Here is a 267443-nt window from a genome sequence, read left to right as displayed (position 1 = left end):
TCATTTATTATGAACGGGCATCAACTACAGGGTGCAGGCATGCCCCGACAAAACAGGAGAGAGGTGCACAACTTGGTGAAAATCTGTGTGGGCAAATACTCTAACAGTTTATGACCCATCTCTCTCTCTCTCACACACACACACACACAGTACCATGTACAATACAGTACAGGATAAAAACCATCACTGGATGTCCACGACCTTTGACCCCTCAGATGGCACCCGATTCTATGAAGCATTTTACCCAATGGGCTTCGGAGCACCTTATTAAACTGTCCAGTGAGCCCAGTTCATCTCAGTCCTGCAACAGACGAGCGATTAACGCAGATTCTGGCTCCTTGTAAAAGCTGCATGCTGGAGCTGCGTTTGTCAGAGCGTCTTCTGATTGAACCGTCCCGAGCATCCCCAAGCCATCACCTGTTACGCTGGTAACCGGTTTAACCTGCACCTCTGTGAAGGCTCTATCGATTTAGGAAGAGCCTGTGCTGCCATCCAGGAAACCAAATGAGATTCAATATTAAATGCTTTCTGCTTAATTGAAATGCCTTCAGGTAAAAAAAAACATTTCCATCCTCTTTTTATATTCACTTTGCATAATGTGTGTGTGCGTGTGTGTGCGCCCTGCTCTTTGCCTATAGCCGGCTGGGGTTGCCTCCAGCAATACCCGCGATGCGCATGGAGGACGAGCGGCTGTAGACTAGATGGTTTTGGTAGTTTGTGTGTGTGTGTGTGCTATTCTCTGACTGTCACCCCTGGAGACTCCATGGCAACTACGGCATGAACCACAGACTGTTGACCCGACTCCTTGGCACGATCTGAAGCCTCGTAATTTAGAAAAACAATTTGTAATTTAGGATAATATGTGCACAGTACTTCTTTTGCTGACCATCGGAAGGTGGTGGAATTATTTGATCATTCTGATTCTGTTATAACACAATATGTTTCATCCCTCTGACTGCCTGTAACTATTTTTCCACCCTGTATTCCCCATGACTGTTTTATCTGCAGCTTCTCACCCCCTCTCGTCTTGTGCCTATCACTTTTTTATTTGACTCCATGTGCAACCCCCTCCCTCAGTGCAGGGTTCAGATCAGGTATGTGAGGCTCTGTTATCTATAAAATTGACAAAAATGTGCAATTATTGATTGTTACCAAATGTAGATTGAATTAAAGAGAGAGAGAGAGAGAGAGAGAAAACATAAAGGAAAATAAGCAGGAAAAACCAAACTGAAGGCTTGTCAGACCGCAACGTGCAGGTCATTGTATAAAGAAGGGTTCAAACAAGAATTGCATTCGACTTCAACAACTTCAGAGAAATCGTTGATGTGGAAACGTAAAAAAAGAAATTGAGGTGTGTGAAAGATGTGATGTGTTCTGTGATCAGTCAGAAGCTTGTGTTTGGTCATTTCTTAGTTTCCATCCTTCCATTTTCTTGTCGACAAGACAACCTCAATCGTCTAGTCCAAGCATGGGCAAACTACGGCCCAGGGGCCATATGCGGCCCTTTGGGTTTTTTAATCCGGGCCGCCAAAATTATCCAAATTATATCATGAATGAAATTACATTTTATTAGAATTAATCCTCATTCATTTTTCTCTGTAATTCTTCCTGTAAAAGGCCAAATCCTTTCATATCGTGGCTTTTACATGTATTAGTTCGTATCATATTAGTTCACACACATTCCAACCATCTGTTCCTGGGTTGCTTTTATTTTATTTATACTGCATGCTGCATGAAGGCACCACCTCAGCAATGCCACTGAGCTTTAGGGGCCTTTCTACTTTTTTTTTTACAAGCTGATCTGACAAATACTGTGGCTGGCTGTGTGGTTAATTAAACTAACAGGCTGCCGCAAAAGGACAGAAGCCAGCAGACGGCACTGGAGGAGAGAACAGGCAGAGAAAATAGGTTGGGAAGCACAAAGATTTAGCTCGGGTGGAAAACTGCTCCAGGGCTTTATCTGAAGATGTTTGGGTTCATTGCAGAGAAAGCATTTCTCATTAGTCCCTGTCTATTAAAATCCTCTCTCTCACACACACACACACACACAGAAGGTTCTTGGTACTTAAAAAGTGTCTTCCTTCATTGTTACATGTATTAGAGATGTCCTGTCAAACTTAATGTGTCATGTTTTACACATTTCTAACAAACACAGTGGGTCTGATAAAGATTAACCACGAACAAACATATTAGTAACATAATACTGCAGTATTTACGACTGTATTTTCGGCTTGCCCCGTGAGCCCGTGAGGGGTCGCCACAGCGAATCAACTTTCTCCACTTCACCCTGTCCTTTGCATCGTCCTCCCTCACTACGTCCATGTATCTTCTCCTGGGTCGACCTCTAGTCCTGTTCCCTGGCAGTTCCATCCTCAGCATCCTTCTACTGATATAGTCCCTGTCTCTCCTCTGGACATGTCCAAGCCAAAGTCTGGTCTCTCTGACCTTGTCTCCAAAACGTGTAACCTTCACTGTCCCTCTTATTGTCTCATATATAATCCTGTCCAACCTGGTCACTCCCAAGGAGAACCTCAGCATCTTCATCTCCTCCACTTCTAGCTCCGCCTCCTGTCTTTTCCTCAGCGCCGTCCATCATGGCTGTCCTCACCACTATCTTTTAGACCTTTCCATTCATCCTCGCTGACACTATCACAGAGCACACCTGATACTTTCCCCCACCCGTTCCAGCCTGCCTGCACACGATTCTGCACTTCCTCTCCACATTCTCTCCATCACTCTGCACTGTTGACCCGAGGTACCTGAAATCCTCTACCTTCATTCATTCATTCACTCATTTTCCAACCGCTTATTCCGTCATTGGATCGCGGGCCAAGCTGGAGCCAATCCCAGCAGTCAATGGGCGAGAGGCGGGGTACACCCTGGACAAGCCACCAGTTCGTCGCAGGGCAACATTACATCTATTCCTCGTAACCTCACTGTCTAATACTACTATCTAAACTTTCATACAGGTCATCATATGCCCACTGTTTGGCCTTTGCCACCTCGACCTTTGATTGATTTGTTTCTATTCTGGAAATGTGTTGGTTCAATTGTACTGATTTAAATGCATCAAACAACCAAATAAACCATCCATCTGTCCGTCTGTTCATCCATCCATTCACATTAAGTGTTTTTCATCAAGTCCAAAGTGAATTGTAATTTAATACATATCTGTGCCATTTCTTCCAGTCTCAAAACTGTCCAAAAACATGTATTCTTGTCATATAGTTTGTATAATAGCATAATGGTGCATCACAGCTTTAAGGTAAAATGTAATCCTACTACGGAGAGACATTTCCATCGTCACAAGCCTAAATTAAGAGTACAATATTGAACCAGAAAGCTGTAGGGCCATTTAAACAAAACTCAAACTGCTGTAGGCCATGAAGATCCATGTCGACACATTTTGTCTCTATTACAATAATATGCACGAACTGAGACCACGTCCACGCGTAACCGGGTAGCTCCAAAAACGACGATATTTGTCTACGGTTTGGCGGATCATCCACACAAAAGCACATATTTTGTCTACTAAAAATTATGTTTTTTTAAAACTCTGGGCAAAGTGAGGATTTTTGAAAACTCCGGTTAGACGTCTACCTGTGGACGTCTGTAAACAGAGTTTTTGTTGCGTCCCGTAGGGCTAACGAGCAGAGAGGACCCAAAACCGCGGAGACAGTTTTGGGTCCTCTCTGCACTCAAACAAAAAACAATCAGTCTAAAACAATACTGAGGGGCGGACGGGCCGGAGCGTCCAGTAAGAAAACAACGCAAAATCGCAGCCAAACAAAAGTGCAGAAACAACAGCTGGGCTGGTAATTGACTCAAACAAACAAACTTCAAAATACCCAGCTGAGTTCAGAAACGGCGGCGAACAGAACGGCTTCACCAAAAGAGCAGGGACTGGAACTGGAACGGGAAACAGGAACGGGAGACATTTGGGTGATCTGGTGATCGGAAGGCTGGTGACTGAGGGACTATAAGCAGTTGGGTAATTGGGATGATGGGTTACAGGTGCGTCTGCTCCGCCGATCCGTTCTCTGCCACGCCCACTGCCAAGGGAGAGGGACAGAGGAGAATGGAATGAAACCAAACAATTCAGAACCCCAACAGTTTTAGGTCTCGCGACATCACTGCTGCGGCGTGATGTGTGCGGCCTGCGTTTACATTCAGAAACTGCATGGCTGCCTTCAAAGCGTATTGCTTATCGCTTACGTGTTGACTTCATATTCCAAAACCACATTTAAGAGCAATTCTGCCTCCTTGTCGGTCCACACGAACGAGCCTGGTGCCATGTTTCAGGTTTTGTGATTGGATCGGATTTGGGGAAGTACGCCGCCGATTGGTTTGGAATGCTTATGAATGTGTTTAACAACGCGCTTATGCGGTAGATGGAGATTTATTTTTAAAACGAGGTCGTGTGAATGCAATTTTTTTTCTAAGCGAAGGGGGGGAAGGATATTTGGCCCAAATATAGCAAACCTATTGACCAGCACCACATTAGTAAATACACTTTGACTGTCCAAATGCTGAAGACGTACTTGAAGAGAAAACAAAAATTGGACAATGTTTGCATGTCACGCAGAGAGAAAGGTGGGGGAGCGAGTGTGTCTCAGGTGTGTGTGTCATCGTGATCCAGACAGAGCAAACAGGAAGATGAATGCAGCCATAGATGGGTGCAGCAATTTGAGGGGAAGTGTGTGTGATGTGTGTCGCTGCCACAGCATCTGCTGTCACTTCAGGTTAGTGTACACAAGCTTTTGTTTGACAAACGAGTACAAACCCATGAACATCACAGCTGCCTCGTCTCTGCATTTCATCATCATCAGCTCAAACACACACACACACAGGCATTCGCACAAACTCTCACTCCTTTACCCTCATATTCTCCAATTCATTCAGGCTACATTCACATCACGAGCCTCATTGTTCAGTTCAGATCCAAGCAGTCTACGGGCAAGACGCAGGGTACACCCTGGACAAGCCGCCGGTTCGTCGCATGGCCCATTTGTGTCACATTAAGTCAAAAAAACTGGATCAGAGTCACGAATGAGCAGCAACCACATAAGAGTCACACCAGTTTGGACATGTGAACGCAGACTCACGGTTGTCTGAACATCACTGCTTTGATTTGATAGCGTGTTAAATCAGCGACTATAAAAGGAAGAGAAAACGTGGGCGGCCATCTGTCTTGACCGGTTGGGTTGAGGAACAGACAGACAGAGGTAGAAAGACATGAAATTAAATGAATAAATTCATTGAATAGATTGTGAAGCAGATCTGGATTTGACTGCAGTTCTTTTTTTTGTGTTCACAATGTGAAATAGGACATATTTTGATGAAACTGAGTTTGAAATGAATGCGATTAAATCTGGATTTAATTTCTCCAAAACATAACAACATACATAATTTTAAAAACTAATATTTAGTTGATCAATTCTTGTTTGTGCATGCAATTGGTATTTTTTTAAGTAAAATGCTAATAAATGTACTCTTTCTCGCCAAACTCAAATCCAACAACCGCACGTCTTAGTCAAATATTGACCGAAAAGGACCAAAATAATCTCACAATGCTAAACAAAGAGAAAAAAGATCCAGCATCTTCTAGTATTCAAACCAATCAACAAACATTTTGCCTTATGGGATGTTTTTTAATCTTCTATACAAACATAAGGGAATTAATTTAAATGTTTTCTAGGCATCATTAGTTGCTGAAAGTACAGCTTGTGTTTGTTATAATTTAATGTGCAACAGTGACTACGAGAGACACGCCTAGAAGTTAATCCACAGTACATTGCAGAGCCATTAATATGTGCGCTGGTAGGATTAGAAGACAAGAGTTGCCTTCATATTCCCACATGTCTCAGGTTCTCTCCAGTTCTATTCCTGCAAGCAAGGTGGCTCATTAATGCACATAACACAAGCACCATGAGGAATGATGCTCCGTTAGGTAACCCAGATCTTTCTGCGCCGTGTGTGTGAGGGAAGAAAACAGGGAATGATTCAAGCAGATTTCTGTTTAAATGGGACACAGCTAAATAAGATAATCACTGAGGAGATCACATTCAGAGTCAAAGCCCTCTTGCTGCAGGCTCACACTGACATCAGCACCACTAATAACACAATAACTGGAAAAGTGCAAACCTCCGCTGATCAGATCATTCCCCGCCTAAATGAATTTTACACCGTCCACATGGTGATCTGGATCATCACCTAAAGGTTCTATATTGTTCTTGGCATCAGCCAGTCAGTCAAAGTCAATCAGAGTTGGTGTGTATTTGTAACAGATTTTTGAATCCGTAAATGCAGTCTTCATTGGTAAAATGAAAAAATATTTCCTGAATCAATTCTGAATCCGATCTGGATGAAATTCGGTGGTGAGATAGAGACCCCCACCCGACATGACTGTATCTAATTCCATAAACACCGGTCAATAATCAACAGAGATATTGAGGAACAAATTTTGAAGCTCCATTTACTGCAGTGTTAATTAAAATTTAAAATTTCATGGCGCGTGTCACTTTACAATTTAAACAAGCACAGCATGCCAACACAAACGGTAAAAATGATCTGTTTTTACCGCTTGCAGTATTTAAACATGTTCACTTCACTACCAAGTGCTTAGTTGACCGTTATACGTAATAGTGCACATCTATCGCAGTCGACAGGAAAGCCTCCTTCATGTATTCTCCATCAGTGAATGCTTTTCCTTGTTTCACGATGAGAAAACTGAGCTAGTGAAAATGGCACCCTCCGGAGAGCAGCAGTAACCTACGGTGTCCTACGAAGGACAAACAACTCAAATAGCTTAGCTCAGCAGAACTATATGCAGTGCTACAGCACCACCTACCGGTGCAATAAAATACAATATTCTTTAACTCTCAGCATGTCATGCATGACACGCGTGTCTTAGGTTGCTAACCCCTGCCTCAAAATGAGGAATCATTTAATCTGTCTGGCTTTCATGCTCAATAATAAACCATGAAGCCTATGGCGCCAATGCTTCCCGTGAGGACCGGATGCAGTAAGTCTCGCTGAGCACGAAGCTTCTCCGTTTAATTGTGTTGTAAAATCAGCATGGGCCCAGCTCATCTGATAGGGCTGCAGCAGCAGGACGATCATGTTGTTGTTGCTGTAATCTATTCTTGTGTCTCCATCGCTTTTTCATGAGATCCACCGGTGTTCTATGACCTGTTCTATGACCTGTAGGAAGCGATGGTGTGCTCTTCCCATGCTGTATTTAGATTCCAGCTGCTCAACACACTAGACTGATGTCTGAAGACACACTCCACTACGCTCCTCATCCATGGTGGTTCAATCATTGATGGATTTGACTTCCTATTAAACACTTGGGAGCATGTTAAGGGTTTATTGACGTCATGGTAGATTTTACTCCTTCCATTATGCTGCACCTGCAACACGCCATGAACGTCACGTCTTTCAAATGATATCGGTAAATGTGGCATCTCACAAATACACGTAGCAATCTAAACCCCACTTTAAAAAAAACAACGAAACTCTGTAGTGCCACAGAGGTATAACGAGATTTCTTTTAGCAGCTCTACGTTCCAGCTTTGACATGCAGAAATCAACCTAATGATCTGGTGTAACCAGGCCTTCTCTGAAAGGAGGCTGACACGTATATCGCTATTTCTGTGTCACGCTGGATGATAGATAAGTCTTTCTTTATTTACAGTCGTGTAAAATAAAGAAAGACTTATCCATCATCCAGCATGAGACAGATTTACCACATTTACCGATATCATTTCAAAGAAGTGACCTTTATGGCATGTGCAGGTGCAGCATAATGACTGACGCCGCCCTGCACGGCCAGTCAAAAAGTCAAGTCAGAGAAATCATTAAGGACCTCCAGTTTTTGCCTTTTTCAACCCACGAGGTAAACATTTTCCTTTCTACCGTATGTAGTGCTGCTGATGTTTTCTCCGGTTCTATGACTTATTTACCTCGACAACGTCACCTCCACCCCCCTCGTCATCAGATTCAACGGTTCTCTAACGCAAGCATCACAGTCCCCCTGGGGGGGCTCGCAGACAGCCGGCGGAGCTGCAAGATTTACTTCCAGTTTTGCCGTGCTACATTTTTAAAAAGCAATTGAAGTCAGCATGTTGGAAACTTTTTCCACAATGATCAAAAAGCAATCAGCAGCGCATAACGACCAATCCAGCTGCTTCATTACTGGATTTACTTTTATGTGAGGATTCTCCGGATACTTTTATTTCAGCAACATTTCAAATATCACAGCAAGACATAAAACTTTGCTTGTTACAGTAAATGCTGATACATTTCAGTCCTTAACGCAAGACAACAGAACCTGACAAAGAGCCACAACGAAGAATCGGCTGGACTTGCTTAAGTTTGGCTGATGACGTTTCACCTCTCATCCAAGATGCTTCAGTTAATGAAGTACAGTCGGGATGTTGTGCAGGGATTACCCACAGCCTCATTTCAGGGGAGCAGCTCCTGGGCAAAGTCTGTGAGAAAGCAGGACAACGGGAAAACAAAGTGACGTTCCCACGGAGAGGAACTGCATGTGCAACTAGACAACAAGATGGTTTCCGACTCCCACAGCTTTCACTGAGCAGTCAAAAATATGTTCCATTTAAAAACCATTGGAAAAGCCGGGACACGCTATATTATTAGGGGTGTATCGGTACACTAAAATGTAATTTCGATTCAGTTTCTTGAGGGTAATGTTCGGTACAAAAAAGCAGAAAATAATTACATGAAATGCTTTTATTTTTAATAAATGCAAACAATGGAATTTGAATAAATAAATACAAAGCAACCGATTTGGGTGATATTTAAAATAAATGTGACTGAGCTTTTAAAAACAATTGTATTGTAACAATTTTAAAAATCTTAATAACCCGACATGTTTCGTCTTGCAGGTGAGATGGAAATGTTTCTTGAAATAATTAATGAATTAAGTTCATTTCACTTTTAAAAAAGAAGAAAGACTGTTAAGCTTCTTCCAACATCACGTATGACGCTACTGAGTATTGCAAAGTGGACTTTCTGGCGTTGATGACCTCAATCTGCACATCTGGTCATCGGCTTGTAAGGAAACAATGCCTAGTAGTGGATGTCGTGGGGACGGCCAGAAGGTCCTGGATTCTTTGCATGTTCTCCGCTTGTCTGTGTGGGTTCCGCCCAGATTCTCCAGCTGCATCCCACATCCAATAATGTACACAATGTCAAGTCCAAAATCAACAACCCAACATCTTTCTGGATTGTGCAGACACATCTGTCTGCCCCAGTTCTGTTTACAGCCACATGCCTCTCCCTAATTCAGAGCCGTCTGGAATTGGGCAGGTATTTGGGCTGCAGGCGCCCCCATATTGGGCGACAGCACTTGCATTGCACACTAAGCTGCCCACGCTAACCTGGGTGGGGAGATGACCTGACCCCAGTCATCAGGTCCTCTGTGCGTTAGCCGTTCAGCATCTCTGTATGCCTTAACTGTCTGCGTTATTTTTCATGGCCTTATGATCTGAAACAACTGATTTGATTTGACCGCTCGCTGAGCCCCAGTGCACCACATCTGCATTTGACATACCGGTAATTCGTACTTAACAAGACTACTGCCAAGCAAAATACTCCAGAGTTGCATTGCCTTCATTTATTTGCAACAGCCCGACACATCATTAGTGATGATAACAGAATGATTTTCTATTGGTTGTTATGAGACTCTCAGAATCAGAATCGATGTCGTCGCCATTGTCGGTGAAAGGATTCACAAGCTAGGAATGTTCCTCGGTGCAATCGTGCAACATGAAACAGAAAATAATGACAGGTAATAAAATGCAAAACTACAGCGCTATGCTACATGGTTATGCAGTAAAAAAAATACTTTTGCTGTTCCCACACAGGGACACGGGCCAGGACTTGCTTTGAAAGTATTTGTTTATCCATCCAAGGAAACCGCACCATCCACCAATTACGTAGTGGACAGTCTTCAGCCTATATCACAAATGTTCTGCAGAAAAAAAAGAGACAGATACTATTATACAAAGTTCTCAAACTGTTCCACGAAGGGCCAAGACGCTGGAGGTTTTCCTTCTATCCCATTACTAAAGCAGGTGATTTTAATTATCAGAACCTCCTTCAATTTGAGAGAAGGAGCTCATTAGTGGGATCAGCTGCTGGAGGAAACCTAAACAGGAGGACAGGTAGATGATGCAAGGCAAAGGTAGAGGTGGCAAAGGTCAAACAGATGACCTGTATGCCAGTTTTGAAAGAGGGAGAGAAGGATCTGTACAGGCTGGCAGGACAGACAGAGAGGGGAAGGATGTTCAGCATGTTAGAGCGATGAAGGGTAGAGATGGAAAGGTGTTGACAGAGGCCAGTAGTGTGTAGGAAGATGGAATTATTATTTTGAGGAATTAATGAATGACCCTGCTACCCATGAGCCTGCATTACTTCACAGTGAGGCAGAAAGCATGCTCCACCTACCTGAATTACTTTGACATGACAGAACTGTTTATATGAGATGCACTGCCTCTGTAATAAAGTGTGAAGCTACCTGAGGAGCCTGTCCAACTGAAATGACAGCTGATGGCTTGCTGTGTTCCCAAATCTTGACATTCAAGGGAATAACAAGGCATCACGGTCCTGCGAGCTTCCCACTGGGCTGCTATAAATAGTGTGTTTTCATGAGTCACTTATTTGTGGAGGTTGGGATGAGCGTTGCTCAGCTAAATCCCTCAAGGGCTTCATGGATTGCGAAACATTACGTAAGACAGAGTAATTCTCTGGAACGTCTGATGCATGATTGTTATGCACATGTATCGTCAAGTACGTACATCAACCACACTGCAGCTGGAACAGCTGGAGGAGCCTCTAGTCTCAGCACCAGTGCTACGGTATCGATCTGATCCTCTGTTCAGAGTGTAGAAACGAAACAGCATGAGAAAGGACCATATTAGAATGTAAATGTTCTGATGTGGAAGTTATTACTGTCCTGCTTTTGTTTTACGTACAGCATTCCCAACCACCCCTTCATCCATTTCTACTGTATGACTGCCCAATGAAGTCCAGGTTGACCATAAATAATGCATTTGTCTTTCTATGATAACCTGTGAGGTTAATTTAAATATACACCTGCATAAACTACACAACAAACTGGTCATTTCCTGCAATACTTTAAGTCGGGATCCCGAGTTAGTTAAACTCGGGATCTGATATCCCCTAAGGGGATCCGTAATATCCAGAATCATTGAGCACAGTAATAAACAAAAAAATAGCTGTTGGTAGAGTTGTTAACACTGGGAGGATGTTTAATAATAAATTCCATATTCCTATTTAGACAGCAGTTTATCCTGAGCTTTTCCCTCTCCTAATACATTGAGCGGCAGCAAGAAGGTTCTGGGTTCGATTCCTATCTGTACAGAATGTGTCTGTTCTCCCCGTGTCTGCGTGGGTTTTCTCTGGATTATCCAGCTTCTTCCTGCCTCCCAGAACATGCAATGTGGGTGAATCGATCACTCTGAATTGTCTGCAGGTGTGAGTGTGTGCCTAAGAAGCTGTCTGTCTACGTGTGGCCCCGCGATGCACCGGCGACACGTATGGGCGGCACCCATACTGACCCGTGGTCAACTGAGATAGGCCTGTGACCCGCAAGGCGGATAAAGCAGCTGTAGATGAAAAGATTGAGGTAATCTCATCAACAAGAAGATGGATGGATGAATAAATTGACTAAGCAATGAAAGTATTGGTTTTGTCTGCGGTGCCGGCACCGTTGTGCTGAATAAAGCGATGCACTTTTCTTTCTTTAACATTTATGCATGTACATTTGGAATGATTTAAAGTATGTCTTTTTTAGCTTTAATTTGCACAATTGATCAGGACTTAAATCTAAACACAGTGCATGTGTTTTGTTCGAGGTCATCCATTACAAAGAGTGAAACACTCAACTTTTATTCTGACCACGTCTAATTTCTCTCTTCCGTTCCCAGAACTTGAACTTTTACGCAGAGGTCAAAGAAAAGGTCAGCCTGCTGTTGTCATTGTTCTTGTCCTACCCTGTTGATGTGAACACCTGGAATAGGGGGATATGAAATTAGGGTTCATTCTGGGACCAGAGCTCATCCTTCCTAATACAAGCAGTTTTATTTATCCTCTGTCCTGCTGCGAGCAATAATGAGACTCCTCAGACAGGTTCAAGACATTAATTTTCTATTATCTCCCCCACTATTATTAACCATTAGGTGCAAGTGCCAGAGGCAGCAGGGTCTGAACAATAATAAAAGTTTGAATGTTTAACGACTGGAGATAATTAGAAAGAAAACAAGGAATAGAAGAAGAAGAAGAAGAAGAAGAAGAAGAAGAAGTGATGTGACCTGAATTCAGATGTGTAACGGAGAGGAACTCCTTCAGATAATTAAACTGGAAAGAAGAGACTTTGGCTTTACAAGCATTAATTAAAGTGGGCAAATCATTGCTTTTCATTGTGTCGAGACTCATTGGTTTAATCCAATTACCAAAAGAAAAACCAAAAAACCCACAACGAAACAGCAACATTCCGGAAGCTAGCAGTGAGGAAGGGAACAGAAGTGAAAGCCAGTATTTAACAGTAATTAAAGTTTTTATAAGATAGTGTCAAAAAAGAGCCCAGCAATAAATACAAAGGGCTGCACATTAAGTCTTCCTGTAAAAGAGGAAAAAGGTGAAATAAAACATGAAATAAATGACTGTGACGGCGGAAGCCAAGCGACCGATGTAGAGGTGTGTGCATCTGCATGTGTCCAACCCACAGCCTGGCTGCCCTCCCTCATAGTATCTATTGGTGCATCAACAACGGAGCACATTAATCTAACTTTACATGCAAGCAACTATTGGGTCAAGGATTGCTTGAGGGTCAGTGACTAACTGGACATTAATGCCGACTTCCCTCCACGTCTGACCTCAGTGTTAGACTTCATTCTCCAGCTCCTCCATCAATCTGTCCACCTCCCTCGATGTGGGGTGTCGTGATGCTACTATGGCCTGCAGACACCGCTCACTCTTAGTGGAACCTTTGGTCATTAAGTGTCAACCATTCTGTCTCTCAATGGAGTTTACAGCCGTCCTTCCTGTTGCTGTTTACATCCCTCCGACTTCCAATAGCAACAACAGTAGTGAGGAAGTGAATGAACTGAATCGCCACATCAATGAGCGGCAGACAGCCCACCCGGATGCTTTTCTTATCCTGGCTGGGGATTTCAACCATGCAGGCCAATGCAGACCCGAGATGTAATGAAGGTAGAGGACTTCAAGTACCTCGGGTCAACAGTGCAGAGTGGTGGAGAATGTGGAAAGGAGGTGAAGAATTGTGTGCAGGCAGGCTGGAACGGGTGGAGGAAAGTATCAGGTGTGCTCTGTGATAGGAGAGTGTCAACGAGGATGAAAGGAAAGGTCTGCAAGACAGTGGTGAGGACAGCCATGATGGACGGCTTAGAGACAGTGGTGAGGACAGCCATGATGGATGGCTTAGAGACAGTGGTGAGGACAGCCATGATGGATGGCTTAGAGACAGTGGTGAGGACAGCCATGATGGACGGCTTAGAGACGGTGGCTCTGAGAAAAAGACAGGAGGCGGAGCTAGAAGTGGAGGCAATGAAGATGCTGAGGTTCTCCTTGGGAGTGACCAGGTTGGATAGGATTATATATGAGACAATAAGAGGGACAGTGAAGGTTAGACGTTTTGGAGACAAGGTCAGATAGACCAGACTCCGATGGTTTGGACATGTCCAGAGGAGAGACGGGGACTAGATCGGTAGAAGGATGCTGATGATGGAGCTGCCAGGGAACAGGGCTAGAGGACGACCCAGGAGAAGATACATGGACGTAGTGAGGGAGGACATGAGAGTGGCTGGTGTTGGGGAGGACGATGCAAAGGACAGGGTGAAGTGGAGGACGTTGATTTGCCCCCTGATGGGACAAGCCAAAAGTACAGTAGTAGTAGACCCAAAAACTGTGTTTCCCAAACTTCACCAACACATAGACTTCCCAACGCATGGAAACTGGACCAGTCTGCACCACCCAGAGAGGAGCTTACAAGGCTCTTCCACTCCCTCACCTTGGTGCCTCTGACCAATCACTGTCATGCTAATGCGAGCAAACAGACCACTGGCTAAAATCACCAAACCAGTCCGAAAGCAGGTACGAGTCTGGCTGGAAGGGTCTGTGGAGGTACTTCAGCCACAGACTGGAATGTGTTTAAGGAGACTGCCACCTACAGTAACACCACAGACCTCCAAGAGCACTCAGATGCTGTCACTGCCTACATCACCAAATGCGTTGATGACGTAACAGTCCACAAGACCATCACTGTTTGGACCAATCAGAAGCCTTGGCTCACGAGGGAGGTATCTAGAAGGCTAAGAACGCCGCCTTCACAGCAGGCGACATGGTGCGCCTGGGAACAGCAAGGGCCAACTTGCCCCACGGCATCAGAGAGGATAAGAGGCAGTTCCTCCAGGAGGATAGCTCATCGCTTCAGTGACAGCAGGAGCAACATGGAGCCTGTGGCGGGGGGATTCAGACCATCACAGACTACAACCCCCCACCACAGACCTGTGAGAGCCCCACATCTCTGCTGAATGAGCTGAATGCCTTCTTCGCTCGCTTTGAGGCACACCTGCACTGCACCACACTCCTGTAGTTTGTCTCATCAGTAACGGTGATGAGACAAACTACAGGAGTGAGATGAGCTGTCTGGCAATATGGTGCACGCATGACAACAATCTCTCTCTGAACGTTGAGAAGAGAAGAAGAAGATTGTTGTGGGCTTCAGGAGAGCACACACTCGGCATGATCCTCTCACCATCAACGGTGCTGCTGTCGGGAGAGTGAGAGTGAGATCACTGAGGACCTCTCCTGGACCACCAACACCACAGCAATGGTCAAGAAAGCTCATCAGCGCCTCTACTTAGAGCCTGAGCTGCAGCCCCCATAATGCACAGCTTCGACAGAGGCACCATCGAGTGCACTCTAACCAGCTGTCGTCTGCACTGCTTCATGTCGCAATGAAGCAGTTCAGCCGCTTCTCTGAATCCGGTTTCGCAGAAGCCTATCCCAGTTGACTACGGGCGAGATGCGGGGTACACCCTGGAAAAGTCGCCAATTCATTGCAGAAAGACAGACACCCATTCACACTCACAATCCTACCTACAGAACATTAGGTAGTTCTGAGTGACCAATATATCTATGTTGCATATTTCTGGTGGTGAGAGGAAGCTGGAGAACCTAGGGAGAACCCACGCAGACACGAGGAGAACATGTGAACTCCTCACAGAAAGGCTCCAGGTGGAATCGACCCAAGGCCAAACCAACCTTTCAGTGTGCTGTTTCTGACAACTCTATGCAATTAATTAATTGATTAAAGTATCACCGTATTCATTCAGTGACCTTTTTTTGGAACAAATAAATCGCCTTAGAAATCAAGCACGATGCAAACGGACCTTTAGTCTGGAAAATAAGAATGGCAACTGTAAAGCTCCGTTCATAATGAGGTCATTTTAAACATGTCAACCATAAAATGAATCCGACAGACAGCAAGACAGACTCTGAAATGTGAAAGTAGAAGCCAACACTGGCTGCACTATTACACAGCATGAAGAACAGCAGCTACTCCAACTGATGTATTCCTACAGTCAGCTGATGTCTGGGCTTCTTATGTCGGCCATTATTCTGATTCTGCAAGTCGCGTCCTGCCTGGACATAAATGCTTTATTACAATTCAGTACATCATTATGAATTTCATGCATGTATCAAACTAGCATCAAAGCAAACTGTCAAAATGTCTCTGACGTCTGTGGCTCTTTTTAGCTTCTTATTTCTCTCATTCAAGTTTGAACACATGCAGTTCCTGATTTCTTCCGTTCCTTGTGAACGCAGAAGGTTTCTCATCCAGAACAAGAAACAATTGTCTTGTTTCTTATTTTATTTTTATCTATTGTCAGCTTTTCTACATTTAATAAGCTGGTTCCTCTTTTGTAAAAGTTCTCTCCAGTATTCACCTTTAAAAAAAATAAAAAAATAAAAGCCACATTGGGTGTCCTTCTCCTGGTAAAGAGCTTTCACTAAGAGGATGAGGCACCGCCACCGGCGTTCATGGTAAGTGGAGAGCATCATCCTTCATGCGCGCCACACTCTTTGGGCCAATATGCTGAACGTCCAGATTTAAAGAGCTGTTGGGTCAGAGTGACGCAGAGAAGGTGATCCAGGTTTAATCATGATGACACTCGTTTCCTCTCATCAGGTCATCACAATACTTTCAAGTGCATCAGTCAGAGGAGCGGTTTTCCCTCAACAAGGTGTTTTTGCAGTTTTACCTCCCTCCACTGTAAGTTTACTCTCGTTGAATGAATGTGTAGATGGGCAGAATAATAGTTACACTTCTATTGATCAAACGCAGCATGCTCTACATCACATGTGTCAAATTCAACGCCCGGGGCCCAAATGTGGCCCTCCAAGTCATTTTTTGTGGCCCCCGAGAGCTGTGTGCAGACATTTGTTTTTGTAAAATGCTGCATCTGTCACACATGTTCTTAACAGCCCACGTTTGTTGGTTGTACTGCAGCTCTGCCCCTCTCAACTGTGACAAAAGAGTTTTGAACAAAGTTAATGCCATAACTTGTGTTGGATGATATTTTTCTTTCTTTATTATTTAATATTATTTACTTGAATAAGTTTGATTATTGATCGATGGAGTAGTGTGGTTTTCTTAAACTGATCAATTGAAATGATTTATGTTACAATAACAGCAATAATCTATCCATATATTTTTACAACTATACAATTGAATATGCAGTGTTTGTAACTTAAGTAGTGAACCGATCAAATGGAGAAATTCAGTAATGGCACTCAGGATCAGCACTGGACAGCTCCATAGGTAGTCGGCTACATATGGACATATGGGCTACATACATTGGTTATGCTTTGATTTTGTATCGATTATCTTTGTTCCTGCGTGATGATTGCATTTGAATGGAACTTTTCACATTATTAGATGTGTTAATTTATTCCCATCACAAACTTTGGTTCATACTTGTGATTTTTGTCATTTACAGTCTGGCTTTATCTCTAAAAAATTTTAAGTTACAACCTTTTAAAAAAGTGATATCAAAACTGAATATTTTATTGTAATTACTGTGGCAGCTAAAGAGTTAAATAAAAAATTAATAGTTATTTAACAGCATGTTAAGGAGTAGTTACATTTATTTTAAATTAAATGACATTTTTACTGCGTTACGGCTTTGGAGGGCAAACATAATGCTAATGTGGCCCTCTGATAAAATGAGTTTGACAACCCTGCTCTACATGCATCTGCCTGAGCTTCAGTGAAAAATGACCAGCGTAAGAAAAAGGATTTGGGCAACCTCTCTTGACTGTTAATGTTTGTATTAGATAAACACTCCCCATTATCTACCATGAAGGTGACTAAATGTACAAAGGTTAAATTCCGGTGCTAGATTAAGACCAATGTATGAGTGTGTGTGTGTGTGTGTGTGTGTGTGTGTGTGTGCATTGAGCGGCTTCTTCTTTGAATTTAGGGCTGTCGCAGTGAAATTTCGTTGTACATTGTGCAATGATAATAAAGTCCATTCTATTCTATTAAAACAAAAAATAAAGACTAGCAGTTAGCAGTTAATTGAAAGGAGGAGATCACTAAAAATGTCTAGAAATTGTGGAGATAACACTCAAGGAAGAGGATGAGCTCAACTGATGGGACGGAGATCATTGTCGCCGTCACGTTATTTCATTACAAACCGCATATAAGCCAGTCACGCTTTTCTTTTTCATTGTGGAATGACCACCTGCTGTTGTCATCACACACTGAAGCAGCATCATACCACCTATTCAATGTTCACGTTAAACAAAGGTGGCAGGAGGGTCTTGAATTCATCACGAATGCCTGATCTCTGTGTGGAAAATAGCTTAATAAATATATTAAAACCAAAATATCCAGAAAAGCAAAATATTAATGTGCAGCCATAAATCAGGCAAGACAAGGCGAATTGTAATCCTCAAACATACAAACACAATTGCCGTCTCCAAAGCCTCTCAACTGCTCCATTGATTATGTTCTAACAGGAGAACCTTGATGATAAAGAAAATGCATCTATTTAAAAAAAGGATTCAAATAAAGTGCGACTCACAAAATACGCCATGAGGCAGCTGAAGAACCCTACATGTAAAACATGTCATTTCTGTGGGGCCACTCATGACTCATGCTCATTAGATGAAAATAGAGCCACTCGACCTGCTGCTTGAACACCCTGCTGACGACCAGGCTCCTCCTCTCTCCCTCCCACCATGTCTTCGTCGTCCCTGTAGTCACAGTCTGTAGGTGATGGTTTAATTCATTCTAATGACAGAGTAGTGATAAAATAAAGGACGGTGACCAGAGTGGCCTTTTTTTCACCTCAGAAATATGATATCCACTCATTTTAGGATGCTGAGATCGTTATTCATGCTTTCATTAAACTGAGAATAGATTACTGCAACGTTCTGTCAGGTTTGCCAAAGAGTCTTTGAGGTCTTCCAACGGCACAGGATGCAGCAGCTCATAATAGGTGACTCATTGTGTCACCTCTCTGCATGGACAGAGCAAGGCCAGATGAAAAACAATGAGGTATGAACAGATGAATGAGAGAAGGAAAAGAAGTGAGCGGCAAAAGATGATGTGAAAGAAAACGATAAATGAAACTGCAGTAGGTAATTATGAACAAGGATCTCTGCAAAAATGAGACGAAGAAGAGAAAAACCGACACACACACACACACACACAAATACTCGACACACTGACTCAGTTCTCCATCTGTTGCTCACAAGAGATGTGACACACCTGTAGCTCGCAGAGCGTTACCACTGGTCCCTCTGATGAGTCTAAAAACAAACACTGCAGTCACACACTTGTTGCCAGGTAACACCAATGCTGGCACAATCCTCCGACTCTGAGAGAGACAGAGAGAGAGAGAGAGAGGGAGCGAGCGAGCGGCGGGGGTAGTCTAGAGTAGCAGTCTTCAGACCAATGGGCACACGGTCAACCTCTGGCATCAGAGGGCACCAGTGTGACGCATCCAAACATTTCTTGGCTCAGTGAACACACGGTCTTTTCTGGTCAAGCAAACAAGAGCTAATGCTATTTTTATGCCATATTTTTGTGCCTTTTTTCTTGAGCGCTGCCAGTTTTCAGAGATACTCTTATTGTCACTTTTGTATTCAGGACCATGATGGGCAGTTTTGTGAAGGCTGAGTGCCATATTATGTAGCCGGCTACATATGGAGCTGTCCAGTGCTGAAGTTCACATTCAGTGTAAAACACTTTTTTCAAAATAAATGGTGCAAATAAGAAATATTCCACAGGCATTTCGAGCTGGAAGCAGCGCCACTGCCCAACGGGACTATCTCCCGCTGCATCACAGACATCGCTCAGGACATCCCGTGTCAGCTGATTGGCAGAGTGAGAAAGGGGAGATATTCTTTATGATCAGACGTGTCAAATTCTGCTCAGCTCCTTGTGTCCGTCAGACACGCTTTTGAAAGGAAACAAAGAGATGCTGCTTTGCACCCCGGTGAAGGGAGCGTGCACAGCTGAGGACATTTTCACTAAACTGGAGACCAAACTGAAAGAGGAGGATCTGTGGTGAAACGTGTGCGTCGCTGTGTGTACAGACGGTGTGCAGGAGCAACGCTGGGGAAAGGGAGAGGACCAAAAGCAAGAGTCATGCAAGTTGCACCTCCACTGCATCTACGCAGAGCAGCTCCGGCAAGCAAAACACTGGACCCCGAGCACAAACGCGTTCCCGAAACTGCGATTAGATTAGTCAACGTAGAAAAATACAGGAGTTGAAAAATATGAAAGAAAAAGTCGCATTAGTCAATTAATGCCTCATAAAAAAAAAATATATATATATATAAATAAGTGGGGACTCCTGAATTGATGAAGTAGAAATGCTCAACAATCACAATTATCAGACTACTACTATACTTTCGGCTTGTCCTGTGAGGGATCGACACAGCAAATCAACGTTCTCCACTTCACCATGTCCTTTGCATCGTCCTCCCCAACACCAGCCACTCCCATGTCCTCCCTCACTATGTCTATGTATCTTTTACAAATATTAGACATGTTTTAGAAAATAATGACAGAAAGTGATTTGATCTCGAGACCAGAGATTAGTGCCTGTTCACATCATACTTGTATCTATTGTGTTGATGTTGTGTTGAACACCAGCTAAGCCAGACTGGAACAGCCCTGCCTACCTTGGTCTCATCAGTCATCACAACCAATCATCCATATCTTCATAGGAGAGCACGGTTCTACTTTATGAACAGTCGGTCTGAACGGCAAAGATAAACACGTGTCTGACTTTCTTACCTTTTTCCACAGCGGTGACCCCCATAGACGGCTGACCGAGGCTGGCCCTCGTCTCCCATTTGCCCTCATCCGGATGGTAGATCTCCACAGAGGCCAGTGGGGTCTGTTGCTGATTCATGCCACCAAGCACCATCAACTTGCTCCCAAACACCACCGCTGAAGCCCCCGCCCGTGCTATGTGCAGAGGTGGCAGCTGGCTCCACGTCTGGTTTTCTACATCCAGGACCTCAGCACTGTCCATGGGCATGCCAGTATCACTGCAGCCCCCCAGCACATAGAGCAGGCCTTCATGGTAGACGGGAGTACAATAAACACGGCGCTGCGACATGGGGGGGAACTTCTCCCAGTGCAGGGATTTAACAGGACTCACCGCCATCTCCTGCACAGGCATGTCTCCAGGATAGATAGGAGGGGACGCACCATTACACACAGCACCAGGGAAGAGAAAGGGAAGGGGGGCAGGACCAGGGGGAGAAGTGAGGGGCCATGCAAAAGTTTAACAAGCCGAGGCACGAGCTCGTTTCTGAATCACCGTATCCAGAGAGGAAAATACGGAAATTGAAATCGGGACAGGCAACGAGAAGAGGAGAGGGATGCCAGTGAGCGAAGAGAAGAGGTAAAGGAAAGAGAGCAGAGACTCTTCAGCCAGACGTCACGACTCTTTCTCTCTTAAATGTTTTATTCATCTGGCTGTTGGTGTTTCCGAGCAACGAAAGCCATCTGCCCTTCGATTCCTTTCTCTCTCGCCCTCTTCTCTCCTTCACTACATCTTGCCAGGAGGTTATTTCGGCTTAAGTATCTTATTGGGAGGGGGGGGAAAGAAAAATAACTTTCCCAGGGATCAATACTCAATACTGCAAAACCCTCAAAAGTCAAGCGTGGAGGGATTGAAGAAAGAGAAAAAGTAGGGAGGCAGCAAAAACCTGGAAATGGAGAGTAAAGGACCAGCAACGTTCCGTCGTGCCCTGATAATCCCAAAGAAAGCTTTTCAGGGAAGAGGATTTCATATCATCAGCCAGAAGGCATTTAGTCAAAGCTGCCAATCCGCCTCAGCTCGAGCATTGCAGGTCTTATTGCTCCCTGGTGATGGTGAAAACAATCGTCTTTAAGTCTTTAAAGGAGAAAGCTAAAGGAGCGCATCGACTCGGAGACGTCCTCGAACAAGTACTCCATATCCTGGGGCCTTCTTAGACGTGGGCTTTGCAGCTTCCTGGTTGCCTTGCAGAGCACAAGGGTCCCGTGGTGGGGCATTCCCTGGAAGCAGGAAAAACAAAGGATTAAATCAGGAAGTGGTGGATAAATCAAAAGCTAGGATGAGGAAGGAAAATCCACATGATGCAATATATGTCTGCCGTTTCCTTTTGTTTGTACGGACTAATCAGTGAGCAGATGGAGTGAAATTGGTGGCGGTCCATGAATGTTAAGGTGTATCCACAGACAAATAGTGCACAATGGAGACAGGCTTGTAAAAGAGTCGCAACGTAGCTGCAATTATTTTCTTTCATCGCAACAATCCAAAGGTTTTTTTCTTCGCTTTCTGCCTTGGCATATTCATTCTGCCAAAGGACTTCCTCATTCTAACCAATGACAGGGCGGGGATTTTCAGACCAAGCACCCGACACATACCGTATTTTCCGGACTATTAGCCGCTACTTTTTTCCCATGCTTTGATCCCTGCGGCTTTTACAACGATGCGGCTAATTTATGTTTTTTTACGGGCTAAAAATGCAGCCAATATATTTTAGCCTCTTCACATCGGACCAATGAAGCTGCTTCAAACACGCGAAAAAAAGGATGAAAAGGTGTTCAAATTGACATATTTAGTGGGTGTGGCTTATATTGAGGCGCGCTCGACAGTCCTGAAAATACGGTACTTCTATCAATGCACAAATATAACTCAATACTCTTCGGGCCAGGGTGCTTGTGCTTCCACACGATGCAAATGAATCAGGAAGACTTCATGAATAATTCAGCTGACCTGAGCACATCAACAAACTGCGGCAACACAGAATCCACAGCACATTTACAAATCTCAGGGAGCAGTTAGAGATTCATAACAGGTCGGCTCGGGTTGCAGAAGAAACATCCCAAGAAGAGGGGGGGGGGGGGGGGATAAGGAATACTTAATTAGTACATAATTAGTCATTCTTTCATTCATTTACCTTCATTACTGCTTATCCGAAATCCGGTTCGCGGGTACTAGTGGAGCCTGTCCCAACTGTCTTTGAGCGAGGGGCGGGGTACCCCCTGGACAAGCCACCAGTTACATTACAGGACCACACAGAGACAAATCATCCACACACATACGCAAAGCAACGGACAATTTAGCTGAAGCAATTCAACTAAGTTGCATATTGTTGGTAGTGGGGGAAGGTTGGGAAACCCAGAGTGAACCCACAGAGACACGGCAAAAACACGCAAACTCAGGACAGAGAGGAATCAATCCTGGGCTTTGAGGCAACAACGCTACCCACTGCGCCACCGTGCCAACCCCCCCCGTTAGTTCCATTGTGCCAAAAGTGGGTGCAATTCACCGAGATGGTGCTCGTAAATGAGACTTAGAAGAACGGGAGAGAATGGAGCTGAACAGCAAAAAAAAATATTTTCACCTATTTCGAAACAAAAGTGGTCAAATGCTATTTTATTTTATTCAAATGTAGTCTTGATAATGCGTCAGAAGTGAAATCAATAATTATTGTGTGAACCCTTCATGTGACTCTTTTTTTACACGGTGCTGTGGCACAGTCGGCAGTCCGTTCCGTTCTCGCAGAGAAAATGTCTTTCACCGTTTCCTGGACTGTCACAGGAAAAAAACTCTTCCAGTTTTTGGGGAGAATCTTTCGGCCATTTGACAACGTTTTTACCAAACAAGCGTTTATTTGGGTTGAAATGCACAAAATAAATGGCAGATTGGCAGATTTTAAACATGCTTCTGGGCCAGACAAAAATGGCCTGAGCAGGAAGGAAAAGGTCGACGGCTCGGCAGACTGGTGCTGAAGTCATTTTAAAAAGATTGATGAAAACAAGACTCACAATCAACTATGGCACAGAAATGAATGATATTGGAACTTGTAAGAACTTGTAGTGTGCAAAAGATGCAGTTAATTTTCTGTGATCAATGAGAAGCTCGTGTTTGGTTGGTTTAGTTTACGTATATTTGATTACGTAGTTTATTTTTCTCCATTATTTATTTGTTTAGTGTGAATTTAATTTCGCTTTTCTTTTTTGCTTTTGTATGAGTGTGATAATTATGCAAATGCATGATTTAGTGTATGTGCATCTTTATCTCAAGTCTTTGTATGAATATTTTCATCATTTGTTGCGATTGATGAGTGTTTGTGTTTGAGTATGAATATGTAAGTCTGCAATACTGAGAAAAATAGATATATGATAATAGATATTATGGTTTTGGAGGGAAGCCTCAACTTGAAGTTTGGCTCCAATATAACAATCTGTGCTCACGTCAGACAGGAGATGAAGGCAAAATGGTAAATTTGATGTCAGCTCAGTCTTGCTGCTAAATTTAACATCTGGAAGCTTCTCATATCACAAATGTTGCACCCTCATCCTCAGAAGTCAAAGAAGAAAGGAGACGCCAGCCTTTCCTGTGGATGCCGATTATTTCACTGAGGGCACCAGAGAGATTATCAGAGCAGGCAAAATGAAAATTATGCAAATTGCTCTTATGAGATGACAGTTCTTTACCTGAAATGATCATCTATTGAATCTTTCTTTGGCTACTCTACTGTGCAAACGCTGATCTTGATGACAAGAAAGACGTGACTTAAAAGAGAGGTATTATGAATGTGTAATTTGCTTGCATCTAAACTGCAATTTCATTTTAGGGTCAACTGTCATTACCCGATACGCACCAGTAGACTAAAGAGTACAGACTGTTCTCAGGCTCAACAGCTTCAGATGATTATAATCTCATTATTAGCCGAGACGGTGCTATGATAAAGCCTGCGTGCGTGCACCCTGGTAGCAGCACATGCTGATGGTATAATAGGGTTAGCCGACAACACGCAGGGAATCGACCACCTAATGAAGGTGGAGCCGCCTAATTTAAGGCATGAGGAACTCATGCCGTGAAAATGATTACAACATAACCCACGCGTGGAATAATGGGCTGAGGCCTTCACACGATTTTATTATGTTTGCATAATGATAATAAAGTATCTTGAATCTTGAATCTTGATGGATGCATGTTGCTGGCCCTGCGTGTTCCGGTCAGAACAAGTGCTGGTTTTGAATTCAAGCAAAACATAAATGGCCAAATTCACATTGTCCCAGATATTTTTTTTTTGACTGTGTTTATTTATTTGTTGATTTGTAACAGTGTGAAGAGCATAAATGATATGGAATCGTATCTATTCATTCCTGATTGGGCTATGCTGTCTGCTACCGCATCCCTTTTGATTTGAATGGCATGAGTTGTCACACAGACTTGTTGCCCTCCCCTCTGTGGCAATGAAGTCAAGCCAAATTCTCAAACTGTCGGACCATCAGCACTGGTTCCCCTCAATAATAATAATAATGCGTTGGTCTTATAGTGCTTTTCTAGACACTCAAAGACGCTTTACATTGTGCATTATTCACTCACTCCATACCTGGTGGTGGTGAAGCTACTGTTGTAGCCACAGCTGCCCCGGGGTAGACACAGCTGCCCCGGGGCAGACTGACAGAAGCTACCACCACCGACATTCACTACAGTCACACAGGCAATGTGGGTGAAGTGTGTTGCCCAAGGACACAACAACAGTGTGCACATGTGCCGGAGCCGGGAATCGAACTGCCAACCTCTCAATCGTAGGCTCAACCATCTGTGCCACCATCTCCCCAGGATGATATGGTAATTCCCCTCTACTCTTCTCCCTATTATGATATTTATGGGGGCCTATATCGTTGAATGTGTAGTGTGACTGTGGGCTGGAACAATATATGTAACTGTACAGCAAGACAAAAGCAAACTTGTGTGTGCCATTGTAGTGTTATTGTCTTCAAATAGATGCTGCAGTCCTGAATAACAAAGCTTCTGAATGAGATGCGAGCCTACCAGAGCTGTCGCTGTGACAAACAGCGCAGATTACTTTACTTGTTGTTCTGGCTGTTAGCACCTCACTGACTCTCATCCCAGAAAGAGGCCCGAGGCTCAGCAGCGGCATCTCTTTATCCTGAAGTATGTTTTTATTCTTATTTATTTTAGAAAGTAGTCCTTGTAAATCTTCAAATAATTATGAGGAGGCTATAATCCCTATAGCCTCATGGGAATACCTTCACGTGAACATATGTCATTAAGCTGATGGGTAAAAGGAAAACTGGAACTGCTGGATAAGTCACACTAATTATCCAAAATTAAAGTCACACACTCTTAAGGGATAAGCATTTTGGTCATCTTCCACTCGCTCCACTAAAAGGTAACAATAGGTACCAAAATGCTGCAGTACTGAATCCCAGTACTGTATTACTACTGTATTCCTTACATATGCCTGCAATTTATGGAACAACTTTTAATGATCATGATTTGGCACTCCTGCTTTAAAGCTGCAGTAGCTAAAAATTTTAATTGAATTTTTTTCTCAAAATGTCCTTTAATTGTTTGAACGGTTGCATTCAGCAACTTATATCAGGCATTTCCTGGTTCACAACAACACGGCTTGTGTCAAACAATGAACCAATGCAACCGCACACAGAACCCACATTAAATAGTTTATGTGAAATGTTTGCCACCATATATAAATAATGCCACTGAGCAACCTTAAACCACTGTGGACAAAAAATATTCAACCGCACAAATGCTCGGTTGATTTTAGATACAAGAGCATTAAAAGAACGATGAATAATGAATGAATGCACACAGTGGTTTAGACAGTATGTCAAAGTCAACGAGCACGTCGTTCACTTACCCAGTGAAAAATACAAAATAAAGTCTGAAACTTGTGTCGAGTTGAAGTTTACGGTGTGAGTTCAGACAATATTTAGCTGTATTCATGTTTTGCAATTGGCAGTTGCTGCTACTGTCTACTTGAATTCTGAATACTTTGCACCGATCTAGTTTGGCAAACACAATACACTTGCTGTATTGCACAGTTTACCAATAAATCAATAAATGTGCTTTACAATTTGAGAGTGTATTTCATTACAGTAGTACCTCAGCTTACGAATGTCCCTACATCCGAAAGTTTCAGGTTACGAAGTATCTGAATGGGAAAATATTGCCTCTCGTTACGGAGGCGTTTCAGGCTACGAAGTCAAAAATAGCTGCTCGTAGCTGCTCTGCCATTGGCTATCGCCTAAAATCTGCCTGGCAACCCGTTGCGTATGCGTGTATCCCAGCACGCTATTCGTGTCCCGATCGTGTCACCCGGAAAAAGTGTTGACAAGTCGGTCTATTGCTCATTATGATGACGTCTGCCTCGCACATTTCCGACGGATTGTCAAAAGCCGGCAAAAGCAGACGTCATCGGATCAGTTTTTCAAGAAACGCGAGGCAGAAAACACCGCAAAGGACCAGTAAACAAAGAGGACAAAAAGTAACAGCTAACAGGTAGATTAATATTTTAAAAAAAGATCATAATGTAGCGTCCGTCGGACGCTGGAATAAGCACACGACGGGTAACTCTCTGTGTGTGTGGGTGCCGCGAGGAGGAGGAGGAGAACGGGAGAACTGCGGGAGCTACGCAGCTCTCCCGTTCTCCTGCTCCTCCTCCTCGCGGCACCCCCACACACACACCGCCCCTCCTCCCTGGATGCCTTTGCGGACTCTCTGCAGCGTAGGAATAATGAACACTCCTAAAACATGAACCGTTACAATACTTTTGCGGGGCTTGGAACGGATTAGTGCATTTACATTCAAAATGCGTCTCTACTTACGAAGTTTTCACGTTACGAAGCTACTCCCAGAACGGATTAAATTCGTAAGTAGAGGTACCACTGTATATGGATTAAGGTTTGTAGCTTTTTATACTCAGCTCAATGTAATTACTTATGTAATTAAATCAACACTAAATACAGGAGAACTTTCTTTAAAATGTCAAAACAACATAAATTATTCGATGTTGACGTAACAGGGATCAATGGCAATTGAACACAGGGAGAAAAAATTAGATGGTCTAAAAGTGCCCATCACTTCTTCATCTCCTCTATTTCCTTCACCAACATGCCCATTGAGGTCTGCTCCAATCAGGACTCTCTCACTGCTAGGATGCTCTGAACCACTTCATCTAAGTCACTCCAGAACTTCTCCTTCTCCTCTAACTCACCTCCTACCTGTGGAGCGTAAGAACGTCTCCTTCTCCTCTAACTCACCTCCTACCTGTGGAGCGTAAGAACTTCTCCTTCTCCTCTAACTCACCTCCTACCTGTGGAGCGTAAGAACTTCTCCTTCTGCTCTAACTCACCTCCTACCTGTGGAGCGTAAGAACTTCTCCTTCTGCTCTAACTCACCTCCTACCTGTGGAGCGGAAGAACTTCTCCTTCTCCTCTAACTCACCTCCTACCTGTGGAGCGTAAGAACTTCTCCTCCTCTAACTCACCTCCTACCTGTGGAGCGTATGAACTTCTCCTTCTCCTCTAACTCACCTCCTACCTGTGGAGCGTAAGAACTTCTCCTTCTCCTCTAACTCACCTCCTACCTGTGGAGCGTAAGAACTTCTCCTCCTCTAACTCACCTCCTACCTGTGGAGCGTAAGAACTTCTCCTTCTCCTCTAACTCACCTCCTACCTGTGGAGCGTAAGAACTTCTCCTTCTCCTCTAACTCACCTCCTACCTGTGGAGCGTAAGAACTTCTCCTTCTCCTCTAACTCACCTCCTACCTGTGGAGCGTAAGAACTTCTCCTTCTCCTCTAATTCACCTCCTACCTGTGGAGCGTAAGAACTTCTCCTTCTCCTCTAACCCACCTCCTACCTGTGGAGCGTAAGAACTTCTCCTTCTCCTCTGACTCACCTCCTACCTGTGGAGCGTAAGAACTTCTCCTCCTCCTCTAACTCACCTCCTACCTGTGGAGCGTAAGAACTTCTCCTTCTCCTCTAACTCACCTCCTACCTGTGGAGCGTACCCGCTAACAATGTTCAACATGAAGCGGCATATTCAAACGCTGAGCAAGCGGCAAGTCATTCAAAGCTCGAGGGGCTTTGGGCTTGTGGTTGGTAAAGTGAATGAAGCGGGTGCATATGCTTCTCTTATCAGAGGAACCAATGGAATCATGAGGCTTTATGGCGGTGATTCCCAACCTTGCTTTGGCTTGTGACCCCATTTCAACATCACAAATTTTTGGCAACCCCAGACTGTCAAAACGGATAATTTCTTCATCTTTTTTGTGTACAATTAATGTTTGTGATCATGTAATAGTTTGCTATATTATGTTGCAAATAAACATAATTTTATATGACATTCAGGCTGTACATTACTATAAAAGAAAGCAGAAAAGCCAGGTTGAGATTACTGCATAAAATCTTTATTTTCCCTGATCAGGATATGTACATTCAGCCAGTCAAGCTTGTAATTACAACGCTGCAAATTACAGTTTTTCTCAGTCGCTTTAGTGCTTTTCTCACATCACTATTAACATTTCCACAGCAGTTAGTGCATTTCTCAAAACAATTAGTGCACACTGAAAAACCCAGTGGATAACTTGCAAAAAGCACGCGAGATGGATAATCCATTCCTCAAAAGCAATTCTTCATGTCAGTGAAACTGCCAGTGTCATCAAATGAGAAGTCTTCACACCATCGTTTATGAACAAGAGAGTCAAATGGCTTTGACATGTTTTCAGCATTTTATCCTCTCAGCGTTTTCCAATGGAAAAAAAGGTCAGAACTCGGTGACACAACCTGAAAATGCTCCAGACAGCACTACGCACTGCTTGTACAACCATTTTAAAACTACAGTAAAGTTACACATTGCTGTAGTTTGGGGAGTAAGTGAGTACAAGACACTGAATACATATGTTTCACATTTTTACTGTTTATGTTCTTTGCAATTATACAGCATTGTGCAAAAGAAAATGCACTACAGTCACTTATTTAGAACAAACATAAGAAAAATCATTTTGGTAGAGCTGTGGACAAATGTGAAAAATATAACAGTCCATATTGTACCTGAACACGGTAAATCATTCTAGCATATCCAGATGTTCTGTCTGTTTGGACACATGTTTTCATCCCCTGCAATCCGGCAAGGAAAGAATCTCCTGAAGTGGCAAATCCACATCCTGCATGTCTCTGCTATGATGTCATCACATGCTGCATCCATGGCTGCTAGCAGGGACATTTGCGCATAAAGAAAGGTATAAAATTAGCTTGAAAGAATTTTATAACGAGTTCAACAATTTTATATGTAATGACTCAAGCAATGAAATGGAGACTAATAGTTTTATAGGGATCCATCCATAAGCATAGTTCATTTTGACTGACATGACATAAGCAAATGATAATGTTATTAAACAGCAGAGAATTGTATGAAAGCAACTGATACATGTCCAAAAGCATTAGCAACTTGTTCAGAGGAAGGAGAAAGTGCTGCTATGATGAGCACAAATGACTAAATGTTGTGGAGGTTGAACTAATAGTTGTGAGAATTTTCATTCTGATCTGAGAAAAGCACCAAAGCGACTCAGAAGAACTGCAATACTGAACAAACAATAACTCAGACAATGAATAATGAAAGAGTCGCGGCATCTTAGACCAGTCACGATAAAGATTTGAAAGATGAGCAGTGCCACGGTGCTTCAGTTTCAGCTTTTGTCATGTCTTTTATGTATTTTGAAGGTCTCTCTCAACTCACCATGCTTAATGGGATGGCTGAGCCTGAGCACGTCGCTGCAGCCTTTGAATGCCGCATGAAAGTTCAATCAGCTGTTCAACAGTGGTGGCAAGCAGGTCCACTGCACCCGCATTATAGTGGAATGGGTCCTTCACCCAGTCAACATTTGACATGTCCAAGTCACGGAAGTGGCAAAGTGCCATTTAAGACATGTCAGGTGGGCGCGCCTCTGCTTTGTGGAGCGTCATCGATGCTGCTGTCTGTTATTATTGTTATTTCATGTTGCCGATGGGGACCCGCTGCGTTATCGGAGTCTGTTTCTCCATATAAAAGTGAAGTAGAGCGTACATTGCTTTGGCAGTCTCGTGTTCCGGAACAGAGAGAGAGCGAGAACAATTCATCATCATCAATTGCATTCCCCTGCATGTCAGGAAAAATGTCAAAGCCTTTTCCTCCCGCGCTGACATCCATTTGTGGAGCAAAGGCTGGGGAATGTCGGCGTCTTCCCGTTAGCGTGCTTTCCCGATCATTAGTGATTTTATAGATTATTTTCTCGCTGTTATCAGACAGTGGCGTTAGCTTTAGTTTTTGAGCTTCTTCCTACCTTTTCGATGGCAGCTGGCAACATGAATTCCTCAGCGAACTCTATAAATCAGCAACACTGCATTAGCAACACTGCATCATAAGTGATTTATAGATGCAGTGTTGCTGGTAAAACTCACTCCTGAGGCAACCTTTAAACACGCCGTCAGCAGCACTCGTCTCTGAACAAGCCACGTCTGGAGATGTCCTGCACAAGAACGAAAGGTCAGATCTGTTTATGCTTCCCCGTCCAGGGAGAACCTCTCCATGTAGAAACTATCAAGTGTGCTGGGACAGGTATGAAATGATACCAGTTGCTCCACGAACTTCCCTCTCTGTTAGGCAAACTTCTAATTTAGTCCAGTCTGTTTCTTCATGACAGAATGTTTATTAATTTGCTGGAAAATGGTCTAAATTTCCGCTCTTTGACCATCAACTGGCATTTGGTTTATCTTTTCTTTTCAAGAAAGCAGCATCAAAACACTCAACTAAAAAGTATTTATACAATATGCAGGCGGTCCTCACTACGCAAATGCGTTCCGACTTCGGGATTAAACGAATCCCCGTTAACCGACAACTTGGTAGACATTTTGTGCGGTCAAAAAAATAATTGTATCGGCCATTAATACTGTACATGTGATACATATTGATCCTCGTGTGTGTGTGTACATATTTTGTTGGGTATACCAGGTGACTTTTGTTCATTGGGTTTTTTTTACTATTATTTTCCTATCAATCCGTGTGTAATTCAACTGCTTCATGATTTTATTTTATTTTTTATATGATTCTTGATCTGGGGCCACACGGTGGCGGAGTGATTAGTGCTATCGCCTCACAGCAAGAAGGTACTGGTTCAAATCCTATCAGTACAGAGTTTGTGCGTTCTTCCCGTGTTTGCAGAGGTTTTCTCCGGGTTCTCCAGTTCCCCCTCCAAAAACATGCAATCTGGGTGAATTGGTTACTCTAAAACTGGGGTCTCAAACTCAAATTACCTGGGGGGGCCGCAGGAGGCAAAGTCTAGGTAGAGTCGGGCCACATCAGCTATTCCACACAAAAATAAATCTAATTTTGCAAACGTGATTACTAACAGTTCTTTAGTTAGTTTAATCTACTAATGAGGTGATGCTGCAATAGTAATGTATATTACGTATAATATCCGTAAACCATGGGATACAGTTATGTAGGCGTTATTTAAGGTGTCATTTAGTGTCCTAGCCTGCTCCGTCAACTTTATAACCGAGGTGGGTGGGTTCCCTGTTGCAGGGCGGCGGCTGGGAGCTAGCTGGACACACACCTGGCTATAACGGGGAGCGGAAGTGCCCCCCAGTGAGGAGAGACCTACAGCGGCACAGCGGGAGACTTCGTGTGGCTACAAACAGACAATGTGGTAAAGTGCCATTAAGACTATTTTTGGTAATTAATTACGTCAAATTCTTTTACGCATTTCGCGTATGTGCAGTATGAGGAATGCAATTTGGCAGGAAATTGGGTGGGAGCTCGAGGCGAGATGGAGCAAGGTGAGCTAGTGGACCTTGGGATGGATTCAAATACAAAAAGAACAAATACACGTGAATTGTGTAACTCGTACGTAACAATATCTACGTGTTCACTCCAACTCCAACTCCACGCTAAACACATATTTCGCTCAGCCCGTGGTAACGCCAATTTGTCATGAAACAAGTACGTTGTTAAGTGGGGACCACCTGTCTGTCATTTTCCCTGGGAGCGTCATTACCAAACAGAAAATATCAGGAAACAACGGTGCCACGAGTTTGACTGTTCGTGATTACGTCCAAACCTCTGTGAGTCGTCGCAGGCAGCAGAAGTTGGATCAAATGCCATGATGAGACGTGGAAAATATCACTTTGGCTCACACAGAACTGGAGTTGGTAAAGTAATCCCACCATGTCTGGGAATTTTCAGTGGCTGGAAGTTGCTCAGTCTGTGTCTACATTTGTGTGTGTGTGTGTGATCAGTGCCCCAAAACAACGGTGGACAGTCTGGTTTTGCTTGCGCTGCAGACGCCTTTGAGTTTATTTTAGCTCCTCCATTATAGATTTGTCTCACCACTCCTGGGATCTTATTCTGTGGTGTAACTTTAGGTGAAGGTTTGAAACCTTTATATGAATCAGTGAATGGATGCAACAATTCACATCCTCAGAGCAAATATTGACTGTGCATGAATGGCTACGAAAGAGGAAGGCAGTGTGTCGCATGTTATCAGTCAATGCGAGCAGCTTAAAATAAAAAGGCTCCTCCATTGTAGAAGATGAATCTCTGTATATTAAAATGTGAAGCACTTCTGACTCAGTCGTCTCTTCTCAATAAAGCCTGAGTCACTACCACACAGGGATCCACACAGGGATCCACCCAGTCACTGTAAACACTGGGTGGAAATCAAGGCAACCAGTGTGGAGAATTTAATGTTCACGAAGATACTGAGAAAGAGAAATGCACTAAAGTGGTATATCGACACGAGCAGGCAACCAGCTGAGTCATATTATGGCCAAAATAGAAGACGAACAGAGACAGAAAAGAAAGGAAGAGAGGTGTGAGCTAAAGCTGAAGCCAATATGCAAAGTAGTTGAGTGAGGTTCCAATAAAGAAAAAGATAAAGAAACAAAAAAGGCAGCTACAAAAGACGAGCAGGAGGAAGAAGAATATTGGTGGCAAGCTTATAGGAGAAGAAGGGGATGGTCGCAGTCAATGAGGCATGCAAGTGTGTGTTTGGCAGGGAAATTATACCGACTGCCTGCCGGCCAGAGGAAATGGAAGTATTTCTATCTGGCCCACATTTCCCATCAATCCCACTAAGAGATATAGCAGACCCAGTTGGTGCAGACGGCCCCAAGGTTAACTCTCCAATCCGTTGCACCACTGTCCACAGAGAGAGTCCCTGGGGTGAAAGCTAATATCACAACCTGATCAGCAATCGCTGATGCCGTGAGCTCACAGGCATATTCAAAGCTGCAATTTGCTGCCTGTTTCACCTCAAACTGTTGTGGTTAATCTCTGGGATGTAATCCTCCTCACCCTGCTTTCTTTTACCCTCCCTGAAAATGGATAGATGCTCGGAAGTGAAATGGCAGACTTCTGAAGTGAAACGTCTTTCTTACAAAGAAAGCACACCGATGATGCAATGACCTCATATATATCAATGCTGCTTGACCAATTAACTGGATTGAATCATTCTTTGGCATTTACAAACGAAGCTTCAAGGATTTGCCTCCAGAGGCAGCTGGTCGGTACAGACAGGACAAGCGTACCGCGGCCCGATGGGTTATGGAGGCAAAAACTCGGCACTGGGAGCAGTTCGGAGAGGCCATGGAGAACTATCGGTCGGCCTCGAACAAATTGTGGAAAACCTTTCAGCGCCTCAGGAGGGGAAAGCATTGCGCTGCCAACACTGTTTACAGTGAAGGCGGCGAGCTGCGGACCTCGACTGGGGACACGGTTACTTTGAGAGTCTCCTCTATCCCATTACCATGTCTTCTATGGAAGGAGCAGAGGCAGAGATCTCAGAGGTGGACTTGTCCATCACCCGGGATGAAGTCACTGAGGTCTCTGGATGTGCAGGGACTGTCTTGGTTGACACGTCTCTGTAATATCGCATGGCGTTCGGGGACAGTGCCTCTTGATTGGCAGACTAGGGTGGTGGTTCCCCTTTTCAGGAAGGGGGACCGGAGGGTACGCGCCAACTACAGGGGGATCACGCTCCTCAGCCTTCCGGGGAAAGTCTATTCCAGGGTTCTGGAGAGGAAGAAAAGGCCGATAGTCAAACCTCGGATACAGAAGGAACAATGTGGTTTTTGTCCCCGTCGTGGAACATTGGACTAACCCTACACCCTAACACTAACCTACATCGGGTGCTCGAGGGTTCCTGGGAGTTTGCCCAACCTGTCCACATTGTGTTTTCGGGATTTGGTGAAGGCGTTTGACCAGTAGTATCTCTTGGGGGGTGTTTCGTGAGTATGGGGTCCGGTGCCCTTTGCTGAGGGCTCTATACGATTGAGGTCAGAGCTTGGTTCGCATTGCCTGCAATAAGTCAGACCTGTTCCAGGTGCATGTTGGGCACCGGCAGGGCTACCCTTTATCACTGGTTCTGTTCATAATCTTGATGGACAGAATTTCTAGGCAGTCAGGGGCCAGATTGGGTCTGGTTTGCGGACGATGTTGTCCTGTTGGCTTCTTCGCGTGTACCGGGGCAGTTCGCACCCGAGTGTGAAGCGAGGGGGATGAGGGATCTTGGTTCTCGACCGGAAAAGGTGGTCTGCCTTCTCTGGTTTGGTGGAGAGTCTTTGCCTCAAGTGGAAGAGTTCAAGTATCTTGGGGTCTTGTTCATGAGTGAGGGAAGGATGGAGCGTGAGATTGACAGACGGATAGGTGCAGCAGCTGCAGTGATGTGGACGTTGTATCGGTCCGTCGTGGTGAATAGTTTACCGGTCAATCTATGTTCCTACTCTCATGTATGATCCCGGATAAAAGGGGTCAAAATGAGTTTCCTCCATCGATGTGGAGAAGTCTATGTGAGCACTGTTTCATCAGAGGAATGGCATTTTGTGTGCAAACTTGCAAAAAATACAAAATAATGGAGCCGAGCGGCCCGTGAGGCCGGCCAGCTAGCTGGCTATATAGGTCATTGCATCCACAGGCAGCTCGAGCTTCAACCCTAAAAACTTCAAGCAGTTTTTATTTCACCATATGAACATGAACATGAAATTGTTCATGTCTGATCTATGAAGTCAATTCATTTCGAGAAGTGAATTTAGTGATAAACTAGTGCTTGGATATTTGTACCGTCAGACTCAAGTAAATTACCAGCCTTCGACCTTCCCTCCCCCGACGCCATGATCTACTGCTCCTCTCCACTCGAACCCGGTCTACTATCTGTGTAGCTGCCAGATTTCTATCAGCATTCCGTGTCATCCATTAAGCTTAAAATCCCTCCAGCACTGATATCTCTCTCTAACCTGCACTAACAACGTGACCTTTTCCCCACTGCGGTAAGGTCTGACACGTTCTAATTAATACCCAGAGGCCCCGTCCTGAAGAGATCCTGGAAAAGGGCCCAGCTGGGTCCGGCTGCACCGATGCACCACTGATACTGGCTGAGAGACAGCTGATACCCCAGACGTGTAGTACCAACTCATGTAGTATTAGTAGGACTGTCCCGAGAGGTACGGTGTGCAAATCATTTTGGATTCCACACAATACTGTAGATCAGGGGTCCCCAACCACCAGGCCGCGGCCCGGTACCGGTCCGTGAGGCTTTGTTACCGGGCCGCACAGAAAGAATAACTCATGTATACAATTTCCGTTATATCGATTATTAGCATCTAAAAGGTGTTTTATTTTGAACAACGACCGGATTTTCTCCAACGTAACAATCACCTCGATACGTTGCTAAAAAATAAAAAAACAGCCGTGAACTCGCGAAAATTAATAAAAAAAACACAAAAGTATTTGGAGAGCTTCTTTGCTAAGGAGAAAGGTCCAATTGAGGAGGAAGAAGAGGATGAAGAAGCAGAGGTTACGACCTCCAAGAAGAGAAACCATGATTTAAAACTCGGGTTCATCTCCAGCTGACTCGTTAACGAGTCAATGAAAGTTTCAAAACTGCTTCGGCACGTAGAGACCAAGAACCCTGGATTAAAAAACAACAATGTGGAATTTATGAAACAAAAAAACGTGAACATGAAGGACAAGTAATTATTGGGACCACAATTTATGGTGAGTAGATATTGAGTAACTATTAAATATTTATTGAGTAGTTATTGCAAGTGCATAATATAAAGTTTATTGGTAAGATTATATTCCTCTTTTTAAATTTAATTACCCCCGGTCCTCAAAAAAATGGCATGAAACCGGTCCGTGGCAGGAAAAAGGTTGGGGGCCGCTGCTGTAGATGCCATTGCGAAACATTTGAGGATGAGGCTGTGGCAGCTGTTCATTAGGCTTCCTGTTTAACACAAGGTTTGATGGATGCACCGCCCATAAACGACGCGAGCATGCTCCACCAGCCTGCCATGTGTAACGCAACCTGGTTAGCTGATAACACCAGTCAGGTTTCAGTTCACACACACCCATTAGGCTGGAGCTAATACCAGTAGTTGGGTGGTTTAATTGGAACAGGATGGATGCTGGGTCAGTCTCTGGAGTTAAAGGGTAGAATGCCTTAAAATGGTCAATTAACTGCACAACTGTATTAAGCCCCCGATGCCAGAAGGGCTGCCTTCCGCTCCTCAGGGATGGTTACAGAATATGCAGAGAAGGAATTTCCCCACCGACACAAAATGGATGTTCCGAGTACATCTCTGTCAATCCGGTGTGCTGAAAAATATGTAATTCCAGTTTTCCTGTGTTTTACAAGTGCATGAGATTTGTTATGACAATAACAAAGGATAAAAGCCTTTCTGGAATCTAAGGACATTGGCAGTTGCAGTAAACAATAAAGCCCTGTTGTATTGCCGTTGCAGCTGATTCAGACTATTGCAGAATAATATCCACATCAAAGAGAGTGTGTATTCCTGGTTGAGAGAAAAAATACACTTTTGAACATTTGGAAAACAATTACTAATTGGATAGCAGATAATTGCAGACTAGACAATTCACACTTTGAGAAGTCCATTCTCAGGAAGTACAGGCCTGAAGATACGATCACAAGAGCGAGAAGGCTGTTTTTATACAGTTGCACTTCAAAAGCAGAATACTTGTATTGATCCCAGAGATCAACAAAACGTAGAAAGATGACATTAAGACTATGGAAACATCGCAGTGATAAAAAATGTAATAGAAACAATAGAAGGTTTACAATGGTGCATTGTATATTTTTATTGCCACAGAAAGAAAAACCTTCTATGGCGTTACGTTTCTGAGGGGGGGGGGGGGGTCTCAGTCTGTCTGTATAGCAGCCTCATTGCTTTCTTCTTAGTACCACGACTTATACTCGCCAGTGAAAGCGGCTGTGTTCGCCATTTTCCCTCTTCTTTGCAATCTTCACGTTTCTTTTTCTTATTACATTGTAATTACAATCTTCCACCCAAAAACAGCAATGCTGCCCCACCAGGGGTGTAGGTCCTCAATATAGTACAGGAGAGGTCTGATATTCACTGAGGACCTGGGCAAGACCGTCCTCTTGCCACTTGACGTACGGTTGCAAAGGTATGGATTTATTTGGACAAATATATACATTTTGGTAGAGAATTAGATAACATTTTGAAGTAGAAAAATCCAGAAAAATCACATTGTATGATTTTTAAACAATTCATTTTTCTCATGTTGCAGAAAATAAATATTTAGCCAGAAGCAAAAGTTCAACTCAATACTCTGTAGTTTCCAATGACAGGTCAACTGGAGAGAGTATCAAAAATGTCCACCTGAAAACGTGGGTCTTGGTTCCCTTGAAAGCATACCCTGCTCTGTTTTTGATTGACAGTGAAATAAGCAAACCAGCGATCTTGAAGCATAACAATTATATTTTTCATTCCGTTGTTCTGAACTGAGCCGGAGACTTTACGGATCCCCAGCGACTTTGTCTTTGTTAAAAACGACTAGCGTTGTGTAACTTTTATGATGTAGGCCAGAACAAAATGAGCTTCCCTCCTTGAATGAGCAGCAGCCACCGCTGGCACACTCCAAACCAAAACAAACATGGGAAAGGGCGGGACTTCCCCTCCTACCTTGTCCAATCGACGAGCGCCCCTTTCAGCCCCTTCCCCTCCTACTTTGACCTGCTGCGAAAGTTCGCTTTGCAAAGAAATCAGTGTGAAAGCAGAACTTTTCAACGAATTATAAATGCAACAATTTGCTCCCAATCGAGTCCTCTTGGTGCAGTGTGAAAACGACCTTAGGCTAACTGTATTAGAGCTATACAGTATAGCATATGATCTATACTATACTCCAGGTCCAAATAATTTCAGACGTGCTTTCCTTTCGAACTTGGTGGTTTGTGTGCAGACTTTGCCAAAATCTGCACACAGTCTGTCAAAAACTTAAAAGGGACATATTGTGGGGGGGGGGGGGGGAATCACTTTTCCCATCTTTCTACACTAATATTTGGTGATTTCGGGTCATTACCAAACAAAAACTGATAGCTAGCAAATTAAACCATCCAGGCAACAACTCAGAAAATAACAGCTGTTGCTAAATTTCTAAATTCGGAATTCAGGAGAGGTTATATATCTGAACCCCCGACCAGCCAGTTTGAACTGAAGTTTGATGAAGCTAGAAAGCATAATATATATATATATATATATATATATATATATATATATATTCCAGACAAAAACACAAGATTAGTGTAAAACAGACATGATGATGACCAGTTATAAAAAGGATTTATATTAATGATCCTGCACATATGAAAAGAGCATGTTAATAAAGGCAACATACTTCTGATTAATATGGTAATGTGGTATTTTACACAAACCAGAAGATATACTGTCAATACTTGGAAACAGACATTACATGTGAAAAGTTGATTGTAGATATATGAAACAATGAAAAAAAAATAGTAGTATTAGTAGTAGTACTAGGAATAGTAATAGTATTGGAAAAGTATCTCTGATGTAAGCAATGACGATGTAAAATAATCTGACAATTTTGTACTGAAATCCTAAACATAAACATCTTGACAGATGTAAATGAATGAATTTCACGAAGTTAAAATATTGACTGGCGACAGTCAAATAGCTGAAAAGGGCTTTCTGCATGAATACTGCATGAATACTGTATACTGCATTATATACTGCACCCAGACTGTCGAACGCACTAACCAAGTCTTACCCTGGTCCTGAAGCTGCCAATGCGCTGTCCTGCTTGTTATCCTAAACACGCTGCTGCTGTTGCTGCTGGAGACAAAACATTTGTTTCATTTCCAGAGCTCCCACCTCTGTATACACAAGTACTTCACCGTATATCAAGCAGACACACGGGAAGTACGAGCCACCGTGGTTCCAGAGCCCCGCCGTCTGGAGTCAGACTCAGCTGTCCGAGCCAGTGAGCCGAATCAAGATGACTCGAGTAAATAACAAAAAAGCAGATGTTGCCGCACATGACACGAACACACCTTTCTGCCACGCTGTTCTAATCAGCATGCAGCGACCTACCGACACGCGGGCCGGCATCAGGGCGTGCATCTGCACAACATCTGCTTTGAGCTTTCTCCTCATCTCTTATAGTTTTCAGGGTCACAGGGAGCTGGAGGAGAGCAGGAGGAGAGCAGGAGAGCTCCCCAGTTCATCAGAGACCAACCGTCACCCCGAAAGATTGATTTGTATTTCTTAATGAAGCACGTTTATTTACAGATTGATCTCTTTCACACGCTACCAGTTTTTAAATGTTTCAATATCGTTCATGTGTGTGAAGTGGTTGAAGTCAATTGTATCGCCAGCAGTGTTCTTAACCCACGGGACGCTGCTGGAAATTGGATTACTGCGGTTCGAAGACAGAGACGAAGAAGAGGAGGAATACTATACTAAACTGTTGCAGCCGTTTCACCGTTGAACTGAGAATAAAGTGTTTGAAACGGGTTCAATTCTGAACAGAATGGCCACGTTTGATTTGAAACATCAAGAAGGTGCAGAATCACAAACAAACATAGAAGTGAAACAGTGCAGATGAAACGAGGTGCATCTGCTAGCAGGCAAGCTATTGTGCTACTTGGAAGTATATCAAGGTGTGTGAGCCGTATGAAAAAACACAGTGAGCGTTCAGACATTCCCATAATTTAGTTCACAGTCATGAGAACAACGTTTAAGCGGTTTACTTTCTTAACTGAATGTTTCCCCCAAAGCGTCACACAGTCATTTCAGTTTCTTCAGGAATTTTCTCTGCATGCATCAATATTCTTATGTTTAACTCCAACTCTTCTTCCCTCCCTCAAAAATCCAATCCAAGCCCGATGTCCTGTGTGTTGGGGAGACGCACGTCCAAACTACCCCCCCCCCCCCCCTGGCAGACCGCTGCATCCCACTGGATCCGTCCCAGGCTCGTTAGTGTGGGTTAGCGTGTATCGCTGAGAAATACAGTCCAGCCCCTCACAGAACAAACTCGAAATACACAACACCATATATGGTGTTTTATATATACAGCATATGGTTTGCCGCATGCTCGGATAGTTTTTCCAGCAGCCATGCTGTATTCAGGCTGAAACATGACAGACTGAAAAGGTTAGATGCTGCAGGATTACAGGTTCGCCAGGCAGACTCCCATCATGCAGGGGAACAGGCTGACTGGCCGTTCGTCTGTTTACTTTGTACTTCAGGCTTTAAAGGGCTTTAAAGAGTTAATCTTCAGAAAAGCTCTTAATGGAACCTTCTGAGCAATTTGTCAAAAAGAAAAATCAACATAAATTTGTATATAAATGCTCTAATTTATTCCCATGGATAATGCAGATGCGTGTTGGCTTGTATCCCTCAGCTTTTTAAGGGGCTAAAAAAATAAAAATACATTCTGATGTTTGGCTTTAAAGGGTTAAATGTGTATCGTATATCATTTGTATTAATAACAGGGGATCCAGGGACCCTTTAATGCATCCGATCTCGATCAGCGGAGAGGTGCATTCAGAGTAATCAATGACCCAGATTACATCAAACTTCCACAGCACAAATCCAGGATCGCGTCTCCCCGAGAATATTACACGAACGCGGAGCTGATTTGTTTGCCAGAAATGCAAATGACAGAATTACATAAGCGGCTTCCCCAAAGATAAATAAGAAGGTCCACAATGTGAGCGCGCAAAAACGCACTTGATAGGAACATATTGGGCACAGTGCCACCTCGGCAGAATTCATAGGCGGCAACTTTCCTCTTAAGAGCTGTCATTTGGAAGGTATAATAGAAAATAGCAATAAAAACCAGCAGAACAATTAGTTGTAAAAAACGAAGCAACTCAGAGATCGTTCTCGAAATTGACGATAATTAAACGCAGAGCAGCTTTTCTGGAAGGAAGAAGGAGCTCAATGAGAGAAAAGAACAGCTGAAAGAGAGACGACGGCGCGTTGCTCTGCGAGAGCGGCTCCAGATGCACGCCTGTCCCTCCAGATGCATGTCTGTCCCTCCAGATGTCTGTCCCTCCAGATGCACGCCCGTCCCTCCAGATGTCTGTCCCTCCAGATGCACGCCCGTCCCTCCAGATGCTCGACCGGTGAGCATGCACGGTTGATAAATGGCGGCCAGGCAGCCATCATCTGTTCCCAACTGACGCTTTCAGCAAACACAATTTACTGCGTTCAATAAGCAGATGAGTCTTAATTGATATTCAAGACATCAGCAAAATAGAAAATAAACAGCAAAAAGGATTTAGAGAAAGGAGCCACACCGCTTCGATCCGTTCTGCTAGTGAAACGTAAAGACGACAGAGATGAAGCCGTTTGGAAGCAGCTTCGTCAAATCAGTTCCCGTGTGGTGGAGGTGGACTGGAGCTGCAGGACTCCCGTCCTCCGGTCCTCCCGTCCCACCGTGGGCCCTGACCCACGGTGGGACGGGAGGAGCAGGCAGCTCGAAGGCAACGTGAGCAATGCTGCTATCGGGTGAACCCATGCGATGCTCAGCCTTCATGCATTGCCAGCGTTTCATGAATGAATCACGTGCACTTGCGTTTTGTCCATGTCCTCACTCACTGGGACAGAAGCCCATCTGTCCGCGTCCACCAGCCGTCCTGGTCCGGACGGATCGCGGCTGGCCTGTAGTTTGCGCTGCCACAGCAACGTGGCTCCCTGCTGGATCCAGCCAGCGGCGTGTCAGCTGCAGTCCTAATTATGCAAATTAACTCCTAATTATGCAAATGAGCTCACACCAAGTTTAGGAGATCGTTGCCGGTGAGGCGGGAGACGTGGAGCCGCAGGAAGGGGGGGGACAGGATTATATGGAGCAACACGCGGTGCGTCTATTTATAACGCGCGTCGGAGAGGATGGAGACTCGGTGGGACATCCGGGACATCGGGGACATCACCGAAGACATGCATGCGCTGTCCTCGGGTCGAGCAGAGCAGAAAGTTGGACCGACGCAGCCGGATGAATGTCCTGCTGCGTCGGTCCCTGAACGCGCATCGCGTCCCCGTTATCCGCACGCACGACATTGAGCGTTCGGCTGCGATCACTGCTGTTGCAGCGCGTCTCCGTGCCGATGTCACCCCGAGAGACGCGTCATCAGACCGCTGAAGAGCGCTCAGCCGCGCACGTGTGCGCGGAGACGAAGCGCAGCGCCGCGCGTCTCTCGCGTCCTTTGCCTGCCGGGGACGGACAAAGTTTGCTCGAGGCTTGTCCTTACCTTTGGCTCCGGAGGCGCGGCTGAAGGTGAACGGCGCGTCGACGCAAATGTGCGCGCTTCTCCGCGTGCGGCGGCGGCGTCTGCCGTGAACCCGGTTCACCAGAGTCCGGCGGCTGCCATGGTCCTCCGTCCTCCCGCTGAGTCAGGATGTCAAACACTCCTGTGTCCTCCCGTGTCCTCCCGTCTCCTCCCCTTACGCGCGGCCACAGACTCGGAGCTCCGTGCGCCCACGGCGATAAACAGTCAGCACGCCGAGGGGCTGCTCCGTGCGCTGCTGGTTGCAGGCTGTCCACCGCTCAGAGCCACCAGGTAACTCCAGACTCACCTGCTGCCGTTTCAGGTGGGGGGTCCTCGAAGCTGCTCTGCTGCCCCCTTGTGGAAGGAGGAAGCCATGGGTTCTTGCCTGAAACCGCGAAACTCTGGCGCCACTGGCATCACTAAATGTTCCTGATCAGACTGGTGAGCGATCATCATTTATAATTATTATAATATAAAGGTTATAATATAATCTCCCTTTGGGATTATTAAAGTATTCTGATTCTGGTCATTTGAAGGAAATACCAGATAAATAAGTTCAACATGTAGAAAGTGAAATAACAGGAACGCTATTCTGACACAGATATTTCCTGTAAGTGTTTGAGAGCTGCGCTGACCTTTAACTCAGGCCATCCTGCTCCATGTTCTCGTCTTCCACCACGTAAAGCAAAGCTACCGAACCCTTTCAGGAGACCACAGGTGCCCTCTGCAGGTAAAAACACACTTCAGCCGTTCCCATTGACTGGCTTTGCATATTTAATCTCCCGCCGAGCGGAGACGCTTTATCACACTTGTGTTTCCTTATCTCTGCTGCCGGCGCTCTTTATTTCCAGTCGGCTTCCTCTGGTGCCGATAAGAGCCTGCGCTCTGGACTGACGGGAAGTCAAACGCTTCCGGTGTGTCCTCATGCGAAAGGACACACCGGAGCACACAAATGGATGCTCATCCCCATCTGACCTGGTCACCGGCACGCACACACACACACACACACACGTAATTCAGCCAAACACAGAACACTGAACCCAACAGTTTTTTATTTTATTTTATTCAATACACCAGAACAATGAGCGCATGAGAAGCGTCCCCGTTTTGATATCGTGCGGGTTCTGTGGCAGCTGCAGGATTCATGAGACCGATGAGGCGCGGCTGCGAGTCTAACAGCGTGTGTGAAACACTCAACGTTTCAAGCCCACCTGAGGACAAAATGCTGCCGCTCCCGTGTTAAACGTGCTCAGGATAAAATATTCAGCAAATGCTGAACCTTGCTGTATTTATATTTAGACTGGCACAGATTATAGATGAATTAAGAATCAGAGAATTAAGACAATGCAGGAACATTATCCCGTAAAACATCAATAAGTTCTACATTTGTAGTCTTTATTTACATTACGAAAGCATTGATGCTCCACCCTTTCACTCCTGGGTACCAACGTCTTTAGCGAGTGGCTAACGCTCGTGTTCTTTCCTGACTCACCCCATCTTTACCCGAACCCCGACCCCAGAAGGAATGAGGGGGGAGAAATGGTTCTAAACGTAAAGAGTGACTAAAAGTCATTGCTGTCCGTCCCGCACCACCGAGACCCAACGGAGACTCCTCCCACTTTTGTTACCGCCGCCAAAGAGGTGATGTTTTCGTGTTGTTTTTTTGTCTGACTGTTTGCAACACAGATTTCGATTTAATCTCTAGGAAATGTTTGGGATGTTAACAGGAACAGATGATTCCATTTTGGTGATGACCCAGAAGAGATCCTGGATTCCGGATCACTTTGAAATGTTCGCAAGCATTGCAGTCAGCGGAGCTCAAATATTTTTCCCAAATATCTTGGTTGATTATTGCCCGACTTTTATGGAATTTGACACAGTAGGGTGGGGGCCTCTAGCTCACCGCCGAATTTCATCCGGATCAGATCCTGATTGCAGATATTATCGAGGCGGTACACTCGCGTTTTGGCCTGCTGTGCATTTAATGTTAGAGATTCCTAACAAGCTTCTTCTAGCGGAGTCGATTCCACATCGGAGCAACAGATTTGTTACGGAGAGAAAGTACTCGATGGGAAAAAACAACAACTTAGATTTAACTTGGTATAACTTAGATTTTGGAAGCGATCCGGATACAAAGAAAATCTGGATTTTAAAGGTTCGGTTAAAGCTTTTTAAATAAAATAAAATATGTATTCAATTCACTCGTAAAGGGATCTATCGAGCAGAAAGTCCAGAATGATGTCAGGAGATAATTGAAAACTCCTTGTACGGATTTAAGAATCAGTTAGAAATACTCCGATTCACTTTTAATGACTGATGTATGAAGATACCAAGAACAAGTTAGAACATTTTGATGATGATCCAGATCAATGTGAATAAAATAACACCAATAAATATGCATTTGATGTCCAACGAGGAGTTCAGGATTAACGACTGAACTAATGAAGTCGACGCTGTGTTTTATTAAAATGTAAATAAAATAGGCATAAAACTCAACCCACAACGAGCTGCTTGGCGGAGGTTTGCTCCGATCAGCAACTCGAGTTCAGACGGGAATCAGCCGCGCGAATCGAACCCCGGATAGACTCTTCTCGCTGGACAACAAACACACAACACTCGACGGTTTCTCCACCAGAGCTGACCACTATTATGCCATCTGATAAATACTCTCTGAGCTGGGGTAATTATTCCGTGGGGGTAGTTAGCCCAGGAGGCTTTGGTGCAATCAGAGACTCGGGCTAGCCACGTCGCTGCTTTATTAGGTCGGACTTGAGCTGCCGCCTCACGGTGAAACATCGAGAGTAACCCGAGTTCATCCTTCTGGAGATCTCTAGAGAATCTGAACACGTTGCTTCCCGGCTTAACGTCCCTGCCTGTCCTCCGCCTCCGCCGGGGTCGCTGTGCGTGGGTCGACGGAAGGCGAGCTGGAGGTTGGCACAGAAGCCATCGGACCTCCCGGGGACACTAAACCGTGTCCAAGTCCTGCTGGACATTTCGCTCGTAGTTCTCCAGACAGATGTGGACGCGCTTAGTGAAATAACTCAAGTCTGAAATGGCCCGGAGAAGGTCGGTCTGGATCAGAGCGATGTCGTAGAGCTCGCAGCTGCCGGCCGTACGGGAGTCTGCACCACCCGGCTCCAGGAACACCTGGGGAACGAGCGCGCACACACACACACACACACACGCGCACACGCACACACACACACACACACACACGCACACACACACACACACAGTTGAAATGTGTTTGCAGAGCAGAGAGGAGGACAGGAAGTGGCCAAGCGTCCACGTGAGGGTGAGACAAAAAGCGACATCAAACAGGGGACACAAGAAGAGTTTTGCCGTTGCAGCTTCTTTGCACCAGAGTTCATTAAAAGCGTTTTCACAACTACAAAGAGGATTCGTGCATAATTCATGCGACAGAGGGAGACGGTGGAAATGCAGCCTCCTGGGGGGGGGGGGGTCCCGGGTAAATGCATTAACCCCCACACACCTCCGAGCAAAGCGGTGAAAGAATAGAACGATCCATCAAAGCAAGATAAAGCGAGTCGCCGCCGATCCGCCGATGAATCGCCGCGAAGCAGAAAGCCTGGAGCGGAGCGGCGGGACCGGACTGAAAGCGGAGCGGCACCTCGGGATGAACAATGGTGTCGCCGTCATTCGGCCGCACGTTGTCGTCGATGAAGATGTGCTGCACTTTCGGGTCAAAGGGGTCGACAAACATCGGCTTCCCCCCGCGAACGGAGAACCCATTCCGAGCCCACCTGGGGAAGAGACGCGCGTGAGTAAAGGGAGGGGGGGAGGGGCTGATGCTGGCTGGGGGGTGTTACCTCTACCAGTCAAAGTGGTCCTGGAACCCCCCCACGCCCTGGGCCGAGCTGAAGTACTGGTACAGGCCTCGCCCCCCGTCCTGGGGCGACACCCTCTCCTCGCCTCGGGTCAGGACGACCCCCCGCCGGCTGCAGCGGATCTTTCCCGCCGTCTGGTTCACGGTCAACTGAGCAGAGAGTAAAAGGAGGCGTGTCATCAGGCGTTATGCGCTCACACTCTGGGGGGTCGCTCTCGGAATGAGTGTTTTGCATCACAACGCCGCCCTGCTGGCGCAGGTGATGAAGCGCCACTGATGTTTCAAACCTGGAACTCACCTAATGTCTCTTATTTCTGTTGCTTTCATCGATGCATTTTGTCTGAGGGCATTAAAGGTCACATATTAAACCCTTTTTCCACAAGTTAACGCAGTTCCAAAATACTCATATGAAGTATCTGAGCCAGTCTTTGGTCAAAGTAGCAAACAGACGCTGCGGGACAGGACACGGCGCGATGATGCGTGGATTAGCTCAGGACTGAATAAAAATGCTTTGAATCATCCTTCCATTTTCAATCGCTCATCCGGGGCCGGGTCGGGGGGGCCCAGACCTCCCTCTCCTCGGCCACTTCCTCTAGCTCAGTGGTTCTTAACCGGGGTTCGGCGGAGCCTCCGTCCTGGAGGTCGAGACGCACCCGACTCAATTTGTGACGACACGCCCCCTCTTGGCCGTCACTGGCTGCAGGGAATTTAGTGCGCTCAGCATTCAACGTGGGATTTTAATCCCGACTAACTATGTCGAGCAAAAAAAGAACGCGGTCGGATGAATATGTTGTTCGCCCTTTCCGGTTCTGGTCTCGGGACCGTGGTTAGGTGACACCGGGGAGATCGCTCCTCTCCTCCGGGGTTCACGCCCTTACTTCACGCTGGTGAACGAAGCTAAAGTGCAGCAATGCTAAAGCTAAAGGGACACGCCAGACTAGCTGAATAGATGATGTTTTATTCCACTTGCACTTAATAATAAAGTTCTCTCTCTCTCTCTCTCTGGAGGGAGACGGAGCAGCGCTCCTAATCTCATTGTGTCATTGTGTAGCCACTATGCAAGGACAATAAAGGCTTTCTATTCACACAATGAGCTCCCCATCCCAACACAGGAGCGAGACGCATCTCACAACACTGTACAACATGGATTCACATGATTAAAAAAATAACTATTGAAAGATATCCTCCTGAGAGCCAGCCAGTTAGCATGTCCGCTGTAGTGGACATTTGTCCATTGCAGAGGACATGCTAACTGGCGGGCTGGGTCTCAGGAGGATACTGCATGACAAGTCAATACAAACCATTCAACAAAATAAATAAATACAATAAGCTTTCCAGGGGGAGAATCTGCATGACTTCAATGCCAAGTTGAGCAGCTCTAGTCTCACACCGGCAACAATGAAGGAAGACTTTTTGAAGCTACATGGAGATGGGGAATTGTTATTGCTAAGAAACCCTGGAATGTTTAATACCATTTGTTACAACATATCTTTGTGAGCAATCCTTTTGAGGATGCTGGACATAAAAAACGAAGAAAAGGAACAGACTTTGCTGTGAACATGACATGAGAGCAGCACCCAGTAGTACTACTGTAGTTACTGCAGTACCACTACTGGGTGTCAAAACTGGCATCTCAGACCATGAGCAGCCGAAACGAGACGAGACTCAACCCTTAAAAACCCTTTTCATTAACTTCTAATAGTTCTTCTCTTACTTCCTGTCCACAGTGATGCAGCAGGGAACGCGATCCTGTGACGCGCTGATCCGACACTGGGATCTCTGGCGTCGCCGAGCAGCAACCCGCATGGGGCGGAGCCTTTTCCCAGGCTCCTCCCCACCAGCTTTTGAAGCCTGGCGGCTCAGGAGGAGGTTTGCAAACCCAAATCTGCCTGGAAGCGTTTTAATAAGCTTCCTGTATGCGATGTCGGCAAACTTTGGTGAATAGTTCCAAGCCCAAGTTTACAAAAGCAGCGCTAAAGCTGAGGAGGAGAACAAAAGGTCAGCAGAGAGACGCCGTCTGCACGCCAGCCGCTGCTCCAATCAACATCCGCCGCTCGTTTGTGATGCACATCACACGACCTTTGTTCTGAAAAACCTCTCGGTGGTGCTTTTATTTCCATTGTTCTCCGGAAGCCAAACCAAACATTCAGCTTCTCTCTGAAGCAGCCACGAAACAGCCAGCGCGCGTCGGGAGGCCTCGCCTTCCCATGAACCCTCAACCGACGTCACAAGAGCTGCTATTGCAAAGAGATAAGCGTGCTGCACCGCTGACGCTTAGCGCCAAGGTCACCTTGAGGTCCGGCAGGTCGGGGAACAGTGGATGGACTCGTTCGTTCAGGGCTCTGAACACAGCCCTCAACACGGGCGGCAGGTCGGTCCCGAAGGTTCGGAATAGGATGGCGAAGTCCCGCCCTTCCTGCGCCAGATCCGTGAGCAGCTGGAAGAAGGAGGGCAAGATCCGGTGGTACAGCTGTCCATCTTCTCCTCTGGCAGAGAGCTCCGGGTCGGCCTGCGTGGGAGGAGTCGGGGGGAGGAGTCAGTGAGGTCGTCAACTCAAAACACCGACAAACACGGCCTGAACGGAGCCGGGAATCGAACCGCCAACCTCTCGATCATTGGACGACCCGCTCAACCACCTGTGCCACCGCATCACACCACATCCTCCAGTTCAAAGGGTGCTAGCATCACGCCCTTTCCTCCAGATCAAAGGGAGCTAGCATCACACCCTTTCCTCCAGATCAAAGGGAGCTAGCATCACACCCTTTCCTCCGGATCAGAGGGAGCTAGCATCACACCCTGTCCTCCAGATCAAAGAGAGCTAGCATCACAGTCTTTCCTCCAGATCAGAGGGGATAGCATCACACCCTTTCCTCCAGATCAAAGGGAGCCCAGCATCACACCCTTTCCTCCAAATCAAAGGGAGCTAGCATCACACCCTTTCCTCCAGACCAAAGGGAGCTAGCATCACACCCTTTCCTCCGGATCAGAGGGAGCTAGCATCACACCCTTTCCTCCAGATCAAAGGGAGCTAGCATCACACCCTGTCCTCCAGATCTCCTCACTCATTCTCTCTCCTTCAACACTCGCCTTGACACTCTGGGGCCAGCGGAGCAGATCCAGATGTTCATCGAGAAATCCACGGAAACGCTTCCCCGCAGCAGAGGTGAAGGTCGGAACCCGTCCAAACTGGGAATAGTAACTGACAGCGTCAGCGCACGGAGGGAGCAGCGAGGGTGAGTCACTTAGCCACTCCCACATTCCTGCAAAAGGGCAATAATGTCCGGTTAGAGCGAAGCAGAAGGACGGTGATGCCATGCAGTCAGAGGAACGCAGACACACTGGTCTTAGAATCCCAGCATGCTGATCCTGGATATGCGGTTCAAGGTCACACTGAGTATTTAACGATTATTTATGTCTGCTGAAATACAGCGTTCCCAATCATCGTCCAAATCCCGAGACCCTCGTTAGTCGCTCTCTCGACCCGCAGAGAACACGGATCATCGGACAACTTCAGCTCAACGCAAAAATAAAGGCTGAAAAACAAATGAGGGAAAACTGAAAGAGAAAAAGATTTATGATAACATTTTAACCATTTAATAAACAAGTAGAAACGTGCTTTCAAAATATACAAATTTATCAATCTCAATTATGGATGAGTTTCATTTGACACCTGCAGCTTAGGGAGTTTCAACTTTCTGTCTGCGTCGGTAAAAAAAAAAAAAAAAAAAAACTGAAGCAAATTCGAGAGAAAGAAAAGAATTACTAGATTAAAAACACGCTGAGGATCAATCAATCCACTCCAACGTGTTTTAATATCTAATCTCCGGTCGTTCCGCGTCTCACCGTGCCGGTTCTTCTTCCCCCAGGTGGCCGTGGACAGGAAGGCGTCCAGCGCCGCCACGGTCCCCTGCCCGGTCACGGTGTCCGACACCAGAATCGTGTTGTTCAGGTCCACGTGGAGGACGAGCTTCCTGCTCCGGTCGCGCTGGGGGCCCCGCAGTTCCCGAGGGACAGTCGCCGCCGGGTCGCCTGTCCCAGACCGGGGCTCAAGGACGTCGCTGCTGCCGGTCCCGTCGTCAGACTCCCGGTAAACGCCGCCGCCGTCCTCCGCCATGCCTCACCGGTGATGCGCCGTTTGACACTGAAGCTCCGAAGCCGGTTTCACTGTATGAAAAACCGGTTCGACAGTCGACTCACTGTAACGGAGCCCCGGATACGTCACAACGAAAAGCCGGAAGTAAGCAGAGACATATAAAGAGGAGGCGCCTCATTGGCTGCTGCGGCGCAAGAAATCCGGCCGCCATCTTGGTCCTGTCATCCGTCAGCAGATATTTAAATTTGTTAATAATTCTGACTGTCTCTAAGTTCAGCCTGCAAACAGCCTGCATGTTCTTCATAAATACGCGTTTGTGTACAACCCAACAAATACCTTCACATATTTTAGAGTGGGAAAGCTCTTTGTGAGATTGTCTGTAATACAGTCATGCAAATACTAATACTTGCATGAATGAATGAATATATTTATTAGATAGAATGTTAGAGTACAAGTACAGTCACACAGTAGCATGTATTACAGTACAAATAAAGTCAAACATCCTGTCTACGAGGAGCATTTCTAAAAAGCCCTTGCGGTCTTGTTTCCGTTGAAAGTCCTTCGTACATAAATCATCCACAATTAACAATACAAATGTAACAATACAAATACAAATAAAACCAATATTCAATAACTCAATTGATGCAACGTAACATTAGAAAAACAAAAATAAAATGATTTTACACCGCCGATGCAAACTAACAATTAATCTAAAATAAATTACACCACTGATGCAAAATGACAATGGATGACAATAAATTACTAAAGCAATTAATATGTGCAACGTAGGTGAACAAAAAAAAAGGGGGGGGGGGGGGTGATCCGGAGAGAGTTGTGATGACTATCTCCGTTTCTGCCCCCCTGAAAGGTGTATTTTTAGGGCCGTTTTGAAGGAGGCCAAAGAGGTGCATGTTTTGAGGGCGGGAGTCAAACCGTTCCACCCTTGGGTGGCCGTATTGTAAAAAGATGATTTAACCATGTTAGTCCTATAGGAGGGGGTAATCAGGTTGTTGTTTGAGCTCCCTCTAGTGTTGTGCACTCTGTTCTCTGTATATTTTGACTAGATGAGTACTGATACCTGATGAATCCCTTTAATGATTGTGATTTAGATGCCGATATTTCTTTATTGATGATTGACAGGCTCTTTGATACAATGAATGGATGCAATCCTCGCACCAAAGGATTCAAAGCTCCCATGGCTGGAGAGGAACGCTTTTTTGTCAAGATCCAGGGAGCCTTTTATCACTTTGGTGACAAAAGATGGAACGCCCCTTCACTGACTCCATCCTCAGAAATGTGCAGCGAGCGACTCCAGCTGATCCTGAAGGTGAACTTCAGCACTGGACAGCTCCATATATAGCCGGCTACCTATGGAGCTGTCCAGTGCTGAAGTTCACCTTTAGGATCAGCACTGGACAGCTCCATATGTAACCGGCTACGTATGGAGCTGTCCAGTGCTGAAGTTCACCTTTAGGATCAGCACTGGACAGCTCCATAGGTAGTCGGCTATATATGGAGCTGTCCAGTGCTTTACAATATGACATGATACGGTAGCTAAATGTTTCCCTGTGAGGTTTAAATGGTTAAAAAGAAAAAGAATAAATGTTATGACAAAAGCTGTTAGACTTTATAAGTCGTTTCTGCCTGACATGGCTGTTTAGCCGGCTGCTCATTGATCAGCGTCTTTAATATCAGTTTTGTTACTTTGACTGTTTCAATGTTTTTTTATTTAGGTTCAGGGACTCATGCTCACGACAGTTGTTATTTGGAAATAATACGTCCTTCTATGTTGCACTCTTTGTGCTGAGCGTGAGAATGCTGCAACTTGAATAAAGACTTGTTCACTTGCAAACTAAGATGTTTTGATACTTGTGAACAGAGGTCGTACTTGCCGTCGAGCCGACTGAGCACTCACCGTTCAACATCTGTCAAGCTGTGAAGTATTTAGATTTAGATTACATTTAGGTTAAGATGCATATTACGTAACGAAGGTCCTGAGAATGACGAGGTCTGCTTTTGTGTCTCATACTTACAAATCCTAACTGGATCTACACCGTCCACATGGTGATCTGGATCAGCACCAAAAGGTTCTAAATTCTTCTTGGTGTCTTTATACACCAACCATGAAAAGTGAAAGTGAATCTGAGTTGATGTGTATTTGTAACAGATTTTTGAATCCATTAATCTGGTCTTCATTCCGGATCTGATCCAGATGAAATTCGGTGGCGAGATAGAGGCCCCCACCCTACACGACTGCGTCAAATTCCATAAACATCTGTCAATAATCAACCGGGATATTGAGGAACACATTTTGACGTTCCATTGACCGCAATGTTAAAGATTTCTAAGTGATCCAGAATCCAGGATCTCCTCTGGATCACTTATTACGTCTTCCTGGTAACATTTCCTGAACATTTCATCAAGATCCGTCCGTAACCTTTTGAGTTATCTTGCTAACAGAAAAACCAACGCCGGCGAACTGAGCAGCCGTTCACAAAACTGATTTTATTTCTGTCACGCGTCTCCAGAGAAGTGTTCTTAACGATCCCCCACTCAACGCATGTGTTACAGAGGAGGGGCTGGGACTGGACAATTCACACAAAACTGAACTCATGAAACGTAGAAACATTTGGGGGGGGGGGGTTACAGCCGGCATGAACATGCAGTCATGCACATCTCATTTTGTACTGAAGCCTTCGACAATTGCATCCACAGGATCGGATATCTGAACAAATACAAAATAATTATCAGGAAACTCAGCATACACTCCAAGACGCCAAAATAAAGTTTGTAAAGTGACAGAAAAAAAACTTCTGTAGGCTTGATTGTTTTTAGAGAAATGAGCTAGTCAACGCTCACTCTGGTTTCCGTGCATCAGTCGCTACCCTTCAAATCCAAACGACAGAGCGGCCTGCCAGACAGGCCAAACAGGTAATGCCTCATAAACAAGGAAAGGATTTACACACGACATCAAGCGCAACACTTCGGCCGGGCGTCGGAGCCGGAGTCGGAGTCGGGCTCAGCAGCGACAGACCGGAAGGTGCGTCGGAGCAGCGCCACCGAGCAGCTAACAGCCGGTCACCTCGCGAGACTATATTGAACGAATACACGAACGCAGTTTATCAATGATTATAGGAACAGAATATCAACGATCAGCGTCTCGTTAGAACCGAGTGCATCCAAAGGGTCTCCGAGTCCTCAGAGGCCGCTTCCGGGTGGTGATGCGGACCGGGACGTCGGATTCCTGAGCGCTGGAGCGTCTCAAGCCGCTCCCACGTCGGACTGTCTCGGATCCCCTTCGGTCGTCACGGTGACTAGTCCACCTCCTCCATGTTGCTGTAGTTCGGTGCGGCGCGCTCTTCAGCGTGCGAGAAGAGGCCAGAGGGCACCTCGGGGGCCAGAGTAGGGGGTCCTTCAGGGTCCAGGTCCGTCCCAAAGAGCGACTGGCTAGAGGCCTGTAAAATAAACCAGCAGCATTAAAACGTGCTGCTTGTCTTCCGTGTGGAGAATAATAATAATGTACATTAGACAGGAAGCGTCATTTCCTTAAAGATGCTTTTATTTTAGGAGGAAACATTAAACAGAGAATATAAATCTCTTTATTACAATATACAAGCGTAAAGCATTCGCATCGGTTCGATCTTCCCGCTGCTCCGAAGGAGACGGATTTCTTTCCTGCACACGCGAGTCGGCTTCACGCAGTCTGAGGGGGCGCGTTAGCATTTAAGGCAAACGCAAACGGCGCTGGGTCTACCCCGAGTCCGTGAAGAACGATCGCGGATCCGTGGACAGAAAAGGCTTAAACATCACGTTTAAAACAAGTCATTAAATGAAAGAACACGTGTGTGTACTTCACGAGAAAATCCCAATACTTTATAAAAGGCGTGTGGAACATAGAATAACTTGAGAACTAAAACTATGCGTAATCGATAACGCCGGAGGTTCCCTCCCAACATCGGAACGCTGCAGTCCGACTGGCTCTGCTGTGACGAACGTGAATGAGGAGCCTGATCCGTGCCGGGTTTTTAACGAGCCGAACAGCGACACGTTGACTACATTTCAGCCTCGCCTACGGCTTCAGATGCTACGTGAAAAACAGCGAACCGGTTCTGAACAGGCATTTCAATGAAAACAAAGAACACATTAAGAGTCCGTTTAAATAGAAGGACTGAAGCGCCGGGTCTAAAGTTCAGATTGCATTCAGACTGACTTTTATGCAACAAAGAAGTCCTCAATCAGCAGCTGGAAAACCGGTTTCCTTTGCTTAACTCATTCAGCGCCAGCCAATTTCAGCTCCGCTATATGCCCAGGTTTTAGCTCATATATCCCCGATTCTTCAAGCCCCACAGAATATTCGTTACTATGACGATGCAAACAACGAAACCGAAGTCTCACCTTTCATCAGGAAAACAAAGTGTGTTCCTACCACGGACTTATTGGCCGTTGAAGAGAGGCAGATTTTCAATGTCAGGGTCGGCAGTGAATGTTTGGGTTCTATTTTTTTAAAGTCTTCAGACGTCAATGGCATTGAATGAGTTAATATTCTCCGTCTGAAAGCATCGGACAGATTATTCTGTCAGAGATATCTTTAAACAACTTATCCCAGAACACTTTCATGTTCGTCTATCCTCCAGCATGAACACGTTTCACCGGAAGCCGGAGTCACGCCGTGCGTCGACACACCTTCGCTTTCATCTGAACTTCTGGAGCCTCCGTGTCTCTTGATGTTTTGTTACCGTCGCCACGCTGGAGAACTGCTCAGCAGCGACGGCAATCCTCAAAGCGAAAGCGCCGTATCTGCAAACGCCATCATTTTTCTCTCCGATGAGTTCCAAAAATAAATCAACGCCCGAGTGTCTCTGGAAACGGTTTCTGTGGCGCGGCAACAACCGAGGACGAGAATAAAACTGGATCTCAGAAGGATGCGCTGATACGGCACTTCGGGCAGAATTCTTCGTCGTGGGCTGTGATCGAGTCTTAAAGCAGCCTCCTCCGGTCTGACCCCGTATTTCTCCAGACTAGCCGCTGCTCAGGTCCAGCTTGTAAAGAAGAGGAAAGACCAGGTTGACGAACAGAGCAAAGACCGCTGCCAAACCGCCCAGGACAAAATAACGCACGCAGCCGTCGTCGGGCGAGTCCGCCGTCCTCCCCCGGCGGCGCAGCGACCCTTCGGCGCCGTCCTCTTCCTCCTCATCTCTGTTCCTCTGCGTTTGTCTCCTCCACTGTGCTGATTGGAACAGCCCGGGGGGGCCGCCATGGAGGCCCTCCTCTTCCTCCAGTTCCTGCCATATCAGAGAGGCCTGCGATTGGCGGGAAACCGGTATCAGCTTCTGGGAACAGGCTTGGTCTAACAGATACTATGACTGGAAACGACGGCGGCTTGTAAAGCGCTAAGGAGGCGCCTGCTCTGCAGCCGAGGGACAAATTAGGACCGTGTGAGAGGCCGGTTTTTCAGGATTCAGGAGGTTATGGTGAAGATTTCACAATAAACACAGCCGAGCCGATCGAAAGCAGCACTTAGATCCGAACTAGTGATCGACCGATACGATCACTAGTAGCTAAGGAGGCCGATCAGAGATCTGGAGCCGATATTCATTTGCAGTAAAACTCCAACACCTTTAAATGTCTTTAAGCATGTTTATTAAACAGATGTTTTTTATTTTAATCTTAGACAATAATCAAGAAATCTTTGTTTGGAAATTGTAGCAAAGTGCAGGGAGCTCAGCAGAACGTCTAATAAAGTTAAATGAGAAATGAAACTAATAAATAGCTTCCTGACATTTAAAATAATATAAAGTTATAAAGTAAATAAAACAAAGTTAGATATCTCTTTTACAGAAATGTGAGTCACATCAATAATTAATCAGAATTAAGCAGCATTAGATTGAGGTGCAAAAAGCAAAGTTGTTCTGCTGGAGTTTCTTCACTCACAAAACTTTCTGTGTCCACGAGTCTGGAAAACCTCGAGAGAAATCCATTTGGAAATAAAGTAAATATATCTTTAGGTGAAAGTCCGATGGTGTCGGTATTACATATTTTTCTAGATCTACCACTGCTTAGCTGGTACTCGCCACGCTGGCTACCATGATTATAGGCCAACCGGCTACCGGGATAGCGGCCGACCGGCTACCGGGATAGCGGCCGACCGGCTACCGGGATAGCGGCCGACCGGCTACCGGGATAGCTGCCGACCGGCTACCGGGATAGCGGCCGACCGGCTACCGGGATAGCGGCCGACCGGCTACCGGGATAGCGGCCGACCGGCTACCGGGATAGCGGCCGACCGGCTACCGGGATAGCTGCCGACCGGCTACCGGGATAGCGGCAGACCGGCTACCGGGATAGCGGCCTACCGGCTACCGGGATAGCGGCAGACCGGCTACCGGGGTAGCGGCTGACTGGCCCTCACTGTCGACACAAACATGACAGTGAGAAGAACAGCAGCAAATGAAATATGTAGAAATAACAAGAAACTTATGATAAAATGAGACACTTCAACCAGAGGGTCACCGGTTCCAGACAAAAATATGGAGTGTGGACTGGTGGCTGGAGAGGAGCCAGTCTACCTCCAGGGCCCTGCCGAGGTGCCTTTGAGCAAGAACTCCTTTGTCCTTATTTTGCTTAGGGCCCCAAAACAACCTGGTCTGTGAGTCTTGAAATATCAGACAAATTGCTCTCAGCCCGCTTGCAGGGTTCTCTGCTCCAAACATGGACGGCAGCCAACGAGTGAAGTCGAGTGCAAACCAGGAAGGCACAGGAAGAGTTTGGCTTTGGCTTGCCAGGAGAAAGTTGCACCTCGAACCTCATGATAAAATAACGGGATGGAGCGCAGCCGGTTGGGTTTTGGTTCAAAGAGGAAAATCTCATCTAGATTATATTAAAAAAAATTTTTTTTTTAAAAAACGAGTGTTTAAGTCAGACGCAGGAAGATTATAAAAAATGATTCCACTCCTGAATGTCTCTCAGCTTAGCAAACCTAGCTAGCATCACGTGAAACAACACAGCTCGACTGAAACTACAAATCAATGACGTTTCCCATGATGCTCGCCGACCACTGATCTCAACACCTCACCAGTACAGGCTGCACCAGTACACAGACACTCCTCCTATAAGTGCACTCGTTGACCCGCTACAACGTAAAGCCTGGTGAAATATGTGGAGTCACTTGTAGAATCAGACACACACACACACACACACACACACACACACACACGGATCCCCCTCGATGCACATGTAAACCAAATATTCTACTTACACTTCTCTGATCAGAAAATGAACAAAAGGTCACTGGAAAGTCTTGTGTTCAGGATTCCACACAATCGGAGGCCACTCCGATTGTGTGATTCCTGAAAATCCAATTTCATTTCTTTTAAACTCGAGTTCACTTCATTAGAAAATAAAGCTGCCAGATTCTGGAGTAAAATTCCGACCTATGTTCTGGCCTCCTTTATTCCTGACGTCCTACGGATTTGGCGCCCTCACCTGGCTGCCGGTGGCTCCTGCAGCAGCGGGCGACTCCGCGCCGACAGGCCTGAGGATGCGGAGAGGCCTCTCCACTGGGGAGTTTCGCCGGCGGTAGAACAAGACGTAGGCATAGCGTGTCACAACTTGACTCTCCTCCACCATTGTCACGGTGCTGTCATCAAACAGCCGCCAGCCTGCTTGGGGGGGCAGGCAGAAGAGGGAGGGGGGGGGGGGGGGGGGGGGGGGGGGGGGGACATTAGCAGAGTGGCAGGATGAAGGCTAAAGGCCAACATCTCGGGACGCACCGACGTCGCTGCGCTGGCTGTTCTTGTCGCTGGGCAGGCGAGCGTAGGCCGTGTAGTGGCCCCCGATCATTCCTCCGTAGTGGTTGATCACCGCATACAAGTCGTAGATTGGGGGTTGCTGCATCTCGTCCTTCTGGCCAATGCAGAAGTTACTCAGATCCAGGTTCCTAGAAAATACGAGAGCGAACTGGGTGAATCGGAGTAGAAGCAGGCGTTTTGTGAAACTGCGTGGGGCAGCCGCCCTTTTACCTGACGGGGAAATCCACCATGTCGTTGATCTTATCCCTCCAGATGAAACTCCTGAAGGAGAAGCGTTTCAGCTGGATGATCAGGACGTTGGGCAGGCGCCACAGCAGCAGCTGCTTGGAAGCTTCTCGGTGCTGCTGGCACTTTGGACAGTACCTGAAGAAGAAGCAGAGCGTATACAGACCATTGTTTGACATTTCCTGTTCATGAGAAAAAGGATCAACAACGGCGTCCACTTGTCAAACGTGTATCTGCAGCACTTGTCCCCCCAAAAAAGGACAAAACCAACTTATTCAGAGTAAACATGTTCAAATACGAGTCGACTTAGGGCTGGAATATGTTGAAAATGAGTGTTTCCATGATTAAATTACAATTGGGACAGGATAGCGGTATTGTTGCTTTATTTTAGATCACATGTGTCAAACTCAAGGCCCCCGAGAGCTGTATGCAGACATTCGTTGGTGTAAAATGCTGCATCTCACACATGTTCTTAACAGCCCACATTTGATGGTTGTTCTGCAGTTCTGCCCCTCTCAACTGTGACAAAAGAGTTTTGAACAAAGTTAATGTCATAACTTGTGTTAGATGATATTTTTCTTTCTTTATTATTTTATATTATTTACTTGTATAAGTTTGATTATTGATCGATGGAGTAGTGTGGTTTTCTTAACCTGATCAATTGAAAGGATTTATGTTATGACAGCAATAATCTATCCATATATTTTTACAACTATACAATTGAATATGCAATGTTTGTAACTTAAGTAGTGAACTGATCAAATGGAAAAATTCAGCAACATGTCAATAACAACAGCAACACGCTGCAGTCAGGAAATCAATAATCTGCTGGCGGTGACTATTGAAAGTTATTTGAACTTTTTTGTTTTTTCCAGCATGTGCTGACATGTTGATCCCGGCTACATATGGAGCTCAGGATCAGCACTGGACAGCTCCATAGGTAGTATGAGCTGTCCAGTGCTGATCCTGAAAGTGACGTCTTTTCCGCAGCATTGACTCGGGGAATGTTCTTTATCTTCCCCACTTCGGTTGTTTTTTTGGTTTCTGCATGTCCATGACAAGACAAGGTGGTGGCTTTTTGGTTTTGCTTTGATTTTGTATCGATTATCTTTGTTCCTGCATGATGATTGCATTTGAATGGAACTTTTCACATTATTAAATGTGTTCATTTATTCCCATCACAAACTTTGGTTCATACTTATGATTTTTCTCATTTACAGTTTGGCTTTATCTCTAACAATATTTAAGTTACGTTTTAAAAAAGTGATATCAAAACTGAATATTTTATTGTAATTACTGTGGTGGCTAAAGAGTTAAATAATAAATAAATAGTTATTTAACAGCATGTTAAGGAGTTACATTTATTTTACATTAAATGACATTACATTTAGTTACATTTTTACTGTGTTACGGTTTACATTTGGCCTTTGGAGGGCAAACATAATGCTAATGTGGCCCTTGGAGAACATGAGTTTGACACCCCTGTTTTAGATGATCCATTCCGAAAAGAAAGGTCCCTACCACGCTTCCTCTGGTGCCAGCACCTCTGGCTTCGTGAAGAGGTTCAGGCACTGCTCCAGGGTGAAGTGTCCCGCTCTGGCCGTCTCGCTGAGGGAGCCAGGATCGTCCTCATACTCCAGCTCCTTGGAGCTGACCAGAACATACTCCTTCAGGCGTTCGTTGTTTTTCCACACGAGCTCCAGGGTTGCCTCTTCAGGGAGGTCCACAAGTGCATCTTATGCAAAGGGGTCGGCAGGAAGTGGAGAGAAATCGAACCTTTTTCTTTCTCCAAGGGCAAAATGTATATGAAAGTTTGCAGAAACCCAACAAGCATGTAAATAATCTGCTCCTACCTTTCTCATCCAGCCTCTGTTCCGTGTTTGAGTCAAACAGAGCTATGTAGAACTGACTGGCATGAACAGACGCCGACTCACTCGGATGCTGGAAGCCCGTTACTGCAGCTGCAACAAAGTGGCACAAATGAGATGTAGAGACCGAGAGACAAAATAACCATCAGTCACAGACATCGCCCAGGCGTGTTATTATCACCTTCTGGCCGCAGTGCCTTCTCACACGACGTCTCTTTTTCAGCATGAGAGTCAACAGAGCAACAAGAAGGTGAGGATATTGGCTCACAGAACCCAGAATCAGCTGTCCTCTTGGTAGAAAGTGATGTCTGAGAAGAGGGGAGGCCGTCCCCAGACTTGAGGGCTGCTGCCTGAGCACACACCGTCTGGGATTCAGGCAGCATCGAGTGTTGCTCCATCTCCACATTGGTTGCCCCAATGGTGCCACCACCACCGAAGGCCTCATCCCTTGGCCCGGGAACCTCAGGAGAGCCTGCTGGCATTGGGAGGAGGTCACTTCTGGGCTGGGGGGTTTCAGGGGACGTCCTGCCTGACTGGAAAGGAGGCTGGAATACGTTGACAGAAAACCTGAAGGCATAATCATAATCATCCTGGTTAGGATATGAAACTTAGATTTTCTGAGTGCAAGACAGGACTGACAAGAAAGAAGACAAGATCAGGAGATGATGACATGTCCCCTCAAATCATCCTTTTCTTTCGGCTTGTTCCACCAGGGGAAGGGAGGACATGAGAGTGGCTGGTGTTGGGGAGGACGATGCAAAGGACAGGGTGAAGTGGAGAAAGTTGATTTGCTGTGGCAACCCCTCAGGGGACAAGCCGAAAGAAGAAGAAGAGGAGATTGTTTTCTCATCCAGCCACGCGCCGGCACTGATGATAATAAAAAGGGGATTACTGGCAGGTCTGAGGAGGAAACAAACACGTCGGTTTCACAAAAATGAAGCGGATTGTACTCCCCTTTGTGCTCGAGATCATGTTTACATGCCCTTTAAAAAGGCAAAACAAACGCCGTGCTTTCATTACCGTGACAGTGTTCGCTTCAGACTGACACTGTGTCGACTACTTCGGGTGTTTGTGTGATTGTCACCACATCTGAATAACACAATGCACGTCTGAAAGGAACTAGAACGCGTGGGCCACGCCTCGCCCCAACGATGCGGAGCACTGAGGGTTTTGGTCAAGCTGCATACCTGGAGTAGCCCTCTAGCAGCTGGGTGAGGCGGGCATAAGAGAGGCGCGACTCGGGCACGCCGACCAGGAAGGGCAGGCCCACGTTCTCCGTGTTGGGTCGACACAGGCCCTTGTGATTGGGCCAGTGGTTCCTCTGGCAGGCTCTGGTAAGAAAGGAATAAACGTTCATTTGACTCGTTTCACAAAACTGTACTGCAACGACTCTGCCCCCAACAATCGGCGCGCGCGATCTTGACGCAGCACTCACTGATTGCAGTAGCCGACGCGATAGCAGCGAGTGCAGCGCTTCAGCTTGTCTTCTTCAGACGCCGGAGGCTTCAGGCAGGCAGCACATTTTGAGATGGGGATATTTGGGACCTGCAAGCTCTATTAATCAAAACACAGGGCGACGCAAACACCCTCCATGTCAGTCGGGGGCAGTGACAGTAGGGGTGTAACGGTTCACGGGATGTAATGAACCGTTTCGGGTCTGCATGTTCGGTTCGGCCCACTTGCGTACCGTTTCGGTTTTATGCATTTTTTCTCATTACATTCATTACTAGCGCGATCTAAGCGCTCCGTGCGGAACTAAAGTCCTGGGTGAGTTTCCGCACGGACGCCTCAGAGTGTCGGACACCATTGACTGACGGGGAAACGCGCTCAAAGCTTGCAGGCGTGACCACATAGCAAAACTAGCAAAGCATTAGCTCTGTATTCCAGCTAGCTCCGTTGCTAGTGAGCAGGTTTTCCTCTGCTGGAGATGTTGTCACGGCAACCAGATCTGTGCTTTCTGCAGAAAATGTGGATAAGCTAATCTTTCTAGCCAGAAACTTCAAGATTGAATTGTAGTAGTAGTAGTAGTAGTTATATTCGTCATATTCAGGCTGTTGCTGCCAAGAGTTCAAAGTTTACACTTTTAACTTATTAATGATTGTATTAATTTATTTACATTGTTACAATAGTTTTAAAAACTCCATAAATTATTTGAAATATCACCCAAATGGGTCGCTTTTATTTATTTACCTAAATTCTATTGTTTGCATTTTTTTAAATAAAAGCATTGCAAGTCATTTTTTTCTGCCTTTTTTGTAGCGAAAATAACCCGAACCGAACCGAAACGACATTTTAGCGTACCGTTACACCCCGAGTAAGCAGGCATGCTGGGTAAATGCAGTCGGGGCTGACGTTACCTGCTGCACTTTGAGCAGCACGACTCTCTCTTTCACTACGTCTTTGGAAGGCACCTCAAAGCAGAAGAGCATGTCAGAGGAGGACACCGTATCCAGGGAATGGGACGGCAGGAAAACGCGCTGGAAACGGTTCTTCCCCACCTGAGAGCAAAAAGGTATCTGTGAGCATTTCTGGCAATCCGTCAGATGGACTATTGTAAATATCTCACCTCTGCCAGCCTGAGGTTCTCTGGTTTGACTCTGACACTCCGGGAGACGGATTCGAGGACTTCAGCAGTGCTCGAGTTCTCCTTGCTCACACTCACCAGAAACTAAGACACACACATACAGTTTTGAAAGTGCTTTGTGCACATCAACAGACTCGTTGGCGGACATAGAAGTTCAGGAGGAGACTGACCTTGACGGGTTTTTTATGAGGCTCCTTAGCAAAGTAGAAGACTGACAGCACCTTCTGTTTTTGTGGTAAGGGAACAGGCAAGTAGAGGAAAGGGTCAAAGGTGATGGAAACCTGAAGAGGAGGAAAAAGTACAGAGAATGTTAGTCATCAAATGTGCAAAAAAGGCACATTTACTACAAAGTGAAATATGTTACCTTTGAGCATGTGGGACACACAAGCTTGGATTTGAATTGGCCTTGGAAGAGATCAACTATGAAGGAGTCATTTCTCATCTTGTGCCTGTGCCACGCCTCCTCCGCCACGACCTGCGCCAGCAGACGAGCAATGTCATCAGCTGAAGGCTCGAGTCACCGGATATTAATTCAGAGAAGCACCCAACGGAACCATTTTACTCAATCGCGTAAAAGATCCTTTTCGAGCGTTCTCCTCAAATCGAGAAACACCGACCTCATCCAGCCGTCCGTCAGAGTCCACCGTCTCCGTGTAGGGTTTATTCTGGATCCGGTTCAAGTCTTCGTGGAGCCCATCCAGCAAGAAAGCCATGAACTCCTGGGCATCATGCTGGGCGTAGCCTGTAAACTGACTGGCTTTACTGGCGACAATCGCCTGCACAAAAGAAACCGAGAATGAATAACACAGATCCAATCTTTCTTGCCACCTTTGGCCTATTGAAGCCTCTGGGTGCGCTCTGGTGGTAAACCTTTAATTTGGAGGGTTGGAAGGCGTGATGCGTTCCTTTCCAAAGGGCCCTGAGCAGCACAGCGAAGCCAATGGCGAGTCTGCCTCCCGTTCCCAGCGGATTATTGCAGTTGATTTCTGCCTCAAACGCTCGATCTGCAGTGATGAAGGCACAAAAAAACGAAAGCGCGAAGGGCACGACGTGAAGGAAACAGAAATCGACAGGAGACATCGACTTAGCAAATCAAAGCATTTGCACCCAATTAGCTCCAGAGAACTAAATATCCAGAACTAATTTGCTTTCAAACGCATGAATTGAATCAGGAGTACATTTGGTTCATGCATTTACGACGACTGCTGCTAGTGCTCATTGGGTTTGGCTGGGTTGGCTACTTGGAACTACACTTTGCTAGCAGCCCGATCCAGAGTTAGCGCAAGTCACGTCAGCCGATGTGTGAATGATTCAGCGGGTAAACACGAGGAGCTTCGTGCATCACCATGGAAGTAATCCCGGAGTTCCCTGGTGTTGGACAGGGATTGGATCACGCTGTTCATGAAGCAGGTGTTGCCAAGGTTGACCAATCCTGTAAAGCCCGGCAGGCACACCTTCTGCTCCTCTTCCTCTTCGTGGTGTTCGCTGCTGGCTGGAGGCGCGTGGCTCATGGGCTGCACCATGCACGTCGGTTTAGGCTGAGAGACGACAGGTTAACACGGACTCTAGTAGGTAGACCAGGATAATCGCCACCGAAGCTTTACATGGACTGGACCAAAGCGGGAACATTAAAGGTGTACAATCCCCCCCCCCCCAGTTTATATTTCAAATATTAAATATGTCCCGGTATTCACTTTTCTTTAGAAATACTAAAAATGGCGTGTTCACAATACTACAAACAACACTGTTATTCCACACGTCTCCCATCAGTGAGCGGCTCTGGTTGCGGTTACCGTGGTGACAGTGTGCTCTGGTTTTTTGATAGCAACGTGCTCAGACACGGCACGAGGAGCCACAGTGTCCAGATCGCCATCCTCCACTCTCGACGAGGGGACCTTCGGGACCTTGGGTTTCTCCTCCCCAACCCTGGGAGACTCCTTCTTCACCGGCAGGTCGTGCTCGCTGCCGCCTGGCTGGCTCTGTTCCATGCAGGTGGGGCTGGAGGGCACAGCCACTTTGGCGCCACCCACTGCACCTTAAACAGAGGAGAATGACACTTGTGGAGACATGACGTGGTCAACATGAATAACTGAGACAAAGTGGAATATAATGAAGTAGTTTCATGGCTTATTCACGGCAAACGTCTGTTCAGCTAATAAAACAGTGCAGACAAATCATCTGGTTGCTTTGGCTAAACTGTGCAGACAGGCTATTTGCTAACACTGCGTAGATGTAGACCTTGTGCAGCCGGGGCCTCCAGCCCTTCCCAGCGCTGGCTGTGCCTCTTCTTCAGGGTGATGTCCAGTCGGGATGGGGTGAAGGAGTAGTAGCACTGCTCGGGCTGGATCAGGTTCCTGCACATGGAAATGCAGAAATGTCAGACTAAAGGTTTCTACTCAGTAAGGATTGATGTTGAGAATACGACACAATTATCAACCCGTTCTCCTATATTTAGACGTGCATGGTATTAATCTAGTACTAATGCCAGGACAATTGCTGGTGTCAAATCATCACGTTAATTAACATTACTTAGTCATATTTAGCTCGTTATTCTAATTTTTAATGTCCAACGTGACTGTTTCTGTATTGCCTTTTTATAAAATCTATTTTTTATGCGTTGGGCTTTATGTGCTTGAGTTGTTGGGGGTGGAATGACTAATGACACCCCGAAGTGGACACTGATTGGCTGTCATTGTGTTTTGGGCTTGTTTAGCGCAAGCTGATAGGCTCCCATTGGAGATGGGCGGGACAAGGTGAGGAGCGGAGGGGAACGCAAAGCACCCAGTCTCGAGTGCAGCCACAGCTAACGTTAGCAGCGAGGACGTTAGCAACTTAGCGAGCCATAGCAAAGCTCTTCAGCAAACTAAACCGGAGACACCCGACGTTTGGTCAGAGTAGCTGCTACGTTCTCTGTAACCTACTAGAAGTGATTGATTGATGTTATTCCAGCACTTTATTTTGTGATGATGAACAATGTTATTTTTGATGTACTAACTTAGAGCTCTGTGATTGATGGGTCTGTATTATTTTATATTATCTGAAGCAACAAGTTCAGTACTTTTATTGCTCAGGAAAATGTTCTTACTGTTTTTTGATGTGTTAACTTACAGCTCTTAGAAGGACCTGATGTTCTACTTTATTTTCTATTTGGAGGTTGACAACAGAACACAGAAATACTCCCCCTGGTGGCGGAAACTAAATGTTGCAGGCAGCACTTGGGACTCATCGCAAATACAGCAGAATCTAAATGGCTGGACTGCACCTGTTCACGCCTGTTAAAAACAATAAATGACTTTATAAAGCTACTTTTTATTACGTGCAAATCTTTTGATCTGCCACAATAATGTAATGAATTTAAATGAAAATGCCTCAAGTTGAAAAAAAAAATGTCTGAGATTAAAAAAAGAGATTGATTAGATCAATTAATTGCAGACCCTAATTAAATTCTATCTCCTGACAGCAATGATTATATAATTTGCTTTTAAACACAAACGGAAAGAAACAACAACTTTGAAATCAAGAGTTGCAGGCCGAGTAATATAGTGAAATATAAATATGCAACAATAATGCTAATTCATTCCATGCGACTCGGTTCACCTTCATAGCATTCCTTCCTTATATTGGGAACGCCCTCGGCAAATGCTCCTCAGAGAACCAGGGTTACTCAAGTGACCTAAAGATTTGTTTCTTCATCGCTTTTGAAACCCATTTATAGGACGTGTGAAATGTACATATTCTATCACGCAGTTCTTGAAGAAATATGTACAGACTATTTTCCCTGCATGTAGAAACAGACAAGAATGGACCACGATGGCATAGAAATATAGCGTATAGAACCAGCACTCGTTACCTGAGTCTGATTTGCCACTTGAAGACTGTGCTCGGGTCACAGTCTGAATGCAGCCGCAGGAAATTGGCATCACTGCGAAAGCAGAAAGAGAAATCGTGATCTGCTCGTTTCGGCCAGACGCGAGCCTTCGTTATCGGTAGCACGTTAGCATTCGCTACCTCGTCTGGAAGATGAGTGTGAAGTCCTGCTCCCTGAAGATGACCCTGGCCGTTCTCCTGCAGATCGCCTTCATGTAGACGTTAACCACCATCAGGTCCGTGCCCTTCTCGTACGAGTCTTTCTTCACATCCTGCAGGTTAACCATTGGCTCCAGCGCTGCAGGAAGTTATTACAGTTACCGACAAGCTCTTAGCTCGCTCACTGATGACGGACTGAAGAACAAACCCGACGCCTATTATGAGATACAGTAGTCCCTCATTTTCCGCGGGGGCAACGTTCCAAAAACAACCCGCAATAAATGAAATCCGCAATGTAGTGATCTTTATTTTTATTTTTATTATTATACATGTACATAAATGTTTTAAGGCTGTAAAACCCCTCACCACACACTTTATACACTTTTAACAGGCAGGCATTAATCTAAATAGATTGTTTCAGTATTATAGAATGAAACCAAAGATCAAAACCTGTTTTCAGAACGAAACATTTGTTTGAGAAGTAAAAATATATAGTACGTACAGTAAACGTTTTCCTGTTAATAATGTTAAGGCCTGCAGGTCGAGGAAAGAGCAGCTTGGAGTGCAGAAGAACAAATATTCTACTCGTGCTGTCTTTAGCCTCTCATGGGCTGCTTTATTGGATAGCTTAGCACAGCGGAACGGCAGCGGCTACATGTATAAACAGGAAGAAACGATACTCAAAAGGGACGTCATACTTGACGTGTATGCTCCTACAAAATAAAAGCCTCTTTACACAGAATAAGAGCGCTATAAAACAAACGCTTAACAAATAAACATGATAGCTTTTAGAAATAACTAATTTAATTTTAATGATCAACCTACAAGGTTGAACACATAAGAAGTTATTAATAGCAACTCGCGCGTATTTCACAGTTCCTCCGACCGCGCCTTCGCGCCTTCAAGTGCAAAAAATAAAATCAGAAAAATTGCATTAAAACATGCAACATGTTGGAGCAGCTCGTCCGTCAAGAAGAGCTGCAGGAAATCAGCTGGCGGGTCAGACTCCGGCGCCGCGGCGGCTCTCTGCGGTCCAGAGGTCGCAGTGAAGGGATCCGCTTCGGCCGGCAGTCGAGAATCTTCATGACCAGCTCGGCTAAAGGTAGCTGGAAATCCCTTCGCGTCACAGTATTTGGGTGAGCGGGACAAAATGGCGTTCATGTGACACTGACTGAAGTGTGGCGTTAGCTTTGAGACGTTCTTTAGAAAGATTTACTGAATATAGACTTTCATTCATTCATGAAGTTCTCATCTTCACGCGTTTCGTGTGCGTCTTCTCTCAGCGGTCCCAGACTGCAACCGCTCGTCTGACAAACCCGGACCCGAATCGTGAGCGGCGATGCGTGGCGGCACGCCACGGCTTCGGACGACTCATCGCTCGGTCCGGATTGATGATCGGCGTCGGCCTGCGTCGGGAGCCAACGACTCCTCGGCTCCATGACTTCCACGTGATCAACCTCCAAAATCGTTACCTCCTTCAAACGCTCCACGAGTATCAGATCAGCCCCCCCCCCCCCCCCCACAGGGCTGTAGGTCCTCATGACAGGACTGCAGAGGTCTAACTTTCACGCAGGACAAGAACAAGACCGTCCCCTTGCCCCCTGCGAAGGGGGGGGCAAGGTTAGACGTCAATGGCAGCGGGCGTTCGGCTTTAGATTGGAGTCGAAAGACATCCGAGTCAAACACACACTGAACCCCAAGTCTCTGTTATCAGCCCTGTTGATTATTAACGAGGGATCGGCCAATAACAGATCAATGTAAAACTGGCTTATATTAGCGACGATGCAACGACGCCTCTCTGTCTGCAGCATTGTCCCACCCACAGCCCCATCTGATTGGCCGTGCCCCTGCGTCTAACCAATCGGCAGTGAGCTGCGCGTGCGCGGCGCTCGCGGACACACAAAGGATTGCGAGTGAAGCAGAACGACTTTTGCGTTTTGCGTTTCAATCCAATGCTGCTCGATGAGGATTAATTATTGATGTGACTCACATTTCTGAAAAAAACAGATATCTAACTTTGTTTTATTTACTCTATTTTAAATTTAAGGAAGCCATTTTATTTGTTTCATTTTTCATTTAACTTTATGAGAGATGCTGCTGAGCTCCCTGCACTTGTGTTTTTGTTTGAACTTAAAAGGAACGGTGACAAGATAAGTCACCATTTCAGTTATAATTTAGAATTGACATTTTGGGAAGCTATGTTTACAGTTGAAAAGGTTTGGGAGCTATTTATTAGTTTCATTTCTCATTTAACTTTATTAGACGTGCCGCTGAGCTCCCTGCACTTTCTTACAATTTCCAAACAAAGATTTGTTGATTATTGTAAGATTAAAAAAATAAAACCTGTTTAATAAGCATGCTTAAAGTGTTGGAGTTCTTTTTCTAAATTTTGACGCCAATATTTTCCCTTTTACTGCAAATGGACATCGGCCTTCTTGACTACTAATAATCGGTATCGGCCGATCTCTATTATTTACCGGTATGTCTCTAAATACACCCTAAAGGTTCTTAAAACATCACTGGCTTCATCAAGAGAAATCTCAATGACACAATTAAACACATATGTTGGTCAAAATGTTGCAATTCATTGTATAATTGTGTCAGTGACATCATCTCCTAATCTCGTTGCATAGCACCCTAGCTATGCAACAAAGGTTTTCTGTTCTATAATATAATAATAATATATTATATTATTATATATTATTATAATAATATAATTGCACGTCTGTCACATTGATTATTGCTGCGTCCATCTGACTAACAGATTCTGTGTCAATGTCCCCACATTGAGTTCAGAGTTTCTAAATCAACCCAAAGACAAGCAGCGAGTGAATAATCAAAGAATAAGATACGAAAGACGTGCAAGAGATAATTCAATCCTACGGGTTTCGGCATTTCCAGAACTTTCTCGACCAACCTTCCTGTTGCTTTAACTCCAGAGGAGGCTCCTCCTTAGACTGGTCGCGCTTCTCCTCTTCATCGCCGCTGCCAGTCGTCCGGGTTTGGCCGGGCGACTGTTCAGCAGCGGGTACTGATGGCAGCTCCGTTGATTCCTGCTCAGCGGGCTTACTGTCAATTCTCACTGCTGGCAGTTCTGGAGCCGGGTCCAGTTTGTCGCCGAGGCAGCCGCTGGTGCCGACGGGAGCCGGTGATTGGCGACCAGACTGGTGTGAAGACGGGCCTTTCCTCTCTGCCACCTGAAATAGAGAAAACATCTTTGGCACAAACTTCCTGAGACGAGCTTTCCCTTCGTCTGGGCTTCCAGACACTGAAGGCTCAAGTGAGTATCGACAAAGTACGATAAGAAGCTAATATCTAGCGCATCTCCCGGGCGAATAAGGGCCCCCGATTGAAAGCCGCACCCACTAAATTGTCCTCGCCTCCGTCGCCAAAGTGCTTTCTCTCGTGGGACAAGTTGGGTTCCGTCTTTCCCTGCTACACCAGTAAAGTGCCTTGATGTAACTTTGATCTGGGGCTATAGAAATAAAAATAAATGGGACAGATTTTTTCCCAGCCAGTGGCTGGAACACTGAAATCCAGTAGCCTCCCAGAAAAGTCACTGATCGTCATCTTCACTTTCCTCCTGCGCACTAAAACCAATAAAGTCGTCTTCAGTGTCGGAATTGAATCTCGTTGTATAATGGACAAATGTCCACTACAGAGGACATGCTCACTGGCTGGGTCTCAGGAGGATATCCACGATGCAAAGACAATAAAGGATGTCTAGCCTATTTCTAACAGCCTCAAAATGATTTTGTTTTGAGAAACGAGCTCATGAGAAATTGAACTTGAAAACCGCATCACAAAATATCCTTGGCGGTTGCTGAGAATGTGTCTGCAGACGACGTTTCCAGCTCTTGTTCATCCTCGGTAGCGTCCGTGTGCTTGCCAACATTTAAATATACAGGAAATACATTGATCGCTTGGTTTAGATTTACTTGAACTTCTTCTCAGAATGGTATATATCCTTGTTTTCGTACTTTTGAAGCTGCTACACACAAATCTACGACTTGTCTTGTGGTTCAGAATACTTGGTCGACATGTGACCATTTGTTGATTGTGGCGGAATCAAGTTCTGAGTTCTGTCCGTCACAGGCGTAGCGGTAAACAGGTCTGTGTGCCTGAAGCGCAAAATGACTGAAGAATTTAGTGAATGTGTTTGATGTAATTCCAACAGTTTCATTTGTGCACCGTGACCCGTTTGATCATTTCATTGGCCCGAGGCTAAATGTATTGGCGCCATTTTTATCCCATAATGCCGTAAAGTCCTCACCTGCGTTCCGTCGATATGAACGGCAGCTTCCGGTTTACGCTCCTGGTTGCCGCCGCCTCTTGTCTCCGGCCCGTCGTTCTCACCGGGGCGTTGAGTCTGTGGATTCCAACACGCGGGCCGGTGGACAGGCGTTGCTTCGCCAGTAACTGCTGTAGACTCGACAGCGTGCGTGTCCCCAACAGCCAAGGGTATGGCCTCCTGGGGGGTCTTGGGCGGCTGTCCTATTGCGCCCTTTGCGATGGGCTCCTGAGACTGTTGCTCACCGCTCAGCGCTGAGAAGGGCCTGCTGGGGGTGCTGGAGGCGTCCCCAGCTCCAGCTGCCCCGACAGTCTCTGCAGCAGCCGCTCTGTTTCTGGAGCAGCGCCTGGCGCCCCACTCAGGTTTGCCACCGCTGCGTCTGGTGTCACTGTGTGCAGGTGAGGGCGAGGGCGGGGGCGGGGGCTGGGGCGGAGCCGGGGGCGGGGGCTGGGGCGGAGCCGGGGGCGGGGACCTGACTTGCGACCGAGACGAGGACGCCTTGGGTTTGTCTGATGACTCCAAGGCAACGGGTTTCCCGCGCATCTCTTTGTCCTTCACGGCCTCTCTGGGCGACGCCCCTTTATCCTTCTTGTTTGACTGAAGCACAACACAGAGGGAATCGTTCTTTAGGATGCGGACTGAGCTCAAGACAAGGCGAATCGCATGCGACTCACTTCAAGTGAAGGCCAGCTGTGAAAGGGAACCTTCTTCTGCAGCACGACGTGCAGGAAGCCGCTTTTCTCCTTGTACTGGACTCGGCTACAAGAGGCCTCGATCTCCTCCTGCAGCTGGCAGCTCCACTGCCGCCCGTCTGAAATGGAAACATGAATGTTTTCATGTTTAACTGCGCAGACATCGGACTTTAACATGCACAGTAGCTTTTACTACTCCCCTTGAAGAGTGTTCAGTTGTTACCCTCGCCGAAGCAGAGGCGAGGGTATTGCAATTGGGTGCGTTTGTCTGTTTGTCTGTTTGTCTGTTTGTCTGTTTGTCTGTCTGTTTGTTTGTTTGTCTGTTTGTCTGTCTGTCCGAGCGCATAACTCAAAAACTAGTAACCCAATCAACTTGAAATTTCTCCACAAGCAAGGTTTTGTCCGTGGCTCGGTCCTCCCCGAGAATAGCGTTGATCCGGATCTGGATCCAGATTCTAGAATTATTTTTACATCTGGAATTGTGCCTGTGCTGTAAAGTGCCACTTTAAGAGGGAGGGACACGAATGGCATGATGGGAAAAAGAGTCCAGAAGGAGTCTTGTAGTACGTTCCGGAGCAGCAAGCTAGAGCAGGTTTGACCCCTCTGATCCGGAAGCCCTGTTTACTGTCTCACAAGATCCAATAGTCTATTGGAGGCGTGGTCTGCAATCTCTGGTTGTCGTTTTCTAGTTCCCATTGGTTTTGTGTGTGCAGCTCCTAACCTGCAGTAGTTTGTGTGTACTTGTACATGCTCTATTACTCTTACCTGGGAGGCAGACGTGGCAGTGTGTGTCGGTGAACGTGGTGGCGACCTCGTCCAGACTCTGGACCCGGTCCCCACAGCGCAGCCTGACGGTCACCTCGTTGACATTCTGCTTCCAGTCAGCAAACACGTCTGAGACACGTAGATACGAGCTTATTACACGCGTCGTAACCCATTTCCTTTGTTTGGCTAACATTCATAGACAGAGCAGAACACACAGGCGGGTCTCACTTAACGACGATCCAGAGTTACGACGGACTTACCAAAATATCGTAGATGTGTTATGAAAATAACCTCCATAAATATCCGAGTCCCGATCGGGCGCTAACGTCCGATCGAGTCTGAGAGAACGCGATCGGTCCCGATTTCCTTACTCGCCATGCTAACACCGCTGCTGAGCTAGCCGGCTGAACTCTCCAGAGCCTCGCGGTGACGCACGCGCACGATGACATACGTGCACTTGCAACGTAATGATTTGCGCTACGTATTAAACAGGTATTTGTTTAATTAGTATTTAAGAACATTTAGTTTGCATCTTGCCAGACGTAAACGGCGTCACGTGCCAGCGTGGCGCCCGTGTCTTAGGTTCCCGACCCCTGACCTATAAGGTTCACACCGAAACAAACACGCAGTGAACACGAACGTCTGACTTTGGGTCCTTTTCTACACACCCAGAATAAATTTAGCTAAAAACGCAATAAGTCGAATCTGCTGATTCTTACATTTGTGTGACAGTCAGATGTCGTGATCTGGCGCTTTATAGGAATAAACTTGAAATCAACATTTAATTGTCTGACTGACCTTTCTTTGTCTCCGTGACAACCCTGTCCGCGGCTGCAGCCGCCCTCTTGGCCTCTCGGCTCTCCTGGTTGGCCCTGTCCTTCTGCTTCTTCTTACTGCTGCTGGAGGAGACGTCGGCGGCGTTGGCCTTAGCTCCGCCTCCTCGCTGCTGAGCCCCGCCACGGCGGCCCGCCGCCTCGCCGCCAGCCCCACCGTTCCCACCGCTGCTGGCCATCTTCAGGCACTTGGCACTAACCGGCTGCCCGTCGCCAGTATCACTGCCGCTGCTGGAGTCAGGATCGGAGTTGTGTCTCTTCCTGCCTGGCCCGGCTATCTTGGCGATGATACTGGTCCGAACCCTCCCAGGGCAGAATCAGGACGTTTGATACGGGACGGGGATCTGGAGAAGGAAGGGAGACATGAAACGGTCAAGAGGAGACACCGATGGTCCTCGCAGAGAGAGCGGGGACCCGAGACACCCGCAGAGAGAGAGCGGGGACCCGAGACACCCGCAGAGAGAGAGCGGGGACCCGAGACAATCGCAGAGAGAGAGCGGGGACCCGAGACACCCGCAGAGAGAGAGCGGGGACCCGAGACACCCGCAGAGAGAGAGAATCTATTGTCATTCATTGTCGTTCTGCATCAGTGGTGTAATTTATTAAAGATTTATTGTTAGTTTGCATCGGTGGTGTAAAATAATTTTATTTTTCTAATGTTACTTTGTATCAATTGAGTTATTGAATATTGGTTTTATTTTTATTTGTATTGTTAAATGTCGACGATTTATGTACGAAGGACTTTCAACGGAAACAAGCCCGCAAGCGCTTTTTTGAAATGCTCATCTTTGACAGGATGCTTGACTGTACTTGTACTGTAATACATGCTACTGTGTGACTGTACTTGTACTCTAACATTCTATCTAATAAATATATTCATCATCAGACACTCGCAGAGAGAGCGGGGACCCGAGACACTCACAACAAATGGTCTTTTATACAAACTAAGACTTCAAACGGAACTTCAGATGAACACGTTTTCCTTTAGACTAACATTTAGCTGTTAGCCCCGCTAGCCGGACCCTTAGCCCCGCTAGCCGGACCTTTAGCCTCGCTAGCCGGACCTTCAGCCTCGCTAGCCGGACCCTTAGCCCCGCTAGCCGGACCCTTAGCCCCGCTAGCCGGACCCTTAGCCCCGCTAGCCGGACCCTTAGCCCCGCTAGCCGGACCCTTAGCCCCGCTAGCCGGACCTTTAGCCTCGCTGGGCAGACCTTTAGCCTCGCTAGCCGGACCCTTAGCCTCGCTAGGCGGACCTTTAGCCCCGCTAGCCGGACCCTTAGCCCCGCTAGGCAGACCTTTAGCCTCGCTAGCCGGACCCTTAGCCTCGCTAGGCGGACCTTTAGCCCCGCTAGCCGGACATTTAGCCCCGCCTCGCTTCCTTAGCATGCCCGACAGCAGGTCGGCAGCTTGAACAGTCAAAAGGACAAACTCCGGGCAGCAGCTGATCCTCCATTTGATTCTGGGCTCAGCAGAGACATTTACTAAAAGCGTAGCTGGGGTTTGTTATGCTAGCTAGCTTAGCAGCGTAGCTTCACGTCCACGGAGCTGGTAGCTCTGCAGCTAAATAGCCGGCCGACCTCAAAGGGTGCGTTTGATCTGAGGCACGTGTGTTCACGGCTGTCACGTGCCCGCCGACATCAAGCATGGTATCATATAACCGCTTATCTCTCGCGTTAATATTGTCGGAATTATTAATTCCACGCAAATTGATCAAATCCGGGCGCAACATTCAGTCAGAAACGTCGAAACGCTTCCTTTTGAATCCACGTAAACAGCGTCAAGGTGTAAACAACGCGACGCCATTAGCCTCGGTTTAACTCCTCAAAGACCAGCACCGACAGAACCGACCGTGCGTCTCAATAGTCTGTTGCGTTCTACGATCAGCCGGCAGGTCGCACTGATATGTCGGTTTCCACGAAGCTAACGCTGTTAGCCACACGAAGCTAGCGCTGTTAGCCGCGCCACGGCGTCCGGCCGGACGGCGGAACAACAGCACCAAATATCAGACTCACAGAACTCCAGTCCGGCGTCGGCGGGATTCCGCTTCTCAGAGCAGAAACGGCGAAGCTTCCTCACGACGGCGGGCCGCTTCTGGAATATTCCTCCATTTATCCGGGTCCCATTTCTGCCCACCCTAACTTGCTTATTTAATAAATACAAATTGGAAAAACTACTTCGTCAGCCGCTGCGGCGCAAACAAACCCCCGAAGCGGACTCTGTTTGGAACAAAATATCACCGGAGTGAGCGCAAAGGCCACTTCCGGGTTGCTCGCTCGCTCGCTCGCGCTCTCTCTCTCTCTCTCTCTCTCTCTCTCTCTCTCTCTCTCTCTCTCTCTCTCTCTCTCTCTCTCTCTCTCTCTCTCTCTCTCTCTCTCTCTCTCTCTCTCTCTCTCTCTCAATTATTTATTACCAAACGATGTGCATTGTGTAAAATCAACGAATAATTTAAAAACATACAATTTACCAAATGTTTATTATTAAATGTCTTTATTTAAATCCTCTTTGAACTGCCAGCTACAAAAAATATATTATAATATAATATAATGGAAAATACAAAACCAAACACACATCTCAGCAGACAAGGTAAAAACTCTGCATGTAAATCTCGAACAACTTGTCTAAAAAAAAAAACACAACAAAACATAAATAAAAAAAAATGCAAAAGAAAAAGCCGCATCCTGGTAAGAGTTCTGTTGTTTTACTGAAGATTGGCAGTGAATAAATAAATGGTTAAGATAGGATCTCACTTCCAGCGTTGCCTCTGCTGATGGACTCCTTCATTGTTCAGTCTCATCTTGCTGCTCACATGTGTATATGTATGTATGTACACATGTATATGATGCTGCTCAACTCGTATATCTTATATGTCCCTTGAATGTATTATAGAATGAAAGTATGACTGCTGCAAATCAAATTGCCCTCCGAGGGACAAGCCAAGAAAATGAAGTGAAGTGTTTGTGTCGCTCACACTGCTGTTCTCCAACAATAATTCTTACACTCTTCAATAGGTAGCCAATAGTTACCGTCTTCTCAGAGTAGATTCCAGGAAGAGAATCCGTAACTTCACTGTTGTCTTTATCTGAAACTGTAATGTCCTCCTGACACCCAGCCAGTTAGCATGTCCTCTGTAGTGGACATTTGTCCATTGCAGAGGACATGCTAACTGGCTGGGTCCCAGGAGGATATTAACACTGGCGATAAAATGCTTTTCTCAATAATCTAAACTCTGAAATCGACCTTGGCTTGTCATCATATTGTGGTCGTGTTCATGTCACCAGAGGTAGAATAAATGTATGGGAGCACTGATGGATGTAAAATAGACGTATTTATTTCCAGATGTTCGAGGGAGAGTAAACAAGTCTTCAGTCTACAGGTCTTGCTGTTGCATCATCGTCTTACTTTATCAGATAGAATTTCAATATTGATAGCCAATGATATTTTTCCATTGTCGCGCTGATCACCAGTTTCATTCATCTCAAATTTTAAAGTCACTTAAAATCTGATCAAATGTATCCACTTCTTATTTGAATAAAGGCGTAATATAATTTAAATGTTTTCCCATGGTGGCGCAGTGGTTAGCACCATCGCCTCACAGCAAGAAGAAAGCAAGGTTTGAATCCCATCTGTGTGGCGTTTGTTTGTTGTGTGGGTTTGGGTCTCAGGGAAATGGAGAGATGATAATCACTTTAGGTACAAAAATAATAGATTGATAAAGAACACATTATTTCCAGTGAACTGATTTCACTCTTGTCTGCGTATTATGGGCAGCGTTTGATTTTACATGTTAATAACAAACCGAATCAAACAAAAGTAACGGATGCACACAGATTAAAATAAGGTTCGTGACGTCAGACAAACTCCACGCGTTCATTTGTTCGTATATAATACAATTCACCAGCAACCATTTTAAATACTTACAAAAGACAACAAGCATGAAAATATGGAAAAATGGAACATCATCTGCATAATAACAACAAAGAGAACTTCTGCAAACTTGAGGCAATGGCAGCGTAGCACAATGCCGGACATGTTGTCTTTCACGAAGCGGTGGTGAGTTACTGGCATGTGTTGTAGATCTGGATTTGTTTGTTGATGTCATCAAGGATCGCTCTCATCTTGTCCTCCAAGCCATCCAGCTGACGGGCTTTGCCCTCCAACCTCCTCTGGTTCTCCTCGTAGTTCTTCTCCAGCTCTGCAGGAAGCAGACATTTTAGCAGCAGCAACAAACAGCAGCTTCTACAACATCCGGGGCTTATTCTCTCCTGATTTGACGTGGATGCGCTACAGCAGAACGCAATGTGCGTTCATACGCTGTAAAAAAAAAAAAAAAAGCATGCAAGATCGCATGTATCACACTGACAAGTATGCATATTAATTTCTGACATGGCATCAAACAAAAACAAGCACATGAAACCTGTTACACTTGTGAATACACACAGACAGTCAACAAGCACCTGCGAGCCTCCGGAGCTTGTTCTGGGCATCTGTCAGTAGTTCCTTGGCTTCTTCTTTGAGGCTGTCGGCCCTTTTCTTGGCATCCTTCACAGCCTTAGCCTTCGTGTCAACGCGCTGCTCAACCTCATGGTATTTATCTGTCAGCTGAGCATCTAGAATCTGACCAACAATACAAGATGTGAGATTTTTCTGCAACAGTTGAGCACAGCTGGCGTGAGACAACGTGCCCTCAGACACAGAAACACACCTGCTTGGCTTCGTTTGCCTTGACTTGTGCCATGGTGGCTGTCTCCTCGGCTCGGGCCGCTGCCATGCTGTTGTTGGCACGTTTGGTCTTCAGAGTGTTGATCTCCCGTCCGAGAGTACCGAGGCGGTCCATGGCATCATGCAGGTCCTTCTCACTGTTGGATGTCTCAGACTCAATCTAGGGAGAGTAGGTGAGTCAAGGTCATATTCTGATCTCTCTTCAGCACATGTTTCAAACTCAAGGCCCAGGGGCCAAATGTGGCCCTCCAAGTCATTTTTTGTGGCCCCCAAGAGCTGTGTGCAGACATGTGTTTTTGTAAAATGCTGCATCTCACACGTGTTCTTAACAGCCCACATTTGTTGGTTGTTCTGCAGTTCTGCCGCTCTCAACTGTGACAAAAGAGTTTTGAACAAAGTTAATGCCATAACTTGTGTTGGATGATATTTTTCTTTCTTTATTATTTAATATTTACTTGAATAAGTTTGATTATTGATCGATGGAGTAGTGTGGTTTTCTTAACCTGATCAATTGAAAGGATTTATGTTATAATAACAGCAATAATCTATCCATATATTTTTACAACTATACAATTGAATATGCAATGTTTGTAACTTAAGTACTGAACTGATCAAATGGAGAAATTCAGCAACACGTCAATAACAATAGCAACAAGCTGCAGTCAGGAAATCAATAATCTGCTGGAGGTGACTATTGAAAGTTATTTGAACTTTTTTGTTTTTTCCAGCATGTGCTGAAATGTTGACCCCAGCTACATATGGATCAGGATCAGCACTGGACAGCTCCACAGGTAGTCGGCTACAGATGGAGCTGTCCAGTGCTGATCCTTAAAGTGACGTCTTTTCCGCAGCATTGACTGAATGTTCTTTATCTTTCCCACTTCGGTTGGTTTTTTTGGTTTCTGCATGTCCATGACAAGACAAGGTGGTGGCTTTTTGGTTTTGCTTTGATTTTGTATCGATTATCTTTGTTCCTGCATGATGATTGCATTTGAATGGAACTTTTCACATTATTAGATGTGTTAATTTATTCCCATCACAAACTTTGGTTCATACTTATGATTTTTCTCATTTACAGTATGGCTTTATCTCTAACAATATTGAAGTTACAACCTTTTAAAAACGTTATATAAAAACGGAATATTTTATTGTAATTACTGTGGCGGCTAAAGAGTTAAATAAAAAGAATAGTTATTTAACAGCATGTTAAGGAGTAGTTACATTTATTTTACATTAAATGACATTACATTTAGTTACATTTTTTACTGTGTTACGGTTTACATTTGGCCTTTGGAGGGCAAACATAATGCTAATGTGGCCCTTGGAGAAAATGAGTTTGACACCCCTGCTCTTCAGTTACATCATCAAAATGTTTTGTTGGATTTGCTTTGCATTGACTCTTTTCTTTCCCCATTATGTATCAGTATGTAATGCAGCGTCATAGGTAGCATGGGTAGCACAGTTAGCCGCAGCTAGTGTAGCACAGCCAGTGTCTCCCTTGGGCCGGTTCCAAGCCTGGATAAGTGCAGAGGGTTGCAGCAGGAATTGCATCCTGAATAAAACTTTGCCAGATTTAAACATGCATTCAACCATAAATAGGAAAGTCATATCGGATTGGTCGAGGCCCGAGTTAACAACGACCGCCATCAGCGCTGTTAACTCACAGAACGCTGGTGGAATATGGATGACTGGATTACATTTTATTCCAGCTTGTTTCTTTTTCCGGCTGTGTATTTTCATGCGTTGTTCATAGGGGACTCCAGCCGACCCTATTTGGTTTGCTGCTATATCTGCTTACTGCATATCTCTCCCTCTCTCGAGTCAACAGTCACTTCCTATTTCTGGTCTCTGCTTTTTGGGGTCCACTTATATATAGTCCGTAACACTCAAAGCATTTTCCTTGCTTTTGATTGGTTACCTGTGCCAGTCGGGCCTCAGTATCCCCAATATCAGCTTTGGCTCTTGCTATGGCCTTCTCTGCGGTTGTCTGGGCAGCCCGAGCATCCACCAGGGCCTGTTTCACTGTCTCTGCTGTGGTCTTTACCCCCTCAGCATGATGCCTGAGCAACAACACAGAGTTTAGTAATAAATACAGAATACTTACTGTCAGTACAAATAATTCTGGACCAACACGAGTGAGACTACCTCGCCCTCTTGGCATCCAGCAGCAGTTGCTCTGCCTTATGGACGTCGCCCTGTGTCTGCTGCAGGATAGCATCCACATTGGAAAGGCTACGAACCCGTTCCTTGATTTCATCGGCGAGATGTCTAATCTGAAGGGGGGATGCGGGGATGGAGAGCTCCAACACTCGGCTCGCCACTGCCTCAATGCTGTCTGGGTCGGCACCGTCCTCTGGGAAAAGCACACGAGGAACAGCAGGGTTGAAGGAGGAGACAGTCGCTGGTGAAATCTATCATGCAGAAAACTCACCCGTGAGGAATTCCCTGATCTGCTTGATGAGGTCTCTGAGGTCATTGTTGGAGCGATCCACTTTATTCTTGGTGACCGTGGCTTTGTCGAGAGCAACTTGGGCTTTACCCTTGGCCTCCTCCGCCTTTCTCTTCGCCTCTGCAACCTGGATGAAAGTCGGAGCTGCTTTTAGACGAGTCAAAAGAATGACAGCTACAGATTACTCGCCATAGCTGGCGTCTTAATGGTGCTTGAATCATTAGTGTCTTCATTTCAGTCAGCCATGCATTCACTTTCTTGTAGACGGGACGATCGCTGACAGACGAGATAATGCCGATCGTCTCGCCTACGGCCCCTTAGCCACCTTACGGGTCATGGGGCTGCTTGAGCCGAGCCCAACAAGAGAGGCAAGAAACACACACGCTCTCACCCACACCTACGGACAATGTGGAATGTGTTTGCAGGTGGTAGGAAGCCGGAGAACCCGGTGAGAACCCACACAGACATGGGGAGAACCTACAAACTCCGCACAGAAAGTCATTTCAATCTGTTTTAGTGCATTTCAGAGACACCAGATTCATTTTCATCGACTTCCATACCTTGATAAAGAGTACTTCCACCTCTGCCATAGCTTTGTTCAGCTCCTTCTCTGCATGTTTGGCTCTCTCCAAGGCATTGTTGGCTACGGGTACGGCAGCGTTACAGTTTAGGCCTCCACAGTGACGGTTCCCGTCGTCGTCACGGCAACCTGCGCCTCCACATGGACTTTCCCCGCAGAGAGCATTGCCTTGGGTGCCACAAACCTGTTGAGATAAGGTCAATAAGCTGTTGACCAATGTTCAATCCACATTTATAATTTGTAACGGTCACAGGGATGTACGCTGCTCAGAAGCTAAAGCCAATGCTATATGCTGTGGCTGCGACACATGCTGGTGCGTCACAGCCTTGCATGCGGCGTCAGCCACCACTGTATGAACGAACGGATGAGCGCTTGTGTTTTGGTCAGACTGGAAGAGCACTAGATACGATTACATCTTGTTTTTGTCTGCTCCTGCTTGCTATCGCTTCCCATCCATCTCCTTGTTTTTGACTCGCCTCCGACCTGCCATTCTCTCTCTCTCCCTCTCTCTCTCTCTCTGTCTCTCAACCCAGCCGGTCAGACAGATGGCCGTCCACCATGAGCTTAGGTTCTGTGCAAGGTTTCTGCCTGTTAAAGGGAAGTTTTTCCTTGCCTCAGTTGCCAAAGTGCTTGCTCTTGTGGGTCAAGTTGGGTTCTGTGTTTCCCTGCTAATCCTGTAAAGTGCCTTGAGATGACTTTCTGTTGTGATCTGGCGCTATAGAAATAAAACTGAATTGAATTGAATTGAATAAGTACAGCACATTTACCATTTAGCCTTTGGCTAAAGCTAAAACTAATTTACCGAGCTGTTGCAGGTAAATTAGTAAAAAAAATTAAAAATGAAGCAGTAGCTAAATTCAATAATGATGGAAAAACCAACTAACTAACTAACTACTAACTAACTACTAGCTATGTGACTAGCAGCGATTGGCTGGTTTTGTGGCTGATTGGCTGTTTATTTGCTCGTTGTCTCCTTATCTCTTATACAAACACTGCTCACGTCCACAGTATTGTCTCGTAACGTGTCCTGATTTTATTATGTTCGCATAATGACAATAAAGTATCTTGAATCTTGAATCTTGAATCTTGAATCTGACCCTGCCTGATGTGGGAATCTGGACTGATAATGTAGCTTCACCAATATGTAAATATTCTAATTTCCACTTTGTCTTTACTTCTCTCTTTTTTATTTTTATTTTTTATTCTTTTTAAATGAAGCATGCATTCAAACCTTTTCATTGATCTTCTTCATGTCCAGGCCCTGTGATCGGGTGTTCAAGTTCCCGAGGGCATGCTTGTTAGCAGCATTTTTGCGATTGAAGTCGTCCTTCTTGGCAGAGATAAGTCGCTCGGTCCGGCGGCGAGTGTCAGCAGACTGGCTGACCGCGCTGCGCCTGGCGGTTGTCGAGTCGCTGGCACGTCCCTCTGCATCGCGAGACTTGTTGTAAGAGCTTCGCATGCTGTCGTACGCACCTGGAGAACACGGGAGGGAAAGGACAGTTTCACTTTCAAGCTACAGATCAGTCAATCAGACGAAGGAAGTGAATCTGAGGATGAAGAGGGACTGCGAGTGTGAGGGAACTTGTGTAAAAGTAACATCGATAAAGTTTGGGGTAAAAGCTAGGAGTCCAAACGTTTTTTCCGAACCCAGGAAGTTGGAGTTTTTCAGGATGTCCAGTTGGTGGTGCAGCTGCTCTGAGGTGAGGTTGAGCTCTTTAGCCTCTCGCTCCAGAACACTCAGTTCCTTGCTTGCCTCAGAGTTGCTGTCTTGGACAATGGTTAGGTCTCCCTCCAGCCGATTCAGTTTATCGGTGGTGTCGCTGATCTGTGCTCTGCAGGAAAGCAAGCATTCACCACATGGATGTGGACATTTTAACAAACCTACAAGTTATTAATGAATCTTTTTTCCAAGAAGATATCCGACTACTGACTTGGATGGTGGGACACTTATTTCTCCTGCCATACCTAAGGTCTTCAATCAGCTCCATCAGGATGGCGACAGCTGCAGAAGTCGCATTGCGTGCGTTGACAATTCCCTGAGCTTTAGCAAGTTTCTCCTCCAGGTCTCCGAAGGCTTTCTCATATGGCCCAGTAAGCCCAGTGGTCTGAATCTCATGGGCACGCTCTGCCAGGACACGAGTGCGAACTGCCAGGTCCTGGTGTGGAGACGAAAGAAAATCACAAAGTCAACGAATATCGTTCCCTCTCATCAAAAGTGCCCAAATGAAATCCCCCGATTTGCACGAGATGACACCTGCACAATGCGATCCCAGTCTCCGAAACACTGGTGACAGGGATGGCAATTGGGGAACTGTCCAGAGAAGCCTCGAGCACACTGGTCACAGCGGACCCCGGAGACCCCCTGCTGACAAACACAGTGCCCCGTCACCCGGTTGCACTGAGACGTCTCAATGCCGCGCCAGTCACAGTCGCAAGCTGGGTGGGGAGATGGGGAGAGAATCCGGGTTAATTATCGTCCTGTTAATCCACAGTTAGAACTTAATATCAAGCATTTTTGTGAAACAAGGCAACTATTCACAGCTAAATTCAAACTTCCAAGTCTTGCAAGAAGTTATTTTTATATGACATCATTTTCAAGCAGTCCTGGTCAAAGAAATAGAAGCAATCCTTGTCTCTGAGGGGGACATAAGGGAAATCAGATATCCACTTCAGCGCAACCAATGTCATCATTTACTACCATTAGAGCTGCATTTACTACACAGTACTTCAGTGTAAGTCGAGCTGTCAGCCCCTGCTGACCCCATTTCTTCCACTGTCTGTAGATTTTGAATGTACGTATTAGCGATGAGTAATCAGTTCAATTGATAGGAGCAGACTTGTAGAGGTATGCAAGAAACACAGAAAACACAAATTGCTTATACTGTATACTATATATATCAGGGGTAGGCTAACTTTTGACTCGTGGGCCACAATGGGTTCTAAAATTGTACAGAGGGGCCAGGCCAGGAGCAGATGGATGGTATTTGGTGTGAACTAATATAAATGACATGTAAATGCTATTTCATGAAAGGATTTGGCCTTTTACCGGAAGCATTACAGGGAAAATGTAAAATGAATGAGGTTTGATTATAATAAAATTTTATTTAATGATATAATTTGGACAAATTCGGTGGGCCGGATTAAAAAGCCCAAAATATGCATAAAACCGAAAAACCGAAACGGTACGCAAGTGGACCGAACCCAACCTCCAGAACCAAAACGGTTCAATACATCCCATGAACCGTTACACCCTTAGTGATAAGTAGCTGATTCTGATCAAAAGATGAAGTGCATATATTTATTCTAGAGCATAATTAGTCAATGAAATGTACACACAGAAGTGCATATTTCACCACTTTGAGTTTTTTGGTGGGACATTTCAGGGGAAGCTGAGCTTCCCTTGCAGTTTTAGAGCAATCGCGCCTGCCTGCCTGCCTGCCTACCTCAGTTTAGCACTCACTCTGCTAGCTTACAGATACTGTTTAGAATATTTCGTTAGGCATTATGAGAATAGACAGGAGTCAGCATTATTTATCTCGACCTAATATCAGGCTTCTCACCTCTGCACTGCGTCCTGGGGTCTCCCCAGTAGTTCTCCTGACAATCTGTGCACGTCTGTCCTCCAAAGCCGTCCCGACACTGACACTGGCCGGTGAACTGCAGCAGAGCGTGCCGGAAAATCCGCATGTGACACACATCCGTTTGTTTGGTTTTTGCGTCGGTATGCGAACGGGGCCTACCTCATTGCACGAGGAAGTGACCGAGTTGTTGGGATCACATCTGCAGGGTTCGCAGCCCTTCCCACTGGCCAGGTTCCAGTGGTTGGGGGCGCAGTGGTCACATGTCAGACCTATGACATGAGGCAGACACTGACACTGCCCCGTTGCTCGCTGACACACACAGTCCTCGCGCTCCATGCACTGGCTGCCTTCGGTCCCCAGGAAGTTACACGTGCACTCTAAAGTGAGAGCATACAAAGAGCATGCCTTAATTACTGTATGACGTTACTGTTTCAACAAAATTAACCCCAAGTACTATACATTTTTTCACTCACTCCTGCAGTTGCGTCGAAAAGCATCTCCAAAGTAGCCGCTCTTGCAGACGCCACACTGGGAGCCCTCAGTGTTGTACAGGCATTTCCTGCACTCTCCAGTTTGCCGATCGCAGGCGCCCGTGTCCGACATGTCGATGTTGTTGTTGCACTGGCACGGCTGGCAGCGCCCTCCAGGGCGGGAGGGGTTGCCATAGTAACCCGGGGCACATTGATCACATCGAGCGCCTGATCGTGGAGAGAAACAAGCAAAGTGTTTCAATTGGAGTTAGGATAACCGGGTTTTTCTATCGATGACTTCAATGTACATTAAATGGAAAAATGAAACCAAATCATTCGTGTGGACTGAAGTTGCTGCAGCAAAATCAATAGAGTTCATCGCATAAACCTCAAATACTTAAATATCCTTGACCAAATATAAATCAATGCATGTCTGACCTAAAATTGCTGAGTGCCGTATCAGACATTGTAAAGTGGCACGCGCCATGAAAAAGGTTGCCGACCCCTGATCTAACAGCAGGGGACTAGAACCAGTACATTTCTACTGCATCACTATATCCTCCGGAGACCCAGCCAGTTAGCATGTCCATTACAGAGGACATGCTAACGGCCGCCTGCTCTGTGCTGTGTGTGCACGCAGATCCTTTCATCACCATCACTGTGTGAGCACGAGGAGAGGAAACAGAGCAGGAAGAAGGGACTGACAGAAGAGGAGGGACAAAAAGAGCAGCACCGAGACGCTTACCTGTGTAACCATGGTTACAGTTGCAGATGATCTGTCTGTTACGGTTGTCCTTGTAGCAGGAAACAGCAAAGTGGCGTCCACTGCTGGGCGCTTCGGGGCAGGGGCAAGGACGACAATCAGCACTGGATGCTTTGCCCAAATTGGGGTTACCATAGTAACCATTGGCACACCTAATGAACAGGTTAACATGGGTGAACATGTAGCTAATGGGACACCTGATGGCTTTGCTTCACAGATGCATAAACTGAAGCTGGCCTCGTGCAGCACAGTCACCTTCGTGCTCAAACATCACCTGTCACATTTGTCTCCTCCAGTGTTGTCCCTGCAGTTGATGCAGGCCCCGGTGCCCTGGTTGCACTCGTCGGTGCGTCCGCTGCACTGGCAGGGCCGGCAGCTGGGGAAGCCCCAGTGACCCGCCTGGCACCCGTCACAGCGCAGACCAAACGCTCCCGGACGGCAGTGGCACTGACCCGAGAACTTGTCACAGAGTCGAGTCACGGAGCCTTCTAAGCTGCAGCCGCAAGCTGGGCAGAGGGAGGAGCGGGATGAGGAGGCGCAAACAGAGGAGAGGAGCAGGTTGGGGCGGGGGGGGCAGGGAAGGCTCGCCCGGGATTTAGATTTGCAACTGTGCCACGAGAGACAGGAGAGGGCGCCAACAGCGCAGCATTGAGCTAACTAAAGAAGAGACGAAGATGCAAGAAGAACAAGTGTCAGAATCACCAGCAAAGTGTGAAGTTCCATTTAACAGTGAACTTAAATCTGTGCCCTAAAATAAGTACAATTACATTCAAGTATTCAAGTAAGACGGCAATGTTAAGGAACAAATTATGAACAATATAGTTCCTTGATATAAACAAAAATGGCGAGGTCCCCACAGCAATGGAGAAAGAAGGAACCGATGTTTAATCTGCATGTTATTGGTTGCAAGTAAAAAGTCTGTTACTAAGAAATGGCGAGACACGTTGGATATTTATAAAATGATTTATGAATCAAACACATGTCCGGTTGCAAGCGTGTTGAGGGAAATGGGTAAAAATTAAAAATACTTTGTAATGGTCACTCCCTGACATTATTAAGAAAGTTCTTGTTTTCTGTTTCTTTAATTTTCTTTTTCATGTTTGTTATGATGGGAATCTTTTTTTTTCTTATACAAGAATAACTACGATGGTGCACAGATGAATTCTACTGATCACTTGTTAAAGGTCCCATATTAAAGGAACCTATTTGAAAGGAACGTGCACAAGATGTGCACGTTCGCCCGGCTTGGCATCATGCCGAGGGATTTCTTCCAGGCTTGTTTCAGGAGGTGATTACAGACCTACCAAACTACCAAGGATTGACTGGATGCTTTATTTTGCTGTTTTTTGGTTGATAAGGACCCAAAATCACCATAATAGTGTAGAAACATGGGAAAAGTGAGTTTTTCATAATATGGGATCTTTAAATCTGATAAATAAAGAATAGAAAAAACCTTGAAATTCCGCCGGAGTTGTTTTACTAACTGTTGCAAAGTCTTTAAATTCTCATGGATCTTACTAAACCCTAATTTCAATGAAAACAAAAATCAGATCGGAGGTATAAAATAATACAGAATAGTTCATGTATGTTAAATCAATAAACAGGTTTGGATTTCAAGGAAGAAGTAGAAAGGCCAAGAGTCTCTCACCGACGCAACCCGAAGGTCCAAAGCTGTACGTTCCTGGAGCGCAGCGGTCACAGCGCCGACCAATCACATTGGGCCTGCAGTGGCATTGGCCCCCACGGACATCACACATGGAGCTCGTGGATCCCTGAGGATCACAACTACAAGCTGGAAGACAGAGGACACACCGTCCGTAGTGACTACGCCCACCTGATGAACTACGAGCTGATTTTGAGTCTACGGATCGCTCTAAGATAAACAACCTTCTCCGTTGCACTTCGCATTAACCAGTTAACGCTTTTGCAGAAGCAGCAAATAAATGGTCCCGTGAGCAACGTGTAAAAATATGAAGGAAATAAGTTCCGCCTGTTCAGACGTGAAATGTATAAGTCTCTCACTCACGCAGAGCACCATCATTTACTATCGCCGACATGCTGGTGATCAGCTTGGCACAGGGGTCGCTCATCAGTGGTCGGATCACACTCTTTGCCCCCTCATGGCAGCGATACCGCTCGTAGGTCTGCCTCCTTTTGCTGGAAGCCGGATCGCCTGCGTTAAACATCTCCATGGAGGCGTGGCGTGGGATCAAGGCGATCTGAGGAAAGGGAGGGAGGGGCTTGGGTGTGGCAAGTGATTTAATGCCAATTTTATATGACAGAGAAAATCCTTTTCTCTCACAGAGTCCACCAGGACGAGAGCGCTGGCCAGTCCGTTGAGGATAACGTTGGGGTCCTGGTCGTTCCGGAACTCAAGGCGGAGTGTGTAAGTCACGCCTCTCTCTAGACACACTGGACGAGCAGGGACCACAAACCTAGAGCAAACAGATGGTCAGCGGCTGTGTGTGTGTGTGTGTGTGTGTGTGTGTGTGTGGACACAGTATGTGGATGCCTGAACTCGCACCTGGACCCAGCCGGTAGGGAGACGGCGAGTCTGTCGTCGTCTGGGATGGTGTTTCCACAGGGGCTGCTGGTGGGGATCGTGCCTGGCCGGGTCACTGTTATCCGTACCTCCCCCCAGTCACGGGGCATCTACTCACAGTCAGTGTTACATGTTTACCATGCAGCGAAAGCACACCCGATCATCAGTGAGGGTACCACGGCCAAAGGTTTGAACCAAACTCATCTGTCTAGAACAGGCATGGAAGCGCCGGCACTTTGAAATGAGAAAAAGGAACAAGAGGATCGATGCCGCTCTCCTATCGGGTGATTACGACGCCGGGGTCCGACAATGTCTCAGCCTAAACTTCACGACCAGCGGAAGGGCGGCTACAGGCAGCGGTGACGACGGCTCACGCAACCACAGACCTGAGACTCGTAGCGGATAAGCAGGTCATACTCCATGGAGGCGGGGACGTCGCTGACGACGAACTCCAGGGTGCCACCCTCAGGTACCCGAGCAAACCCAGTGCCTGTCCAGGTGGCGGGGCGACCCACTTGGTGCTCCCGGGTCTCCACTGTGCAGCTCTGAAAAGGAAACGCGTTCTGAAATAGAAATGCACGGCAAAGGTGAAGAGCAAACAGACTCACCTGCCCCAATCTGGCCAGCTCGGCCTCGTAGAGGAAGTGGTCCAGAGACATGAAGTAATACCCAGACTCCACCTGTGCACACTGGCGCCCTGCCATGTGACTGCGACAGCGACACTGGCCACTCGCCATGGAGCAGCTACAGACAAGAGATGTCATTCCACTGATTATATTCAGAGGCTCTGTGGCGCTGCAGTGGCTTGGACATTAGCAGAGGTCAGAGGTTAAAACGCTAAGGTCAGAATGCTAACCATATGGGTTCATTGGGTCAGCTCAACCTGGCGTCAGATCATTAGTGATGAGCAGAGAGAATGTCGGAGAACAAAGTCACTAAATGGATTACGATTCTTCCGGGGGCAAACAGAGACACCAAGTTTCACTCAACAAGACGTCAAAGGCGTGTCCCCATCGCAGCCTCCATGCGGTGCGGCCACTCACGCGTTATCCAGGGCTCCTCCGACGTCACACTCGCAGCCCCTGCAGCCGTTCGGGTCGTGGCTCAGAGCCCAGTGTTCAGGCTGGAGACACAGATGGATTTTGTGATTTCTCTTTTAGTGTTAAATAACAATCTGGTCCTTTTCATACTCTGTTCCTGAGTCTGAGGCCAAAACCCAAAAACCTCCTCAACCCCGCAGCGGCCTTCTCACCGGGGTGTTTGGCTAAATAGCTACTTGGAAAGCGAACAAGAAGACAAGTAAGTAACGTTTTCATGAACTTTCATGAACTTGAGGGTGGCGCGGTGGGTAGCGCTGTCGCCTCACAGCAAGAAGGTAATTGGTACAAATCCTATCTGTACGTTTGTATGCCCCTCCCCCCGTGTCTCTGTGGGTCTTCTCCGGTTTCATCCCACCTCTAATAACATGCAATTTAGGTGAATTTCTTACTTCAAAATTGTCCATAGTGTGTGAGTCTGTGTGTGTGTGTGCGTGCGTGTGTGTGTAGGTGTGTGTGTGTGTCTCTGAGCGGTTGTCTGTCTGTTTGTTTCCTTTTTTTTATGCAGTTGTTGGACGTTGTCCAATGTTGACATTACAGTGCCCCGGCTAAATGAGGCTTCACATCGCTGGTCATAAAACAGGAAGCGGTTCAGGCCCCAACCATTTTAGGCCTTGTGTCACACACACCATCCGGACAAGCCTCAAATCCCAGTGTTATATTTAGACAGAGGGCGCACACATTCCTGCTCGCACTATTCCTGGCGGCGTAGCTTCGGGACAAGATGGAGTTATATATATATCACGAGTTGTCTTACCAAACACTGGTCGCAGCTGCGTCCCGTGACGAGGCGCTTGCAGAAGCAGTCGCCGCTGATGGGGTCACACTGGGAGCTGCCCAAAACCGTCCCCCTGCGGTCACACCGGCACGCTGGGGCACAGGGGGGGGGGTCAAACGTCACAAGGTTTCACAGCTACGTCATTAAATACTGTTTATCAAGCTACATTTTAATTTAACCTGGACTATGAGATAAATCCTTGCTAAAAATTCTCGTTTTAGTCACCAAACACTAAACTGGTCCTCAGCACGTTCAGTCACCTGCAGCGAAAAGTAATCCTCTCGGAATTCTGGTATTAATATTTTAGTATAAGCAGTAGTGAGAGAGTCCTGAAGATTTCTTCGTCCTGCGTTTTGCCTCTCGAGCAACATTCAGTCTGCCCCCGCCTCCTGGCCTCTGTATTAATCCTGGAATAAGGCCTTATACTCAGGGTCACAGAGTCCCAGGATCTACCCAGGACCCTCGATGGGTGAGCACGTCTTCATGCACTGTCTATGTGGGACGGAAGGCATTTTCCCCCACTAAGTCCTTTAAAATTCAGAATTACTGTCATTCCTTAAGATGACATTATTTATTTTAGGAAACTTTATTTAATAATGTGGCATTATTCTAAAACCCTCTTTCCACGACCGTAGCACCGGCGCTATTGTTGTCTACGCCCGGTGTTACGCCAATAATGCACCGCCGTTAGAGGGAACCGGCGCCGGTGCTCCGGTCGAAGACACCAACTTTGACCAGCAGGTGGTGCTGGTGCTACGGCCGTAAGGACGGCCCGGGTGCGCCCTCACCATCCGGAGGTAAAGGGTTAAAGAAATGTGGATGATTGCAACATTTCTAATAACAACCACTTCTAAATGCATATTTGCACCAGAGCGTTCTCACCTTGGCAGCCCTGAGGGTTGCCGGCGCTCAGGCCAAAGAAGCCGCTCGTACACCTGTCGCAGCGGGGGCCCTCGACGTTGGCCCTGCAGCGGCACTGACCTGCCACCATGCCGAGGGACGGCTCGGTGTGGCCGTCACAAATCCCTCCATTCTGAGAACCGTCAGGGTCACAGTCACAAGCTGAAGAGCAAACAAGGACAGACGGGGACCGGGTGAAAAGACAAACTTCCTCCTTTGCGACTGTGGAGAAGCAGCATTTGTGTCTTTGTCATTTGAAAGGTGATCTGTATTTCCTGGTATCAGTGAAGAAAGGTGCTCAGACGATGAGAGAGGCAAACAAACAAACGTCCTCCTTTCAGGAGGTAAAAATAAAAATAAGATGACAGGATTCAAACTCGTCTCGTGGCTGTTAGATGTTTGTACGTGACAGACACTTACCTATGCAGACTCGGGGATCCCTGATGTCCTTGAAAGGGTCTTTGTAGTAGAAGGGTTTGCACATCTCACAATTACGTCCCATGGTGTTGTGCTGACAGTCATCACAGACTCCCCCACTCGTGTTCCCAGTGGACAAATAAACTGCCATGTCAAAGTGGCAGAGTGGAGAGTGGCCGTTGCAGCTGCACTCTGGAAAAAAGGCAGAATTCATCAGTGGTTCCTGCTGTCCCTTTTCCCATCCCAGTGGATTGACCAGCTTCACGCGGAAGAAAGAAATCTTTTCACGACTTATTGATTGATTCAGGACTGAAAAGACAATGGAAGGAGCATATAGTCTTTTTTTAAAGATAAAATTACATATTTGATGAACAATTAGCTGCCGGTAGACACCAGGCAGGTGCGCCCACACCATCCGTAATTAAACAGTTAACAGGATGGGAGAGGTGTGAATTCATTGTAAAATATCAACAAACACTTTATACATAGGGTGGCATGTAGTGTAGTGGGCGGAGGTGTAGTGGTTAGCGCTGTCGCCTCACATCAAGAAAGTAGCCCATCTTTGCGTAGTTTTTATGTTCTCCCCGTGTCCGCGTGGTTTTTTTCCGGTTCTCCGGTTTCCTCCCGCCTCCAAAAACATGCAATTTATGTGAATTGATTCCTTCAAATGCGTTTCTGTGTCTCTGTGTGTCCCTGCGATGCGCTGGCCTGAGTAGGGGAGTGTCTCATAATGTGTCTCCTTTAACGTTTGTTAGCGCCGCAGCACTCACTTTTGCAGGCGTTGGTGTTGCGTCCCTCAGCCGGCCTCCAGGGCAGGTCATTGTGGAAGGCGTGGCATTGCTCACAGTTCAAACCCTTGGTGTTATGGTTGCACACACACCTGCCGTGAACCTTTACAAGAGAGGAGTGAGTAATCGATACGGTGTGAAGAATTAACAGCTTTGCAACGGTGACAGGATGAAGGCATCACCATTCCTTCGATATCGTCCCTGATGCCATCGATGGGCGCACACTCCGAGGCGTGGCCATAGCAGAAGCAGTTCCCGCGCACGACGAGCTCGTACATGGCATAGTAATACTTTTCTTTGATTTCAGCTCTGGGGTCGAGCAGGTTGTCTCCCAGCGTGTGAAGCTTGGTGAAGTTCACTCTGAGGTTGGTGATCTTTAACTGGTCTGTGGAGGACATGAAGATAACAGAGTGCTGGTTGGTGTTCAGGTGGACTCTTTGACTTTGTCCCAGTTTTTCTGTTACGGGAATGCTGATAGTTGTAGAATGAATGATGAGACGGTGAGATAAAGGAAGGCCAGCAAGAAAAAGGCGTCCAAACACCAACAAACAGAAATGTCTCGAATGGAAAACAAAACCGAGGCCCTTAAATGGTAATAGGAAAACAGTGTAAATGGGCATAAATGGTCCGAGGCATTCTGATGACAGGTACAAAGTCCGTTATTGCAAACGGGGACGCCAACGAGTTTCGACCTTCCCGGGGCTTTCATAATTACTAAAACCTCACGGGGGTGATTAAATACCTGAGACAGAATCACATGACAAGTCACGTGAAAAAACAAAAGAGCTACTATAATATAAAAAGCAAAAGATTCACCATCAGAGAGCACATATGAATATCACTAACTGGTAAATCTCTGCATCATTTCTGAACCGGAAGCCTCTCCAGAGATCCAGACAATCTGAAAACTCGTTAGCGGCTTTAAAGTACAATCCCAAAATGCTGGGCAATGATAAAAATAATGGAATGTGATGTTGAGATGAGTCTTCCGACACGCTGCCTCTTTAACCTCTCAAACTGTTGGAACAAACTCCCCAATAGGGAGAAAGATAACGGTTTTCCGGTGACAGTTGTTGGTTTTCATCCTGTCAAGCTGCGGAAAAAACTGCGGTGAGACAATCCTCAGCTGGTCCAGCTGTTCACCAGCAGCCATCACACCACACACACACACACACACACACACACACACACACACACACACAAATTCAGAATACCATCAATGTCAACATGGTAAAAATGAGAATCATGAACATTTATTTGGCATTCAGCCCTCCCTAAAACACATCAAGAACACGGGAAGAACATGAATCACTTGAAAAAACATTTAGCGTCAAGCGTTTCCGATCATCTTGCATCTTGCAGGAGGTTTCAGAATCAGAATCAGAATCAGAATCTGAACACTTTAATAAGCCCACAGGGAAATTATATCAGCAGCATTTCTCCACTCAACGAAGAAACAGAATAACTAACAGTATGTACATAGTGCAGAAATAGATATAGAAAACAATAATATATACAAATATTGACAGTAATATAATTTTACAAAGATGCATTGAATAAATTAAATGCCGTTCTGTTTTTTGGGTGGTCTCAGCGCAACACTTTTGTTTTTGCTCCCAATTTTTCATGACTTGAAATCAACGATCGAAGGCCTATTTCTCTCAAAGTTAGTGAGCACTTCTCCCTTGGCGAGATAATCCATCCACCTGACAGGTGTGGCGTATCAAGATGCTGATTAGACAGCATGATTATTGTACTGGTGTGCCTTAGGCTGGTCACAGTAAAAGGCCACTATGTTCAGTTTTATCACACAGCACAATGTCGCAGATGTCGCACGTTTTGAGGGAGCGTGCAATTGGCATGCCGACTGCAGGAATGCCCACCAGAGCTGTTGCCCATGAATTGAATGCTCATTTCCCTACAATAAGACGTCTCCAAATTTTTTTCAGAGAATTTGGCAGTGCATCCATCGGCCTCACAACCACAGACCACGTGTAACCACACCAGCCCAGGACCTCCGCATCCGACATCTTCACCTGCAATAGAGTCTGAGACCAGCCACCAGGACAGCTGATGCAACAATTGGTTTGGAAGGTCAGAAGGAGCTGCATTGTGTCTTTGTGGATCTAGAGAAAGCCTAGGACAGTGTGCCCAGAGAGGAACTGTGGTACTGCATGAAGTACTGTGGCACTGCATGAGGAAGTCTGGAGTGGCAGAGAAGTACGTCAGAGTAGTTCAGGACATGTAGTACAGTTGTACGACAGCAGTGAAGTGTGCAGCAGGAGTAACAGGGGAGTTTAGTGTGGAGGTGGGATGCACCAGGGATCAGCTCGGAGCCCCTTTTTGTTTGCCATGGTGATGGATAGACTAACAGATGAGGTGAGACAGGAAGCGCCTTGGAATATGATGTTTGCAGATGACATTGTGCTCTGCAGTGAGAGCAGGGAGCATGTACAAGAGAATTTAGAGAAGTGGAGGTCTGCTCTAGAAAAGAGAGGAATGAAGGTGAGCAGGAGTAAAACAGAGTACATGTGTGCAAATGAGAAGGTCCCAGGGGGAACAATGGAAAAGGAATAGATGTAATGAAGCACCTCGGTCAACAGAGCAGCGTGATGGAGAGAATGTGGAAAGGAAGTGAAGAATTGTGTGCATCCAATTCTTCCCTCATCACTGTGTTACTTCTCAAGTTTCTATCTATCACTATTCTGCTGGTCTCATCATCTCCAATGAAGGAAACACTAAATCTCTCTTCCCACTGCTCAATAACATTTTCCAGTCTCCCCACTCCCTGCCCTCCCATCTGTTTTCTACTTGCAATTCCCTGATGTTGTTCTTCCAAATCCAAAACATCCACCAGCTCCTCCGCTCTGACTCTTTGTCTCCCCTCCACTTGAACCCCTCCCACACTTTGACCCTTTGTCCTGTTTTAAAGTCGCTCTTTTCCTACTGCACACCTCCCTGCTGTGGTACATGCCCTGAACGACTCTGATAGTTTCCCCAACTCTGCATGTCTCCCTTCTTCTTGAAAATAGGCACCAGAACGCTTCCCCTCCATTCCTCTGGCATCGTCTTCCCCTCTAGGATTGTATTAAACAACCCAGTTAAAAGCGCTACAGCTACCTCTCAAAAAAATGAAAGAAATATAGATCAACTTACAACAATGAATAACTTTATTAACATTGTGTTTAATTTGCGTGAAATTAAAATAAATAAATAAAATCCTTATTTGAACTACCGGTACACATTTTATTTTGACCAACTGAACCATTTGATACTTAAAAAATAAATAATTGTTTTTTTTATTGATCAGCAACATTAACTCAGGAGCACAATATATATACTGTATATATATTAACGTGTTCGTCTCCCACCGTCGTCACCGTGAAGCTAAGCGCTACAGACGCTTCATCATATATCCTCGTCTTAGCTTTCGGTTGTCTCTCTACCTCCGTCTGGCTCCGCCTCTCTTTTCATGTTAAATATTTTTCCATGCTGTCTCTTGAGGGGTTCGTTCGTTCACTGACTGACTGCACGTGACCTCATAACTCCCGCTCTTTGCTGGGTGCGCGGTGAAAAAAAACCTCACCATAGAGCTAATACTCCCTGCGCACATGCTGACAATGAACGCGCCACCGCCACCTACTGTAGTGGATGTGCAATTACACTTTAGTCTTGTCACACCTTGAGGCGGGCCGGTGTCATTGCCCCACTAACTCTCCCTGTCTTCCCCTCTCCTGTGCTCCTGCCATCACCTGCATCACATCGGTCATCAGTCCGGACTCTACATATACCCAGCTCAGTCCTCTGCTCTCTGCCAGATTGTCAGTGATATTTCCTACTCTCCAGCAATTCAGACTGACCTCCCGTGTCCCGACCCTGCCTGATTCCTGGACTCTGCCTCTTCGCCTGCCCCTTGGGATCTGTCTGCTTGTTTGTTTGGATTTCCTGGTTTGTGACCCCTGCCTGTTTTTGGACCTTCCCTTTGCCTGCCAATTCGATCTGTCGTGCGTTTGGATTTTTTCCTGCCTCGGTCCGTGACAAGTCTAGTACACCGACAAAAGAAAAGCATGATCCTCGGAGGGTTATAGGGGCGCGTCCCACTATTTGAGAAGCGCTGCACGAGAGTCATCTTACACACCCCCAGCCTATGTTGGCTGGCTACACGACCTTACAGTCACCAACCTCCTTTAAACTGCTCCGTCTACGCAAGATGTCGTCCATCTGTGTGCTCCTCCCTCCACTCTTGTAGCTCACCCTGTGTTCTAGTCTCTTCTGAAAATAACTGTTTCTTAAAATATATTTTCTTCCAATCATAGAGGCCAAATATGTTTGGTCTGGAAGGCAAAACTTTCCTTCCTACTTTATTTTGGAAGTTGACTTCTTGTCTTGAATACAGCAGACAATAAATGTAGATTGCCCAGCTGTGAAGGGGTCAGTTACAGCAAGACATTTAGCAGCAAAATAAGACAAAATCTGCTGCTGCATTGGAAAGTGAGGCTTCTGGGAAAAACTCTCATGTCCTGCCAGTCTAAACAAGGGGGCCAGCAGAGTGAGGCTAACGGAGGGAGACAGCTGCTTTCCACTCAGTCGGGCCATATGTCAAGCCCCAGAGAGAGAGTTACAGCCCATAACATCTCACAGCTGAATGACAAGGGCTCAATGTCGGCTGAAGGTTTGGTGTGACTTTTGTCACTTCTATAAGAGGAGAATAGACATACTACAATAACAAAGTGAGAATAATCGTGGAAAGAGCATGAAGGCCACTGCGTAGCTGATATCTCAAGTCACTGCGCGGTGGTGAGCGTCTGAGCAAACTGTTAAACCGAGAAATGTTCACCCAAGAAGGGGTTTCTTCAACGCATGTCCATGTTAAGGTGGCTACACCTTCACAACACTGCAATTCCTTCCGTGAATTCATAAATAGCAGAGATATGCTAGCATTAATGCTAACTCCCGGCAGACTGATTGGTTCTCGTGAGTTCAGCATCTGCAGACCGCTAGTCCTCAATGACCTGGTACTCGTACAGAAAGTGTTTTTTTAATCCTTATTAATATGATGTGTTTCATGCTATTGTAAAATAGGTTTTATACGTGTGTGCATTAGCTTGTCATAAAGCTCTTGAAAAACTTCTAGCACATTCCTACATTGCTTCCTGCAACGATCAGGACAGCTCGATTTGTTCTCCGTGACTCGGGCAGGTTGCATCGCTGCAGAGCTTAGGTGAAGGAACAAGCGCTGGCTTACTCTGGATGTTGGGGCTGTATGGATCCTCAATCTTGATGGCTGGATCCAACACTCTGTAGATGACCTAGAGACGGACAATCCAGACACATAACACACAAATCAGGACTGTAATAATTAAACAGTCATTAAAGCAGACTTTAAGTTAAAGATATTTTCTTGTCCACATATTTTGATTGTTCCACCACTGCTGTCTCTGAATTTATCTGTGATCTGGATGAACCCTTGACCAACGATTAAACCAGAAACTTGACATTCATCTCGCATTAAAGGAAATGTTGATCCCGGCTACAATTGGCGCTCAGGATCAGCACTGGACAGCTCCATAGGTAGTCGGCTATATATGGAGCTGTCCAGTGCTGATCCTGAAGGCGAACTTTAGCACTGGACAGCTCCATATGTAGCCAGCTATCACAAACTTTGGTTCATACTTATGATTTTTCTCATTTACAGGATGGCTTTATCTTTAACAATTTTTAAGTTACAACCTTTTAAAAAAGTGACATCAAAACTGAATATTTTATGGTAATTACTGTGGCAGCTAAATAATTAAATAAAAAAATAAATAGTTACATTTATTTTACATTAAATTACATTACATTTAGTTACATTTTTTACCGTGTTACGGTTTACATTTGGCTTTTGGAGGGCAAACATAATGCTAATGTGGCCCAAAATGAGTTTGACAGCCCTGTTTTAGAGGAAGAGGAGAAGATTAAAACACGCTCATGTTTGCACGATTAAAAAAACCGAGCGAAAGGCAGCAGACAGTTGGATTAGTTGAGCATGAGCTGAAACAACTCGAGCTCTGAGCAATTATAACATTTACAACCTTTTCCAGCATCTCTAATTTTAACTTGCAATGTTGTTTTTATTCTTATGCTAAATTGTAAAAAAGGAAAAAAGACAAAATCAATAGATTTCGTTGTTATTATCAGCTCAGTTAACCGACAACGGTTTCATCCTAAATCAGTAAAGTTTTGTCGTGTTTTGGATTTCCTGGCCTGAAAACGTCAACTTTAGAAAGCCAGAGCAAGAGGTCAAACCGATGGCGCCATGGGCCTGCGTCAGCATCGCTAACAGAGAAATGTGTACAAAACAACGAGAACAACAAAACATGAATGGACTGTCCAGTTTGGTTTGTGTTGCTGACTTACTGTAGCTCCGCTAATAATAATAACATTTCAGTCCTTTCAAGATCGTTTTAGTCCGTTTCTGGATCCATGTGTGTGGAGATCCTTTCATAATCAATATTGTGCGAGTGCAAACCTTTTCTAAACACAAAGGGAAAATGTTTCTTCATCTTCTCATCTAATTATCAGCAGGAACACAAACATGTTTCTCGTGGTGAAAATTAAACGTGAAGGTTGAACAAAGATATTTGTTGGGCTACAGGCTGCAGAAGAATTTACATCAGAGTCGTGGCGTTTGCATTGATCCCTCACCTCTCCCTCTGTCGACGGCTCAATGTCAGAGTAGCGTGACTCGCAGATGACATCATTAATGGAACGCAAAGGACCCGGGGACACCCCGGGAAAGGCTGCCGCACAGTCGTGGGAAAAGTAGCGGTAGATTTGCCAAGAATGGCCAAAATCAGCCGATCGCTCGATGAGCATGGCGGCAGGACGGAACGTCTGCAAAAGACAGAAGAACAGCGAAAGCAATACAAGAGATATAAGAGGCTGCTGTGAGCCTTTGAGATCAGTGAGAACTGTAATCCCACCTTGAAGGTCATGATCAGGTGAGTGAAATGAAACTCTGCTTCCAGGTCCAACTGGATGAAGACGTCAGACTTTCCTGGGAGACAGACACGGAAAGAGTTTACAACAAGTCCATCGCTTGACATTTATTAGCTGACTGTCACTAATGTACCACTTCCTTGTTTTCCGTCTCTATCAGATTAATGACAGACATTTACTGGTGGATGCTGAGAATGCAGGAGCGATCCTCAACGGCTTCTCGACAGGAAAAGGCATTTAGTGTTGGGAGGAGAAATGTCGCGAGGATGTTGGAAAGCCCACACACTTCCAAAGTCGTAGAGCACCGAAGATCTGAAACGCCTCTTTACTCACTCGCGTTCTCTGTATTTCTGTCTTGCAGTACAACGTCCGTCTGACTCCACTCAATAACTTTGAAACTTGTCATTTACACACACATTTTATTTTATTTTTTCTTTGTTTCCAAGTTTCCAACACAGATGTAAAGTGACTAGTGGATGCTTCTGTCTTGTGGTTTCCTGGGGAACCAGATTTTGTACATTGACAGGTATGTTGTGAGTGTTTGTACGCCTAACGGCTCTTTACTGAGGCCAGAAATGCAAGTCCAGAGCACAGGCGCTGAGTTTCATGAGGCAAAGGAGAGTTGCAGATGGTGAGTCGGCCAACTGAGCCTGCATGAAGAGTTTTGCATGAACAATGACTCACAATAACAAGATGTGATGTGAGTCACGAGCCCACAGAGAATTATCACCTGATTGCTGCTTGACAGAATCACTCATGTGATCTCTCCTGGACTCACTGCAGTTCGCCTACAGTTAGCCAGATTGGCTGCGTCGTCTACTCTGTAGACGAGACGCTGAGTAAACTCAAGCTGCCGACCCAGATGTTGGTGCAGTTCTACACCTCCATCGTTGACTCCGTCCTTATCTCCTCCATCACCTTGTGGTACGATGGCGCCACCACCAGGGACAGACACAGACACAGACTATGTCCTGCCATTTGCACTGCTCGATTTGGACTATGTGATTCTGTCCACATGTTGCTGCTAATGAACATCTGTAAATTCGCCCCTGACGCTGCTGTTTTGTGGTAATTTTTTATATTCCCACATTTTTTAAAAATCTCAGTCTATCTTTACTGTGATTTAATGTTTCACGTTGCACGTCAGTACCAAAACAAAAACATCCTAGTTTGTGAATCCTTTTCACAGACAATAGAAATGAAATCGATTGTGATTCTGCTGTGATCCACAGCTTGTAGCTCTCTGACCCAACACCTGCTAGTAGAAATGAAAAATGTGTATCATAAGTGTGTGATGTTCATCTTACTGTGCAACTCGTGTTCTGACATCCCAGATAGATTTGAAGAGGCTGTTAAGCCCTTCATTGTGTGTGCACATCCTGTCTGAGGAAGGTGCTCTGAATCAAAAGAGAGTCCATGTGGTGTTAGTTCAGCGCAAGAAGAGCACGCTGCTGCACAGACGGCGCGTTACACACAAGATCACGAGTTCCATCACTTCAGCTTCTGTGATTCGGCTACAGCAAGGATGAATGCTCGAAAAAGGTGTAAATGGTTCTTTGGTGGGGTTCGGAGAATTCTGCTCCAATGTTTTGAAATGAAATGTTTGTGGATTCAGAAACTTGCCTAATTTTCAATCAGTAATCAGCATGGAAGTAAGAGTTTATCATTTAAGATTTTAACATCACTCTGCTGAAGCATTTTATGTCATAACCTTTGGAAGATTCCGAGATCTTTTAAGCATTAACCATAATAGCAAACATCAGCTGTGCCGCACCGCTTTCTGAGCTTCAGAGAAAGTACAGAAAAGCTACTAAAAGAAATACATAATAACTTCTGCTTTGTACATGAGGCTAACCTGTAGCTGCTCTGGAACATGAGGCAAGAATCTTCCGGACTTATCAAAAAACAACGACAACAACAAAATAATTCCAAGTAGCAATTGAGAAATAAAAGATAAACAATGAACCAAAATACTATACTTATCCCTCGTGGGGAAATTCCTTTTTTCATTTAGTATATACACTACATAAAGGCAGGCCTTGAGCATGCACGCACACACACACACAAAGGGAAGCAGACATGTAAAAGTTGGGGGTGAGAGGATGGTGGCGGACAGGGAACAGCTTCTAGGGATTCGGTGCCTTCCTCAAGGGCACCTCGGTGGCACTCAGGAGGCGAACTAGCACCCTCTAATAGTCAGTCCACACCTCTTGGTCCAGATGAACCAGTTACAAACTTGTCTTGAGATGGGCTTGAACTGACCTCCCCCCCAGTCTCCAAGCCAAGTCTGAGCTACTGCCAACCCGATCAGAATCAGAATAGATTTTATTGCCATTGTCAGTGAAAAGGATTCACAAATTCAGAATTTTTCTTGATGCCAACGTGCAAACATGAAACATTAAATTGTGATAGAAATAGAGTAAGATGAGGACAGAATAGAGCAGTGCAAATGGCAGGAACCAGTTATAGAATGTTCATGAGTCTTATGGTGGGAGGTTCTGGTCCAGATGGACCGTAGCCTCCTGCCTGAGGGGGGAGGGTCAAAGAGTCCGTGTCCAGGGTCAGAAGGGTCGGCTGTGATCCGGGTCAGACATTTAGGTCCTGCAGAGATGGCAGCTTACAACCAATCACCTTCTCCGCAGCACATACTGTAGCAAGTTCATTTCTGTATATAGTTTAACTACAGAAAAGAGACATGCACACACACACACACACACACACACACAGCAGGCACAAACTCTTCCAGGATCACCCATAAATCAACAGCTGACAAAGTATTGGAAGGAACAAGATGGAAAAGAAAGAGGAAGGAAGGAAGTAACACAGTCGCAACAGAGTGGGAGACGGCGGGAGAGAAAGAGGGAGGGGACCGTTTCGTACATGAACTAAACTGTGAAGCAAAGATGGAAGATCCGTCTGTTTCACTGTCACTCTCGTGTCTGCTTGCAACCCAGGAAAAGGATGTCTTCGTCAATAAATGCACAAAGTCAAGCCGCTGTGATCGCCATTAAAAATGTGCACTGTGCCCCCCACTGCCATGGAAATAGCAAAGAGATGCCAGGAACACAGCAGCAAACAGCAGCAAAGAGAGACGCAGCACTTCCTGTCCCCTCGGGTCTATTCTGGGCCTGGAGCTGCTGCACGGCGCCGTCATCGACAGCGTTACAGTAGCATGGCGCCCAGACAGCTGAGCGCTGAGCAGAGCTTCACAGTCACTCATTGTCTCCGAGAGGGAAGCTACATGAGCTGCGATTGGTCCCCGGCCCGGCTCCCTAACGACGGTCCCCTCTGGATCACGTCTTGCATTTATCTTTCCATCAGGGTATTTATTCCTTCCCTGTCGTCCCTCTTCGGCTTCTCTGTTGAGATGCCAGAGCAGAGTCTCCTCTGTCATTAAACTCCGTGCTGCTCTTCTCCAGCTCAATGCTCCCGCTTTCACTTTAGATCTCAGTCCAGTTTTTCATTCAGATTTCAAATAGCACTACTCATTACTGATTTTCACGCCCTCCTCCTTTCAAATAACTTCATTTTGTCCCTTCTAACCCCAAATCTGAACTCATATTCTGTAACAACAGCAGAGCCTCAAACTACAGGCCATATTTGTTTGTCCCACCAGGTTTCAATATATGGCCATAAAAATAATAGCAGTCATATGTATGACTTGTACTAGTACTCACTCGTACTCGTCGTCTTTGGCTTATCCGGATGCGGGTCGCGGGGGCTGCAGCCTTCTCCCCAGCCGCTCCCACTAACTCTTCCAGGGGAATCCTGAGGCGTTCCCAGGCCGGCCGAGAGATATAATCCCGCCAACGTGTCCTGGGTCGGCCACCGGGTCTCCTCCCGGATGGACATGCCCGAAACGCCTTCTCTGGAAGGCGTCCGGGAGGCCTCCTCACGGAACATCGAGATCCGCTCGATGTGGAGGAGCAGCGGCTCTACTCTGAGAGCCTCCCGGATGTCCGAGCTCCTCACCCTATCCCTAAGGCTCAGCCTGGGCACCCTCCTTTTGGCCGCTTGTACTTGCTACCTTGCTGTTTCGGACATCACCCATAAATCATGACTATAGAGGTGAGGATTGGAGCGTCGGTCCGCCTGTCGATCTCCGGCTCCATCCTACCTTCACTCACGAACAAGAACCAGAGATACTTAAACACACTCAGAAGTGTGTGAAGCGCCCCAGTGACAGCTGGAAGTCGCTCATCAACGAAGCCAAGAGGACCGCAGCATCCGCAAAAAGCAGAGACGAGATCCTCTCGTTCCACGATTGCTGCTTAAGAGTTGCCCGTTGTGACCAGCCGCGTTTGAATATATCAATGCCGCCTCATTCTTCAGATGGAACGTTTGCAAATCTTAATATGCGCATGTGTTTTCCATTTATGGCAAATAAATACAGTAAAAATAACATTAATAAAGCATTAAATGTGACTTGCTGCTACCGACATAAACCCTGGTTACGTTAGTGTTAATGACGGTGAAGAGATTTCTACTTAACCAGACAGGTAGACGCGACAAAGACGGCCGTAAACACTGTCGGGAGAGCGAGAAGCCGCTGCGTGTTTACGCGCCGCCATCGTGACTCTTTATTGTTAATATGGGGAACTTTGATTGAGAAATGACGATAGATACTGATTGTGTTAAACTGTGTTGACAGATCTTTTCCCAGTAGACGTGAGATTCAGGTAAACAACAGAATTCATTGTTAGTAATACCTATTTTTGCCCAACAAGCCTACATTCTCACCATTCTCTGACTGCCACCAGGACTTCTTGCGGTGGGGCTTGAAGGTGGTGATGACATTCTCGATGCGGTGATTGATGGTGTTGTACACCGGGTCATATGGCCTTTGAGAATCACAGTCAAAACATTTCTTCTCGTCCTGCGTCAGAATGAGGAAAGCAGTTCAGGCTCCAGCGAGAAGCACAGATCCAAACTGAAACGTAATGGGACACACACTGACTTGGAGATGGCTGACTATGCAGTAGCGTTCTTTCCTCCTCATCCCACACGTGGACGAGGCCTTCAGGTTCTTTTCTCTTCCGACCAGCAAGTCCCCTGTTGCCGGGTAACAGCTGCCATTGGCACAGCCGTGGCTGTGGTCGGGCTCCAGGGCAGCAACAGCAGCCAGGCCTGGAGGAGGAGAAGGTCATGATGAGCATGAGACAGCAGGTCTATCTGTCTATCAAAGTGAACTCACACCCGTCGTTAGCATGTAGCATTATAAGGCTAATTTCACTCTGGAGCCTCGTTGTGACTGAACGAAAGAGAATCCAGCAGCATTCCAGCGATGTGACGTTCTCCTCCTGGGGGCTCGGGGACCAGTAATCTCTGTGTTGCTATGAGGAAGCCGCTCGGACCAGGGTGCTGCTGACAGTCTGCGGTCGGTCAACAACAGGTGTTGCTAATCCTCCCTCCCTCAAGTCTACATGGAAAGTCTAACAGATCTGACTATTAGAGAAACACAAAAATGGGGGAGGGAAAATGAAAATCTGAGCTGTCCCACCAAAAATCAACTTTATGCAGGGAAAAGCGTGGACGGACGCTTGTGAACATTTGTGGGAACAAGCGGGCGCCTGCTGTGACGTCACAAGGGGCGCAATTTCCTCCAGACGTGTTTCAGGAGGTGATTACAGAACTACGAAGGATTGACTGGATGCTTTATTTTGTTGTTTTGGGGTTGATAAGGACCCAAAATCACCATAATAGTGTAGAAACACGGGAAAAGTGAGTTTTGTCCCCTTTAAATCAACAGAGCGCTGCTTCCACATTCGTGTTGTGCTACATTCTTGCTAATGCTCAAATATTTGCATCAAAATAAGACTTAAATAAGTTTCTTCTTCACCTGAATTCAGTACATCTCCTCGAGGCAAAATATAAATACAATCGCACAGGCGTCTGGTTTTTGTTTTACCGCTCTCTCTCCCTCTCCCGCAACATTCAGTAAAGTTTTAGAGTTTTTCCCATGCTGTCGCTGTAGGGTTCGTGTGCAGCGGCTTGAAGACAGCAAAGCATCTCCATCGCCCCCTGGTGGTTGGCGGTTAATATAGAAATCATTTGATTTGAAATATAGTATTTTCTATGAGCGGAGCACGCATGTAAAGGTTAAATATCGCAACGATTATGCTCATTTAATCGTAGGAGTCCAAAATCATAATCGCGATTAATATTCGATCAATTGTGCAGCCCTACCTGGTCTTTGAAGTCAGACCCTTCATCAATCCTGATCTACAAAGGCCAGGCTGTGTTGAAGGCTCATTCAGGCCCGGGACAAATCCATCAAGTGAATTTTCATGAAATATTGGGAATGAAACAGATGATTACATTTTGGAATTGATCCAGATCCTGGATTCTGGATCACTGCAGGCGGAGATTTCCGCTGCTACTTTCACTAATCCCACTGGATTAAGTGGGAACAAGATGACAATTTATTTTGTCACGTTGAATAGATCGTTGCTACGGCACAAGCTACGCTGCTGCTTGTAGTTTCAACCCCATGCATTCGAAGGCCTTCTGGATGGCCCGCATCAAATGCCAGGCTCGCGGAGATGACTTGACTCAGACTGCGAGAAAGGCGGGCAGCAGAGGACTGTCTGAAGTGAAGCCTCACTTGTGCTGCATTTGTTGCATTTCCTTGAATGAGGCTTTGATGAAGGGGAAATAGTGGTTGATTCGACGTGACATCGCTCTTCCTTAATCTTCCTCTCGTTCTTCCCTCTGCAGCCATAAATGGAGCGGCAGAGAGGAATGAAGGACAGCTGAGAGAAGGGGCTGAGGTGCTGCTGTGTGTGTGTGTGTGTGTGTGTGTGTGTCGAGGGCGCTGTGCCCCATGTTAAAGACCAAAATAAGGCCTTTATCTGCTTTTACTATCATACATGTAACCATTTTTATATCGCACCACACATCGGGCTTTTCCTGAGGCCGATCCCACTACCCGCCGCTGCTGACTTATTATTCTTGAACACTTCAAAGAAAATACCATGAAGCTCATGAGCAAGGACGGTGAAAGCCGATGCCAGCAGGGCCTCCACGTGACTGTCAGACTCATCACACAGAACGAAGGCTTCAGTCTGCAGGGCAGGTCTCATTCTCCAAACGAGTTAGAGCCCCACCCCTTTTGTCTCGGGTGAGCTCAGTTTAATCCCCAGCTTGGCTCCCGGCCTTTGAATCTCTGCTCTCCGTGAGTCTGATCTGAAGGTGCAGCACACAAGCACACCTGCCACTAAAGCCGCTCTGCCGCCAGCATGCGACAAAAACATTTACAGTTTACAGAGCAAGTACTTTAAGAAAGAACTTCCCTTTAACAGGCAGAAACCTTGGACAGAACCTAAGGCTCATAGTAGACGGCCATCTGCCTGGACCGGCTGGGTTGAGAGGGGGAGAGAGAGAGAGAGAGAGAGAGAGAGAGGGGGGGGGTAGGAGGAATCCGTGCTGCTTCTGAATGTAAACGCAGTCACGCAGTTTTTGTCGCAGGCAAGAGATTACGAAACCCTAAACTCCGGTTACGCGTCTGCGTCTGGACGCTTGTAACCGGAGTTTAGGGTTTTAAAAAAATCTGCATTTTGGCCGGCGTTTTCAAAAACCGTCTTTTTCAGTGACAGAAATCTGCGGCAACTTGTGGACATGGCCCAAGATATGACATTAACCATTTTTTTTTAAATCATCCAAAATATTCTAATAACATAAATAATGTTTGGACCAACACTATTACATTGTTTCACCATTTTACTGACAAACGGCTTCTACAATACACACAAAAAAATGTGCTCAACTCTTCAACCATATAAATTATATTTGACTAAGTTCTAATTTGTTTTCAGTGTTATGTACATTTCATGTACTGTGTATATATTACTGTGTTTAGTTTATTATTGTTTCATTTTACTGTTTTTGATTTACGGTACTAATGTTGTAATTTTATAAGCCCCATGGGGTTTTCTGATCACAGTCTGTTTCTTTTTATTTGTCTGACTGTTCAATATGTTGTGTGCAAAAAAATTAAATTAAATTAAAAAGTGTTAACTTATCTGAGTTTGAATTTCTGTTAAAATGTAGATCTTTACAGAAAACATAAATTAATGCTTTCAGACTTCTCTGTGCAAAGAAACAAGTCTGAACAACTTTGTTCTACCTCAGATACAGAATTCATCTTGAATTGATTGATCATTTCATCTGTTTCTGTATTTTATTTATTGTTTCTATTTTCAGATTTAGTGCAGGTTGCATTAGATCTTTCTGGATGATTTATTTCTACTTAGAGACTTTGCCTGGTGACACGTCTGCGGGATTAACGAGGGAGGCATGTCCCTGGGAGGCAGCTGGGGAAGCTGCCGACATTCCCGTGTCATCCTGGAGATATCTGGATCCCAGACTGGAGAGGAAACACCAGCAACAGGTGGACAGCGGAGCCGCAACAACAGAACAGTGTCTGTTCTCAACTTAGTGGAGGAGAAGGCACTCGGCCCACATTAAACCCTCCTCCTCCTCCTTCCAGCCTTCATTCCCACATTTATAACATTACTAAGGATTTATCAAAACCACCAGAGTGTTGGAATCTGCTGACACAACAAGTAAATAAAAACAATGACACAAGTTAAACATTTCTGCATCTTGATGAAAAGCAAATCCACCAGTTCAGAGACACACATGGCCAACATGTGAGCGGCGAGGACCAGACCAGACCACCCGCCCGCCAGTTATTTGGGGGGGGGGGTTTGTTGGTGATTGTGTTGTGTGTTTGCCTAGCTGCTCAGAAACATGGAGCGCTGTGCAGAGTAAATATGAGTTCACTGGAGGCGCTAACCAGCGAATCCGACCAAGGCAATCTGCCAGCACTTAGAGAAAAGGTGAAAAACAGCAGCACACATGGACCCGAGTCGAGACACGTATTAGAGATATGGAGGACCAAAACGGCCACAATTAAAAATAAATATAAATAGGGAAAAAGAGGAAAAGAAAAATATATATATACATAAACAAATAAAAAACAGTTCATATATATACTAAAATATAAAACAAGATATGGAAATAAATATATAAATATAATTAAATATCAATAAATAAATAAAAGTGCTCTGCTCTTCACACAAGTCCCTGTAAACTCAGGAACTCAGTAAACGATCAGAAACATCCCATAATGAGCGGAGATCCCTCGAGGTTGTAGCCATATTTACTGCCATTGAGAGTCGTGTGGCTGTTGCAAAGAGCACCTCGTCGATTTATGCACCCACGTCGATCAACCAATAGGAGAACAGTTAAACCCAACCCAAGACCCCCCCCCCTCATTTGAATAAAAACATTTGCTGCATTAAATATAAGAGCAGAGCGCTTTTATTTATTTACTGATATTTAATTATCTTTATATATTAATCTGTGTATTTATTTCCACATATATATATATTTTTTGAATCTTGTTTTCTATTTTTTATTTATATTAACTGTTTTTTTTTATTTATTTACGTATATATTCTTTTCTTTCCGTTTTTTAATTGATTTGTATTCATTTTTAATTGTGGCAGATTTGGTCGTCCAGATTAGAGTGTGTGTTTGACTTGATGTTCCCCACTATGAAAGCTTACAACGCCTCTGCTCACATATGAGCTCCTTATTCTAGCTTTCTATTCAGCGTTGACCGTTTCCTTTTCTATGGCCAAAGGCAAAGGTCAAACACTGGGCAGATAGAACACGCGGGGTGACCTGAGTGTCCCACATTTGCTCGGTTATGATCTGGCCACCCTCCAGTCACGCTGCAGGTCTGCTGGTGTGTGAACTCGTTTTTCAAGCTCAGACTTGACCTGTTGATGACCTTGTGGGTGCATGTCCGTGTGCAACAACAGGACTACAAGATGGTGATAAAAATCCTCACCACAAACCTCACGGGAAATACTTAAATCACATTCATTTGTTACTTCCTCCGACTATTTGTCTCATCTTATTTGGGGGAAGTCTGTCTTCCTTCCTTGTTCCTCCTTCCATCCTGACAGGCTGCAACAATGTTAATTGCTGCTTGTTGACCATTCGACAATTACAAGTGTGGATGTGTCTGAGAGAGCTGCATAAAACAGGCTGTTATTAGACACAGAGAGATACATTCAATAAGACCAGACTCGTTTCCGCTGAAGCCGTTAATCTGAATAAAGAAGAGCCGCTGTTGAGACAAAACTACAATAAAGGCGTCTCTGCTCCAGCCTCCCTCATATTAAGTGCCTTTCAACTTTGGCAAGCTATCTTACAAATCACACAATGATAGGCTGCGAATCGGCTAATGATGATAGACCGTAAATATATTCCCAAGTGTGTCAACTCGGCATTAACTGAACTGAACAAAGTCAGGCAACATCTGGCAGTGATCCCACCATAACTCTGAACTAGATGGGTGGAACTCTTCTTCTCCCGTGGCTTTTCAGGAGGCTCAGTGCTGCTTGTTCTTGTGTTTAGACTTAAGGACTGCTCACCATCACCGGAAAACTGTATCCATGTATTATGAAGTCAAAATAAATCCCTGCTACACAAAAAAGTGTTGTTACTGTCACGTCATGCAATTTTAGCTTCCTGACGAGTCGTCTTCTTCTTCTTCTTTTGGCCATGCATCGTCTCCATGGTCGACCTCTAGCCCTGTTCTCTGGTGTTTCCATCCTCAGCATCCTTCTACCGATATCGTCCCCGTCTCTCCTCTGAACATGCCCAAACCATCAATGTCGGGCCTCTCCTCCAAAAGATCTAACCTTCACTGTCCCTCTGACAGAGGTGCAGATGGAGGACTGACCTTCCCACTTGATCCTTGGGGGGAACCCCCCCCCCTCTACACTAAACTCTGCACACGTCACTGCTGTCGTAAAACTATCATACATTTCCTGAACTACTCTGACATACTTCTCTGCCACTCCAGACTTCCTCAGGCAGTACCACAGTTCCTCTCGAGGTACCCTGGTATAGGCTTTCTCGAGCTCAGGGGTCAGAAACCGCTTTAATGCCACTTTAGGTTGTCCTCACTTAGCCTATGTTGGCTGGCTACACTCTCTACTACCACGACCTTACAGTCACCAACCTCTTTAAAACTTCTCCGTCGACACAAGATGTTGTCCACCTGTGTGCTCCTCCCTCCACTCTTCTAGGTCACCCTATGCTCTAGTCCAGGGGTTGGCAAACTTTTTGACTCGCGGGCCACAATAGGTTCTAAAATTTGACAGATGGACCGGACCAAGAACAGATGGATGGAGTGTTTGTGTGAGCGATTAAAAAGACCACCGGGCCGCATATGGCCCCCGGGCCTGGGTTTGCCCATGCCTGCTCTAGTCTCTTCTGGAAATAAGTGTTAACTACAGCCATTTCCATCCTTTTGGTAAAGTCCACCACCATCTGTCCTTCTAGGTTGCTGTCCTGAATACCAAACTTGCCCATCACTTCTTTATTTCCTCTATTTCCTTCACAAACATGCCCAATACGTTTCCTGAAGAGTGGAGGTGAAAAATGGGAGATTCCAAAGACACTGGAAGAGAGGGGAACCCAGAATGTACCATATGCAGACCACCGCCACGAGCAGTTTGTAGTAGCTTGGCACGTCGATGTGGACACAGATGCACAGAAAGGATAGTCTATGTAACTATTGTAGAAGTCGGTTGACTTTTGTACAGTTTTTAGATTGAACCAGGACAGACACAATAGTCCCGGACATAAGGTTGGTTATTTTCTCATGTTCATTTGACATAAAATCAAAAATCATCTGAACATTTATGAACCTTGTATTAGTAGCTTCAGTAGAGCAGCTTCACCAGCTAAAGATCACGTTGGGACAGTGACTGTCTTTACTGCTGATATACCAGCGGGCCTGTTCAGGTTCAGCATTGTACCAGCCACCTCACTGATGTTAATGAGGCCACCACCTTTATTTCCTACTCTTGATCCTCCCCCCCTCAAATCCTCCTGCTATGTCTCCACCTCCTTTTTTTCATCCTGAAAAGCTCGTGCCAACAGGACGGGGAACCTAACTCACCATCTTTTCAAACAAACCTGTTCTCTCTCCCCCACACCCACTGTGCCTAAAGTTTCTCTGCCTCTTTTCCCTTTGTCCTGCCCCCCCCCCCCCCCCCCACACACACACACTATGTTTTTCAGTCTACTTCCCTCTGGTGCTTTGGTTTCTAAGCTTTACCGCACCATTGTTATCGTTTCTGCACATTTCCGGAGGCTGACCCTCACAAAGGCTTTTGGAGCACGCTCTCTCGCCGCTGTCTAATGACTCCCTCCACACATTCCTGGCCATTGCAAGGCTATCTTCAGGGGCGGCAGAAGCTCAGTGGGTTGGGAACCAGAGGGTCGCCGGCTCAAGTCCTGGCCCAGACCAATTTCACATATATGCATGTGTGTGGATTGATTAGAAGGGCCCTTTGTAGGGTTTAAATGTGCTGAGTGGAGAATTACAGAGGATTTACCTTAAGCTCTCTTCATGTGAAGTTTTCCTTTCTATCTTTCTTCCCAAATCCTTTCAGCCCCCTTCCTTCCTTCCCTTTTCCAAATGTGCTAATAATGATATACTTCCTCTCACATTCCAACTTAACCACATCTCATCCTGAAAAGTAATTTAGCAAATGACGCACACAAAGGCATATACTGTAAAACATCATACAAACATGGACTGTTTGCTCCTGAGAAAAATGTGTGGTTCCCCTTAGCTTGCCAATGTTTGCCCAAAATGAAATGTGCTGAATGAGAAAATGTACACATTAAAGGCACATGACTTCCTGAGCTCCCTACAGGTCCTCCTTCTACCCCCACAGGAGAAGAATATAAATAGAAAGTGTGTGTGGGGTGGGGGTCGGGGGGTCTTTTGCCCAGGTGATCAGGCACTGATCACACACACCAATTAACCCTGTCTCTGAAGTGTGGGTTTGGATATGACCCTTGACCTTGGGCTTGTGCTCAGAGCACAATGTGCAATTTGCCATCTTTAAATGAGACTGTGTGGAGTTTACAGACCTTCACTGACACACACTTCACATCCGACACACATCTTCATCTTTACCTTTACCCGTGTACTAAGGAGCTTCAAAGGAAACAAGACCGCAAGGGCTTTTTTGAAATGCTCTTCTTAGACAGGATGTTTGACTTTATTTGTACTGTAATACATGCTACTGTGTGACTGTACTTGTACTCTAACATTCTATCTAATAAATATATTCATCATCATCATCACCTAAATTTGCTTCTGGAGCAGACCAACCCAGACCAGACCAGACCAAACCAACCCAAACCAGATCAGACCAAACCAAACCAGATCATACCAGGCCAAACCAAACCAGACTAGACCAAACCAAATCAGACCAACCCAAACCAAACCAAACCAAACCAAACTAGATCAGACCAATCCAGATCAGATCAGACCAATCCAGATCAGACCAAACCAAACCAAACCAAACCAAACCAAACTAGATCAGACCAATCCAGATCAGATCAGACCAATCCAGATCAGATCAGACCAATCCAGATCAGACCAGACCAGACCAGACCAGACCAGACTATATTACTTCATGTAGATCTGAATAACGTTTGGGTTCACTGTTCAGCTCCCAGAGTGTTTCATAGCTACTAATGAGCATTAATATTCATGGTGGTAGCCAGAAGAGTTGACGGCCACGCCTCCTGATCCTGTTGCCTGAACAGCTGTGAACAACTTACCCGGTCTGGATACATTTATTATCCATTTTGTTCTTTCTTACCTTTCAGAACTTCTTGTGCTCTTTTACATGACACATCTGCAAAAATACTCTATAGTGTGTTGAAATGCACAACACCGCCTGCCTCCAAACTAAAGCCGTCCGTACTGCACACATCGGGCTTTTCCAGCCTGCACTATTGCGGACCCTTTCTCTGCTCTGCAAAAACGTTACACTACAGCAAAAGAGGTCTCTTACACCGCTCTGAAGAAGCAGTAGTTAAACTTAGTAGGGGCTGCAAAGTACGACTAGTTGTTTAGGCCGAGTCGAGACATTAAAAAAAGAAGTCGTCAAGTTGACCAATAAAGCGACTAAAAATATTTATAACCTCATTCACACATTAAAACTACTTCTGATTCCTGATGGGAGACAAAATCCACAGTCAGTGTGAAGTTCAGCTCATAGCTGATCTGAGCTCCTGGAGACACGGATTGATGCCACATTGCTCCGTGACATGAAGTCCTAACGACTGAAGGTGTTACACAAACTTTCATGTTTAACCATCGGTTAACCGGCTGACTTTACTGGCACGGTAACTAAAAGAGCTCTGGACCGAAGGAACAGCTGGAACTCGGCTTCGTTTTGGTTTGCGACCCCTGATCTAATGAATCTTAAGCTCGCTGTGCTTTGACGACAGAAGGAGCGCAGTTGTTAGACAGGAACACGATTTCAGGCTCTGAATGAGCGAATCGAGCATCACCAGGCACTTTTGGGGGTGTTTTGGGTTTGCTTTAGTTAAAAACACTTGATCTTAGTTCATTGCTGTCGTTCCGTTCACACATATGAACCGCTCTGTCTCTGCACAAGCGTCCACGAGGGTCTGAGCAGTGATGGAGGTGGAGGTGTGGAGCGGGAGTTTCTATTTGTGGATTCAGCTGGGCTGTTTTAGGAGGACCATAAACAGCGCGACACCCACAGAGCGGGACAGGAGGGCGACTCCGGAGACCCGGAGGGCACCAGGGGGCCCAAACAAAAGGAGCATCGGCTATCTTATCTCAGTGCATTGGGATGCGATGGCAGCACTTCCTGCACCGCGTTAAACTGTCACAAACTAGAGATGTCCGTTCTGTTCCGTAAAGGAATGTTAAATAAAGGTTTAATAGATAAATAGGTCAAACTTCACGTGTAGGTTAGTGCAGAAAATTAAAAGGCTAATAAAGAAGTTTTGTTTTTAAATGATTAAAACCATTTTAACAGTATCAGAGTGAAGCGATCAGTCAGAGCCCCCCCCCCCAGCGCATCGCTCCTGGGGGGGGGGGGGGGACGCTCGGGCCGACTGGCGCAGTCTACTCACCGCTGAGGAGCATTAGCAGGGGGGTTCGCGGGGGGGTTCGCATCTCCGCTTGCGCATCGACCAGCGGGCTCCGGACGACCTGCGGGGGGGGGGGGTCAAAGTAACAACAGTTAATGGAAGTTGCGTCTACTTTGGTTCTCAGCAGGGCAGCCCCCCCCCCCCCCCCCCCCCCCCCCCCGCGCAGGTCGTCCGGAGCCCGGGGGGGGGTCTGAGTTTCCATTTAATGGAACATATCAAATGATTCCTTCAGGCTGTCACCGTGAGACTGGCGTTAGACTGGCGTTAGACTCGCGTCAGACTCGCGTCAGACTCGCGTCAGACTCGCGTTAGACTGGCGTTAGACTCGCGTTAGACTCGCGTTAGACTCGCGTTAGACTCGCGTTAGACTCGCGTTAGACTCTCTCCTGCGCTCGTCTCCGGGGTTGTGTTCTCATGCAGGTGACAACAACACGCTCACCTGGTCTCTCCTGGTTCAGGTCTTCGCTTCGGCGTGCGCGTCCGGTCCTCTCGGTCCACTTGCTGCGGAGTTGATGGAGCCCGAACAAACTCTCGCTGCGCCGAAGGGTCCTGAACTCCTGGACCTCTGGGCTTGAAACCCCGGGATGGAATCCTGGAGCGGACCGAGGGGAGGGCGGACAGCCGGTCCGGTTTCATGCTGTGAGATTTTTCTGCGGACCGTGGGGTAATTAAATAATAAAAAAAGATACATGTAAATGTTTCCACTTTTATTGTGCACTTGTAATAACTATTAAAGGATTATTACACCAATTTCTACGCCTCACCTTAACATGCACATTTGTTGGGGTTGTGGCCCTCAATAATTGCTTCTGTCCTTCATGTTCACATTTGTTTCTGTTTTCAAAATTTCAAGGGATTATCTTTTAATCCAGGGTGTTTCTTCTCCAGATTTGCAACATTTGCTCTAATCAGCTCTTATGTTATTGGCCTTTTCCCTTTACAAAGAGGCTCCCCAAAGACGTTTGTTTTTGCCTCATTTTCCCTAGTTTATGGGTTTATTATAATTTCTTTGAGTAGCGTATCACGTGACCCTGAAGCTTCAAAGGCAAATGTTACATCAACGATAATCCGGTCGTTTTTCAAAATAAAACACCTGTCAGACCACAGCCATCCCATAATATCGACAGGCTGTTTGCGGGATTTAAACACAAGCGTGTGTAGTCGGTGTCGAATATGGCAGAGGCTGTTTCTGACTGTGAGGAAGTCTTTCAGACCCCACTGCTTTGCCGTTAACTGTTATAATTACAGGAATAACAGTCAGGCTTTGGGCATTACTTCTCACAACTAAGTGTTGAACATAAATCCTGACAACAAACCAAAAATTAGAACTGACTAAAACTGTATCCTGGCGCCACCACCAGGGACAGACACAGACTGCAGCGCAGTGTACGTGCTGCGGAGAAGGTGATCGGTGTCTCCAGGACTCGGAGGCGTGCAGGTCGGCTCACCTTTAATGGATTAGATGAAATCTGTCACATTTAAATCTGATCTCATCAGTTCTTCTGGTGATTGCCTGATATCGAGTCTGATGTGTACAGGTGTTCGGGGCTCACGACTGAATAAAGCCTGCTGGCCAAAGGTTACACATGCCCTGTGTGGCAGGAGGACAGCCCCTCTTTGTTCCAGTGCCAGAACCCCGTGGACAACAGCATCTTGTTGAGAACAGGAGGAATCTCTGGTGGACTACAGGCTAAATGAAGCTGTGTGAACAGAGAGCCTTGTTCTTGTTGGAGCCCTGACAACCAGCCAGTGCTGTTTGAAAAGAGGCTGCTGTTAGCAGCCGCCATTTAAACAGCTCTGAATCTTGCATTTTACAGTCAGATAAACCGCCGGAACTATTTCTAGTGGTAATTAGAGGAACTATTGTTATGTTGTAGATTAGGATTTGAAATTGGCGATAAGGTCAAAGGTCCAAATCCAATTTGGGGCCTTTTTGCGAGCTTGCATCTTCTCCCTGCGTTCTTCCTCCCACCACCAAAAACCTGTAACTTTGGTGGATTGGTTGCATACATTATCTGCAGTTGTGTGTGTGAATGATTGTCTGTCTGTGTGTGACCCTGGGATGAGTAGTCCAGGGTGTGGCCCGCCTCTCGCCCGTAGACGGCTGGGATAAGCTCAAGCAACACCCCGTGACCCGTTTCTCAGATAAAGCTGTCAGGAAAACGAATAAATAATTATTTTATTTGTCACTACCTGTGAACAGCAGAAATAAAGCAACAGGCTACAGCCGGTGAACGGAGTCTACAGAGAGATGTGCTGCTTCGTAATAGAACTAACAGCTGGAGAAAAAGCTAGCGCAGGGGTGTCAAACTCATGTTCTCCAAGGGTCACATTAGCATTATGTTTGCCCTCCAAAGGCCAAATGTAAACCATAACACAGTAAGAAATGTAACTAAATGTAATGTCATTTAATGTAAAATAAATGTAACTACTCCTTAACATGCTGTTAAATTATTTCTTTATTTATTTAACTCTTTAGCTGCCACAGTAATTACAATAAAATATTCAGTTTTGATGTCACTTTTTGAAAAGATAGTAACTTAAATATTGTTAGAGATAAAGCCAAACTGTAAATGAGAAAAATCATAAGTATGAACCAAAGTTTGTGATGGGAATAAATTAACACATCTAATGATGTGGAGAAGTTCCATTCAAATCAATCATCACGCAGGAACAAAGATAATCGATACAAAATCAAAGCAAAACCAAAGAGCCACCACCTTGTCTTGTCTAGCCGGTTACATATGGAGCTGTTCAGTGCTGATACTTTGTTTGATTATTGATCGATGGAGTAGTGTGGTTTTCTTAAACTGATCAATTGAAAGGATTTATGTTATAATAACAGCAATAATCTGTCCATATATTTTTACAACTATACAATTGAATATGCAATGTTTGTAACTTCAGTAGTGAACTGATCAAATGGAAAAATTCAGCAACATGTCAATAACAATAGCAACACGCTGCAGTCAGGAAATGAATAATGTGCTGGAGGTGACTATTGAAAGTTATTTGAACTTTTTTGTTTTTTCCAGCATGTGCTGACATTTGGCGCTCAGGATCATCACTGGACAGCTCCATATGTAGTTGGCTATATATGTGGGCTGTTAAGAACATGTATGACAGATGCAGCATTTTACAAAAACAACACAGCTCTCCACACATCTCTCGCGGGCCACAAAAAATGACTTGGAGGGCCACATTTGGCCCCCCGAGCCTTGAATTTGACACATGTGAGCTAGAGTATTAAAAGTTGTAACTGAAATAACGTTTAATATATTGGGGAAAAGGTCACTGTAATGTTATTACTAATATTACTGATTATTAGTAATTCCCTTTTTCCACAAGTTAACGCAGTTCTTAGACACTTACATGAAATATCTGTGACAGTCTTTGGTCACAATAGCAAACAGATGTTGCAGGATGGCGTCCCTCTTCTCTGTCGCCCCCATGGAAACCGGTAAGGTGACTTTTAGGTTGTGACACTTAAATACACTTTGCATAATAATTTGGAACACGGTGAAGTCTGTCGGTAGCCTACATACAGGACACAGTCTGGGTCGAGGGACCAGTCTGCAAAATAATATGTCAGGTTAACACAAGTTTCTTTCACAGCGTGATACACTTTTCATGTTCAATAATTTCTATTAGTGATTGAGCACGTCAAACTTACGTAAAATAAAGAGTGTTTGTTATTCATTCATCTTCTTAACGTCTTTGTCCGTTACCGGATCACGGGTCATGCTGGAGCCTATAGCAGTCAATAGGCGAGTTCATCGCAGGGCCACACACACTCACTCAGGAGAGAAATCGACTCAGACACGGGGAGAACTTGCAAACTCCTCACAGAAAGCCAGATTCAAACCCGTGACCTTCTTGCGGTGAGGCCACAGTGCAACCACTGCGCCACCATGCTCAATATTCTTAATGACTGCAGTTAAATGCCTGCTCATTTATCAATGTCAGTGCAGAATACAACATATCAAACAGCACGCAAGACATGAGCAATTTACATAAACTATATCCAATTTATTTGATTCATCACACCTCAGAATAATTTCTTTCTATAAGAATACTCACATATTCATTGAAATGCATCTAATAAAGACTCTTTCGTTCTTTCTTTCAAACAATTATTTCTAAAAATCAGACTCTTTTGAATATTTCTTAATAAGGAGTGTGGCATTGTAAATAAAACAATGCGTCAAATTACAGTGGCAACACGCCAATTATTAAACACACTTCTGCCAGATATGCAAACTTATGAAAACATATGCTGATATAGTTTTATTATTTAATGACATGATTTATGATGATGGTGAATCACTGGGAGTAATATCTGAGAGGTTTAAGCAAAAATAGAGTTTATCTGGTTTTCATTAAGAGTTACAAACCATGGATAGAGGCCTCTTCTAACACTTGACAGGTATTGTGTGAAACTGTGTGAAACTTCACCGATGACGGTCTGAATGCATCGGGCAGCAAACTGAAACGTGAGCTGGAACATCCTCACACACAGTTACTGTACTTCTGCACTTGATCTCTGATCTCGCCCTGCACCACGGTGGCATTCTCCTTTAGCGCGTCCAGCTCCAACCGCTGCTTCTGCATCCGCTGCTCGTTGCTCCTGAACTTTTTCTCCAGCTCTGCAACCAGAGAGTCTAGTTTAACGCGACACAGCAGACAGTTTGTGCGCATCCTGTTTCAGCACACAACATTGCACGAAAGGAACGGACTCAGAATCAGAAGGAATTTATTCTCCACTGTCAGTGAAAGCATTAAAAAACTAGGAATTTCTCTCGGTGCAACATGGAACATAAAATAAGGACAATTAATAAAATGCTAAACGACAGCACTGCGCTATAGGGCAGGGGTCGGCAACCTAAGGCACGGTCAAAAAGAACTAACTTGAATGATAATTGTGTGCACAGGGTACACATCTGTGCAGATGCTTGTGTGTTTGTCTAAAAACCTGATCTGCTCAACTGTGGCTCCTCGGAATTGCCCCTTGCGGGACTACTAAAGGAATTATTATCTTGTCTTACTGTTTGAGCTTTACAGATATGCCTGTGACAGGTGGCCATCTTTAGTTAAAAGTGTCAAACACACTTTCTTATGCCGTTCGCTCTAAAAGTGGCTTCCTGTGCTTACTCCTGAGTTGTTCCATCCCCTTGCTCGCTTTGTCGAGGAGGTCTTCCGCCTCCTTCTTCATGTCTTCGGCCTTCCTGTTGATGCCGGCGATCCCTCCCGGCTCCCCGCCGAGGGAATCCACCTTCTCCTGCAGCTCAGCATACCGCTCCTCCGTGTCGTTGAGACTCTGTGGCATGATAACCTGTGTTTTTATTTTCACTCTACTTCCACGGAGTCTTCTTCCCGCCATGCACAGTGTGAAACGCCACCCGAGCCTGCCGCACGCTCACCTGCTCCAGCGACGATGTCAGTTTGATGACGTTGTCCGCCAGTGCTTTGGCTTCCTGCGCCATCTGTCTGCTCTGCTCTGTCTTGTTCCTCAGAGCGTCCACCTCCATGGAGAGGTTGTTCAAACGCAGAGTGACGTCCGTCTGTTTGTCCTCGAGCTGCGTCAACCTCTCGTCCGCCTGGAGGCAAATGGCACGGGAACTAGTGAAGTGTGAATGATTGATAAGGTGCAGTTTGACGCCTCACGCGTTATCACACACACACACGCCACCTCTGGAGCTGCTGTACCTCAGATGTAGCTCTCTTTGTGTTGTTCAGATTGACCTGGGCTTCTTCCGCAGCCATTTTGGCATCCTTTATGGCCTTGGCTGTCGAGTCCAGTGCCTGCTTGGTATTGTTGGCCGTGTCCTTCACTCCCTCTGCTCGACTCCTGTAACATATCACCAGAAAAAATACATTTTCTATAATCCCTAAATATAATTCTAAATGACAAACTGCAAAAAAAAAAAGAAAACCCTGCAACAGATATTTGTGGCAACTTGGGAGCAGGAGACTCAACCATCAAAGCACATTTTAAAGAAAAGACTTCTTTACTGATTTGAAGGTAGCCTAACTAGGTCCTGGCTGAAGCCCATAATGACAAGGACACACCACATGTCTCCTTCCTGCACACCTAAGACAGATGTTGATCATTGAAGTGATTGCTGCTGCTTGTGGCCGGATGACTTTTATCTGTATGTCTGCATCCCAAATGATCTGATCACAAGCGAACAGCTCAGTGAATCTTTCAATGCACCCAATACACATTGATTTAACCATTAAACTGTCCAGCATATTGTCCCCCAGTGACCCAGTTTCTCTGGATGTGAGGTGTACCACTCCGGGAAATGGAGCCTGCAGCGTTCCATACCTGGCATTTTGTGCTTTGTCCAGAAGCTCCTTGGCTTTGCTGATATGCTGGGAGGTTTGTTTGATGACCTCGTCGATGTTGCTGAGTTTGGAAAGGCCGTCCTTTATCTGCACGATCATTTTGTCCAGAGTGGTCTTGTTGACAGGCAGGGAGATCGACAAGACCTGAAGAGCCACCTTCTCAATGCTCTCTGGATCGGCTCCCTCCTCTGGAGGTAAAAAAAAAGAATGATCAAAGAGCAGACTAAATAGAAATGGAACCTCGGTTCTCGAACGACTCGGTTGTCTTCCAAAACAATTGAGTTTAAAACGCCTTGGAAGTCAAACAGATTTTCGGAGGTGGGAAAAAAACTGTGGAGCCGAGGCGAACTGAAGACGGAATGGAGTCTACCCGAGTAGGTTCAGGTTAGGTCGACCTGCCGTAGGAGAAACACTGTGTTGATTGTTCGCTTTGTTTTTTTAACATTTACTCTTTTGATCTCTTAGTCATGGATCAGTCAGCAGTAATACTACTGGAAAAGAAAAGAGGAAAGTACTGAAGTATTGAAACACTGTTGAAGTCAAAAAGGAAATAATTGCCAAATATGAAAATGACATCCGTGTCTGGGATCTTGCCGCGGTGCGGTCTGGACACAGAATTGAGTTAAATGTACTTTTATTATGCTTTTGTTTCTTGCTATTTATAGTTTTATGCATTATCTGTTTTTAGATACACAGTTACGTATTAATATAACTGTAGGCATGTAAATGGGTATTTATCTGGTGCGTAGGAACGGAGTAATCCAGTTTACATTATTTCTTATGGGCGCTTCAGTTTTCGAACAGTATTAAGGAACGAATGATGTTCGGCAACCGAGGTTCCACTGCACCAGGAAGTCATTTTGCCACGAAAGAGAACTGGTGCTGTGCCCTCTCTAAACATGGACCTGAGGGTGCAGCACCAGTTCTTTTTAGAGCCATCAACACTCCTTTACTCACCAGTGAGGAAGTCTCGAATTTTCTTGATGAAATCTTTCAGCTTCCTGTTGTTGTTTTCAAAGTGGTTCTTCTTCTTCTGGGTTTTTTCCAGTGTGGCCATTGCCTGGTTCTTTGCGTCCTGTGTCAGAGAGGCTATATCCTGGAGCTACACACAGTAAAGCAGATGTTAGAAGATAATCTTTGTCGTCCCGCCGCGGCAGATGGGGGGGGGGGGAAGCTCCAACGCTTCAGCACCTTGCTGGCCATGCGCTGCACCTCCTCGCTGGCCGCGTTCAGACTGTCGCTGACGTTCCTGGCATCATTCAGCATCGCCACAGAGGTGCTCACAGTCCCACTGCATCCCTCGCCTCCACATACGCTATTGCCCAGGTTGTCACGGCAGCCAGCGCCGCCGCATCGGCCGTCGGTACAACTGCTGCTGATGCTGGTGTTGCTGTGACCGCCACATAGCTGCAGAAGATTGGGTCAACAGAATAACAGCATAATCAGAAATAACTGTGAGCCCGCGCTGGAAACGACCAAGACAGTCTTTGATAGTAAACTGGACTGGGCTCGGAACACTGAAGCCCGTAATAAGAAGGGCCTGAGCCGCCTCTATTTCCTGAGGAGGCTCTGCCGGACGATGTTGAGGACTCCTTAGAGACAGTAATGGAGAGAAGGATGCTTCAGAAACGACGAAGCATCCTGGACAACACCCCCCCCCCGGTTTTGCAGAGTGGAGAACTGTTGCTGATAGAATGTCTCTTTGGGCTCAATAAAGGTTTTCTGATTCTGATTGTAAGGTTTAATCCTTACGAAATTAAAATACAAAAAGTATTTTTATCCTGCCTCAGCAGTTACCAGCGCTGTGAAGAGACTTATTGTGTGTACATACTATGTCTTTTTAATTTATTGTAATTTTGCATCTGTGGTGTCATTTATTTTTAATGTATTGTTAGTTTGCATCAAGTTAGTAATTTAATATTAGTTTTATTTGTATTGTTAAATGTCGATGATTTATGTACGAAGGACTTTCAACGGAAACAAGACCGCAAGGGCTTTTTAGAAATGCTCCTCTTAGACAGGATGTTTGACTTTATTTGTATTGTAATACATGCTACTGTGTGACTGTACTTGTACCCTAACATTCTATCTAATAAATATATTCATCATCATCATCATCATCGGAGATGCTTTAGCAGTAAATACTACAATGATTACAAGCTGAACATTAACTGGAATTTAACATTCAGCGAGCTTTAAAAGGTTTTCTCGGATTCTGATGGGTGAGAAAACCAAAGAGGCAGTTTGGAAGGCTTCTTTTAATTAGACCAGTCAGTGAAAGACTAAACGGGACAGCTAGTTATGGGTAGCAGTCCCGTTTAGGCGGACGTCGAAGGAACCGGCGCCATCTACCTTGTGGTTGAGGGACTGGACCTTCTTGTCCAGCTCGTGGGCCTTGTGCCGCAGCCCGTTCAAGGACTTATTCTGGGCAGCCAGAGTTCGGAGGAACTTGTCCTTGCTGGCATCCAGCAGGTCTCCGGTTAGACTGCGGGTTTCTTTGGACTGTTCCACGGCACCGAGGGGACCAGAGACTGTGGAGTTGCATTTCTCCTCGGCCTCCACTGACTCCTGGTGGTACCTCTTCACCTTCTCAAACTGGTCTGTGGCGAAACAGGAGCAGGTTTTAGTCTTTCCCAGAATCCTGATGGGGACATTCTTATTCACGGTTCAACCTCCTGTCAGTCGGCATGCAGGAGTTTCAGCCGCTCAACTTGTTGACCCTCATTATGATGTAAAACACGGCTGACTTGCTACCTGTAAACTCTGAGGTGCGGTAGTCCTCCAGTAATTGCTGCTTGTGAGCCACAGTGGTGTTGATGTTCCTCAGCTCTCTTTCTAGGACGCTTAACACCTCATTCATTGCCTCATTTTCCTCTGAGGTTGCGTTCAGTTCTCGGGTGACGCCCATCAGACGCCCGTCAGTCAGGGCAGTCTCAGCCCTGGATGTACAGGGGCCGGATTTCATTCAAATATGCGGGGCAATTGGTGACCGAAGCACTCAGTGACGTCACTACCTGAGGTCATCGATGCTCTGTCCAATCAGCCGTAGAATCCGGTCGCTGTCCTCTGTGCCGATCAGATCCTGCACCTGCTTCAGCTTATCCTCCAGCGCTCTGATGCGCGAGTCGCTGATTCCCGGCCTGACCCCGCTCTCCAGGATCTTCTGCACGTTGTGCTGGACATGGTCCAGGTCCCTCTTGATCTGGCACACCGCATCGTCCCACAGATGGAAGCAGGTGTGACACTGGACGCAGTTTGGGAAGTCGCCGGTGAAGCCGCGAGCGCAGTTGTCACAGCGTTCGCCTGCTACGCCCTCCCTGCATTCACAGGCCCCCGTTTTTCGGTCGCATTGGGCCGTCTCCGAGCCCAGCGGGTGGCAGCTACACTCTGGATGGAACGAAGGGAGGAGGAGAAGAACAGAGGAGAGAGGGCACGTGTGGAGACACCAAAAAAATACAAATAAACCATGATGAAAAAGTCCCGTCTCTGCTGGTTGCTGTTTTAATGTTGGTTGAGTATTTAGCCTGTTTATTACGTTATCTAAAGTGTGGACGCAGGAAGACTCACCCTGACACTGCACCCACGGGTCTCCCCAGTGGAACTGCTCACACTCACTGCACTGTTTGCCTCCAAACCCCGAACGACAGCGGCACTGGCCCGTGAACTGCAGAGGCAGAAAGAGACGAATATGAATGTCCTATTCGTCTACGACTACTACCGTCCTTCCGTCTTCCTCACCATGTTGCAGGAAGTTCCCATGGCGTGCTGCAGGTCACAGCCGCAGGGCTCGCAGCCTCCCTCCCGACCGTAGTTCCAGTGGTCGGGCGCGCACTGATCGCAGTTACGTCCGACCACGTTCTCCCTGCAGGGGCAGGCTCCCGTCTCCCTGTCGCAGTCACACCGTCCGTCGGTGCAAGCAGCCTGAAGGGTGCCGGCGGTCACACAGGTGCAGCCTGAAATCACACGCAGCAGCCGGTGAAGCTCGCCTCCACAGACTCATCTGGTGGAAAACAGGTTGATTGATTAAGAGTGCAGAAAGTGTCTGGTCTGATGGAACCCATCCAGAACCCACCCAGCAGCTTGCGACCCATTTAAAGTCTGTCAACAGGTTGAGATGGTTTCCTCTAATCATTTCTTTACCCGAGAAAGAAACGAGACTCTGAGGTCCAGATAGCGTTCACCATGTTTCAGGTCCAGCTCAGGACCGGGATCCCACCACAGACGCCACAGCAAGGCAACTAAACTGTCCCAAACACCGTCCGACTTACTGCCACTGAAAAATGTAAGCCTACAAAAGTTCTCTTGAATGAAAAACAAATAAAGTTAGATTTTACCAAGCTCCGTTTTATTGTAATATTTGTATTTATTTTTTGAGACTGGTCTCAGTCATGTTAAACACTCAGCTCTAAGGTTGCCTGGATAAACAGCTTCAGCGCGACTCCATCAACGCTCACAGGAAAAGGAAGTGCGTAAATCTGCCATGACTCACGTCTGCAGTTGTGGACCAAAGCGTTGCCATAGTAACCCTGCTGACAGTGGGAACAAGACGTGCCGTCGGTGTGATAAAGGCACTTGAGACATGTGCCAGTCGTGGGGCTGCACGACTCAGGATCCTGGGTATCGATGTTGCCGTTGCACTGGCATGGCAGGCAGGGCCCGCCCGGTTGTTCAGGGTTGCCATAGTAACCAGGGGCGCAGTGGTCACAACGAGGCCCTTGAGGTTAAGAGAGGAAAAAACACACACGCAATAATTACAATCACACCATTGATGTGGAACCTCTGAATGGTGAGATTCGGACTTTACTGAAAACAGCTACTGATGCAACATCCTCGTTATCCATCCTACTCGTATGTTAGAAACCATCATTGTTACCCTCGCCGAAGGGGAGGCGAGGGTATTGCAATTGGGTCCGTTCGTTTGTTTGCTTGTTTGTATGTCTGTCTGTCCGCGGGCATAACTCAAAACCTAGTAACCCAATCGACTTGAAATAACACAAGCAAGGTTCTGCCCGTGGCTCGGTCCTCTCCGAGAATGGCGTTGATCCGGATCTGGATCCAGATTCTAGAATTATTTTTACATCTGGAATCGTGCCTGTGCTGTAAACTGCCACTTTAAGAGGGAGGGACACGAATGGCATGATGGGGAAAAAGAGTCCAAAAGGTGTCTTGTAGTACGTTCCGGAGCAGCAAGCTAGAGCAGGTTTGGCCCCTCTGATCCGGAATCCCTGTTTACTGTCTCACAAGATCGAATAGTCTTTTGGAGGCGAGGGTCTGCAATCTCTGATTGTCTTTCTAGTTCTGTATGCAGGCTTGAACAATCTTCTCTGCTCTCTGCTCTGAGGCTCAGCCTCCAGGTGGCGTTATCTTGATAAAGAGCACCACCTGCTGTTCTAGAGGGTGAACTACTTTGTATATTTATGAGAAGAAACAGGTTCTGCCAAATGTCACCAGATACTTTATTATTTTTTTGTAATGTATGCATGTGTATCACATGCATAATATATCATGTTACACTTTGTAAGATCAGAAAACGTCAGCTGACTTCGAAGCAAGGACTGCGATTGCTTACCAGTGTAGCCGGGTTTGCAGTTACAGATGATCTGGTTGGAGGTGTGGTCGGCTTGGCAGGAGTGGCCGTTGAAGTGATCCGAGCCGGGGTATCCAGGGCAGGGGCAGGGCCGGCAGTGTGTCCCTGAACCCAGCACTGGGTTTCCAAAGAAGCCATCCACACAGCTAGGACCGGCAGTGGGGACATTAAGACCAGGCTGATCAGCAGGAATGAATGACAGAGACAGATTGATGCTCACCTCTCACAGGAGGGTCCGGCTGTGTCGTCCCTGCAACTCATACACTCCCCAGTGTGCGAGTCACAGAGGTCGGCGTGGCCGTTACACTGACACGGGCTGCAGCTCGGGAAGCCCCACTGGCCCGGCTGGCAGTCCGAGCACCGGCGCCCACTGGCTCCTTGTCTGCACTGGCACTGGCCAGTAACCGGGTCGCACTGGTTGCTCAGTGAGCCCTCTAAGTGGCAGTCGCAGGCTGTCAGAGAGGAATCATTCAGTCGGTTACTCACGGAGAACAAAGAATCAGCCGGACTTGTTCAGGTTCACGAAATACGGAACAAAGCGTGTCCCTTGTCAGTTCAGCATGATTCTGATTTTCAAGGGACGGTTGGCAACCCTATATCCGGGTGTATTTTCGAAGGTCGACTAAAGTTGGGGGTCGTCGTCGTGGCGTCGGTAATTTGAACTCCATAGTTTGCATTTAGCGAGTATCTTGTCCTGGTGCTGGACAAAGTCTTTAAAAGCAAAATATATAATACACGGCAGCGGCGCTGAAGACGTCTGTTGCTCTGAGCTCGCCGTGCTTGACGTTTGGATACGTCATTAAAGTTGGACGTTGTTTGCACTGGAAAAATAGAGCGAGAGAAGAAGGGTGGGGGATTCTGTGCTAGCGGCACACAGCTCATTTGGAAAAGTGAGGGAGACGAGATCCGAGACTCGTGTTGTTCACGAGTCCCAAACCACGAGTCCAAGACGAGTCTCGAGTCCCTAAAAACAGGAACTTAAGTCGGACTCGAGTCCGAGTTGGACTCGCGAGTCACCATCTCTGGTCGCAACCATTTGACGTCATCAACCCAGATTGCATTGCACATGTGAAAAAATGGCGAGCACCATGCATCAATAAACTAAATGGATTTTATAACGTATCAGAAATGTTTATTTATTTTTGTCAATGTATTTACATAGTAAAGGTCTATGGTTGTATTTTTAGACCGATTTGTAGTTACAGTCGGGGTTCCCTTTAACCATATCGCTACAGGTGGTGAGGCTCACCGGCCTGCCATTACGGCCGTGCCACCAGCACCACCTGCTAGTCAAAGTCGGCCTCTGCGACCGGAGCGCCGGTAACGGCGGTACATATTACCGTTAAAACGGGCATAGACAACACTCACCTGTACAGCCATTCACCCCAAACCCGTAGGTCCCTGGGGAACACGTGTCACAGTGCTGACCAATCACGTTGGGTTTACAGTGACACTGACCTCCCACCTTGTCACATTCGCCACTGAGAGAGCCTTGAGGGTTGCACTGACAGGCTGCTTACGACACACAACAAAGACATTATTAGAAAGAAAAAAAATTGTTTGTTCTTTAATTTAACCAGGTAGGTCACTTGAGGTCACTGGCATGAGGCAAGGTGGCTGGAGCGTCTTGCCCAAGGGCACGACGGACAGTGACTGGGATGGAGCGGGATTCAAACCAACTTTGAGGTTATTGGACGAACCACTCTACCATTTAAGCCACAGCTGCCCCATTTATTAAAAACACAAGAATGCTTTGCGTCTACATCCTATAAGACCAGCATCTACGTACGCAGAGCGCCATCATGAATGATGGACGAAATACTGCAGATTAGTTTGGAGCACATTTCGGCCAGGGCGGGCATCGGAGTCATCATGAAGGAGTCCAGACACATGTAGCGAATCATTTCCCCCCGCCGCTGCTCCGCTTCAGGCTCGCTACCTTGGAAACCAGGCAGCTCAGTGTATTTGGGGATCAGAACCAGCTACCAGTGTCAAGAAACAGAAGTTAAAAAGAGACAAATTAAAACGATGGTGAGAACCAGAAGGGTGTGAGACATACTTAACCAACTTAGCAAAGAAAAATGCCCTTGCTCGACTTATCAAATAGAATCCCTAATATAAAAGCAAAGAATAGATATAGATACAAAATGTATTAACAAAGAGTTACGTGGATTACATTGTTAATTCATTTTCTTGTAAACGAGACAATTGCAATAGTCTCGTCTTCAGCCTCTTATCCGAAGTATGGGCCGCGGGTTACGCTGGAGCCGATCTGAGGGCGAGGCACAGGTGGCTGGTGCCTCACCACAAGAGAGAGGCGAGGTGCACTTCAGACGAGGAGCCAGCCAATCGCAGGGCCACATGAACGGCAAACAACCACTATCACAATCATATCGTCAACAAGAATATTGATGTAATTGTAAATTCAAGTTGTTTCTACAGCTCCATTGACAACATAGCAACTACTTACTCCAGTGACGAGCGGTGAGGTTCATGGCTGGTGAGGCACTGACTTCATCACAATCAGATTATCTTGACTTGCTAGTTGTGGATTGTAGCTAGCTATAATTTACTATGTAGCAGACAAGTCATAAATAGAATCCCTAGGATCACTAGCGCCCCCTACCATGAGGCACAAAAACGGCATGTCTCACCTAGTGCCTCTTATCCAGCCGTTATATAATTGCTCAGCACAAGAAACACTTTACACATATACAGTTGTTGACAACATAAACTACATTATATACATCAGCTGAACAATGGTAATTTAGTTCATATAGGTATAGTAAATAGCGAAAAACAAAGGGACGGCAATACAGCAAACTCACTGCATAGCATGTCAGCAGTTAGCCGAATGATTGCATAATCCATGGTGAGGCACAGGTGGCTGGTGCCTCACCGCAAGTCTCTTCTTAGCATTTAAATGATAAATGCAAAAATTCAGTGATTGTAAACGTTAAATAATCTAAAACTGTTGAAATTAAATGGAAAGTATTTTTTTGTACAAATCACTGGACAAATATAACAATTTAATACATTTTTGTATTTTCCTGTTTTTTTTGCATGATGAGGCACGGCCTCACCTGCCTCCCCTGACTGCTCGTCACTGACTTGCTCAGACTATGGTAATTCAGTATTTTCTAATGCTTGTGGAATATGAGCTCACCGAGTCAATGAGAATGAAGGCAGTAAGATGTCTGTGTGCGACGCCGTGGCGATGTAATCTGATTGCAACCATGTAACGATTGCTGGGCTCAAAACAAAATGGCCTGGGCATCTGGATGTATCTGCAAAAACACAATAATAGATCAAAAACACTCAAGCAACCCTCCACGGAGGATCTTAAACTTCAGAGGAGACTTATATTTTCATGACTGCAGAGTCTGACACAGTGAGCCATAGCAAACCACTTCGGTCTATTGGCTACCAATCGGCAGTGGCTACACCTGATCATTATAAACTAAATGTTTGTTTTACACTAAGCCAGGGGTGTCAAACTCATTTTCTCCAAGGGCCACATTAGCATTATGTTTGCCCTCCAAAGGCCAAATGTAAACCGTAACACAGTAAAAATGTAACTAAATGTAATGTCATTTAATGTAAAATAAATGTAACTACTCCTTAACATGCTGTTAAATAACTATTCTTTTTATTTAACTCTTTAGCCACCACAGTAATTACAATAAAATATTCCGTTTTGATATCACCTTTTTTTAAAAAGATAAAGCCATACTGTAAATGAGAAAAATCATAAGTATGAACCAAAGTTTGTGATGGGAATAAATTAACATCTAATAATGTCGAAAAGTTCCATTTAAATGCAATCATCACGCAGGAACAACGATAATTGATGCAAAATCAAAGCAAAACCAAAAAGCCACCACCTTGTCTTGTCATGGACATGAGCAAACCAAAAAAACACAACCGAAGTGGGGAAGCTAAAGAACATTCCCCGAGTCAATGCCGCGGAAAAGACGTCACTTTCAGGATCAGCACTGGACAGCTCCATATGTAGCCGGCTACATATGGAGCTGTCCAGTGCTGATCCTGAGCTCCATATGTCGCCGGGGTCAACATGTCAGCACATGCTGGAAAAAACAAAAAAGTTCAAATAACTTTCAATAGTCACCGCCAGCAGATTATTCATTTCCTGACTGCAGCGTGTTGCTATTGTTATTGCCATGTTGCTGAATTTTTCCGTTTGAGTTTGACACATGTGCACTAAGCTATCAAAATGCACACATCTTATTTAATTATTTCAGTAGTTTAATGACACTTTGTGGAGGGTAAGAATATCAACAAAGAAGCATCAACTGAACTGGTTTGAGTTTGGTTGAGGACGTTTCAGCTCTCATCCAAGAGGCACATTCTGTTCTGACTGACTGGCAGAGAGTCCAGATACTTATACTCCAGTTGGAGTAGAAAACAAACAAAACCATGACAATAAGACTCGTGAGGAGTCATGAGGGGTCAGACTTTTCCCAAGCAGATCAGTTCAGCTAAACTGCCGTAGCTGTTCAGCACGGTCTCTCTGGTATGTTTACCATCCTTTCAGCGATAACACTAAATCATATAGCAGGGTACACTAAAATAGGAAGACAAATACAGTTCTGAATCCTGCAGAGCAGACAAGCCAGAGCAGGCCCACGTGACAACATCATGATGATGTAGCTCATCCTCAGCTGGATCAACACCTGGAACACTTGGACAAACTCTTGAGTGAACGCAACAAACACACTGACAGCAATGGCTTCCTCACGTAAACACACACTCCTGCACATGTCAGTGTTCATTACCTGCTGCGGTGGGGCAGGGTCACGGTGTAGAGCTGCTCTGTCGGCAGGAGGTTTCCACACCGGAGGCTGGAGGGCAGCAGCGCCGATGTTATGCTGACGACAGCCTCCCAGTCCTCCGTGGACTTTACACGCACACGCACACACACACACACACACACACACACACGCGCTTTAGTTTTCGGAGGAAAATATTTTCCGATCAGTCTTGTCAGACGTGCTCACACACACCTCAGGCTCGTAGCGGATCGTGATGTCATACTCCATGGCGTGGGGGATGTTTTCTATTGTCAACACCAAACCTGCACCATCTTTGACACGAGCAAAACCGGGTCCCGTCCAGGACACCATGTGGCTGGGCGTGTGTCCTCTATGAACGGTCGTCACGTCCGGCTGAGACACAGACAAATGACCCAGGAATATGTTACTGTTCGACAAAACTCATCTCTGGGAGGACGTTTATGTAAGAGTTTACGTTTGTTTAAGCACATTTGTGAAGGTGAGTAATTAGTAGGGGTGCAACGATACACAAAATTCATGGTTTGATACTTTTTTGATAAAAAAAAGATACATTTCCATACCTTTGTTTTACTTGTAGTTTGTTGAAATTGCCACCATTTGTTCAACTCAAAAGTATAGTTTTAAAATTAAATTTAGTGTATGTGGTGCAGCTATACCAGTGACGTGCAGTCAGGGGAGGCAAGTGAGGCACAGCCTCACCTGTCATCATATAAAATCATATAAAAATCATGTATTTGTATTATTAAAAAAATAATAATAATAATATAATATATAATATAACATCAGTGATATTATATATGTTATGATTTTTTTCATTTTTAATAATACAATTAGTGCGTCACGTGTTCTTGTGCTCAGCGGCATTAAAATACTGCAGAATGAGGCCATGTGTAATACTGTCTCCAGCCCATAGGAGACCCGTGAGTGATTCAGCGCACTCATCAGCTGATCCGCTCGTTCGAGACGGGCTTGTAAACACGGAAGCGCTGGCTGTCTGGATGTCTGGACGTCAAGCAAGAACCCGTGTTTTCTGCTTTTCTTGCCTTCTTTTCTCAACTTCTGACAATGTCTGGACTCTATTATATTTGGACTGGATTTTATTCTATTTATATATTATATTGCACTGTTACTGCTTCGAGCCCGTGAGACCGGCGTCTGGCCGTTTCTGGGACCAGAAGCACGGCGCGCACTGGGCCTGACAGAGAGTCCATTAGATGTAAACGAGTGTTCTGTAACGTTCTGGAGAACATAAGCTGTCAAATGAAGCCCAGCTTTTCCTCCATCGCTGGCATATCTCTGCCGTAAATGTATCTGATGGAGAAATCTCCCATCTTCTTCTGTGGTGCATTCTTTGCAGCAGAGTGGAAATTGCTCCCCAAAAAAATAAAAGCTCTACCAGACCCATCTTCTGGGGTATATTCTCATCAGCATAAACAGAAGCAGGTCCCCATCATAAATCACTCTCTGATGGAGCTGCACCTCACCCATCTTCTGGAGTGCTACTAGGACACTGAGCTTGTAACGGGGCTCAGGTGTCCTGAAACCCAGCGTTATCCACAACAGGGTCGCATGTCGACAGCAATAGAAGGAGCATCGCCCACTCGGTTTCCTTTGTCCTCTTTGAATCATGTGCTAATGTCTGTCCAAAGAACCCGGTTAAAGTTTGTAGCCTGTGCTGCTTGTTGTGTTTGTCTGGTTCCACTTGTTTTCACACATCGGCGTAAATGTGTTGTTGTGTATGTTGTGTTTCCACCGACGTAGTTTCGTGTTCCACTTGCGACATTCCGTTCTATTTTTCTCCATCAGGGTCATACTTCACGAAAACCAAAGTATCCCCGAACACCAGATCAGAAGGATGGTGGAGGGTCTTTGATTTCAGGTAAAGCAGATCAGAAGGATGTGGAGGGTCTTTGATTTCAGGTAAAGCAGATCAGAAGGATGTGGAGGGTCTTTGATTTCAGGTAAAGCAGATCAGAAGGATGTGGAGGGTCTTTGATTTCAGGTAAAGCAGATCAGAAGGATGGTGGAGGGTCTTTGATTTCAGGTAAAGGAAATCTGAAGGATGGTGGAGGGTATTTGGTTTCAGCTAAAGCAGATCAGAAGGAAGGTGGAGGGTCTTTGATTTCAGGTAAAGCAGATCTGAAGGAAGGTGGAGGGTCTTTGATTTCAGCTAAAGCAGATCAGAAGGATGTGGAGGGTCTTTGATTTCAGGTAAAGCAGATCTGAAGGATGTGGAGGGTCTTTGATTTCAGGTGAAGCAGATCTGAAGGATGGTGGAGGGTCTTTGATTTTAGGTAAAGCAGATCTGAAGGATGGTGGAGGGTCTTTGATTTCAGCTAAAGCAGATCAGAAGGATGGTGGAGGGTCTTTGATTTCAGGTGAAGCAGATCAGAAGGATGGTGGAGGGTCTTTGATTTCAGGTGAAGCAGATCAGAAGGATGGTGGAGGGTCTTTGATTTCAGGTAAAGCAGATCAGAAGGATGGTGGAGGGTCTTTGATTTCAGGTGAAGCAGATCTGAAGGATGGTGGAGGGTCTTTGATTTCAGGTGAAGCAGATCTGAAGGATGGTGGAGGGTCTTTGATTTCAGGTAAAGCAGATCAGAAGGATGTGGAGGGTCTTTGATTTCAGGTAAAGCAGATCTGAAGGATGTGGAGGGTCTTTGATTTCAGGTGAAGCAGATCTGAAGGATGGTGGAGGGTCTTTGATTTCAGGTAAAGCAGATCTGAAGGATGGTGGAGGGTCTTTGATTTCAGCTAAAGCAGATCAGAAGGATGGTGGAGGGTCTTTGATTTCAGGTGAAGCAGATCTGAAGGATGGTGGAGGGTCTTTGATTTCAGGTAAAGCAGATCTGAAGGATGGTGGAGGGTCTTTGATTTCAGCTAAAGCAGATCAGAAGGATGGTGGAGGGTCTTTGATTTCAGGTAAAGCAGATCAGAAGGATGGTGGAGGGTCTTTGATTTCAGGTGAAGCAGATCTGAAGGATGGTGGAGGGTCTTTGATTTCAGGTGAAGCAGATCTGAAGGATGGTGGAGGGTCTTTGATTTCAGGTGAAGCAGATCTGAAGGATGGTGGAGGGTCTTTGATTTCAGGTGAAGCAGATCTGAAGGATGGTGGAGGGTCTTTGATTTCAGGTGAAGCAGATCAGAAGGATGGTGGAGGGTCTTTGATTTCAGGTAAAGCTTTCGCCATCACTTGTAGCTTCTGTCTCAGCAGCTTGGACTGAATGAATGCGGGAGGCGTCGCCGTTAGTGGATCTGCGCTCGCTCGACGCTGAACTTTCAGCACAGAGCGCCTCGTCAGAAGTTGATAAAATGAATATAAAATATTGTTCGACTCATAGGGCGTACCGAACCGAGACCCCTGTACATGTTGCACCCCTAGTAATCAGTTGGACAGGGTGGATGTAGAAGATTGAAAATGACATGCTTAGTTTTAAGGACATTCAAACAACATAAACGAAACTCTTTTTTAACATCTTAAAGTCTCTAAAGTCTTAAAACAACTCCTCGTTGGTTGTCCCCCAACGAGACACATCCAAACCAGGACTGTCCTGAGATGACGGCTGCCAGATCACATGGTTTGGGTAACCGGCATCATTTTGAATCTCGCTCTGATGTTACATGCAAACACTCGGATTCTCGCCTCTTTCATCAAAACCACACACAAAATCAGCAAAAGCGGTTTCAGAGAGAGACGTACCGTCTGTTGAAGCTGCCGAATGCGTCTCAACGCTGCCCGATGCTGCTGGGAATCCGGGACGTGGCGGTGGCGGCGGTGCCTCCTCAGCTGGTTGCTCAGGTGCTGAACACAGTCGGTCTCTGCCTGAGGACGGACTTTACCCTGCGGACGGGGGGGGGGGGGGGTGATCACACGTTCTAACAGAAACACTTTTCGCGAGGGAAATACAACCGTTTGGTTTCTCTGCTGCTGTCTGGATGTTTTCAGGACTAAAATCAGCCGCAGACTTTCAGCTTTCACAGTAAACTAACACTCTGATTGTATCGGCAATATTCTGTCCATCTTGCCCAAGGACACTTTGACATGTGGACAGTCAGAGCCGGGATTTAAGGCCCATCACTCTTCTTTTAGAAGATTAAATTTTATGAAAATGTGATGAAATCTGATGCAAATATTGAGTTACACAAACGCCCCTCAGAGATTTATCGTGTTCACATAATAACGAGCTGATTCTACGGAAGCAGTCAAAGACTCAACAGACCTAAGAGCGATTGATGTATGAATGAGGAAAGGGGAGTAGAACGATTTAAAGTTCAAAGGTTTATGTTGACAGCAGAGCATTCGAGTGGAGGCGGCAGGTTCGTCGACCCGAGTCCCTCAGCTGCACGTTAACCCCCGAGTCAGCATCTCATTGGGGAGCTGCTCACCGGCAGAGCAGCGTCTCCGGGAGAATGTCCGGTCGCGTCTTCAGCCTCGTATCTGTAGTAGTCCAGCGGGGCGCAGAAGTAACCAGGCCGAACCTCTGAACACTGTCGGCCAATCAGATGCTTCCTGCAGTCGCACTGGCCGTTCTCCATCATGCACCTGGGTTTACAGGCAAAGTTGAAATTAACACTTTAAAACTGATCTTGACCCTTTTTTTTAAATTTGCCTCCTGTAGTTTTCATTTCACTCAGCTTCACTTCATGGTTCCCTTTACTGGACAAGACGTCGTGTAATCCCTGAGCAAAGGCGCATGAATGCAGGTACCTGTTGCTGAAGGCGCCTCCAAAATCACACGCGCATGATCTGCATCCAGCCAGGTCGTTACTGAGCCCCCAGTATTCAGGCTGCAGGGACGGAAAGAAGCCCAGGACGACTGTTACGTACATACGACAGAAAACAAACACTTTACAGCAACAAAGCAGTTTCAAAGACCAGCGTGTTTGCATGACGTTTAAATGTGTGTGATTCTTTCAGTTAGAACATTGTTTAGATATAAAGTATGGTTTATTTGGTCAGTGAGATTATTCCATCTCTGAGTGAGTCCTTCCCATATTCTTAGCAGGCACTGGGCAAAATCTCAATCTGTCAGTGGGTAAAGGAACTTTTAATGTACTTCAATGGTCTACGACGTCCACGGGGATTAAATTACACCCAACGCAAATTAAACTTTTTCTGTCAATTAATTATTCATCAAATGTGTAACTAGAAAAGCGCTCAGAGGGAGCAGACCTCCACCAAGCAGCTCATTCCCCTCCTAACTGGATCTACAGCGTCCACACGCTGATCTGGATCATCACCAAAAGGTTCTAGATTGTTCTTGGTATTTTTAAACACCAACCATGAAAAGTAAAAGTGAATCAGAGTTGGTGTGTATTTTTAACTGATTTTAGAATATGTAAATGGAGTTTTCAATGTTCAAGTGTGATATTGTTTCCTGACCTCATTCTGGATCAGATCCAGAAGACATTTTGCATGATAGTTCATATCGGACCTCTTCATACCTGTGAGCTTTGGGGAGTGAAGATATTATATATTTTTTAAAAGCCTCCATTATAAGTAAATGGAAAAATCCATATTTTTGTTGTATCCGGACAGGTGTCGAGATCGCTCGTGAAATCTTATGAGATCTGATTTATTTTGTCATCAAGATCCATCCAGCAGTTTTTGTGTAATCCCGCTAAACACAATGTGCACCCCTATGTTTAGAAAAAATTGCGACAGTATCCACAATCCGGATCCCATCCGGGTGAAATTCGGTGGCAAGATAAAGATCCCCACCCGACATGACTGCGTCAAATTCCATAAACATCGGCCAATAATCAACAACAATATTGAAGAACACATTCTGGAGCTCCATTGACTGTAGCGTTAACGAACATTTCAAGGTGATCCATAATCCACGATCTCTTCTGGATCATCACCAACATTGCAGCATCTGTTCCTGGTAACATTGTCAATATTTCCTGAACATTTCAACAAGATCCATCCGTAACGTTTTGAGTTATGTTGTGAAAAAAACAAACCAACAGCAGTGATAACTGAACCTCCGCCTTGGCAGAGGTCAAAAACAGACCAGGACTGTTCCAGCAAAGGTAAGGAGGAGCTCATTCATGGCCACAACACCCGTTAACAAAAAGCACCATGTGCATACATTTAACTCAGGAACTAGCATAGCATAGACATGTTTTTAATTGATGCACAGAAACACATCAGTCAGAGCTGACTGACGCTGCATCATGTGTGCCCCCCCCCCTCTGGTTTGAAGGGCCGAAGGGGTTAACTGACCAGACACTGGTTGCAGTAGCGACCAGTGACGTAACGCTTGCAGGAGCAGTCCCCACTGATCTGGTCACAAGGAGCGTCCATCATGATGATGCCACGGGGGTCACAGTTACAGGCTGATGAAGACACGCGCGCACACACACACACACACACACACACACACAGGCATCAGACACATGTTTTTCTGTTTTCACTGCTAGTCTATCACCCATACGTACGCTGACATCCCAGCGGGTCGTTGTGGCTCAGGCCGAAGTAACCTTCCTTGCAGTCGTCGCAGCGCAGCCCTCTGACGTTGGGTTTGCAGCGACATTGTCCTGAAATCATGCCCATGTCCAGGTCGGTGTGTTGGTCACACACTCCTCCCTCCAATGACCCCACAGGGTCGCAATCGCAGGCTAAAGGACACATGGGAAATAAAAAATAGATTTAAAAAATGGGAAACTTAAACAGAAAACAAGAAGAGAAGGCAAAATCATCACAGTGATCAATTATGCAGCGAAAGAACATCCTGAAGAAATATGACCTTCGGTTTCCTACAAAGGTTTTATACTGAGTTCTGGACTTAACAGAAGTCCTTTCGGCTTGTCCCGTCAGGGGACGCCACAGTAAATCAACCTTCTCCACTTCACCCTTTCCTTTGCATCGTCCTCCCCAACACCAGCCACTCTCATGTCCTCCCTCACTACGTCCATGTCTCTTCTCCTGGGTCGTCCTCTAGCCCTGTTCCCTGGCAGTTCCATCCTCAGCATTCTTCTACCGATCTAGTCCCCGTCTCTCCTCTGGACATGTCCAAACCATCAAAGTCTGGCCTCTCTGACCTTGTCTCCAAAACGTCTAACCTTCACTGTCCCTCTTATTGTCTCATTTCTAATCCTGTCCAACCTGGAAGGAGAACCTCAGCATCTTCATCTCCTCCACTTCTAGCTCCGCCTCCTGTCTGTTCCTCAGAGCCACAGTCTCTAAGCCGTCCATCATGGCTGTCCTCACCACTGTCTTTAAGCCGTCCATCATGGCTGTCCTCACCACTGTCTCTAAGCCGTCCATCATGGCTGTCCTCACCACCGTCTCTAAGCCGTCCATCATGGCTGTCCTCACCACTGTCTCTAAGCCGTCCATCATGGCTGTCCTCACCACTGTCTCTAAGCCGTCCATCATGGCTGTCCTCACCACTGTCTCTTAGCCGTCCATCATGGCTGTCCTCACCACTGTCTCTAAGCCGTCCATCATGGCTGTCCTCACCACTGTCTCTAAGCCGTCCATCATGGCTGTCCTCACCACTGTCTCTAAGCCGTCCATCATGGCTGTCCTCACCACTGTCTCTGAGGCGTCCATCATGGCTGTCCTCACCACTGTCTCTAAGCCATCCATCATGGCTGTCCTCACCACTGTCTCTGAGGCGTCCATCATGGCTGTCCTCACCACTGTCTCTAAGCCATCCATCATGGCTGTCGTCACCACTGTCTTGTAGACCTTTCCCTTCATCCTCGCTGAGCACCTGATACTTTCCTCCACCCGCATCGGTGGAGCTGGAGACAAACTCGCGAGATCCCAAACGAGACACACCTGAAAACCATCCCTACTCAGCAGCAGCCACACCAGACCCGGATTCTACCTTCTGTTTCCTGCCAGATGATTTCCCAATTGCTGACCTGCTTCCTTCCCTCTGGAGATCTCCCGTATTGCTTCCAGCTCTCTGCCATGGTTGTGGTCCTGCTGGTTTGTCTCCGATGTTCGATTCGTTAATTATTCCCTTTGCTGATATCTTGAGGTTTGTTATCTTGTTTTTGAACTCTGGACTCATTATTTACAGTCCTTTCAGTTTTCTTGGCAGTGCTTCTTAGTTCCGTATTTTGTGAAGCCTGCCCGTCCTGTTGCCTCAGTTTTTGCATGAAGTAAATTTAGAAAAAAATAATAATTTCCTGTTGTGTATGTCTTTGCATTTATGAGTCCGCACTCATTCAGACTTTACAGCCTCAACCGATTAAGTATGGCTTTCTTATTTAAGGTTGTTTGATGCTTAATGTTTTATGCCGGATGCCGTTCCTGCCACAACCCTCTGCATTTATCGGGGCGGAGACACCGGCTGTGCTGCGTTGGGCGCCTGCTAACCGTGCTACCTATAAGGCTGCATTGGGTACTGGGTTTAACATCATGGGTGAAAATACTTTGACTCACCAACACAAACTCGGGGGTCCCTGATATCCCTGTTGGGGTCTTTGTAGTAAAAGGGTTTGCACATCTCACAGTTGCGTCCCACGGTGTTGTGTAGACAGTCGTCACACACGCCGCCGCTGATATTGCCCATTGCCAAATACACCGCCATGTCAAAGTGACACTGGCTTGAATGGCCATTGCAGTTACACTCTGGAAAAACATGCAAGAAATTTGAAAAACAAAATCTAATTGGAGACATGCAAATATTACCTGTGTGATGTACCCTGAACAATAAAGGCTTTCTATTCTATTCTATTTCTATCAGGAACTGTGCAGTAAATGGCAGCAGTGAGGGCGGCGTGCGCTCCCACCTCTGCATGCGTGTGAGTTCTCTGCCTCCGCTGGGCTCCACGGCAGGTCATTGTGGAACTCCTTGCAGCGCTCACAGTTAAGGCCCTCTGTATTATGTTTGCAGACACAGCGTCCATGGATCTAGCCAATCACAACACAGCAAAACATTTAAAGTAACAATGCTGCAACACTGTGTAGACTAGAGACTGACTGGTGAGAGCGCACCATGGCCTTCTCCTGGACATCGGCGCCCGGCACCGGCGTGCACTCGGAGGCGTGTCCGTAGCAGAAGCAGCTGCCTCTGACCACCAGCTCGTAGATGGCGTAGTAATATTTCTGCAGGACGTCGAAGCGTCGGTCCAGCAGGTCATCTCCCAGTGTGTTGAGCTTGGTGAGGTTGATGCGCAGGTTGGTGATCCGCAAAAGTTCTGACAAAGAGAGACAGAGAGATTCACAGTTTCATTTATTAATGTAGTTCCTAATGAAAAATACAAGTCAGATTAAGTTTCTTTTAGCCGAGTCATACAGCTCATTCAAGAGTGCAATTTTGCATTATAATGCATTTCCTTCACTTTAATTGTCAGAATACAAACTGAATTTTAGTGCTAGAATAAAGCTTCAGACATTGTTTCTATGAAACCTGTGATGAAGATGTCATTATAATGTTTTGCTTGAAAATAAAGTGAAGGGGGAATTTGGTTTGCTGCGGTCCACATTCAGGGTTCAGAGTCCTCACTGACCTTGGATGTCCAGGCTGTACGGGTCTTTCACACTAATGGCGGGATCCAACACTTTATAAATCACCTTGAACACAAGGACAGAATTTGTCAGTCACACACAGAGAGAAATCCTGATTGGTGTTGATCAAGCTCATGTCAAGCGAAACAAAAGAGGCTAACACACAAACTGATGAATATAACAGCTACCATGAGCAGATCAGGGTCACATTTCCATAAAGAGTCCATTTTCTTGTGTAAAAAAACAATTAGTTTAATATAACAAACTAACAACGACTGCATTAAAGAAGCATTCTTGTGCATAAACATCTGATATATCCCGTTCCTGCATGCCATCGAGTTACATTACTGTAGATTTGAACCTCGTTTCACGAACACATCGGTATACAAACACCATTTAAGAACACATTTTGATTTGGGGAGGGGAAGCCAGCATCGGTGCATGAACACCTAAGCGCACCAACTGTTGGAAACCGAGAGGGAGGTTGCCCTCGAGAAGTTGAGGCAGGGAACAGAGTAGCCGAAGCCAGAGCTGCAGAGACGGAGGTTATTTTTGGTGAGTGAAGGTAAAGTCGCTGTAATCGCTTGCCAGCAGTAGTTTATTTATTAAATATGGGGGGGGGGGGCGTCCCCAGGGCCTTGTTTGCGTTGCCTTGCAGGTCCTCAGATGGGTCCAGCAATGGAGAACACCCGGCCAGTGCTCCCAGGCTAATTAACCCAGCCTACCCAGTCACCAGGTCTGTTGGCAATCAGCAATCACAGTGGCAGCTGTCAGATATCCCAAAGCCATGCTGTCTGTTGGTGTTTTTGCATTGCTGCCTTTTGCTTTTTACTGACACACACATTCTCCAACACATTCACGCATCCTCCCTCACCAGTGATGCCGACTTACACGACACAAACACATTGCAATATTGATTGAAATCGTTAAATAAACTTCTGTTAACGTTTGGAACTACTCTGCCGTCACCTCTCTCATTTGTTGCAGCTTATGAGCCGGCCGTAACGTATGTAATTAAAGAGTCACAAGTCTGTAATTCTTCAGAGAATTAGCAACGCTCATGAAACCAGGAAGAATTTCCCCAACGCTTTGGCCTTCCCGCTCCAGCAGCGCTCACCTCTCCATTAGTGGAGGGCTCGATGTCGGAGTAGCGCTCCTCACAGATGATGTCGTTGATGTGGTGCAGGCCGTTGGCAAGGATGCTGGGAAAGGTTCTCGTACAGTTTGAGGCAAAGTAGCGGTAGGCCCGCCATGTTCGGCCGAAATCAGCCGAACGCTCAATGATCATCGCTGCAGGTCGGAAAGTCTGAGGAAATAAAGAGGGAGAGTAACAGTATAGCATTCGTGTGCGGTGTGAGTTCCTTCATGATACATCAAAGATTCATCAATCCTTCCCTTCTTGCATTGTGAAATATTCCATGGTTGGGGTAAAAATGTCTGACTGACTTATCAGAAGACATTCGTTGTCTGACTAATTCATCTGGATCAGTTGTATTAGATTTGCTTTACTAAGAGTATAATGGTGATTCTGGTGATGTCATCATCCCAAATGGCAGCCGAGACCGATAGCTCTCGAGAGATTTTAGCTAGAACGGGATGAACATGGGGGACAGAGGTGGACGTCCAAAAGGTGCAACTGAACAAAGAATGAGTTAAGAAAATGCAACAAGCGCCTCAGAAGCTAGCAAAGAAGCTAATGCTGCGGTCGCTAACCAGGCTCCACTAACCCATTCGTCAAAACAGTCAGGGATCACTTTAATAAAATATTCTGATTCTGAAATTTTGTATAAAAGTCTGATGCATCGTAAATCTCATTCAACTGAGTACGTAAAGACAATGTGTGAGAAAAAAAGAAAGGATGACTATCAGAGGAGGAATGGACTGAACGATGGAAACTCCAATGGAAATCCACAGAAGCTAAAGGAATATGCATGGAAAACGCTGAAGATACTTTATCACCAAAAACACATTATGATGGAACTCCTCCTCGATGTTGGAGAAAGTGTGGAGAGCAAAGCGCAACCATTTCCATAATCTATGGGACTGTCCATGTATCAGAGAGAACCGGGCTGATACTCATAGAGCACTACAAGACATTTTGAAATGTGTTATCCCACATGTGTCAAACTCAAGGCCTGGGGGCCAAAAGTGGCCCTCCAAGTCATTTCTTGTGGCCCGCGAGAGCTGTGTGCAGACGTGTTTTGTAAAATGCTGCATCTATCACACATGTTCTTAACAGCCCACGTTTGTTGGTTGTTCTGCAGTTCTGCCCCTCTCAACTGTGACAAAAGAGTTTTGAACAAAGTTAATGCCATAACTTGTGTTGGATGATATTTTTCTTTATTTATTATTTAATATCATTTACTTGAATAAGTTTGATTATTGATCGATGGAGTAGTGTGGTTTTCTTAAACTGATCAATTGAAATTATTTATGTTATAATAACAGCAATAATCTATCCATATATTTTTACAACTATACAATTGAATATGCAATGTTTGTAACTTAAGTAGAGAAATGATCAAACGGAAAAATTCAGCAACATGGCAATAACAATAGCAACACACTGCAGTCAGGAAATCAATAATCTGCTGGTGGTGATTATTGAAAGTTATTTGAACTTTTTTGTTTTTTCCAGCATGTGCTGACATGTTGACCCCAGCTACATATGGATCAGGATCAGCACTGGACAGCTCCATAGGTAGTCGGCTATATATGGAGCTGTCCAGTGCTGATCCTGAAAGTGACGCCTTTTCCGCAGCATTGACTCGGGGAATGTTCTTTATCTTGCCCACTTCGGTTTTTTTTTTTTTTTGGTTTCTGCATGTCCATGACAAGACAAGGTGGTGGCTTTTTGGTTTAGCTTTGATTTTGTATCGATTATCTTTGTTCCTGCGTGATGATTACATTTGAATGGAACTTTTCCACATTATTAAATGTGTTCATTTATTCCCATCACAAACTTTGGTTCATACTTGTGATTTTTCTCATTTACAGTTTGGCTTTATCTCTAACAATATTTAAGTTACAACCTTTTCCAAAAGTGTTATCAAAACAGAATATTTTATTGTAATTACTGTAACTAAAGAGATAAATAAAAAATAAATAGTTATTTAACAGCATGTTAAGGAGTAGTTACATTTATTTTACATTAAATGACATTACATTTTGTTACATTTTTACTGTGTTACGGTTTACATTTGGCCTTTGGAGGGCAAACATACCGTAATTGCTGAACTATTATGCGCACCTGTGAAAAAGCCGCACCCACTGAATTAAAAAATATATATATTTTGTACTAAAATAAGCCGCACATATTCGTAAGCCGCGAGTGCATTGAGACAAATGATATTTAACGGAACACGGCTCGTAACGATATCCGCAGCAGGTCTCCAAGGTGAACAGCCTCTGGCATGTTAGATCAAGGTAGCTGTAAGGGAAGTCGGCAAATCAGATCCGTAACTTCGGGATAAGGATTGGCTCTAAGGGCTGGGTCGGTCGGGCTGGGGTGCGAAGCGGGGCTGGGCTCGAGCCGCGGCTGGGGGAGCAGTCGCCCCGTCGCCCTCCCCTCTCCGCCCGTCGGAGGCTGCGCGGCGCGCCCGCCTGGCGGGTTGTCCCCGTCCCCCTTGCCCCCGTCCCCCTCATCCTCCGCCCGCGGGAGCGTGGTGCGGCAGGGGTGGGGACGCCCGGGAGGTTGAGGGGGCGGGTTCCTTCCCCGCTATGCGGCGTCGGACCGGGACAGGCGGCGGGGACCGGGTACGGCGGTCCGGCGGCGGCGACTCTGGACGAGCGCCGGGCCCTTATCGCGGATCTCCTCAGCTCCGCGCAAGCGGGGCTTTCCCTCCGGGCGGGCGAGCGTTAATTTCGTAATGAAAATAAATAGGCTTTAACGAAACACGGCTCGTAACGAAAGTGGGAAAATATACGTAAATTTGCCGCGTCGTTGCATAAACCGCAAGGTTCAAAATATTGGAAAAAAGTAGCGGCTTGTACACCAGGAATTACGGTAATGCTAATGTGGCCCTTGGACAAAATGAGTTTGACACCCCTGCGTTATCTTTTCTGAAATGAAAACTCTTTATTTTGGATGTATATCACAGGAATGGAGAAAGAAGGTTTTGGGGGGAAATTGGGAACACACATAAAAATTAAAAAGCCCAATTTGATTTTGAGTTGGAAAAGCAAAATACTTTAATGGTCACTCCCTGACATTATTAAAAAAGTTCATGTTTTCTGTTTCTTTCATTTTATTTTTTTTCTCATTATTTTTATGAATGAAATCTTTTTTATACAAGATAATTATGATGGTTTGCACAGGTGAATTGTACCCATCATTTATAATATATATTATAATAATAATATAGAGTATAATGGTGGATTCAACCCTGACTCAAAGCAACGGAATGTGCACACAATGGACAGTCGGATGCAGCCTGAGTCAACGGATGTACACAAACACATGTAGGAGCGTGTCCATACCTTGAACTTCATGATGAGATGTGTGAAGTGGAATTCGGCATCCAGGTTCAGTCGGATGCTGACATTCTCTTGCCCTGTGGATTTAACAACTGTCAATCAGTGTCATGACAACAAAACTAAAGCCTGAAGGAGACTTTAATAAACATTCTATGTAGCATTTTGTTGAGATTATCCCCATGAGAACGCTGATTCACACAGAATGGTGCCATTTCTCCTCTTGTATCATAGAATTGCAGCTCACAGTCACATCTTGGACATCGAATCTGTTGTGTAAAACGAGGATGAATGCAAACGCACCATTGACCGACTGCCACCAGGTGTTGTCTCCGCTGCTGTCCATGAGGTAAATGACGTTTTCGATGCGGTGGCTGTTTCTGTGGCGGTGAGGGTCATAGCGATGCTGGGAGTTACACTCGAAACACTTGTCTGACTCCTGTCAAGGGTGAACACACACATATACTCTTAGATATGATGAAGGGCAAACATTTTGTGCCGCATTAGAAACATTTCACAAGCACAGCTGTGGATGTTGCAGTAAATAACAGTTCTTTGGAAGAATGACTGAATTAATGAGCTATTTCTACATTTCATTTGATCTGCTAGTTTACAAGCTTGTCAAGCTACATGATGGAGATGTTTCCTGAAATAAAGCGTCCACCTATTAGGCTGAAGAAATGTGGGTGATGGACACTGGTCTCAGAGGTGGTGTCCATCACCAAACTCCTCAGTTACACAGGGCACTGGGTGTGGACGAGAGTCGCTCTGAGTACCTTAACGTCCACAGCACCAAAGTCGCAAAATTGCGACAAGCAAAATATGGGGCCTCGTGCAGTTACCACTTCACACCAGCAGATGGCAGACATCTCTCACTTCAACCTGAGCCACATATGTGGGTGTGTTTCCATTCAAAGTTACGTAGTTACTGTTTTATAGAATGTAAGGAACGCTGCCCAGTCGTGGAGAAAGTAGTGTTTGGAGTAAGACAGCAAGAGAGCACATTTTAGCGAGAGAAAACGAAGCATGTTGAGAAGTCGCAACACCTAATGGCTGACTCAGATTCTGACGAGGAATATCCACCCTCTGGTGACTGTGTTCAGTCGTCCAGTGAGACGGAAAGTTCCACTGCGTCCGTGCACCGTGCACAGTCCACAGTCCACAGTCCACAAGCAGGACATAACGGAGCCGCTGCTTCACTTCCTCCTGTCCAGGGTGGATGGAGGGGACCTCGGGGGTGTCGCAGAGTTCATAAAAACGCTAAAGGTAGCGTTTTGATTGCTCGCGGGGATGGAAAAAGCCGTGGAAATAGCGCCATATGCAATAAAGATCGAGGGAGAAAATACACCGCTAATGGCGGAGGGGGGCAGCGGTGTTATTCGCCGTCCCACCATGAATACTGAGATGATGGCTGGGTTTACGTGAGAGATGAAGTAGTTCAGGTCCACTGGATGCCTGGTGATGTCGTAATATGCAAATTAGATGTTATTCCCATCACAAACTTTGGTTCATATTGATGATTATTCTCATTTACAGTATGGCTTTATCAAGTTACAACCTTTTAAGAAAAGTGATGTCAAAACTGAATATTTTATGTTACAAAATTCTGGTGGTAAAATAGTTAAATCTCTGGATGTGCAGGGATTGACTTGGTTGACACATCTCTGCAACATCGCATGGCGGTTGGGGACAGTGCTTCTGGATTGGCAGACCGGGGTGGTTATTCCCTTTTTCAAGGTGTGTGTGTGTGTGTGTGTGTGTGTGTGTGTGTGTGCGTGCGCAGATGGCCACATGCTTTAGCCACGCCAAATAACACCAGTCTGCAGCCACCGCCACATGGACAACGAGGAAGAGAGAAGCGACACGAGCCTGGCTATAACGGGGATCGGAGGTGCCCCCCCCCTCCCCCTCAGTGAGGAGAGCGCTGAGACCCTGGCGTAGTGCCCTACAGCGGCACGGACGTAGACTACATACTGCTAAAGTGCCATACAGACTAAAATTTAACAACCAAAAACTCAAAAGACAGAGCTGGCGTTCACGTAATAAAAGAAATGTATTCGTACAAAAGCCGCGGCGCGTAGACACAGGCACATGCTGCGCATGTAGACGCATGAAACTGTGTTTGCAGAGAGAATATCAACATCACGCTGAGCGTGCCAGGATGTGACACACAGCAGTAACAGCAACCTGCCTCGCATCACACAGGCAGGTAGCATGACTCCAGCACAAGCTACACGCTCCCTCCCTCTGGGCTTAGAACCTTGAAGCTTCCCCCCCCACGCCCCTTTATTTAAGAGAGTGATTCGCAAGTGTTTCCCTGGTAACTATTTTTTACTCTCGCTATGCTCCGGTTTTTATGTCATATTCTTGTCAATATTTTCTCTCTGTATATATTTCTTTCCTCGTGCTGCTGTAACAACAAAGTTTCTCTTCTGCCGCATCGAAACAAGATCATTCTGTCTTTTCTTACATTGATGAAGTCAAAGCTTTGATCAAACCTTCGCCAAACGCAACCGAGCTTTAACCGAACTCATCAGGTGTTCTTCTGCACTTCTTTTCTGCCGGTAAACATTCAACGCCGTCACGGCTCTGCGTTTGACCAGGGAGTGGCTGGCTGGTTTACGCCTGTGGCCTGACACCGAAAGTCTGAATGGCGTCAGGGAGCAACATGACTAGAAAACCACTTGAAAAGTAAAGATGGACAAACAGCAGCTGAAGGGCAAAGATGAGTACATGAATGAGACAACAAATATCCTTCCTGAGTGCAGGGTGCCACGGACAGGGCAGATGCAAACAAAAAATATGGAACCTAAAATCCTACCGCGCCATCATTATCACCAGTCGGTGGTCGGATCCCGGTGCTTTTCCTGTGTTGAAGCAAACATTTCCCTTTCTTCTCTGTTTTGAATCACGTGCATCCCTTACCTGTAGATGACTGACAATGCAGTAGTGCTCCGGCCCTGCCAAACCACAAGTAGAGGTGGCAGATAAGTTGAAAGCTCGTCCAATCAGAAGGTTGCCTGTTGCCGGGTAACAACTTCCATCCGTGCAGCCATGAGGGCCAGAGGGGAGCTCCTGTCCAAACACAGTGAGCGCTGGAGGTGGAGGGAAGACACACAGAACTTCACCATGGTTTGGAAGTGCGATAAGAATCATTTCATTTATACAAAATTAAATTTCAAAAATATTTATAGTAAAGTTAATTTGTTTTAAACTCAGAGTTCACAAAGATTTCCGACTGATGAATTCCAACGTATTCTGACTGTACATGTGTTTCAGACTGTATTGAGCAGCACTCAATAACATTCGTTTGTTTGTCTGTGTCGGTTCTCAGTCATTCAGGTTGAGGTAAATCCGGAAGCGCAAAAAACAACAACGAATCAACTGGACAAGTTTCATTGAAGACGTTTCACCGCTCATCCAGGAGGCTTCTTCAGTTCTGCTTTTCAGAAAAAGGACTGTAGCACCACATTATGTAACAACGCATCATTATGTAATAACACCACATTATGTAACAACGCATCATTATGTAATAACACCACATTATGTAATAACGCCGCATTATGTAATAATGCCACATTATGTAATAACACCGCATTATGTAATAACACCACATTATGTAATAACACCACATTATGTAATAACGCCGCATTATGTAATAATGCCACATTATGTAATAACACCGCATTATGTAATAACACCACATTATGTAACAACGCATCATTATGTAATAACACCACATTATGTAATAACACCACATTATGTAACAACGCATCATTATGTAACAACGCATCATTATGTAATAACACCACATTATGTAACAACGCATCATTATGTAATAACACCACATTATGTAATAACGCCGCATTATGTAATAATGCCACATTATGTAATAACACCGCATTATGTAATAACACCACATTATGTAACAACGCATCATTATGTAATAACACCACATTATGTAATAACGCCGCATTATGTAATAATGCCACATTATGTAATAACACCGCATTATGTAATAACACCACATTATGTAACAACGCATCATTATGTAATAACACCACATTATGTAATAACGCCACATTATGTAATAATGCCACATTATGTAATAACACCGCATTATGTAATAACACCACATTATGTAACAACGCATCATTATGTAATAACGCCGCATTATGTAATAATGCCACATTATGTAATAACACCGCATTATGTAATAACACCACATTATGTAACAACGCATCATTATGTAATAACACCACATTATGTAATAACGCCGCATTATGTAATAATGCCACATTATGTAATAACACCGCATTATGTAATAACACCACATTATGTAATAACGCCGCATTATGTAATAACGCCGCATTATGTAATAATGCCACATTATGTAATAATGCCACATTATGTAATAACACCACATTATGTAATAACAACACATTATGTAATAATGCCACATTATGTAATAACACCGCATTATGTAATAACACCACATTATGTAATAACACCACATTATGTAATAACACCACATTATGTAACAACGCATCATTATGTAATAACACCACATTATGTAATAACGCCACATTATGTAACACCACATTATGTAACACCACATTATGTAACAACGCATCATTATGTAATAACACCACATTATGTAATAACGCCGCATTATGTAATAACACCACATTATGTAATAACGCCACATTATGTAATAACGCCACATTATGTAATAATGCCACATTTTGGAATAACTTGCTGCAATTTGTAACAAAATTCTTGAACGCAATATGTAATAATATTTTCTGCATTTTGTAGTAAGTTGTTACAAATGCAGTGTTATTACAAATGCAGTGTTATTACATGATGCGGTGTTATTACACAATGCAGCATTATTACATAATGCGGTGTTATTACATAATGTGGCGTTATTACATGATGCAGTGTTATTACATGATGCGGCGTTATTACATAATGCGGCATTATTACACAATGCGGCGTTATTACATAATGCGATGCTGCAAACACCTTAACTTCTTCTCCCTGAGGTGTGCTGGTATTTCCTCATACTTTCTCCCTCACCCAACGCTCTTTCTGCATCACTGGTCCTGACCGACAGGCCTCATCAGGGGTTATGAGACACAGCAAGACAAGGGGGACAGAGACAATGGGAGAAAACATGGCAAAGGGAAACTGAAGGATGGACAGAATAACTGCGAGGACAGACTTTACTCAAACGAAACTATGAGGCACCGAATGGGGTCCGTTAAGTTTACTGCGCCCTGACTGAACTGCCTCGCAGTTTACGAGGCAGTTCAGTTAGGGTGTGTGTCAAGATTGAACCATTTACTGGCACAGAGTAAACTAGGTTTAGTAACGACTGTGTGTAATAAGAAGTTAGCAGGCTCACTTATTATAAGAGGGATAAGAGATGGCGACACTCCTTCAGACCTGCTCAGAAAACATACAGGGCAGCGACGTGTCGAGGCACGATGGGAAAGATAAGGGCCATTCTAGAAACGTGAGCACTGTACAGCTTCAAACCTCCGAACACTGGGACATCCCATTTATTACATGAATGAAGGAACTTATTACTTCCATAAAGGTGCTCCTGTATGTCCCTTGCTGATTGATTTGCAAAGAATCTACTGAATGCTTTTTCATGAAATGCGGTGGGAAGATGGATTGAATTTCGATGTTGAGCCAGAATTTTTCTATTTATTTATTTACTGCAGGATTGTTCTCATGCATGGATCTAGATGTAAAAAAAAATAATTTAATAAATAAAAAATAGGCATATTAAAGGAACTGATATTTAAGGGTACATGCGACGTGGAGCAGATTATAGTAATATTGTTAAAACATTTCTAACCTGTAAATTATGGTTTACAGATCAGGGAGTTTAATCTTGGATAAGGTTTGATTAAATTAATTTGGACCGCTGCCCTCCAAGGTGGGCCATTCTCCTTTTTATTAACTGTAATCTTTTATTTTATTTTATTATTAATCCTTTTTTATTTATTGCTGGACCAACGGACAGATTAACAAGATGGTTTTGGTGAGTTTGGTTTGCGTATATGAAGTGTGTGGCATTCTGAATTTGGTCATGAAGCTGCTGTTAGTTTGGTAACACAGAGAAACGTGTCTACGACTGTATTTGTACATTTGCTTTGAAGACGTGAAAATGTTGCTCCCAATTTCTTCTGGCTGGAAAAGTTATTAACGCCTTTTCCTTTGAGCAAAACAATTAATATCTCTGCGTGTGTTTGTGACTTTGCTTTTGGTGCTTTCTGAGACTACAGCTCCCCCAACCCTTCTGTACAAACATACTATATTTTTGTGAGTATACCTGCACTGGCACTTGTCCAGGCAAAAGACTTAACGGAGGCAAATATTCTAAATTCCTGGAAAGCATTAACAATCCGCGACTGGCATTGTTAAATGCTGCACTGACAACCATGACAGAAAATACAGTATGTGGTCGACCTGGGAGAGGAATCCACTGCTTGAATAAAATATATAGACAATTTAACACATCGAAAAAACCAGAAAATTCCTGTAACTAATGCATAGATGTAGAACTGAACATAAATGGGTTGCAAGGTGAACTTGTAGACTGAAGATAAAGATCAAACACACCTTTGTCAACATAAAACCCAAGGCGGTGCTGCACCGCTGAATTCCAAGTATGCGATGTGGGGCAGAAAGAACATATTCTCTTCAGAGATGCATTCAGAGACAAGTAGAGAAACTACAAACACACTCGTGCATTTTTGCCTAATGCTGTCTTAAATTCCTCTACTCAAGTATCAAGAAAACAGACCCACAGAAACTTACTCGGTGACGGGGCTGGGTTTCACCTGACCTCAGTTTGCAGGTATGACATTACACAATGGGTTCCGCTCACTGGGCAAATAACTAACCAGAAACGAGGTGCCAGAAATCCAAGCCTTACTGCCAAGAACAGAAAACATCAGTTTGGATTTCCTCTGGGTGTCCATGTTCGTATGAATGGAGTCTTAAGAGGACGATGTAAGTGTGGATCTGTTTGAGTGTTTTTTCCCCGCTGCTGTTTTCGACATGAAATACTTTTGAATATCCGATACTAAAAGGTTACTGATAGTGTGACGGCTTTAACAACTTTTGTCACTAAGGCTGTAATGACTAAAAGAAAATCCGTTTTAAATACATTCTCTGCTTTAAAGCTTTCCTTATGACATCAGAATGAAAATTTGCTGTTAAAGAAGAGTATACAGTGAAAGATGATATTTTTCATGAACTATTTCTTTTGTCGGTGTTTTGAAGTTTCATTATAGAGCTCTTTTTATTTTTTTTAAAATGTCCCAAAATGTATGATATAAATTTCTTAATGACTCTGCCCATCACATTTTACTGCATGTTTTTTTAATGTTTAATCTTTTTATTGGCATTTCCAATAAACAAAATAAAAAGATGCCTTTCTTGCTGGTTCATGAGCAACTATTTTTTAAGAGCATGACAGCTTTTGAATTTGTGCCAAAATAGCATTTGATTTCAATTTGCCAATGTTTTTTTTAAAGTGGTCTCAGCCTGAATAAGATTTGAAAGAAAAAAAAGATATACAGGCAAACTCACCCAGCATGAGGAGGTTCAGGTGGACGTCCATGATGGGCATCGGGACGGACGCCAAGCCGTCTCTCATGCTGGAAAACAGCAGACACGATGAATCAATTCAAGATGTAGAGAGGACTCGTTAGTCAAGTTTAGTTTTCAGAAGAAAGAGAGTCCAGGGTCAACACAGAGGTCGGAGATACTAAAGCGCTCATTGAAGATGGAGACGGAGGACTTGGCTCCACAGCACTGGCTCTGTCATCCGGCAGCGGTTGCACAAATGCCATTATTTATTTGTATTTATTAAAAGCTTGTGAGTACAGCAGCCTGGTTTGGAATAACAGGTTCTCTGAACTTGACATGATTGGATGCCCCCCCCCCCCCCCCCCATTCATTGCATGCAAATCTCCAATTCAACAGAAGGCTCTTTCCGAGTCAGAACTCGTGTCATTTTATGCATCAAAGGGTTGAATTTAACATTTATACAGTGATTTAGAGGAGGAATCAGAATATCGAGATATATATCGTGTATCGCGATAAAGTCTCAGCGATTGAAAATCTCCACCGAGGAACATCCTGTTACTGCAGTTATTACAGATGCTCGTCACTGAACGACGGAGTTACGTTCCACAGACCCCGTCTTCTGGGTTGTTGCGTTGGAGAACATTTGCTTATTTAATAAAACGGTACCGGTCAATGATGCGTTTGTTACCGGGCCACACAGAAAGAATTACCAATTTATATCATTTACGTTATATCGATTATTAGAGTCTAAAAGGTGCTTTATTTTGAAAAAACGACCAGATTTTCTCCAATGTAACGTTTGCCAGTGAATTTTCTTGGTCATGTGATACATTACTAAAAATAACAGCTGTAAAGTAGCGAAAATGAGCAAAAAACAAGCGTCTTTGGAGAGCTTCTTTGAAAGGGGGAAAAGGCCAAATGAGGATCCAGAAGAGGAAAGAAAAAAACATGTTTCTTTGAACAGACAAAACAGGAGTCAAAATGCGGGTTTATCTAAAACCCGCATTTTGTTTATAGATAGGGAGAGAGCTTATTTATCTAAAACTCACACACCAAGTCCGCTTTGCATGATATGTAGCGACAAGCTAGAAAACAAGGCAATGAAGCCTCCAAAACTGCTTTGGCACATAGAGACCAAAAGCCCTCGATTTAAAGACAAGAACTTGGAATTTTTTTAAGTAAAAACAGGAACACGAAGGAGAGAAGTGATTATTCAAGGCCACAACTTCTAGAAATGTGCGTGAGTAGATTGGTGAAATAATCGTTTAATAATTACAAGCTGTGGGGCGACACAAATAACATAGCTAACCCCTACCGCTGACGTAGTGGTTAGCGCTGTCGCCTCACAGAACGAAGGTGCCAGGTTCGAGTCTGTCTTTCTATCTGTGCTGAGATTGTATGTTCTCCCCAAGTCTGCACGGGTTTTCTCCGGGTTCTCCGGGTTCCTCCCGCCTCCAAAAGCATGCAATTTAGGTGAATTATTTTCGGTAGGAAAAAGGTTGGAGACTCAGATATATAGAAAGAGAGCTGGAGAGAGCTGGAGATAGAGAGAGATAGAGAAAGATAGGGAGAGAGATTATTTATCCTGAAGGAAATGATGTATACGCCAATGCTCTGTAACACACACACATCCAGCATGTGAGTATACAGTCAATATGTCATGTATACACACACAACATATAAAAACACTACTGGCAACACGGTGGCGCAGTGGGTAGATTTTGAACTGATACCGATTCCCGATCCGATACTTCTGTAATGCATAAATTTTTTAAAATAAATAAGAGTGACGTCCCTTATTTTTTTTATTTTATCCTCTTATTTCAACATTTAAGTCTTAAACAGAGCTCTTCTGTGCTGTAGTTTTGAACATTCAAGAAATAAATAAAATACTTTTAAAAATTGGGACTTGGACTAGTGCAACAGGAAATATTAAATACAAATATTTAAACTAAACTGAACAGCACCTTGATCGCAAGATGTTTCTCATCCACTTTTAAAATACTCCCGCGACGAGCTTCAAGCTGCTTCCGTGTTTAGCCAGCATTCAACCAATAGCGTCACAGGAAGTGATGCACGTGTTGCCGTTTCTGTTGGAGTAGGGAGATCTCACTCTGCGCCACAGCGTATCTCCAGATATGATAAAAAGTCATTAAAATAACTGCCCATACATATCCGAGTCCTGATCGGGAGGTAACGTCCGATACCGATCGAGTCTGCAAGCATGCGATCGGGCCCGATTCCCTAGTAAGTACACACATCTGACATAACACACGCCAAACTTAAATACATACAACCGACCTACGAATACGTAACGAACATATAAAACACCACTTCAAAGATAATGAAAATGATGTGAAGCTTTTTTTCCAACGACGTGAAAAAGCCGCTGTAACACAGTTAAGCTACAACACTATTGTTGTGTATTAATACAATGGTCGCTCAATGGGTTTACAGAGTCGCCACCGACCTGCTAAAGAGGAGCCTCATTTTAACCACCGCGAGAGAAACAAGCAAAGCAGAGCAGAAAGAGCAGATCATCATCGGCACCGCGTGAGCTGAGTCCACCGCCATACTCACACTGCCAGGTCACCTCACCCTCCTCTGCACGGCGTGGTCAGACTCCTCCACGCTGTCTCTGCTGGACGGGTCAGTCTGACACGTGTGTGTGTGTGTTCTTTGTCCGACTGCTCACGTCCCAGACATCAATGTGTATACGGTATTTACGCGTGCATGCGCATGTGTGCCGGAATGGGTAAAACAAACTTGGAAGCAAAGCTGACGGCAGCAAACTAAAAACAGAGGGAATGTCGTGGTCCAATAAGAGCAGAGTGTGTGGGATGCCCCCCCCACCCACTTCATTTAGCCCTCTCTCACTGCCCCCCAGCTCATCACTGAGGCAATGGGGTGAACGGACAGCCATTCTTATTCTAATTTCTCTGTCACTGGGTGAAAGAGAGGAATGGTCTCCGGGATGTTGGAATGCACCACCCCTTTCTTCTGGACTGTGGTGAAGAGCAAACTGCTAGAGAGAGAGAGAGAGAGAGAGAGAGAGGTCTGGGAAATGGGACAGAGGGTGAGAGACACTGGTGCGGACAGAGATATTTGAGGCTCTGGGGTAAACTAGGCCACTTTCACAGTGGGATGCAGGGACTCCATGGGGTTCTTCAGGGGGTTTCTGGGAGTCTCCGGTAAAAAGGGAAATCATGATTTCTGAATTCTTAACAGAATGCACGATTCTTTTCATTCATTTCATATACTTTGTGCTGTAAAACTTAAAGTAAAATTCTCAACACTGGGATTTTGGTAAAATAAATAAATAAATGAAGAGCCGAGGCAACCGGAGGCGGGTACGAATGATCTGTCTTGTTGTCTGGCTAGATCAATGCTTCAGTTTCCATTTTGGTACCTATTACTGTACCTGTTCATGACCACAGTTATTAACACAATCAAATCTAATCCAGTCAATGGACCAGTAATTATTTCCACTTATCTAACCATTGGCAGTTCCACCGAAAAGGCATATTTTGATAGTTTCTCAGCAACCAGCAGTGCCCCCAGGAAGTAGCTTTGGTTTAACTCAGCGGACTTGCATCAATTATTTAACTGGGATCTGAGCATGGGAATGTTGCTGCTTCAAAGTTAGACAAAAAAAGGGGGAATGTGACAAATCAATTCAATTCAATTCAGTTTTATTTATATAGCGCCAGATCACAACATAAAGTCATCTCAAGGCACTTTACAGGATTAGCAGGGAAAGACCTGCAGGGAAACACAGAACCCAACTTGACCCACAAGAGCAACGGAGGCAAGGAAAAACTTCCCTTTAACGGGCAGAAACCTTGGACAGAACCTAAGGCTCATGGTGGACGGCCATCTGTCTGACCGGCTGGGTTGAGAGAGAGAGAGAGAGAATGGCAGGTCGGAGACGAGTCAAGGAGATGGATAGGGAAGTGATAGCGAGACAAATCAACAGAGCTGATGCATCAAACCAGGGAGGAGGTCAACGCTATTCAAAAAAATCAAACCTGGTCATGTGGTGAATAAAGAGAAACATGGATCTGGACAGGCACAAACCTGGCCTATGAATGGTGTGTGTGTGTGTGTGTGTGTGTGTGTGTGTGAGTGAGTGTATGTTGTGCATGCATGTGTGTGATTCAGGCTAGACAAATAAGAAAAAACTGCAGGAGAGAACAAAGCAGCTTCACATTCATCGCTCTCGGGTGATGTGTCCTTTGACCTCTGCTCGAGCGACAGGCGCGGTTTCCCCAGGAACAGGAACAGGAACATGGCGCCAGGAACGAGTTGCTCAAATCCCTTCCATAAAAACCGCTCCATCAACTGGTCATGAAGAAGACGTTCACTACACCCTCCTTCAACAGCTGCGTCCGTGTGTCATGTGGGTTCTCTCCAGGCTTCCCGGAGTCCTCCCATGTCCAAACATATGCAGCTTCTGTGAATTGGTAATACCAATTTGTCCTTAGGTGTTGGTGCGCGTGTTTATTTTTCATGGGGCCCTGCGATGAGCTGGTGTCTTTTGCGGGGTGTACCCCACCTTTTGCCCATAGCCAGTTGGGATAGGCTCCTGCAGACCCGTGACCCACAAGGCGGCTCTGTGGCTGTAGATGAGATGATTGCAATCGTCTCGTCTACAAGAAGATGGATGGATGGATGGACTTCAGTATTACTACCACGAAACCACAGCTTTACCACAAAGACTTGTCACAGAACTATGCTGACACTCTCACACTCTGAGCTTTACTAAGCAAATTGGTGCGAAGCCAATGCTGGGAAGAGGTGGCGACTAGAAGACTTGTGTGCTTACACTTTTATACTGGTTGATATATTGCAACATACAAGTACATATACAGGATGTTTTGTTTTGGGAAAACTTCGTTAACACAATAACTGCCATCTTTGGCAACAATTTTGTGTTGAAAATGTTCCCTCATAGAAATGGTTGATTTTGTTTTAAATATGGTAGTTTAAAGGTCCCATATTCTACCCTTTCTCCACAAGTTAACGCAGTTCTCAGGCACTTATATGAAATATCTGTGACTGTCTTTACTCAAAATAGCTGCAGGACAGCGTCCCTTAATTCTGTCTCAAACCGCTCTGCCAGAAATGCTCTAAACCAGGAAGCAAAAGTATGTTCATAGCGAGCACGCGTGCAGCAGCGCTACCATGGTAAAGGGACGTGAGAGACATTTTTAGCACACCCAAAAACATTTTTGCCAATTTTCTCCGGAACATTGGCAAAAATGTAAACTTTGTCCACTCTGCTCTTCTTCTTCGACTCATGCAGGAGACAGGCAGAGCGTTGATGTGCGGAGCACAATCAAGGGGAGAGTGTATCTACAAACACACCCACACATGTGTGTGATGACAACAATAATCTCAGGACTGAATAAAAATGCTGTGAATCATCCATCCATCTTCAAACCGCTTATCCAGGGTCGGGTCTCGGGGGCAGCAGCCTAAGAGGAGCGGAGATACTCGGCGCTCTGAGGAACCTCATTTCAGACCTCGTTCTTTCCATCACGACCCAAAGCTTGTGACCACAGGTGAGGGTAGGAACGGAAATCGACCGGTAAATGGAGAGCTTTGCCTTTTGGCTCAGCTTCCTCTTCATCGTAACAGATCGGCGCTGCATCGGCAGTAACGGAGCGCTGCGTCGATGTCTATCTCTGTCTATCTCCCGCTCAATAAAGCTTCTCGTTCAAAGTGTTTACCACTCTAAAACATTTTTGCCCATTTTCGCAGGAACATTACCACCAAAAATAAACTTTATGCAGGGAACATGCCGTAGAGTGTGGATGGGCAGAACGCAGACACAGGGACGCACACACACATGTGCACGCACATCTTTGGGCACATTTGCCCCACCTGAAGTCATGAGGGGTGCGATTTCATACAGACGTGTTTCAGGAGGTGATTACAGACCTACCCAAACTACGAGGGATTGACTGGATGGTTTATTTTGCTGTTTTGGGGTTGATAAGGACCCAAAATCACCATAATAGTGTAGAAACATGGGAAAAGTGAGTTTTTCATAATATCTAAAACCTTGAGCAAAGACTTTGACGCATGTGCAAGATCGCAAGATAAGAGGAAACCTGCAGAAAGTTCAGTGGCACCACCGTACCAGACAAAGCCACGATATCTGGAGACGCTATTCCAAACAATCCCAGGCGCTCACATTCCTGAATGCAATAACACGATAAGCTCAACAGTGTGTGTGACTTTATGCTCACATCAAAAGCTCGCAGGAGTGCACACATAGCAAAACTAGCAGAGCATTAGCTCTGTATTCCAGCTATCTCTGTTGCTAGTGAGCGGGTTTTCGCCACTGCTGGAGATGTTGTCACGGCAACCAGATCTGTGCTTTCTGCAGAAAATGCGGATCAGTTAATCTTTCGAGCCAAAACCTTTAAGTTTGAATAGTAGTCGTAGTAGTAGTAATAATAGTAGTTACATTTTCATATTCAGGCTGTTGCTGCTAAGTGTTCAAAGTTTAGAGTTTTAACTTGTTTATTTATAATTTTATTAAGATTTTTAAATTGTTAAAATACAATAGTTTAAAAAACGTATTTGAAATATCACCCAAATGGCTCACTTTTATTTATTTATTTCTAAAAATAATATTGTTTGCATTTTTAAAAATAATAACATTTTAAGTAATTTTTTCTGCCTTTTTTGTATTGTAATTTAACGGAAACGAGTACCTCAGGAAACCGAACCGAACTGAAATGACATTTTTGTGTACTATTAGACAGACAGGGGACTCTATCTAGGGCAGACCTGGGCATTGCACGGCCCTTTGGTTGACTCTGACCGGCCGCTGTAAGGTTAATTTGAAATGACAAAATAAACACATTTTCTAATTCTACCTCATACATGGACTAAAACTGCATTTAGTGACAGTTCAATATGATGTATCTTTCTTAATGAACAATATTGTGATGTCTTTAGGATGCTGAGAAACGTCACACAACTTTCCAACAGTATATTAAACTCAAAATGTGTTTTAGAGTGAATGTGACTAAAAATGTTCACTAATATGAGTCAGAAATGGTAACATGTTCAGTTATTTTAACATTGTTTTGAGAAATGTAATTGAATAAATGACATGTTTTGTAAGGCAACCTCAACTTTTCATTGCTTAATTATAACATATACTCTTACAAGCTTGTCAACCAATGCTATTAATGCTTTGTTTATAAAGAAATACAATTAATATTATGCAGAATTGAGTTCAACCTTTTGGCCCGGCCCTCCAAAATATTTTGTGTTTCTCATATGGCCCCATGGAAAAAATAATTGCCCACCCGTGGTCTAGAGCTACTGCTGCCTGTTCCAAAAAGAGTCATCCAGACAAGTGCTTCCCGAGATACGAGTTGTGTGTGCATCCCCACAGGACTGTCAGAAGAAATTAAGTGACCCAATGAAGATCGTCTTGCTGTAAATGTCTTCATAACCTGTCAACCCATTTTCACTTTTCACTACGGCAGTTCAAAAGGGGCGGAAATGCTTCAGCGCATGTGCTGCCGAGCACAACGGAAGTGTAAAGTGATAACATTTCCTCTTGCGGCTTTTCATTTTGCCCCGGTATTTTCAGAATCCCTGCTTTATTTTAAATTTTCCCGTATTTACAGATTTACCCATACTAATTTCAACAGCACGCCGTACTGCTCAAAAATCAGATTTTCCCATATTAAAATACCGTTAAACCGTATTAGTTGACAGGTATGCTGTAGAATATAATTTTTTTTATCATTAGATGCAATGAAATTAAAGGGGCTCTGCGCAGTGCACTGCAAGGTCAGAACATTATAAACACACACAACAGATAATACTCAAGTATGATAGTTATTAAAGTGCACAGTGACAAATGACACAGTTGTTAAGATAAGTCCCTGATGGTGATGTGGAGGAGTTTGCTTAATTGTTATTTAAGGTTTATACGGCCCAGGGGAAGAAACTGTGAGATTCGACTGACATGTAGCAGTAAAAAGATGTGCTAACGGCTACTGAGCTAAAGAGAAGGGGAAAACCCAGGACAGTTACCTCTTTCAAAGGAATAACTCTCCCCTCCATTCTCATACGCCGTCACACAGCAGCCAAAACGGCATGGAAATGATACAGGATTGGGTCAAATTTACATTTATGCTTTTTTTTTTCGTTCAATTTACACTTTTATGTGTTATCTGTTGTTTAGATACACGTAGTTACGTATTAATAAAACTGTAGGCATGTAAATGGGCGTTTATCTGGTGCGCAGGAACAGATTAATCTCGTTTACATTATTTCTTATTTCAAACAGTATTACGGAACAAATTATGTTCGACAACCGAGGTTCCACTGTCTATATATGTATACACTGGATATATAGTATGTATACAAAGGCTTACCTTGCAATCCACAAAAATCTATTAAATCAATCTGTTTATCTGGATCCATTTCAACTTTAGCTGCATTTTGGCTACATCCTACCCTCCTACCAAGTTTCATCCAAATTTGCCAAGTTCTTGAAAATTTAATCTCCTTTTCATAAATAATGAAACAAAACATAATCCGATCCACATTTATCATTTTATTGGCCTCATTAATTTACATTATCCAAAGAATTCTACAGAACAGGAAGAAAGTGGCAGGATGAGGAGTTGCAGTGGGAGTCAGTCTGTGTGTTCAGTCTGCTGAGAACAAAGGGCTTATTTCTGTCAGGGGACATGATTATGAGTGTCCTCGCCTGCAGGGGCCCAGACAGGCGCTCAGGTAACAAAAGCGCACTGATTGAGAGGAAGGTGGCCGACGACCTGAAGTCTTCAGGGAGGCCTCCTGATCTGGAGATTATCAAACGAAAGAGAAGCGCATGTCTGCGCCTCTCAAACAAAGCAACAGTTCATTCTTCTTTGTGTCATGTGTCAGTTCATCATCAATGGAACTCACAGAGTCACGTTGAATACGCTGTTTTCAACCGCCTGACAAGAGTAAAAGGTTGGTGCTGCATGTCCCCTTCCTGTGTGAGACACGTTAAAGGGGACATATGAAAAGCGCACGTTTCCCATGTTTCTACACTATTATGGTGATTTTGGGTCCTTAACCCCAAAACAGCAAAATAAACCATCAAATCAACCCTTCGTAGTTTGGGCAGGTCTGTAATTACCTCCTGAAACACGTCTGGAAGAAATCGCTCCCCTTCTGACAGCAGAAGGGGAAAATGTGTACAAAATGTACGTTCACATTCGTGCGTGGACGTCCCCGTGTCTGCGCTACTGAACTACCAAGGATTGACTGGATGGTTTATTTTGCTGTTTTGGGGTTGATAAGGACCCAAAATCACCATAATAGTGTAGAAACATGGGAAAAGTGAGTTTTTCATCATATGTCCCCTTTAATGGAACCTTCTGACAAATTTGTCCAAAAACGTTTTTTTAGAAAAAAAGTACTTTTTTTAATATACCGGTAAGTGCTCTAATGTATGTACGTTTTGGAAAATAAGGTATTAATGGAACCTTCTGACAAATGTGTCAGAAGGTTCTGACAAAAAAAATAAAAAGCAATTAATATAAGTGCTCTAATTTATGTAACTTTTGCAAAATCTGAATTTTTTTCCATGGAAAATGCAGATGCACGTGTTGGCTTTTATCTGTCAGCTTTTTCGGGGTAAAAAAAATCAAACTTCTGAAGTAGAAGTCTCAAAATTCATGTTTATCAAATAGGATACATTTGGCATTAAAGGGGTAAGGATGCACAGTGTGGCATCAAAATATCTGATCACAACAAACATCCTGGTTAATCTGCTGTCAACAGAGAGGAAAAGCAGCGACCAACCATCGACCCTCTCGCCCCCATGGCCAGTTCCATTAATCTGGGCTGAACAACTCGTGGATCCTCTTAACCCTTGAAGTTTGAGCTGTTCCTCATGGCAACAGGGTGAGAGGCGTAGTCCTTCAGCTGATTAAAGCTAGACTAAGCCCCCCCCCCGAAGGCCATGGGAACACCGAACTCCACACGCGCGCCTGAATGCATCGACAAGCCGGGAAAACCAACGAAATGCCGATGGCGGTGTGACCTCATTGAATAAAAGAGAAACCCTGAATGGAATAATGATTGCAAAAAATAATACTCCTAAACAATAATTACAAATACTATTTTCAAGCTCACAGTTGTACACGAGGTATGTCATTGGGTTCAGTTGTCACCAGATGCTGGATGTTCCCCCTGCAGCAAGAAAACCGAACCCGAGCCGTGACTTCCATTCATCTGTGCTGCTGGTTGATCTGAGAGGATGAACACACGCGGACATCTCTTGACTTCCTGAGGCGGATTTGTTGTAGAAAGGTTGCTCAAAAGTGCCTTTTCCTTTAATTGGGCAGGCAGTTCAGCCGGTTCGGACAACGTGACAGCGACCAAACAGCGGAAAGGACTCCCGATAAGAACCGCGCGCTTCAGGGAGGTTTCACGTTCAACTCACGGGAGACACGCGGCGGGTCGTTTCTACGCGGTAAAGCGGGACGTCACCGCAGTGAGCGGGATTCACCTGAGAGACATGTTAGCAGAGGTGTAAGGAGCTCCGGCTCACCTGTCTGTCTCCACCTCGCACAGCGTCCCGCGGAGGCTCAGGCTGCTCCACCTGAATGACGCAGGGAGGCGGTGCGTCACGAAGCCCACGGGCACCGGTGAGAGTCCCCGTTAAACACCCAGCCCGCTGCTCCCCCCACCAGGCGATACTCGTTCCTCCTCAGGAGCGCTGAAGCTGCTGCGGCCTGGTTTTCTTTTTTATTATTATTATCTGCACGCACGTGAACTTCAGAACGGAACCCGGACTGGCTCTTGGAGGAGCGGAGCCACGTGGTCTGAGGTTCAGGACAGAGACAAATCAAGTCACGTGGTCTGAGGTTCAGGACAGAGACAAATCAAGTCACGTGGTCTGAGGTTCAGGACAGCTATTGATTCAACTTCAACTCATCATGTAAAAATGAAAAAGTAGGAAATGTCCTTGAAATGTCAACGTAAAACGTATGCCTGTCTTAGAAGGTCACCGACCTGCTTTCACACAGTGAACCTCGTGTAATGTTATATGAACTTTCATGGTGTAACTTTATGTCGTGTCTATTACTGCCATCCACTGGCCAAGCAAGCATTCATGATGAATGAGCTTTCAGTAGGATACAATACTCCAACCTCATGCTGAATGTTGAGACAAAAGTCATTATCAAGTATATTAAAAAAAGAACATCAAAACGAGGCACATGGAGCTTGTCATCAATCGATATTTTAGTGGAAGCATCAGAAGAAAAGACTGAGCTGGAAATTGTGTCAAAGAAGCAGACATTTGGAGGAGCTGATGGCTGGGTTTTATTTTTTGTTTTTTCAAATGTTTGACTTCATTCTTGAAAAAAGGAAGGTTCAACTTTGTCCATGTACTGTAGTATGAAACAGTTATAAACACTGGTTAAGATTAAAATTATTAATACGGCAATTAATAATTTTATAATAATTTAAGCCTGTACAGTTTCTGCCACTAATTAATAGTATTACAATTAAAATGTCTATTAAGTATGTAGATTAAACTATTTAGACCAGGGGTGTCAAACTCATTTTCTCCAAGGGTCACATTAGCATTATGTTTGCCCTCCAAAGGCCAAATGTAAACCGTAACACAGTAAAAATGTAACTAAATGTAATGTCATTTAATGTTAAATAAATGTAACTACTCCTTAACATGCTGTTAAATAACTATTTATTTTTTATTTATCTCTTTAGCCGCCACAGTAATTACAATAAAATATTCAGTTTTATATAACTTTTTTAAAAGGTTGTAACTTAAATATTGTTAGAGATAAAGCCAAACTGTAAATGAGAAAAATCATAAGTATGAACCAAAGTTTGTGATGGGAATAAATTAACACATCTAATAATGTGGAAAAGTTCAATTCAAATGCAATCATCACGCAGGAACAAAGATAATCGATACAAAATCAAAGCTAAACCAAAAAGCCACCACCTTGTCTTGTCATGGACATGCAGAAACCAAAAAAAACAACTGAAGTGGGAAAGATAAAGAACATTCCCCGAGTCAATGCTGCGGAAAAGACGTCACTTTCAGGATCAGCACTGGACAGCTCCATATATAGCCGACTACCTATGGAGCTGTCCAGTGCTGATCCTGAGCTCCATATTATGCTGGGAAAAACTAAAAAGTTCAAATAACTTTCAATAGTCACCTCCAGCAGATTATTGATTTCCTGACTGCAGCGTGTTGCTATTGTTATTGACATGTTGCTGAATTTTTCTGTTTGATCAGTTCACTACTTAAGTTACAAACGTTGCATATTCAATTGTATAGTTGTAAAAATATATGGATAGATTATTGCTGTTATTATAACATAAATCCTTTCAATTGATTAGTTTAAGAAAACCACACTACTCCATCGATCAATAATCAAACTTATTCAAGTAAATATTAAATAATATAGAAAAATTAACTTTGTTCAAAACTCTTTTGTCACAGTTGAGAGGGGCAGAACTGCAGAACAACCAACACATGTGGGCTGTTAAGAACATGTGACAGATGCAGCATTTAACAAAAACACATGTCTGCACACAGCTCTCGGGGGCCACATTTGGCCCCCGGGCCTTGAGTTTGACACATGTGATGTAGAGGCAGGGCAGCATGGTGGCGCAGTGGTAAGCGCTGTTGCCTCACAGCAAGAATGCCACAGGTTCCAATCCGAGTCTGCGTGGGTTCTCTCTGAACTGCTTACACTAAATTGCCCGTAGAAGTGTGTGTGTGTGTGAATGATTGTCTGTCTATATGTGGCCCTGCGATGAACTGGCGGCTTGTCCAGGGTGTACTCAGCTGGAATAGGCTCCCGCTTCAAACGTGAACCACAAAGCGGAAAAGCAGAAGATAATGGATGGATGGAATTATAAGAAGACGTTGACAAGCTCTATCACCAAGCTCATTCTGTGGTGCCATCTGTGTCAACTAATGACCAGCGGGTGCCAAATGTGAGGATAGTCTACTTGGTGAAGGGTGCTCTATTCCTGTGTACCAAGGTTGGCTTGATTATTTTTGGCTTATGATCATGATATGATCGCTGCCGGTTCGGCATGCGCAAAGGAGTGTAACGAAACAATTCTTTTATAATTAAAGATTTGTCTGCGAGCCAGATGCAGCCATCAAAAGAACCACATCTGGCTCGCAAGCCATAGGTTCCTAACCCCTGCTCTAGTGCATATCATCCAGAGTCCACTTTCATCCCCTAACAAGCTAAAGGGGATGTAGCGGACTCAATATCATTAAAAGACAAAAACAAGTTACTAATTTCTTCCCCTGACAGCGCATGAACATCCGACTGGAGTCAGATCATGACAGTATCATACAATCCGGATCTGAGTTGGATGACATTTGGTGGTGAGATAAAGATATGCTAACGAAACTTTCAAAGTGACCCATAATTTCTCCTGGATCATCACCTAAATGAAATCATCTATTCCTGGTAACATTCCTAACATTTTCTGTATTTCATCAAGATCCGTCGGTAACCTTTTGAGTTATGTTGCTAACAGACAAACAAACAAACCAACACCAGTGATACATAACCTCCACCTTGGCAGAGGTAAGAATAATTCAGAAACACAGTGAGAATAAACAATGAAAGCAAAAGCAGAAAGTGATACATGAATATTTCCCATATTATGAAAAACTCACTTTTCCCATGTCTCTACACTATTTTGGTGATTTTAGGTCATTATCAAAACAGCAAAATAAACAAGGCAATCCTGCGTATTTTGTGTAGTTCTGTAATCAAGTACAGAAACAGTTCTGGAAGAAATCTCTCTTACTGTGACGTCACAGACCGAAAATGTGCACAAGATGTGTGTGCACATGCATGCACAATCATTGTGCCATTTTTATTTATTTATTTATTTATTTATTTATTTGTTTCAAGCAGAATAAAAATTAACAAAACAAACTTATACCTTTTTGCGTACAAGAAACAAAAACCCAACAAATATGTCCAAAACAACCACCAAAGTTCATGTACACAAAAATAGCAATAATAAATTATATAGTGCTTGAAAAGGAGTGGGAAGAAGAAAAACTTATTTAATCCCACCCCCATAATACAACTGCTATTGTTCATCTATTGGACAACCAGCAATGGAAAAAAAAACAATTAACACAATGAAGATGAAAAAACAAAAACAAACAAACAAACAAAACAATTAAGTAACCCTCATACATAGGATAAATTACAAAATATATCTATATATATATTGAGCCATTATAATAGGCCATTATAATTAAGCCCCGCCCTCTCTGTACTGCATCAAGATCATGCGTTTGTAAGTGAATTTAAATTTTTGAATATTTTTGCATTGTTTATGTTCAACATGCAAGCTATTGACCAAAGACTCACAGAATATGAATATGAGTAGAATATGGGACCTTTAAATTCGACAGTCTACTTGTTTGCCATCATGTGGATCCACCAGTTGGCCTGCACAGCCCAGCCCGCATTCTCACATTCAACGATTTGCTGGAGGAAATGCTCCTTTGCTGCCTCCTCACTGTGGGACTCCTGGAGCGCCACCCGCAGGTATTTCATGTCCTCTGCAGCACTCAGCTCTGGGATTCCTGTCAGCAGCATGAGGGAGAAAAGGGTGACAAGCAGTCGAGAATGCGTGCGCAGGGAGAGGTATGCTTGGGTGCAGGTATCCTGAAATGGTGCGACAGAAGAGACGGACGGGAAAGAGACAAAACAAGAAAAGAAAGAAAAGCAAAAATTAATTGATATAATTTCTTAGACATCTCATATGAACAGTGGATTAATTCATATTGATAGTGATGCCATGCCATTTTTCGGCGCAGGTGTTCATGGAGTCATATCATCACCATAATCTTTGGACTGTTGCGTTTAGGTGCCTCAAGGTTTTATGAGCTGCCTGGTAAAGATTTGAACTCTTGCTGCATTCTAATGTATAACTAACTAAAACACAATATCTTAAATACGTGTTTTCAATGCAAATTAGCATTAGAGTTAAATTTTGCTATTAACTCAAGAACTCCAATGTCCAATGTGCTTTCTGTCACACCAAGACCACAAGATTTCCATCCTTGTGACGTCTTCCCCGAACAGCAAGGGTTTACTTATTTTTATACACATAGAATTTATTATGTAAGTATACAGCATATAACATTTCATATTGACCTTGAAATGCTTAAAGTTGAGGCTGTAGCTCTTGTTGACCCTGCCCATGACAAACAGGAAGTCAGGTGTGAGAACAAACGGTGCACGCTCCCTGTTCACGCCGCAGAAGTGCTTTGTGTTGCCCAGGATGTGGCCAAAGTCGATGTGGAGCAGGTTCCCTGAGAGGCCCGAGAAAACACAGAAGCGTTCACACCAAGTAGTAGTAGTATTTTTTTTGTTGAGCTATTCCTTCAAATTAAATCAACCCATCATTATTTAATCTTGTGCTGTCAAGGGATTAAAAAAATGTAGCGATTAATTAATTAATCTAATCTCTTTTTTTAATCTCACTGAAAATTTGCTGAGAAAAGCCCTTTAAAGGTATTTTCATTTAAATTCATTACATTATTGTGGCAGATCAAAAGATTGATTTATAACAAAAAGTAGCTTTATAAAGTCATTTATTGTTTTTAACAGGCGTGAACAGGTGCAGTCCAGCCATTTAGATTCTGCTGTATTTGCGACGAGTCCCAATTGCTGCCTGCAACATTTAGTTTCCACCACCAGGGCGAGTATTGCTGTGTTCTGTTGTCAACCTCCAAATAATTAGAAAATAAAATCAGGTCCTTATAAAGAGCTGTAAGTTAACACGTCAAAAAACAGAACGCTTTCCTGAGCAATCCAAGTATTGAACACTGAACTTGTTGCTTTTCCTCTGCTTCAGATAATATAAAATAATACAGACCCATCAATCACAGAGCTCTAAGTTAGCACATCAAAAATAACATTGTTCATCATCACAAAATAAAGTGCTGGAATAACATCAATCAATCACTTCTAGTAGGTTACAGAGGATATTGCAGCTACTCTGACCAAATGTGGGGTGTCTCCTTCAGTTTAGGGGATCACTGACTATTCCACCCCAAACAAGCACAAAAGGCCCAATGCATTAAAATGGATTTTATAAAACAGCAATACAGAAACAGTCAAATTAGAGATTAAAAATTAGATTAACGATATTAAAAAAAACAATGCGCTAAATATGACTGTAATTAATTCATCACAATTGACACGATAATTTGACACCCCTAATTTAGTCACTCTCTGACTGTTATATTTACTTTGTTGTAACATTTTGGCCGATAAAGGAACAATTCCCATTTGCTCAGGGCTGTTGAAACAGCGACGAGAAGCTGACTGCGTACCTTCGTCCGTGATCATGATGTTGTCATTGTGTCTGTCCCCGATGCCCAGCACATAGGTGGCCACGCAGTATCCGGCACAGGACTTCACAAATTTTTCCAAAATCTTGCTAAACTGTTGTCAATGAAACCAGAGCAGCATTAGCAAGCCGTATTGTGCGGCTTTGAAATAAAGAAAGAAACATCTACTGGACTACAGTCTTGTCTCCAGACAGGCTGTTAAATCAAATCAAATCAATCACAGTATAAAAGCAGCTCTGCCCTCTGGCAGCTGCACAGACCGATGAGAGGTTCTGAATCTTTGTTCATTTTTAAAGTACAAAACTTGGCTGCAGAACTTAACACCCATCTTTCTTACTCTTTCCTGGTGGTCACTTTTGGAATGGAGCCACTCAGACAGGGCATCGTTTCTGAAGGCTCTGATCGACCCTCCATGGGCCTTCTGGATCTGGGCGATGGTGACTGCATTCCTCACAATCTCAATCATACCTGTGGAGGAGAAGCGAGATGAAAGTCACTACATCACCTCACATGGGCCATCAAAATGTCAAATTAACATAAAATATATTAAGTGCAGCAGGTCTGGCTTTAAAATGTCCCAAGGATATAATAACTGCGACGATGCCGACCGAAAGACACAGATTTTGTTTTTGTTTTTATATCATTTGGGGGATTGACCGTATTGAAGTCGACACATCGCTGTGCTTTGTTTTGGCATCCATGTTTTATTCACTTTTTTTATTTGACCTTTGGCCCCTGTCTCCTCAGCTCATTTTGTTTGTTCCTCATCTTGAGGTTCATGTTAAATAAAAAAAACTTTTTAACAACCCAGTATATCTGGATTATGTGCGTTCCCCCTTTGAACACCACAAGCCAAAAACAATGGTTAGCATATATTAAAATGAATAATTGGATTTTCAGTGATTTGGTCACATCTTATATTGTGATCAGAGTTTTGTGTGTGTGTGTGTGTGTGTGTGTGTGTGTGTGTGTGTGTGTGTGTGTGTGTGTGTGTAAACCTGTAGTGAATACTACAAAGAACAAAGACGAGTCATTAAGACTCAGGTGCAGGGTTGCTGCCCCCCCACGCTCGTGTGAGCTGTCATATTGAGCTGCTTCTAGGTGTCGCTAGTTGTTGTGGATTTTGGGGACAGAGGTCAATACAGTATGTTGTATGTACAACAGGGGAGAGGACGACCCAGGAGAAGATACATGGACGTGGGAGGGAGGACATGAGAGTGGCTGGTTTTGGGGAGGACGATGCAAAGGACAGGGTAAAGTGGAGAACGTTGGTTTGCTGTGGCGACCCCTGATGGGACAAGCAGAAAATACAGCAGTAGTAGTAGTAGTAGTAGTAGAAGTAGTAGTAGATTATTTGGGCATTACCAACATTGTGTCCGGTAGCAATGCAGCCGTATGGAATAAGGTTCAGGTCCAGAGACTTCTCTTTCCAGATGGAGTCCATCAACACCAGCGACTGAACAGGAAGATTCACAGATTCTGGTGTCACTTTACAGCGAAAAACAACACAGTGACCGACAACACGTAAAACGCTCCTGACCTGGATGATCAGCATGTCCTGTCTGAGGTCGTCGCCCTGTTTGAAGATTATTCCAACTGGCGTATTGGGGATGGGCGACGGCATGGGACAGAACTCCAGCCACAGGGGCTTCTTCTTAGAGGGCATCACCTTACATTTGTCTAGCTGGACAATGAGATATGAAGACAACTCACGTTTGTGGAACTGAATAGTGAAGACCTTAAATCTAAATCTCTGTCTGTTCTATTACATTTTTGAAGCGATTTCACTCAAGCTGCACACACACAAGCATGTGTGACTTTAGAAAAGTGTTAGAATAATTTAAATATTTCCATTTCCCTAAACTGTACCGTATTTTCACAACCTTATGACGCACCTGGTGATTCGCCGCAGTCTCATTAACAGCTGATTTTTCGGTATTTCAAACGTACAAAGGGCGCGCGGATCAAAAGGCGCCGGCATGATAGGTGCGCAAAATAAAGCAGGAGCAAAACTGAGTTTGGTCCTCACATCTTTAATCGTCATCTATCAAACAAGCATACTAGTGCGCGTTTTAAAAAATAGAGCCGGAGCAAAACAGACTCATTAATCAAACCCATCAAAGTCCTCATCCTCTGTTTCTGTAGTGAACAGCTGCGCTAGATCTCCGTCAAACATGCCGGGCTCTGCTGCTCTATTCCCGTGTTCTGCTGCGGGACCAGCAGCCGCTTCACCAGCGCCATAATGGTTTACTATGGTGAAGCGCATCGGCATGTATCACTCCGCGAGGCGCCTGACTGAGTCCGCCTTACAACAACAAATAGGCCGGGCTGACCAATGGACGCACGGCACATTTTGAAAAAAATCTAAGACTTTTAGGCGCGTCCTATGGGTGTGAAAATACGGTAATTGAGAAGAACAGCCCCATCTGGTGGGCAGCGATGTTGTGTACTCTGAAGGTATTATGACGTAACCAGGGTCAATGGGTGGAGCCATGACCTTTGTCAATAAAAGTTAACCCGGAAGGGGAAACCAAAGCAGAACAAAATGGCGGCGGGCCAAGACGGCTCTGCGCTGCCGGTAGAAAAAGTAACCTGGCGCGTTTTGTATTTAATACCACGGTGATGGAGCTTTATACTCTATCAAAAAGACGGAACCCTTAGTTTCTGTGCACCAATCAGAGTGAAAAATGACTGAACAGTTTTTGAGTTCCATCCATCCATTTTCTGACGAGAGACGTCTTTATTTAACGAGGGCTTCGATATAAAGCATCAATCTCAGCTATGAGACACAAAGAAAAGGTGAAAAACACATTCAACACTCATTCTACATAAAAGAGGCAACATTAGCACGGCTCACCAGGATCCGTCCAGCTTTGACACGGGGGTCATAAGGCAGCAGGAATTTGTTCGGCAGATTACAATTTCTCAGATACTCTTGGAGCTTCTCAGCAACTGGTGCAGCGGAAACACAAAGCAGAGATTAGATAAATCCATTTAACAACCTATCAGAGGGCTTCCTCCAAGATGTGAGCGCCTGCAAAGTCCAGAAACAAGAGGAGGGATAAACGGCGTGTCTTTGCATTCCTCCTCGTCGGCGTGCGCGAGCTGTGCATCACCTCTGCATGTTCATGCAAGCATCCACGCAAGCACGACTCGTCTTTGACTGACTGTTTCAGTGTTCCACACCTGCTGGTAATCAGCCGGCCACAGATAGACGAGTCCCTTCCAGTTTGCCTGACTTTAGATTAGTTCTTTTTGCTTTCCACTCTCTATGAGCATGTTTGCAGTCTGTGCTGTCCGAACCAGACTGGGTGCAATTTGCTATTTCTTCAGCTCAATCAAGCAAAATCAGCTTTTCCACAACACACAGTAAACTATAATTCTGTGATAGAAAGATACACAAATGTGTTCCACCTGTAGAAGAAGCGTCCGCTTTCTCAGCGTAGAGGCTTTTGACCATCAGAGCGACTTCATGCAGAGCCTCCACCGTCTGGACCTGCTTGGTGAAGCTGTTGATCATGGCCTGGCCGCAGCCCAGCAGGTAGGCCTCGAGGATCACAGCCATGCGCTGGCAGAAGTACGGACCGCCCGCCACCTCGCTGCGGACGTACCAGAAGAAGAAGTGGCCGATTCTTTTGCTCTGCAGTGAGGAAATCAGTGAGTCACAAGCACAAATGTAACCATGGGTCTGTCATGTCATTTGAAGGTCATTTGAAGGTCAGAATCAGTATCAATGTAAAATAATACTGATTTATTTTTCATGCTGGAGCAGCTGATGCGACTGCATGCGAGGGAGCGACACGTTTAGTCATTTTGAGCCTTCTTCCAAAGAAGACAAAGGTGTCAAACATGAATAGTGAAACACAACTGGGTTACTTAATCGTGTACACGCCAGCAGCGGGGCTGGAAGTATTAGAGCACTTTCAATAACATTCATCATATCAATCGAACATGTGAAACATTCAATGATTTTTACAGTCTTCAGACCAAAAAGATGAAATGGTCCCAGGAGTGGGGGACGCTCCTCTGACAGCACAACAAGAGCTCAAGGGCATTTCTTAATTAAAAAGTAAAATCTACACTGAAGGCAAGCGAAGCTCCGCCTCTTGGAACATTTCTGTTTTCTTCTGTCCCCTAAACCTGCTTTAAACAAAACCTGCCCACTGACACGTTTCACAATTTCAAAGGCACGTTGCAGTTTGGCCATTGATCTTCAGCAGTGAGGATGACTCAATTAATGAATAGAAACACGGATTAAAATAATCATTATCTTTTTTAATATCCTTTAATATCAACTGAAACAGGTTTGAGCTGAGCGATCAGCAGAGCGCCAGTCTGTGAACTGCAGGACATTTCATTCGAGAGAGTTCCTCTGGAGGAAATGAAATGGCGGTCGAGTGCATCTCCCTTCATGCTGATCCCTCAGACGGTGCTCGACTCACCTGCAGAGCTCTTCGGAGGAGGTAACGCGCGATGAAACTGTCATGGTAAGGTTCCACCTTTAGAGTCTATGTGAACGAACCGGAAGGAAAGAAGAATTAGTCTTATCAGCAGTTTAAAGTTAATGAATGACTTATTATACCGTAAACCCCTCCAGCGCACTAAGACAACAACTAGCAGGATAAACCTTTGTCTGTTTAAAGGCAAACACTTGCCTGCATCAGCTGCAGCAAATACTTCAACAGGTCGTCATTGGACAGGCTCTCCAGCCTCACAACTGCCACTCTTCTGACCACCTCATCAGGAAAATCCATGCTTAACAGCTCCAGAGCCACCGTTATGTCCAGTTCCACTGGATCAAAGTTCCCCAGTAGCCAGTGAACATACTCCACATCTCTGTGGTTCATCCAGTTCACATTGCGTAGGTAATGGGGCAGATAGGAGGCGTAAAGGATGCTCTCTTCCCGAAACCTTTTGAAACAAGCCCTTTTGGCGGAGAGGTCAGTGGATGTGTGAATTACACTGTCAGTTAGTGGGCGCTGCACAGGCTTCACAGGGGTGGCTTCCTGGGTCGAGGACGATTGGGCCGCATTGAACCTGGAGACCGGACTGCTGAGGCTGTTTGGGAGAACGACGGGGAAGCTGTAGCGGTCCAGGATGAAGCTGATGGCCATGGAATCAGTGATATCGGGGTTAGTAGCAGAGGACAGCTTGTCTGCCTCATAGGTGGTCATCTCCTCCACATCGGGGAAGGGCCACATGTACAGGGTGTGGGGCCCCTGGCTGAGGACTGACCTGCAGGAGTGAACAATTCATGAGAACTAATCACAACTTGAAGGGATTGGTCATTTACTGCTGAAACATAAGTATCGTTAAAAAGTTACATTGATTATTTTCTGAAGAGTAGTAGAGACCTTAGTGATGACATTTATAAAATGTTCATTCATTCATTTTCCTGACCGCGTTATCTGAAACCCGGGTTGCGGGTGTTGCTGGAGCCTATCTGACCAGCCTACGGGCGAGAGGCGGGCTACACCCTGGACAAGCTGCCAGTTCACCGCAGGGCCACACACACACACAATCATTCACATGCACATCTACGGACAGTTTAGCGTAACCACATCGCCTAAATTGCTTGTTTTTGATAGTGGGAGCAAGCCGGACAGCCCGGAGGATTTGAACCTGCGACCTGCTTGTGAGGCAACAAGTGCCCACTGTACCACTGTGCTGCCCTAAATATACTCAAACTTGCCAATAAAAAGTAAAAGTATTCTGATTCTGATTAATGAAACTGATAAAAAACATCAAGAATCACGATTGCTATTAAAACCATACCTGTGATCTATGAGGAGGAAATTGACAAAGTAGAGAACCTTCCCCTTCCCTTTCTGCAGCTCTGGCGCTTTACTCGCGGACGACGACGATGTCTTGGACTCTTTGCTTGTTGGGGGATTTTCGCCGGAGTTAGCAATGACAGTGAAACCAAGCTTTGCTCCTCGTGGCAAATCCCTGAGGAGAATATCAAAGTCCAGCCACTCGTTCCACAACACTTCATCTGAAAAGGGCTTGGCAGAAGAGGACACTGACGTGTAGACCTTGTTGCCATAGAGTATAGAGACCTTCACGTAAACCGACTGGTGGCATTTGTTTGGAACCTTCGGGATGTCAAAGCCGAGCAGCTTGACTCTGAGGTTTCTGTTGCAGTCCCTCAAGGATATCATGACGATGTCCTCCAAATCCCTGCCTTCCAGGCACAGATCGTCATGGGAGCTGAACTGACCACTGGAACCATCGACGAGCGGCCAGTCCACGAACCTGACAGTCTCGTCAACAAGCTCTGACACATTTAAAACAAAAAGGTGAAGGCTGTTGTTGTCTTTCATGCACTGTCGAACCCAGAGGAAACTAATGAGGGGATGATTTCCAGATATAAACTCTTCCCTCCCGCAGACTTTCAGGACCAGTTTATCAGAAGCGTCACAGTCGATCACCTGCTCTGTTGCCACGTTTTGGAAACTGTCGAGAAGATCACTGGGCTTTGCGTTAAAATCTGCTTGGATGCTGAAGCAGATCAGGCCCCTGTAGTAGAAGAAAACAGAGAGCTTCCTCTTGAGGTGATCCTCGAGGTCCGATGGAAGGGGAGCACATGTAATCCAAGGCTCGGTGGTGTATAACTTGCTTTCCCGATTCCTCAGCTCCTGCGTTCTGGGAGATGCGAGTTTCCTGCGGGTGAATGTGACCTCGCCGAGTCTGTCAGAGGTCTCTGTATTCAGACTGTACCCGATCAGGTAAGCCAGGCACCGCTGTTGCTTCTTCCTCTCCTCTGAATCAAATGCTTCCACTGGCTTCACCACTATGTGTGCTGACAGGTACCCAGACTCATCGCATGACCATGGGATGTCCAATGTTCGAATGATCTGACAGTCATCGTAAGCCTCGTACCAGTCTTGCCCCTTGGAGTACATCAGAGTGTACTTCTCTGGGGTCAATATCGCGACTGGCTCTGGATGGCAGTTTTGTTTCTGGGCCTGAACAGAGAAGAAAGATATACATTGATCCCTGGCTGAATATAAATTCATACAATCTGTGAATTTACGGTTACGGTGAATTTACAGAGGAAACCGTTTGTCATAGGACAAACCGGCTACCGTTTGTCCTATGACAAACGGTAGCCGTCTTTAAATTAAAAGCTATTTATTACATTCTAAAATCCTTGAAATGATTTAGTGGTGAAGTCCTGACATTCTTATTTCTCCTGAGTTTGAAAAGCAGTTTTCTCTCGGTTCATTTAAAGGTGTGTAGTGAGAACAGGAAGGATACAACAAATATCTGTTGTATAATGTATTTTAGTGCTCAGCAAAGTCACATCTTCATATCACAAATATAGCCAGAATCTAAAATACGGATCTGAAATAGAGCCAGTGAGGTCCGCCTACCTGCACATAGATGCGGAGCCGCAGCTGTTCGACGTTGCACTGTGCAGGCAGAATGACAGTTAGCAACTCACAGTCTGCACTGTGGACGTAATCCTCGTTTACAGAAACTGGAAGTGGACCAGGTTCGCTCATAAAGTGACAAATGAACTTTAGGTTAGTCTCAGAACGGCCTTGAGCAAACAGCCCCGGTAGATGCTGTGGAATGGGAGCCTGGTGGAGTGGGAATGCCGGATCCATGGGTACTAAAGGAGAGCAGAACTTGGACTTTATTATCTGACATTTAACATGTTATTAGATTGATCCCTGAGTGTGATTCACATATTATCAATGTCAAAATCATACGAGACAAATCTCACCTGGTGCGGCGCTCGGCGGATCTGGAGGTGACTCTGCGCAGCTCTGTACCTGCTTGACTGTGTCAGATTGTAACTTCTCTTTTTATAAACGCTCTGTGACTTCCTCATTTTTTACACCACAGCAGGGGCAGTGTCTTCCTTGAGCCAGTCCCAAGCCCGGAAAAATGCAGACGGTTACGTGAACAAAGCATTTACTGGCATCGTATCAGGAATGACATCCTTGTTCCTTGTTTACAATTCGACGAGAACCTTTTCTGCAGTTTTTTAAAGATAATAGTTCCCAACAAGCTGGAGTCAAGAGTGATGTCATCGTGTGGCACAATAAAAGGACTTCTCATTATTGATGTGTCAAAAACAATTAAATTGATCATAGCAAAGAAGAACATGTAACCATTTTAATTCATAATCATAAATGTCCCGAGAGAGTCGTGTCTCACAGGAAGTTGCCAAACGAGTTTGGTGTGTTCTGGGAAGACGCCACAGGAATGTATGCGTCCCACAAAAGCATTCAATTAAAACAGCCATCTGTTCTTTCAAGTGAGGCTTATGATTGTCTGTCTCTTTAATGCAATTTGAAAGCTGCTGTAAACATGGGTCTCCACGGCAACCAACCGAGGGCATTCCTCCACCAACGTTAAATGGTCCGACGTATGTTTAAATCACCTTCACCACCTGGACATCAGCTGACTCGGTTCCACGCCATCGTGCAAAATGTTGAGAAATGCTCTCGAAAATCCAAAAGAATTATCCTGAATCCTCAAAAATCTCTCCAGAGGTTTTTGCTTAGTTAATACCCAAACTAGCTAAACAACGTGAGTCTGCATCGTGCAGAGTAAACACAAAATGTCCTGATCTGCCAGCACGGCGGCGCAGTGGGTAGCGTTATCGTCTCACAGCAAGAAGGCTCCGGGTTAAAGTCCCATCAGTGTGGGTTTTTAAGTTCTCCCTGTGTCTCTCCAGGTTCTCTGCGTCTTCAAACCTCCAAAGCCAAGCCATTTGGGTCAGCTGAAAACTCCAAACTGTCTGTCGTTGTGAGTTTGTGCCTGGTCTGTTTATGTGCTGGTGATGCATCCAGGGCCGTCAACAGACTTGCTGGGGTCCGGGACAAGCAGGACCCATATGCCCCCCCCCCCCCCCATCCCCCAACCCACACCAAATAATCCTCCACGACATCTACACAACAGAAATGTGAAAACTACTCTTAATGACAAAAACTGAAGTATATAAAACTTCACAACCAATTTCAATTAAATTGAACGCAAATTTAGCTGATCACGAACAGTTGATTATTCATGAAGACCACAATCATCTGCTGGGTAATGTAATGCCCTCAGATTCTAATTCTCACATTAGTTTAGCAGTGCATATTTCAGCCTCCTCTATTGATTCAAGCCATCAAATTAACAATTCACAATCAGGAAGTACTACACTCCACAAAAAAAAAGTGTTAAAGCCTGATTGCAAAGTCATTAATAATGTCACTGAAATCGAGTCTTTGAGCGAGCTCCATCTCAACGGTCAACATGGATAAACTGTTAGCCTGCCCTGGGACATGGTGGACCGCAGGTAGTCTTTAACTAGCTTCAGTTTACTGCAGGCAGGCTCTCCTCCAGCTAGTCACTGGCAATGTGCAGCAGTAAGCACAGGTCAATACAAATACTCTGTAGTCCCATCGATGCATTAAGCAGGTCTGGAGGTCCCAGCAGGTCCCAGCAGGTCCTCATCAGATGTTACTGCACATATTTTAGACTAAGGCTCAGACGTCTCTCAGCTGTTGTGCTGTTTACGTCATGGAATTGTATTTGGGCTCGTTACAATGCACTCTGTGGGTTTTAAACTTTTTTACAGTGCTGGGATAAATCAAACCCAAAACACACAGCCGGACCGAGTCTGTTCAGTGTTTACCTTCTGCGCTCTTAGTTTTTTTTTATTCGGTGTTGATGCATTTTTGTGGAAGAACGGAGGAGATAAACATCGCTGCATGCTGCTACAGGAGTCAGAAGAAATATCGACATTATCAACACCTCCTTCCATTTGAAGGCACTCATTAGTGGGATCAGTTGCTGGAGAGATGGTTGGAAAACGAAACCTGGAGTGTCTCGCCCCCCCCCCCCCGTGGAACAGTTTGGGCACCTCTGACTGGGATGTTTCCCCACCAGCAGCCAATAACAGGCCACCTTCAGCCATTCATGTTTCCACACAAGGAATTATGTTTGCATGTCAAACACTGTATTTACCCCCAACTCTATTAGTGCTTCACCCTTGGGTTAAGTAGATATCTTATAAATTCACTCTGGCTTAAATCTTCATTTGATTTACTGTACATTTTCAAAAGATGGGGTAAAGTGCATCAAAATAAGCTGATCTCGCTATTGATGAGTCCATCAACCCTAATCTAGCCCACGGGGGCCAATAAAAATCAAATCGAACAGAGATCTTTCCTACAGGTTCGATGTTTTTAAAACGCAAACTATCTCGATCACGCTCGGAGGCTGCGTCAGTGTCTGCCGAGGAGGGCAGCATCCGGGGCGGGTGCCTGGAGCGCCAGGACGTCTGCATCCGTGAGCTCTCGAAGCAAGACGCAAGAGAAAACTCACACCTAATTATCGCTGTGCACAAAATGAATCTGAGCACACACACTGGATTTGATAAATGTTTGCTTCTGCCTTTAACACTGAGTCCTCTGACTTCCGGTGGGACGCCACCTTTTGGCCTCGAGAGACCGAGCTCCCGAGCGCTCGCTGGCTTGACCTCACATTTTGATACGTTGCAGAGAGACTCTCCGGACGCGCATATTACCATTAAAACAGAAGTCTGTTTACAAAGGCCGATATATTAATGGATAAGGAAGTTAGAATCATCAAGCGATTAAGCATAAGGGTTTACGTTAGTACTTCTGCAGCGTACAGTATCTGTAAAACATTGGCCATCATGCAGCCATCCACGTCCTCGGTATCAAGGGTTTATCGCCCAAAAAGAATCATGACCGTTATCAATGGAGGAGTTCAGAGGTCAACATTCTGAAAGTAATTAATTTGCTGTGAAACAACAACCTGACTTTCCAACACCAAAACAAGGAGTCAGAGATCCTGAGCGAGAGCAACACCAGAACCAGAAGACTTTATTGAATTCTACATTTTAGGTGAACTGTCCCTTGAAAATGTCAAAAACAAATTGCTGTTTGAAACCGAAATATATGGAAGAAATAATTGCCTTTCATTAATTCAGAATCTATTTATGAAACATTTTAATTCCAATTCCCCACGATGAGAACAAGTGAACCTGAAACAGTCGGACTTCTAGAGGTCCATTTACTTCACCTTCATCACTACAAACCCGACAGAATCAAACACCATTCCATGATCATGGCTTCAGGTGTGAGTGAATAACTTCATTAAGGCGCACACAAAGTAATACAAAGAATGGATGATACTCAGAAACGCCCCCCCCCCCCCCCCCACACACACACACAAAAAACCTCTTCATATAATCATATGACTATATAAGATGAATCAGAAAGAACACAAACACAGATTTACAATCCTCACTGTCTGCCCCCCCCCACACACACACACTATATTTGTATATAAAAAAAAAAATTGCTGATATTTTTTTTTTTAGAATGATCAGATCTGATCTGAGAATCAAGAGATGTGAGAATTTATATTTAAGATCAAATTAAACTAAATGCCACCGCTGAGTGATTATTTTTGTCCCAAATGACAATTTCAATGTTCAGTATTTCAAGTCTTCGACATGCAGTTGTGAGAGATCATTTCATGTCCGCGTGTTGCACTGAAGGCGAAACGATTAGCATCTAAAATCTGAGCGGTGGATGGAACTAAGGCTTCTCCCCAAGATCATGAAAACCCGACTGGTATTCGGGTCGCGACCCAATAAATCCATCCTCCTCGGGACTGGATCCTATCCTCGCTGGGGGGGGGGGGGGGGGGGCTGCACCTCGCACAAGTCGCCAGTTCTCAGGAGAGAATACGTTTTTATTCTACGTCTGGAATTCGGGTTTCCAGACGTAGAATAGAACACAAAGGCTTTTATAATTGGTGATATTTGAACATTTCTTCAGAGCCTCCCCTTGCAAGCACTTTGTGATTCATATCCTTCCCATTGCATCATTTGCTCGTGTTTCTTGACACCTTACAAATGATCATATTTTTGGGAGTGTGGAAAGACGTCAGCTGCTGCGTGTTTAATCAAAAGAATCAGACAACACAATCAAATATTAGACCGATAGACACTTCACAGCAGGCGTTTGGGTTGTTGTCGTTCCACAACAGCTGATTAAGTAATCCGCCACCAGCGCGCCCGTGTTAGCATCTGCCACGCCGCCGAAGCTCAAGGAGAGTTACTGGCAGGCATTCCCAACGTGCGCGTTAGCAGCGCGACGATTGAGCAGCGTTACTGGTGGCGCAGCATTCCTCCTCGTTCTTGCTGGCGACCTAGCGAAGTCAGAGGGAGGATTAGAATGATCAAACAGTCCGTTTTCACTCCGAGGAGACACGAATGGATCAAAATGACAGGCTGAAACCGATCAGGTCAGCATTACGGAGTCAAAGTGTGAATGTCACCGTGCAACACGAAACATCCAAATGCAGGAAGCAGGAAAGAGCAGACGAAGCCTTTTTGGCTAGCATACGAATACGCACACATGTGTAAACAAGTAGTTGTGAGACAGACGTAACCACCTTGCAGGACACGCTAAAGCCGCCGCTCTGCGCGTTAGAGCAGCCGCTCTGCACGCTAGAGCCGCCTCTCTGCACGCTAGAGCCGCCGCTCTGCACGCTAGAGCCGCCGCTCTGCACGTTAGAGCCGCCGCTCTGCGTTAGAGCCGCCGCTCTGCACGCTAGAGCCGCCTCTCTGCACGCTAGAGCCGCCTCTCTGCACGCTAGAGCCGCCGCTCTGCACGCTAGAGCCGCCGCTCTGCACGCTAGAGCCGCCGCTCTGCACGCTAGAGCCGCCGCTCTGCACGTTAGAGCCGCCGCTCTGCAGGTTAGAGCCGCCGCTCTGCACGCTAGAGCCGCCGCTCTGCACGCTAGAGCCGCCGCTCTGCGTTAGAGCCGCCGCTCTGCACGTTAGAGCCGCCTCTCTGCACGCTAGAGCCGCCGCTCTGCAGGTTAGAGCCGCCGCTCTGCACGCTAGAGCCGCCGCTCTGCACGCTAGAGCCGCCTCTCTGCACGCTAGAGCCGCCGCTCTGCAGGTTAGAGCCGCCGCTCTGCACGCTAGAGCCGCCGCTCTGCACGCTAGAGCCGCCGCTCTGCACGCTAGAGCCGCCTCTCTGCGCGCTAGAGCCGCCGCTCTGCGCGCTAGAGCCGCCGCTCTGCGCGCTAGAGCCGCCGCTCTGCGCGCTAGAGCCGCCGCTCTGCGCGCTAGAGCCGCCGCTCTGCGCGCTAGAGCCGCCGCTCTGCGCGTTAGAGCCGCCGCTCTGCACGTTAGAGCCGCCGCTCTGCAGGTTAGAGCCGCCGCTCTGCGCGTTAGAGCCGCCGCTCTGCACGTTAGAGCCGCCGCTCTGCACGTTAGAGCCGCCGCTCTGCAGGTTAGAGCCGCCGCTCTGCGCGTTAGAGCCGCCGCTCTGCACGTTAGAGCCGTCGCTCTGCGCGCTAGAGCCGCCGCTCTGCGCGCTAGAGCCGCCGCTCTGCACGTTAGAGCCGCCGCTCTGCAGGTTAGAGCCGCCGCTCTGCGCGTTAGAGCCGCCGCTCTGCGCGTTAGAGCCGCCGCTCTGCACGCTAGAGCCGCCGCTCTGCACGTTAGAGCCGTCGCTACATGGAACAACAAGAAACCCTTAGCAGGAATGAGTGACAGCCGCTGCGTCTTTAGCCGTGGACATACCACAATTACACAATACTGTACTCTAATAGTGGTCAACTTCAAACATTTAAGGTGGCTTTAAGTTCAGTTCTCTGAACACCTCAAGACAAGGACTTAACATCATTGTTACAAACGGGTGGATTTCCTCTGAAAACTAACTTTTACACAATAATGAAATGAAAGAAAATAAAAAAAGAAATGTCCCGTATGAGTGCTGATTCAGAGGAGTGCAGTAGAAATACAGAAAACTTGTGCTTGCTTTTCCTTTTACTGTGTCGTTGGACATTCCACTATTAAACTGTAAACACGGGAGTGACTTGTAGCTCCTACGTCAGTGATCTGCAATGAAGCTATTCTTAAATGTGCTCTATTTAATGTGTATTGTCCCCCCCCCCCCCCGTGATACAAAGCAAAAAAAATGTTAAATAAACTCTTGTTAGGAGAACGGTGCGAGAGAGAAAGAGAGAGAGAGAGACAGAGAGAGGAAGCATTTGCCACGACACATACGTAAAAGGCAAAAACAAAGAGCAGAACATGGAAGATCTTTTTTTTTTTACATCCCAGTCATGTTTTATCACGGCTCTTTATACCTTGCTTCTGAAGAGGGCCTTGGCACCGGGGCCACAGTACTCGTTGTAAATGAGCTTGAACAGGAAAAGGTGGAAGAGCGTTATGAGTGAGGCCACGCTGAACCAGAAGAGGAAGGGCAGGCCTGGGTACCTGTTGGCCATGTGCTCCTCGTGGGCCAAGATGGCCTTGAGGTGCAAAGTGTGACGGAGGTCCTGCAGGTGGCGCAAGTCTGTGGATATATACAGCAACGGCGTGATGGGCTGGGTCACCATCACAGGGAACGTGTGCCCCTTGACCTCCGACGTCAGCTCCACCGGCTCGTTGAGACAGCCGGCCTCGCAGGCGTAGAGCTTCACCGGCTGGTCCTGCGGCTTCACCGACAGGTGAAGAAAAGGCGTCCCCTCCAGGTCCAGCAGCACGGCCAGACTGATCAGGTCCCGGTTGTAGTGGATCCCCCTCAGGGCGTAGCTGTTGTGCAGCACGTCCGGGTCGGCCTGGAACTGAAGGTGATTCTCAGTGAACTGGAGGCCGCCGAAGCTGAGCACCATGCCCTGCATGGCTCCGTGCGCTCCCGCTGCAACCAGCACCTTGCAGCCCCGCTTCTGTAGCGTCAAAGTCCACAACGTGAAGAGCTGCAGGATCTGAGCCGTGCTGCCGACCCGCGCGGGCCACAGGTTCTCCGCGTGCATGGTGGCGTGGCCGCTGAAGCAGTGGTCGGCGTAGTTGAGGCTGGACTCGAGACCGCCACGCTCCTCATCGCTCAGTCTTTGGTCCAGCAGGGGGGCGACGGACGAGGACAGGATGTAGTAGAGGGTGGTGTTCACCGTGACGCCTGATGGGGTGTGGGAGTCTGTGATCTTTCTCATTTCAACACCTGAGAGAACAAAGAATCGTTATCGATCGATCGTCTGAATAGAACAAGAACAGAAGCGGGTTGGGCCTTGGGCCGAGGTGCCCTCGAGCAAGGCACCGCTCCGCTTGCTCTGGGGCCCCTCCCTGTGCATGAGTGTGATTTCATTTGTTGTGTTTGCAGTGTAAAAAGTGTGAAACGTCACGACAATGAAACTTCATCTTAATCTCATGAACAGAACATTAAAAAAACTCAGCGTGTGTGTGTGGCTGATTGTCTCTGTGTTGCCCTGCGATGACCTGGCGGCTTGTCCAGGGTGTACCCCGCCTCTCGCCCATGCTGAGACCCGTTAACGGACAAATGGGTTGGAAAATGAATGAATGAATGAATGAATAAAAAAACTCAAATATTAGCCAAATGGTACAAAGAATTCTAAAGGAACAGAAAATCATCGTGTCTGGAACTCCCGTTTCTCCAGTAAGGATGTTTCTAAGAAAATAAGAAAATCAGAGAATGTTATTTTGTCTCAGTATCTGAGACAAACGCGTTGCTGGAGACGTTAAAGGAAGAAAAATGCACGAAATAACGCTGAAGTTTCAGGCAGAAAGGGGCGGGGCCATGTTTTGTTTACAACGGAAGTCGCTACGGCTTCTTCTTCTACCATTTCCGGTACATTTGGTAAAATTGCGCATTTAAAAATAATTTCTTCCGATCGAAAGTGTGATGCACGAACACGCAAGTCCGAATCGGATCAATATTTTTGGGCCCATGAACACGGTGCATCCGATCGTCACTTTAATCCCAACTCTGATCGGATTAAGGACATTGTGTCCATGGTAACGCAGCCAGTGTCCCCCTCGAGTCCCGGATAAATCCAGAGGGTGGAGGCAGGAATCCGGCGAAAAACTTTAACGATGAAAGTCATCAACGAAAGACAAAATGTTAACTATTGCTAAAAAAAAGAAGAGGGGGAAAAAGAAATCCCGTTCAGAAGGCATCAAAGTGAAGACCGTTTGGATTCTACCGAACTCCAGCTCACCTGAGATGAAGAGGTCCATCCAGGCCTGCTGGTGGTCCACGATGAGCTCGTCCACGCTGTCCCTCAGCAGCTCGCCCATCTCCTCCCTCGCTCCGTCCCTGAGGACGCCGAACGTCTCCTCGGATCGAGCAGGATCGATGGGCTCCGAGGTCCGAACAACCGACAGGACGTGGTCGGTGTAGTCGGACTTCGCAGCGACCTGGATCCTGCTGCCGGTCTTCTTGGCGATCACCACCACCAACACGACGCGGTTCTCCTCCAGCGGCACTCTGCCGGAGGAGAGGACCACCTCTCTGGACTCCAGCGTCTCCACGCCGGAGGAGAACCCGCTGTCCCGGGGAGTCTCGGGGGACACGTCCAAGGTGGCGGCCCTCGGGGACGGGTTGTTGATGCGGATCCTCTGGAGGAAGACGTTGGGTCGGCTCCGGTGTGCGATGAACTCCTCTCTGATGGTGACACAGTCCCGGGGGGCCTGCGGGGCCGCCGCCGAGGCGCAGCGAACCGAGAGGACGGAGCCCTTCCGGAACCACAGCAGGGTCGCCTGAGCTTCCTCCCGCGTCCCCTCCAGGTGGATCCCAAGTCTCGGGGAGTATTCGGTCTGGTGGACCGGAGCCGAGCGCGAAGACGAGGCGACCCACAGCGTGTTCGAGTCGAGGTCAAGCAGGATGTGGCCATTTCCGGACACGAACGGCGTCTGGAGTCGCTCCCGGGGGGAGCTGTAGACGCCCTCTCCCCGATCCACGAGCGCGTCCCACCGGTGGATCTCCGACAGCAGGCACTGTCCGGCCGAACCCCCGGGCATGTCCGAGTCGCCGAAGAACCTCCATCTGCGCTCCGCCCCCAGATACCAGTAAAACACGAGGAAGAGCAGGAGCCCGACGAGGAGCCGCCGCAGCCAGCTGCTGGACAGCAAGCCCGGAAGCCCTTTGAGTCGCTGCTGGAGCCACATCGCGAGGGTGGACGACGCGGAACCGGGTCGGAGGAAGCCGGAAGTCGCGCTCAAAACATACTCCGCAGTAGTGAAAGCTGACAAAACTTATCTTAGCTAAATTAGCGTAGCTAGGTCGGATAGCACAAGGAACGAAAGCCGTCAGGAACGTGTTGTCCGTCGCGTCATCGTTTCCCTCCCGGTACCGTCAACAAACGAAGTTATCCGGAGTTCCTGCGCGTCTCGTTTTACCGGATTCGGGTTCAAAGCTTCATAAATTAGCCTGCAACGAGCGGGCGACACTTTGGTTTGTCACAACTGCCGTAAAGCAAACAGCAACAACCGGAAGTGTCGTAACAGCAGTGCCTCGGAAGCGACACCGGAAACCGGCGCGGCCATATTTGAAGTTGTAATTCCTGAACGCTTGCTAAAGTCACAGACCCGAAACGTGTTTTTGGTTGAAGGAATTGCGCTCACAACCCCAAACACTGGAAAATAATGTTGAAATAAAACTTTAGCAGAAAATAAAATACTATCAAGCTTCGTTTTACTGGTATTTTCAACTTCTATGGACTTTTATAGTGGTGGGAATGTGTCAAAATTGATTTGTTGCACGCACCTTGTTTCCCTTTTAGATTTTAACACGTCTGGATATACAATCTTAGAATAAAGACTGATCATTAGGGGATTATAAAGGACCCCTAATATACGCCACTCTCAACCAATTTTATTAATTCAAACACATTAATACACACATTCAAATTCATTATAGAACAGAGGCCACTCCCCAACAATGCACAACCCAAGGACTCCAAACAGGACCACTGGCAACAGATTACATTCATTCAAATAGATTAACACAGATATTAAAGTGCATCATAGGGCCCCATCTCACCCCAGGTAACAGTGTTTTAGAACCCCACACAGGATCACTCTCAATTACTGATACGCTGGGTCCAATTCAAATACATTAAGACTTTATGAGATCCCATATGGAAGAAATTCTCAACAACACACAATAGGATTAAATATCAAGAACACATCATCACTGACCCTTAAATAAAACAGTCTTATTACCGCCGCCTCGGCGGAGCTCATGTAATCGCCAGCAAGACAACTCAGAAAGTTCTGGACGGATCTGGATGCAATTTTCAGGAAATGACGGGGATGTTACCAGGAACAGGTGATCCAGAAGAGACCCTGCATTATGCATCCGTGTGAAATCTTTGGTAACATTGCAGTCAATGGCGCTTTAAAAGCAAACTTCTAGCGCTGTAGTTTGCATTTTATTATCGTCATTACCTTTCGTTACATGTTGTACGATTGCACCGAGAAAAATTCCCAGTCTGTGAACCCTCATTGACAATAGCAATAAACTGATTGTGATATCGATACCTTCCATGGTTTCATCATGTTTGTCCAACATCAGCTGAGACTCTACGTTGAGGCCTGAGTAAACGCCTGCTTGTCTGAACCTTGTGTAAACTGCTGGAACCTCGAAGGCGTCTCTCAGTGGCCGTCAACACCAGCACAGGTTGTAGATGCGGAGCAGCCTCGGACGGGCCGACAACAAAGGACACAGGAAGTATGGAGAAGATGTTGCATTTACTTTGCAAACTTTTTGAACAAGAAAAGTGACCTTATGAACAATAAAATACAAAAATAAAACCCAATTTAATACATATATATATATATATATAGTCTTGTCAGTCTTTCACTGTTCGTTCAGTCGAAGGCGAACTTCTGCTGGTGTCCCGAGAAGTTCACATTCCTGAACAAAACTGAACTTTATTCGGTTTATGCTAGTGATGGGTTAATGACACCTCAAGGAGCGGATTGACGCATGACACAAACTGTGTCGACACTGTGTTGGTCACTCAACAGTGACCTCTGCTGTAGATCTAAAATCATTGCAGGTAAACAAAATGGAAAAAACTTGCATGCTGTAAACTCAACATCAGCCTGTGAAATAATATGTAATCTTTATTCCATTGCTCGTCTCTTACTTAAATATGATCATCTTTGTATAAAATCATTTTCTCCACTTGCTGAGTGACGTTCTTCATGTGAAGGGTTCACATTCTGCTTGTTTGTGTAAATGCTCAAGAGTTGCAAATTATAGCAAATTTGTGTAATAAAATTCAGAGTTAAAATGTTTACGTGTGATTTTATTAACCAAAGTGTTCAATCATAGGAAATAACACTAAACATGGATTCATTCACACATTTCCGGGAACGACCCAATGGGAGCAAAGCGGAAATCCAAACACGTGATCTCCATCCACGCACCCGCAACAAGTCGATACATTTTGTTTCCTTTTATTTGTCGCGGCACATCCGGACGACACGACTCCTGTGTCGGTCACGTGGGGTTTTCTTAAAGCGATACGCACCAATCCGGGGTTTCACGCATGCGCACTCGACACGGTGCCGACGCGCCAGCGGTGTTCGTCCCATCCCGAGTTTACGCCCGGAGTATTAAAAGGGTTGTGACGTAACCGCTGCAAAAATGACGTCGTCGCCGTCCTGGCTGTGGCTCCTCACGCTTTTTGTCTGTGTACATTTCCAACTGAGAACATGTGAAGAGCAGCGACTCCCCGAAGGTGAGTTTGGAATTTCGCGTCGTTTCTCGGCTCGACCCAAAACTATGAATCGCGTTATCTCCCAATCCTGCCTCTGACGTCATTGCGTCTCAGACCGCAGCGATGTAGTTCACAAGCATGACGCTGTTTCCTGCAGACGGAGATTGGTTCGAGTCCCGTCTTTTAAGAAACACACGTGTTGCGTGGAGAAACGAGTCCCGTCCACGCCACGGCTGCTCCCACGCCGCCGACGTGGACGTGGACGTGGGCGGGGCTCCGTCTGTCTGCAGGGTCCCGCTGTGTTTACGTTAGTCCAGTGCTTCTCAATTATTTTCTGTTACGACCCCCCCGAGGAAGAAAAAAACATTTCGCGACCCCCCCCCCGCCAAAAGAAACACTCTTGTATCCTTATAAACATAAAAAGAAAGAAATATAGATCAACTTACAGCAAATAATTACTTTATTACCATTTTTTTTTGTCTGCAACAGAAAATATTTCAAGTTTACCTGAAATATTTTTTTAATCCTTAAACTACAATTTTTACAATTAAATAATACATTAAATTAAATAACATCAATAAATAATAATGAATTAAAATTGATCAGCAACATTAACTCAGGAGCACAAAATATAAAACGCTTCAACATTCATTCATTATCCAACCGCTTAATCCGCAATCGGATGAGGAAGTCACGTCTTTCTTCTTCTCCCACCGGAGTCACGATGAAGCCAAGCGCTACGGACGCTACGTCATATTTCCTCGTCTTGGCTTTCGACTGACCTTCCTTTGTTTTATCATCTCTGTCTCTCTCCGAACTGTCTCTTGAGGGTTTGTTTACAACTTCTCTTCTTCTGCGAAAAACACCATAAAGATAATACTCCTTGCGCACACTGTAACAATCAGGGTGCCACTGCCAACTACTGGAGTGGATGTGCAATTACACTTTCATCTAGCACGGCAAAAAAAGCATGTTCTCCACGGTCACAGGCGCCCCCCCTGACATCGCACCGCGACCCCCCAGGGGGTTGTGGCCCACCGTTTGAGAACTACTGCATTCGTCAAAGCCTTATGTTGCCCAATTAACACGTAACATGAAAGCCGACCCAGAAACGGGGGCTCCGGGCTCCGATGGTAATAATGACCATTTCCTGATGACGTCATTGTAAGACTGTAGAGATGAGACTAATCTGTCTGAGTTGCTTCATGTGCTGCATCGTCTCGTCGTCCTGACCTTCTCTGTGACGTCATTCCTTCCAGATAAACTTCTCGTTGTCACCGTGGCAACCAGAGAGACCGATGGATTCAAGCGTTTCTTCCGGTCGGCTAAGTACTTTAACTACACCGTCCAGGTAAGAATGAAGTTGGTTTATCGTTGTCAAGCAGCCTCGTGGGCGGTTAGCCGGAGCTGGCGATACCGGGTCGGTCGAAGGCCCGGGTTAACTAACCCGCAAGGAAATCGGCGTTCGTTAACCCGCCGGACGCTGCTGGGAAGATAAAGGAAATGAAGTTATGGGACAGAATAGTTGAGGACAGGAGGACCCATGTGTGAGCAGCAGTACGGCTTTATGCTGAGGAAGAGGAAAACCGAGTATGAGAAGGTCCCAGGTGAGGCTACTAGGACGAGACGTAAAGAAGGTCTCTGAGGACTACAAGTACCAAGAGTCAGTACAGAGTGATGAAGAATCGCGTGCAGGCAGGCTGGAACGGGTGGAGGAAAGTATCAGGATGAGGAAAGGTCTACAAGACAGCGGTGAGGACAGCCATGATGGACGGCTTAGAGACAGTGGTGAGGACAGCCATGATGGACGGCTTAGAGACAGTGGTGAGGACAGCCATGATGGACGGCTGAGAGACAGTGGTGAGGACAGCCATGATGGACAGCTTAGAGACAGTGGTGAGGACAGCCATGATGGACGGCTTAGAGACAGTGGTGAGGACAGCCATGATGGACAGCTTAGAGACAGTGGTGAGGACAGCCATGATGGACAGCTTAGAGACAGTGGTGAGGACAGCCATGATGGACGGCTTAGAGACAGCGGTGAGGACAGCCATGATGGACGGCTTAGAGACAGTGGCTCTGAGGAAAAGACAGGAGGCGGAGCTAGAAGTGGAGGAGATGAAGATGCTGAGGTTCTCCTTGGGAGTGACCAGGTTGGACAGGATTAGAAATGAGACAATAAGAGGGACAGTGGAGGTTAGACGTTTTGGAGACAAGGTCAGAAAGACCAGACTTTGATGGTTTGGACATGTCCAGAGGAGAGACAGGGACTATATCGGTAGAAGGATGCTGAGGATGGAACTGCCAGGGAACAGGACTAGAGGACGACCCAGGAGAAGAGACATGGACGTAGTGAGGGAGGACATGAGAGTGGCTGGTGTTGGGGAGGACGATCCAAAGGACAGGGTGAAGTGGAGAAGGTTGATTTGCTGTGGCGACCCCTCAGGGGACAAGCTGAAAGTACAGTGTTCTCTTGCCAGGATTGCCTCAATTTGTGGTTTAAAAAAGATAATAAATCTCCATTTTCTGAACTAAATAGTTCGTCACTAATACAGTCATAATTCTTCTTTATTCATGTTACAAGGAACAAAACTATTAAACTGGCTCCCTCAAACAGAAGTAAGTTGGTATCTGTCTGTTTCGAGGTTCTTGGTCAAGGTGATGATTGGAGGAGCGGCGAAACCATGGCAACCCCAGGAGGTGGCCAGAAAGTACGACTCCTCAAAGCTGCACTGGAGGAGCTGAAGAGTCCGGATCAAATCATCCTTTTTATCGACAGGTACGGAGTCTTTATGGCCACGCAGCCTCGTAGCTAGCACGGTTAGCATGTAGCACCTTGAGTCGGGCCCGAGCCCGGATGAAAGCCCGGGTCAACAAAGACCGCCATCGGGATGCTGGTGGACAGCGGATTACTGCGGGTCGAAGACAGAGACGAAGAAGAGGAGGAAGATGGGTGCATCGGCACCGAGAGAAGAGGGAATGGAAGAGTTTAGGACTGAGAGTAGGGACTGAATGTTGGGACGATGACGGGAAAAGCTAGAGCGCTGGTGGACATGAAGATGAGGTCAAAGGTCGATGTGTGTCCCGGAGACCAGGGGCCTCGTATCAACCGTGCGTCCTCTCAAAAACCTGACGTTCCCACATCAAAGTTCAGACGTATCAAGAGTGAAATGTGCAGGATGGCTGGCGGACGCACGTTTCCACAGCTGTTGGCCCTTTGGTGACACCTAGAGGTGACGCTGGGAAACGTACATTTAATAAATGTCACATGAACAGTGAACACCGACGAACGCACCCAGGCTGCCGTGGCTCTATGAGCAGAGAGCGTGTGTTCAGGGACCGGGAGGATTCCTGGCTCGTATTTCAAATATATGCCCGAGTCTCAGAACACTCGTGTGTTGAGGTACTACTGTGTATAAATACACACACAGAGCAGTCAGCCTTTTTTTTGTTCTCTCCCTTTCTGACACAGCTATGATGTGATTTTTGCTTCGGGGCCGACGGAGCTGCTGAAGAAGTTCCAGCAGGCCGAACACAAGGTGCTGTTTTCTTCTGAGAGCCGGATCTGGCCCGACAGACACCTGGAGGACAAACACCCTCGCGTCACCCAAGGCAACCGCTTCTTGGGCTCCGGGGGTGCGTTGTGTTTCCCTTGTCTCGTGGTATCAGGACTTGTATGAGTTCGTTCTTAAAGGAGGCGTAGGTCGTTCTTAAAATAAAGAATCACGTGTTTCGGTTTTATAGTTGGTCAGAATTTCAGATATCTGAAATTTACGCTGAATTTAAAAAATACTTGTCAAACAACAATACATGTCAATTCAAATGGAGCAATTTTCTTTGTGTGAGTGTGTGCAAACAATATGACGGTTAATGACGAGTACGGCGATCACATTTTATTTAACAATTCTAAAGAAAGGACATCTTTGTCTCACTTCCTGTCTCCTTTCAATCGCCAGGTTTCATTGGCTACCTTCCAAACATCAAAGAAATGGTTGCCGAGTGGAGCGGCGCTGACGGTGACAGTGACCAGCTGTTCTTTACAAAGACTTACATTGATCCAACCAAAAGAGTAAGATGTGTTCCAATGCAATTTATTCACGTGTTTGTACTTCATGACTAACAATGACGGGAATCATATCATATATATATATATATATATATATATATACATACAATATTTACATACTCTGACTCGTTTTAAAATTCATATTACACTGTTATGCCTTCTGATATTTAGAGGATTACAGTCATTTAATTTTGTGGTTTCAATAGGAATATAACTTCAGGGGACGATGAAGGCCGGCCCTCTAGTCCAGAGCGTGTCACAAACTACATTCTAGTTTCATGAAGCATCAATAGAATTCAGAAACCGGGCCTTTTAACATTTACACTGTTCTGCAGGTTTTTTATTCTAGGATTAGCCTATTGAGGAGGAATCTGTATGTTTCCATATTTATACACAGCATTTAAATGAAGGAAGTTGTCTCTCAAAAAGGCATTAAGTGTTTCTCCTGTAGCTGTAAATCGTTTTTGATACATTTACATATATATACATGTAATGGCCAGGACTCCCAGCCATTATATATATATAATGGCTGGGAGTCCCGGCCATCGTCCGGCGCCCCCCTGCGTTCACTACGTCGTGGAACCGCTGGACCATCACGATGATCTTCGTAAGGAACCCGTACTTGATCTTCCACACCTCCTGGCAAACATGGCGGGTGCTTTCGTTAGGTTGTTTGGTGGGTAGATCACGGCAACAGGTGCAGCCCGAACATATTCAGGCCCGTCGACGGGGTGGCACGTTGGGTCTGTTGTCCCGGGCCTCAGGACCATAGGGGCCCATGTGCTTCCTGCTTGCCCCTGGCCCCAACAAGTCTGTTGACGGCCCTGTACGTATATATATATATATATATATATATACTGTATGTGTTTAATAAATAAGAGAAAGTTAGACTAGCAAGGAGGTGAAAATGACCTCACCCCATACCTCACCTGACCCCCCCGGGTTGATTGTAAGCCTTAAATAAGTGACGCTCATTTGTAAATCATTGCTTATTGTAACAACATGTAAATAATTTATTTGCATGTTTCAGAAATCCATCAACATCACACTGGATGTCAAATGCAGGCTATTCCAGAATCTTCACGGAGCTCTTGGTGAGTGTTTGTAACGTCGTTTCTTGGTTTGTCCAGTAAACCAAAAAGACACTTTTCTTTTTTACTACAAAGCTTTTTGTTGCGAATTTTACTTAAAGGTGTTAAAATAGCACCTTAAGGAAATGTCATGGTTCTTATGAACTAGAACGTGGCATGCGCGTCGTGCCCTTTAGTGCATGAGATTCTTCTCCTATGTTTCTTTTATTATAAGCTGTAAGTCATGCTTGAGCAGAATGCAATATGAAGAGTCTGCAGCAGTATTTTAGTCATGGATTGTGAAAGCATGGATGTTTAGGGTGTGCCCATTTCATGAGTCTGCTTTGGAAAAACGCCATTAATATACAATTTACTCTTCCCTGTACAACATAGGATTTCACAGTAAAACAAAGTTTCCCTTGGCTCCCTGCAAAATTGATAAACATTGTATTTTTTTTTAGATGAGGTGGTGCTGAAGTTTGAAGATGGACGAGTTCGAGCCAGAAATTTGCTCTATGACACCTTACCTGTTATCATCCATGGGAACAGACAAACGAAGGTACAGAAGCATAATCCATCGATTTTCCTTCGCTTTTCCGCGTTGCACGTAATGGGAGCTGCTGGAGCCTATCCCAGCTGGCTAGGGGTGAGAGGTGGGGCCACACAGGAACAGACAACCATTCGTGCACACACACGTACACTAGGGAAAATTTTGAAGTATTCAGTTCACATGTTTGCATGTTTTGGGAGGGGGGGAGAAAACCCACGCAGAAGCGATTCGAACATTCAAACCCCACACCGAGAGGATTCGAACCCGACACCTTCTTCCTGTGAGGCCACTGTGTGGCCCCAACAAAAAACAATGACGAATGAAAATAACTTGATGAGATAACCGTCAGAAAAAGTGCGTAATATAGTGTGTGCTGGGCTCTAGAACATGGATTTTGCACTTTTTACCTTTTACACGTTTCTATGCGATTTCCAGTTGCCTATCGTTACCCCTAAAAATTAAGTTTCAATGCTCTGTTTCAATTTCAACATCAGTTATTTTAATCTTAATATGTCAGGTTTGAGTTCGGTTTCCAAATATGCATTTTGTTTAATTGGCATGCAGCGATAATTAGATTTATGAGCTCGGTCCAGCAATGAATTATACTGTAGGTCGAGGTATTGCTGTACAGCGTACGACGGGACTGAGCTCCCGATGCTCACGTGACGTGTTTGTCTCAAAATACCTGTCAATCAAAAGGAATTTATACTTTTGACTCCTCATGACGCGTCCTGGCCAGCCCACCGCTCCAGCCACCCGCAGAGACGCCGGGTCCAATCGTGACATTTATCCGATGACTGTCGGGTTTTGAGGCTGTTTTTATGGGCGGATGCGGCGACTTGTAAGAGCTTCAGCGCGAGTCGATGTTTGCGGTGATTAATCGGCTACTAACAGTAAGAGACGGGAGCTACAGCAGGCTTGTCAAAATGCTTGGAAATGTTGCTCATACTTGTTGTGTTTCAGCTCCAGATCAATTACCTGGGTAACTACATACCCAACATTTGGACGTTTGAGACGGGGTGCACGGTGTGTCAGGAGGACCTCCACCCACTCGCAGCACTGGAGGTCTCCACTCCTGACATTTCAGCAGCACTATTTTCATTCAAAATAAAGCTGCCTCTCTTGAAAATGGAGTTTGACACTTGATTTTCTTCTTCTTCCTCCAACAGGAGAAGGATTATCCACTGGTGCTGATTGGAATCTTCATTCAGCAGCCCACCCCTTTCGCCACAGTGTTCTTTGAACGTCTACTGAATCTCCATTACCCGAAGAGCAGACTCAAACTGTTTATTTACAACCAGGTAAATAAAGGTTTAATAATATTTAAGGTTTAACACGTCACATTTCTCCCAACGCCTGTGTGTTTGTCTTTGACCTAATAATGTTAACACAAGCCGATATTCATGTACAAGACGTTGCACTCTCGTGTAGACGCACCACCTCACCGTTGGTACGTTATTCATCCCGGGTCTACAAGCCTTCAGAAAATAAGTGTTAACTACTCCCATGTCCCTCCTTTTGGTAAAGTCCACCAGCATCTGTCCTCCTCGGTTCCTGAACACCAAACTTACCATCACTTCTTCATCTCCTCTGTTTCCTTCACCAACACGCCCATTGAGGTCTGCTCCAATCAGGACTCTCTCACTGCTAGGATGCTCTGAACCACTTCATCTAAGTCAGTCCAGAACTTCTCCTTCTCCTCTAACTCACCTCCTACCTGTGGAGCGTAAGACCTTATCCTTCTCCTCTAACTCACCTCCTACCTGTGGAGCGTAAGACCTTATCCTTCTCCTCTAACTCACCTCCTACCTGTGGAGCGTAAGAACTTCTCCTTCTCCTCTAACTCACCTCCTACCTGTGGAGCGTAAGAACTTCTCCTTCTCTTCTAACTCACCTCCTACCTGTGGAGCGTAAGAACTTCTCCTTCTCTTCTAACTCACCTCCTACCTGTGGAGCGTAAGAACTTCTCCTTCTCCTCTAACTCACCTCCTACCTGTGGAGCGTAAGAACTTCTCCTTCTCCTCTAACTCACCTCCTACCTGTGGAGCGTACCCACTAACAATGTTCAACATGACACCCTTAATCTCCAGCTTTTGTCCATCCGACACTCTGCTCTCCTCTAGAACACTCTGCACCAACTCTTCCTTCAAGGTAACTCCTCCTCCATTCCTCTTTCCATCTCCTCTGTTATGAAACAACTAGAGTCCTGCTCCTACGCTTCTAGCCTTCCTTCCTTCCTTTACTGAACATGCTCTAAGACGTTGCAATTTTCTGACAGCGCATCTTCATTTCAGCTAACAACACCGATCCAGTTCACTCCTCCTGTCTGATCTGTCTCGGGATTTTCCGATGCATTTGATTGTTTCCTGTCGGAATTCCTCAGTGCATTCTTAGATAACATCTCCAATGGGTTTTGGTCTGCGTGACAGGAAGTCTGCATCTTTGTTTGCTGTTCCAGGTCTTCATTTCAATGTGAACATATCATCCTCTAACTCTGCCACCCAGCCGTGTCTAGCTGTGTTGGGCACATAGCTGTGAGCTGTTATGTTGAGGTTTCCATCCATTTCAAGGTGTACAGCAAAGTCCTGAACATCTTCACGGGTGAACTCAATGTTCCGATCCACCGTGTTGATGTGGGGCTACCATCGGAGATATGGGTCAAGTCGAGTACATTTTATTTAAAAGACCCAGAATTACAAACGGCCTCAAGGCTGTGCATGTATCTACCATCCTACAACTTTTGCAGACCTTTGATATGGCCATCCTCCTTTTTATTTCAGTGAGCACAATCCACATTTAACACAGCACATTGTAAGTAAATTTCTACCAACTTGCTGCTCATAAAGTTGTGCTGTCTCCAATGCAATCGATCCAGACTCATAGAGCTTAAGCCCAGCGTTGCCCTCGGTCAGACCGTCTCCTCTCAAGGTTTCGCCCTCTCTTCCTCTTTCCTGTGCACCATTTGTCGTCCCATTCCGTACCGAGTACGAGGTTGAATTAAGGTTGGACTTTTTAGCCACCGAACTATTTGTAAGTTTACTCTTCGTGTGCTCCAACCGATGTTCGTATGCAGCTTGCATATAAACTCTTATTTACCCGTCTGCATGTACTCCATTGGCCTCACTCCATTGGAGTGAAGGCTAATGGCCTTCACTCTAATGTCACTTCTCTCTGAGCCAATCGGAATTGTTCCTGGGGATGTGATTACCTGGACCCTAATGGAAAATAATATGATATGAGACTAGTCCCTTAGTTTTGGCGATAAGGCCAGAGAAATAGAAAAATTACCGTTTGTAGTATTTGTCTTATTTAAGAGACCACATACTAATATGAACTACTTTACTTGTGGATGTTAATTTTCTTACTTGTATACTTTCATGGTATTTCTGGATGGGCATATCAATCCCTAAAGTAATTTAGCATACCTATGCAAAACTAACTTTGTGACTATTTCTCCTCTGGCAGGAAGAACATCATACGCACCTTGTCAGCTCTTTCCTGCGAGATTACGGAAGCCTATATCGGGATTTCAGGTCCATTGAGCCTGAGGCGCATGTGGACAGAGCTGCTGCTCGCAACCTAGCCTTGTAAGTTCTGTGCAACCAGTGGTTGACTAGAGAGACGTATCCGGAATTGATATGCAGTGGAAGCTCGGTTCTCGAACAACTCGGTAGTCGAACGACTCTGTATTAGACCAAAAAAATTGATTTTAATTCGAACACTCAAGTGGATCCGAGGCGATCTGAACACTCACGAACGGAGGCGGAATCTACGGTACATGAGAAGGTTCAGTTTATGTCGAACTGCCATTGGGAGAAACATTGTGTGCACATTTTCGCTTCGTGTGTGTCTTTTTAGCCCTTAGGCATGGATCCAAACAGTCAGTAGTCATACTACTGGAAAAGAAAAGAGGAAAGCAGTGGGAACCACAGGTGAACTAAAGAAGGAAAGAATAAGGAGTTACCAAGTCATTCTCTGGAGGGGGACTCCCTTTCAGAGGAATTCTATTATTTAATATTATTTACTTCAATAAGTTTGATTATTGATCGATGGAGTAGTGTGGTTTTCTTAACCTGATCAATTGAAATTATTTATGTTATAATAACAGCAATAATGTATCCATATATTTTGTACAACTATACAATTGAATATGCAATGTTTGTAACTTAAGTAGTGAACTGATCGAGTGGAAAAATTCAGCAACATGGCAATAACAATAGCAACACGCTGCAGTCAGGAAATCAATAATCTGCTGGAGGTGACTATTGAAAGTTATTTAAACTTTTTTGTTTTTTCCAGCATGTGCTGATATGTTGATCCCAGCTACATATGGATCAGGATCAGCACTGGACAGCTCCATAGGTAGTATATATATATGGAGCTGTCCAGTGCTGATCCTGAATGTGAACTTCAGCACAATTAGATGTGTTAATTTATTCCCATCACATACTTGGTTCATACTATGATTTTTCTCATTTACAGTATGTCTTTATCTCTAACAATTTTTAAGTCACAACCTTTTAAAAAAGTGATATCAAAACTGAATATTTTATTGTCATTACTCTGGCGGCGAAAGAGTTAAAGGGTTATCAAACAGCATGTTATGGAGTATTTTTTTTTACTGTTTACTGTGTTATGGTTTACATTTGGCCTTTGGAGGGCAAACATAATGCTAATGTGGCCCTTAGAGAAAATTAGTTTGCCACCACTACTCTATAAGTATCTGGACCCTCTTCCAGGCATTTAGAACTGAAGAAGCCTCTTGAATTAGAGGTGAACCAGTTGATCCGATTATACTCGGTGTAGGAAATAGTGGCGGTGGAGGACAAAGAGCCGACGAGGGCAGTGGTGACGTGTCAATACCATGGAAGAAGGGAAACATTAATGTGGAGAATACCAAGGGTTGAAAGAGCAGCTGGAACCGATGTAGATCAAAGCCGTCACACTCCTTGTGGTCGTGGCCCCAGCAGAATTAATCCAAGCCAACAGGCACCAGTGCCAGTACATGTGGGAAGCTTTATATTGGTTAGGTAGTGACTGTGCCAGTATTGCTCTCTAGTTGCATACAGCATATGTCTTCATCTCTAAGTGTTTTTTTTCCCTTCCTTTTAGTGATACATGCCGAAAGGACAAGGACTGTGACTATTTCCTCAGCCTGGACATTGAAGTGGTCATGAAGAATAAGAAAATGCTCAAAATACTTATTGAACAAAACCTGCAAGTATATTCATGTGTTTTTTATTATTATTAATTGTACTCTTGCTAGCTGAAGCTGCATAATCACAAAAGCACACCCAGTAAGTCTGTTTCTATTAGACTGACGTGCATAGATGATCGTTTTAGGAACAAAGACATATACTAACTCCCATTTTACTCTTAGTCCTATTGTGGCTCCAATGGTAACTCGAGCTGGTCGATTGTGGAGCAACTTCTGGGGGGCCCTCAGTGCAGATGGGTTCTACGCCAGGTCTGAAGATTATGTGGATATCGTTCAAAGGCGCAGAGTGTAAGTAGCTTCAAACAATTTACATTACCAGACAAGTGACGAGTTGCTGATGCTGGAAAGAAATCCGGGGGCAAGTCTGAGGGGTGAATTTCATGCTGTAGTCCCGACAGAGGGAGGGTCCCTCTGCGGGTGGAATGTTGTCCGTGAGGCTGGAGCGCTGCCCTCGCATCATTTATTCTCTTTAACCTTTATTTGACCAGGTAAGTTAATTTTCAATAATGACCTGGACCTAAGCTGCATGTTTTTGGTGGGAGGAAGCTGGAGAACCCGGAAGGAAACCAACGCAGACACGGGGAAAACATGCAAACTCCTCACAGAAGGGCCGCAAGTCAGATTTGGACCTACGACTTTCCTTGCTGTGAGGCGACGGCACTAACCACTGTGCCACCGTGCTCTTGTAAAACCTTCATTTTCTGTGTGAATGAATGAATGAATATATTTATTAGATAGAATGTTAGAGTACAAGTACAGTCACACAGTAGCATGTATTACAGTACAAATAAAGTCAAACATCCTGTCTAAGAGGAGCATTTCTAAAAAGCCCTTGCAGTCTTGTTTCCGTTGAAAGTCCTTCGTACATAAATCATCAACAATTAACAATACAAATTTAACAATACAAATAAAAATAAAACATAAAAATAAAACCAATATTCGATAACTCAATTGATGCAGAGTGACATTAGAAAAGTAAAATGATTTTACACCACCGATGCAAACTAACAATAAATCTAAAATAATGTGCTGCCATCTTCGCTGGAATTGACTTAACAGACGCCTTGTTTACCACACCTGTAGGTGGCGCTCACCTATACAGGCATGATTATCCTGCTTGCAGGCTGGATAAGGACAGACAGGGTTAAAAGGGACACTCAAATGGACTGTAGCAAGTAAGAATTGTTTCAATAAATGGTCGAACGCTGTGTTTTGTGTTAGGGGTGTGTGGAATGTTCCGTACGTGTCCAGCGTGTACCTGCTCAAGGCCAGCCTCCTCCGTACAGAGCTCACAGATTACGAGCTCTTCAGCTCGCACGACTTCGACCCTGACATGGCGTACTGCCACGTCGTTCGCAACAAGGTCAGTAAATGGAAAAAGCGGGATTCCGTATCAACACGATCGATGGATGACCGGATGTACAGCAGTGGGAGTTTCGATTTGACCTTCCCTGTCTTTGCTCTTTCTGGTATTTCTTTTATCATAAGTAATGTATCAGTGTTAGAGCCTAAAGTAAAACATGAACTCATCACCAACATGAGCTGTAAAAGTCGACTTGATATTCTTCCAGGGAATCTTCATGCATCTGACCAACATGCAAAGTTTTGGCCGCATCCTGTCGGTGGAAAATTATCAGACCATCCATCTTCACAATGATCTGTGGCAGATCTTTGAGAACCCGCTGGTAGGTGGATGCCTGAAGATGTCTATTCCGCACTGCTCGCTGTCGTGTTGTCGGCGAACCGTGGCACTTGATAGACCATAATAGTCACTGTTTGGCCATTTTCCTCTGATGCCATGCTCAAAAAAAGCACTAAAATGTTCCTGAAAATGGCTTCCTACTTTATTCCAGATTGCAAATCACAAGGAATTTGTCAAGTCGTTTTTATTTTACGTATATTTTAGACATTCCATCCAAATATTTTCAGAAGCAGTAGAAACCAAACGTGCAACAGAGGAATGTGGTAATCCTGCTGATGAAGCTATCATAAGAGCAATTTCCAAACCAGCTAAATGGGAAGACGCTGTCGACGTTTCTTTCAGGACTGGCGAGATCTTTACATCCACGAGAACTACACGCACATCATGAAAGACAAGCTGATTGAAACGGTGAGATTCACCTCACTTCAATTCAAGTTTATTTCTATAGCGCCAGATCACAACAGAAAGTTATCCCAAGGCACTTTACAGGATTAGCAGGGAAAGACAGAACCCAACTTGACCCAGAAGAGCAAGCACTTTGGGGACGGAGGCAAGGAAAAACTTCCCTTTAATAGGCAGAAACCTTGGACAGAACCTAAGGCTCATGGTGGATGGGCATCTGTCTGACCGGCTGGGTTGAGAGGGAGAGAGAGAGAGAGAGAGAGAGAGAGAGAGAGAGAGAGAGAGAGGCTGTTTTAATTCAGGATCAGCACTGGACAGCTCCATAGGTAGTTGGCTACATATGGAGCTGTCCAGTGCTGAAGTTCACATTCAGGATCAGCACTGACCTTTGATCTCATTGTGAATAGAAAGGTTTACTTATAATAACTGGCACGTGTCTCTCTCTGTGTGTGTGTGTGTGTGCATTTCTGTAACTCTAATATGCACTTTAGTCATACAGTCCTGTTGTCCCATGTCTCCTGTCTCTCAGCCTTGTCCTGACGTATACTGGTTCCCAATTCTTTCTGATGTTGCCTGCAATCACCTTGTTGAAGAAATGGAAAACTTTGGCAAGTGGTCCGGAGGAAGAAATGTGGTACGTTACCAAATGGCTTTGCTCTGGGCTAGACGGTGTGTTTGATGTTGATACCCTACTGTGCTGCTTGGACGGTTGTTTTTGTAGATGATTGACTATTTTCTTTTCTCTCCAGAAAGTAAATGACTAAACGTTGCCTGGAAAGCTTTAGGTTTAAAAACAAAAACAAAAAAAACTAATCCTGACCAAGAAAACTGCAGTTAATCTTTGATTTACGACCACAGTTGGTTCTGAGGGATCCCTCGTAAGCCGATTTGGCCGTAAGTCAGCAGATGTTACATTACCCTAAGTATATTACGCTGCGTCATGATTCTGTAAATGAGGGGTAGAAAGACACAATGTCCTCTCGGTAGACGTCGTGGGTGAGAAACTGCCGCACGCTCGATTCGTTCGCTCGCGTTCCGGTATGTTGAAAAAACACGGCGTAAACAGAAAAACAGTCGACAGACCAGTGCGGTCGTAAAGTCGGTCTGTCGTAAGTCGTCGACTTACGACAGCGAACACGTAGAAAAAAATACAGATCTTCAATTACAGCTTATATTTTTGGACTGAGTTGCTGTTTTGTATTTTGTCGACATTATCTGCCATGCATACCTGCTGTCTGTGTGTGTTCTGTGTGTGTTCTGTGTGGGTTCTGTGTGGGTTCTGTGTGTGTTCTGTGTGGGTTCTCAGTCATACCGGAAGAGCATAAACAAAGAATCAATTGGGTTTGTTTAAGTTAGGTTCAAGACGTTCCACCTCTCATCCAAGAAGCTTCATCAGTTCTAAATGACTAGTAGGGCGTTCAGATACTTCTACTGCTGTTGGAGCAGAAAGCAAAGACAGGACAGAAACCACCAGAACAATAAGACTCATCAGGAGTCATTCGTAAGGTGAAGGGGTCTTTGTCCCCCCACGCCCTCTCGTGAGCTATTCGACTGCAGCTTGAGTTTCAGTTTGAAATATTTGGATCAGATCCAGGATGGAGTCAGTAAAAAGATGTATAAATAATAAAGGCACCAGCCTTGTTGGCGTTCAGTTATTTGGTTCAATGGTGCCGTGCCAGTTTCTAAAGTCGCTGACTAGAAATTGTACTTAGACTGGGCTTTAAAAGATTTTATCATATTTGATACACTTTGCTTTTCAGGATTTTGAGATTTTTACATCACAAGTTTTGATTTTTTTTTTTTTTTATATTTTCAAGATAAATAAATTCTAATAATTAACTAATTCTAAAGTTTGGCCTGATGGTGGTGCTAGAGGACAGATCAATGTTTCATTATCAAGGTGTTTAAGTATTCAACAACTAAACAAATTCCCTGATACAAAAACTTTGGTCAACAATTTTCTATAAATCCTTTTCTGGATTCAACTATCCCTGGGGTCAATCTGATCCGGGATAAAATGTAATAGTAGTATTTAAGGATAACAGAAGGGTTAAACAAATCCAATCGATCCTAGCTCTTATACATTTCTCGCATTTACATATTTGCATTTAAATAATCAAGTTTTCTTGATCCTTAATAAATTGAGATTTCAATCTCCACATTTTCTTGTCTGTCAGGACTCCAGAATCCAGGGCGGCTATGAGAATGTTCCTACAGTTGATATCCACATGAATCAAATCAACTTTGAAAAGGAATGGCACAAATTCTTGCTGGACTACATTGCACCGATAACAGAGAAAATGTATCCTGGTTACTATACCAAGGTAAGGCGAACGTCACGCTACAGCCTATAACAGCCATTATTAGGGTTGGGGCTAATTCCCTCTCAGATTTAATGTGGTTAACCTAATATTTGTGTCTGTATTACACACCAACGCTACGATGACGGTAACTAGGTCACCGATATATCGGTGTTTAGCGCTAAAGACAGCAGCTAGCGTCACTGAAAGCATTTGTTGACTTTTAGTTTTAAACTTGTTTTACCCACGAATAACGTTACTTTTAACGTCAACTCAAACCTCCATGGTGACGAGTCTGTCGATTAAACGTAAAGTTTTAAGCGACAGTCTTGTCACCAATGACCATGGTGTTACTGTGCTTGGTTGGCCAGCAAACTCGCCTGACCTGAACCCAATAGAGCAGTGATTTTCAACCAGTGTGCCGCAACACGCTAGTGTGCAGTGAGAGATCGTCAGCTGTGCCGTGGGGAATGATCAGGGCGCACTGTCAATGATTTGTCTGTCTGCGACGTGACGACGTAGCGAGTGGCGTTCCAAAAGGCAATAGCAGAGTAACGGAGGTCCGGTGGCTGCCGCGTGGCAAAGTGCTGGCCCGTGTGTACGAGCTGCAGGAAGAGGAAGTTTTTCTGACAAACGTACGGAAGCTTATTGCATTCACTGAAGAAAAAATTGTTTCGGTTTTCCTGAAGTTCTGAGATAACTTCAGAGAAAGTTTAACATTTGTACTTTCCAGAGCAGCCCTTCAAGGTTAATCAGACAGCAAAGTATTCCCCAATGTCTTGAACCAAGATGAAAATGAAAGTGAATACAACGAGCAAGATCAGCCATTACTGGACCTAAAATAAATGGGCCTACAGAATTATTTCAACATTCCAGAAAAACAGAAAGAAATAACTTGAGATGTTCCCACTCACCGGGACACTGTATGATGGCAGCACTGCTGCAACGTGCGAGGTGATTGGCACACATTTGAAAAGTGCAAGATGAGAGACACCAGATAATAATGCATTGGTTTTATAGACACTCAAAGAGTCTTGTCCAAGGACACAACAACAGTGAACACATCGTTGTGCCGGGAATCGAACCGCCAACCTGTCGGTCACAGGACGACACGCTCAAACACCTGCGCCACAGAGGCCGAACTTCATTACACCTAAGCAATCTAAATAACAGCACTCTAACTGATCTAACTGATTGTATGCTATCAATGTATGTTTTAATCATTGGTTAAATCACTGGTTTGGGGTGAAATATCATGAACCATGATATTTGTTGAGATGATTATTAGGCTGTAGTTCTCAGCAATAAAAGCATTGACCACCAGGATAAATGAGGAGGTGCTAGAAAGATATATAGGCTACAGCAGCGGTCCGCAGACCGGTCCCGGGCCGTACCGGGCCGCACAGAACGAATAAATAACTTGCATTATTTCCGTTTTATTTATTATCTGGGTCTGAACAATGTTTTATTTTGAAAAATGACCGGATGCTCTCCATTACATCCGTCTACGACTCACTCTTGACGCATGTCACAATGCGTGTCTCGGTCTAGTGATACGCTAACGCTAATATTAAACCCATAAGCTACTTATCGCGACAAGTGATTCCCGCGCACCAAGCCCGCTCTGCATAATATGCGCTGACCGGCTCTTCAATAAGGCAATGAAGCCTTTGAAACTGCTTCTCCGCTTGGAGACCAAGCACCCTGCATTTAAAAAACAAGCCTTTGGAGTATTTTGAAGGAAACAAGAAGGACAGAAGCGATTACTGAGGGCCGCCACATCAACAAATGCAAGTGCACTGAGAGCGTCATACTTGGTGGCGATCCATATTGCTAAGGCTAGGCTAAGGTGCATGTCAGAAGGACGCTGCTAATAAACTTACACACAAGTACACAGTGGATTCACCTTTATTATTATATTTACAAGTTATTACGCTCTTTGTGTTGGTCGTATCATTTTATTTTGTTGTATTTATCTACAACACCTTAATGGCCGGTCCGTGGAGCAGAAAGGTTTGGGGGCCGCTGGGCTACAGGACAGGTGACACAAGTTAACCTTGCTGCGTCTCAAAAGCAAGAGAAAGGCACATACCCTGCCATCATTTCTATACAGAATATTGCATAACCTCTTTGTCTTTTTGCAGGCTCAATTTGACTTGGCCTTTGTTGTTAGATACAAGCCAGATGAGCAGCCTTCTCTGAAACCGCACCACGATGCCTCCACCTTTACTGTAAACCTCGCACTCAATCAGCTGGGCCTCGATTACCAGGTGAGCGTGTTCAAAGGTTCATAGAAATCTGTTGTCTTCAAGAGGTTGTCACTACGAACAGGAACTGTGATTAAATACCAAATGTGATTTACCCAAAAATGTGATCCAATTATGGATGTAACTGTTCATGTGGCATAATCAATTGAGAATGTGTTCTAATTATATACATATAGGGTTGAGAAAATGCCTTACTTATCACAAATTGTTCCGATGCATACAGTGGGCCAAAAAAGTATTTGGTTAAAAAAGTTATCCCGCTTAGAAAGATGAGAGAGGTCTGTACTTTTCATCATAGGTAAACTTCAACTGTGAGAAACGGAATGTAAAAAACAAAAATTCCAGGATTTCACATTTTATGATATATTTTTTTAACAATTAATTTGTATAATGGTGCAGAAAATAAATATTTGGTCGATATTATATATAAGTTCAACTCAATATGTTGTAGTGTAACCTCGGTTGGCAATGACAGGTCAAACGTTTCCTGTAGTTCTTGAGCAGGTCTGCACAAACTGTAGCTGGTCGTTTGGGCCACTATTCCGCGCAGATGTTCTCTGGAGCTGGCATTAGCTGCCTCCTACCCCATAGTGCTTCAAACCTTCCATTTATATCATTTCTGTGTTTTGCAGTCCAGTGATTTGTGATCCTTTCAATCAAACTCCAAGTTTTGACAGTGAAGTTCAACATTTTGGTATTTTAAAATCAAATCATATATAATTTTATAATTTTTGTCCCTTCACAAAGGACTAAGAAGATAAATTATCAAAGAAGATTAATAATCTGCTGTATGTGAATGACAGTAAACCTCACTTTAGTCTATTGGTCTAAAAACCTTCTTGGCCGGGACTTGATGAGGATGATGGAGGGTAATAATATCTAATAAATCACAGAATCTAGAGTACAACTCTAGCACATGCAGAACCAGCATCGGTTTAAGTGATTTTTTAAACTTTTGCAGGTTACCTCGAGAGTTTCATGGTCGATGACCCTGACTTTGGCATTTTTAAACTCGGGTAACGTAAGTAAAACGGCCCTGTGTTGATACTTTGTGTTCTGCTGTGACTGCAGGGTGGTGGATGCAGGTTTCTCCGTTATGACTGCTCCATTCAGGCCCCTCGTAAAGGCTGGACGCTCATGCATCCCGGCCGCCTCACCCACTATCATGAAGGCCTGCCAACGACGTCTGGTGTCAGGTACATTGCAGTGACCTTTTTGGATCCATAAACGCCAAAAGATGGAACCAGCCGATCGACACCAAACATGACACAGGCCACATCCGGTCTGCTTTTTACTACCTGGTGCTGAGTGTTGACCATTTCTGTATTTCTTACCTCTTTTACTTATTTTAATGGTTGTATGTTTGTGTGTTTAAAGAATTACAATTTTGGCATTGATGAATCTTCATCAGCAGTAGAATATCATTTTCCTCTACTGTGTAATTCAAACAGAGGCTGAATGGACGATGACATTGCATTGAATATCATCAAGTTTGAGTAGTATTTGTTCAAAAGTAGCACTTCTATTAAATAGTCTCCGATTCAATATTTGGCAGCAGCCTGCATGTTTTGTCCATCACAGGGGTCGGCAACCTTTTTCATGACGCGCGCCACTTTACAATGTACTCAAGCCCAAAGCACCAACACTTGCTTCCTTAATAAAATCAGTTGTAAATGACCTGTTTTTACAGTTTTTTGCAGTATTTAAACACTTCACTTCACTACCAAGTGCCTTAGTTGACCCTTATATGTAATAGTGCACATCTATAAATCAGTGATGTGTAGGACACACAAAACTTACAGGCATGAAGAAGCAGCATCACGGCAAAACTGTGAGCGCGTGTGGCTAAACTTGGACAAGGAAGCCAAGGAGAATGCAGGGAAAAAGCACGAGATGAGAATTCGTCTTTCTCCCCACACATTTTTCCTTCTGGTCATCAAAACGTCAGAGTAGTCCCGAAATACTTGAATCATTGTTTTGACAACGGGGACACCCCCACATATTCCATCATTGCCGCTGTATCTGAACTACTGCAGACCTGCTTATTTTGGCCAATCAATGTACCACGCAGGAAATGTGTTGATTTACAAACTCCTTGTTATTCCTTTCTGTCTGGCTAACGGTGCCTTTAGGATGTCGGCAGCAGTAGTACAAAAGAAGATGCAGTCCTGTGCCGAAAAAGACATCTATCGTTTACTGGGTTTACTGAAGTGTTTTTGCAGCTGGAGCCAAGAATGTCACGTGTACACCACTCCCCATTCATTTTCCATCACCATGAAAATGCTTGAAAACACAAAAACATATAACGAGTTAGCAGTCAGTGGCTGACAGGAAACAAGCTCTTTATTTTCACAGGCTTTTCTGTCTGTGTGTGTGTGAGCGAGAGAGAGAGAGAGAGTTTGTTTGGAAGAATCCACCCAACAAAACAGGAAATGTCAACTCTTTTAAAATACCTGTTTTGACAGCAACATCTGTAGATGGAGCCACGTTCTGGGCATGTTTTTCATTGCAAAAGACCAAATCTGAAAAGGTTTTGCCCCTAAATTATAAGGTAATGTGAGGAAGAGGGACCGTTTATAGTTGCCTTGTTGAAGGTTTTCAGTCAGCAAATGTTCTTGCGTTTTCGGTAACCAGCGTAACCGGTACTTTAACCGGTACTTTGTGTGTTTGCCCTGTTACCACAGGCAGCTCCCAGGCCCATGTGACCCATGCCCAGAAATAAGTCAGATGACATTTGGTTTCCCAGAGCACTGCATCTAAACTTTATAATTAATAACAAAACTAAAAATGGAGTATATATATTATGGCATGCCGTTCAGCTACTTATTATATATATATATATATATATAAAAGTGAGGTTTGAGAATATGGACCGAACTCCGGAATATATATATGAAAAGCTCGGAATATATACTGGTATATGAAACCACCGAATATATATATGAAACCGTGCGCTCCGGAATATATATATGAAAAGCTCAGAATATATATATGAAACCACTCTAGTGGAGACGGAGGCAAGTACTTCCTTGCCTCCGTCTCCAAAGTTCTTGCTCTTGTGGGTGAAGTTGGGTTCTGTCTTTCCCTGCAGGTCTTTCCCTGCTAATCCTGTAAAGTGCCTTGAGATGAATTTTTGTTGTGATCTGGCGCTATATAAATAAAACTGAATTGAATTGAATTGAATACGTGACTGTGTGTGTGTGTGTGTGTGTGTGTGTGGGGGGGGCATAATCCTTTATCTGGTCAATCTTGAAATTCAAATGAATTACAGATTAAAAGAAGAAAAGAACGAAAGATCAAAGTTCATTCATTGTCCCAACTGCTTATTCCGTTATCGGGTCACGGGCCAAGCTGGATCCAATCTCAGCAGTCAATGGGCGAGAGGCGGGGTACACCCTGGACAAGCCGCCATTCCATCGCAGGGCAACACAGAGACAGACAATCAGCCACACACACACACACCTACGGACGATTCAGCATCACCAATCAGCCTAAGCTGCATGTCTTCGGTGGTGGGAGGAAGCCGGAGAACCCGGAGAGAACCCACGCAGACACGGGGAGAACATGCAAACTCCTCACAGAATGGCCACAAGCCGGAGACGAACCTGCGACCATCTCGCTGTGAGGCAGCAGTGCTAACCACTGCGCCACCGAGCCAGATGAAAGTTCCCTTTAGTAATCCAGCATTGGGAAATCCTTTTTTTCCACTCGACAAGGAATAAGGCATGAATAAACACACATTTCAATGCTAGACTGTGTGTGTGCAGTGACAAGGGAACTTCTCTTTCCCCAGAATGGTTTTGACTCATGTCATATATTCCCCTGTGATCTTTCCCAAAATGTTAGCAGAGGGCTGTCATTTAGTATAACACTGGCAAAACCATTCTGTCAGTGAACTGAACTCAATACTGAAGGCTTCTTTAATTTACATTTAGAGATACAGTTTATGAATGACAAAGCCTCAATAATCACTTTCTAATTCAATTCTAGTGTGACATTTTAACATCAGTACATAGCAAGCATGTTAACATTACAGTCTACTTATTACACGGTGTGATGATGATGGGAGTGACGCAGCGATGATGGGCCGAGGTTCTCGGTTATCATGTCAACACTGGTCTGTGTACACAAAATAATGGTGAAGTCTGAAAGACTGAGGCTGTAAACTGCAGTGCAATTTGGGAGAAATAAAAAATGGGACAATATCTCTTGAATGAACAGTATTAGTAACACGAATGAACTGTAAATTTAACTGACAACAGCAAGGCATAACGGGAAGCTGAAAGAAAATTGTGGGAACTAAAACAGACTTTACAGACAAGCTGTGGACAAGCTCAGGCTTTTGTAACAAATGTCCAAATGACATTTATGACACTATTAATAATACATTAAGTCACCATTTGTATTCTCCCTGAAAGAGGCAAAGGGTTTTGAAATTGGACAGCATTGTCCTTGACACATTTATTTATTTGTATTATCCGTTACATTTATTAATCAGTATTTATTATTAGTGGGGAAATTGTTCATGTACTGTTTCTAATGCAGTCTTCTAAGGAAAAGACTGCATTGGAAAGAAAGTATGCTCAGCTTATTAAGTGGTATTTACACAAAATGTGTTTGCTCTTCGCCTACTGCTATTACTGTCAAATTTGTGCAGTCTACAAGTTGGAATGTTAGTCAACACTGAATACCTCCTGTTTATCAGAACATCAGTGGTTCAAAGTCTGGCCCCTGTCGTCTACATGTCAAAGTGTGCTTGGGCAAAATATTAAACCCCACAGATTCAAATGCAGCTCGTATATTATACATATACTAATTTGCTGACAAATATTTCATCAGTGCTATGTTGTAAATTTCAAGAATACATTTATCACTTTTATTATCCATGCATCCATCTCCCACCCCTTATCAGGGGCCGGATCACGGAGGAAACAGTCTCAGCAGGGATTTCCAAACTTGCCTCTCCCCAGACACCTCCTACAGCTCTTCTGGGGAAACCCGAATTTTCCCAGGCCATACGAGAGACACAGTCTCTCCGGAGTGTCCTGGGTCTTCCTCGAGGCGTCGTCCTGGTGGAATATGCCCAGGAGGCCTGCTAGCGTGCTTTGAGGATGTCAAAGCCTGGTTAGCCCTTAATTTCCTGAGCCTCAACGAAAACATAACGGAGGTGATGGTATTGGATCCTAGTGGTGCTCCAATTTGTCGATCTCTGCCTGCTGACGCTGATTGAGAAGCCCACTATCTCGGTCTCGGCCTTCAGGGTTGACAGTAAATAGAATGCCAAATCAGCGCATTGGTTAAATTGAGTTTCCTCCAATTAAGGCAGCTGAGGAAACTAAGACAGATTCTTTATCACCTCTTGGTTGGATTACTGAAATGCTCTATACTTCGGTATCAACCAGTTCTTCCTGAAACGCCCTGAAACAGATGCTGGTCCACCCGAAAGACAAAACATCCAGACACGAACAAAGCAATGTTTGCTGTCCAGTGCGGTGAAGAACGCAGCGACCTGTACATTGGGACGGCCAAACAACTACTCCACACAGGAGAGACAACTCCTCAGGACAACTCAGCAGTCCACCTGCACCTGAAAGAAACAGGACACTCCTTTGAGGACAGTAATGTCCAGGTGTTAGCAAGAGGAGGTAAAGAAGCCATTTTTGTCAAACTGTTTTTGTCTCCGTCTCCGCATTGCGGAGTCCTTTTTCCTTTTTCGGAACATAACAGCAACATTGTAAATCTCTACTTATGTGTTAAGAAAAGGTGCAGCCTTTTGTCCCCTGATCTTTTCTTTCATTTCTACCTCCTCTACTCAATCTGTGCTTCCTCATTTTGCATCAAATTGGCTGATGTGTGCTGTTGGTGTCCTGAGGCTGAGATGGTTATGCAGTAATGAACTGCTAACAGTTTGTCCAGTGTAAGCACACTTTTCTCTTCCTTCAGTGGATGCAGTTGGCTGATTATTAAATGATATACTTTAGCTGATTAACATAGTAACATATATAATAACTAGACAGCAGTGAAAGAACACTCAGCTTTAAAATTAATGCAAAGCCATCTCCTTACGGCGCGTCAGTCTCCCTGTGCACGGCGTCCTTTCGTATGCTGGCCTGTAAGGGAGCTCACCTACATAAACACCTGACATTCTGTGTTAAAGATGTGTATGGGCACAACAAAGAAGAGTAAAAAGTTCTTCAAGGCTTACTACAGCGGGTGGCCTCACGGCTCACCACAGATACCGCCATTTTTCTGCTTTGTATTTACAGGCATGGTATCTGAAGCTCCTCCTACCTGTCCTTGTCTCTCGGTCTTTCTACCGCTGTCTCTCCCTCCCAACCCAGCCGGTCCAGACAGATTAAATGGAAGTTTTTCCCTTTCCTCCTTCGCCAAAGTTCCTGCTCTTGTGGGTCAAGTTGGGTTCTGTCTTTCCCTGCTCCTTTTCTTATAGTCATAGTTTTTTCTTCTTCTTTTTTAACACTTCAATGTGTACTACAGTGTACCTATGACGGATTTCAGGGTGATTATCCCTCTGGCTAAATGTGTGTAAGACCACTGTGTGGGTCCTGGCAGCATCTTCTGTCAGATTCTTCAGCATGGAGACACTTTAAAAGAGTCCTTACTGGACTTGAACTGAGGGGCTTTTAGAAATTCAGCCAACCGCATCAGGCTGCACTCCAACCGAGCCATGAAAGAACTGTATTGTCTGCATCCTTTAGCAGAACATTCAGTAAAAAAAAAAAAGAAAACTCAAAATGAATCAGCAAAATTGTTCTAATGGATTTGGTGTCAGGGTTTGGTTGGAAGGGTATATTCTTTTTTTTTATATTATTTATGGAATGAAGCTGAAACAAATACTATCAAATACCCAGAAGAATCTCAATTCCTTGGCTGCAATCCGCTGGGAAAACGTCCTGTGTAGAAGTAGAATTTGTGTGAAATCATCCTTTTTATGGGGTTATTTTCTGTGGCATCTTTGTGTGAAATCCCACATTAGGCAGACCTGCCATCTTAACATAAGGGGGGGGGGGGGGGGTTAATCCGCTCGAAAGCAACAGCCAAACAAACACACTTGATTTATTACCACATAAAAAGCACAATAGGAGTGACTCAGTACACTGTGTGCATAACTATTAGACAAGTTTTCTTTTTTTTTTAGGATTAGCTTTTGAACAATTATAATGCTTTGGGTCAAGTGAAAGATTTAATAAACCTCAAAGCTGAACCTTTAAGAAGGTAAATGTGAGGTTCTGGCTTTCTTAGGATAATATTTATATGTGCACAATTATTATACAGCTAAATGGAAAAATGTCCCATGACACTAATTTTTATCAGTTAAAGTGAGAATAATAAACAAACATCTCAAAATTTGCAGTAAAAACACTGACCAATAAAGCCACCCTTCTTCTCAGCAGTAGTCATAAACCTTGCATTCATGGAGTCTGTCCATTTCTAGATCTGTTCACTGCAGCAGCAACCACAGCTTCCCGACACTGTTCAGAGAGAGTTTTCCTTCAAGGTAACCCACAAGTTCTCCGTAAGGTTTGGGTCAGGTGAGGAGGAGGCCACGCCATTATCCTTTCATCTTTGAGGCCTTTCCTGGCAAGCCACGCAGTGGAATACTTTGACGCATGTGAATGGAACATTGTCCTGCATAAAAATCATGGTCTTGAAAGATACAGTCTTTTCTCTGTACCGCTGCTTGAAAAATTAATTCATTCATCCATCTTCCATACCGCTTTTGTCCATTACCGGCTCGAAGGTCGTGCTGGAGCCTATCCCAGCAGTCAAGGGGCGAGAGGCGGGGTAAACCCGGGACAATGAACAAGCCGGCGCTCATCCGCAGGTCTTTCAAAAATTGGCAGAAGTTGTGGGAGATGAATTTGAGTCAACCCAGAAAGGTCCAACTAGCACAACTTTAATTACAACAGCACATATCAGTATCCCACCTCCAGCTTGCAGGCATCTGAGTCGGAGCAGAACTAGGTCCGAGGTGGACTTGTTTATGGTTGGATAAAGATGTTTATCATCTCATTCCAGAGGCTTCTTCAGTTCGGAAGTAATTTCAAGAGTGCCGTATCCCTCTAAAAGACTTTTTGTCCCATGTTGTTTATGCAATTTATTTATTTTTTATTAATATAGCACCAGAAAGTCAACAAAAAGTTATCTCAAGGTACTTTACAGGATTATCAGGGAAAGACAGAACCCAACTTGACCCACAAGAGCAAGCACTTTGGCAACGGAGGCAAGGAAAAACTTCCCTTTAACAGGCAGAAACCTTGGACAGAACCTAAGGCTCATGGTGGACGGCCATCTGTCTGGACCGGTTGAGTGAGTGAGTAAGTGAGTGAGTGAGTGAGTGAGGAGGAAAGTCAAAAACAAAGATTTTCTTTTTATAATTTTTGTCTTCAGTCAGATAAGTCTCTTTTTGGCTAATTTTGCAGAAGAAAATAATTTGCCTAATAATTATGTACACCGTGACACAGAGCCTTCATTATGCAAATACACATCACCTGATATGCTTAAATCAACTAAGCATTCAGGTTTATTTTATACAGCTTGGAGCTTGAAGATATAATACACAAATATGCAAAATACTCACTTGCCTAAAAATTGTGCAGTTGTGTAGTTTTCCAGTCGTAAAAAGTAATCCTATGAATTAAAGAATGAATCTACACAAGCTATGCCACTAACACTAGGTTAAGATTAGTGTGGGAACTAAAACTGAATTTGTTGCCCCACATTAAGGGGAGGTGATCTCATTTTCACCTCCAGGGTTTGCGAAGACTGCTTTAAGTATACAGTGTATTCTTTTACAATTACTGTTTACCTATTAAAATGTAATGTAATCCAAATATCACAATATCAACCTAATGTCCCTTTGATTACCTCTACAGACTACGGGAATAGCGATCAGCGATCAGGCTTCATAGCATTCTGGAACATCACAGAACAATGTAAACAGCTTCAATGTGTTGAATCCAAGCGGTCCTTGGATCCAACAGGAAGTGAGACATCTGTCTTCAGTCCTCCTGGTTATTGTCTCTGTGCTGATGCAGAAGCAGCAGTGTGGGTTTGTCACCTTCGTGCTTTTAGCGTCACTCGGTTTTCGTCTCTCTGGCAGGTCTCCCTTCTTGGGAGATGCACGTTTATTTAAACATTAATCTGTGTTGTGCTGAAATTGGTCATATAATAAAATAAGCAGTCTTTTCAGCGTCAGGTATAGCTCAATGTTTTTCCGACCTCATTTTGATGATAATGAGGTTGAAGCTGCCCAACTGGTGTGCAGTGGCCACATGTTAAAACCAGATGCTGCTGCTCATTTTCCTCAGTCACTTGGTTGTACATTTTAAAAATTGTCAACCTCCAAAATGTTATACCTAGAAGTCATTTCATTTCATTTTCTAACCGCTTATTCCGCTATCGGGTCGCGGGCCAAGCTGGAGCCAATCCCAGCAGTCAATGGGCGAGAGGCAGGGGACACCCTGGACAAGCCGCCAGTTCATCGCAGGGCATACCTAGAAGTAAATGTGACTTTTCCCTCTCAAAATCATACAAAATGCAGGTGCTATTTTGGGTACGGTGAAACCTCAGATTGTGAATTTAATCTGTTCTTGAACTGCATTTGCAGCCCAAAATATTTGTCGACCGAAACAATTATTCACATTTAAATGAATGTAAATGCAGTTAATCCGTTCTGCAGCCCCAGAAACAATTGTGGTGCTGAAGCCTGTCCCAATTGACTCAAAGCAAGAGGCGAAGTACACCCCGAATGCGTCGCCAGCGCATTACAGGGACAGTTATACATTAATGCAACAATAAAACAATAATTGTACACTTCACCTTTGTAAGTGTGCGACGCAACTCCTGCTTGGCTTAGCAAGAAGTGAACCCTGTCATCCGTAACTGCTGACAGGACAAATCTAAGTGCAAGCAAGGTCTATAATGACTTTGTAATCCATGGGGCTTTATATTTGCAACATTTTCTGAAAGTGATTCTGAAATGAGAAACGCTTATTGCATATTTGCCGTGTGCTGCAAATCCAGGAGATAGACGGATCCAGAGAGCTCTTTGGTATATTGGCAATAAGAGTTATTGTCATCGGCCTGAACAACCACTGCCTTTTATTATAGATCTATAGAAATAGGAGCGAGGTGCCGACCTTCTCGCTCTCACCAAAAATAGAAAGTAAACATATCCCCCGAATTATCTAACGACCTGTTCAACAACGTTTTCAAGTGCACGATGAAATTCAAGCATGTGAACCACAAGCCCTGTCAGCGTTCCTGATTGGGTTCATATTGGTCCCCTAGAAATAACCTGTTTGTGTTTTCATTACACCTCACCAGAAGCGGTTCAAGCAAAAGGCCGACGTCGGCGGCGAGTCATTTAATTAGTCTCAACGCTCTCTGAGAGCAGCCTGGTGTCACCCCTCCTTGCTCCACTCACTCGCCCATTCCACTCCCTGCCCCCCTCTCTCTCTCTCTGCTGTTCTGTAACAGAGTTGGCAGGAAACCTGGTCTCGTGAGGTTTTCCACAGTCTTGTCTCACAGACATGTCAGATCGGTTCATGCTATGCTCCAAGTGAAGACAGACATTTATTACAGCCCAGCAAACACAATGGATAATAAAATGCAACATACATAACACTATCTATTATCCCATTCATTTCAGGTTGAAAGTGGTACGTCTGAATATCTTTGCAGCTGGTGAGACCTTGTTTATGGATGTCATCATCTGTGAACATAAACATAAAAGGCGCGCCTGGAGGATTATAGCATCACGTAGTGATGTCATTGGGAGGAGGCCCCTGGGCTCTGCAAGCAGGCGTCCTTTTGGCAAGACTTCCCCAACATTCTTCTTCTTGCTTCATTGAGTGAGAAACTAACACTGGCTCACGCAGGTGGAAGTCATGCGATCCAATTTATAAACTGCTGTCGCTGATATTCAATCTTTAGTCACACCAAAATCTATCTTTCATCAAAGTACTTAAAGTATTACCACAGTTGAGAACCCACTAATTTTAGTGCCTTTGCTACGGCATGTTATCTGACAGGCCCATGAATCAGAATCAGTAAATATACGTACAGTAAAAATACTTACGACCAAACCCTCGGAACCAATTGTGTCCTGAAGTCTACAACCCCCCCCCCCCCCCCCCCCCCGTAATGTGGAGGGTGTCACTCTGAAATAAAGAAGAAGAAAAACACTAACTCTGGAGTTTGGATTTTCTCTCTGAATTGTTAACTGAGATGAGCATAACCAGATGTGCTAGGGTGGGGGTGTGCTGGGGGGGTGGGCCAGTGCCCCCCCCCCAACCTGGGCCTCTGCAGTTGGAAATAAAGAATATTTCCTCAATGTTTGAGTTCTACCAAATAAATTATTGATTAAATACACAATTAAGATCAGCTTTGAGGCCAAGCCAGTATTTAAAGGCTTGGCCATGGTGGTATGCTAAAGGCTAAAGTTAGCATACCACCATGCTAACAATGCAACATTGTTGCAACTCCCCATCCATTTGGAGGTTGGATGGTTCGAACCAGATAGTCTGTCGGTTTCCCAGTTGGAGCGCCTTTTTTTGTCAGTGGTGTGATATCCTAAATGTGATATCCTTCTGTTATCACTCTCCCAGTATGAAGTGCAGCTGAGCTGGACTCTCCTTTCTGCTCTCATAAGGAACGCGTGACGAGAGGTTACGCCGTTACGCAGAGCGTGACCTGTTGGCCAGGGACACGCCCGAGGAGGTGATGTCATAGCACAATATCAAAGGCTCCTCTTTCTTGCCGTGATCACTGCAGGTGTCTCCGTCCATAACGTCCTTACTTTTTGTGTCCAGATAACAAAGTTCCCCCCCAGGATGACACCTGATGAGTCGCCTTGTTGTCTGCCTGCATAAGAAAAGAGCTTAAAGGTCAGGACTGTAACTTTGATGCTCTTTAAGAGGCTGCAATCAAGATGCCTCCTGTGACTGGAATGCATGAACGCTCCCTTTTTCTCAGCCTCCCAGGAGCTTTTGAATTTGCTCCTCATTATATCAAGGAGCCGTTTGGCCAGCATGTTTAGCGAGGTCACGGAGCAGATTAAGACAAAAGGTTGAGAGTGATTTGCTCCCACACAATCCTCTGCTTCATCCAAAGAATCAGTTCATAATGACTTACTCTGTTTAAAAGTCAGAAGCTCTCATCAATGTTCGTACCTGCTTCAAATGCCACATGCTTTTACTCTGAAATCATGCCTCATTGAGTTAATGTCCCTCCGGCTCATTCCATCTCTCCCTATTAAGCTTCTGTGTTGACCTTCAAAAGCATTTTCCAGGCTTCAACTTTAACTGTGGAAGAGAGATGCAGGCCAGATTCCCAGTAGCAGAAAAATATGCCTTTTTTTGGGCGTATGACTGCGTACGGCGATCGGACGCCAAATAAGCCAGCTGCTGGGAAAGACTTGCTGCTTGACCTGCCAGTGTCAAAATTCCTCAGCGTGATGGCTATCAGGGAGGGGCTGTTTTGAAGATTTGGATCAGGGAAATAGTGCAGAACCTGATAATTAAATAAGGAATTATGAAACATTGAAGTTTTCTTCATTGGGCAGAATTTAATTTGCTTTCATGTCCAATACTTTTGGCAAGTACAAACTGGACGTCTGTGGTGCCTGGAGCTGCACAGACTGAGCGTTAATATTTCCAAATGATCAATATCTGTGTAAACTTGCTTTATCGAGGCTTCCATTAATCACATGGCGTATAAATATCCGTCATCTGTCTCAGAAGGCTCAGGCGTCCTGTGCCGGCCTTGCAGAAGCCGACTGAGGCATGTCCTGTGCTGATCCTTCCTAAACGCGGCTCCCTCCCTGGGGGACAACTCTTCCAGCGGAGGGGGTGCTTTAAAGAATGCGGAAAACGGTGGGTGTTGACAGCGAACGTTAACTCATTGAGCGCCAGCCATTTTCAGCTCAGCTATATGCTGAGTGCACCAGTTTTCACTCATTTTGCCTGATTTTCCAAGCCCGACAGAATATTCTTTACTATGAGTATGCAAAACCTGCAACCTAACAAAGATTAAAGTCTCGTCTTTCATCAGGAAAAAAAAAGTGTGTTCCTAACATTTTTTTGTTCCGGAGCTATTGGCCGTTGACGGGAGGCGGATTTCAACGTCAGGGTTACAAAAAAAAACGTCTTTAATGGCACTGAATGGGAAATCGGCAATGCGGGGTGCAGCAGTGGCTCAATCAGCTGGGTTGGTTCAGACAAAAATAATATGGAGAGTAGGCTGATGGCTGGAGAGGGGCCAGTCTACCTCCAGAGCACTGCCAAGGTGCCCTTGAGCAAGGCACCGACGACTGTTCCGGGTGCACCAGCAATGGTGGCGTCCTCTCTGCATGTTATGGGATGCCTACATATAATATTATATATATGTGTGTGTGTGTGTGGATCGTTTACAGGGCCCACTATCTGGTGTATTGCATGCACGATGCTCACACAGGAAGCTTTAGCTTTCACATCTCATCGAACATCCTGCCATTTTGGAGGAACAGAAGTTCAAAGGGCGAGACCTTTTACTTCAGGAGGGCGGACTCTCTTCTGCATAACTGGTCTGCAGACACTGTGACCGCTTTATCCGTTGTGTGGTTAAAGGGAGGCGTTGCTGTGATGGCAGCCTCTGTTAACACTTTTCGCTGCCAGTCATGTGCAATTGGAAAAAAACGATGGCTACAAATGCTGCCACAGAGTAACTAAAAATATCACACACACTTTAGTGAGAACATTAGGAGAGCATTTAAGGAGACATCTGGCCTGACAAGATTCTTCCCTGACTGAAAAATGATCCAACCCAGAAAGTGACTACACAGAGTAAAGCTTATGATCAGACAGCTCCTGCATTTCACTATGTTGTTATGGTAACTGACTAAACATAGTGCAACTCGATCACGGCATAGACCTGACCCTTGACTCACACCTGCAGGATGAATTAACCCTTTGCTTTTTCTCTCTGCAGCAATGATTTTGTGACCTCTGAATTGAAATTAGCTTTAGGAAACAGTGATGTGAAGGTCACGTCTGAAAGCCTTCTGTTATCTGAAGGCAAAGGAAAGAGAATAGTTCATCATGAAAGTAGAAAGAAGCTGAATATTTCAATCTTTCTGTGTAATGTCTTTGTGTATGAATATCTCCGTGGACACTTATAGGGAGGTGCAGCCTGTCCTTTGGACAAAATATTTTTTCCTTATATAGCGTTTTTTGAAATTGCATGTCTGATTAATATGGAAGAGGAGAACATTCATGTCAGGAAATAAAAGTTTAAAAAACAAACAAAAAAAAAGATACATTTGTGAAAGTTCTGGGGAAAGTTTGTTGTTTTCCTGCATGATGATGAGAATGGTTATTAGATGAGTCCCCACCTGATTCCAGTGTGCAGACCTCATTCCCTTCTTTAATCTGTCTGCTTTCACTCGGAGCCATTCGGGAGTCTCCTCAGACGTTTGGTTCCGAGCCACACTCCCTGTGGGCCTTCCTTTCTGTCTATGCTTTGGCAGCTGAAGGACAGGAATATCAAAAATGTGAGTGTTCGTGTGTTTTTGAACTGTGTGTGTGTGTGTTTCTGCTTGTGTACTTGGGATACTGCTGGGACATCATCAGCTGCAAACAGGAATACAATGTGTAATCCTGGAGTAACACGGATTAGACAATTATGTAAAAGTCAGACTGGTCCATTTTTTAGAAGACACATGTTAAGCCATGATCTAAAGATATGTCAAGCCAGAGTCAATGACTGGGACACACAACCACACGTTACTATGCTGGCAGGAACATGTAAACAGCTAAGGCATTATTACTGGGTACAGTCAGGGAAACTACAGCTCTGACTCAGTTGATAGCTACGCTTTGCTAGCTTTTCATTGCATATAGTCAAGCTAAATGTGCAATTATCCTTTTTGACTGTTCAACTGCAGGATGCTATTCTTCAGCATGACATGAAAGGGCCACCCTATCCTGTGGGTGGGGAAGGGTCTTTTGTTGATTGTACTAACCAACCGAAAGTAAAAGTACATGTTTAAAGTTTGCTGATTTTCTTTATTGAACATGAGGTACATTTTAAATTCTCTGTATGTATAAACATTATAAGATGCATGCAACATCAAGTTGCACGTGTGCCATTAACTCCGTCATCGCCAGCCGTTGTCAGCTCGGCCATACACTGAGTGACCGCCGTTTTCGCTCATTTTGCCCTATATTTCAAGACCCACAGAATGTTAGTTACTATGACAATGCAAACAACAAACTTACCAAAGGAAAGTCTCCAGGCTTTTTTTTGTTCTAGAGATTTTGGCCCTTGAAAAGAGGCAGAATTCACCAAAATCACCAGTTTCCAACGGAATACGGAGAAAAAGCGTTTTCTGTGCAGATAAACATTTCCGGCTGGTTGCTGACTGTAACTCTACATCTTTATTTGCTCAACTAAAACATGACAAAAAAGACAGTGTGATGTTGAATACATAGATACGTAGCTAGAGTTAGCACTTGTGCTCACACCTTTCCACTGTGTCTCACACACTTTCCCTTTTCACTTTTAATCATTTACTCTTTGCTCTGGAATGTGAGTTAGTTACTTATTTAAATTAAGGTTCATGGTTCATCAGATAATGACAGTCAAATCAATACGGTGGGGCGACTCACTTGCAGGAAAATAAATCAAGTCTGCTATTTGTCTTTGAGTGTCTTCTTCGTCATGAGCAATGCTGCAAGCTTTCAGGTGGTTGAGCTCTTGGAACACGTCTCTGAAAGATACCACAGAGCTATATTTTTAGCCGAGCCTAGCCAGTCGTCTTTGTGCTCTGTTGCCACTTTCCGGCCACGAAGTTCTTTTGGATGGTTTCCACTGGACCCACACAAATGAGTCAGTCAGAAGGTCCAGCCGACTCAGCGCTGCAGCTTAGGGGACTCTTGAGTTTCCAGCTCTCCCCACATGCATCAGGACTGGAAAATGAAAATGGGGAGAGAAAATGGTGGCTGGAAGCTGGCCCAATGCCCAGTCCTGTCTGCCCTCTGTGCCTCCTTCATCTCCGCCTCCTCCTTCTTCTTCTCTCTCTCACTTTCACCTTTTTCCAGCTTCCCTTGCACCTTTTTTATCTTTCACTTGCTCATTGGCCTCGACCTCTATGACTGTAAACACATTAACAGTTATCAAGCTCCTCTATTGTGTAATCAGCTCCCTGATTGGTTCGTGAGACAGACACCATCTCTATGTTCAAGAGGAGACTAAAGACTTTCCTCTTTAACAAATCTTATAGTTAATCAATGCAATAATCAATATGCTGTCAGAGGCCAGCACTGGTGGCTTAACATCATGACACACTGAGCTCCTCCCTCTCACTCTAATTATTCATGTTATAAATATATGTGAGTAATCTCTCTCTCTCTTCCCTGTAGTCTTGTGCTCTCTCTCCCACTGTTTGTCCTTCTTTCTCTTTCAGGTCCTTCTGTCCGTGGCGCTGCAGAACCTGGACCTGTGGCCCTCAACACTGACGTCCCTATTGCTAGCATTAGCATTTATAGCTTTATATAGCAGCTCTTTAGTCAGTATCTTGATCAGCAGCCTGTATGTTACGTTATGTTTTTGTCTGCTCCTGCTTTCTGTCTCTCTATCACTCACTCTATCTCTTTTTGTTTTTGATTCTCCTCCTGCCTGTCCTCGTTTCTGTCTCTCCAGCTTGGTCATTGTCTCTCTGTCTTTCTACCGCTGTCTCTCTCTCTCATTCTCAACCCAACCGGTCCAGGCAGATGGGTGCCCACTATGAGCCTTAGGTTCAGTCCAAGGTTTCTGCCTGTTAAAGGGGACATATTATGAAAACTCACTTTTCCAATGTTTCTACACTGTTATGGTGATTTTGGGTCCTTAACCCCAAAACAGCAAAATAAAGCATCCAGTCAATCCTTCGTAGTTTTGGTAGGTCTGTAAGGACCTCCTGAAACACGTCTGGAAGAAATCGCTCCCCTTCTGACGTCAGGAGGGGGAAACGTGCACAAAATATGCATGCGTGCGTGCGTCCCTGTGTGTGCACTCTCTTCACCATCATGGTGACGAGGAAGTAGAGCCGAAAGGTGAAGCTCTCCATTTACTGGTCGATCTCCGTTCCTAAACCCACCTGTGGTGACAAGCTTTGGGTAGTAACCAAAAGAACAAGGTCGCGCGTACAAGCGGCTGAGATGAGCTTCCTCCATCGGGTGACAATGGGAGGCTACGGAGGGAGCGTGAGACTGTATACGCAGAACAAACCGTGGAGACTTAACTTGTTGTCAATCAACCAATAGGCGAACAGTTCAACCCAAGACACACTTAAGACCGCCCCCTCACTTGAATTTTTTTTGCTGCATTTTTCTTCTGCAGCATGAACCAAGTAAATGGAAGAGCTCGTTTTTATTTATTTATTGATATTTAATTATATTTATTTCCACATATATTTTGAATTTTTTAATCTTGTTTTATATTTTTGTATTTATATTAACTGTTTCTTTTATTTATTTATCTGTATATATTTTTTCTTTTCTTTATCCCCTCCCATTTATATTTATATTTAATTCAGGCAGTTTTGGTCCTCCATAATTACGGGGCAAGGCTGAAGAATGAGATCACCATGCAAATCTCCCAGGAAGCTGAAGAAATTCCCGGCACTCACAGCAGACTGTATGTGGGAGGATGGTGGAAGGAAGCCAAACAGTGTGTCTCTTGACTTAAAACTTTAAGGTCACGCTCATATTGGAGCCTCGGGCGATTGTAGGGACGCCCACAGCGTCCCAGTATTACGTCCCTGCATTAATCCATCTTCACTTCGACACTGTTCTGTGCCTCTGTCAGAGCCCCGCCCCAAGTCTTCACGGTCACTGACCCAGGTCTGCAGATTAATTTGTCCAAAGTCCCACCGACATGTCATAACTTTAAACCGTTGGGCATTACGAGAGAATCCTCATTCACACCCATATACCCTCCTGAAGGGTATCAGTGTTTACACACACACACGCACACACACACGGCGGTTTGAGCAGCAGTCGCTCAGACTCGCGTTAGACCCGTGTTTGCACGTCTCAACTCTAGCACGCAAACGAAACTAAATGTATTTGTATATATGGAGGCTTGCTGGCTGATGATGATGCAAAAACCTCTGAAACTACAAGTGTGAATATAAATCAAATAATGCAGCCTCGGACCCACAACCATTGGGTTGCAACACCAAGGTTTATCAAATGAGCCACAGGTTCATCGCCTTGCCTCGCTATTTGGTCCAGGCCGGTCAGAGTCCAGGGCTGTTTTTCAGTCCGAGACCGCCCCTGGGATAGAACCCAGTCTCAGAATTATATTGTTACATTTGAGTAGCTTGTGAATTCCAACCATGTCACAAACATAATTATTGTTATGTTATTATTTTAAAACCTTTTACTCTTTATATATATATATATATATATTTATTTATTTTTAATAAATTTCCATCTGAAAACTAAGTAATTATCAAATATAAAATACTAGTCAGACAGTGTCTCATTTTATTCTGGCCATCTCTGGAAGTCGACCTCTAAACGAACATACATAGTCTTAGAAATAGTGCTGCACCTTACCGTCAGATGCAATTTAGTGTTTTTGGCTCCAGTATATTCCTGGAATCACTAGGCAACATAACTTGGAGGTTAGGGTTGAGGCTAGATTTTATTGCTCCAGCTTTAAAAAAAATTAAAAAAATATGGTGGAATACATGATGGTACACTTTTGTTCGTTTTTTTTACATATCTTTTAGATTTTCTCGGTCACAACCTTTTCGCTGGATTTGACGTCTTTACTTTCTGATACCAGTTTACCGTCCACCAGAGTCTGAGTGACAGTCACCACTTTGGTCTGGATCAGCCTTTCATCAACTGCGTCCTCGAGTCTGGAGAAGGGAACACAATTGTTCTTTGTTAGAGGCCGTTCTTTGTTAAGACTAAATGCTCTTGTTTTTGCTTTCCATATCAATGCTGGATATTTGCATGAAGCAAATTTGAATCAAATTTGCAAGAGGCTCCCCGAGAGGAGCGAAGCTCTGCTATCGCTCTGCTATCGCTCTGCTTACAATGCATCGGCTTTTGCTCTATCGCAAAGATTTTCAGGTCATTTTTGGAATTTGTTTTTTACAGTGTCATCCATAGAAATCTACTTCCTCTAATTATTCTCACCTCAGTTCTTCCCAACCATCCAGCAACCTTCTGTACTCAATGATCTCAGCCTCCAGTTGAACCTTGACGTTGAGCAGGTGGTCATACTGTCTTGTCATGTCCTTGATGTCGCCGTGAATCCGAGAGACCTCCTCCTGCAGCCCCAGGATGCTCATGTTGTACTTCCCCACCTCCATGTTGTAACGCAGGTCAGTGTCCTGCAGGGTGGCCTCCAACGATGCTTTCTGTCATGAGTTGAAGAACATTTTGAATATGCAAATTGATTGATGCAGTAGACAGCGTTTGGCCGCTCTTCCTCCGTAGCGCTCTTATTGAGGGGTAGATGAAACGTTTGATACTAATCATGCTCATGCTTTGTATTTGAGGCTGGTACGAGTGGCTCAGTCTAAGGTAGCAAAATAGATAAACCAAATCTGCTACTCAGTGCCTTTCAAGCTCACACACGACATTCTGGAAGACGACAGATTAAACAAATGCAATTGGCGAGCAAAGCTAAACTAATCAACTCCAGAATTTACTGGACAGAGATGAGAATGGTGTTGATCTTGTCAATATAGTTAAATTCCCAAGTATAAATGTAGAATTTACAGTTCAAAGGAAGGACACGTTGGAACTCAAACATGCTGGATTGGCCTTTGTACTAAGATACGAGCCTTTAAGGAGAGGGTAGATTTATCAGGACGTGAATCTGAAACTGTATACGCTGAACAGACATTTAACATTCAAGTTGCCCAAGCGAACCAAAGCTCATACCAGACTGAGTTCAGACTGCAGTTCAATGTCCAACACCTGACACCTCCTCCTGCTTTCATTCTGCTCACTCACAGCCTCCTTCAGAGCAGTTGTGCTCTCAGTCACTCGGACCCGCACCTCTGTGATCTGAAGGTAATATAAAGCACAGACAGTGGATAAAAATAAGGTACGTAACAGCCACCATTGACAAATGAAAATGTGTTCATGCATCGTTGAATTACTTGAGATTCATGCCACGCTTTCAGCTCCTCTTGGTTCTTGAGGACTATCTTCTCATACTTCGCCCTCATCTCCTCCATCATCTTAGCCAAATCTTGTCCTTTAGGAGCGTCAACATCCACATGGACACCAAACTGGGAGATTTGCGCACGCAATTCAGCAGTATCCTGTTGACAGGGAAATAGGCAGGGAGTGACTTCCTCACGCTTAGTGGGGCTATCCTGTGTAGGAGGTTAAGGAACAAACAATTTTTACAACTATTTCCAGTGGACTAACAGTCCCCTCATGCAAATGCAACACTATCCTTTAGTTGGGCTAGGCCAAAGGCAACCATCATTATACATTTCTGACTCACTGTCTTCTGGTTCTTCCTCAGGGTGATCAGCTCTTCCTTCAGAGTCTCGATGTCAGTCTCCAGGTGCAGGCGAATGACGTTGGTGTCATCCAGAATCTTCCTCAGTCTGGTCACATCAGCTTCCACCATCTGACGCATGGAGATCTCATACTCCATCCTCACAAAACATGTTGCATATCGGATAAGCTGATGCTGGGTAGAGAGTCTGTTTCATTTTCTACAGAACGCTAAACGCTCACTTCACGATGAGCAAAAAAGAAGAGTCAACTGGACTTGTTCAAGTTAGATCGAAGATGTTTCACCTCTCATCCGAGAGGCTTCTTCAGTTCTGAGGGACTGGTAGAGAGTTAGGATACTTATACTAAAGGAAGAAGGGACCGAAATGACCAATCAAAACCAGACTCCCCAGGAGTACTCCCCAGTCAGGGTGAGGGGGGTAACCCTTCACCTTTTGGAAACAAAGGACTCATTTGTCAGGTTTCATGACTGCCGGGGAGTATCAGCATTCACAAAGAAATGCTGATACTCCTGGGGAGTCCGGTTTTGATTTTGGTGATTTTGGTCCTTTCTTTGTTACCTTATTTTCTGCTTAAACACGAGTATAAGTATCCCAACTCTCTAGCAGTCCATCAGAACTGAAGAAGCCTCTTGGATGAAAAGTCTTTGATCCAACTTGAACAAGTCCAGTTGACCCTTCTTTTTTGCTCATCGTGATTTACCACGACCTGGATGACTGAGAACCTAAACAGATGAACACTCACTTGACTTTGAAGTCTTCGGAAGCCAAACGTGCATTGTCAAGTGAGATATCAAGATGGGAGATGTCTTTGATCATTTCAAAAATCTGGAAGGCATTCAAAGTTTGTGTGAGACTCATGGTGCTTTCACATCTCACACTATTGATCTGATGGACAGCAAACTCAAGTTTTCAATTTGATAAATTGCGCTGGTGGAAGGCCGTGTCTCTAATAACATAATGAAAGTCATAAAATAACAAAGCAGGTTATATATTTTATTCGGACCCTCATAGCACTACATGTAGCTCAAGATAAGAGTCCATAGTCTATAAACATTGTGAAATCAGGATAATGTACCAACACTTGATAGTGCAGGAGCTCTGATAAGAAAATGTTAAGATGAAAGACTCGGGATGACTTTCATGCCGACGATATGACATGCAGAATCAGAATACTTTATACTTTATTGACTCCAAGGAGGAAATTGCTTATTGAGGCAGAACATGAAAATTGTGTTTAATGAACACTTCATATCCAAGCTGAACTTCAACATTCAATATCTGAAAGATATTTAATACACAATCCATGAACATTTGTGGTTTTTATGCTACATGACCAGATGCAGCATAAAGTGACATAAAACATATGCTCAAAGGTTGTGGGTTTCTTTTTTTTCTCCTCAAAATTAATTAATAATTCATTGACTCACCTTAAACCTCAGCTCCGCGATGACGCCATTGTACCTGCTGAAATCCTTCCCTTCTGTGGGGCCTCTCTTCTCGGTGTACTCTTTAATCTTCAACTCCAGCTGGCCGTTGACCCTCTCCAGACTCCTCACAGTCTCCAGGTATGTAGCCAGGCGATCATTCAGGTGCTGCATGGCCATCTTCTCATTAGCTATGGCCAGGCCCGCTGAGCTGATCCCGGAGGACTGGATGTCATATCGAGTCCCGAAGCTGCCTACCCGCGTGCTGTAGGTGGCGGATGAAATTCTGGTGCCATAGCCGCCTGCTCCTCCACTGACGCTGAAGGCAGAACCCCTCTCCTGAGGTCCGTAACCACCGGTGGTGCGGACACCAAGAAGATGAGAACTCTGACGTTTAAGCAGGGGCTCCATTGCTAGAAGAAGTATGCTGATCAGTCAGAGGAAGAAGTGACACTATGGAGGGGTTTAGCAGCAGAGAGTAACCAGGTGTGAGCCCGAGTGTCTTATATAGCACTGTGAAAAGCAATATTCCTTCATGCCACTCCTTTCCTATCTATATGACATTTTTAACTTTGCCTTCTTGCTGGACTTTGTCCCTTAACACCTACTATGAATCAATCTCTGTGAGGTAAAATGTTTCATTCCGAAAGTGTATCTATGAGTTTTATCCCTGAAAATAATGAAAGCTATAAACAGACACGTGTGTCACAATCCTCTCATTGCCAGCTAATTCCAAAGAACAACTACTACCTGGTTTATTTGGAACCGACACAGAAAAAAAGTGAGAAATAGACAGTGTTCTGAGGGAAGAAACTGCAGTGGATTTATTTGTGCTTGTTGTTCTCCCACTTTCATCCAACCATAATTCCAAGAATTATCCCAAAAGACCCGATTCACAAAAGTCTTGAGAGGACAGTCTGAATCATCTGAGGAAGAGTAGGCAGAGCAGAGTGAGTGCCACGGACACTAACCCAGCAACGTTAACTCTCATATTGAGATTTGGTAGGTGCTGGTGTGGTGGACCTGGCATGCATGAAACCGCCACCAAAGGAGAGAGCTGTCACCCGGACACGATAAGAGTATATGGATGTGCCCTAAGTGTCTATTTGCATAGTGGTGTGCTGTACCACTGTCCTCTGCTTCAACTCCCTTCATGGCGGTAGCTTGTTTATTAGCAAAAGCTTGCACCACATTCATGTGCTCCTTGTCAAATAGAGGATGATTGAAATTCCTTGAACCTGTATAAAAGGTGGTGCTGTCAAGCGATTAAAAGATTTGTGCAATTAATTAATTTTGATCTGTAATTATTTAATGTAATTAATCTATTTTTTAATCTCACCTAAAAATTGCAGAGACAAACCCTCAATTTGAGGTATTTTCATTTAAATTCTTTCCATTATTGTTGCAGATCAAAAGATGAATATATAACAAACAGTATTATTTTTCTTTAATTATTTTATACTTTTGTATACTTCTTTAGACTCTGGCGGATGTTACTGTAAATCTTCTCAACGGTCCCAAATTAGCTGATTGCGGCTCAACATTTGTGCTCCAATTAAGTTCAGGTAGAGAAAAGCAGCACCGACCTGGTTTTAGAAGATATTTAGACCATTTTTAAAGAGTTGCATTACTGATCGACTCACAAACTGGTTTTTGTCGCTGCCATAGGTTTTGCTGACCTATCACATCGAGCTCAGGCGTCGCGATGAGCTGGCAACTCATCTAGGGTGTACCCTTTTGCCTGTAGTCAGCTGGCACAGGCTCCAGCACGACCCGCGACCCGTTTTTCGGATCAACGGCTGAAGACAAGATGAACACGATTGTTTCGTAGTCAAAAAGATCTGGCTCATGGTTTACTGTGATGTTCAGGGGTTTTAAACGAATGAAACTAAACACAGCACAAGTAACACGAGTACGGTAATATTAACGCCTTATTCATCTTTCATTCATGCTATAATGAAAGATTTACACCCTCGGAAAAAGATCTCTGCCATAATTGCTTAATCAAGTTTCTAACACTGAATTGTGATCGTCGAAGTCTGTGCACCGTTGCCCATTGCAAGCATGAAGAGCAAACAGAAGACCAGCAGCTATATTTAACGATTAAGATTGATGTAATTTATGTATGATATTTATGTATGATATAAACAAAAAAGATATTTTCACACCAAAAAACAAATTGAGGAATTGACTTTATTGAGATGTCTGTATGTCACAACACAACAAGCAGACGTTACTGGCCAGGAATAAAACCATAGACGAGGAAATATATATATGTTTGCATTGAATTGATATTCTTTTGTCCCTTTGAAATGTCCAATATCTTTGATTGTGCTGTCTCCAAAGAAGCTCACAACAATTCGATTCTGAACTTTTGTAAAAATCTTCTGGAGCATAAATAGATCATGATGAAATAAATAAAAGCTGACTCAGGTTTCTTCTGATCCAGTTCTTGCCATGCGCCTGTGCGAGAGCGACCAGGAAGTCAAAATTATTGTGTCTTTGTTAGCGCAGTATGAAAAAGTAGAAGAAACGGAACCCTTTAACCTATGTTGTCGTTTGTATGTTAGAATGCAGCAACAGAATCGGGGGGGGGGGGCTTCTGGTCTTTAAAGGTTCTTGGTCTCGGTGCTGGACGATACCACCTTGCCATCCATCAGGGTCTCGGTGACAGTCACCACTTTGGTCTTCACTGTTTTCTGGTCTTTCAGGGCATCCTGCAGTCTGAAAAAAAAGATAATTGAGGAAAAAAAGACTGTGAACTTTGCGTCTGCAGCGTGTTTGATGATGCAGACGCATCATAAAAATGAGTCCTGAGAACCGGAATCATTAGTTGAAGCTTACGTGAAGTCTTCGCCCTCCAGCAGGCGTCTGTATGTTGCGATCTCGGCCTCCAGCTTCATCTTGGTGTTGAGCAGGGCCTCGTACTCCTGTGACTGCAGCTTGATGTTGTCGCGTAGCTGGGAGAGCTCAGCCTCCAGGCCCAGAAGGATGTTGTTCAGCGCATCCATCTCCATGTTGTAACGGGTCCCGGTGTCTCTCAGCGTCCCTTCCAGAGAGGCTTTCTGTGAAAAACAAAACAGGCATTGGGAAAAGAGAAGAATGGGTTAAAATGCTCCACGCCATGGCGACGGCTCCCCCGAGTGTGGACGTGGGAGTGCTGAGCTGGTTATTGCAGTGCGCTTAGACGAGCGCGTTGAGGTAAATGTGCCGTGTGCTGACACAGCGCCTCTCACCAGGCTCCTCTGCGACTCCAGCTCGATCTCCAGGGTTTGCATTTGTCTGCGTAGATCGTTCACCTCCGTCTGGGATCCCTTCAGCGCCTCTGCATTCAGGTCCACCTGCGTCTGCACGTCAGTTATCTGGAACAAAGATTGATGGGCAAGATCTATGAAGAGACTTTACGTATTGTGATCAGGGATCTCTCAGTTGCTTCATCATCATACCTGAGATTCATGCCATGCTTTCAGATCTTCTTGGTTTTTCTTTGCCACCTTCTCATACTTAGCCCTTATTTCTGCCATTATCTGTGACAGGTCTTGTCCTTTCGGAGCATCAACATCAACGCGGACTCCTGAGTTAGCAATCTGGTTGTGGAGCTCCAAAACGTCCTGTTAAAATAATTAAAATAAAATTAATTTAGACAAATTTGATGGGTTTCAACCCAAAAACAGCGAAATAAACCATCCAGTCAATCCGTCGTAGTTTGTGTAGTTCTGTAATCAAGTACAGAAAAGCTTCTGGAAGAAACCTCTCAGACTGCGACGTCACAGTACAAAAATGTGCTTGCACGTGCGTGCATCCCCGTGTCTGCGCTCTGCACGTTCAAGTCGCTGCAAGAGTCGCCGGATCAGTTGCCCGGCAGTCCAGAGATTACCAACATGTCAGGGAAATACAATCGCTGCTCTGTTGTTGGCTGGACTGAACAACATAGATCTTTACACCGGCTACCAGCTTCAGAGCACAAGAAGATAACTTTTTTTTTTTGTGGTATTGTTCCGGTGAAAATTGCCAAAGAAATGTATTGTGTGCTGAAACGTTGCCTCACGGTTACCATGGTAGCACTGCTGCACGCGTGCTCGCTATGAATGTACTTTTGCTTTCGGGTTTAGAGCGTTTCTGGCAGAGCTGTTTGAGACAGAAATGAGGGACGCTGTCCTGCAGCATCTGTTTGAGACAGAAGAGAGGGACGCTGTCCTGCAGCATCTGTTTGAGACAGAAATGAGGGACGCTGTCCTGCAGCATCTGTTTGCTATTTTGACCAAAGATACAGATACAGATATTTCATATAAGTGCCTGAGAACTGTGTTAACATGTGGAAGAAGGGAAGAATATGTGATCCTTAAACCTATAATATGTTAGAGTAAGTCTTATTCTGTAGTGTTTTCTTCGTCTGCACATTAGGATCGGAGCCCTTTCAACATGAAGCTGCTCATAATTCAGAAAGACATGATGATTTCTTCATCACCCGCCCTCTTCTAAATAAAATAACCTCAAGCTGGTTGTAGAAACTGCCCTGCGGCATGCAACGATATGTTGCTGCAGTTGTGGCTTTGTGTGCAACACATCTACTTTACCAAACGCAAAAGATAGTGATGCTTTAAGGGGCTGTTGAATTTAGTTAGTAAACGTTTACTCAGAATTTACGGCATGGATCTTTGCAGAAATGATCTTTTGAGGTCTTTTGACACTGGCTTTTCTCAAAACAAAATCACTAAACTTTATTTACTCCCTCACTGAAGCAGCTTCAGACATTTGAGCGACATTCAAGTAAACAATTTTTTTTTTGATTGACAGAACATTAAAAACCGGAAAGGTTTCTTAGAGTATTCATGAAATTGAAAATAATTATCAATAATTGTGTTTTTTCTACTAGTTTGAGGCGGACGGACAAATGGAATTTCACATCTCGCAAGTGATGGCAGGTGGTTCTTTTGTTTGGCAAAAATATTAGATGAAACCACCGAAGGGCATTGAGAAAGATTCGGTACATTAAACGGTTAACGTTTTACAACAGTGATCGTCAGTCTTCATTAAGTATTGTGGAAATGACATCCAAACCTATTTTTCTGTGACTTGGTCTTGGCTGTGTGGTTTTGTGTTGTGATGTCATCACACTCACACTTTCATGGTTTTTATTCAGATGGATGAGCTCCTCCTTTATGGTTTCAATCTCACTCTCCAGGTTCATGCGGCTCATGTTGGTGTCATCGATGACCTTCCTCAGACCGATGATGTCGGCCTCCACAGATTGGCGGATGGCCAGCTCAGACTCGTATCTAAACAGCATTGGGGGAGGAGAGGGGGGGGGGGGTTAACTTAGACACCTGGTGCAGCTGCTCGGATTCCCAGAACAGCTGCGCTACTCACCAGAACTTGGCCTATCTAAATAACCTGATGAATAATGGCTGTGCCAAAACATGAAAGTGTGTTTGCTTTGTGTGTTTGTTTTTTTTTGCATTATTTGCTCGGAGGACAAATTGCTACCTGTGTTGTTGCTACGACTCAAAGGAGATGACTGATGACAACAGTTGACTCTTTACAGAAGGATGTTATAGGGCCGTAGGGTGTGACAGACGGTCACTCTTGGTGTTTAACCTTTTAAAGCCCTTTTAAAGCCCAAACTCACATTTTTGGAAAATAAGGTCTTAATGGAACCTTCTTCAAATTTGTCACACAAACAATTAGCATAAAGTTTTATATAAGTAATTTATTTAAGTTTTGCTATATCCGGAATTTGTGTTCATGAAAAATGCTGAAAAGAAATCTAACTTCTGAAGTAGAAGTATAAATGTGTATAAAATAGGGTAGGTTTGGCCATAAAGGGTTAATGATTTCGGTGACACCCTGAGAGGAACTCACTTCACTCTGAAGTCATCAGCAGCTAAGCGAGCGTTGTCGATGCTGAGGAGCAGGCGGGCATTGTCAGCGGTGGCATCAAACACCTGGAACAGGGTCACAAGGAAAGGCTTCAGATTCAAACTCAGGACATGGGATGAGAAGAAAGCATTTTCAGAAAGCTGTTTAAAAGCTGTTTCGTTGTATTTCTTTTTTTGACTGATACAGATGTGTGTATATTAGATCGTTAGAAAGCCAAATGAGTGAAAGGTTCAGCGGCGCTGTGCACCTTCCAAAGAACAAAACGAACTAACAAAACAAAAGTCGCAGATGGGCTGCAGCGTTTGCTTAAACAGTCCCGGTGCACCAGATAAGGACTGGGATGGACGAAAGAGGAGCCATTCAGGTGCAAAGTCCACGAGCCAATCAGTGGCTGCCAGGCCCCAACTGTCCTGCCGCTGTTAGCAAACAGGGACTGCCCACTCGCAGGACAGGTGATTCGCATGTGGCGGCTGCAAGCTGTGTTTGCACGCTCAGTCACGTGAGCGTGCACGACTTCACCCGTGTGAAAGTGCAGCTCATTTAACAGAGTCCCACTGATACGACTCATTTAGCTAAACGAACAAAGCCAGATGTCATTGTTACTTTTATTCAGTGTTTATTCAGTGTATTGAGAAAAGTACTTTTGTCTTTGCCTCCCAGTTGTTCTCCTTGTTCCCAGAAGGGCTAACTGACCTTGATGCTGCTTATCTGTGCAGCTTCCACAAGGATAAACACGAGAGAAAGTACTTCTGCTTTTTTTTTTTTGGCCATTCAGCATTCAGATCTATCCATGGAACTTGGTTGCTTGGTTAGTTCAGCATTCAAGCCTGCCACCAGAGGACACTTCAACCCTGCCAACCTTCCCGCCCTGCCGCCGTGCCACGTTTCACTTTTCTTTTACGTGGTTAAAGGATTGACGAACATGAAGTATCAAGCTGACATTTTTTTTCTAATGTGGTTAAACAGCTTTTCAAAAATGATGTCAGAATTAAGTCAAATGAACACGTATATTATTCATACCATTATGTTACAAACAAGACACAACATTATTCCACGGCTTGGCATTTGCCTTTCTTATTTTGAATCAAGCAATCAATACATTTGTCCTGTTGCTGTGTGTTCGATGGCGATGTTATAAGAGCCAACAGCATGCTGGGTATTGTAGTATGCAGTGTAAGATAATCCCAAAAGAGGACGCTTCACAGGATGCTCGTATGTTTGAAATGAAATGTGACTGAAACGGCAGCTCCTTTCAGTTCCATTTGTTCCACTTGAGCCAATGGAGTCGCTTGGAAACCACACTGCAGTTCTAAAATGCTGAACATAAAGAACAAATGTGCCACGTCGTCAAAATGCAACGACGTGAGTTCCTCTTGCTACTTGACCCGTTTTTATTTTGTGTATACACAGTTGTCATGACGACATGAGGGCATGTTCAGTCCCACATTTCAGTCCCAGCAAACAGAACTGCGTGTTATTCTCTACAAAGAAGACAAAGGTAACGTCTGCCAGGCCTTCCTGAGACACTTTGGTTGGATTTTATTTCCCTGCGTCTCTGACCCAAGATGCTCTAGTTCTGGTGTTGCCCTCTGACCCCATGGCCCATGTGGCCACTTTGAACTGTGGACCATCAGGAAACCCTTCATCCCACTCTTATGGGAAACAGTCAGGATTCATGATGGGGCCAAAAGGAGGCCAGGAGAGCCAGAGTATATTGCTTGAACACATTTGAAGTCTAAATACCTTCAAGGTGTTCTCAGTTACACATTAATCACATATTCTCATCTCACAAGTCAACTTTCGATCCACATATCTCACATGGCCTCGATCTACCGTCCCCTTTAATGGTTCACACTTAACTCATCAGCACATGCACAGTTCCACTTCCCCAGCTCCCTCCTCACCTTCCTCCTCAGATCGTTCAGGATGACCTGGTACTTGCTGTAGTCCCTAAAGTCGGGTCCACTCCTCGCCAGGGCCTCCTTGATCTGAATTTCCAGCTTCTGGTTTGCCTGCTCCAGGTTCCTCACGGTCTCAAGGTAGTTGGCCAGCCGGTCGTTCAGGTTCTGCATGGCAAACTTCTCATTGCCAATGATGTCAGAGCCTTTCCCAGCGCTACTCACCTGCATGCTGCTGGAGAACCCAGCTCCAGATCCCATGCCTATTCCGCCTCCTGACCCACCGCGGCCAATGGAAGAGACACTGATACGGGCCCCACCAGCACCGCCGTGCATGCTGGGCGTCTTGTAGACAGGCACTGTGGAGGTGCGGGTGACTGACATAGCAGGAGACCTGCTGCTAGTGGAGGAGTGCATAGAGAAGACAGATTTCATGGTAGAGGCTGCGTGAGAGAAGCAAAGACTTGGCAGGCAGAGACCGGAGCTCACAGACACAAGGCAGGAGGACACGGGAAGCGGCTAAACTATATAAACCTTGTGAGCCTTCAGTTCCACCCCTCAACCACTCCCCCCGGCACCGAGAGTCACCGCCCACTTTTCCAGTGGCCTAACCGCAGCAAAACTCAGAGTGGCTTCGTCCTTCACAACCATAAAACCTGTTAAACTTGATGTTAACACTGCACTGAATAAACGATCAGCGCTAATTTAATTTATTCTTCCGTCTGCTTCATTTATATAATACTTGGAAAACAAACGTCTGTGTTGGTTTTTATTTCCTGTTTACCACATCTGTAGGAATGTCCAACAAAATTACTCAAAACATGTCCTGGTTTCTAATTTGTCCACGTGCAAATAGAGGCTTTCTGCTGGATCACCTCCCCCAGCCTGAATGAATCAGTAATCATTTAAGTCTTTGTACACAAAGGATTTCATCAGCAATGTCAGTCGTCGTGGGCCCCACCAGGTTAGACAAGATTCCCATTCAATAATAAATGCATGTATCATCATCATCATCATCATTGTGGTCTTTAACTCTTCTCATGTTAATTTAATCTCATTTGTGTTTATTCCAGCCGAAACATATCCATAAATGCATACATTGTTTTAATAGACCACGGCGAGAGTGACAAATGGGAGCGCTTTGATGATATAAAGATATTAAAGTATAATGGGTAACACTTCTGGATAAAGAGAGATAAGGTGCCTCCAGATGTTGTGCACAGTACAGTATGTTACTACCATACTTAGATGGATGTGTGCCTGGCTGTTCTCCTCCCATAGAGGATATGGCCAAACAAAGGAAGCCTCCCCTGCAGACCCGCAGGAACAATTACCTTCTAATCCAGTCAACATGTCCCAGAAGCCCCCCCCCCCCCCCCCCGCCAGTTTATAACACAAGCACAACACATTCCACTCGTGCTGCTCCCAAAGCTACTTGTTATTGGCTGGTGCATCAAAGATTTTACTTGCTTTTGCTCTCTTGTTAGGTTCACGGTTTGTTTTGTTTGCCGTTGGGAGGCGGTTTTAATGATTCCTAATATACTTATATATATTCCGTATTAAAGCTTAACAACAGCAGCAGACAGTTGGCATCAGCGTCTTCTCAGACATCCTGTAGTCGTGTTCAGTCTCGTGTTCAGTCTCATCCTCAAGCCAAGGTCTCCGTTTGTTTTTCATGGAGAAACATGACGCAGGAAATTAAAGTATAAAGAGCTCCTCCTGAAATCATGACAACCATCGTACAAAGTTTCAGAGAATGAAGGAAAAATATGAAAGACAAATATCAAGTTTTTCTGATGAGTATCCTGAATCCTGAAGTGAGTATTTCAAAATAAATACAGCGTGAGCCGGTGGCACATGGATGTCACACGGATCATTTCATGCTTGGACAGTCAACATGGTTAGCATCAACTAGAAGTGCAGGGAGTTGCCAAACAGGTCTAGCCTTTTATTCAAGCACCGTGAAACTACAAATCAATAAACTGAAGTATAAGCATTTACGTAACTGTTTCGTGAAACATGTCATAGGGTAAGGATTATTTTTTATTATTTCATAGAATCACTTTTTGGTGGCGTGATGCGTAAATGATCCAGATCTAACGCAGAGCACCAGAATGCCATGACATTTCGAAATAATTGTGATAGGCACAAACTATTTCTGATTATATTACAATAGAAAGTAGAAAATATTGATAGAACTTTTTACACTGTTAATTAATTAATTAGCTAATTAGTCGATTAAGCGTAACGTTTTAATCGGCATCACCACGGAGGTTTGAGTTTCGTGGGTGAAAAGTGAGTAAAAGTAAAAGTCAGCAAATGCTTTCAGTGGCGTGTAACTTGAGAATGAAGAAATAAGGGACACTATAAGGGTCATAAATGGCTGTAAATAACACACAGTAGCCAACATAAACTAAATAATGGCCTGATTACAATCATTGGCCGATATTACTGTGTAAATGGTTATGTTTTTTTTAAAGTGCATTTTTTCTCACTCCGCCCAGCAATGAGAAACCCTTTGTGTTTCAAAGTTGTAAAAATCAGAACAGGACTGCTCCGAGTTAACAGAACTAAAGCGTTAACTCAGAATGAGCTCTACAGAGCACCTGTTTCTACTGGCACTCCACTTGTTGGTCATTTTGGAGAAGCTCCGTTCTGCATTACCAGTCGATGCTCAAGGTGTGGCTGATGATTTAGACAGCATGGTGGGCGGGGCAGCTCCTTGAGAGACACGGCGCTGGCAGTATTGCGGATGCTGCGTCGATGTCTATCTCTGTCTATCTCCCGCTCCATAAAGCGTCTCGTTCAAAGTGTTTACCACTCTAAAACATTTTTGCCCATTTTCACCGGAACATTACCACCAAAAATACACTTTATGCAAGGAAAATGCCGTAGAGCGTGGACAGGCAGAATGCAGACACAGGGACGCACACACAAATGTACACGTTTGCCCTTCCTGACATCACGAGGGGTGAAATCTCTTCCAGACATGTTTCAGAAGGTGATTACAGACCTACCCAAACTACGAGGGATTGACTGGATGGTTTATTTAGCTGTTTTGGGGTTGATGAGGACCAAAAATCACCATAATAGTGTAGAAACATGGGAAAAGTGAGTTTTTATAATATGGGACCTTTAAACACAAGCAGCCAGCCGTAAAGAATTACCAACTGAGGTTACATTATAAAGTATTGAGTTGCTTTTGCTACGAAACCACATATTTATTTTCTGCACCATTCTACAAATAAATTGATTAAAAATCATACAAATGTGATTTCCTGGAATTTTGTTTCACATTCTGTCTTTCACAGTTGAAGTATAACTATGATACAAATTACAGACCTCACTCATCTTTTTAATTGGGATGAGTTACAAAATTGATGGCTGCCAAATACACTTTATTCCCACAAGTGACGAAATTATATAAGTCTCATGAGAATATATTGTATCCAAACCCATAAACAAATTCATGTTTTAACTTTTTGCGGATGTAAAAATGACTGAAGACTAGATCAGAGACAAAAAATGAAACATGATGTATCTGAACTGTCTTGTAGATACAGCAGCACTTCTAACACTGAGGGAAATGCACGGTAGCCTTCTGTGTGTACTGCTGAGCATGGGAGTGGCAGTGCTAACACTCTACTCTCCCACCCTTGTAAGCATTGAGTAAGAATGGCATTGACTTTGACCATGATGGACACTGAGTCTGGGAAGTCACAAGACAGTCAGACACCCGGGGGATGACAGTCTGTCAGGCAATATTTCTCACTGTTGCTAAAGTTGAAGGGTGAAATGCGTAGAACTATATAAGGCATTTATGATGTCAGTGTAAAGGTCACCTGCAACCACCTTGTTTTTCTGTTTGGAGAGAGTCTGTTGTTACGCCAGAGTTTGGCTCTTGACGATCTGACAATGAGATGAAACCTTTACTCAGTCAAACTGTTTGCTAAGACTGAAGAGTTCTTGTTTAGCCAGACCATCTTTGCTATGCTCTGACCTCAGGGGTCAGAACTCACACACTTAATGAGCAGAGTCAAATGCAAAGGGCAACTGCTGAAGCTTCTAATTTCCCGGGCTGGCCAGTATCTGACCTCGGGCCAACTGCTGACCGAACCCTTGACTATTTATCACTTAACACCCCTTTCAGTAGAAGGCAATTTAACATAGATTATTTCAATTCAACTCACATTATAATCGAAGAAGCCTCTTGGACGAGAGGTTAAACATCTTCAACCAAACATGAGCAAGACCGGTTGATTGTTTGTGTTTGCCCTTCATGATGATTTGGAAGTCTGTGTGGACACTGACTCAGAGGTAACATTACTAGTTCTGCAAGAATGCTGCAGGAAAGGCTCAAGAGAGGAGGGTTCTGGGAAAGTCTAGAATAAATTAGTATTAACAGCTTCAAAACAAAGCATGGCCTGGATCATTCGAGGCCCCCTCATTTAAAATAATTTACTCACAGTAATAAAATCTCAGGAGGCCAACAATACAAACAGTTATTTACATGTGCACACACACACACACACAAGCACAGAGTGAATATATGCTTAGCCTGATTCACGTCTTTCTTCACTCTTTCACACAGTCTGGCATTCTTAGCCGCTGTGTCTGATTCTCTTCTGCAACCACAAGTTCCCATTCACTAGCCACCCATAAACCCTCCCTCTGACGCAGACCGCTTCTATGGAAAGAAAGTTCCAAACTGTGCCCTTACCACATTACCATAGCAACAAGAAACAAATTTGCAGTTCATTTGAGAAATTGCTGTGCTCAGAGCATGACTTTACTGGACAACTGGACATGAATGATGCGACTGTATAGACATTTCCTGGCAGAACGTGTTGGAGTAGACCAACCGCAGTTCACAAGGGTTCGCAAGAACACGTTGTAGGAGCCAGAGTCCAATTCTCTGTTCCCTGCTGCCCTCCACGTCTGAGCTGCTGCTTTCAGACAATGGGCCCATTTGAGTGGGCAGGCACAGTGTGAAAAAATGTCTCCAAAGCAGTCTCAGTCAAGGATAAAGAGAATGAAAAGAAGAGAGAAATAATGGCTACTGTCTGATCTCAAGGAATGTTCGAACTGGCCAAGTTTGACTGTTAGAAGAATCAGCCATTGATTGAGATATGTGTGAGAATCAACTGTACCCGTTTACTTCACAGGCTTTTCATGTACGGCCAACGCCATGGCTTTGTACATTCTGGAAAAATCAGGATTGTAGTACATCTGTTAATTCAAAGTGAGATAAAGTGTTTGCCACTCTTATGAGTGAAAAGCTGCATGTGTAAGCAATACAATTTAAACTTGCTGAATTCACCACACTATGGGGTTTTGCTATTACAGACTTACTTATTCTGGTGTGACCAGTATGGTGGCTAATGTTAGCAAATATTGTGACATTTCAAGCCAACATTTCTGTGTAACTGGGTTACTTAGATGGCTTTCTCAATATGCTCTATACTTTTTACTTTTAACTTGTCTCTAAAACGACATTATGCTGCTGCTGCAGAGCTTGTCGTTTCAGGCACTGTTTACATGACAATAGTTTTGCTGAAATCAGACAAATTTTTCTTTCGTGTTTGGAAAAAACAATTTATACATTCAGATGGCAATGTTTTTGACGTGATCTCCTTACATGCGCACCTGCAAACCGTGCTAAAATTGCTGCAGTAACATGTCAGGGCCAGGGTTGTTGGTGTACCCTTTCAAAGTAAATACCACCGAATGAGATCACCATGGTGAGGCTGTAAATCTACAATGGAGGACTATGAATAATCTTAACAGAGTCCGCAGTGTTCTGTATGCATGTGCTAAAATGGCTAGAACTGCATTTGGACTGTGCAAAGCAGGGCTGGAGCCCGTCTTCAAAGTTTTGCATTTTCACATCCTTTGATTTGGCATGGCAGTTCGAGCGGAATACATCGACGATGTGTATAATCTTCAAACAGAAGGATACTATCAAGATCACAAAGCCGTCCTTTTTTTTTTTTCTTTTACCTTGTCTGCATTCGTGCTCAACAGTGACGTACATAACGTCAGTCACTGTTAGAGTTCTATGCAATTTTATTCTTATAGTGATTGTGACCGTCACCTGCCCTCTTGGCAGACGAGCCTATTCATATTTTATTACCTGCTAACCGCCGTAGAGGGCTGTGCACACCGCAGTGAACACACAAGATGGACAAACAAAAAGTGACAAATACACAGTGTTCTGAAAAGAAAGTGCAACAGATTTATTTGTGTTCCTGAATTATATCCCTTTCATCCAACCATAACCAAGAGTTGCCCCAATACACCAGGTTCTCATCAGTCTCTAGAGGAAAGTCTGGATCATCAAGTTCTCAGGAGATCTGAGGAAAAAGAGGGAGAGCAGAGTGAGAGCCACAAACACTGACCCAGCAACCTCCACTGACTCAGAGATCTGTGGGCGGAGTTAACTCTCGTACCGAGTTTCGATAGGTGCTGGTGTGGTGGATCTGGCATGCATGGAACCTCCACCTAAGAAAGGTGCAGTCATCCCAGGCCCAACAATGGCAACATGAGCCCCCAGATCACCCCAAGCCGCCACAGCAACCCGAAAACGACCCTTGTGGCCCCACCAGAGCCACACGCAGAAGAACCAGCCCAGGGCCCGGGAGCGACCGTCACCAACACAGCCGACGATGCCAAGGCCAGCCAGGCGGCACGGGGCACAGCGGGCCAGCCCGGTGTCCCACCAGCACCCAACACCACATCCCCCACAACCGCCTGCCCCCCACCATCGCCCAACCCAACCGCCGAGCTGGGGCAATCCCCCAACCCGGAGAACCAGCTTCTGGGAAACGGGTGTAGGCAGCGCAGGCGCTTCAGCTCAACCTGACCCATATCCAGCCATTTGGGGGGAGGATACTCCCTGGGATGGAGAGGAGGGAGCAAGAGGCCGGCCCACCAACCCTGAGCCCCAAGCCCAGCCCGCCAAGGCCCCACATGCCACGCCAAGGACAAAAATTGAGAACCCACCCATACCCTGTTTATTTAGTTCCCCAGTTTCCAGACTGGAGAACTAACCTGACCGGAAGGCACAGGGAAGTGATCCTCTTGTTCACTTGGGTAAACTCAAACACATGGAGGCTGAGTTGTAGAACTGTAAGCATGCCCACACAAGCCTGCCACCTCTCTCCATGGGCAACATCAGATACATGCAGAGTCCATCCCCTCTCAAGGGTTTGGGTTGCAGAACCCAAGCTGTGGCTCGAGGTGAGGCCAACTATTTCCAGACTCTAATGCTCAATCTCGCTCACAAGTTCCAGCTCCTTGGTCCCCAGCAAGGTGACATTCCATGTCCCAAGAGCTAGTCTATGTGTCTGGGTATCAGGTCATCAATCCCCCTGCCTTGGATTTCCACCCAACCCACATGACACCAATCCACTATGGTTCTCTCTGTGGTTGGTAAGTCCACTGGAGGTCGGGCCCCCTGGGAATAGGCACTCACATACGAGCCCTGATTTCAAGCCTTGTTCCAGCTTGGGGCACCATACCGGGTGACGTCACTACCATTTTTTTTATAGGGCGCTTTTGAACTGTTCTTAGTTTGACCCGTCATCCTGGACCTGTTTGCCATGGGGGACCCTTCCAGGAGCATAAGCTCCCGACAACATTGTCCCTGGGATCATTCAGGCACTCAAAATCACCAAATATGATAAGGTGGCAGTTAGACAGGGAGGTGGAAGTTCAAGGGGGAGTAATGACTCCTGATGAGAATTATTGTCCGAGTGGTTTCTGTCCGTTTGTTTTCTGCTCCAAAAGGAGTATAAGTATCTGGACTCCCCACCAGTCATTTCGAACTGAAGAAGCTTTTGGATGAGAGGTGAAACGTATTCAACTTGAACAAGTCCAGGTGATACTTGGTTTTTGCTCTTTACCTCAAACTGTATGACAGATAGCATCAATAAATATAAAGTTGATACCAATAACTGTCCACATTATTACTAATTAAATTATTCTGTATAAAACAACTCATGTATTTTAAATGTATGCATTCTATCAAATTGCAAACTTTAAAATGTAAAAGATAGCTTAATTCTGATTTAACCACTGTTCCTGGTTCTCAGTGCACAGACTACATTCGTCTCATCTGGTAAAGATTGTGACTCATTCCTCCCATATAATTAGTGCGTGCCTCGCCAACCCCAACCTCATAGATAAAAAAAAAAAAAGTGAAACGTGCTGTGAGGGAGGCCAGTGCTGGGAAATCTCTCAGGACTAAGGGGTGTCCCCAAACTTAGGAAACCCTCCATGTTCTATTCCCTTCATCATCCTCGCCGCACTCAATTATGCACAACACAATTTTCTTAAAAATTGCTGAATCTTCCTCCAGCTTTCTACTCATGTCTGCCTGTCTTTCTTTTTTCCCATCCCATGGTCCTGTGGCTGTGTGTGGCTTTAATTAAATGTAAATGGCAGGAAAGAGATCCCTTTCCTCTCCCTTGCTGCATTTCTGTCCCACGGCTTTTGTCTCTTCCTTCATTTGTAGTCAAAACATGTAGACGTGCATGTTGGCATATTCAATCACACCTTGACATACAAAGAGATGGCGGAAGGAACAGGGGGCCCAACAAGACACAAAGCTGGAAGTTTAAGGAGTTGATAAATATCTCTCGCATCAGAGTATGAAACCATAACATTAAAATCAGTAGCCTCTCCACCTCTCTCGGTGGTCTGAGAGTACTTTCTTTGGCAACCATATGTTGTCATGTGAATCTTCTCCACCCCTAATTCTCTCTCTCTCTCTCACACACACACACACATGACAATAGAGCAATGGAAACACATGGAGGTTCTCCAAAATATGACTGCTTCCCTTAAAGTCATTTTTTTACACTCAGCTGCAGTTAAATCCCCCCCCCCCCCTTTTTGTGTAGCCTACTTGGAAACTTTTTTTTTCCATTTGTCAGGAAGAAAGGCGCTTCTTTAGTTCCCAATGCATGGGTGGTTGGTCACCATGGCAATGCCTGACTGACATTTAAAGAGTTGGCTTTGCTAGGAGACTTGCTGTCAACCTCATTATGCTACAGACCGGAGAAAGTTATAACCCCTTAGTGTATAAAAGTTGAACTTTCAGAAATACCTACTGTGATTACAACATTGTATTTCAGTGGAAATTAATGCTACAAGAAGCTAGTTTCCAATTGTAGCATGGACACTATTATTATTACTATTATAACTACGGTATATTATAGTTACCTAAAGGCTGAGGTAACTATATCTTAGCTAAGATATATAGCTCAGCCTTTAGACTAGCTAATTTGGACAGAGTGGGTGGAGCCAATATGTACTCATGTATTTATTCTCTTTTTAAATTTTAATATGGATTTGGATGGCCTGAACTCCACTATGGAGTTGGGACTTCCGGAGTAACTTCCAATTTCCAGATATTGGAGGTTTACTGTAGTGTTGGAGTCGAGACCATACCAACCGAGACCAAGACATTACCGAGACGAGAGAGCACTGAGACCGAGACCTTTGGAGGCCGAGTCCGAGACGAAAAATCACAACAAAACAGAATATAATGACCAGTAAAATGAAACAAAACTCAAATCGGAGCAAATTTGTTCTTTCACTTCTACAAACTATACAATCACACTTATTAAATCTGAACTGTCTTGACAAGCCACAATCAATGTCATTTTACGAAGAAAAGTTGAAAGAAAAAGTCAGGAGTAATGAAGAAATGACCGAAACAATTCTTTTTAGCAAGGTATTTTTTTATTTTACCTTTATTTAAACAGGTAAGTTAATTGAGAAGTAATTATATTTTGTAATAACGACCTGTACCTAAGTTGCATGTTTTCAGTGGTGGGAGAAAGCTGGAGAACCCAGAGCAAACCCACGCATACACTGGGAGAACATGCAAACTCCTCACAGAAAGACTGCAAGCCTGATTTAAACTTGCAACTTTCTTACTGTGAGGCAAGAGCGTTAACCAATGTGCCACCATGCTGCCAAAACTTCTAACATAATTTTCTGGAACATAAGTTTTTAACTTTGACATTTTGCATTTTGGTGCTTTGCCAGCCAACTTCGAATATAAATAGAAAGCCTTTATTGTCTTATAGTTAATATAAAACGAGATTAGGAGTGCTGCTCCTAATTAGGTGCACAGCCATGAACTTTCACCACAACAGAGAAAGAAAGACAATGCTCTTTTTAGAAATATTAATTCTCCATAGCAGCCATAACAAGTTTCCTTCATAAAATGGCAGCATCAATTATCTAGGAATAATTAGCTTAAGAATTATGGCATGCCAAGCATGACCAAAAGGTGTTTAAACAAGAACACAAGTCTGATGATGAGACCAGGTGGAAAGGAAGCAAGGCTAGAAGCTTAGGAGCACGATTGAAGTTGCTTTATAATGGAGGAGATGGAAAGAGGAATGGAGTAGGTGCTAACTTGAAGAAAGAGTTTGTGCAGTGTTTGAGAAATGAATCGAGTGTCAGATAGATTGATGAGTTTTAAGCTGGAGATTGGGGGTGTCATGTTGTATATTGTTAGTGGGTACGCTCCACAGGTAGGAGGTGAGTTAGAGGAGAAGGAGAAGTTCTTCCGTTCCACAGGTAGGAGGTGAGTTAGAAGAGAAGGAGAAGTTCTTACGCTCCACAGGTAGGAGGTGAGTTAGAGGAGAAGGAGAAGTTCTTCCGTTCCACAGGTAGGAGGTGAGTTAGAGGAGAAGGAGAAGTTCTTACGCTCCACAGGTAGGAGGTGAGTTAGAGGAGAAGGAGAAGTTCTTACGCTCCACAGGTAGGAGGTGAGTTAGAGGAGAAGGAGAAGTTCTTACGCTCCACAGGTAGGAGGTGAGTTAGAGGAGAAGGAGAAGTTCTTACGCTCCACAGGTAGGAGGTGAGTTAGAGGAGAAGGAGAAGTTCTTACGCTCCACAGGTAGGAGGTGAGTTAGAGGAGTAGGAGAAGTTCTTACGCTCCACAGGTAGGAGGTGAGTTAGAGGAGAAGGAGAAGTTCTGGACTGACTTAGATAAAGTGGTTCAGAGCATCCTAGCAGTGAGAGAGTCGTGATTGGAGCAGACCTCAATGGGCGTGTTGGTGAAGGAAATAGAGGAGATGAAGAAGTGATGGTAAGTTTGGTATTCAGGACAGGAACCGAGAAGTACAGATGGTGGTGAACTTTGTCAAAAGGATGGAAATGGCAGTTAACACTTATTTCCAGAAGAGTCCATACACTAACAGTGCAGAGTGATGGAGAATGTTGAAAGGAGGTGAAGAATAGTGTGCAGGAATGGGTGGAGGAAAGTATCAGGTGTGCTCTGTGATAGGAGAGTGTCAGCGAGGATGAAGGGAAAGGTATACAAGCCAGTGGTGAGGACAGCCATGATGGACGGCTTAGAGACTGTGGCTCTGAGGAAAAGACAGGAGGCCAGAAGTGGAGGAGATGAAGATGCTGAGGTTCTCCATGGGAGTGACCAGGTTGGATAGAATTAGTAATGAGATAATGAGAGGGACAGTTAAGGTTAGACATTTTGGCAATAAAGTTAGAGAGGACAGACTTCGATGGTTTGGACCATGTCCATTGGAGCGATAGTGACTATATCGGTAGAAGAATGTCGACCCAGGAGAAGATTGGGTGAAGTGGAGAAGGTTGGTTTGCTGTGGCAACCCCTGACAGGTGTTTGAAGATGCAATTCATGTATTTTATTTCAAAATGTATATGCACTGTATAAGCTGCCGGAGTCTGTACTAAGGATCTGAGGAGCAGGCGACCGATGAGCGACAAGTGCATGGGAGACGAGGCTACATGTGTGACGAGAACGTTTTATTTTCTATTATTTGTGCAGAATTGCCAGTAAACTGCTTCCAGTGGTCAGCGCCGTTTCCTGGTCCTTTCTTCATGCAGTACAGCAAACAAAGAACACAACGCAGAGATCACTAGGGTTAACGGATGTGGCCCAAATCAACATTGCTCTAATGATGAACAGAGGCACACCCGTTACAATGGTGCCGTGACTCGGCCCTGTCGAGACTCCGAACAGTTTTCCAGAGACTCAGGGAAAACAATCTGAAGCTGGCCCCCAAAAAATGTCATTTCCTGAGAGAGAAGGTGGGGTTCCTTGGCCATGTCATCGATGGTACAGGTGTGGCTGTAGATCCCTCAAAAGTTGAGGTTATCACAAACATGAATGTCACTGATCTCATGGAGGATGATAACTGCACGCCTTCAGTCCGGCGTATCAAATCGTTTCTTGGCATGGTGTTTTATTACCAAAATTTTATCCCCAACTGTTCCTCCATCGCAAAGCCCTTGTTTGCACTGACGGCTGGTCAAAAGAGAAGGGGAAGGTTAGCAAAGACAAAGAGATTGCAGAGCGCCTTCCGCAAACTCACCCCTGCAGACTGGAGTGATGAGTGCGTTGAGGCTTTTGAGCGGTTGAAGTCAATGCTTTTGGGGTGTGTGGTTCTTGCCCATCCAGATTTTGATGGAGCATTCATTTTGTCAACTGATGCTTCACTGGACGGCCTTGGTGCTGTGCTGTCTCAAGTGCCCAAGGGTGAGACTAAGGCCAGACCAGTTGCTTTTGCGAGCAAAACTCTAAGTGCGGCACAGCGGCGGTACCCAGCACACAGACTTGAACTGTTAGCCCTAAAGTGGAGTGTTTGTGAAAAGTTTTCCCACTGGCTGAAAGGGCGGAGTTTCACAGTGTGGACGGATAATAATCCGCTAACATACCTCCTCACAAAACCGAAGCTCGATGCTTGTGAGGTCCGCTGGGTGTCGAAGCTCGCGTCCTACTCCTTTGATCTCAGACATTTGCCGGGGAAAGGTAATGTGGTAGCAGATGCGCTTAGCCGTGATCCTTTTGCGAAACGCCTTGGTCAGAGACTTTTGTCAGAGCCCTACTCTTCACTGGTCCGGGAGGCTGATGAGATAGGTGAGCGGTCTGTGCAGGATGTTTTCAGAGTCAGCTGCCAGGTTCAAGCTCTTAGTCCATCGGCTCTTGTGTCTGACAAAGTCATGTGCAGTTCAGCTGAGGTTAAAGCACTCTGTCAGTCCCATAGTGAGTGGGTTAGTGCAGCCGAGTCTAGGGCAGTCTCTCTGGTCCAACATGTCCAGCAGTTATCTATTGTTCAGGATGCTCTACCAGTCTTAGCTATCACAGATCTACAGTCAAGCCAGCAACAGGATGAAGTAATTTCCAGGGTGTTGCCTTTCGTTACAGCCAAGAAACGTCCATCTAGGCGTGAAAGGTTTGGTGCAAGCCCTCAGGTGCTCAGATTGTTGAAGCAGTGGGACAGGTTGGTTGTTCGTGACGATGTACTGTACAGAGTGGCACGTGATCCTCTGTGTAAACAGAAACGTTTCCAGTATGTTCTGCCACGCAATCTGAAGGACACAGCACTGTCGGGCCTCCACGACATGGCTGGTCACCAGGGCCAGGACCGCACCCTGTCACTAGCAAGGCAACGGTTTTACTGGCCTGGAATGGAGAAAGATGTTCGGGAGTATGTCAAATGCTGCCCGAGATGTGTTTTTGGAAAGTCTCCAGAACCATCTGTTCGAGCCCCGCTTGAGAGTATCAGGAGCTCTGCACCGATGCAGCTGGTTTGTATAGATTTTTGGTCAGCGGAGGACAGCAAACAGAGGTCAGTTGATGTTCTGGTGGTTACTGACCATTTTACCAAGCTGGCCCATGCTTTCCCTTGTGCCAACCAGACAGCAAAACAGGTTGCTAGAAAACTCTGGAATAATGTGTTCTGTGTCTACGGCTTTCCTGAGAGAGTTCATTCAGACCAGGGCACTAATTTCGAAAGCAACTTGATAGCAGAACTTCTCAGGTTGTCAGGTGTTGCTAAGTCCCACACTACTGCGTACCACCCTATGGGGAATGGGGGCACTGAGCGCTTCAATCGCACCTTGGGCAATATGCTCCGGACCCTTCCTCTGAAAGACAAACAACAGTGGCCACAACAGATTCAATCCCTCACTTTTGCCTATAACGCTACTGTCCATGAAACCACTGGCTACGCGCCATTTTTCCTGATGTTTGGCCGTGTCCCAAGGTTGCCAGTTGACATAATGTTCAGGCAGGTTTTGAGTGACCCCACTGTTGCGGACTATGATTCGTATGCCAATACCTTGCTTTCTTCACTCAAATGTGCAATGGATATTGCCCAGCAGCATGCGTCCTCTGAACAGCAGCACCAGGCCAAACAATACAACAAACGTGCCAAAGGAACTTCCTTGTCCGTGGGGGATCGGGTTTTGGTTGCAAATAAGGGTGAACGAGGGAAGAGGAAACTTGCTGATAGGTGGGAAGACAAAGTGTACACTGTTGTTGATGCGAATCCCAACATTCATGTTTACAAGATTATTGATGTGGATGGGCGCACAAAAGTTGTACACAGGAATCTTTTGCTCAATGTGAACTTTTTGCCTCTGCCTGGCACTCGAGATGAGTTGGATGTGGACTTTTCTCTGCTCAGTGATGATATGGACGGTGCTGACAATATCTCTGCCATATCCACACAGGATGAGCGAGGGACCATACAGGACTCGACTATTGTTGGTGTTGATCCAGTTCCACCAAGTCCACCACCCACAAATGACTGTCACCCTGTTCCAGTGTTACCTGACCATGACTCTGTGACAGATACATGTTCACTGATCTCAGTTCCAGCTGACTCTGACTCAGGCCCAGGAGACGGTACACGAGTGAGAACCCGTGCAGGGAGGTTAGTGAAGTCTGTGAACAGGTTGATTGAATCTATGGTGCAGGTACCTTTGTTCAGAGGTTCTAAGAATGTTTGAGTGATTTGATTTGGTTTTCTTTTGTTTGTCTATTTTTTTCATTACCCTTGGTTACATTTTTATGTCTGAGAAATGTGGTTTTGGGTCCGGGCACAGTGTGGCGTACAAGGCGTCACACTTACCTAAGAAATTATTGAGACTTGATCTATCTCTTTATTTTCTGAGCCTTGACAAGAGGCGACTTCTTAGTTGGTTTATGGACTAGGTCCATCAATGGCTTGTGACGGCCTGTTTCGAGATGGGCATATCCTCCTTTACGTCCTGTAAGTACTGTTCAGGATGTTGGTGAATTTCAGGAGGGGTGATTGTAACCAGGGGAAAATTATACTTTTATTTTTGTAATTGAACTTCACCAAATCCTTCACTCTGTTATGTTTTATAACCATTTTGCATTTCGAGGCAAGTTCTAGCCTTATTTAATTATTAATTGATGTTGTAAGAGTTGCACTTTCCTGCCTGTACTGTCACTTTAAGAGAACAGCGAGTGCAGTTTGTCACGTACGCACAGCGCCTCTCTCAGTCTGTACTGAGGATCTGAGGAGGTAGGTGCAGAGCTGCGCTCGTCCGCATATAATATCATTTGGGCACTCAAATATATATAAATTCATGGCGAAATTGTTTACATTTATGTTAAAGAGTCAACATGTATGGGGAGATCCGTGTAAAACGTGTTCTGTGTCTGTTAGCAAGTCACTGTGAGAGCTAGCTAAACATCTCATGTTTCACTTGCTAGCAGGCGACCGATGAGCGACAAGTGCATGGGAGACGAGGCTACATGTGTGACGAGAACATTTTATTTTCTATTATTTGTGCAGGTACGTGCAACTCATTTAACCAATGTTTATGTATTAAGTTACCCTGGATGTTTGAAGATGCAATTCGTGTATTTTATTTCAAAATGTATATGCACTGTATAAGCTCTCTGAGTCTGTACTGAGGATCTGAGGAGCAGGCGACCGATGAGCGACAAGTGCATGGGAGACGAGGCTACATGTGTGACGAGAACGTTTTATTTTCTATTATTTGTGCAGAATTGCCAGTAAACTGCTTCCAGTGGTCAGCGCCGTTTCCTGGTCCTTTCTTCATGCAGTACAGCAAACAAAGAACACAACGCAGAGATCACTAGGGTTAACGGATGTGGCCCAAATCAACATTGCTCTAATGATGAACAGAGGCACACCCGTTACACAGGACAGGCTGAAAGAAAAAGAAGTGGTGCTCCTTCTCTCTTTTTCATAAAGATCCAAGATGGTGACACGCACAGCTAATGTGGCTAACCCCTTCAGTGTTTTTCTTTTTTCTGTTTCTGTTACTTTTCATGTCCGCTTCGGTGATCGACAACGACACTTGCAAGGGCCTTGTGGATCTCGGCTACCGACACAGAATAGCAGTTACAGGGGACTTTCACCATAACCATAACATCCGAGATAAATTAGCGAGACTGTGCGTTACGTGACGTCACTAACTGTGTAACGTTGCGGTCCAACGACCTAATAATGCCACAAAAACACCAATCACATAATCAAAGTTTATTTTTAAGCATATAACTGGTGTAATAATCCCATGAGATAGCTACAGATAAAAACAGGACATTTTAATTATCGTCAAAAGGGCCCCTTGGTGGATTGGGGCGCCTTAGGCATTCATCTACTTCGTCTATAGCAAGAAATGGCTGTAGGCATTCAATGTTAACCTAACTTACTACTGCTGCATTTTTAAACATAATGTTCCCTGTATCTCCTGTTCATTAGTACTTTTGTGTCTCCTCCACCTCCCCATCACCTTCTGGTCTTCACAAATTCACCATCTTAATTTTCAATAGGTTCATCAGCTTCCACCACAATCAGACCTTGGGAAATTCATCTCACCGCTGCTGGAGGCGATGATGATGAATATATTTATTAGATAGAATGTTAGTGCAGTACCAGTACAGTCAAACATCCTGTCTAAGGGGATAATTTCAAAAAAGCCCTTACGGTCTTGTTTCCGGTGAAAGTCCTTAGTACATAATTCATCGACATGTAACAATACCAATAAAAACAACAATAACTCAATTGATGCAAAAATATCAATAAATTAAAAAGACACATAATATGTACAACGTAGGTGGACAAAAAGGGGGTGAGGGATTGATCCAGAGAGAGTCGTGATGACTATCTCCATTTCTGCCCCCCTGAAAGGTGAATTTTTAGGGCCGTTTTGAAGGAGGCCAAAGAGGTGCATGTTTTGAGGGCAGGAGTCAAACAGTTCCACCCTTGAGTGGCAGTATTGTAAAAATATGATTTACCAATGTTTATATTATAGGATGGTGTAATCAGGTTGTTGTTTGAGCTCCCTCTAGTGTTGTGGCTGTGGGTGTCACTAAATCTTTGAAGGTGTTTAGTCAGGTATGCAGGGATTGAGGGGACTGAGGGCAGAACAGCAGTGACTATTTTAAATGCCACTCCCATTTTCAGTTGTTTAAGGCAGATGCGCTTTAATCTTAATCTCTTTGTAGTGTCCAATCACCAAAGACTTTCTGCCATACTCATTATTAAATATAATTTGTGCATCTGTTGCAATATACTGACTTTACTACATTTATTGATATTATAATTTCAAAAGCATTTCAGGAACTCTGCATGTGGATTTTTTGGAATTTACTTATACTGTCTAGAATACATTTAAGATCATACATTTTAGAATGTAATTTGAAAATTAGGGTTAAAAGACAGTATAAATGGAAATAATTTCCTAAGAAAGTTTATTTATTTTTAAATTAAATATTACTGTAGCATTTCAATTCAGTTAATCGAGCTACTGTATGGGAGTATGTTACTCTTTAAGAATGCTGATAAAGAGACAAAAATTATCATTAATATATATATCTGCCTATACAGATAGAAGCTAGAGAAAATGATAGAATTGGTGTTATAGCAGCTTTCTGCTCAGTTTCTTTCAATTATCATCTGTTTTTTATGGGCTTTTTATACATGTAAATGTCAGGGTTTGGGTTTTTGCTAAGTTTATTTTGATCATTTGTGTTTCTCATTCTGTTCTCCCCTCTCGGCAGTGGCCGTGGCGGAGGACAGATTGGTAGATCGGAGCAGACACACCTGACTACAACAAATTATTGCTTACCTGATCACTAGTCACTAGATTCTGCTTTTGTCTCTCATGTCTTCCCTTAGTTTTGCTGGGTGATACCAGTCTGTTCTCTGCTAAGGTTAAGTGTGTATTTGTATTATTATCTTGACTGTGATTTAGGTTTTTGTATTTCCAGTCTTACTTACCTTGGCTTTTTGTTGGCTTTTGTTCGATTACTGGATGTCCAGCTGAACCCCCCACCCCCACCCGCCTAAGTACTTTAGTGTGTTTTGAGTTTTGCATTATTAAAGACTTGGAACTGTTTTCCGTCCGTATCCGCATTTTGGGGTCCTCATTCCTGCTAGTTCTTTATTGGAACCAAACAATAAAAGTGTAACCTTTTGTTGCTCTTTGACCGTCGTCATGTTTCAAACTGGCAAAAATCTATTTTCATGGCAACTGTGATGCACTTTGTTTATGGCTACCAAGTTTTCAGTCTAACAGCCATGTGCAGAGAGAACAACAAAAACAGATGTGTAAGTTTGCATTTTGTTGATTTTGAAAGATACTACTAACTACTGGCCATTCTAGAGCTGTTTTTTCTACCAGGGGATTTTCTTTAAAGAACAGAAAAGAAAAACATTTCATGTTTGAACAAAACGTCTGTCATGGAAACAGTTTTAACCAGTCTGTTACTGATTGTCTACCCATACCCTATCTCTTGCAGATCTTGTGTACACTGTGAGTCCTCTAATTATTTTCTAACGGTTACTGTTTTCCTTCCCCTTCCTCCCTCCATATCCTCCTCTTTCAACTGCAGAGATTCTCTTACTTCCTGCTCTGCAAACTCGTCTCCCCCACAGGAATGTGCTGTTTGCACATAAACATACAAAGATAATTGATAAGAAAGGGTCTGAGCAAGGACAGTTTTCTGGCTATGAACACAATCCTATCAGGGGAACTATGGGATGAGTCATTAAACTCCAGTTTGTAGCTAAGATAGGGGATTTCTGATCCTTAGGTCAGTCGTAACCTAGCGTCCCATGATTATTATTGTATGACAAATTATGCTATACAAGTTTGTCTGGCAACCATTAAAACAGGATCATAAGATGCTTGTAGTGATTATGCCTCTTCTCATGATATAAATGTTTGTAAAACCACAATAATACACGAAGCAAAACTAGGTTTTTCTGAAATTATGTCAGTTATATTACATATGTTTACTTTGTCTGCACTCAGCAGGGACAACACACAAGTGTTATTACTCAATTATTGACTAGCAGCTGGCTCAATAAGGAGAGACGTTGACCCTAACGGGTGTGCGGCTGCTGGATGTAACTACTTGGTCATGGATGCTTGCAAAAACAAAATCTTGAAACAATGAGTGTAGCCAAATTATTATCCGTGGAAAAGGGACATATCAGCTGACCAATTGACCGAATGGGATAAGCCTTCAACTTCAATCCAAAATAGAAAATACCCATCATTGCAGCAAATGTGTGAGAGTAGTAATTGGAACATAACTCAATCGGCATGTTGGTGAAGGAAATAGAGGAGATGAAGTGATGGGCAAGTTTGGAATTCAGGACAGGAACCGAGAAGGACAGATGGTGGTGGGCTTTGCCAAAAGGATAGACATGGCAGTAGTTAAACCTTATTTCCAGAAGAGACTAGAACATGGGGTGACCTAGAAGAGTGCAGGGAGGAGTACAGAGGTGGACGACATCTTGTGTAGACGGAGCAGTTTAGAGGAGGTCAGTGACTGTAAGGTCTTGGTAGGAGAGGGTGTAGCCGGCCAACATAGGCTGGCGGTGAGGAAGATGACTCTAGTGGTGAAGAAGAGGAAGAGGACGAAGGCAGAGCAGAGGACAAAGTGGTGGAGGATGTGTGGCTTTTAGCGAAGAGGTGAGACAGGATTTGGGTTGGCAATGAGAAGCTGCCAGAAAAATACAAGAGCTAAGGCAGGAGTCATCCTAAGACAGGCTTGTCACGACTGGCATGCCAGGGCATTTATTTTGGCACGCAGAGAGGCAAAAACAAATATTTTTTTTATATTTAACACCTCACATGAAATGGAGCATTCTAAATGTTCTTAAATACTAATTGTGGTGACCCCTTACGGGACAAGCCAGAAGTACAGTAGTAGCAGCAGTTGTAGTAGTAACTGTTTAATACGTAGTCTAAATCATTACGAAGCGAGTGCGCGGATGTGATCGTGCGCGTCACCACGAGTCTCTTGGGAGTTCAATTGGCTACCTTAGCAGTGGTGTTAGTATGGCGAGTAAACCGAGTTCCTGTCATTCTTTTCAACATAGTTGGACAAGAGTGTCACGCCACGAGGCGGGCCTGTGTCATTCCCCCACTAACTCTCCCTGTCTTCACCTCCCGGTGCTCCTGTATTCAGCTCATTCCCGTCACCTATGTTCCCATCAACACCTGCACCACATCAGCAATCAGCCCGGATTACTACATATACTCTACTCACACACCACGCCCCTGCCAGATTGTCACTGATGTTTCCTGCTCTCCAGCACTTCAACCTGACCTCCCGTGTTTCGACCCTGCCTGCTTCCCGGACTCTGCCTCTTCACCTGCCCCTTGGGCTCTGCCTGCCTGCCTGGATTTCCTGGTTTGTGACCTCTGCCTGTCTCTTGGACCTTCCCTGTGCCTGCCCCCCTCGGATCTGTCTGCCTGAATGTCTTAACCGAAAATAAAGGCTGTTTTTGCATTTCCACTCGGCTGCCTCGCATTTGGGTTCTTACCTGCCTTAGGCCGTGACAAAGGGAGTATGGATTTATTTTGAGAAGAGACCGGGCACCCTTTGCTGTGAAAGTGTGGAGTGTAGGACATCGAGTGTGCGGCAGCATTTTGAGACTTAAACAAGAAAAAAACCTCAGAGATGAGACTGATCAAATGGAGCGCTAGCAATATATGCTAAACAGAGCAGCACATTCGAGATGTCTTGTACTATTAAAAACCAGGCAACAGAAGGGAGTTATAACGTTTCTCACTGCATAGTGAAACACGGAAAACCATGTGCGGACGGAGAATACATAAAGGAGGCTTCCCTATCGAGTTCAGTAAGTTTTGTGTGCGCCCGACACAACACTGATTTATAGATGTGCATTATTACATATAACGGTCAACTAAGGCACTTGGTAGTTAAGTGGAAATGTTTAAATAGTGCAAACTGTAAAAACAGATCATTTACAAATGATTTTTATGAAAGGCACTTTGGGCTTGAGTATTTTGTAAAGTGGCACCCATCCATCCATCTTCCTGCCGAAGCAGGGAAGCCCAGACTTCCCTCTCCCCGACCACTTTTTCCGGGGGGGGGGGGATCCCGAGGCGTTCCCAGGCCAGCCGAGAGACATAGTCTCTCCAGCGTGTCCTGGGTCTTCCATGTGGTCTCCTCTGGGTGATCAGGGAGACAGGTAGGAGAGTACTGGGTGCGTCTTCTGGAAGCAAAGGAGATAAGGAACTGGTGGTGGAACCAGGATTGTCCTTGTCTCTCCCGCTCTGTCTTTCTACCGCTGTCTCTCTCTCTCCTTCTCAAACCAGCCGTTCAAGACAGATGGCTGTCCACTCTGAGCCTTCGGTTCTGTCCAAGGTTTCTGCCTGCTATAAGGAAGTTTTTCCTTGCCTCCATCGCCAAAGGGCTTGCTCTTGTGTGTCAAGTTGGGTTTTGTCTTTTCCAGAAGGTCTTTCCCTGTTCCTCCCGTAAAGTGCCTTGAGATGATGATCTGGCGCTATAGAAATAAACAGTGAAGTGTGAAGTAGGAGTGACAGGCGAGTTTAGTGTGAAGGCAGGATTGCACCGGTCATCAGCTCTGAGCTCCTTTTTGTTTACCATGTTGATGGATAGATTAACTGATGAGGTGAGACAGGAACCACTTTGGAATATGATCTTTGCAGATGACATTGCGATCTTCAGTGAGAGCAGATAGAGAATTTAGAGAAGTGGAGGTCTGCTCAAGAAAACAGAGGAATGAAGGTAAGCAGGAGGAAGAATGTGGAATGTGTGGAGGAAAATATCAGGTGTGCTATGTGATATGAGAGTGCTAGAAATGGCGTAGATGATGCTGAGGTTCTCCTTGACAGTGACCAGGTTGGATAGTATTAGAAATGAGTCAATTAGAGGGACAGTGAAGGTTAGACATTTTGGAGACAATGTCAGAGAGACCAGACTTCGACGGTTTGAACATGTCCGGAGGAGAGATTGTAACTGTATTGGCAGAACAATGCTGAGGATGAAGCTGCCAGAGCACAGGGCTAGAGGTCGACCGAGGAGAAGATACATGGACATAGTGAGGGAGGACATGAGAGCGGCTGGTGTTGGAGAGGACGATGCACATACAGCTGGGCATTTATACAAGGTCATTTTTATTTACTGTATTCTGAAACATCTGAATGGTGGCCCGGTGGTGCAGTGGTAAGCACTGTTGCCTCACAGCGAGATGGTCGCAGGTTCGTCTCCGACTTGTGGCCATTCTGTGAGGAGTTTGCATGTTCTCCCCGTGTCTGCGTGGGTTCTCTCCGGGTTCTCCGGCTTCCTCCCACCACCAAAAACATGCAGCTTAGGCTGATTGGTGATGCTAAATTGCCCTTAGGTGTGAGTGTGTGTGGCTGATTGTCTGTCTGTATTGCCCTGTAATGGACTGGCGGCTTGTCCAGGGTGTACCCCGTCTCTCGCCCATTGACTGCTGAGATTGGCTCCAGCTTGGCCCGCGACCCGATGACGGAATAAGCGGTTGGAAAACGAATGAATGAAACATCTGACTGAGTTACAAATGGAAATTACTCAATCTTCTGGCTCACTTAATATAAAGCTGTTTGGAAAATGAATGAATGAATAATCTCACTTTTCAGTAGCTTCGTGTGTTACAGGAGCAGCTGCAGCAGAAGAGGGCAGTATCGCATTGTAGGTGTTATGTGCCCAGGTAGAGGCACATGTTTGTAACATGTCTATAGCCACACCTTAAACCTCTAAAGGCCTTTTGCATAATACATATTGGCTTATGTATTACCTGTTTAGTCTATGTCAATGTATATGTGCAACTAAGAAATGGAGAGAAAAAAGTTCAGCAGAGGACAAAACTACATCTGTGGGAATTTAAAAATGTGGGTGGGTGTGAGTGTGTTTTCAGAATCAGTGTTTTTATCAGCAGTGGGGGAGCCAGTAACATTAAAGGTGTTGTGACTGGTTTCCAAAACAATGCCTTCCAGAGAAAATAAACCATGCCTTCCCACATTCTGAAAAGGTTTCTCACTGTTATCTGAACATAGCATACTGACTGAGTAGGAAATATTAGCTCGAGCTGTTGGACCCCTCCCTGTTTCAAAGACACAGTCGCCTTCCGCTCGCTCTGCACAGCTTTTCGCTTTTTAACTTCAGCTGTTCAAAACCCGCCGCCCCTCTCACTTTGTCTGCATTTGCCTATTTTTCTTTATCTTGACTCGCCATTCTTTCAAGACCTTTCCTCTCACCCTGACATCCAGGTATTCGCCCCGAGGCCACAATTCCTGTTGCTAAACCTGCTGCATGCAAAGGGACAGGAGGCTGCACACCCACAGTTGGAATTGCCTCATAGCAGCGGCGGTACATGGCTAAGACATGGCTATGTGCTAGTGCTGCTGTCGTTGTTTTGTTGAGATGCAATCATGTTGCATTGTAGTATGTAAAACTACAATGATTATATTGTCAGGTTGTCCATCGTGACACAGAACTGGAGATGGATTCAGACCTGACAAATCACAATGATCTCCTTAAGCAGCAGACATTTTAATGGGCCATTTTAAAGGGCCATGAGGTGAGTACAATAAGTGGCACAAATGCACAATATGACAAAAGTAAAACAGAGAGCAATGAAAATATCAGTTTAGTGAAGAGATTTGCATACATTTAATTTGGATCATCATGAGTCAATACCTCACCCAAGGCCCAACAGTAAAGACATACACCATGAAAATCGCCCAACTTTGGGGTCTCATAATATTATGACTAAGTACAACAAAATTAAATGGTTGACACCAGACAGAGAAACAGACAAACAATCAAGGAACACGAAAACATCCCCCACATTTGAGACATCTTTAATATATGATTAGCAAGCATGAATGCCGGACTGACTCCCTATTATCATCACTGATTTGCTTCAGTCTCAGCGGTCACACACAGCTCGACTCAAAACTGTTCGATCAGAAAGGTCAAATAAAGAAACTCACACCCAATTATTTACACTACAGTCCTGCACAAATATGACTAAGTTAATTCCCAGAAACCTACCCCAGCATATTGCTGAATAAAACTTGGTGCAAGCATAGATAACAGTAGCTAGTGACTGGAGCTGGCTCTAGATATATAAACCGTCTGTGTATATAGTTTAAGCCAGGCATGGGCAAACCCAGGCCCGGGGGCCATATGCGGCCCGTTGATCTTTTTAATACGGCCCGCCAAACTTGTCCAAATTATATAATTAAATAAAATTGTATTATAATTCAACCTCATTCATTTGACCTTTTCCCTGTAATGCTACCTGTAAAAGGCCAAATCCTTTCATACAATAGCTTTCATGTGTCATTTATATTAGCTCACACAAATACTCCATCCATCTGTTCTTGGTCCGGTCCATCTGTCAAATTTTAGAACCTATTGTGGCCCGCGAGTCAAAAAGTTTGCCCGCCCCTGGTTTAAGCCTTAGAGCAGTGGTCCCCAAACACCGGGCCGCGGCCCGGTACCGGTCCGGGAGGCTTTGTTCCCGGGCCGCGCAGAAAGAATAACTAATGTATACAATTTCCGTTGTATTGATTATTAGCGTCTAAAAGGTGTTTTATTTTGAAAAGCGACCGGATTTTCACCAACGTAACATTTGCCTGTGAATTTACATGCTTTACGTGATACGTTACTAAAAACAGATGTGAACTAGCGAAAATTTAATTAAAAAACAAACGTCTTTGGAGAGCTCCTTTGCTAAGGGGAAAGTCCAGCTGAGGAGGAAGAAGAGGAGGAGGAAGAAAAGAAAACTTCTCTTAACAGACAAACCAGGATTCAGATTTAAAACTCGGGTTTATCTACAACAGCTGACTGGCTTCGTTAACGAGCAATGAATGGTTCAAAACTGCTTCGGCACGTAGAGACCAAGAACCCTGGATTAAAAGACAAGAAAGTGGAATTTATGACACAAAAAACATGACCATTTATGGTGAGTAGATATTGGTGTAATACTTTTTTAATAATACAATTCAATTCAGTTTTATTTATTTAGCGCCAGATCACAACATAAAGTTATCTCAGGGCACTTTGCAGGATTAGCAGGGAAAGACTTGCAGGGAAACACAGAACCCAACTTGACCCACAAGAGCAAGCACTCTGGCAACGGAGGCAAGGAAAAACTTCCCTTTAACAGGCAGAAACCTTGGACAGAAACTAAGGTTCATGGTGGACGGTAATAGTTATTGCAAGTGCATTATATAAAGTTTATTGGTAAGATTATAGTCTTCTTTTGTTTTTTTTATTACCCCCCCCCCCCCGGTCTGCAAAAAAATTGCCCGGCATGAAACCGGTCTGTGGCAGGAAAAAGGTTGGGGACCACTGCCTTAGAGTATTAATCACTTTCTACAACTTCTGCATGTGAAACAGAACCAACATTCACAGCAGGTCTGTAGAGGGTCACAAACTACCACATAGATGTCTGACGCGTCATCAGAAATCTTGATTGTTTTAGTGTATAGAGGGTTCATTCAATGGAAATTAATGTTGACATTGGACATTAATGCTAAGGTGTGGGAAAGCTTAGAGAAGAATGTGATTTATACGAAAGTGTGTTTTTCATTTCATTTGAATGACAATTTAAAAAACACACATTATACCTAATGTAGTGCAAACTGTGATGCTGTGACAGGATGAGGAATGACTCAGAGACAAAGGTGGGTTACTGTTCTTTACGTCTCAGACGCCAACAACAATATCTCCCAGGAGGCCTGATCAGCCTGCCATAACGGCTGCGTCGTCCCGCCGTAGGAACCTGTCGCTCCAGACATCCACGCGAACCACAGTCAGGAGTCACACCATCCACAGAAGGCCCCACTTCAGGACCTTCAACCCACTGGGACACATCTGTGATCCTGAAAGCAAAAGGGAAAGAATCAGAAGGAGTTTATTGCCATTGTCAATGAGGGTTCACAGACAAGGATTTTTTCTTGGTGAAGTCGTGTTACATGTAACAGTAATGACTAAGATACAAAAACATATAAGTACAGAACACATCACAAAACAGCAGCATCAGGAGTGGATCCAGAGTTGTGTATTAGCAGCAGTAAAACTAATATAATCATGCAGTGTAAACAGAACAGTGCAAGTTACTGGCTATAAAGTGTTCACAAGTCCGATACAGAATTATTAAGTGTTCATGACTCTTACAGCCGAGGGGAAGAAGCTGTTCTTGTGGTGGGAGGTTCTGGTCCAGATGGACCGTAGCCTCCTGCCTGAGCAGAGAGGGTCAAGGAATGGGGATCCTGGGCTGTAAACACCTCTTCGTCAACCACATGTGCTGGCTTAAGCCTATCCAATGTGATGCGCTCTCTACGTCCACCTATATCTATCACAAAACTCTTCAAGTACCCTAAATGGGCCATCGTAAGGAGGCTGTATAAGCGACCAGTGGGCATCAGGATGATGATGAATATATTTATTTGATAGAATGTTAGGGCAGTACAAGTACAGTCAAACAATAATATGTATTACAGTACAAGTACAGTCAAACACCCTGTCTTAAAAAGCTCTTGCGGTCTTGTTTCCGTTGAAAGTCCTTAGTACATAATTCATCGACAAACGAACCAAGCTTTAGCAAGCTCCACGAATGACCATGGAAAACAGTGATGAATAGGTAAATAGACTGCACTTATATAGCGATTTTTCCGCCGCTTCGTGGTGCTCAAAGCGCTTTACATTAGGCCTCACATTCACCCATTCACACTCCAGTGGGCGACTGCTGCCATGCAAGGTGCTGCCAGACCCACTGGGAGCAACTTGGGGTTCAGTGTCTTGCCTAAGGACACTTCGACATGCGGACAGTCAGAGCTGGGACTCGAACCACCGACTCTCTGATCACCGGACAACCCACTCTACCAACTGAGCCACAGCCACCCCCACCGGAGGAAGAGCGGTGTCCGACGGAAAGTGACGCACTGCGGGATGTGACTGTGAGGCAGAACTCCCTGGTGAAAAACTCACCTGGAATGCGGAGCGGTTGCCCGAACATCTCAGCAGGTGAAACATCCAGGTCCTCCTTAGGAGCTGAACGCAACCCCAGCATCACCCAAGGCAAACAATCTACCCAGTTACCATCTGAGAGCGCAGCACGCAAAGCTACCTTGAGCGAGCGGTGAAAACATTCAAATAAGCCGTTAGCCTGAGGGTGGTACGCAGTAGTGCGGTGAACCTGTGTGCCCAGGGAACTCGCTGATGAAATAAACGCATGTGCCACGGCTGCAGATGTTGTGGAGACAAGTGGAACCGCCTCTGGCCACTTGGTGGTACGGTCCACCATAGTCAGCAGGTGCGTAAAACCCTGGGAGGGAGGTAAGGGGCCCACCAGGTGCACATGCACATGGTCAAATCCCCTGGCCGGAATTGAGAACAGTTTGAGTAGCGTCCTGGTGTGCTGGTGAATCTTAGCATGCTGACACCCTACACATGCAGCAGCCCATTCCTTTACCTCCTTGCAAAGACCGGGCCAGACCAACTTGCTACTGACCAGCCTCACTGATGCACACATGCCTAATGGGAGAGCGAGTGAACAGAGTCAAAAACCCGGACACGCCAGGCAACTGGTACGACTGGGCAGGAGCAACCCATGGAGACATTGCAGAGGAGGGCAGGACCACCTACTTGCACCACAACATCCTTGAGCTTGAGGCCTGTACCGACAGGTTTAAGGGTTAGGATGTCCAGATTACCAGGCTGGTGATGGCAGAAAAATTGATCCCCAGCCACATGTTGAATGTCCATCGTAAACTCAGAAATTGCTGCCAAGTGGCGCTGCTGACGTGCAGACAACGGCTCGGTTACCTTGGACATAGCAAAAGTCAGTGATTAAGATCAACATAGGCTGTAAAAGCGCGGCCCTCAATAAAAAAATTGAATTGGCACATTGCCAGGTACTTCGCCAGCAATTCCCAATCAAAAACGCTTTACTTGCGCTTGTTGTCTCACAGTTTACGGCTGAAAAATGCCAGGGGCTTCCATGCACCAGCCAAACGCTGCTCGACCACTGCACCCACAGCTAAGTCCGAGATGTCATTTGTCAGAGCAATGGATGCTGTGGCTGAAGGGTGTGCCAGTAATGTCGCACTAGCCAGGGAAGATTTAGCCACATCAAAGGCCTGGCACCATTCGGGAGTCCAGTCTACCTGGTCCTTAGCCTTCTTCAGCCTCAGAGCATCGTACACTGGGATGAGCTGAGCGAGGGAGGAAATGGTTGTAAAAATTTACCAGGACCAGAAACTCCTGTAATGTCTTAACAAATACTAAGACATTACATACTGGCGAAAGTCTGCCACCGCTTGCACCTTAGAAAGCAACAGAACCGCGGCCTACAACAAAATGCGGTGGCCCAGGAAATCCATCACCGGCAGTCCGAACTGGCACTTCTGCGAGTTTTCTATCAGGCCATGATCATCAAGGCGCTGAAATACCTGTCTAAGGTGCAACAGGTGCTCCTCTGCTGAATTACTGGCCAAAATGTCGTCACGGTAAACGATAACAAATGGCAGGTCACGCAAGACGGAGTCCATCAGGTTCCTACGCAGGCCAAAAGGCCAGATGTGTAGGAGCTCAAAAAGCAGAGTAATGACTGCGGTCTTGGGCACATCCTCTGCACGCAGCGGAACCTGGTGATAACCACGCACAAGGTCTATCTTCAAGAAACATGTTGTGCCTGCCAGGCGAATGGAAAAATCCTGGATCTACGGAATGGGATAGTGGTCATGTGCGGTGATGTTGTTGAAACATGGGCGAAAATCACTGCATGGCTGCCATGACCCATCGCCTTTGCATACCATGTGGAGCGACAAAGCCCAAGGACTGTTCAAACGCCTCACTATACCCAGACGCTCCATTGTAGCAAACTCTTCCCTAGCCAAAGTCAACTTGACGGGGTCGAGTTGCCGTGCTCCTGCAAAAACTGGTGGACCCATCGTGGGAATGAAGTGCTATATTCCATGCTTAGCAACCGCGGTAGAAATGGCGGGTGTGGTCAACAACGGAAAATCCATCAGCAACTGCTGAAACTCATCGCCCGATGCTGAAAAACTGGCATTCATTAACGACCCAGGTCCCCCCATCTGACATGGGAAAGTTGCAAAATCAATGCATCAATTAATCATTTAATCAGACGCCAACAACAGAATGAATGAAATAAGAGCGCCGAAACACTATGGGCGCAAAATTAAGTTCACTATCCTGTTAGATAAATCTGCGAATGTGTTTATCATTAATTCACCAACCTCTTGGGTGAGAGACCTGTTACCAAGTGCTCGCCACAGTGCACTGTCTAATGTGCTTCAATAGTATGAGCTGCATTTCTCCAGCACCAATTAATTACAAGGTACTGTAGGTACACAGATGACTTATGTCCACTTATAGAACTTTGACTGAAATGTAGTTTTACTGTTGATGGTGGCAGCAGTAAATTTGGACTGGCTTCACAGTGTGATCTTGTCAAAATAAACATAATTGCATAGCACTCCTGAGAGAGATAACAATGGTGAGATTACTGTGGTATAAGTTGCAAGTTGTGAAAGGCACTTTAATGTGTTCATCGCTGGTGTGGTGATGTTGCCACAGCAACCAGGGGTGGACCCATATCAATAATTGACAGAAGTAAGGCTTGTCCAGGTATGCGCAACAGTCAGGGATAGTTTTCACAGAGCCTCGGACACATGCACAGAAAAATGCATACATGTTATTCACCTATTCTTTAGTCACAATTAAATCTTAATTCTTGTGTCATTATGCCTGCAAATGTACTCAGTACAAACACACACAACATTATATTTACACCCTATGGTGGGCCCCTGTAAACACTTCCACAAACACACACACACACACGCAGTATACTGTATATATAGTGGCTCCTAACATGCAGAGAGGGCATCGGGTGACGGTGCCGCCATACTCAGTGCACCTGGAGCGGTTAGGGGGGGTGGATGCCTTGCTCAAAGGCACCACAGCAGTGGAGGTAGAATGGCCCTTCTCCAGCCACCATTCCATATTTTTGTCTGGACTGGGACTTGAACCATCCAGTTCCCAACCCAAGTCGACTGAGCCACTGCCACCACAAACCCTACTGTTGACAATAATTACCTCTGCCAAGACAGCGGTTGTGTAATCGCAGGTGTTTGTTTGTCCGTCCGACCGTGAGCAAAATAACTCAAAAGGTTCTGGACGAATCTTCATAAACATTTTCAGGAAATGTTGAGAATCTTAGCAGGAACAGATGAGTCACTTTTGGTGATGATCCAGAAGAGATCCTGGATGATGGATTAGTTTTGGTAACACTGCAGTCAATGGAGCTTCAAGATTTCTTCCTCAATATCTCGGTTGATTATTGACCAATGTCTTTGGAATTTGACACAGTCATGTAGAGTGGGGTCCTCTATCTTACAACTGAATTTAATCTGGATCTGATCCAGAATGAAGTCAGGAAAGAAAAACATTGAATCAACTCCGATTCACTTTTTCTTTTCATGGTTGGTGTATAAAGATACCAAAAACAATTTAGAACCTTTTGGTGATGATCCAAATCACCATGTGGATGTGTGACTCTAATTATGAGGGGAATGAGCTGCTCAGCGGAGGGCTGCACTC

General features: G+C 45.0%; 9 protein-coding genes across 9 annotated transcripts; 1 reads left to right on the top strand and 8 right to left on the bottom strand.

Annotated features, from left to right (window-relative positions):
• Positions 1–54302: 54302 nt before the first annotated feature.
• usp19 (ubiquitin specific peptidase 19) lies at positions 54303–76212 on the bottom strand. The gene is made up of 27 exons (XM_068749645.1): positions 76066–76212; positions 74019–74397; positions 73221–73349; positions 72438–72574; positions 72241–72360; positions 71746–72186; positions 70390–70669; positions 67455–67611; positions 67297–67368; positions 65685–65800; positions 65249–65481; positions 64792–64984; positions 64317–64450; positions 64064–64222; positions 63811–63921; positions 63617–63727; positions 63429–63530; positions 63220–63360; positions 62298–62416; positions 62050–62193; positions 61044–61429; positions 60848–60955; positions 60516–60729; positions 58980–59132; positions 58731–58897; positions 58444–58619; positions 54303–56261 (listed from the first exon to the last, which is right to left on the bottom strand). Exons 2-27 carry the CDS (start codon positions 74230–74232, stop codon positions 55980–55982), a joined length of 4599 nt encoding a protein of 1532 aa, XP_068605746.1. The 5' UTR covers positions 74233–74397; positions 76066–76212; the 3' UTR covers positions 54303–55979.
• Positions 76213–77365: 1153 nt separating this feature from the next.
• Positions 77366–115651, bottom strand: lamb2 (laminin, beta 2 (laminin S)). The gene is made up of 35 exons (XM_068747484.1): positions 115576–115651; positions 115119–115197; positions 105076–105245; positions 104859–104994; positions 100103–100176; positions 99825–100013; positions 98383–98446; positions 93320–93522; positions 93120–93240; positions 92353–92541; positions 91915–92094; positions 91012–91124; positions 90201–90280; positions 89766–89901; positions 89544–89702; positions 89140–89267; positions 88918–89050; positions 88642–88834; positions 88264–88407; positions 86890–87121; positions 86598–86767; positions 85856–86080; positions 85542–85759; positions 85362–85458; positions 84056–84237; positions 83767–83957; positions 83449–83633; positions 83033–83274; positions 81782–81985; positions 81204–81348; positions 80918–81125; positions 80691–80832; positions 78756–78932; positions 78508–78667; positions 77366–78245 (listed from the first exon to the last, which is right to left on the bottom strand). Exons 2-35 carry the CDS (start codon positions 115159–115161, stop codon positions 78109–78111), a joined length of 5370 nt encoding a protein of 1789 aa, XP_068603585.1. The 5' UTR covers positions 115162–115197; positions 115576–115651; the 3' UTR covers positions 77366–78108.
• A 3994-nt stretch (positions 115652–119645) lies between these two features.
• lamb2l (laminin, beta 2-like) lies at positions 119646–153511 on the bottom strand. Its single transcript, XM_068750454.1, has 34 exons — positions 153445–153511; positions 148756–148925; positions 146134–146269; positions 145837–145910; positions 142475–142663; positions 141360–141423; positions 140845–141047; positions 140640–140760; positions 140290–140478; positions 138330–138509; positions 138115–138227; positions 136594–136673; positions 136272–136428; positions 135586–135726; positions 132096–132257; positions 131868–131989; positions 130238–130358; positions 128861–129053; positions 128440–128583; positions 127292–127523; positions 127054–127217; positions 125974–126198; positions 125223–125437; positions 125052–125148; positions 124499–124871; positions 124239–124423; positions 123837–124084; positions 122676–122891; positions 122442–122586; positions 121465–121672; positions 120843–120984; positions 120557–120733; positions 120288–120453; positions 119646–119782 (listed from the first exon to the last, which is right to left on the bottom strand). Exons 1-34 carry the CDS (start codon positions 153509–153511, stop codon positions 119646–119648), a joined length of 5556 nt encoding a protein of 1851 aa, XP_068606555.1.
• A 14371-nt stretch (positions 153512–167882) lies between these two features.
• Positions 167883–177483, bottom strand: si:rp71-17i16.5 (phosphatidylinositol 4,5-bisphosphate 3-kinase catalytic subunit gamma isoform). Its single transcript, XM_068749050.1, has 12 exons — positions 177247–177483; positions 175646–176838; positions 174526–175105; positions 174313–174378; positions 173285–173510; positions 172728–172822; positions 171411–171554; positions 171236–171326; positions 170208–170338; positions 169853–169964; positions 168669–168826; positions 167883–168176 (listed from the first exon to the last, which is right to left on the bottom strand). Exons 1-12 carry the CDS (start codon positions 177481–177483, stop codon positions 167922–167924), a joined length of 3288 nt encoding a protein of 1095 aa, XP_068605151.1. The 3' UTR covers positions 167883–167921.
• Positions 177484–181046: 3563 nt separating this feature from the next.
• Positions 181047–186833, bottom strand: kiaa2013 (KIAA2013 ortholog). Its single transcript, XM_068750399.1, has 3 exons — positions 185885–186833; positions 184016–184869; positions 181047–182059 (listed from the first exon to the last, which is right to left on the bottom strand). The coding sequence occupies exons 1-3, from the start codon at positions 186831–186833 to the stop codon at positions 181994–181996; spliced, it is 1869 nt and encodes a 622-aa protein (XP_068606500.1). The 3' UTR covers positions 181047–181993.
• Positions 186834–189063: 2230 nt separating this feature from the next.
• plod1a (procollagen-lysine, 2-oxoglutarate 5-dioxygenase 1a) lies at positions 189064–208614 on the top strand. Its single transcript, XM_068744997.1, has 19 exons — positions 189064–189415; positions 190654–190745; positions 192040–192173; positions 192867–193030; positions 193351–193463; positions 194491–194554; positions 194992–195089; positions 196044–196145; positions 196250–196381; positions 198546–198667; positions 200193–200297; positions 200461–200586; positions 201520–201661; positions 201870–201983; positions 202343–202408; positions 202932–203036; positions 204580–204726; positions 206847–206972; positions 208041–208614. The coding sequence occupies exons 1-19, from the start codon at positions 189322–189324 to the stop codon at positions 208194–208196; spliced, it is 2202 nt and encodes a 733-aa protein (XP_068601098.1). The 5' UTR covers positions 189064–189321; the 3' UTR covers positions 208197–208614.
• Positions 208615–225651: 17037 nt separating this feature from the next.
• On the bottom strand, positions 225652–229343 carry LOC137901847 (keratin, type I cytoskeletal 18-like). Its single transcript, XM_068745895.1, has 7 exons — positions 228936–229343; positions 228251–228333; positions 227490–227646; positions 227137–227301; positions 226916–227041; positions 226163–226386; positions 225652–225879 (listed from the first exon to the last, which is right to left on the bottom strand). Exons 1-7 carry the CDS (start codon positions 229341–229343, stop codon positions 225744–225746), a joined length of 1299 nt encoding a protein of 432 aa, XP_068601996.1. The 3' UTR covers positions 225652–225743.
• Positions 229344–231117: 1774 nt separating this feature from the next.
• On the bottom strand, positions 231118–237145 carry LOC137901857 (keratin, type I cytoskeletal 18-like). Its single transcript, XM_068745906.1, has 7 exons — positions 236717–237145; positions 234795–234877; positions 234055–234211; positions 232379–232543; positions 232169–232294; positions 231777–231997; positions 231118–231656 (listed from the first exon to the last, which is right to left on the bottom strand). The coding sequence occupies exons 1-7, from the start codon at positions 237143–237145 to the stop codon at positions 231542–231544; spliced, it is 1296 nt and encodes a 431-aa protein (XP_068602007.1). The 3' UTR covers positions 231118–231541.
• Positions 237146–262637: 25492 nt separating this feature from the next.
• On the bottom strand, positions 262638–265771 carry LOC137906109 (uncharacterized). Its single transcript, XM_068750410.1, is given in 6 exon segments — positions 262638–262699; positions 263703–264356; positions 264359–264644; positions 264857–265033; positions 265271–265465; positions 265634–265771. Coding segments are annotated over 6 exon segments (1512 nt in total).
• Positions 265772–267443: the final 1672 nt, after the last annotated feature.

The sequence above is a fragment of the Brachionichthys hirsutus genome, chromosome 2 (assembly GCF_040956055.1).
Source record: "Brachionichthys hirsutus isolate HB-005 chromosome 2, CSIRO-AGI_Bhir_v1, whole genome shotgun sequence".
Lineage (NCBI taxonomy): Eukaryota > Metazoa > Chordata > Actinopteri > Lophiiformes > Brachionichthyidae > Brachionichthys > Brachionichthys hirsutus.
Note: the sequence above shows the minus strand (reverse complement) of the source record. Positions and strands in the feature narration are given on the sequence as shown.

Excerpts from the sequence above, each read along its gene's own strand:
- usp19 (XM_068749645.1), bottom strand. The coding sequence starts at position 74,232 with ATGGCCAGCAGCGGTGGGAACGGTGGGGCTGGCGGCGAGGCGGCGGGC. Across the intron at positions 64,985-65,248 it reads TCAAAAAACCAGAGCACACT|CCTAAACCGACGTGCATGGT; the intron begins GTCACCACGGTA and ends GTCGTCTCTCAG. Across the intron at positions 62,417-63,219 it reads TGCTGCTCAAAGTGCAGCAG|AGCTTGCAGGTCCCAAATAT; the intron begins GTAACGTCAGCC and ends TTTGATTAATAG.
- lamb2 (XM_068747484.1), bottom strand. The coding sequence starts at position 115,161 with ATGCGAACCCCCCCGCGAACCCCCCTGCTAATGCTCCTCAGCG. Across the intron at positions 98,447-99,824 it reads AGCCGTCGACAGAGGGAGAG|GTCATCTACAGAGTGTTGGA; the intron begins GTGAGGGATCAA and ends GTCCGTCTCTAG. Across the intron at positions 83,958-84,055 it reads ACTGGGATCGCATTGTGCAG|GACCTGGCAGTTCGCACTCG; the intron begins GTGTCATCTCGT and ends TCTCCACACCAG.
- lamb2l (XM_068750454.1), bottom strand. The coding sequence starts at position 153,511 with ATGAGAGACGGCTTGGCGTCCGTCCCGATGCCCATCATGGACGTCCAC. Across the intron at positions 129,054-130,237 it reads CCTTCATTCTCATTGACTCG|CTGGTTCTGATCCCCAAATA; the intron begins GTGAGCTCATAT and ends TGACACTGGTAG. Across the intron at positions 121,673-122,441 it reads AATTCGAGACTTCCTCACTG|AGGAGGGAGCCGATCCAGAG; the intron begins GTGAGTAAAGGA and ends TTTTACCTCCAG.
- si:rp71-17i16.5 (XM_068749050.1), bottom strand. The coding sequence starts at position 177,483 with ATGGATCCGGCATTCCCACTCCACCAGGCTCCCATTCCACAGCATCTA. Across the intron at positions 169,965-170,207 it reads AAAGTGACCACCAGGAAAGA|TTTAGCAAGATTTTGGAAAA; the intron begins GTAAGAAAGATG and ends CATTGACAACAG. Across the intron at positions 168,827-169,852 it reads CATCATGATCACGGACGAAG|GGAACCTGCTCCACATCGAC; the intron begins GTACGCAGTCAG and ends CGGGCCTCTCAG.
- kiaa2013 (XM_068750399.1), bottom strand. The coding sequence starts at position 186,833 with ATGTGGCTCCAGCAGCGACTCAAAGGGCTTCCGGGCTTGCTGTCCAGC. Across the intron at positions 184,870-185,884 it reads GATGGACCTCTTCATCTCAG|GTGTTGAAATGAGAAAGATC; the intron begins GTGAGCTGGAGT and ends TTGTTCTCTCAG. Across the intron at positions 182,060-184,015 it reads AGGCCCTCTTCAGAAGCAAG|GTCGCCAGCAAGAACGAGGA; the intron begins GTATAAAGAGCC and ends TGACTTCGCTAG.
- plod1a (XM_068744997.1), top strand. The coding sequence starts at position 189,322 with ATGACGTCGTCGCCGTCCTGGCTGTGGCTCCTCACGCTTTTTGTCTGT. Across the intron at positions 195,090-196,043 it reads ATGGGAACAGACAAACGAAG|CTCCAGATCAATTACCTGGG; the intron begins GTACAGAAGCAT and ends GTTGTGTTTCAG. Across the intron at positions 204,727-206,846 it reads ATCCTGGTTACTATACCAAG|GCTCAATTTGACTTGGCCTT; the intron begins GTAAGGCGAACG and ends GTCTTTTTGCAG.
- LOC137901847 (XM_068745895.1), bottom strand. The coding sequence starts at position 229,343 with ATGGAGCCCCTGCTTAAACGTCAGAGTTCTCATCTTCTTGGTGTCCGC. Across the intron at positions 228,334-228,935 it reads TCGCGGAGCTGAGGTTTAAG|ATTTTTGAAATGATCAAAGA; the intron begins GTGAGTCAATGA and ends AATGCCTTCCAG. Across the intron at positions 225,880-226,162 it reads GATGGTTGGGAAGAACTGAG|ACTCGAGGACGCAGTTGATG; the intron begins GTGAGAATAATT and ends TCCCTTCTCCAG.
- LOC137901857 (XM_068745906.1), bottom strand. The coding sequence starts at position 237,145 with ATGAAATCTGTCTTCTCTATGCACTCCTCCACTAGCAGCAGGTCTCCT. Across the intron at positions 232,544-234,054 it reads TGAATAAAAACCATGAAAGT|GACGTTTTGGAGCTCCACAA; the intron begins GTGAGTGTGATG and ends TTATTTTAACAG. Across the intron at positions 232,295-232,378 it reads AAGCATGGCATGAATCTCAG|ATAACTGACGTGCAGACGCA; the intron begins GTATGATGATGA and ends TCTTTGTTCCAG.